This window comes from Podarcis filfolensis (assembly GCF_964270895.1).
Source record: "Podarcis filfolensis genome assembly, chromosome: 7".
In the NCBI taxonomy this organism is placed as follows: Eukaryota; Metazoa; Chordata; class Lepidosauria; order Squamata; family Lacertidae; genus Podarcis; species Podarcis filfolensis.
The window spans coordinates 19,692,114-19,968,246 of record NC_139603.1 but is presented as its reverse complement, the minus strand read 5'-3'; the positions used below and the strand labels follow the sequence as shown (position 1 = coordinate 19,968,246).

The 276,133-nt window shown below is 42.6% G+C and overlaps 1 protein-coding gene and 2 long non-coding RNA genes across 16 annotated transcripts; 2 read left to right on the top strand and 1 right to left on the bottom strand.

Moving 5' to 3' along the window:
* The first annotated feature begins 38,073 nt into the window (after positions 1-38,073).
* CDH10 (cadherin 10) lies at positions 38,074-227,095 on the top strand. Of its 14 annotated transcripts, none has more exons than XM_083623850.1 (12): positions 38,087-38,168; positions 177,864-177,912; positions 187,442-187,736; positions 198,084-198,203; positions 199,449-199,616; positions 206,403-206,590; positions 210,457-210,710; positions 215,055-215,191; positions 215,830-215,951; positions 220,201-220,309; positions 221,738-221,989; positions 225,616-227,095. In XM_083623850.1, exons 1-12 carry the CDS (start codon positions 38,152-38,154, stop codon positions 226,107-226,109), a joined length of 2,205 nt encoding a protein of 734 aa, XP_083479976.1. In that variant the 5' UTR covers positions 38,087-38,151; the 3' UTR covers positions 226,110-227,095. The 14 variants fall into 14 exon arrangements, with proteins under 14 accessions (XP_083479965.1, XP_083479976.1, XP_083479966.1 ...); XM_083623840.1 differs by having other exon boundaries at positions 38,100-38,168; positions 177,869-177,912; XM_083623845.1 differs by lacking the exons at positions 38,087-38,168; positions 177,864-177,912 and adding exons at positions 88,387-88,751; positions 148,788-149,163.
* LOC310767305 lies at positions 109,738-110,190 on the top strand. Its single transcript, XR_014550860.1, has 2 exons — positions 109,738-110,000; positions 110,048-110,190. It is a non-coding gene; the product is annotated as an uncharacterized lncRNA (long non-coding RNA).
* LOC310766887 lies at positions 113,042-114,550 on the bottom strand. The gene is made up of 3 exons (XR_014550502.1): positions 114,162-114,550; positions 113,960-114,051; positions 113,042-113,286 (listed from the first exon to the last, which is right to left on the bottom strand). It is a non-coding gene; the product is annotated as an uncharacterized lncRNA (long non-coding RNA).
* Positions 227,096-276,133: the final 49,038 nt, after the last annotated feature.

Sequence of the window (276,133 nt, the reverse complement as noted above, 5' to 3'; positions counted from 1 at the left end):
CCTACGGAATGAATGTTTGCATTGTCCCCAAACTTACTTAATCACCAATGAATCAAAAAGCAGCATCCTTTAATAGTTCTGTTGCTGAGCAATTAACATTTTTGCTTCTGGGAAACCTACAGTTCTCTTTCTTCCTGTTCTTCAATATTCAAGCAAGCAAGCCAAGAATAATATTGCAAGATCTACGGGAAGAGAAACAGAAAAAATGCTTTATTTGGCCAATTCACCAAATATGTGTTAAGTCATGCAAGGAGGCAACATGCCCAAGTGTTTCGGGATGTTTTTAAATGTTTGATGTTTTATTTTGTTGTTAATATTCTGTTGGAAGCCGCCCAGAGTGGCTGGGGAGACCTGGCCAGGCACAACCTGATAAACACCTGATAAACAAACAAACAGTACTGGTAGCAGACATCAACATCAACCTCATACTGAAGGTGGCTTTGAAGGTTACCATAAACTCATGCTGTTGCAGCCAACCAGATGCTAGGTTCCCCTTCACCACCAGCAACTTTGCCTGCTCCATCTCAAGCTCCATTGATGTCTTGTTGGCCGCCATGTTGTGCTCAGCCTGGGAACCCTTGGCTGAGAGCCACAAGACAAAGAAACATCTACTCTCACTCTTTGCCTCACAAGGTTTAAGTGCAATACATAGGGAGGCAGCAGTTTCTACAAAGGCTACCAGAGAGAATGCTTGCTGCCCACATTCCAGGGAGTGCTGAATAAAAGAAAAATGGCAGCCAACCAGGTTCCACGAAACACCATTGCTAAAACACCACAGCTGCAAAATATGTGGGGATGACAGCAAAAGCAGTAAGGAGGGAACCCTCCAACCCCCCCCCCCGCCGCGCAATAATAATAACAGAAGAACGTCCAGCTTATCTGCAGGTTACCTGCAATGTGCATGCGGACTGTCTTTGTCATTTGTTACACATTTCTGTTCTTCTGTTTAGGAAAAGGGCAAGTCACTTTTATTCTGGTAATTCACATAAAACAACAACGCAGAGTTTTGGCTCATTAGTTCATAGTTATCCATTGTGTGCACTATATAGATGTTGTGCTGAATTAGTGGAATTGCTTTATTTGTGAAAGAAGGCAATTGCCTTTTTTTCATGAAATAGGAAATGCCTTGGTATGATTTTAATTAAGTAAATCCTCTGCCTTATTCACACTATCATTTGAATGGGTCTGCCTGATTCATAGACAAAGCAAAGACTGATTTTGCAAAATTATATCCATGAAGCAAAGCCTCGCTCTTATTTCTAAAACTTAGCACTCTGTTTGCTTAACTTAAGAAATCATTTTTAAACTAAGCAGAAGGGCTCAGTCAGAGCAATGGATGAAATGCCATGGATTAGCCAAATGTGCTAGCTAGCAAGTGCATCATTTATTCATTTTTGTTTCTTTATGTGTTTACTGCAAGTATGTTTACCTTAACTTTCAAGAAAATATTTTCAACAATGATCAAAACAAAAGCAGCAATGCATTTCCAATAGGAGCTGCTTGGATCAACAAGAGCTCCTAAAAGCCAGCTACAAGCCATTGAAACCATTAAAAGCCATGGAGGCATAGGCCACTTTTGTGTCCAGGGCAGCTGTCTACCAGATCCATTTGGTACGCCAACAAAGACCCTACCTGCCTATGCCCTGTCTCACCAGAATGGTGCATGCATTGGTTATCTCCCACTTGGACTACTGCAATACACTTTACATGGGGCTACCTTTCATGGTGACTCAGAAACTACAACTAATCCAGAATATGGCTGCCAGTCAGGTGACTGGGAGCAGCTGCCGGGACCTTATAACACCAGTCCAAAAGGATCTACATTGGTTCCCAGTACATTTCCAAGCACAATTCAAAGTGTTGATGCTGACCTTTAAAGTCCTAAATGGCTTTCGCTGGAGTGTCTCCACCCCCATTGTTCACTGAGGTCTAGCGCCGAGGGCCGTCTGTTGGTTCCCTCATTGAGAGAAGTGAGGTTACAGGGAACCAGACAGAGGGCCTTCTTGGTCGTGGCACCTGCCCTGTGGAAATAAACAGCTATCTGACTTTTAGAAGACATCTGAAGGCAGAACTGTTCAGGGAAGCTTTTTATGTTTGATTTCTTATTGTCTTTTGATTTGATGGAAGTTGCCCAAAGTGGCTGGGGGAACCCAGTCAGATGGGTGGCATAATAATAATAAACGGCCTCGGTCCAGTATATCTGAAGGAGCGTCTCCACCCCCATCATTCTACCTGTACACTGAGGTCCAGCACCGAGGGCCTTCTGGTGGTTCCCTCACTGTGAGAAGCCAAGTTACAGGGAACCAGGCAGAGGGCCTTCTCGGTAGTGGCGCCCTCCCTGTGGAATGCCCTCCCACCAGATGTCAAAGAGAACAACAACTACCAGACTTTTAGAAGACATCTGAAGGTGGCCCTGTTTAGGGAGGCTTTTAATGTTTGATGTAGTACAGTATTTTATTATTTTTTTTGGAATCCGCCCAGAGTGGCTGGGAAGCCCAGCCAGATGGGCAGGGTATAATAATAATAATAATAATAATAATAATAATAATAATAATAATAATTCTTTGTGCAGATAAAATATAACTGATAAAATTATATAGTAGGGGTATTAGTGTGTGAAAACAGTCAAGCTCCTATGATTCCCAGGCATGCATCTTGCATCTCCAGATGGTGGAACAGCTAATTTTGAACAGGGGGCGAAACATGTGTCATGCTTTACGGAGGACAACCCTGCATATTGGAAGGACTGTCTAGTGACTAGTCCAAGTGAAGCTGATGCATAAAGAGCCATGAGAAGGGGGAGCAGAAGCCAGGGGCTTTGAAATGGCTCACCATCAGTTCGTTGAATAGCAAACTGAGCAAGCAGACAGGTCACCTGATCACAGTCCTCCCCACCGTGGTGAGGATGGTAAGATGGATCATTTTCCATTTTAAATTATGAAAATCATTTCCCGATTCTCCTCTATACCCATGCATTAATATACATAAATCTTCAACTATTGTCCCCTGGTTTTGATGATGAATTGCTTCTTTTCTGGCAATGTGTATGCAGCCACCCACCTTGAAGTTAACCTTGGACAAGGCCTTCGTTTACAACCCAACCGGACCTCGTAAAGTTCTTGTGAGCCAAGCCGTCATTTTGAGTTCCTTGGAGGAAGGCTGAGCTATCAACAATGAATATTATAAATGATGGTGAATAATATTAGCTGGAGACTGATAAAGAAGATAGTAATGAGTTTGGCTTAATTTGTGAAATGAGCTAAGCCTTCTGTGTGTCCAGCTGGAAAGATTAATATGTATTTATTTATTTGTACTGTTCTCTTTTGATCCTACCTGTTCCCACGTATTGGACCAATATCAGATTACAGCTCAGTAAAGCAGACATCAGTTAAAAAAGAACTCAAAAACACCCAGCCCCCAAAATAAAATGTTTATAACATCCCTCCAAATGTTCTCTGAAAGGAATGAAGTGATTATGGATTATTGAAGGGATGAGCTGGGAGCTGATAGAAGCAGGAGACTTGAGTGATTAAGGGGGGTCAGGAGGGCCCCCCAGGACAAGATTAGAACATGAGAGTCACAGCATGCATGCAGACAGTCCCAATCCTGCTGACTCTCCTCCCCCTAGGACACCCCGCTTGAGGAGGCTCCTGCATGTTGTTGAGCAATGCTCCAGACAGGTCCAGAGGAGGAGACCACCGCTCGATGTAGCCTTTGCCTGCTTGGGAAGGATCCAGAATGAGAGGCTAAAGGGGAAGGGTATTATCAGGCTTCAGGGAATCAGCTTCCTCCCCCATGGCAGTAAATAAGAAGATCAAACAAAAGAACACGTCTCCCTAGAAATGGCTCCCAATTAAGGCACATACCCCTCCATCCCTATTAATCTACGCCACTCCTATGTCTTGGAATCTGAGTTTATACCCTCTGCACTTTCTGTTCTGTGACTTCTTGAGCTCTTCTCGACTTTGGGAAGGGCAGTGGAGAAATGCTGTCCAATGACTGTGAATCTGTTAACCCTCTCTCTTCCATAATTTCTTCTTTTTCTAGCTGTTCCCCATCCATTATTTCCCAGCTTCTGCCTTCTGAACTATGCCCCTCTGCAAACCACTGTTCCAAATCTAATCTGTCCTCTTGTTCCTGGGAAGATTCAGGATCAGGGGGAGGTGGTGGCTCCCACCAATCGTCCTCAGACAGAGGTATGCCCAGAGCTTAGTTTCAGCAACACCTTCATTGAGTTAAGATGAACCAGGGTTGTTTTTTCTGCTAATAAAAATCTAATAGCATTCCGTGCCTTCTCTGTGTGTGCCTGCCCTGTGGATGCCCCGGCTTGTTGACAGTGCTGTGATACCTACATGCTCAGGATTCCGAGTTGAAAGGAGGCTGCTAAGCATGTTTAGGCAAATGCAGTTAGAAGCCCGCTTCAGACCTTCCTGCTCAACTTGGGAAGGACGGGGCTACAGCAATCATGCTCAGCATCAACAGGGACATTGGGGTGTGAGTGGCAAACACTGTGCCCACTCCCAATACTAGATTTGATGCCTGCATTTGTTCTTTTGAATGCATGAAGAAGACCCCCCACACACACACTTTCTCATGCCTTTTTTTAACTAGCTCTCTCAGCTTCCAAAAGCCCTTGATATGAAGTCACTAAAAAGGACACAATATATTGCTAGAAAAAAGATCTTACTCCATTAATTCCAGGACAGTCTCCAAACAAATCCTCTGGCTATAGATGAAGCCATTAAACATCTGCTACCCAGAACCTTGAAGCAACTTCTAAGGTTTTACCTGACATATTTCTTCCTTGTTAACTCAATAAATTTGACAATCAGTGACATAGTAACAATGCACCTTACACTATATATCAACTAGAATACATATTTGGAAGTAGAACAAATCTGCCTGTGGGTTGCAGTACAATATAATGTATTCAAGCTCCAAGTTGCACTGAGGGCATTCTCAGAGACACACTTTTCAGCCCAATAAGTAATTGTTGAGATTATAATACATCTGGCTGTGCATAGCACCACTTTATAAAGAGAGAGAGAGAACAAAGAGACTTTTTTCCGCTTTGCAACTGTCAATTAATGCAAACTCTGAGATGATTTGCACGGGTATCGTTCTGAACTTGGGTTGCCGTGTTTGTTGTAAGCTAGTTATAAAAGAGATTCATCATGAGCTCAAATCACATGTTGCCAGTGAATCTGTGAGCTCTATCACAGGATATACTCACAAGAGTTCAATGCAGCTAACTTTCAGAGAAGGCAATGTAGAACTGTCAGCCTGGTTAGCTTACTTGGCGAGAGCGTGGTGCTGATAATGCCAAGGTTGCAGGTTCGATCCCTGTATGGGACAGCTGCATAATCCTGCATTGCAGAGGGTTGGACTAGATGATCCACAGGGTCCCTTCCAACTCTACAACTCCATGATTCTATGAAAACTCAACCTAACATACCACACTAGAACAAAAGGGGGCATAGGGCCCTCTCTCTCCCTCTCTAAAAGTCATGGAAGAAGGTGGAGATAAATGCAATCACTCAATAATATTAAGTAATACTATGTCCTCCACATGCTTCAAATCCTTAAGGAGGAAGATACTTCCCACCAGTGGTCTCAAACAGCTACAAATCATTAAAGAAGGATTTCCTACCAGCCCCCTCTTTAAAGTGACCTGCAACAAGTAGTTGTGGTTGATCACACTATCAATTAATTGTAATTCACTGAGGGTCCCTCCAGACCGGTGTATTTTTTCTGAATGTGTTCTGCAATATGTCACTGATGTCATAAGAGCGCATTAGTAGTGGACTTGTACTGGACTGTCCACACGTCATTCCACTTGATCAGCTGTTCTGTGATGCTTCCCCAGCACATTATAGTCGTACCTCAGAAGTCGAACGCAATCCATTCTGGAAGTCCGTTTGACTTCCAAAACATTCGGAAACCAAGGCACAGCTTCTGATTGGATTCAGGAAGCTCCTGCAGCCAATCAGAAGCTGCAGAACCCACATCGGACGTTCAGGTTCCAAAGAATGTTCACCAACCAGAACACTCACTTCTGGGTTTGCGGTGTTCGGGAGTCAAAATGTTCGACTTGCAAGGCTTTCAACTGCTGAGGTACAACTATATTGCCACCTGGAGGTTCACTCTTGTTCAGTGAATGTGGGACAAAAACAAACCAGAGCATTTGTCATATAAAAAAGATGTAGGAGGACATTATAGAACAGAGTGGCATGATTTGTGTTATTTTCCTCAATGAGCAGACCAGCTGCAAAATTTTGCACTTGCTTCAATTTCCAGACCAACCTCGGGGGCAGCCCCGCATAGAACACTTTGGAGTAATCCCATGTGGAGCATACTAGCACATGGATGGCAGTGGTCAGAATATCCCAATCCAGAAACAGCCATAGCTGTCTTAGTAGCCAAAGTCCAAGACATTGAAGTCACCTGGTCCTCTAATAGCAGAGATAGATGGAGGAGCACACCCAGAATATGACCCTATCTAAAGCAGGCAATTGACCAATTATCCACACTCAGGAACCACTTGCCCACAGCTCCTCTGTCTTGCCAGAATTTAGACTTAGTTTCTTGGCCATTATCCAGCTCACCACAGAGTCCAGGCCCTGCTCCAGGGCCTGCAAAGCCTCTCTTCATTCAGATGTTATATACTAATAGAGCTGGCTGTCTTCAGATTCCTCTGTTTGAAGGGCTGTCTGGTCCAAGTCCAGATTAAAGATAAACTACCATAAAATGGAGAGCAGCAGGGCTCTGGAAGTTGCCCGGCACCAATAAGCATTGGGATAAGAGACTTAGCCGGCACATGGTACGTGGCCAGTCTTCTTTGTTAGGGTGAGATATTTTGTATTTCTGTTTACGTAATACAACATATTTCTTAATTCACATATGTATGTGTCAAGTAGCATAAGTAAATTTATGCAAATCTGTGCCCTCCTTTCGATGATGCTTTCTTTCTCCGGCGATTTGTAAATAGGCAGCTTAGTTATCCAGCAATCTTCCTGAATCAGGGCTGGGCTCCATGTGTCCCTCAGCCTTATTTCAAAAGACCTTTGCAAGCAATCTGTTCAGAACACTTGAAAGAGAGACCTGTTCTTCTCCCAGCAGCCTGCTGGGTGGAGAGGAACAAAGAGAGGGGGAAAGGGAGAGAGCAAGAGAGCAAGAGAGGAGAGAAGGAGAGAAGGAAGATGGGCTGTGTGTGTGTGTGTGTGTGAGAGAGAGAGAGAGAGAGAGAGAGAGAGAGAGATTCCTTTGACTTTGGTCTTACTCTGCCAGCATATACACAAAGCATATTATCTCCCTCCCCCCCACCAAAAAAAAGATTATGCACCCCTGGACCTAGAGTATTCCCATCTCCTTGAAACAGCTTCACTCTCAGGAACGTCTGCCTTTTATATTGCTGTGGGTCTTTTTTTGGCTCTGGGGTGGAAGTAAAAAGAAACGAAAAGGTAAAAGACCCCTGGATGGTTTAAGTCTAGTCAAAGGCGACTATGGGGTTGTGGTGTTCATCTTGCTTCAGGCTGAGGAAGCTGGCGTTTGTCCACAGACAGCTTTCTGGGTTATGTGGCCAGCATGACTAAACCGCTTCTGGCGCAATAGAACACTGTGATGGAAACCAGAGTGCATTTGCCTTCCCACCACAGTGGTAGCTATTTATCTACTTGCACTGGTGTGCTTTTGCACTGCTAGGTTGGCAGGAGCTGCGACGAAGCCACGGGAGCTCACCCCATCACAGGGATTCGAACTGCCAACCTTCTGATCGACAAGCCTAAGAGGCTCAGTGGTTTAGACCACAGCGCCACCCACTTCCCTTGGATGGAGGAGTGGAGGGTCAGTCAGCATAATTCTGCGAGTCCCTCCATCTTATACTCCTGTTGCATATAGGCGTAAATAAAGACAATATACCCTAAAGACACCTTAATTCCAAGGAAACCAAACCATGGGTAAACACTAGAACCCCTGGCATCTCTCACGGCTCAGAGATTTTGGTGGCGTGTAACAATTGTTCAGTGTCCATTACAGGGCTGAAGCATTAGATAGCTCATGTTCCCTTTCCTAGTATTCCCGGGAAAGGTTAAAATCCAGACACGGCATTCACTCAGCTCTGCACATTACTTGGCTGATGCTGAGGTTCATGAGTCCACATCTTAGGTCTAAGCTCTCATTGTCTCTCCTCTCCCGGCAGTTACTTTGTAGTGTCAATGAGGTAGCAGTTCTCACAGGCAAGTTATTTTTCTCTCCCTCTCTGTCAGGGCAGAGGTCTGGCATTGCTGCTGATTTCCAGAGATCATCCCCGCTCCGTAGCTGTTTCCTTTTCATGTGTGACAAGTTCCTTGCCTGCATTTTGTTCAAACATGCTATGAAACGTCTCTTCTCTTTTAACCCTAGCAGCTTGCTACAGATATTATGTATCGGGCTTTCGGTACCCGTCGTAACATTTCGTCCTCTGGAGTGTTAAAAATAAATAAAAAATGAAACATCCATATGCATGCTTGTGCTCCAATTCACTTCCCTCCAGAAGCTCCTGTTCCCAGAAGTCATTTTCTTTTATTGCTGTCTGGCTGTGGGTGGAGTCACATTCTCGTGGGGAGGGGGGTCGGTTTGGTTGGCAGATATTATCTCTGCTGAATGAATATGTTCAGATCCAATCCTCAAATCAATGTGCTGGAAGGGAAATGTGGACATGTTGGGAATGCAACATAACTGTGTGAGTAACAAGCAGATGCTGAAGGTGTGTAAGGCAGGCAAAGGCATCGCCCGAAGCACTAAATGACAGTTCTGTGAATCAGTACCCTTTGTCCTTGAGTTTAAATTTGGTTCTGCTTCAAATCATCCTGATATGAAACTTGATAAGTGCACCTGCGAAGCAAACAGATTAATGCTTTTCTGCCTTTGCTGGATAGAAATGACAGGATTGTGCAACAGCTCTCTCTTTTGTGTATTTTTATATATGCACCCTTCCAAGCGGCAAAGTGAAAAGGTTTTGCACACATTTGGGGTTCCGTTAGAAATGGCAGACTTGCAGATCTGGCTGCAGTGTCTATAGTGCAGAAGTACACAGCATGGTGCAAATTAATTTAATGTGGATAAGGTTGGCCTGAGCATTCTGAGTCCTCAAGAGGAAAGTCAAAATTGTGGTAGGGATGGCTGCAGCTGCTTCACTCCACAGCAGAAGTCTCCATCCCATTACCACTTGTAGCCTGCACTCCACTTTCTGGTGGGACACAGGTGGAGCTGTGGTCTAAACCACTGAGCCTTTTGAGCTTGCCAATCAGAAGGTTGGTGGTTCAGATCTCCACGATGAGATGAGCTCCCATTGCTCTGCCCCAGCTCCTGCCAACCTAGCAGTTCAAAAGCATGCCAGTGCAAGTAGATAAATAGGTACCACTGCAGCGGGAAGGTAAATGGTGTTTCCATGCACTCTGGTTTCCGTCACGGTGTTTCATTGCACCGGAAGCAGTTTAGTCATGCTGGCCTCATGACCCGGAAAGCTATCTGTGGACAAATGTCAACTCCCTCGGCCTGAAAGCGAGATGAGTGCCACAATCCCATAGTGGCCTTTGACTGGACTTAACCATCCCGGGGTCCTTTACCTTTTTACCTTTTTTTACCCCTTTCTGGTGGGGATGGCTAAATCAGTTAATTTTGGTTTCTCTTCGTTTCTCGTTCTTCCATTCTTAAGTGCAGTTAATCATATATCCATATCATGTTGTGATATTATTATTTTTTTAACTAATCCTGATGGAAATTCAGCAGCATTTTAGTGTGAATTTCTTCCTAATGCACACATTTTTGCAAAGCAATCCCTAGAGGAGTTGGATGGTCAATCTCTCTTCACAGGGAAGTCTGGAAACTGTAGCCGTGCGAGGGAAATAGGGGTCTCAGCGCTTTTAACAAATTACATCTCCCTGAATTCTTTGGGGGAAGCCATGACTGTTTAAATTGGCATTGTCGTGATCTATGTATCTGATGTGAATGCAGTGTCTGGCATGTTGCAGAATACACCAGCGAGCAGCACCAGTCTGGAGGGGCTCCTTGCTGTTGTAGCAGCAGCAGCAGCACAAAATTGAGGGAAACAGACGACATCACCCAGTTGCTCAACCTATAACTCTTCCATGAGATCATTCTCAATGGCTCTTTGAACTTGCATTGCTCACTGCTGAGGGAATAGTCAGGCCTGAGCATACCTTTGGCAAATACTGAGGGGGCTGGCAGCCATGGAGAGGCGTTGAAGGGCAAAGCTGTTTGTGCCATTTGGTCTACCTTAAACTAACTTGCTGCTCTCAACTGCAGTAGACACTGGCTCTTTTACAGTGTTAGAGTCTACTGCCAGTCTAGTTGACTTTTCCCACACTGAATGAGGAGGGGAACCATCTTTTGCCTTAAGCAACCCACTGTATTGACCCAGTCCTGAGAAGCATGTTGGAAATAGTTCTGTCTCCAGCTCTCTTGTTGCTGCTGCCACCCCACCCAGCCTGCAAGAACCACAGTAAGAATTGAACCCCTGTCTCTGCAAAAGGTGTGATACCAACTGCCATCTCCAGATAACAAAAGATGCTTCTTTTTTATCTAGGCCACCTGGAATTGATGGCTCCTGGTTCTCCAAAATACTCTTATTTAAGGCTGTTGGAAACTGCCCGTCATGTCTTTCCCAGGTTTTATATCGTTTTCAAAAAAACAAAATAAATAAATAAACCCACACCCAAGGCTCAAATGTTCTTCGATATGCCAGTATCATTGTTTAATTAATGCTCACTGTCAAGTAGTAAGGCGATAATGAAAAGGAAATGGGAATCGAAACTACTCTGATGCTTTTATGCATTGAAAATTCTCACCCTACAAGTAAATTAATTGCTGCTGGGCTGAGAAATATGTTGTTTAAGAAAGTACACATGATGGACAGAGTAAAATGCCCAGTACATGTAAGAGCAGGGGGCAGATTAACCAATTTTGGACCCCATAGAACCCAATTTCAAACAGGAACACTAATGGCATGAATTTGAAGTATTGCAATAGCTTTGATTAAATTGCACATGATTTGGCTTCCTAGCTGCAATTTAGCTACTCTACCAACAGGTGTGACAAGATAGAGAGTTTTGGAGAACCACATACCCCCAACCGAGTCCTGAACTTTGGTTAGTTTGGAAACAAAGCAAACCTTTAGCTTATTACTAAGAAGCTGCAGTTTGACCACTGCAGCTCATTGCATAATTCTGAAACATTGTAGTTACTTAGTACGTTTTGCCAAAGGGTGGGTTTTTTTATTAACTCAAGTCTGAGTCGTGCAGTTCATAATAATTTCTTGGACCTAATCATTCATTAGTGTATATCATTCACACTGAAACCTAGTGGTAGGAAGAAGTAATAAATTATAAATATGAAAATGAAAACCTTGTGTTGCTTTATCAAATTCTCCCTCCCATGCATATTTAAGAGCTCTCATTCTTATATCTCTGGAGCCTACTTGTTTTGTAACATTATTTTTTTTTTTGGGGGGGGAGCTTAATATGACGTTTGTCCAAAGGGAAAAGAATATTGTTTTGCATCCTATGCTTTCACAAATAATAGACAATTCCAAAGGCAGTTGTTACTTTTTCAGCAAGGCTTGCTTTTTTATATGGTTGGTAATTCTATCTTTCATAAAACTTTCCATCAATTTTCTCAGGGCAAATATTAATCTGATTGTACTGCATTCTTGAATATTTTTGGAAAAAATGACTACTTTCTAGTCTACAGGTGCAGAAGCTGATCTTAGAGACAAGGTACATTTTTTTTGGGGGGGGGGTAGAAGATCAGCAATTCACATATGAGGTTTTTAAAGAATTATTGGGGGTTCCATTTGAACCAGATTATTTCCCCTCCCACACTTTTAATGTGTTGGTACAATATAGAACTATCCCAGCTGTGAAGCTCTGTCCTCTCCCTATGGATAGTCTCCTCAGTGTGTATCTCCTTTTCCCCTCAGAACCCCTTCACCCTCTCTCCCAATCTGAAACCTGTCTAACCTCTCCAAACCAACCATATCCTTCCCCCAGAACTCTGGCCAATCAGACGCTGTTGCCAGTCAACCACACTTGGTGACCCAAACTGCCCAGCAAACAAACTTTTCCGTCACTGAAGATACAAGAACAAAGTATCACTCAGCTTCTCTGCAATTTCAGTTTCTTCCTTTAGTGCACCTTTAATTCTCTTGTCATCTAAAAGTCCAAACATTTCCTTAGCCAGTTTTCTTCTAATATATTTAAAAATGTCTTCATGTTTTTAGCAATGTGCTCCTCAGATCTGCATCCATTATTGTATTTCTTTTGCCAAAGGTCGTGTTTCTTTTTGTTCTCATTTGGATAAGAAGGAAGTGTTCTTGCCTCTAATCGCTTCCTTAACCCTGCTCATTAACCACAATGGCATCTTCTTGGCCTTGGAACTTGCAATTTGTTAGGTCAATAAAAGGGAGGTGGAGGTTGTAAGCAACACATTCAAGTGTGTCCAGAGAACTTTCCCATTGTTGGTTATGGATGCCAAATTCTATTTTCAGGTTCCCTCCGCACATGACTATTGGAAACTTAATATCAAGCTACTTGACCAACATAGATATTATCGGGTCAATATGTCCTCACACACAGAGAAGAAGCCCTGCTGACTCTTTATTTTATTTTATTTTACAAATTTAAAATTATAACAATATAACCACACACATCAACAATTACAAGATTCCTCCAAATCTCTGGACTTCCTACTTTCCCCTCAATGGGTCCTATTATTAAACCTTTTCTACTGCATCTTTTTCAATAGTCTATGTTTTATATAACTCCATTATCTCCATAGTACTTGCTACATTACAAGCGTTATTGCCATCCTGCTAGTGTTTTCATTGACTTACATTGGTCTCCAAGATAAATTATAGTTTTCCCCCATTTTTTGTTGAAATATTGGTCTTCTTGGTTCCTGAGTTTTCTGGTCAATTTTGCCACTTCAGCATAGTCCAACAGTTTAATTTGCCATTCTTCTCTGGTAGGGACTTTTCTTCTTTCCATCTTTGGGCTAGCGGCATCCGTGTGGCTGTTGTCGCATATATAAAAAGTCTTTTCTGCTCCCTTGGAATATCAGCACCTACAATCAGCACCTACAATTCCTAATAGAAAAGCCTCCGGATTGTTGTTTTTGTTTGTTTCATAGAATCATAGAATCATAGAGTTGGAAGAGACCACAAGGGCCATCGAGTCCAACCCCCTGCCAAGCAGGAAACACCATCAGAGCACTCCTGACATATGGTTGTCAAGCCTCTGCTTAAAGACCTCCAAAGAAGGAGACTCCACCACACTCCTTGGCAGCAAATTCCACTGTCGAACAGCTTTTACTGTCAGGAAGTTCTTCCTAATGTTTAGGTGGAATCTTCTTTCTTGTAGTTTGGAACCATTGCTCCGTGTCCGCTTCTCTGGAGCAGCAGAAAACAACAAAACAAACAGCAGTTTGTTTGTTTGTTTTTATAAAAGTTAATTTAAACATTTTTTTGAACTCATTATATAGCATTTCCCACAATGCTTTTTATTACCTTACAAAACCACCACATATGATAAAAGGTGCCTTCTTTTTCTTTACATTTCCAGCAGATATTTATACCTGTCTTATACATTTTTTGCTAACTTACTGGGAGTCAAATACCATCAGTACATCATTTTCATATACAGTGGTACCTCGGGTTACAGACGCTTCAGGTTACAGACGCTTCAGGTTACAGACTCTGCTAACCCAGAAATAGTACCCCGGGTTAAGAACTTTGCTTCGGGATGAGAAAAGAAATCGTACGGTGGTGGCACAGCGCCAGCGGGATGCCCCATTAGCTAAAGTGGTACCTCCAGCTAAAGAACAGACCTCCAGAACGAATTAAGTTCTTAATCCGAGGTACCACTGTAGTTTTCTTTCAATGTACAGCACGCCGATCAGTTTTCCATAACCTTTCCCACCTTTGGAGGCTAGGTTGGCAGGTCTAAAGAGATGGGAACTTTTCTGTCATGGCGCCATGGGTACGGAACTCCTTTTGGAAGACTCCTTTTGGCCCAGCCACTGAATGACTAGAAGAACTTTTTTCAGAACACGATTGGAATGGTGTGAAGCATTTAACAAAATGGCATTGTGCTGTTTGTGTTTCATTAGTTCTTGAGGGTTTTTGTTTTGTTTTATTAATATTGACTTTGTTTCTGGGATTCATAACCAGCTTTCGATCTGTGCCTAGCTTACAAAATTTCACAGCTTAGAAGCAGAAACTCTCTTTTGTGTTCATTTTAATGCTTCTGTTCTTATACCGAGATTACTGTTTAAATGCTTAAACATTGCTAAAGGTGCTTTTCTGACAGCTGCCTATCATGTACATTTATTCTACAATAACCAGGTCTGTACCCCCCTGAGTATTAAGAAGTGCTTCTCAACATAATTGCTTGCTTGTTTGTTTTTTTACATAGAATATTTAATTCTAATATTTAATTTGTAAATAATAAGTCCTAAAAGAAACCCTTAGCTACTTGGGGTTGGCAGAAAAAAGTAGAAATGCTCTCCTCTGCCGGCCCTTTCACTCCCCAGCATGGAATTATTTCTTTCTGAAATAATTAGGCTAGTTCTTAAATGCAAGTCTGACTAAATTTCACAAATAGTCTGGTCAGGGGCAAGTCTCAAGATTTATTATCTGATTGATAGAGAGAGGTGGGGAAAATCTCAGGGATGGAATGCACTGTTACTATGTGTTTGTTTTCATGTGTAAAATGTATGTGTACTAAACACCAGGCTTCCTCAATCTCGGCCCGCCAGATGTTTCGAGACTACAGTTCCCATCATCCCTTACCACTGGTCCTGCTAGCTAGAGATCATGGGAGTTGTAGGCCAAAAACATCTGGAGGGCCAAGGTTGAGGAAGCCTGCTAAACACATCTGAACTCCCACTTAGAGATTCAGCCTTCTAAGATCAGGAAAAAGTGCATGGCACCATGCTTTTTTTTTAAAAAAAGGCACCTGCAGGTTACAGGAAGTGGGAGCAAATAACCAGCAAGCTTTAGTGATAAAAACTAGGGTTGCTTTCACTGTTCACTGTGGCTGCCAATGGCAACCCAAGTGGAAGATATGTATATTTGACCTGTCAACACCAATCACCTGTGGCCATTCATATCGATATTGCAACAAACTACAGAAAGCCTACACTTAATCATCCCTGGAAAAGGAGTTCAAAATAAGTTCATGTGTAGCTCTGCCCATAAACATCTAGGAGTTTTATGTCCATATAACCACTAAACTAGGACCTCTGGGGTTTCTTGTACATTTTTACCTCCTTGAATTGCAAATGAAATGGCTTGGATTGAATTGATTCTAGTTTCTGCCACCATATACTGATAGTTTGAGAATGTACGACTTATCATCAGCACAGGGCTTTCTTCAAATTGTGAATTGCGCTAATAGTTCCAATGGATACAAAATGGAACTCCTCAATCTACAATATTAGGCTGAAATGAACTGCCTCCTGGGTCTTATTCTGGAAAGAAGATTCATAAACATTCCCAAGCAGACCCCACACTTTCCTCGGTTTCAAAAGACTTTCTAAGTGGAAAAGGAAGAATAGGGGAGCAAGAATGACTATCGCTGTCCATGTTTTTGTTTTCTTTCTTGACTCCTACAGGGTTGTCCGATAGGCAATACGGATAGAGAAGAAGGCTTTCTTGTGAATGGCAAGCTAGGTACAATCAATGCATGATGGAATAGCATTATTTCACTTGTGAATCTCCTACTTCCAAGTACATGCCAGTGTGGTGTATTAGAGTGTCAGACTAGGATCCAGGAGACCAGGATGGAAATCCTCATATGGCCATGAAGCTCACTAGGTGACCTGGGTGCAGTCACCAACTCCCAACCTAGCCTACCTCACTAGGTTGTTGAGAGTCTAATAATGGAGAAGGAGAGATCCACACATGCAGTCTTGAGCTCCTTGAAGGAAAGGAGGCTAATGACATGAATACACCACTTCCTAAACCAGTGGTGGGAGTACATGGATGCAGAGTATACAGGCATTTGTACAAGCCACAGTTTGACAATATTAATTCCATAGTTTAGGCGTGCACTGTGTCAGAAGTACTTTCTTTTGTCTGTCTATAGTCTCTGACCTTTCACGCATCACTTGGGAAGACAGGTGAACTCATGCCCGTGTACTGGAAGAAGAAAGATCACCAGCAATGATTCTTCAACATCAACTTCATTGGACTGGCCATGTGGTTCGGATGCCTGATTATCATCTTCCAAAGCAACTACTCTATTCCAAACTTAAAAATGGAAAGCAAAATACTAGTGCACAACAAAAGAGGTTTAAAGACGCTCTCAAGGCAAATCTAGAAAACATAGCATAAGCCCTGATAACTGGGAAACACTGGCCTGCGAGTTCTCCAACTGAAGAACAGCCTTTACCCAAGGTGTCACTGATTCTGCAGAAGCATGAACTCAGGGCAAAATGGAGAAATGAGCTAAGAGGAAGGCATGTTTGGCAAACCCTCACCGTGATCAACTCCCACCCGGAAACCTAACTGTGGAAGGATGAGTGGATCCAGAATTGGCCTCCACAGTCACTTACGGACTCACTGTTAAGACCGTGTTTATGGAAGACAATCTTACTCGGCTACGAGTTATCGAAGAAGAAGAAGAAGAAGAAGAAGAAGAAGAAGAAGAAGAAGACAGTCTCCCACCATTTAGTTTCATTAGATGACCCTGAGTTTTGATATTCTGAGAGAGGAAGAACAATCTCTCTCTATCCACTTTCTCTGCGACATGCATAATTCTAGACTGATGCATCTTTAAACAAAGCCTCACATGTGCAAGGACTCCCCCCTAAGAGGAAGAGAATTCAGATTTTTGGCACATGGCTTTAGACTCAGGGTGTTCTCTGGGTAGTCTCCTTAGTTGAAAATATTTTATATAAACAAAGTATGTTTCAGAAGGAGAATGTATGAGCTTTCTGTGTTTGGGGATGCTCCCTTAAGATACCAGTTCTTGCGTATATCAGAGTTTTGCTATACAATGATCACTTTAAAAGGAAAGGAAAATAAGGCTTGTCAAAAGAGAGTATTCATTGTGCATGGCTCCCCAGAGACCTCTTGTAGATCTTCAATAAATAACACACAGAGAGAAAAATGCTACTCAGGCCAGCCAACCTGTCAACATTCATAAGTAATTAACTTCTAGCCATTTCTTCTTTAAAAAACTCCTTTGGGAAAGCTGGTGTAAAAGAAAGTGGCATTTTTCTTTTCCTTGACAAGATTCTCATTAATTGCTGAAGAAGCACATATAAAAGACTGGGGGAAGGGGCTGGAATTTCTGCCCATGATCAGGTTTTTGTGAACCATGGAGAGCACGTATATGACAATAACCAAGAGCTTGAATTCTGAGTCTGGGTGTGCGGGGGAAATCACATCAGCTGTGACCATACGTATAGGGAATGAATTGTAGCTCAGTGGTAGAACATCAGCTTCTCATGAAGAAGGTATCAGGTTCAATCTCTGGCATCTTCAGGTAGGGCTGTGAAAGACCACCTGTCTGAACTCCTAGAGAGCCATTACCACTCAGTGTAGACAGTGTAGACCAGGGGTCAGCAAACTTTTTCAGCAGGGGGCTGGTCCACTGTCTCTCAGACCTTGTGGGTGACCAGACTATTTTTTTTTTGGGGGGGGGGGGAATGAATGATTTCCTATGTCTCACAAATAACCCAGAGATGCATTTTAAATAAAAGCACACATTCTGCTCATATAAAAACACCAGGCAGGCCCCACAAATAACCCAGAGATGCATTTTAAATAAAAGCACACATTCTACTCATTTAAAAATACGCTGATTCCCAGACCGTCCAGGCCAGATTTAGAAGGTGATTGGGCCGGATCCAGCCTCCAGGGCTTAGTTTGCCTACCCATGGTGTAGACACTCTAATGATCTCAGTATGAACTTCCTGTGTTCCTATGTAGGCTCTAAGCACCCTAAAATCTACCAACCCTTCAACTAGGGTAGCCTTTCTCAACCTGTGGGTCCCCAGATGTTGTTGAACTACAACTTCCATCATCCCTAGCCATCAAGGCCAGAGCTCAGGGATGATGGGAGTTGTAGTCCAACAACATCTGGGGACTCACAGGTTGAGAACCGCTGATCTAGGGACAATATGAAGAAAATGATAGTGACCTGACCTTAACATGCATGGTCATTTTAAAGATTTCTGTCAGGGGTTGGACTCAAGAGGGCGAGATAGAGGAAGAGGAGTGGTGGAGATCCCAACCGCCTTCTCCTGATGCTGCAGGAGAAGGGGGAGACAGCATTGAGTTACAGCAGGAATCTGAGGGAAGATATAGCTCAGAGAAAAATGAACAGAAGAGTCGGGCAGAGTTAGGAGAAGGAGGGGGCAAAGCTGTGACAGGGCAACCAGCTGACACGTTGTCACTGGAGAGTAGTTCTGATCCCCCTTCTCCCAGAACTCGGTGTTCGTTAGGAGTGCAGGAACAATGAAATCAGCAGCATTTGGCCATGAGTGGTGTGCTGGTCCCGGGGGCTAACCAAGAGGCGAGGTCTGAGTCCAGTCCAAGGTCGATGGTGTGGTATGGAGGCTGTCGGTCAAAGCTGTAGCTGGGTCCAAGGTGGGGAGTCGGGTGGGGTCAGGAACTCTGGCAGAAGAGTAGGACAGGGTGCAGGCAGCAACAACGTTGCTCCCACAACCTGGGACTGGGGCTGGCTGGCTTTTATCTGCCCCGAGGCATAGGGCAGCCACTGTCCACTGGTGACTCACCTCTCCTGGCCTGGAGGCGAGCACTCCTCCTGCAGGAACCTGGTTCCCTCTGCATCTCTGCCCTGAGCCTCTGCATCTCAGGAGAGGCTGGAGGGTTACTGGACCCAGAGGCAACTTCCTCTTCCCCTGACGGGGCTGAGAGTGGAGCACCTGCAGGCAGTGGGTCCTCCATCCCCTCAGGGGCCAGAGCAGACTCAGCTGGTGCCTGCACCTGAGGATCCAGCACAGGTGAGGACCCTTCAGGCTCCGGCCCCAGCCCTGGCTCAGCTGGTTCTGGAGGTGGGGACTCCTGTGCAGGCTGGGATTCCTCAGGTTCAGCCTCTGAGTCTGAATCCCAGGCCATCACAAGTGGCTACCGTAAAGGAAGGTGCTGTTCCTAGGGCGGGAGGGGGAGCCCAGTTTGGAGCAATGCCATTTTAAGGCTTGTTGCATTCTTTTGTTTCTCACTATTAAGATTGAATAAAACTCATTAAAAAGGACTCTGCCTTGTTTTCTCTGCTCTTGCTTTCTCAAAGCCTTGACAGAGCCTTGACAATTACTGAGATTATGGTCACATCCAAACCATACATTTAAAGTACTCTTATAGCACTTCTCCATGCTGTCATGGAGAATCCTGGGAACTGTAGTTGTGAACGGTAGGTCTGTGAGGTGAGCACCTTTTTAAAAACTACATTTCCCAGGATTCTTTGGGGGAAACTATGACTACTAGTGATATGAGTGCTTCAAATATAGGATGTGAATGTGTCCTATATATGTGAAGTACTTTGAACTATTAGAGTGGGCTGTAATTCCTACACACAAAGAGCAATTCTTGTTTTCTAAGGGATGGAGTGATGTGGGGGAGCTGTAAGGGAATGTCGATGGAACTGGGAAGGTCCATGGGTAGGTAGATTTAGTGAACAACATGCACAGGGCTGCAGCCCCAAGTATCATCAGATAAGCCTATAAGAGTCCTCTCTCTTATAAAAGGGGAAACCAGTGAAATTTATAAAACAGAGAATCAACAAGATCAATTAAAAGAGGTGTGGGAAAAGTATACAACAGGGCAGATAAATAGTTAAAGTTGGAGGGAAATATGGGAGAAACGCACTTCGAAAATGTTGTCTCTAAGGATAAAAGAAAATTACTATAAGTCAGTATGATGGTATTCAGCACCAGCAAGATTAAATCAAATAAACAAGGAATATTCAGTGTTATGTTGGAGGAGATTCCAGGAAACCAGGACTTATGTTTACATATGGTGGGGGTGTAAATATGTACATTTTTGGGGGGCAAAGGGTGTTTAAGGAGATAACAGAAATCACTGGGCTAAAGCTGACCAAAATTCCAGAGGTTGCATTGTTATCAATTTACAAGGGGGTGGAAGGTTCACAGGCTATGAAGGACTTGCTCACAAATTTATGGACAGCTGAACAAGTTATTCTAGTGAGGAAGTGGAAGGGGCAAGGTGGATATAAAATGGAAAAAAATGTATAAAGAGCTGTGGGATGTAGTTATTAATGATAAATTAACACATGCTATTAAGGTAAGATGGGGAATATGTAGGATAAATGATTTTGAAGAGATATGGAAGGTATTTGTAGAATTTGTACTGTTAAAACAGAAAGGGGTCAAACCCCCGCAAGAGGTGTTGAAATTTTTTTTGGAGGTTGGATAGATACAGTGGAATGGTCTCAGTGGTGGGGTGCACATTTTTAATTATATTTATTTATTATTATTGCTTTGTTAAAATAATAAATAATAAATAATAATACTTTTTTAAAAAACAAAAAGAGTCCTCTCTTATTAGTAATGGTGGTGCCATTTCTACAACTAACTTAAATGTTCCTGCTGCACAGAAGACATGAGTTGGCATGACCTCTGCCTCCAGTGCTTAAAAGGAAAGTAGCCCCCATCCAAGCCTGATGTGAGCATTGCAGAAGACTGGCCCTGGAAGGGAGATTTTTAGTCCTTTTCCTGTGACAAAAGAGACACTGGCTGCTCACTCATACATTGCTTACTTAGGGACCTTGGAGGCCATTCTGCATCCAACCAAAACATGATTCTTCAAATTGACAGGGTGAATATAGTATGCTGCCCTTGGAGGCTCACATACCAAATTTCTTGTTGCCCCTGGCCCTCAGTGCTCTGTCTGGCTCGGTGCTGCTGCCCACGGGCCAGCAAGTGTTCAGGGTGTACTGGGCTAAAGTGCGTCAGTAAGCCCATAGGTTTATTTTCCACCGGGTGGCAGAGGGAGATGCCTCTTGTTCCTCTCTATTCTTTATTCTTAGGCAAATTAAAACGACGTGTTCAGCCGTATAGTGTGTGCGCAATTCTTAGCAAGAGAGGCTGTGCCTGAAGCGCTGCATTGTGGCCCCAGGGTATGTGGAGTAGAGTATAGCACAGCAACGACAAAAAAGACTATACAAAATGGCCTGCCTTGCAATAATTGTAATGGAATGAGCCTGCTTCGCTTTGTATGGGAAATAACAAGTTGTCACATCGTCATCCAAATGCCAACGGTGGAATAATAATGAGCTGTACTTCGGCATGAAAGGATTAGATTTTGATGGAGGGTGGGGATAGAAACCCAAACCCACCAATACTGCCAGTATTTGTGAATATATTGGCCATCGTGCTTTTTACCATCATCAGAAATGCATCATTTGAGTCCTTCCTTCCTTCCTTCCTTCCTTCCTTCCTTCCTTCATTTCTTTCTTCCTTTCTTCTCTTCTCTTCCTTCCTTCCTTCCTTCCTTCCTTCCTTCCTTCCTTCCTTCCTTTCTTCTTCTTCTTCTTCTTCTTCTTCTTCTTCTTCTTCTTCTTCTTCTTCTTCTTCTTCCTCATCCTCCTCTTCTTCTTCCTCTTCTTCTTCTTCTTTAAATAAGAAGAATATAATTTCTGTTTAGGGATACTGTGATATTCTTCAGACATTTATCCCATTCTTTCTTTTTGCTTGATTCTCTCCTGCTGACTTACTGCCTGGGCTGGGGGATGACTGGAAGTCAGCATTTTGTGCATGGGAGTCTATAACCCATTAATAGCCATGGCCAGTATGTGCATCGAGATGCGAAGCCAATTTACAATCGCAGTTCTTAAAATCAAAACTACCTGAGACACTCTTCAGAGTTTCCACGTATATCCAGGACCACTGGATAGAAAATGCTGGTAAAATCAGGGCCATCTCTAGCTTAGGGGGAATTCATGGACAATATGCCCTACTCCCTGAGGGTTCTATTTATTGCTGCTCATGTAGCCAGTTCATTTGCCTTCTAGAGGCTACTTTAAGGGCCGGTCCTACCATTGAGCATAGTGAGGTGGTTGTCTCAAGGAGATGCTGAAAAGATGTAGGATGACAGCCGTGGCAGCTCACAGTCATTCTTCCTGAGCCAGCAAGTTCTCCCCCTCTACTGGTACACATAGCCAGCGTACTGGAAGAAGCAAAGATCATCAGTGTCAAAGCAATGATTCTTCAACATCGACTTCTCTGGACTGGTCATGTTGTTCGGATGCCTGATTATTGTCTTCCAAAGCAACTCCTCTATTTCAAAATTAAAAATAGAAAGCGTAATGCTGGTGGTCAACAAAAGAGGTTCAAAGACTCTCTCGAGGCAAATCTAACAAAATGTAGTATAAACACTGACAACTGGGAAACACTGACCTGCGAGTGCTCCAATTGGAGAACAGCCTTTACCAAATGTGTCATGGGTTTTGAAGACACTCAAACTCAGGACGAAAGGGAGAAACGTGTTAAGAGGAAGGTACATTTGGCAAACCCTCACCATGATCAACTCCCACCCGGAAACTTATGTCCCCACTGTGGAAGGACATGTGGATCCAGAATTGGCCTCCACAGTCACTTATGGGCTCACTTATAAGACTGTGTTTATGGAAAACATTTTTACTTGGCTACAAGTGATCGCCAAAAAGAAGATACATAGCTATGTATGCCATGTGGGCTGGCCTGCATCCTCTAAACTATCCTTCTGCCCTTGAGTGTAGTGGAATGGTTGTTCCATCATGAGTGTTGAAGTAAGATTCAACTGATCATTTGGCTTCTTTATGTAGAACGGGGTGGTAGCTGGTGCCATTCTGCATATGCCATTGTACTTTCTTTTTATCAATAAAAAACTCTTAAAACTATATTTGACAAAGGAAAACTAAACAGGGAAGGCAAAATGAATAATATAATTGACTATATGATTGTGGAGCTGATTTGCTGCCTCCCCTCCCCCAGCCTCAAATGGAGCTAACCTTCATTCTAATGTGCCTTACCACAGATGAATAATGTTTTGCTTCAATGAGGCCATTATGTCAATCACACAAGCTTAATGTTCCGACGTGGCCACAGTGCCATATATTTTTAAAGTTTTTTTCTGTCTGGCTCCTAAGTGGTACCCACCCACCCCCACCATAGATTCAGAATGCTCGTGAACTTTTACCATTATTATACAATAAGGGCTTTTTGTGGTGGTTTTAAGTGATTTTGCTCATAAAAGCAAAGTAGCTTGGACAAAAGCAATCTTGGAATTCCTGTAATATGGCATTGCTTTGTGGTGTTAACACAATGGCCAGATTTTTCAGTCATACAAGACTGAGTGAAATACTGCCCCAACCCAGAAATTAACCAAGTGCCAGAAATCTTCAAGATCCTGTATTTAAAATTGAGGAATGTACTATTATCTACTGAAGGTGAAGCACAAAGGCCTGATTCATAAGCTACTCAAATTGTGAGATTGTTGCTTTCCTGTGGCTGCATCTTCTGTTGCCAGCATAACATTATGAAATGCTAAAATCACACGAGCAGGTGGGAAGGACAATGTGGGAATTTCCTCAGTTTGAATTGCTCTCCCCTTCAGCTTCCTATGCGACTTGTCTCCTCCCCAACGTGATTTTGCTAGTTCATACATTACTGCAGCCTCAAGGAAGCAGAAACTATGTCCTTGTATAATGTATGAACTGGGCCTAAGCGAAAGCAAGCAGCAATAAAACAAAGACATCAAGGAAATTCCAATTCTTGCTCTTTCCAGGTGTTTTAAGAAACATTAAACCAGGCTAGGGATACATCTTACAATGTACATCTTACAATGTAAGATGATTTAGCGATAACGAAGTCTTCTGGCATCCAGAGCCCAAACATTTGAGTGCAGTAGTGTATCAGCATAATATCATGGTTTTGTCACACTGCTACAAGCCCAGGTAAGCGAGCTCACTCTTGAGAGATGCCAGGAGACCAGACCAGCTGGGACAACCACCTTCTCGCTTCCTCAGGGGCTGTTTAAAGACACACATGCCGTGTGGGAAAGATGAGAGAACCCATGGCAAGGGTGTGCAAATCTGTCAATTTTAGTTTCTCTCAGTTTCTACTTTCTCCACTCTTTAAATGTGTTTATAAGCATTTCCACATCAGTTTGCTTTTTTTTTTTAAAAAAAGCAAAGCTGTCATGAAATGGCATCAGCATTTTAGCTCAAACTTCTCCTAATATATAACACTGATCAACAACAAATTTGTTGTCTGCATTTTTTCAGTTGATTTAGGACGAATCTGATGCGCTGAATCCAAATATCACATTGGTTTTGCTCAATGAGGTCAAGTTTTTGAGCTATGGCTACATGTCATTTTTTTACGTTTTTGTTCACATGTATGCTTGCGTGGAGCACTTTAGAAGAAGTTGGTGGGGATAAAATGTCATGTCGAATAATTGTTTTGATTGGAAATGATTATTTTAATGACAAGAAGTATTTAGGTCCTATAGTTCTGGGTGATTACTGTATTTTTCGCCCTATAGGACGCTCTTTTTCCCCTCCAAAAATGATGGGGAAATGTGTGTGCGTCCTATGGGGCGAATGCAGGCTTTCGCTGAAGCCTGGAGAGCGAGAAGGGTCAGTGCGCACCAACCCCTCTCGCTCTCCAGGCTTCAGGAGAGCCCCAGCGCCAGCCCCACAAGGTCGGGGGACAGCGGGGAGGCGGAACGCCGCCATCCCGCTGTCTCCCAATGTGGTTTGGAGGCTGACGGCGGGGAGACACGTGCTTCTCCCCGCCGCCAGCCCCGCAAGCTCAGGGGACAGCGGGGAGGCGCAGTGCGTCTTCCCGCTCTCCCTGGACCTGGTCTGAAGGCGGGCGGCGGGGAGAAGAGCGCTTCTCCCCACTGCCAGCCCCGCAAGCTCCGGGGACAGCGGGGAGGCGCAGCGCATCTTCCCGCTGTCCCCAGACCTAGTCTGAATGTGGGTGGCGGGGAGAAGAGCGCTTCTCCCCGCTGCCAGCCCTGCAAGCTCCGGGGACAGCGGGGAGGCACAGCCTGGGGGGGAATTTTTTTTTCTTTATTTCCCCCCAAAAAAACTTGGTGCGTCCTATGGGGTGAAAAATACGTTATGTCGAAAAGGGATCAGTTTGAAGTCATAAAACCTCGAAATCTTCCATAAATTGGTGCGGCTGGGATCAACAGAAAGAACCGGAGCAGCCTCAAGTATCCTGATCTTCAATCAGCACGTCGTCCTGTAGCTCATTGTGATGAAATTCCAGTGCCTATCTTCAGAGAACTTCCTGACATTAGTGACGAAGATGCCTCCAGTGTTGAAGGACATGAAGAAGAAGAAGTGGTTCTTGAAGATGATGTTCCACATCCATTTTCCCAAAAGGAGTTGAATGATCTAGTTCACGACCTCAGCTTGTCAAAGGACTCTGCCGAACTGTTGGCATCCAGATTGAAGGAAAAAACCTCCTCTCTGACAGTGCTCACATCAGTTTCTTCCGCAATAGGCATCAAGAGTACCTCTGTTTTTTCTCGGAAGAGAAGGACTGGGTGTACTGTGCAGATATTGCGCAGCTTCTGCTCAAGCTTGGAGTGCCACAGTACGAACCCAAAGATTGGAGACTGTTCATTGACAGCAGCAAGCGATCACTGAAATGTGTTCTGCTACGCAACGGCAACCAGTTTGCCTCTATACCCCTGGCTCACTTGACTACACTGAAGGAGAACTATGAAGTGGTGAAGTATGTGCTGGAGAAAATTGGTTATGATCAGCATAAGTGGTTTATTTGTGTTGACCTGAAGATGGTGAACTTTTTGTTGGGACAACAGTCTGGCTTCACCAAGTACCCGTGTTTTCTGTGCATGTGGGATAGTAGGGACCGTGCTCAGCATTACACGAAGAAGGACTGGCCTGTGCGGGAGGAATTGGTGCCTTGCAAAGAAAGGAACGTCATCAACGACCCTCTGGTGGACAGAGACAGAATACTCTTCCCACCGCTGCACATCAAGCTTGGCTTAATCAAGCAGTTCACCAAGGCTCTGGACAAGGATGGTGACTGCTTCACTTACTTGTGCCAGGCTTTTCCAGGATTGACCATGGAGAAGTTGAAAGATGGCATCTTTGACGGTCCTCAGATCCGTCAGCTCATCAGAGATCCAGAGTTCGGAAACTGAGTGAACGAAGTGGAACTGGAAGCGTGGAAGGCATTTGTTCTGGTAGTGAAGAACTTTCTTGGCAACAATAAGGCCAGAAACTATGCAGAACTTGTCAACAACATGCTGACTGCTTTCAGAAACCTGGGCTGCAACATGAGCGTCAAGATGCACTACCTATTTTCACATATGGACTGGTTTCCTGAGAACCTGGGTTCAATGAGTGACGAGCAGGGGGAGAGATTCCATCAGGACATGAAAGAGATGGAGACCAGGTATCAGGGTCGCTGGGACGCAGTCATGATGGCTGACTACTGTTGGACTCTGAAGAGAGACCTCCCTACCACTGAGCATTCCAGGAGTTCCAAGAAATGGAAGTTCAAGCCCTGAAGTTTGAAAAATGATGAAGCAACATGCAATTTACGTGTACTTACCTTTATCAATGCCCACCATTCAGTTTACAGTAAACCTGACCTGATGGAGAGAAACGGATGCCATTTCCTGATTCAGCAATGCAAAAATACCCTAAATCAGTTGTAGAAATCTAGACAACATTCAAAAAGTAAAAAAAAAATTGTTGCCCAGTGTAATTTTATTATGCAACTTTAATGAACAAACTCATTTTTGCAAAGCAATTGCCCTTAATATAATGCATTTTCTCTTATTTCCACTAATTTATGTGATTTATAAACCCTGCTCCCCCACCTATCTCGCTCACTATTTAACTGGAGAATTGCACTGCAAAATTCAGAACAGTGTGTTACAGTTCTTGTGTTGATTCGGAAAGTATGAACTTTGAAGGTTTCCCTTTAAATGTGAGCTGAATAAAATTTCTCCCTTGTCTGTACCGTCTACACATTCTATACTGACAAGGGAGAGAGCACCCTAACTATTGAACAACCTCCCCAGAGAACTTCAACTGGCACTAACTCTGTTGTTCATGTAGTTTGATGCCAGAGCCTTGCTGCTTTCCCTTGGGCATTTTTGTTGTTTAGTGTGTCCTACTGAGTTCTATTTATCCTACTGTGTTTTCCTGCCTGTTAGGGTTTTATGTCTAAGGGCTGCATCTATGTTGGTTTGACCATTTTCGGTCTTATTTTGTGCATTACCATGCCATCTGGTTTGCGAAGAGCCATTTTAAAATGAGTGCAATGTATAATAAATGTTGATATCTAAATGACACATTTAGATTCAAAAATTGATGAAAATGCAGGTGTGTAGAGATGGATTTGGGGCTAATCAGCATACAGGTGGCTTTGAAGACATTGACATAAGTTAGAAAACCTAGAGAGGATGCAAATTGTGGAAAATACGTCTTAACAGAGCCCCAAAGGGACACATTGAAATTCTTGAAGTTACCTGAGTTACAGCAAGTCCAGCCATTGGCCTATCCCATTGTAGCCCAGCACTCTGATTGGTTCTCCATGGCGTGTCCCAGAGATCCTTTTAAGTGGAGTTGCCAGAGGCTGAGCCCAAGTCCTGCCTGGAATACATTGATCTGTCGACTGGAGGAATAATTACAGAACATTTAAAAGATTAAATGGAAGTGATATAAGGAGATTGTCAAAAGCCAGAACCACAGAAACCAAGGAGGAGAGAGAATCTAGAAAGCTGGGATGATGAACACATTGCTGAACGCAGCAGGACGAACCCAAAGAATCCTGGAACTATAGTTCATTGAGGAACCTGGGAATTGTAGCTCTGTGAGGGTTAAACTATGGTTCTCCAAGCAGCTTAATAATGATGAAAATGTCCAAATACAACTATAAACCACAAGCTACATTCCCGTTTTTCAAAAGCAGCCCCCATGACACTTAGTAATAAGACACTTTTCAGTTTTGTTAAAGTTTTGGTCTTTTTGGTTCTAAATTTATAATTTATCTTGGAGACCAGTGTAAGCAGATGAAAACATTAGCAGGACTGCAATAACACTTGCAATGTAGCAAATACTATGGAGATAATGGAGTGACATAAAATAGGGACTACTGAATAATATGCAGTTGAAATGGTTGACAATAGGACCCATGGAGGAGAAGGTGGGAAATCCAGAGATCTGGAGGAATCTTTAAATATGGATGTGTATAGTTGTATTGTTATAATTTTATACTTGTAAAATCAAATAAAAATTATTTCAAAAAAGAAGAAGGCACTTTTCAGAACTGGAAGTATTTTTCTTATTTTTTTTTTTAAATGGAGCACTTTCATGCAGCACAGGGATCTGGTGGCCAAAGGAGATGGGGGGAGAATTGAAAGCCCCAGTGCCTATGTGCAAATATCTGGAAAGACTTGGGAGAGGTGGCACTCGGTATTGTCCCTTTAGTCAAAACTTCCATGTACGGCTCTCAGTGATAAGCCTAAAGAGGATTTTAGCACAGACCCTTTAGCATCTAAAATTTTGCCACCGAGTTATTTATTTATTTTGCAGCAACTAATGCCTTTTAAAAAACCTGTTTGATTCCACCTGTGTCTCAGGGAAGGCGAATGGTTTGGGTTACAGAAATGTGTCTTGAAAAGCCATACTGTATGCAGAGCAAACTTCATTGAAATGCTTGTTTGGAACGTCAGTGGCAACAGATTGCTTGGTGAATAATGAACGAGAGATACGTATGGAGATATTAGTCTTGTATAGCCTGCAATTAAAGAATTTGCACAAACAAATTTCATTTCTCCGTGACAGCTTTATGAGAGTAACAAATATATTTTAATTACCTTTATGATTAATTTCCCTCTTAATTCATCATTGCTGCTATCTGTATCTGCACAAAATGGATGGCCATCTCCATCGCTTTGAGTAAATGATGTGAGGTACCCAAACACAAACTTAATTACATTTCTAAAATAAATAGATAAAAGCACAATAAATTGTTTAGTGCAAAAGAAAGGAAGCATGCCGATGCCATCCAATGGCACATGTGCCCCATTTCTTTACCACAGTACTGTCTCCTCCAAAGCCTTCTCTTCTGTCTTCTTCTTCTTTGGCGATCACTCGTAGCTGAGTAAGATTGTCTTCCATAAACACGATTTTAAAAGTGAGTATGTAAGCGACTGTGAAGGCCAATTCTGGATCCACACGTCCTTCCACATTGGGGACATACATTTCTGGGCAGGAGTTGATCATGGTGAGGGTTTGCCAAATGTGCCTTCCTCTTAGCAAGTTTCTCTCTTTCATCATGAGTTCAGGCTTCTTCAAAACCCATGGCACCTTTGGTAAAGGCTGTTCTCCAACTGGAGTACTCACAGGCCAGTGTTTCCCAGTTGTCAGTGTTTATACTACAGACCTCTTTCTTGTACTAAGTGAGGATGTGGTGTTTTGGACTGTAATCTGCTGAGATGCCTAGTTGAAGTAGTAGTATGGAGTATCTCCACCTTTCTCTCCAGGATCAAGAGCTTTCACATAAAGCCTGTTTTACCACCCTGAAGTGGGGCACAGTTGAGCTTCAGGCCCCAATTTCGCAGGGTACCTCGGGACCTTATCCATATACCTCCTGAAAAAATGAATTAGAAACTAAAGAGAAGGTGACAAATGTGACGGTACTTGGAAGATGAGTCAGAGTCATGAACGGGTTCATGGGACAGCTTTGAGGATCTTGAAAGGAACGGTGATACTACCAGAGGATAGAAGCAGATGGAGGAAAGATGAAAATGAATAAGAGATGGGGGAAAGAGAATTTGGTGGAAATAAATGGAGGCAATTTAGAGCAGAAGTAGATAGATAGATCAATGGAAGGAGAGGAAGAAAGGACAACAGAATTCTTGCAGAGGAGGATCTTGAGGATAGCTCAGTTGGTGGAGCATAAGACTCTTAATCTCAGGGTTGTGGGTTTGAGCCCCACACTGGGTGAAATATTCCTGCACTGCAGGGAGTTGGACTCAATGACCCTTGCGGTCCCTTCTACCTCTAAAATTCTAGGATTCTATTCCATGGCCCCAAAGTTGCATCTAAAGAACATGTCAGTGTTCTCTACCATAACCACACTTTTTCCTCTTCTGATTTTGCTATCTATCAAGTGACTGCTTCAGTTTCATTTAATCCTTTCCTTGGGAGCCTTGTTTCTCAGTCTTTGATTCATTTCTCTTAGCCTCTGTCCTCCAACACAGTGGTGACTTCAGACAGTTTAGATTAGAGTTTCCCAAACTTTGGTCTACAGCTGTTTTGGGGGGTACTATTCCCAGTAGGGAATAGTACTTGTATAGCTACTAGGGGATACTATTCCCAGTAGTGATGTATGGAAGTGAGAGCTGGACCATAAAGAAGGCTGATCGCCGAAGAATTGATGCTTTTGAATTATGGTGCTGGAGGAGACTCTTGAGAGTCCCATGGACCGCAAGAAGATCAAATGTATCCATTCTTAAGGAAATCAGCCCTGAGTGCTCACTGGAAGGACAGATCGTGAAGCTGAGGCTCCAATACTTTGGCCACCTCATGAGAAGAGAAGAATCCCTGGAAAAGACCCTGATGTTGGGAAAGATTGAGGGCACAAGACGAAGGGGACGACAGAGGACGAGATGGTTGGACAGTGTTCTCGAAGCTACAAACATGAGTCTGACCAAACTGCGGGAGGCAGCGGAAGACAGGAGTGCCTGGCGTGCTCTGGTCCATGGGGTCACGAAGAGTCGGACACGACTAAACGACAAAACAACAACATTCCCATGATCCCTGACCACTGGTCCTGCTAGCTACGACCACTAGTCCTGATTATTGGGTTTGGAACCCACAGCAGTCACTCCAAAAATCCAAATTTGTGCATGGTTGGAAAACCCTGCCTTAGGTTCGCATCCTGGTTTAGTCTGGAGCCTTCAGTGAACTGTCATGTTAGCTTCAGCTAACATTCTAGCCAGTGCTTTTTATTGGGCGTACTCAAGGGTACGCAGCATTGGCACTTCTTTTTCTAGAAGAAAAGCAATGATTCTAACTATGGTGCATAGCTCTTTGCACTCTGTCTTTTTAAAGTGGGAATGGGGGGGGGGGGACCCAGCGCACCATAAGAGTGGGTCCTACCACTTTGTCTTCCGATGTGTAACTTACAAGCTTTCAAAATGAGATTAGGATCTCCCACAGCCGTTTTCAAGAAACAATTAGCAGACTCATCAATTACTTATTTCCCACTAGTCTAGTTTAGAATTAGTAAGATACTAAATATCTATTCTTCCTTGTCATAGATTGACGAGGATGTGAAATATATTTTTAATATCAGCATCGAGCCTGTGCAAGTTGCAAGACACTAAGCCAAACATGACGCAAAAAGGGCTTGGTAAACCTCAAATCAAACACCTGTCGGGCCACAATACATGGGTGGTGGTCTGCATTCGTCTTGATGGATCACAACTTGTGCAAGCCTAATCTACATCAACATTGTTGTTGTTCTGTTGCATCTTCAGTGATAGGTCCCTGAAATATGCCAGAATATACAGGCTAAGCATTGTGGGTGTGGAACATATGGTTAATAACATAAAATCTTCTGGAGCACATCAACGGCCAACTCTAAGTGGCCAACCCAATGCCTGTGGGGAGCCCACAAGCTGGACCTGGGTACAATAGCTCTCCCCCCACTTCTATTTCCCCCACACTGCCACTGACCACAGAGGTAGGGCATAGCCATTGTAGCTAACCATTGATAGCTTTTCCCTCCATGAATTTGTCTAATCCTTTTTTAAAAGCTAAGTTGGTGACCATTGCTAGATCTCTTGAGAGTGAATTCCATAGTTTAACTATGCACAGGGTAAAGTACAGTGGTATCTTGGGTTAAGTACTTAATTTGCTCCGGAGGTCCATTCTTAACATGAAATTGTTCTTAACCTGAAGCACCACTTTAGCTAATGGTGCCTCCTGCTGCTGCTGCACTGCCGAAGCACGATTTCTGTTCTCATCCTGAAGCAAAGTTCTTAACCCGAGGCAATATTTCTGGATTAGCGGAGTCTGTAACCTGAAGCGTATATAACCCGAGGTACCACAGTAGTTCTTAGTTTTTGGTCATAATAATAATCCTTTATACAACAACTGCAATATTAATAACTTCAATTTGTGTCAACACAAATACATGATTTATTACATGATTTATAAAACTACAAGCGAGGAACTCAAACTGCATACTTGTTCTTCCTGTGTGTGGCATTTATTCTGTGTTTCTCCCTGTCCTGGTAGGATGTTGTGTCTTTCTTTTTCCCGGTTGTTGCTGTTATCCGTCAAGCCTTGGGCTGAGCTGATATCCTGGAATGCAATGGAAATTAATAAGATTTTGGAACACAGAAATAAAGGAAATAATCAAACCATCAATTCTAGCAGGTGGGGGCCCCCACTTTATCTAAATTATATAATTCAATATTTGAATTATTGGTATTAATCATTGCATTATAAATTGGTATTGCTATAATGGAGCTATTATTGCACTGTAATTGAAAACTAATAAAATATATTATCAAAAAAGAAGTAGTAGTAGTTAGTTTTGTCTGTCTTGAATCTCCCAAGATTTGGTTTTACTGGATAATCATCATTTCTAGTATTGTGAGAGAGGGAGTTCCTTGTGAAGCATTTTTAAGAGTCATATTCCTTGTTTTGACCATATTACTATGTTCAATGTTGCAGTAGACCTCTAAAGTGGCTTGCCTTTGAAGACAATGCAGTTCTTCCCTTTCCACAGCAGTGGATGTATTACATTCTGGAATCCTACTGTATCAAAGTAGGTTTAGGTTGTGAGTCGGCCACAGATTATGTGACAGGGTTGGTTCTGTTGACCGATCTTAACTTGTGAGTTATTACTCACACAAAATGGACAATTCCAAAGACAACATATCGATGGAACAGCAGCAGCCAGTGGAGAGATGTGCTTTCGCTTTCACTGAGCGAAGACTTATTACTCGTCCCCAGAGTGAGTAGTTTGTAGAGATAAAAAGAGAATGTAAGTATAAGGCCAAGGGGAAATAAAATACTACTGATAAACTTGTGAAAAGTATCTAGCACATTTAAGAAGCGTTATTCTTTGGGGTGGGGGAATGAAGTAAGATGGAAATCATAAGATTATTTTCATTAATTTTTTTATGTAAACAGATGAGACATAGTAAAAAGCGTAACAGAAAACTTACAGAAACTTCCTTGTGTTTTATTCTGCATACCGTTAGTGGGTGGTTCCCCAGATCAGATGGATCTGAGGTTCCTTGCTCTTGATGGGGTTACACTCCCTCTGAAGAAGCAGGTATGTATCTTGGGGGTACTTATGGATCCATTGGTGTCTCTTGAGGCCTTAGGTGGCATGGAGTGCCTTCCATCAACTTCAGCTGGTGACCCATCTGTGTCCTTATCTGGACAGGACAGCCTAACTTCTGTCATCTATGCTCTGGTAACCTCTAGGTTAGAACACTACAGTGCATTGTATCTGGGGCTGCCTCTGAAGACAGTTGAGAAACTTCAGCTGGTGTAGAATTCAGTGGCCAAGTTGCTCACTGGGGTAAGATGGTTTGAGCATATAGTGCCAATCCTGGCCCACAGGCGCCGACTATGCAGGACCCGGGCACCCTCAAATTTTAAATGAAGGGCCAGGGCCCCCAAAATTCCGCTTGGCAGCGTGCACATGCCATGAGCCATGTGCACATCATGTTGGCAAGCCCTCCCCTGGTGTGTACAAGTGACATCAGCAAGACACAGGGAATGCTGACGCTGTGGTGACATCAGCACTGTCATGGGGGCCAAGGTGGTACACCTGGCCTGGCCTGACTGCACTGGCTGCCAATTAGTTTCTGAGCCCAATTCAAAGAGCTGGTCTTGACCTACAAAGCCTTAAATGGCTCAAGACCACAATACCTTAAGGGTCACCTTTCCCTAAAAGAACTGAACAGGGCCCTGCAATCATCATGTTGGGCCCTTCTTCATATGCCTTCCCACAAAATGTCTGGAGGGTGGCAGCACAAGAAGGAGCCTTTTCTGTGGTGGCTCCCCATTTGTGGAATGCTTTCCCCAGGGAGGCTTACCTGGCACCTTGGTTGCATATCTTTAGGCTCCAGACAAAAACATCCTCTTCTCCCAGGCCTTTGACTAAGTAAGCAATCTATGGCCTTTTAAACTCTTCACCAGTTTGACTTCACCCCCAAAGAAGAAGAAGAAGAAAAAGAGTTTGGATTTGATATCCCACTTTATCACTACCCGAAGGAGTCTCAAAGCAGCTAACATTCTCCTTTCCCTTCCTCCCCCACAACAAACACTCTGTGAGGTGAGTGAGGCTGAGAGACTTCAGAGAAGTGTGACTAGCCCAAGGTCACCCAGCAGCTGCATGTGGAGGAGCGGAGACGCAAACCCGGTTCACCAGATTACAAGTCTACCGCTTTTAACCAGTACAGCACACTGGCTCCACTGTTCCATTTCCTCCCAAGGTAGTCAGATGCCAGCAGCAACCACAACAACAGTGAGGGGTTTATTGCTTTTTGTTTGTTACTATGGTATGTATGTATTATTATTATTATTATTGCAAACTGCCCTGTGAACCTCGGGTGAAGGGCGGTATTGATATTTAAATAATAGCATTAACAATAATTAATAAAAAAGAATTATAATTATTGAATAATATAGGCGGAACAAACAGCATAAGCACTTTTAGCAGGCAATAGTTCCACTGATGCTCATCAGATCCCCTGAGAGATATACAACGGCTCAGGACCGCAATACTCAAGGGCCGCCTCTTTCCATATGAACCTACCTGGACCCTGAAATCCTCTTCTGAGGCCCTCCTTCATGTGCCTCCTCCTTGAGAGGTCCGGAGGGTATCAACACGAGAACAGGCCTTCTCTGCAGTGGCTCCCCGTCTGTGGAATGCTCTCCCCAGGGAAGATCGCTTGGTGCCATCATTATACACCTTAAGGTGCCAGGCAAAAAACATTCCTTTTTAATAAGGCATTTGGTTAATCCAATTTACATCCTGCCCCCCCCTTTAAAAAAATGTGTGTGGGGAGGTGTCTATTGGAGTGTTGTTTTATTTTTATTAAGTATTTTGTGGTTTTATATCTTGATTTTATTCTGTGAACAGCTCTGAGATCCCTAGGTATAGGGTGGTATATAAATTCAATAAATAATAATAATAATACAAGCAGTTCCTATGTGCCTTTGGTTTAAAATTCACTCTGCCCCCCTCCTTTCAAGCCATAGCCCCATTCCCAAACCTAGGGAACAAAGAAGATGACTCACTTTTCTATACTGTCTCCTAATTCTCAATGGATGACCTATGTCCAACTCAACCGTTTTCTCCTATCGAGCTATTAAGAGCCACTAACTAGTCACCCCAGCCCATTAACATTCTTTTGTGCAATCCGCAGACTCACAACAGCATGAATATAGTTGGGAACCATTGTTATTTTTCACCAGTGGCTGGTACTCGGACTCACACTGCTACTGAATCTATGGCTGATAGCTATTTTTGGATGATATTCTTCATGAAATCAAGGCCTGCTAGCCTGGCTTTTAAAATAAATGTTATGGATGTTAAGCAGTAAAATAATACAGGCCTAAGAAAAGAGTATGGCGGAAAGCCTACGAGGTTATTGGTTCACGCTATGCCTTTTATACCCTTTCGCTAGTTGCTTTTGTTCAAATTTCTTCCTTCAGCTGATGCTAAACTGTGAGGTACAGTTTGTAATTAGCACCTGCATTTTAGCTGTAAATGTATGCACAGAAGAACAGAAATCTAAGAGCTTCCCATCAACTTTAAGCAGTGCAGTTGGGGACACAGGCAAACAATTGGGTAATAATCCCCCCTCCCCGCGCTCTCCTCCTGATCTTCCACCTCGTAAATAGATCTGAATCTTCAAATGTATCCTGAAGCATATTCAGAAATACTCTCTGGATGGGTGGGATGCTATTTTTCAGTAGAACAATGCTTTCATGAAGGAGGAATAAAAAAAGGAGCCAATTCAGCAATAAGCTCTTAGAAAGGTACCTGTAAAAGATGTGTTCCTCCACATGACAAGATGTCTGCAGGGGTTTCCTTCGCAGCGCCATTCATTCAAATTGAATGGAAATCTATATACAGCAAAGCTAAGCATGTTGGGTGTTCTTCTCTGTAATCACCTGTTTTGTGCAGAATATGGTAGAGTATTCTGGAGCTCAGAACATGCCCATCGAAATTTTCTGTGATCATAAACAAACATACGCCAGGGAGAGAGAGAGGAGTTTTCTTCTTCTTATATCCGTGTATTGCAATAAAGAGCAATAGATATGCTAGAATCCGCAGGCAGAAAAAAATAGCTTCCAACATTCCATCGCTCTCTTCAGAAGGATATTCAAGAGAAAAGAAATTAATGAGCAGAAGCATCATTGAGGCAACCAATTCTGCCTTGACCTATGCATGTCCATCATAATGTGGATAAAGAACCCCTGTGTGTGCAACTGAATACAATGGTATTTCAGGTTACAGACGCTTCAGGTTACAGACTCTGCTAACCCAGAAATAGTACCTCGGGTTAAGAACTTTGCTTCAGGATGAGAACAGAAATCGTGCTCCAGCGGCGCGGTGGCAGCAGGAGGCCCCATTAGCTAAAGTGGTACCTCAGGTTAAGAGCCGTTTCAGGTTAAGAACAGACCTCCAGAACGAATTAAGTTCTTAACCCGAGGTACCACTGTACACAGAGAGATCTTGATGCATGACCATAAACATTTTAATCAAGGGGGGAACCAGGGCTTTTTTTTCAGCCGGATGTCTGGATGCTGTAAGTGACCCCCAGGTGGTTGCCCAGGAAATATAAAGACAAGGAAAAGTTTCTTACCATCCTTTTTTATTCCAAACATTACACAGAGAGGCTATAGAACCCTGCCTCTTGGATAATGGTGTTGTCCTGAGTGAATCTCCACCCCCTTCCTCATTTGTCATTCTCATCATCTCCTCTATGGGTGCTGCTACATGTCCTCTGTCTTTGAGCTCTTTGCTCTCCTACTTTTAAGGCTTGCCGGGTTCTGGGAGATGGAGGGTCTGGAATGCTTTCTAATGACAATGTGTCAGCCGGGTGTTGTTCTGGCTCTCCCATGATTCCCCAACTTTCCCCCTCATCTGCCTCTGAGCTGCTCAAACCCCTGTTGTAAATCTATACCGTCTTCCAGAATGCGGCAGCTAGACTGGTGACTGGGGGCGGCCGCCGAGACCATATAACACCGGTCTTGAAAGACCTACATTGGCTCCCAGTACGTTTCCGAGCACAATTCAAAGTGTTGGTGCTGACCTTTAAAGCCCTAAACGGCCTCGATCCAGTATACCTGAAGGAGCGTCTCCACCCCCATCATTCTGCCCGGACGCTGAGGTCCAACGCCGAGGGCCTTCTGGCGGTTCCCTCATTGCGAGAAGCAAAGCTACAGGGAACCAGGCAGAGGGCCTTCTCGGTAGTGGCGCCCGCCCTGTGGAACGCCCTTCCAGCAGATGTCAAAGCGATAAACAACTACCTGACATTCAGAAGACATCTTAAGGCAGCCCTGTTCAGGGAAGTTTTTAACGTGTGATATTTTATTGTATTTCTGGTTTTTATGGAAGCCGCCCAGAGTGGCTGGGGAGGCCCAGCCAGATGGGCGGGGTATAAATAATAAATTATTATTATTATTATTATTATTATTATTATTATTATTATTCCTCTTCCTCCTCTCTGGAAGGGTCAGAATGGGGAGGGGGTCTCCACCGTTCCTCCTCTGCCCAGTCTCTGACAATTAGTTTTCTTTAACAGTGGAAGAAGGTTTTCAGATCATACACAGCTCTTCTTCAGGCTTTGATTATGAGAGCAAAAAATAAACATCCAATAGTCTAGCTAGAAACAACTGGGTAATCAGGCTGAAGGTTACTTGGTTGCAGAGGTTTACTGGCCATTGCTGTTGGCATGGAGATAGTCTAGTTTGAATGCAAACATGTCATTCTGATGTCACGTGCGATGTCACAAAGAGGATATGCTTTAAGTCTTGGTAAAGCCAGAAACAGTTAACAGTCAGACTGCATCTCAGCCCTGTCAAGATGGATCTCCATAACAGGTGATGAATATTTTTATTTGGGGGATATATTCACTTTTACTATTTAGGGAAAAGTTTTAGATTGGTTTGCCAGTTTGTAACCCATCAAGTTGAGGCCAATAGATATACATTCATAACCCTGTACCCATCAAATAATCAGCTTTATGTGTGACTTTGGGACTGATTCATACAACCACATTTCCTTTCTCCACTTGATAGCAGCCTTTTCTCTGTATTTGAAAAAAATAACCAAGAAGGAGAAGATAAGGAACCAGGAATAAGATCTAGATAAGTATGGAAAGGATCTAAGCTTTACAAGTGAGGGGGCTAAGAAGATGACTTTGTGGTCCAGCATGTCCTGCTGGGGATACTGGACCAGCAGATCCTTGACTCACTAATGCCTCCTGTTTAGTATACCTCCCATTTCCTCTCCCTATCTTCCCCACCTATCCTGACTCCATGCTAGACTGCCATTCCCAAATGCCAGTCCCAGTAGTGAGGACTAGTTGAAAAATGTGAGACCCAAACAAGGATTTCACATTTATTGTTGCAAGGAGAGGGGGCAAATGTCTTTTTTCCCTCTTGCACAAATGTTCTTGTTGATGCAATAAACATCTGAATGGGGCCATCACAGTTCTGATGCTGAATATAAGAAGAACAGGCTTTAATTCCCACATATAAGTCTCCGTTTGCCCTTTAGGTAGAATGTAGGCTTATTAAATGCATACTTGACACTTTATAACAAAAGAAAGGTTCACTAGCTGCCTCCAGTTTGATGCCTGCCCAGTACAGTGGTACCTCAGGTTACAGACGCTTCAGGTTACAGACTCCGCTAACCCAGAAATAGTACCTCAGCTTAAGAGCTTTGGTTCAGGATGAGAACAGAAATTGTGCTCCAGTGGCACGGCAGCAGTGGGAGGCCCCATTAGCTAAAGTGGTGCTTCAGGTTAAGAACAGTTTCAGGTTAAGAATGGACCTCCAGAACAAATTAAGTTCTTAACCCAAGGTACCACTGTACTACAAAACACAATGGCAGTCACCTCTTTGGCAAACCAAAATCCACGTTGGGTTGGTTCTGCTTAACTCAGTGGGTTGCAAGTTGTACAGACATCATCCAGGGAATAAAATGAAGAAGAGGGGAGAAAAACGAGAACAATGCCATTAAGGAAGAAAAACGAATGCCTTTTTATCAAGCTACCAAGTAAGGGAAAAGTGCAAAGTGTCTGTTGAAGAGAGCTGACAACATTGAAAAGAGAACAAGGATAGCCAGCAGCTTTTGAGAAAAATCAAAAAAATGGATTTTGCAATGCTGAAAACCTAAATGTCACCGGAATTTGACACCCACCGGTATGCAGATCATTCCTTCAGCAACACTTCAGCTGTTTTGATCCTCCAATTTCTCTCCTTAAAACTGAGGTTCAATAAGGCAGCCATGCAAAAGGATCAATAAAACCAATGTCAGTGTGGCATTTGATTAAGCAAATTCTTTCCTAGCTTATCATTAAAAATGCTGGATTCTCATTCCTAGAACTTAATTAATTCCTGTCTTTCTAATTTGATAACACTTGCAGATTGGACTTGAATTTTAATTGCCAGCACTGTTTTTTTTTTTTTCCCTCCCCTCTCCCCACCCCAAGAGTTACAGTTTCACCAAGAACAGCTTCTTTAGAACTTCAATTTTTGTTGTTAATAAGGCTTTTGTTAAATTGCCCATTTTAAAGAGGTGATGGATTTCACATTATTATTATTTTTTCCCCATTTTGTTTCATAATCACAGCCAGCCCACAGAAAACAGCATGTCCTATTACAAGCAAAACTTGTAGATGTGTTTTATCTTTATAACTAGCAAAATTGCCTTCATTATGATGGGGGGGGGTTGGATATTTCAGAGCACTCGTTTATTGAGGCTGAATTGGCCATTTTCAGGTATAGTGGGCAAGTTTTGACTAAGGGCAATGCCATCCCAAAGCCTTTTATTCTGCCCCTCTAGGCACAAATACTTTAGCCACCTCATGAGAAGAGAAGACTACCTGGAAAATTCCCTGATGTTGGGAAAGATGGAGGGCACAAGGAGAAGGGGACAACAGAGGACAAGATGGTTGAACAGTGTTCTCAAAGCTACCAACATGAGTTTGACCAAACTGTGGGAGGCAGTGGAAGACAGGAGTGCCTGGTGTGCTCTGGTCCATGGGGTCGCGAAGAGTCAGACACAACTAAACGACTAAACAACAACAACAGGCATGAATGACAGATACTCTACTCACTTGTATGTGTCAAAGTCAAGATGTACCAAAGTGAAGGTGTGTTTTTAGGAACACTGTGAGTGGGGTGGGGTGGGGGTCTCCTCCAACAAATGCTTTGTCCCCTAGAACTCAAGATCTCCTATGTTCAGCATAGCTCCCCTCCCCCTTTTAATACATATATCTGCAGTCCCTTATCTGGTTAATCATGCTAATATTGAACCAGCTCCATAAATTGCAAGTCCCCCAACTCCACAGCTGCTTCTCTCAGTTGCCTGTAGTCTCACCTGGGGAAACCTGGGAAATGGCTGCAATTGAATAACTTGCCATACCAGGAATGTGTAGCAAGAACTGTGCATATTTCTTTCACCACGTTAAGAGAAGAGCTTTAGGAAAATACAGTTTCTTTCCTCCTGCTACATATGCCAGAGTCTGTTATATATATCTTCCCAGTGGGCAACTAAGTAATCCATCAGATGCAGCTCCCCAGCCTGCTCTTCAGGAGGAAGGGTGGAATATAAATTCAATAAATAAATTACTCTCCAAGCAGTGGGTCAGCCAATCTGGAAAATGGTTCGGAATGTTGCCCAGAGTGGAGCTTTGAAAATGCTGCAGTGTCAGGATTTCATTAGGCAAACTGAAGAGTTTAACAAAGAGATGGTCCCATTTTGTGGTGTTTCTTTTCTTTTTCTGTCCCTGTTGCATTCTCTCTGCAGGTAGTTGATGCACCTGCTGGCTCCTTCAAAAGTGATCATTAGTTTGCTGGGTCTTTGGGTGTCTCCAGACTGTCAGTTTGTTCCAGAAGGGATTTGTGAGCATACCTGGAAGTTTAGATTTGCACAATTAAAGTAGACTAAATCTCTGCTACCCTAGCACAACAAATCTACATTTGAAAAATGGTTTCTTTTGCAGTTAGAAAAGTCATGGGGCGAAAGGTGTGGAATGAACAAACAATCAACAGGAATACAAATAAATGCAGAGCAGGTAAATCAGGATGACTTCAGGTTCATTGCTGACTGGAGCAAAACCTTCTTGCAAATAATAGCCAGAAGTGGCTTGCTGGAGGGGGGGGTATTGCTATATCAGCTTCCTGGCAGGTGGATCACTGTTGCTTACTGGCAGTGCCAGATTTATGTATAGGCTAAGTAGGCTGAAGCCTAGGGCCTCTAAATCTAGGGGGCCTCGCCAGCCTACCCTCTCCCCAGTGCTGCAATCTTCCCTCTCCCAAAATTGCAAACCCAATATTCATGTGAGGGCAGGACAACTTGGGCCTCTAAATCTAGGGGGCCTCGCCAGCCTGCCAGCTCCCCAGTGCCGCAGTCTCCCCTCTCCCAAAATTGTAAACCCAAGACTTCATGCGAGGGCTGAGCAACTCAGGCCCAGCAACTATTAGACTCAGGGCTAGCCAGTGGGGCCCAATTTGAAGCAGTGGGGTGCAACTTCATGTTTGTTTGTTTGTTTATTTGTTTGGTAGGTCCCCAGTTCACAGCCAAAGTCTGCAAAATCTTATAGATATAAATAAAATCCATCTAGATTGCCCTGGTGTGTGAGGATTTTTGGGAGTGGCCCACAGGGAACAATTTGGCCCAGTTGCTCCAATTGCCTTAAGGTCAGCCCTGATGAGACTGTGCAAGGGTTGGACTGTCAAGCCCTGCACCTTCTAAGTCCCCGGTGTCACCATTCAGAGTACAGACTCAAGGACTTGTTATGGAAATAAAGGGGGGCACTTATTGGAAATCAGTTTTGGCACCCCCACACACACACCAGACCTTGAGACAATGAGCCCAGCCACCTTTTATTCATAGTCACATAAGCACTACACTACTGCATGGCCATAAAGTTGTACATTCAACCACTGAAATATACACCCAATATGTAGCAATGGAGATTTGTGTTACTGCTTTATGAATGAGCACTGTGTTTTATGAATGGATTCTGTATTTTGTGAATTACCTAAGAGCCACCAATAGGGAGCTCTAGAATCTGACAGCTAACCAATTGGGTACTACCAAACAGCGACCCCTATTGCTGAAAGCAGGTAACCAGCAGGGAATGCTTCAGCTCAGCCTTTGCACTGTTGACTGAACACCCCCTGCTGTGCAGTTAATGGAGAAAGCTCATAAATTGTATCCCTTCTGGCATCCTGGCCAACTCTATTATGCTTGTGTAAACCACAGTGCTCCAGAAGCCCAGAATAGGAGACTCTGTTGATGGAATCTTCTGAGGAGCTGGAGATGATGTTGATAAATGGTCCATGTTTCACAAGCATACAGTAAGGTTGGTGATACAATAGTTTTGTAAACAGTCATTTTGGTTTCCCTGTGAATGTCCCAGTCCTCAAACACTCTGCACATCAAGCAGGAGAAAGCTGCACTTGCAGAGCTCAGGCAATGCTGGATTTCGGTTTCAATGATGGCCCTTGTGGAAAGAAACTGCCCAGGTAGGAGAAGTGATTGACACTTTCCAACACTGCACCATTGAGTTGGATTTGTGGCGCTGCAGATGGGTTGTTTTGTGCTTGTTGGTGCAGGACTTTGGTGTTTTGGATGTTGAGTAATAGGCCAAGCTTTTTGTAAGCTTCTAAGACCAGATATAGGCCACATTCACACTATATATTTAAAGCACTGTGATATGATACCATTTCAAACAGTTGTGGCTTCCTAAAATAAGTGTGGGAGCCAGAGGTGCCAACTGTGGGGGGCAGAAGGAGCCCTCAATATATGTGGGCAGGGGCCACCATTTCCCCACCACCAATTGGAGAGTGCTGGTGCGCCAGGCAGGGGTAGGACATGCGGAGGGTGAAGTTTCCTATCCCCGCTGCCACCAGGCAAACACTCATGTGCCAGGCAGGGGCGCATGATGATGTGCACATAAGGAGGTAGTCTGGGTGGTCCTCAGGGAGATCGCTTTCTAGAAAAAAATGAATTACGTTCTCCACATCCCAAATACAGGTTTGTTAAAACAAAGGGGAGAAAATGCAAGTACAGTGGTACCTCTGGTTACGTACTTAATTCATTCCGGAGGTCCGTTCTTAACCCCTGAAACTGTTCTTAACCTGAAGCACCACTTTAGCTAATGGGGCCTTCCACTGCCGCCGCGCCGCCGCGTGATTTCTGTTCTCACCCTGAAGCAAAGTTCTTAACCCAAGGTACTATTTCTGGGTTAGCAGAGTCTGTAACCTGAAGTGTATGTAACCTGAAGTGTATGTAACCTGAGGTACCACTGTACCTTGTAAACTGTGCAAATACAAAGCAAGGAAAAACCTGAGAGGGGCTGTTCCAACTGCTTTTGGTCAGGATGGAGACAGGGCAGGGTGAGGTGGCAATGAGATTATAAGGAGCTGGAAGATGTTAGAGCAGCTGTTGACCCTGAAAACTGACCTGTTTATTAAGCTAAATGCTGCCTATGGCAGTTCCTTCTAACTTCAATAAAAATTGATCTTGTGTAAATGAAAGCTAAGTCTGGCTAATAATTAGCCATTCATCAGATATTGTTTCCAACAGAGGGCTTGAAAAAATCTTTTCTCTATTTGAGCTATCTGCACACCATAAACTTAAATCACCTCCCCTTCAAAATCCTGGGAGCTGTAGTTTGTTATGGGTTAAGCTTTAAGCTGCTCACACATTAGTCCCATTATTCCTCTGGTCCCATCAGTCCTCTTCTGTCCAAGTGTCCAGTTTTGCTCCCCTACTCCTTCATTCCCTTTTAATTTTGCATCACGGCACAAGTGATGGACAGAGGAGAAAAAGTACATTGATCAGGAACGGTGAGGATGGCTGGGGCTCAGTTGCTTAGCATCTCCCCACTGGGCAGCTAAATGTCCAATTTGTCAATAGGCTGATAAGCTCTGAACCCAATCCAATATCTGGTTAAGCGGGAATGCTGTGTTTTTTAATTTGATTCAATAGGTCTGTCTGCTTCAGTGTATGTATGCTTTCTCCCCACTCTAGCTGGGTTTTTAAAGGCCCTGGAAATAATGAAAAAAAACTTCATATATCCCTGATATCCTCTTTCTATGCCTAGTAAGCCACCTCATTCCCCAAATGAACGTGGATTTCATTTTCTTTGGTCACTAGATATTCTGTTTGTTAGCGTGTGCGCTACTAAAGAAATATTTGAGCATGAGGCTTTAGTTTGTTTTCAAACTTTGCTTTAGGCACAGAAGTGAGAGGTGGTGGGATATGCTAAATGGGTTGTAAAGAAGAGGTACAAATCCAGCCACAAGCTAGCACAACATTTTAAGGTTGCAAAAATAGCATGCTTTTGTCAACTACCACATATATTAACATAATAATCAAAACTAAGGTGAACATGACATTTTATTGATTTTGGCTACCATTGTTTAAAGGACAGTAGAATGTCTAGTTTAATGTCAACATTATTAAATGCAGAGAAAGAAATTCACCGCTTATATGTGCTGTAATTTGTCACCCTTCACACTGCTTCTCCAACAACAGTTTCCAGCATTTCACAAAATTAGCAATAGAAATCTGATATTTGTGTAGTTTTCCGAACCGTGCAGTGCCCGTAGATTGAAAGACATTTCTCTCAGTGAGGAGACATTATGTTAGAAGAAGGAAAATACAGAACAGTCATTAAAAAGGTCAGCTCTCCAGTTTCTGTATAATTTACTTCCTCTTCCTGCCTCTGTAACATGGATTCTGAAATGTATTCAGAATGAAGGTTATTCTTCATTTACATCAGGGGTGTGAAAGCTATGGCCCTCCAACCCCTCCCCCCCCCCCAGCAGCATGTCCAATTGTCAGACATGATGGAAGCTGTAGTCCCACAGCATTTAAAGGATCACAGGTTAGCCATCCTTGACTAAAGGAATTAGTTAAGAGTAGCAGGGGCTGAGAAAATGTGGAGGCTGAAGAGGTAACAGGCTTAGAGAAGCACAGGACCTAGGCAGTGCTATTTTTTTCTAGGAAAAGAGGTTCTGGAGCTCACCATGAACCACCCCCTCTTCTCTTTTCATGCCAATGGCACCCAACCGAGAAGGGTCAGAACTGTCGGGAGTTCAGGACCCTGGCAGAGCCACATGCCCGACTGGCATGTTCTCTCCCTCCTGGTCGATCGTTCGGGAGCTTCATAAGCTTTATTCAGCCTGAACATCACAGCAACCAATGCCAGCCAACACCGGCACACTTAGGGATCCGAAGAGTTTGCGCATCATGCACATGACAGACCTCAGCAACTCAGCATTTTGGCTAATCTACTTTATTTGCATATAAACAAACACAGAGCACTGCAACATGGCTCCCTCGCTCTCAAGCATCAGACAGCAAAGAGAAAAAGAACAAAGGACAATAGTCCCCCTTCACGGAACACAGTAACACAAACATCCTGTCTCAGTCACTTCCCACTCTGTGGAGTCAAAACATACACCGTCATGTGAAAGACAACAATCCTATGACTGCAATCATGGAGCAGGAATTATAACAGGAACTGAGTTCCAGGGAATTGTGGCTGGAAAAAACCCTGGGGCTAGGGAAGGGATATGTCAGCGATGGACCTTCCCTGACAGGAAATGGGAATGCTGGCAGATAGAGGGAACAGATAAGGATGGAATGCAGGGAGGAGGCTGCAGCCATAACTTGATCTCTGAGCACAGAGATCAGGGAGGGGAAAGTCCGAGTAAGAATATGCAGCCTGTCAACTCCAGCAGTGAATCAGACACAGGAAGACTGGCAATAGCCTCTCCCAAAACTCATAGGCTCTCGAGACTTTGCGAGAGGCGCAAAAAGGAAAGGAAACAACAGTGGGTGTTTTCCTGTCAGGGGAAAAGGGGGCATAGCTCAGTCCCAGCAACTGCTTCATCAGGGAGAACGCTGAGTAGCTGAGCCCCATCGTGATTTGTTTGTTTGAGCAATAAATCTGAAATAATTGACTGCCGGAGTTGTCTTGCGTCTGTGGGAGAGACCCAAGTCATTACAGGATATTGGTGAGAATAATGGTCCCGAGGGACTCAGAGAAGAGGAGAACGTCCTGAAAGAACAGTCTGAAAAGGAGAGAGCATGGGAGAGAATGGAGAGAGAGGTGAAGAGCATGCTGATGTGAAGAAACCTGTCATACCCTCCAACATTTCTCTGGTGAAAATAGGGACACCAATTATTATTATTATTATTATTATTATTATTATTATTATTATTATTATTATTATTATTCTGCTCATCTGACTGGGTTGCCCCAGCCACTCTGGTGACTTGCAACATATATAAAAACAGAATTAAACATTAAACATTAAAATAAACACAAAAAAGCTCCTTACACAGGGCTGCCTTCAGATGTCTTCTAAAGATTGTATAATTACTTATCTCCTTGGCTCAGGGGTCATATAACTCCATACACTCCAACGTTTCTCCAATGAAAATAGGGATGTCCTAAGGGAAAGCGAGACATTCTGGGGTCAATTCAGAAACTGGGACGGCTTGTATAAATCTGGGACGTCCCTAGAAAATAGGGACACGTGGAGGGTCTGTTATTGTTGCCTGGAGTATTCTTAAAGCACTCTTGTAACACCTGAACAGCCTTGGAAAGTCCTGCGTTTGCTAAGGGTGCTGGATCAACACCCTTAACACATTACAGTTCCCCGATTTCCCATGACTGCTAAAGTAGTATAAGAGAGCTTCAAATATATGGTGTCGATATGACCTGTCACATATTGATTTGAAACATAACTTGCTGGTAGTGATATTCTAGTATTCTGTTTTCATATTTGAAAATGACGGCTGGAACATCCACGATTTCATCAAGAACTCGCTCCCCTACAGGGCATATTTATGCAAGTCTCCTAGTTTCAGAATCAACATAATCATCTATGGTAGGCTGCTGCCAAGGGGAAGGAAAATTCCTGCAAGAGCCCAAATTTAGGAGTTTGTGTTAAGTTTATTTAACAAAAGTGAATTGGGGAAACTTCAAAGGAGATCAAAATAACTCTTTGAAGTTGCACAGTGCATTGACCGTTTACTTTTCCGAGACAGAAAAAGAACTGTGGGCTCTATTTTAAGCAAGGTCTCTCAAACATTGCCATTACACAATTGCAGGGGACTCTGCTAATACACTGGTAGGCTAAACGTAATATGGAGAGCAATAACTACATTAAATGAGAGCTGTAGTTGTGGTCTCCTATCTTCCAAGCTGATTTTTTTAAAGACTTCCTTTTTTACCCAAGGGTGAATACACACACACACACACACACACACACACACACACACACATCTTGGAAAGCTCAAGCAGTTCATTCATCTTGGGGTACTAAGGGAACCACCTAGGCTCATCGGTTTCATTTTGCCAATAACTTTTCACAGTATGTGTTAATGAAGTCACATTTCAACTCATTGAATGCTGAATTTTAATATATTTGAATCTCACTGGGTGTGATTTTCAAACAAGGGCAGTACCCAACTGCTCCTGCATGCCAGTGGGAGATAGCTACTTAACTTCCTTCGTCTGCAGTGGCACTAGATACTTTCAATCCCAAAGTCAAATAATCAAGATGATGCTCTCCAAAATTGTACATATTTACACCCCCACCACATGTGAACATAAGTCCCTGATTCCTGGCATCCCCTCCAACATAACACGGAATTTTCCTTGTTTATTTGATTTAACCTGACTGGTGTTAAATACCATCTCCAAATTAATTTATAATAATTTTATTCTTATAGACAGCATTTTCAACATATGTTTCTCCCATAGTTTTCCCCAGCTGTGACTATCTATCTGCCCTGTTATAAAAGGGGAAACCAGTGAAAGTTATAAAATATTAATAGAAATGCATATTGTATTTTAAACAATTGTGTACAAATTACATGAATAGTACGGAGAATGCTGCAGATGGCTATGATTTCCTGCTCCATTGCAAAAGCTGCACATTGTTCTTATGAAGAAGTGCCCCAAATAGGAAACAGGCTTGGGGATATCATCTGATCCCTGGGGAGGGTATGTGTAATTGGATGCTCAGGATAATGCAGAATTCAGCCATTTACACACATGACACATAGTTGTTGTTGTTGTTGTTGTTGTTTAGTCGTTTAGTCGTGTCCAACTCTTCATGACCCCATGGACCAGAACACGCCAAGCACTTCTGTCTTCCACTGCCTCCTGCAGTGTGGTCAAACTCATGCTGGTAGCTTCGAAGACACTATCCAACCATCTCGTCCTCTGTCGTCCCCTTCTCCTTGTGCCCTCCATCTTTCCCAACATCAGGGTCTTTTCCAGGGAGTCTTCTCTTCTCAAGAGGTGGCCAAAGTATTGGAGCCTCAGCTTCACGATCTGTCCTTCCAGTGGGCACTCAGGGCTGATTTCCTTCAAAATGGATAGGTTTGCTCTTCTTGCAGTCCATGGGACTCTCAAGAGTCTCCTTCAGCACCATAATTCAAAAGCATCAATTCTTCGGCAATCAGCCTTCTTTATGGTCCAGCTCTCACTTCCATACATCACTACTGGGAAAACCATAGCTTTTACTATACGGACCTTTGTTGGCAAGGTGATGTCTCTACTTTTTAAGATGCTGTCTAGATTTGTCATTGCTTATCTCCCAAGAAGCAGGCATCTCTTGATCATGGAGCCCAAGAAAGTAGAATCTCTCACTGCCACCATTTCTTCCCCTTCTATTTGCCAGGAGGTGATACATAGATAGCCATGTCTATATGATGACTGTTAGTAGTTTTAATTTGCGCTGAGAAAACTGAGTATTTTTCTGAGCAAAATTTCCTTTAAAGGCAGAATTAAGGTAGTCCCCCATACTCCTAATCAGTATGTATTATGTATTTCCACCAAAATATTTAATTTATATTAATCAATGGACTTGTAATATAAATTAATGGAAGTTCAAGAAAAGACTATGCTAATTCACTGCAATCCCTGCCATTTATCCCCAATCTACCTTTGTTCCTATTTTGTTAAATATTTCCCTGTTCTTTAAAATAAGATGCACTACAAGTTTTCAAAAATAGCTTTCAAAGCTATTTAAAGTGATCTAAAGCTTTTAAAAACAAGCTGCCTATCCAGTATTGTCCAATAAGCCAATAACTTGTGGATGGTTTGGGGAAATTTTCCTTTCAAGAAATTGTGGAGCGGGGGGTAGGAAATGTTTGCTACGTGCAGAACCTACCTGGTAGCTAGTTTGTTTCCCCACAGCCTTCTTGGATACATTTACAGTGGTACCTTGGGTTACATACGCTTCAGGTTACATACGCTTCAGGTTACAGACTCCGCTAACCCAGAAATAGTGCTTCAGGTTAAGAACTTTGCTTCAGGATGAGAACAGAAATCGTGCTCTGGCGGCGCGGCAGCAGCAGGAGGCCCCATTAGCTAAAGTGGTGCTTCAGGTTAAGAACAGTTTCAGGTTAAGAACGGACCTCCGGAACGAATTAAGTACTTCACCCGAGGTACCACTGTACTCCTAGTTTCTTTTTCTTCTTCATCAGCTGACAAATTATGTTGAAAATCTGCACCACTCTTAACACTCTTCAGGAGTCTACTGAGTCAAAGGAAGGAAGGAAGGAAGGAAGGAAGGAAGGAAGGAAGGAAGGAAGGAAGGAAGGAAGCTCCAGGTTATTGAGCATGTATGTTTTGCTTCCAGTCACATATATAGTGAGCACCTGTGCTCAATTCTGAATTTGCTGGCGTTACTTGTTGCTGTTGTTCACTGGTGGGGAAGAAAGCACACTCTGTGCATGTTCAGAACAGCCACTGCACGTGAGGGAAGGAGTAGCAGAAGAGGCACCCCTCCCAATGACAGCATTGCCACCCACCCAGACAACAGTGATAAGCCATACCTGTTGAAATCGGCACTCTTAAAGTTGCAAAAGCCATGTTCTCTTTTGTACCTGGCCAATTCACCTGTTTGATGGTGTGCACAGCACTGGGAAGCACGACTTTGCTGCCATTGTACCTACTTCTGCCCAGAGGCTTCCCTCTGCTTACCAAACAACTAGGTAGTGAAGATTGTGCCTTCTATCCCATGTCGCTGGCTACACTCATCTGATGGAAATAAATCACAGTGGTACGTTGGTTCTCAAATGCCTTGGTGCTAAACAACTTGGAACCCAAACACTGCAAACCCAGAAGTAAGTGTTCCAGTTTGTGAACTTTTTTTGAAAGCCGAACGTGTTCCGTTTTGAGTGTTACGCTGACGATTTGAGTGCCACACTTCCATTTTGAGTGCCACACTTCCATTTTGAGTGCCACACTTCCATTTTGAGTGTTACGCTGAGGTCTGTCTGTTTTTGCTATTTATTTTGGTTTTTGTTTTTGCGGCTCTTTTTCGTTTTGTTTTTGTGACTGTGTGGAACCCAGTTCAGCTACTGATTGATTGATTGATGGTGTGACTGCAGTATATTATTGTTTTCGTTTTATGGACCCATGGTCTCGTTAGAGGGTAAAATTCATGTTAAATTTCTGTTTTAGGGGTTGTTTTTAAAAGTCTGGAATGGATTAATCCATTTTGCATTACTTTCTATGGGAAAGCACGCCTTGGTTTTGGAACACTTTGGTTTTGGAATGGACTTCTGACATGGATTAAGTTTGAGAACCAAGGTGCCACTGTATCCAGGTTACCTTCCATCAATAGATTTATTCAAGAAGGTAGCTACTCTGCCAAGTTCAAGAGGTAGCCTTGAGGATCATTTCTGGTGAAATGCTTGCTTTGTAGAGAAACATTCAGAAGTCATTCTGAGTCCTTCCTTCCTTCCTCCCTTCCTCCCTTCCTCCCCATCCCAGTCATTCTTGGGATAGATTATGGGAGGAGGGAGCTTCTATGATGTATCCTAAGACACACTCTTCAGTGATGGCAGAGAAGCTTGGATCAAGCAAAGCACCTGAATTCACCACGAAACTCAAAACGTTTCAGACCATTGCAATATATTATTTACATTCAGCTGTTCATATAATAAACCATTTTCTGGCCCGTTCATGAATATCATTTTGTTGGCACATAAGTGCTTCCTAAGGTGATCTGTACTGTCAGCTTCACCATATAATATTGCAGAACGTAACAAATACTCCCATGCAGCAGTCAAATGCACTTGCACAAATCTTCAGAAATTACACTGTTAATCTCTAATAATTTGTGGGTCTGAAAGGATGCAGAATGGAGGAAAGTTAATTAACTGGCATAGAACATTTTAATTTCTTTAGTTTTATAGATGACTCAGCATTTAAATAAAATAAAACCAGTGCATCGACCCTGCATTTTTTATTACTTTTTGCAAACCAATGTTTAAGTAATTACTTGAGAAAACGCTCTCTCCCTCTGTGGAGTCTCAGTTCCTGGAAAATGTGTATTTGTGCAGGGACATAAAATTGGTTTTGTGCAATATTGAAGTGCAGCTTCAGCTGATCTGAAGTGTACAAAAAAGGATTTTTCTGCCGACTTTTTATAAAAGAGCAGACTAGCTGGGCTGATCTCTCTCCCCTGCTTACATTTTCTGAAGCGTAAAACAAATGCAGGATAACCTACTTGGCTAGCCTCAGTCTGATTTAGCGAATGAAGGGCACCAACATTTAAGGCCATCGAGTTTTGTTGGAAAAAGCAAGCAGGCTGAAATCTTGCAGGTGAAATCTCTCCCTGGCCTCAGACTGGAGAGTCACACGGATGGACTTGAGGACATTGCAATGGAAGCAAAACCCATGTGCCAGTGCAGGATCAGGCCATTGGACCATCTAGTTTGGCATCCTGATTTCATAGAAGCCAACCAAATGCCTATGGAAAACCCACAAGCTCCTCTCCTCTGGTTTCCAGCAACTGGTATTCAGAGGTTTTACTGCCTCCCACAGCAGAAGTGAAATATAGACATTGTGACCAGCAGCTGTTGATGACGGTGGTTTCTGTTGTCCATTTGTTGGATTCAGCTATCATTTCTTTAGGTCAGTGGAAGATGCACAGAGAAATGATGGAGAATATGCATTGTGCAAAAGGGTGTGTTACAGGGAACTAGGCAGAGGGCCTTCTCGGTAGTGGCACCCGCCCTGTGGAATGGCCTCCCATCAGATGTCAAGGAAATAAACAACAATTTGACTTTTAGAATACACCTAAAGGAAGCCCTGTTTAGGGAAGTTTTTAATGTTTGATGTTTTATTGTGTTTTTAATATTCTGCTGGGAGCTGCCCGGAGTGGAATAATAATAATAATACTTATTACAATCATACCTTGGTTTTGAAACAGCTTAGTTCTTGAACATTTTGGTTCCCGAACGCCACAAACCCAGAACTGTTCCGGTTTGAGAATTATTTTTGGAAGCTGAGTGTCCGATGGGGCTTCCGCGACTTCTGAGCTTCCTGCAGCCAATCAGAACCCGCGCTTTGGTTTCTGAACGTTTTAGAAGTCGAATGGACTTCCAGAACGGATTCCGTTCAACTTCCAAGGTATGACTGTATTATTATTGTTATGGGTAAATAAGGGACATGCAATTCTGTACAATGCTGGCAGTCAGTTATAGGTCTTGAAATGTGTGAAAGAAACAGGCAGAAAAACATGACTGCAGGTTTCCACAGATTGTTTTCCACACTGCAAAATTTTCTACCTCTCCATAGGTGTCATTCTCCCCAATGGCTTATTCTGATGTGCCATTACATTTCTTCGAATATCACCTCCAGGCAGGACAACTGAAACAGCCCTTATGGTTTCACAGTCCTGGGAGGGAAATTATAGGCTAGCCATTATAGAGGTCCCTGTGAAAACTTACAGCCGGTTGTATAAAAGACAGCAGCGTACCAGCTGTTTATCTCCTCTTTGCCACAGGGGCGAAATCGTTTTGTAAGTACTGTGTGTTGCAGCGGGCAGGGGAAGAAGAGGATATGTTGACATTTTGTGCAGTTTGCTCCCAGTTCTGGAATAGCATGCCTCTCAGATGAACCAGAATGCCCCAGAGCCCACTAATGGTTAGAAAGGCGATGTCGGCAGAATTCTAGAAAACTTCACATTAATGTGAGAACCAGTGACCTGTCTGAACGATTAAGAGCAAATATGAAGAATGTGGAAGGATTGCTCTAGCCACTTCTTTCTCCTCATAAATGAGGCTTTTCTAACTTAAATGCCCCTTCCCTCCCATGCCAGTCAGATCCTTGCATCCCATTTGTATACAGATCTATTCATGGCATGAGCAAATTCCTGAGTTTGGTAGTAAAGTCAACTGGGCCAGTCTGCCAGGAGACGTCCGTGCAAGGGCTGCTGCTGGTGGTGAAGGGATGTTTTTAAATCCTCCCTGAAAGTTAATAAAGAGGGTGACAGATGCCCTCAACCAGGAAGGGTATTCCACAAATTGAAAACTGCCACCGAGAACTTATTGTCATGAGTCAATGCCATTTATACAGCTCCGCAGTGACATTGCCACAAGAGGTCCCCTGCAGATCATAGGACCCAAGATGGTTGAATTTAAAGTACTGTTTTAGGTACTTTGTCATTTAGGGATTTGTATAATAACCATAATGTATAATGTATAATAATAATAATGGGACACGGGTGGCGCTGTGGGTTAAACCACAGAACCTAGGACTTGCTGATCAGAAGGTCGGCGGTTCGAATCCCTGTGACGGGGTGAGCTCCCATCGCTCGGTCCCTGCTCCTGCCAACCTAGCAGTTCGAAAGCACGTCAAAGTGCAAGTATATAAATAGGTACTGCTCCGGCGGGAAGGTAAACGGCGTTTCCGTGCGCTGCTCTGGTTCGCCAGAATTGCCTTAGTCATGCTGGCCACATGACCCGGAAGCTGTATACCGACTCCCTCGGTCAATAAAGCGAGATGAACGCCGCAACCCTAGAGTCGGTCACAACTGGACCTAATGGTCAGGGGTCCCTAATAATAATAATAATAATAATAATAATAATAATAATACAAATAAAAAAAATATTTATATCCCACCCTCCCCAGCCCAAGCTGGGCTGAGAGCGGCTAACTACAGTAAAAATAACACAGTTTACATAAAATCATAATCAATTAATTGAAATACATTCTAAAATCAATTCATTCTAAAATCAATTCAGAGTCAAATTAATGGCAACCATTGGGCTAGAGTTCTATGAGGATTACAGAAGGAGGGGGTCAGACTGTGCCTTGGCCAAAGGCCTGGTGGAACAGTTCTGTCTTGCAGGCCCTGCGGAAAGATGTCACCCTCTTAAATTGGGTCCAGTGGCTCACTTGCAGACAATGCAATGCTTTCATTGTCCCATAGGCTGCCCTGCTTATCAACCAAGCACTAGCCTTAGCCCCCAGACCCTCTTCAAGGGTAGGCCCATTGTGGAATACTCTCCCCAGAGAGACTCACCTGGCACCATCATTGCATGTTTTTAGGCTCCAGGCAAAAACATTCCTCTTTACCCAGGCCTGTGGCTATTAAATAATCTATGGCCTGTGAAAGTATGGGGGAGAGGACTGTTATTATGGTGACTATTTTATTATTAGGCTGTCTGTTACTATGCTTTTTTATCATTGATGTTCAGTAATGTTGTACACCGTCTGGGATCTTTTGATAAAGGGCGGTATACAAATTAAATAAAGAATAATAAAGAATAGAGAGGAACAGGACAACTGAGGCCAGGCTATTCCAGTCCAGAACAGCCAAAGCTGTAGACCAACTGAAGTTGGGCATAAGCACTCTGAGTCACAGAAACCACTATAGATTCCAGTGACAAGCTGAAATCCAGGAGTGTTTCCAAAGTATGGAGATTCTCTCTCAGCCAGAGTGTAGCCACCTTCAGAGCACGTCACCCACCTAATTCCCAGGCTCAGGAACAACACACCCACAACACCACCCTCTTAGTCATCCTCCCGTTCAGCACATCTTCACAGCTTCCCCATATCTCCCTTCCCATATAGCTTATCCTCCAACAATTTTCCAATGAAAATAGGGATGTCGTATTTAATAATAATAATACTAATAATACCCCACCCATTTTACTGGGTTGCCCCAGCCACTGTGGGAGGCTTCCAACATTAATAATAATAATAATAATAATTTTATTATTTATACCCCACCCATCTGGCTGGGTTTCCCCAGCCACTCTGGGCAGCTTCCAGCACAAATAAAAGCACAATGAAATGTCAACCGTTAGAAACTTCCCAATACAGGAAGTTGTGGCAGTTGTACAGCCCCTTGGAACTGTTTAGAGATTTTACCAACATCCAGAGGTATATAAAATTTGTTAAAACAAATAACAAAATATGTTATACTGGCCAGTGAATTGGTTCATTCCATGAGGATACAGCAGGTATCCTCAACCTTTTCAGACCCAGGACACAATTTTAACTCAAACGTGCATTTGGGGACCCAATTCCTTAATCTTTTACCATATAATTTGCATGATGATTGTGCTCCTGTTTTAACCCACCTTGAACCAGGCTGTGGCTCACTAATGGGTCCTAACCTACCAGTTGAAGACCAGTGATCTATGGTGTTTCTTGAAGTGAATATGCTCTTGTCTGGTCCAGATGCAACATAGGAGGCTGGTGGGTGTGCTCTGGAGAGGGCCTTAGATCAGGCTTCCTCAACCTTGGCCCTCCAGATGTTTTGAGACTACAATTCCCATTATCCCTGACCACTGGTCCTGCTAGCTAGGGATCATGGGAGTTTTAGGCCAAAAACATCTGGAGGGCCAAGCTTGAGGAAGCCTGCCTTAGATCCTTCACCAGTTTTTGTTTACAGCAAAAACACAATAAACATAATAAAACTTTAAACATCAAAAAACTTCCCTATGCATGGCTGCCTTCTGATGTCTTCTAAAGCTTGCATAGATACTTATCTGCTTGGCTCAGGGGTCACATAATTCCATACCCTCCAATGAAAATAGGGATGTCCTGCCTTATCATCCAACATTTCTCTGATGAAACTTCCCTATACAGGTCTGCATTCATACCCCTTCTAAAGATTGTATAGTTACTTATCTCCTCGGCTCAGGGGTCACATAATTCCATACCCTCCAACATTTCTCCAATGGAAATAGGGATGTCCTAAGGAAAAGCAGGACATTTGGGGATCAAGTCAGAAACCGAGAGGGCTTCTGTAAATCTTGGACTGTCCCTGGAAAATAGGGAGACTTGGAGGGTCTGAAATTGTGCCCTTGTGTATTCTTCTGTCTCCAATATAACCTCTTCTCTTTTTGCTTCATCACATTTTGTGTTACTGAGTTGGTGACTGTCTCACTCAAGTTTGCTAATTTAAGTTTCTTATAGCAGGCAACTTGATGACTATTTGCCGCAGAAGAGAATGTCAGAGGGTATTGTGTATCTACTTGACAAGATTATTTAGCACCAAAGTGGCTGCCTTCGGAAAATACACTACACCAAGCAAACTTCATGCTCCTCATTCCTATATATTTCTGTATCATTCTCTTTCCTACTAAGGATAAACACTGTCCTTTCTCTTCAGCCCTCATCTCTCTAAGTGTCCAAGTAACATAATTTATGCTGTTTGTTATCTCTGAGTGCACGTAATCTACTCAGACTTCCCAGATAAGCTGCATTCTTCCATATCATGTAGAGTTCATTGACTCTGAAAACAATATAGTTATATTGGTAAATTTGTGTTTTCAGTCATGACTACCAGCAGCACAACAATTTTGGGTACTTTGCTAGGATGAGAGTCTAATAACAGCTGATGCGACAGTATTTGTGAAAAATTAATTTACTCTGTAAACAGCCTCTGTATCATTTTTGTTTTAAATGAGGGTTTGAGGGATTATTGAGCAATATAAAGAAGCACTAAATGTGCCATGATCAGCAGGTTTCATGTGAACTGGACTTGCCCTTTGAATCTCTTTGGACTATTACACTGCACTAGATATATAGCGGCGCAAAAGCATGCTGCTTGACTATTAAAAAGCAGGCTCGCTTGCTTCTGTCGCTTGGAGCAGAGGAAGTTTGCTGCAATGAAATCAACAAGTGAAACTTCCAGTGGTACAAGGCTAAATGTTATCAGCGGTTAACTGCTGCAGATCAAACTTCTGTCAAAGCGACACTTGGCAACCCTTCATGCTTCAAGCAGTGGATTCTACAACAAAAAGCCCTCTGCCCTTACTTCACATTGAGGGTAATAAATTTCAGTCTTGCTTGTACAACTTCAGAATGCTCAAGGGGACAGAAATGATGGGTTGATCAATATAAGGACAGGTGCTCTGAGCAGAAATGTGACCTGTCTTTACAGAGGCCAGCCTGGAATCCCCTGACATGCTAGCTTTCCACATGCAGGAATCTATTATTATTTTTTGTACGAAGAAGCAGCCAGTCATGTTTACTGCCACCTGCAGTTTGAAGTGGCACAGTGTATGGGAAATGCACCTGGAAGACAAAATGTATCGAGCAGTTAGTGGTCTGACACGGAGTCCTTCCTGCCTCTGTTCCTTCCCCCTCCCTCTCTTTTGATTTTTTTGAGAACAGTCTTAAATATTTTGGGAACGTTGGGAGGAGGTGAAGGCCCCCCCCGCCCGGTGCCTTATCAGTTCGGAAGGATAGTGATGGGTAATTACTTTCATGTTTGACATTGTTTTGAGAAAGGAAGGCATTGGGACGGGGTGACTCATGGATGATTTATAGGTCGGGCTTGAAAGCTACACAGGTTATCAATAAAATCAAATGGTTTGGGCAGAGTTTCTTTGAAGCTCGTGCTGATTGGCTACAGGGCTGTGCAAACTGAGACTACCCGGGGGAGTCACTTCGCCGCTTCCTGGGGGCTTCCAAGTGGCAGTTTGAAGTGCTTGCTTGGTATGTATGTATGTATACAGCTGAGGCTCCAATACTCTGGCCACCTCATGAGAAGAGAAGACTCCCTGGAAAAGACCCTGATGTTGGGAAAGATTGAGGGCACAAGGAGAAGGGGACGACAGAGGACGAGATGGTTGGACAGTGTTCTCGAAGCTACCAACATGAGTTTGACCAAACTGCGGGAGGCAGTGGAAGACAGGAGTGCCGGGCGTGCTCTGATCCATGGGGTCACAAAGAGTCAGACACGACTAAATTACTAAATAACAACATGTATGTAGGTATGTATGTATGTATGTATGTATGTATGTATTATTTACTCAACTGATACACCACCCTATACCCAGAGGTCTCAGGGCTGTTCACGACAAGACCACAACATATAAAATCAAAGCAAAAGCAATAACCCAATAACACACACCCCCCGCCGCCGAAAAAAGAAAGCCACATTCCAAAAGGGTGTTGGATGTCAATAAGATCAACCAAAGGCCTGGTCAAAAAGGAATGTTTTTCTGGTGCTTAAAGGTGTGTAATGAAGGTGCCAGGCCAACTTCCCTGGGGAGAGCATTCCACAGACGGGGAGCCACTGCAGAGAAGACCTGTTCTCGTGTTGCCACCCTTTAGACCTCTTGAGGAGGAGGCACACGAAGAAGGTCCTCAGAAGATGATCTCAAGGGCTGGGTAGGTTCATTTGGGAAGAAGCGGTCCTTGAGGTATTGCAGTCTTGAGCCATTTAAGGCTTTATAGGTCAAGGGATGTGGGTGGCGCTGTGGTCTAAACCACTGAGCCTCTTGGGCTTGCCAATCAGAATGTTGGCAGTTTGAATCCGCAAAATGGGGTGAGCGCCTGTTGCTCTGTCCCAGCTCCTGCCAACCTAGCAGTTTGAAAGCGCATCAGTGCAAGCAGATAAACAGGTACCACTGTGGCAATAAGGTGAACGGTCTTTCCGTGCGCTGTGGTTTCCGTCACAGTGTTCTGTTGTGCCAGAAGCGGTTTAGTCATGCTGGCCACATGACCCGGAAAGCTGTCTGTGGACAAAGGCTGGCTCGCTCGGCTTGAAAGCAAGATGAGCGCCACAACCCCATAGTTGCCTTTGACTGGACTTAACCATCTAGGGGTCCTTTATCTTTACCTTATAGGTCAAAACCATGCATGCATTGCTTGCTGTTTTAGAATAAAACATTTAATCTTCTCACTCACTTGTGTATTTTGTATTGCTTCTGAACAGGGGTCAGCAAACTTTTTCTGCAGAGGGCCGGTCCACTGTCCCTCAGACCTTGTGGGGGGCCAGACTATATTTTTTGGGGGGTGGGGAAATAAATGAATTCCTATGCCCCACAAAAAACCCAGAGATGCATTTTAAATAAAAGGACATATTCTACTCATGAAAAACACACTGATTCCCAGACTGTACGCAGGCTGGATTTAATAGGCAATTGGGCCGGATCCGGCCCCCAGGCTTTAGTTTGCCTGCCCATGCTTCTGAATCTCATTTTAAAAGAGCCACCTTGCGTTTGGCAAGACAGACAATCCAGACACAGTTTTAGAACTTGAATGAATGGGAACTTGATCTTTGCTCTGCCTTGCTACAGGAATCTCCTCTCCTGAATTACCACTGGTGTGGATATCCATGCGGCTTTTGATAGCCTTTTGGTGGCTCCAGAAGCCTGACAAAAATCCACCCATGCTGAAATAAACATTTGCAGTACGAAAACCCTCCCATTGCTTTCAAAGGGGATTCACCCCACTGATGCTAATTGCAGTGTGGCAAGAGTAATTTTCATCACTTCCCAAGACGATGATGTTGATTTTTAAACCCAGGTATGGTTGCTAACAATAAAGCCAGCCAGCCAGCCATCTTGTGTTTTATTGCTGCAAGCTGACCAAGAGGCAATTTTTTTATATAAAATATAAAATTGCAGCTTCAAGAGAACCAATTATTAAAAAAAATGACAGCTAAGTTTTGCAATCTCAACAGGTCTAAGAGGCACGATGACTCTCAGGTATGTTGCCACCTGCTTGCTAATAAATATATTGGTCCCTCAAGAAAGATACACAATTAGTAAAACAAAAGCAGGATAATCTAAATGAATGTCGGAGGGTAGGGGTGGGGGGAATAGGCTACCGTAAACCTGTGTGCTTGGTTTGCCCTTGATTAAAATACAGAAACATCACAGAGGCTCATTAATGAGAAATTCTGTGATTTTTGCCTATCTTAAAAGGTAATATAAAATGATCACTTGGCAAATTCACTCTGGGCTTAATTAGCCAGCACAGAATAGACAAGAGGAAGCAGAGAAAAGCCGAGAGCCATCATCACCTCTCTAGGCTGAGAACAGGCATAGACTGTACACATGTCTACACACCTGATGGCTGTTCAGCTTGGTCTCTCCTAATTGTGATAGCAGCAGAACAGGCATCACTGAGATAGAAATGGCTACACCCAGCTTTCTGTTTCTCATATATATATTTTGTTCCTTGACTGGGTCTTATATTATTTCAGCCATCTTTTAGCCATCTCATTTGTGCCATTTGCTCTCACAAATAATCTGTTTGTGTGGAAGGTGCAATGTCAAGTCCTCCAACATTTCTCCGATGAAAATAGGGACGTCTTATTCCATAATAATAATGTTGTTATTTATACCTGACCATCTGACTGGATTGCCCTAGCCCAGACATGGTCAAACTTGGCCCTCCAGATGTTTTGGGACTACAATTCCCATCATCCTTGATCACTGGTCCTGTTTGCTAGGGATGATGGGAGTTGTAGTTCCAAAACATCTGGAGGGCCAAGTTTGGACATGCCTGCCCTAGCCACTCTGGGCATCTTCCAACATATATAAAAACATAATAAAACATCAAGCATGAAAGAACTTCCCTATACAGGGCTCCCTTCAAATGGGTTGGGGGTCAGATGACTCCATACCCTCCAACATTCCCTCTTCAAGGAAAGCCCTAAAGGGAACATGATTTCTGAAGCCAGGAGCAATGTTGTCAAGTTGCTCTGATTAATGAGCAAGCATTGCTGACATTGGAATGATCAAGGAATATCCCATAATGCACTGTGACCTTTGGCTTGTTGGTGGCATCTGCAGTTTCCCCTTTTTGGCAGAGATGCTTGAATTGAATCCACACCTGACAGCCCTCAAGTCCCAGATTGGGCTTGAATCCTGACACTATAAACTGCTTGGGAGCTTTGTCCTGAATTCCCTTTGAATACTCTTGAGCATGTTTTGATCTGTCCACTCTTCAGCAAAGGAGAACTGACCAGCCCCCAAGACGCACTGTTCTGCTGTGAACAGCTTCCTACAATTACAAAGTTTATTCTGAATTTTTGTCTAAATCTGCTCCTCTCCAATTTCCACCTAGTATTTCTAGTCCTGGCCTCTGCAAATGTTTCCATGTATATATAAAAAAATGTTTAGGGTTACTCTCATTTTGACTCAAAAAAACCACTGAGCCTCTTGGTCTTGCCGATCAGAAGGTTGGCGGTTCGAATCCCCACGACGGGATAAGCTCCCGATGCTCTGTCCCAGCTCCTGCCAGCTTAGCAGTTCAAAAGTACACCAGTGCAAGTAGATAAATAGGTACCACTGCGTCGGTAAGGTAAACGGCATTTCATGCACTCTGGTTTCTGTCACAGTGTTCTGTTGCGCCAGAAGCGGTTTAGTCATACTGGCCACATGACCCGGAAAGCTGTCTGTGGACAAATGCCTCAGCCTGAAGCAAGATGAGCACCGCAACCCCATAGATGCCTTGGACTGGACTTAACCGCCCAGGGGGCTTTTACTTTTACCTTTTACTATAATAGTAAGTGCGTTAATGCATACAATAAAATAACCCCAGCAACTCTGATGCATGCCCAACGTTCTTTTAGCCCCACACGGCGAAAGCATTTGGGAGTAAATTGGTGTGCTTTAGGATTGCTGCGGTTTTTCTGTGCATCACATTAATCTTAACAGCCAAGAGCTTTCCCCCCTCTTCTTTAACACATTATTATTTAAAGGGAACTAGAGATGTGCTGTATTTCTCATGGGCATAGGAAATACATATAGTAAGATAATAGAGGTCATTCAATATGGGCTAAGTATGCCCAAAGGGCTTTTCTATCTATGATTTATTAAGTACCTGCAAGGATCCTAGATAACTGGCTGATAGCTTGGGAGAGTTGGAAACGGATAATTGAGAAACGCTTTTGCTTCTCACTGTATGCTACAATCGTGTTTGCTAGGACTCCTTGGGAATGCATGTCTGCCCTCCAAACACACACTGTGTGTTTGCAGCAGTTTAAGAAGCAGCACACATGTCTGTAACACAAAGCAGATCTTTGTACGAGCTCTGTGTATGCTGCAATCTTGTGGGATCCCTTGGCGTGGGAAAATGAGAATGTATGGTTGAGCATAGCATGCCTATAAAATCCCAGCTTCCATGAACGCCAAGTTTCTAATGCTCCTGGGTGCTGATATATGTTCGGAAGTTTGCGGAAGTTTGTGGAACTCTTGAGTTGTCGAGAGTTCAAATGTGAGGCTGTTCCTTGCTATATCTAGAAAAAAATGGAATGTATTACACAAAACAGTACCAAAAAAAGGAAAAGCAGAATGTAGTGCGAAATGAATGGAATTGTGCATGTTTGCTTAAACTTTGTGATTAGCAGAACTTATCTTTCTTTGGTAAAGCCTTAAACAGCTCAGGACCGCAATACCTCAAGGACCGCCACTTTCCTCTAGGAACCTACCCAGACCCTGAGATAATCTTCTGAAGCCCTCCTTCGTATGCTTCCTCCTCGAGAGGTCCGGAGGGTGGCAACAAAAGAACAGGGCCTTCTCTGCAGTGGCCCCCTGTCTGCGGAATGCTCTCCCAAGGAAGTTCACCTGGAGCCTTCATTAGATACCTTTAGGCACCAGGCAAAAACTTTCCTTTTTAACCAGGCCTTTGGCTGATCCGATTTACATCCTATGCCCTTTAAAAAAAAATAATTGGGGGGGTATTGGGTTGCTGTTTTTATTTTTATTAGCTATTTTGTGGTTTTATATCTTGATTTTATTCTGTTAACCGCCCTGAGACCCCTGGATATAGGGCGGTATAATAATAATAATAATAATAATAATAATAATAATAATAATAATAATAATATTGTGTTTTGTAATGCAGGATGTTGCTTTCATCCGGTTGTACTTAGCTGTGTGCTTCCCAATTGTACACTGGTTTCTTTTGTCATGAAATATAAACAGGCCATGGTGACTAGCAGCAAGTTAGTTGGAATATTTTGCCTGCGATAATTACGCTTCCCTTGTGAAAGGCTTAGCTATTGATTTAATTTCAAAATGTCTCTGAGTGCCAGATGATTTGTGTACAATTGCCTAGATTAAAAATGATCCATTTTGAGTTCACTGTGTGATTTAGATGAAGGTATTTGCTAAATCTGGCTTAGCACGTCAATGTCATCTCTCCTGGATTAATAAGAAAGCTGTTTACACTAATGCAGCCTCCTTCTGATATTCCTCCTCAGGTGAATACAAATCCTGTTCAAAACTTACGAATCTGACAGTCAGTGGTGACTTACAGAGGTGCATTATTACATGGAGCTGATCTGTTTATACTGAACGTTAAGTGGATAATGCAATAACCTTACAGTTTGCGGCTAATTTTGTGAATGATGGGGAGGGGTTGTGTGGGGCTTCCTTCTGTCTTTGAAGGGAAAGCAGAGAGAGAGAGAAAGAGAGAGAAACGTTCAGATGGATGAATAAGTAATGCTTGGATCAATATGTTTTGAGAGATCTTGAAAAAATATCCAAGGTAGATTATTGGTGCAATTAGGTACCGTTGCATTTCAAAGGATGTCATGAATCTCTCCTCCTTCAATGCTATTCACTCTGTTTCATCATTTGCTAAGACCAAAGGGGAATTCTTTTAAATTGGAGGAAGTGTCACAGTGATCAGCAGAGACCAAAACTAAATATAGGTTCTTAGCAATCAAGTATTCAAAGAGATCTCAGTTGGAATGAGATACGCAGCCCTTCTGTCCCAAAGGAAGCTGTATTTTCATGGACCCCTCTACCTCTCTACATCCTGCAAGTCTGCCATATTTCAAACAGTGAAAATCCAGACGGAAAAGTTGAGCTTTTTCGGCAAAATTGCTTTAATAAATGCCGCTTTTGAGATATTTTTATGGAAAAACGGCACTGCCGACATGGGATGCTGGATTTCCGTGGACATTTATCCAATTTCCACCCAGACACGGCAGCCAACTTCAGTACAGTATTCCAGATATTCCTGGGAAATTCCGGACATATTGCAACCCTATATCATGTATCCCATCAATTATTTTTTGTGTCACCATGGGTTGTATCAAAATGGCGGACGTACGCCAATGCTACATCCTGTGACTCTGCCCTCCCATTCCTTAAAGCTACAAAAAAATTCTCCAGCCCTTTTCGTGCCTAAATTCTTCAGCAATTTCTTGCCTGTTAGCTTGCAGTTTCCCAGATGTATCCTTCCTTCTTTCCTTGTGTCTTGGCTGCCTCACGTGCTCAAGAAAGAAAGGAAGGAAAGGAGAGAGTCACTATCCAGATATGACACAAAGATTGCAAATAGCATCTTCCACTTTTTAAAAAGTGTTGATAGCAGTCATGGGTTTGAGTGACAATTGTGCTGCTAGGACTGGACAAGCAGGTGCAGATTGATGACCCCAAGCTACCCAGATGGCCCCATGTAGCCCAGCCACAGTGGACTGAGGCGGCTTCAACTTTCTGAGAAAGGAGAGGGGCAGCAGCTTACCTTGCACAATTCAAAGTGTTGGTGCTGACCTTTAAAAGCCATAAATGGCCTAGGCCCAGTATACCGGAAAGAGAATTTCCACCCCCTTCGTTCAGCCCGAACACTGAGGTCCAGTTCTGAGGGCCTTCTGGTGGTTCCCTCACTGCGAGAAGTGAAGCTACGGGAAACCAGGCAGAGGGCCTTCTCGGCAGTGGCGCCTGCCGTGTGGAACGCCCTCCCATCAGATGTCAAGGAAATCAGCAACTATATGACTTTTAGAAGACATCTGAAGGCAGCCCTGTTTAGGGAAGTTTTTAATGTTTGATGTTTTATTGTATTTTTAATATCCTGTTGGAAGCCGCCCAGAGTGGCTGGGGGAACCCAGCCAGATGGGCAGGGTATAAATAATAAATAGATGATGATGATGATGATGATGATGATGATGATGATGATGATGATGTCTGCTTGCTGCCTAATTAAGCTGAGGAGCCAACTAAATTGTGACACAAACTTCTCAATGGAAGAGGCCAGCAGCAGTGTCCATGAAGGGGCCATGGGATGTTCCCTAGCTGCCGCTCGGGACAAGAACTGGGTCCTCCTCCTCCCTGAGCTTGGCAGTGGAAGCATGGGGGGGTAGGGGCATTCCCGGATCAAATCCGAAGCTGGGATGGCTTTCGTAATTCTGGGACCATCCCCGGAAAATCGGGGTGCTTTGAGGATATGCCCCACTCCCCCGCAAGTATGGGAGTCCTTTGCGTGTTCAGATCCAGAAACTTCCCCGCTAAATAAAATCACACTTGACTCAAAATTTTGGTTTGGTTTTTGGCAGAATTTAGGCCACAACTTTATTGATTACAGAAAGTTACTGGATGCATAGGCTCTGGTTCGACTAGCTCCCTGCCATGCAGGTAGCGCTGACCCAGGGTTCCAGCATAGGTCAGCCAAGAGTGAACACCTGGATAAGCGGAAAGCCAGGAACAGGCTATCTCCGCCACCCAAATTTCCCCCTGGACTCAGGCATGGGCACAACCCCCTCACAGGGGTTGACTAAACCATCGAGTCCCTGGATTCCTTTAATGGAATACCCTTCACATAGGGATGGTGAGAGTGTTCTCCCATCCCTATCACCTGAACCAGAGCCTATCTGCAACCTTACAAGTTGTGACAATTTGCTACGTGGCAGACGAAACCCAAATGGCACCAGCCAATCAGCCAAGTGGGGAAAATTCCTGCTGTGCCCCTGTCCCAACGACAGACGACACACGACGGCATAGCAAGGTCAAGCGCAAAACCCTAAAAAGCATTGAGAGGTGGGCGGGTGTTCCGAATGCACACACCGAAAGAGGAAGCTCTGGGTCACGTGCATGGGCATAAATAGGTCCCCCAAACCGTTTGAATTGCGTCCCATTGGCCAGATTGTACCCAGCTTTGAGGGACCTACCAATCGGGTGTTGTGGCTTACCAGTTGTACCCACCCACAACACAGAGCGTCGGTTGTCCAGGTCTCACTGCAATACGTGCCCTCTTTAAGGGAGGACCCGATTTACACATATAGCATATAGATATGATAACATATGTGATATGAATTTTCTTTTTGAAGTGATTAGTCCGCAGTCTGCACATTCACACATGCAAGCTCTTGTCTGATGTTGAGAAATTACAAACATGGACGTGTTAGAAGGAGCAAATGGTGAGTTTACATAGTGGGGCACAGACTGTTGCCTGCAATATCAAGTGACGGCATGCATGAAAGCGCCGTGTCGGACACCATAGTCATAGCTCCCTCATTCCCTCAGGTGCATATTTTGCAATGCAGGCAAGTCATATGTATATATCCGTGACAAATCACCAGTTAATGAGATAGCTTTTTTAAAAAAAACAACTATGTGTGAGAATCAGAACTGTGCTCTGAGACACTTTTGTAGGCCTTCAGAAAAACAGGAAAACAAATGTGAGCAAGATTATTTATTTATTTAGTAATTATTATTATTACAGTGGTACCTCGTGTTACATACGCTTCAGGTTACATACGCTTCAAGTTACAGACTCCGCTAACTCAGAAATAGTGCTTCAGGTTAAGAACTTTGCTTCAGGATGAGAACAGAAATCGTGCTTTGGCGGCGTGGCAGCAGCAAGAGGCCCCATTAGCTAAAGTGGTGCTTCAGGTTAAGAACAGTTTCAGGTTAAGTACGGACCTCCGGAACAAATTAAGTACTTAACCCGAGGTACCACTGTATTATTATTATTATTATTATTATTATTATTATTATTATTATACTGCCCTATGCCCGGAGGTCTCAGGTTGATTCATAGAATAAAATCAAAACCACAAAATACATAATCAAAATAAAAGCAACAACCCCAAAATCCCCCATCCCCCCACCAAAAACCCCACATTTTAATACTGCATAGGATCCTCACAACATTTAGGGTAAGACAATTAACAAATCTTGATATGGCCCCCTGCATTTATTTCTAACTATCAAGTATTCTCCAGTCACATTGACTATTGATGAACGTTTGGAAATCTGTCTTATGGGATGGGCAAACTGGCAGATTGTCCCTCCAGAGCACTGCTCTCAGTGTGCTTCTGCTTGGAGCAATCTATTTCCCAGTTTGTCTTCGAGGAGGATGAAAGAATAGATTTATTTTCAATTGCCACGATGCTTAAGAGAAAATAAAAATCCTTACTGTAGCAGCAGAAGCAGCTGCTCACCTGCTCCACTCTCCCCTTTACATTAGAAGATGATGCCTGTTCCCTAATATCTCTTTCAACTGCTGCTCCTACATATAGGTTAGTGACTAAAATAAATATTTAAAGAAAGCCTTTTGCTATCTCCAAAAAAACTGTGCTAATAGTCTCCCGTAGGCCTTCATTATAACTCATAACTCTGTATTATGCTGTACAGTCGCGTAATTGGGAAATGTCAGTACTCCTAACTCCTTGAATAGTTGCTTTCCGTGGAAGGAGATGGAGGAAAAAGATGTACTAAATGACCTAACGAGAGACTGAAACCAAGCCCCTTGGCTGCTGTCAGGTTTCCAGCTGAATTTCGAAATCCCTTTTCTTTCTTTTTTAAGGGATATATGTTTTGTTTAATCCCCCCCTCTCTCTCAAATGCTACTGACCTGAAGCAAAAACAGTATGGTCTCATAGAAGTCTTTATGCAAAATTCATTTCATGCTACTTGGTGACATTTTTGAGAGATGAGAGAGGGCAATAAACAGCCAAGCTCAGCGACTGCCATGCGAATTCCTATTGAGGGGGGGAAACAGCTGGCAAAATTTGAAGGCAGGACCTCTTATAAGGAAACTAAGAATCCCTTAAAAGATTTGAGGAGGGATGGGATCACTGCCTAGGAAGGAAAACAGGTTGAAATGTGCTTTGCTTATTCACTTAACTGTTTCCTATTACATACCTCAGAGTTTATTTATGAAAGGATGACTAATGGATAAAAACAGCGTAGCAACAGTACTGAATTATTTAAACTGCAGCCACAAAACGGCAGAGTTCAATATCTGATGATTTGGAATGATATAAAAAAGCAGCAATCCTTCGGTTTCAAGTGTGAAAAAGAGGAAGCAGGACTGTTATACATGTTAGGGTTGCATACGTCTAGATTTTCCCAGACATATCCATGCGGAAATCTGAAAATGACCGGATTTTGACTGTTTGAAATATGGCAACCCTATTATATGTGCATTAAGAAAAATCTGGTAGGAAAAGAAAGAGGGCACTTTCATCTTTGCTCATGCTCCTAAATATAAGCGACAGCCTGTGGAAAACCAAAAGTGTAGTATATATGCGTAACTTTGTGCATGATGAGTTTAGGAGCTCATCACCTGGCTATGGATTTGTGACTGCATTGTCACATTCAGACATTGTCCAGCAAAGATTCTCAAAGTGTCCAAAGAGACCCAGATGTCGAAAGGCAACATGGCTTAGGGGTTAGAGCAGAGTTAGGAAAGTTCCCTCTGGCTTGGTTTGAATCAGGGTAGGCAATAACAAGCAGAAGTGGTCAAAAATACTCTGTGGGGAAAAGATGGGGGGGGGTAGCACAAAACTTATTAAAACTGCTAACCCTTCCACTATAATGCCTCCACTTTCACAATCCATCTTATTTGGTGACTTTTCCATGGCCGTTGATTCATTTAATCTCACTTTTAATTTGTATACTGCCTTTCTGCATTACTAGTCACAAGATTGACAAGTGGACAATATGTGTAAATACTACAGTAAAGCTCACACCAGTAGTATTAATAATGTGACCCAATAAAAAGTCACAATAACTTTGAAATAAGCAACTTATATCAAATAAAGCAATACTCAACCATCCTTTAGAATATAATAGTAAACAGTAAAATTAAATACCAACAAATGATAATTCAACAGTTCACACTTATCAATCACAATAAAGAATTACTAAACTATAATCAATAAAAATAACAAGAAGTTGCAATGGATAAAATAATACAAAACATGTAAAAGGGTCAAATTGAGAAATGCACACAATTTATGCTTTGGCATATTGGGGTGGAGTCTACACACACATAAAAAGTGTTCTAAAAGTGCTTAAAAATACAGTGGTACCTCGGGTTAAGAACCTAATTTGTTCTGGAGGTCCGTTCTTAACCTGAAACTGTTCTTACCCTGAAGTGCCACTTTAGCTAATGGGATCTCCCGTTGCTGCTGCACCACCACCACATGATTTCTGTTTTCATCCCGAAGCAAAGTTCTTAACCTAAGGTACTATTTCTGGTTTAGTGGAGTCTGTAACCTGAAGCGTCTGTAAACCGAGGTACCACTGTAAGCCGTTTTAAAAATACATTGAAATTTCCATAAGACTCACCATCGCCATCTAGTGTCACATTGTATAATGCATTTAAAGCACAAACAAAACATTTTATTTGCAGATGCATAGCTGAGTCCTGGATGTAATCAGGCTCATTGGGGAAATAGGCTTCTCAGAACTGCACATACAGGGAGTAGAAGAAGGACAGAGCAAAAGCGAAAGTGACAGGAGAGAGAGAGTGAGAGCACTCAGGGTCATTGGTTTGAGCCCCACTTGGGCAAAAAGATTCCTGCAGGGCGTTGAATATTGGATAGGCAGGGAGTGTGGCAAAGGATTTCTTCTCTGGCTCAAATTAATATCCGAGTCAAAGACGGGGGATGGATGTTGGTTGTAATGCTCACTTCATTACAAGTCAGTCAGGTTTGCATGCTGACCCAAGGAATTAAAAACAAGAAGGCAATGTTTTGAGGCTAGAATGAAGCAGTTGGCATTAAGGCTCACATCTGACTGGTGGATTTGCAGAATGGCACCGGGAAATTCATGATCATACCCAACTTTGTATACAGCAGTCTTGCACGACAGATCTTTTCCTGATAACAGGAAAAGTTCGAGGTTGCTCCAGTAACAACAAATGCAAATAAAGCTGTTTGCATATGCAAAACGAACATGTCAGGGAGATGACATAATCTCAAACCACTTGCCATCTAAGTGGTGCAGTTTGGGGTGGGGGAGGAGAGAGATTAAATCTTCATTAGCATATGTAGATTTGGTGTCAGTCTGTGCTCCTGAGAATAATGGGAATAATATTGACTGAATTTCACCGAGCAGCTGAGCAGACAAAAAAAGAGCTGAAAGGCTCTTCACACACGGTGATCTGGAGATTTGGTTATATTTTTCATTCTGGCCCAAATCACCAACCATTGCTCCAAACTGAGGGAAATAGCAGCCATGATAATCAGGCATCACTAACTGTATAGAAAAAGTCTGGACCCTTAATTTGAAAACATTTTATTTCTTTTGTTTGTATATCACCTTTTTGCTAACACAGAACAAATACATGATATAAAGTAGACCCAAGGTTTTCAGTGTGACAGTCCAAATTGAAGATGGCTCCACGAAGATGTCATCTTTGTCTCCCTGCTCTCTTGCTCTTTTTTCTATTCAAGAAATTTGTTAGTCACTTTATCTTGCCCACAGCAACCTAAAGTAACTTACAACCAACCAACCAATCCAAAAACCCCACACAGATACATTAAAACCAAGAGGGAAAAGAAATACATTGAAAACATTCCACAGGACAGGTGGTGATGTTGAGGTTCATTCTTTTTTTCAACGGACTTTTTTCAGTCATTATCTTGAAGTGAATATGAATGGATTCCAACTTCATTGACTTAAACATACATTAAAGGAAGATTTAAGGCTTCTTGAGCCTTCGACCCTTTCAGTGATCATTGAGTGGATAGTACAAATAAGCAGGTTTCACTGATGACTGACTCGAAACCTTGAATTTCATTGGGAATGAAGGATGGATTTCTTTAATTTATTTATTTTTTAGCGGTTGCTTGATCAATCCTGTTACTTTGAGAATAGTAATCAGCCAGGATCAGGGGAAATGTTTGAACACCCTGACCACAAAGCTCATACCCCACCAAGTAAAGTTTATTGTGTTGAGAATGAACCATAGTAAGCTGTGGGGTCTCATACTGTTTCCTCCCCTCTTCTCTGGTGTACCTGTTAGGACATCAGAAGTTTCTGATTCAGCCATACATCCGGAATTTCCTGGACATACCCAGAATACTTCAGTTGGAAGAAGTGTTTGGGTGAAATCACTAAAAATGTCTAGGGAAATCTGGCTGCATTGCAACCTGTATCGGCAGTATCATTTTTGCAGATCTTCCTTTAAAAAAAAGAAAAGAAAAGCTCAACTTTTTGAAATATGGCAACGCTAGTTTATCATTTACTGCAGTTTATTGTCTAAATTAGGGATGCGGGTGACACTTGGGTTCAACCACAGAGCCCAGGGCTTGCCAATCAGAAGGTTGGTGGTTCAAATCCCCACAACGGGGTGAGCTCCCATTGCTCAGTCCCTGCTCCTGCCAACCTAGCTGTTCGAAAGCACATCAAAGTGCAAGTAGATAAATTACTCCGGCAGGAAAGTAAACGGCGTTTCCGTGCACTGCTCTGGTTCACCAGAAGGGACTTAGTCATGCTGGCCACATGACCCAGAAGCTGTACGCTGGCTCTCTCGGCCTGTAAAGCGAGATGAGCGCCACAACCCCAGAGTCGTCCGCGACTGACCTAATGGTCAGGGGTCCCTTTACCCTTTACCTTTATTGTCTAAATTATGGTAAACCTTAGCAATGTTTTGTTGAAACAGCCCCACTGCATAACTTATGGTTCAAAGCTGGCTTGTTTCAAACAAATTATCATTAAGGCTGACCACAGTCCATCTTATCTTTGTCAGGTTTGGACAATATGACAAACTGCAATTAAGAGAAAAAGAGAACCCAAAGTTTTCAGTCTTCTTGTGGTGATTGAAGCAGCTCCCTGTGAGAGCTGGGCTTTAATGTAGGGCAGAAAATACTTCCATATGCCATAGATTTCAGTGGGGCTGTTAAAAAACAACCACAGACGGTTGTGCCTTGTCTTGCTGGAGGCATTAAGGAATCAGTCCAAGCAGGTAGCATAGTTACAACCTCTCTCTTTCAGCTACAGGTACACAACAGCCGCCTATTTTCTGTCAGTTCAAATGAAGGATGTCAGTGCAGCACAAAGTGTGGTTTGGACATGCATTCTCACTTGTAGCCTCACTCAGAAGGTGCCGTTTCGCTTTTTGTTTTGCTTCAGCTGGAATCAAAGACATCTTTTGGAACAAAGCTTCAATTACAGGGCAAGTTTTTACTAATGAAGCTATTCCGTTTTTCTACGCCAGTCAATTCTTCTTAGTTCCCTCAGGCATTTCATTTCATGTGACAATTTGAACCTCAAGTGTTCATATCCTTGCCCCTTATGGATTCATTTTAGTTGTTTTATTTTTAATGAATCTGTACGCTGCCCTTAAATTTTCAGGGCAGTGAACATTAAAAAAGAGAGAGAGAGGAATAAGGACACCTAAAACAATGATATTTTTTATGGCAGTTCAAACGGAAAGAAAAAGAAAAGAGAAAATGCAGAAGAAAACAATGAGATTTAAAAAGCTGAAAGGGCATGGGGGAAAAGAGATCTCTTATCGGTGCTGAACAAACACTAAGTGCCCCCCTCTTGGCAGAAAAATCCATAAGTGTTCTTCCACAACTCAGACAGTGCAATATCAGAAGGAGGCCTTCAAAGATGGCCCCATGGAACAGTCAGTTTAATGTGTTTAGTTCTTCATCCATCTACCATAAACTGATAGGAGTTTGTACAACTGGGCTTGGATATCTGGGCCCCCAGATATCATAAGGTTACTAGTTACCACTCCACCATCCCTGACTTCATCATACTGGTGGGGGCAATTGGGAGTTGCGTGGAGTCTACAGGTTCCAAACCTTTTGCTGTACATCCTGTCCCTTTGACTGTTTCTCATGCTGATTTTTTCTCCGGTGCGTGGATTTATTCAGATATACTCAACATTTGTTCCGAAATAAAACAGGAGGTACTAGCATTATTTGTGCCTCTGCAGTGAGAGATTCAGAGGGTGGTCCAAAAATGGACCTTTTCTGCAGTGGCCCCTCATTTGCTTCCCCTAGGGAGGTTCAGTCTGCACCTTCATATACTGTACCTTATGTGCCTTTAGGCACCCAGCAAAAACATTCCTCTTCAGCCAGGCCTAACATCCTATATCCTTTTAAATGTGTTTGCGGGTATTGACTTGACTTGTTTTGGTTCTCGTTTCCCCTATGTATTTCATGTGTTTGTCTTGTATTTTTTGCTGTGAACAGCAACAAGAACTTTAGATGAAGGGTGGTATACAAATTTAATGAAGGTACAGTGGTACCTCGGCTTACATACGCTTCAGGTTACATACGCTTCAGGTTACAGACTTCACTAACCCAGAAATATTACCTCAGGTTAAGAACTTTGCTTCAGGATGAGAACAGAAATCATGCTCCGGCAGTGCTGCAGCAGCAGGAGGCCCCATTAGCTAAAGTGGTGCTTCAGGTTAAGAACAGTTTCAGGTTAAGAACGGACCTCCGGAATGAATTAAGTACTTAACCCGAGGTACCACTGTATAATAATAATAATAAATTTCCATGTAACCTTTCAGTATTAAGATTCTCGACATCATTGCCATTACATTATGAGCTCGGGGAGTGGTGGTGTACCAGACCCCTTCTAATTCCTGGATCCAGCAAGTGTTAAAATATAAGCTGCACCAGATTCCGAATGAGGTAATCGCCTGAAAAATGGGCCATTCTGAGAACAAAGGAAGGGGGCTATTGACTGGATGGAAAATGGGTGGGGCTTCTCCTCCATCTTGTATATAATTAGGTCAAAAGCCAGAGTGTAAGGCAGAGTATGCAGGGATATGACCTAGAAGTAAAGCCAGGGAGGCAGAGCAAGGTGTTTGATGTCTGTTTGAACCCAAGGCTGCGGGTATGAGAGAAATTAGACCATTTTGGGGTGTTGATGCTGTGCACCCCTCCATCATAGGCTCAGGTTGTAAATATGTGTAAAGAAACCATATATTATGAAGACACCACAATCTCCACCATACCTCATTTCTAAAAGGAAACATGAACCCCTAGAATCTTACACCACTCAGAGATTGGAGTGGATTGCAACATCTTACCACCAGTAGTGGTTTTGTGTACAAGTTTTTGCAAACAATATCTTCCATCCTGGACATTTTTCTTCTTCTTCTTCTTCTTCTTCTTCTTCTTCTTCTTCTTCTTCTTCTTCTTCTTCTTCTTCTTCTTCCCCTCCTCCTCCTCTTTCTTTCTTTCTTTCTTTCATAAATTATAAATACCATTTCTTTGGAAAACCCCTTCCTCAAAGCATTTTTTTCCATCTTTAATAAACCCCCCTCAAAAAACCTAACTCATCTCCTTGTACTTACATCTGTGGGCTGATTTTTTCAGTTCTCAATTACTTGTCGTTAAAGTGAGAAATTATGCTTCTGAGCCTTCTAAATCATTGTAAGGATATCATTTTGTGAGTCACTTCAGTGACTCACAGTGGCTGAATGTAGACTCCTATTCATCAGATATCATTACTTGCCAGTTAGTTCGCAGACCCACATGGCAAATTGGCTATTTCTTTTGTTCTCCTAAGTGGTAAAAATAATTTCACCAGTCTCTTATTTCCCCAAATTTCCAATCAGGTGCAGAATCCTGATAATATTCTGCAGATCACTTGTCAGGACAATGCAGAAGACAACCGGCTTACCAAACTGATGACATGATAACATGATAAATTACCACTTGGTAAATGATCATCTGTTTTCAGACAGAATAAAGAAAAAAAATACAGTAATTCGGGAGAAATATGTTGGTATAAGAAAGAAAGAAATGAAATTAGCGTTGACAGGATTTGAAACTGTTATAAGGGAATGATGGTGTTGTCATGTAGGGCTGTCGTAGTAAAAAATAATAATGCAATTTTTGGGAAATCAGCAAAAATGACACTGCCAACATGGGCAGCCATATGTCCAGATTTTCCCAGACATTATTACTGATTTCTGCCCAGACACTGCTGCCAACTGCAGTATTCCAGATATGTCCGGGAAATTCTGGACATATTGCGACCCTACGTCATGTATCCCATCAATTATTTTTTGTGTGACCATGGGTTGTATCAAGATGGCTAATGCATCATGGGAAGAATATACATTCTGGTGTCTCATGAGTAACAAGATTGTTGCCAAGTTCAGCCTTTCTATTAATTTTGATTATGCCCCTTATCTCTTAACTCCAGAAACGTCCAGGTTTGAGGGAAAACTGAGCAAAGCAAAAACTTAGGTATACATGGCAAGAAAGCCACACTTGTTATGTGCTGCCCTCCATAGACATTACTCCACAAAGATGTACCCTCATCGGCTAAGCATAAGCCTGTCAGAATAGGCAAAAGCCTTTCTCTTTCAACCTAATCTCTTTCAACGTCTTTCTCCTTCAAGCTGACAATTTACCAAAATTCTTATGTTCAATAATTTTTAATGAAATTTCCCCCCCCACACACACACACCACACACACATTAGTTGATGGAGAATGGTTGGAAAACATGCAGGAAAGCTTTTAAGCACTAAATATTACTTCTGTTTTGGCATGCTATGATTCTGAGCTCAAGACTTGGAAATGCTTGTGTATAGGGGAATCCATGTGCTCATGTAGACCTTGTTGGATGTTTTGTGCTCATGCCCTCAACCCAGTGATTCAACGGTTGTGTGAATCTTGTGTTCTATCGTAAGGGAAGTGAAGGACTGAATCTACACACAGGAAAAAATGCTATAAATAAGGAACTGCCCTGAGACCTTCGGGTATAGGGCGGTATAGAAATAATAATAATAATAATAATAATAATAATAATAATAATAATAATAATAAAAATAAAAAAAAAATAAAAATAAAGTCAGAAATTACATTATTATAACAAAAGAAAAAAACACTATGGGATTTATTTATTTTTGCTCGCTGGCACCATCTGGTGTTGCATGTTTATAATGCATTCAAAACGCTGTGTCTTGGCTAATGTACCCGAGTCCTGGGTGACTATCACAGGCACACACACACACCCCACAACAAAAGGTGAATTCTCTGGATTTGTTGTTGTTTAGCTGTTTAGTCATTTAGTCATGTCCGACTCTTCATGACCCCATGGACCTGAGCACGCCAGGCACTCCTGTCTTCCACTGCCTCCTGCAGTTTGGTCAGACTCTTGTTGGTAGCTTTGAGAACACTGTCCAACCATCTTGTCCTCTGTCATCCCCTTCTCCTTGTGCCCTCCATCTTTCCCAACATCAGGGTCTTTTCCAGGGAGTCTACTCTTCTCATGAGGTGGCCAAAGTATTGGAGACCCAGCTTCAGGATCTGTCCTTCCAGTGAGCACTCAGGGCTGATTTCCTTAAGAATGGATAGGTTTGATCTTCTTGCAGTCCATGGGACTCTCAAGAGTCTCCTCCAGCACCATAATTCCAAAGCATCAATTCTTCGGCAATCAGTAATGTGGCTATTGATTAATAAGGGATGACAGGATGTTAGGGTAAAACAGGTTGTTGGAGGTGATGGAGTTTCCATCCCTTTGACATTAGGATAATTTAGGCCATAGGATTATTGTCATTAATCTGCCTGGTGACCTTTGTCAATTATTATTTCTTCCTCAGCATTTCTTTCGCTCTCTTTGTCAGGTTTTATCATTTGCCAATGACTGAGTCATCCCAAGGACGCTCAACTTTATGTTTCGGCTGTTCTTTCAGATGTTTTCATATCCTTATTTGGAAACGTTAGAAAGTGAGCATAAGGAAATTGACATAGTGGGAAGTAAAACAAAGAAAAGAAAAAATCCCAGTTGAAATGATTCTTACTCATTGGCAAGTGATACGATTCGAACTGCACATACATGGCAAAGGCTTTGAAAATGTATTGACTGATGGCTATATTTTAAGTAATGGATCATGTGTCTGGTACAATTCCATTTAATCTATTGAGAGCCCTATGGATTGTGTGGGCTCTGGTCAATTTTCCTTTATACCTGCCCTTGCCACAAGCAGTTGCTTTTATTCAGTTTGCTCTCAATGCAACATCTGTGCATCAGGTCATTAAAAACAAACAAAAAACACTTTTGTTTCTACTGGCATATATTTTCCTCTCATATGCTTTCGTTCTTTAGAAGTATCTGATACATAGTTTTATTTCATTGCTCCAGATTGAATACTTTCTTTTTTTAAACAATGCTAAATGCTTTTTTTAAAAAAGTCCAAGAATCTCAGTAAATGTGTGGGGGCTTTTTGTTTTTTGTTTTGGGAAACATACTTAGCTAGAATTTGTATTGTGAGTCCTGCATGTCTCATCGTTATGGCAACCTCATCCATCTGAGGACCATATGTGTGAGAACATAAAAACCTCTGGATCAGATCAAAGATGTCCTGTCTTCCACAGTGGCCAGTTAAATCCCTCAAGGAAGTACTGAAGCTGGTATGGAGGTCAATAGCTCTCTCCAGCTGTTGCTTACTGGCAACTTGTGTTCAGCGTCATAAGACATTTAAACTTGGAGGTTCCATATAGCCATCAAAACCTTCACCAAGTTCTCCAACAGCAGACTTAGGTGATTGGGTGCTGACAGGACTGGAATCAAATTAGGACAGTGAGGAAGCAAGAGAGAGATTGCAATAGGAACCACAGAGACAATGTTGATTTATTTTAAAACATTAATACTCTACTATTTCTCCTTAAAAACCTCAAGACATCTAGCAACGAAATCAAACCATTATTTAACAACACAGAACATTGTTTACAAGGGTCAGATATGAGAATAAGAATAAGAATAAGAATAATTTATTGTTTACAACCTGCCCATCTGGCTGGGTTTCCCCAGCCACTCTGGGCAGCTCCCAACCAAATATTAAAAAGTACAATATAGCATTAAACATTAAAAAATTTCCCCAAACAGTATGGGCACAGTAGTCCGAATTTCCCTGGAGTATGGAAAGGAAATATAAAGGTTATGTCTGCAGGGGACAGCCTGTGAAAGTGTATGAGAGAATTGCCTCGACTCATCCTTTGGCCTGGAATCAACTTGATCCCCTCCCCCTCTTTCCTTTTTCCTTTCTCTTTCTGTGATGGAACTCCTAATTGGGGACTTCCCTGGCTTTTTTCTGGCCCATGTAGGACCAGTCTGGATAGTTGGCCTTGGTGAAGATTTGACGTTTGCATCCCCCAAAAGTTTTTGATTTGAGTTTCTACTGAAATGATGCTGCGTTTTAGTGTTGTATTTTAATCTTGCTTTTAAGTTGTTTTTAATCAATTTTTTTATCCCTAATGTTAGCCGCCCTGGGCCCGGTCTTGGCTGGGGAGGGCGGGGTATAAATAAAAATTACTACTACTACTACTACCACTACTACTACTACTACTACTACTACATGGGGGCGGGGGAGAGATTTTATGTTGTGGTGCCTAATTTGTGGAATAGTCTTGTCCCTGAAATAAGTCAGGCACCAATTCCTCCAGGTTCTCAGTACCTCCTGAATAAATATTTATCCACCCATGCTTTTGCTGCTTCTTGACACCAGGCCATTGAGAATTGTCTGGCTGCTCCAGATTCATTGTGGTTTGTTAAATTGTACTTTTATTTATGAATTGTAAATGTTTAATGATACACATAAACACATGAGACTGCTGTGTTAGAATTGTTCAGTGGAATCCCTGATCTGGACCTTCTGTAGAAACAAATCAGCTTTCCACCCCAATGATGAGTTTCAAAGCTTTCCTGCAAAATAGTTTTAACATTAACTACATATAAATATTGTTAAGAACAAGATAACCAAGGAGCACATTGCAAACATGAAATGTGCTTCAGCCCTTTCCATTCTTTATGCAGTTCAGTCAACGTTCCTCTCTCTGGTCCCAGAGAGAGTTCCTGAGCTTGTTCAACATTGCAGAGCTTGTCTGCAACAACTACTGCCAGCCATCTCAAGTTTCCTCTCCTGCTGTGACAGCTGCAGCTTGGGTTTCTGGCAGACAAGTCATCAGGTAGTTTAGCTCGCTGAAATGGGAAAATGCCAGCCTTCTGCTTTAAGTGGAAACTCTTGCTTCAGGTGCACTTCTCTTTGCAGCATTCCAAATGCAATGAATTCAAACCCAACATGTTGCATACATTAAACTTATCATTTTAACATGCTGCTCCTGCTTTATCCATTCAGCAGACCCGTTGACCCCTTTTCCAGGCCCACTTTTCATGCACCTGCGCAACTCCTTCTCTATTTACAGCTGAACTTCCTTGGCATATCCCTACATGCCAAGGGATGTGGGTGGCTCTTTGGTCTAAACCACTGAGCCTCTTGGGCTTGCCAATTGGAAGGTCGGTGGTTTGAATCCCTGCGGCCATGTGAGCTCCCGTTGCTCTGTCCCAGCTCCTGCCAACCTAGCAGTTCGAAAGCACACCAGTGCAAGTAGATAAATAAATACCATTGCAGCAGGAAGGTAAACAGCATTTCCATGCGCTCTGGCTTCCATCACGGTGTCCTGTTGCACCAGAGGTGGTTTAATCATGCTGGCCACATGACCCGGAAAGCTGTCTGTAGACAAACACCGGCTCCCTCGGCCTGAAAGCGAGATGAACGCCGCAATCCCATAGTCACCTTTGATTGGACTTAACCATCCAGGTGTCCTTTACCTTTTTACCTTTTATCCCTACATGATGCACTCATTTGAGGTGAGTTGGAGGTGCTTCAGAGAGAAGTTTGCCAAACTTCCCTCTGAAGTGCCTCTCCGCATCCATTAAACAGCTCGCCTGGGGTGCCAGACACTCATGTTTCTCGCTGGCTCACCTGCCTGCTGTTCTGTCATCATGCTGGAGCTCATGACGATTCTAAACTGCAGCAGAACAAAAGTGTATATGAAGATACACACACACACACACACACACACACACACACACACGTTTTGAACAAACATCACAGCTCCTTCTTGTGTTTTGATTTTGGAATGGAGAAAATGATTCACTGCATTTCAGCAAGGTCCTGAGGCATGGCCTGTTGTGGGCGGTTTCACACAATAGTGTTCTCCACTATTGGGTGACTTTCTGCAGTATCATCACCTTCTCAGTCAGACTGCAGATCAGCATGAGTATTACAAGCTCTGCTAATGATGAGTCAGAATCACCTGACGCCATCCACTGGAATATATATATATTAAAGAACACCACACATGCTGTTGTGATTTGGCTTTGACTGTGGTGGAAGGGCCTATCATTATGGCAAGGAGCAAGACAAAAGGTGTCACTGTTTCATAATAGTGGAGTTCACCATCTTCAGCTCACGGACAGGCAGATGTAAATTCGTGGGGGGTTGTGAAAGGTGCAGCACCTCGGGGTGCCATTTTTTCTTCGGGAACTGGTGGTGAGTTAGTTGCCCTTGCTCTTGGGGGAACCACCCACTAGTCAAGAATCCCTGGAGATGAAATCACTTGTCGCCACCACAGAGTAGAAACATGACTATGTAAATGTATTCCTCCTACTCTTGTTGAGCAGCAGTTATAATGCTGTAAAATGTTCTCACAGGCACTTTTTGTGGGCTTTGTGCAGTCAGAACTATGGTATCTGTGCCTGCAGTAGAGCAGCATTTCTGGAGTTTATAAGAGCTTGCAGTCCCTGTCCTCAAATGGAGGAGCTCTTTCGACATGGCATGAGTCAACAGGGCCAGGACACACCTCTCAGTTTCTTTTTTCATTTCCTGCACAATACAGAACACTCTGTGGTGCTCAGTTGCCTCCATCCACTTCTGGTATATTTTGCCTCAATTTTCACCTTCAACTCAAAAGGGGGAGAGGAAGGTGGGGGAATGGGTGGGCTAAGTTTCATGAGTATTTTTCCTCAGTTTCCACTGCCCTTTGTTGATATTTCCTCCATTTTTATTTTTATTTTTTAAAAAAGGAAGAAAAAGTGTCTTCTGTTCCTTTGCAAGGTGCCAGACTTGCGTACAGAATTCCCTTCACCTGAAGGAAATTATCAGTGTTGTGCTCCACCTGGATTCATAGCATCAACTCTCTACCTGAACTGCTTGAATTTTCTCCAACAAGCAATACAGGATCGGCTAAAAACCACATGCCTCTCGGGTTATGGGAATTAAACACCTTTGAGCTGACACCTTTGTCTGTCCAAACCAACCCTAATGCTGCCATAATAGGCTAAGAAAATACAGTGGTACGCTTCAGGTTACATACGCTTCAGGTTACAGACTCTGCTAACCCAGAAATAGCACCTCGGGTTAAAAGTTTGCTTCAGGATGAGAACAGAAATCGCATAGCGGTGGCACGGCAGCAGCGGGAGGCCCCATTAGCTAAAGTGGTGCTTCAGGTTAAGAACAGTTTCAGGTTAAGAACGGACCTCCAGAATGAATTAAGTACATAACCAGAGGTACCACTATACGCCTCCAGAGAGTCCAATGTCTCATGGATGCCATGTTTGTCATAGGACCTTGGGTGACCTGAGTTCACCCACTTCCGAGTTGGTCAGCTTCCTAATCTCTCATGCATACGACTGCTCAAAACCCATTAGGAAGAAAGACAGCTATAGCTGGTATTTTTTGAGCAGGCATCTGTGCAACCCATTCTCCCCACCCCACCCCGTGGGCCTTTGTCTTGAGTTTGTGGCATTCTCCAAGCAACTGGGGAGAACGTTTTGGCCATGACATCAAGATATGCAGTGACATGGGCGGGGGGTTTCCTGCTCATGAACAGGGGCTGCAAAATATTTCAAGTTCGAGGACACAGATGGGGTATCTATGGGATGGAAGGGGAAATCTATCCAGCGAGAGGTCTGGAGAGTAGCAATGCAGGAACGGGCCTTTTCTGCGGTGGCTCCCCGATTGCAGAATGCTCTCCCCAGGGAGGCTCGCTTGGCACCTTCATTACACATCTTTCGGCACCAGGTGAAAACGTTTCTCTTCAACCAGGCCTTGGACTGATTAACATTCTATGGCCTTTAAAATGTGTATATGGGAGAGGGGTTTCTTGTTTCTTTCACTTTCGCTTTTGTTTTATTATGTATTTTGTGTTTTCATTTCTTTGTTTATAATTTTTATTGAATTTTCAGTTTTACACTTCAGAATATTCATTTAACCAACCTTAAGATATCAATGACTTCCCTTCTTCTCTTTCCATGGTTCATGTTACATAACATACCGTAAATCCCTGCCTATTTTACAAAAAAACCCTATACCATTCAGTATTCCATTACTGCATCCATCAAAACTTAATAACACTGTTGAATTTATCTTAATGCTGCCAGTGTTTTCAGCTGTACACAAGCATTTCCCATATATTCAATAAACATTTTCCAATCTTCTCTAAATGCATGTTCTTCTCGTTTTCGTATTCTATATGTTAAGTCTGCAAGCGGCGCATATTCTGTCAACTGAAGTTGCCATTCTGAAGTTGCCATTTGGTTGGGACCTCGCTGGTTTTCCGTTTGGGAGCTAACGAAACACGGGCTGCAGTAATGGATTACATAAAGAACCTTTTTTGACACCTGGGGATTTCAGTCTGAATTGTCCCCAACAGAAAGGACTCTGGTTTGTTTGTTTTTTTGGGTTTTTTTTTTTTGGGGGGGGGAAGTACTTTCCAACATTTTTTTCAATTCATTATGGATCATTTCCCAATACTCTTTTACCCTTTTAGAAGTCCACCACATATGATTGTGTTTTCATTTTTATGTTGTGAACCTCTCCGGAATATTTGGATGGAAGGCACGATACAAATGAAATAAATGAATGGGCCTCCAGATGTTGTTGGACTCCCGCTTCCAACAGACCCTGCCAACACGGCCAAATGTCGGGAGTGATGGGAGTTGTAGTCCAAAAATATCTATGGGGCAAAGTTTCTAAGATGCTACTCAGCACAGGTGCCAGTGCATATGTGTGACTGTACAGCTGGCCAGTCAAAGAAAGTGTGTTCTCCATAATAGAGAGCACGTGTTGCGGTGGGGGCCAAAAAGGCCACCCCACTGTTGTTGGGCAAATTGGCCACATGCTGTGATTGGGCAAGGAGTGTTGCTGGGGAGAATGTTATGTTGCTAAAGTGTGGGAGGGGTCAGAGGTCTTAAATACAGGGCTCGCAGCCTGGGGCCTTCTCTTGGGCTACGTGCACCGGATCACCCGCCCACCCTCCCTGAAAAGGGGGGGTCGTTGTCCTCTGACCTTGCTATGCCTGTCGTGGGGTCGTCTGCCTTGGGGCAGGGGCCTGGTAGGAATTTTGTCCATTTGGCTGATTGGCTGTTGCCATTTGGTTTTTGCCTACTGCGTAGCAAATCGTCACAACTTGTAAGGTTGGCGGTTAGGTATTAGTTAAAATTGGTTGGTGAAGGGGTAAGTGTCTACCCCTCCAATGGTGGTGCTGAAGGGGAATTTCGTTAAAGGAATCCAGGGGCTTCCCATCCCTTTCGTCCGAATCCCTGGAATCGGACTTGGGCCGTGCAAGCCCCAGGGGGCATGAGGGTGAGAGATGAGGGAGTGATGCCCAGCTTCATTTCTCCCCAATATGGTTCTTGGCTTCCGCTGGAATCCAGAAGTCAGTTCTGTCCCTGGGGCAAGGACAGATAGTCGTAACCAATGCCTAAGCAACCACTCACGTGTGTGTATTTAAATAAAGTTGTGGCCAAATTCATGCCAAAAACCTTAAACAAAAATTGATGTGTGAAATGTGAGTTGTTGGGGTGGCCTGGGGGACCTCGACGCACAACTACTTGCATATAAGTAACTGGTCTCTCTTCCCCATCCCTTTTCTCAATTATATAGCGTAGTAACTGCACCCGTCCTAATTTTACACACTACATTTTTTTGAAATGAAAAATGTTTGTGATGTTGTTTTGATGACAAACGCTTCGCTGCACAAGTTCTGCTTCTTCCTCGTGTGAGCGATGGAACTGGAGCTAGTTAGCTGTCGTTTTCTATCGTTTAAGCCATCACATTTTGGCAAGTGCAAAGTTTAGACAATGTATCTGGAAAAACACAGATTAACCTTATCAAAGGAGGAGGGCTTCCTCGTTTGTTCATTTCCGTGCAATTGCATATGCACATATATGCTTATTTCAGCATAATGGGATGGCAGTGTTACTACCTGTCATCTCTTCAGGAAGAGATGCACTCGCAACACTACTGAAGCAATGCGCTAAAATTTACAGCCGTGCCAACTAAAATACACTTTTGATTAAATCTTCCCTCTGAAAAATGCTACGCTGACACTTGGAATGGGGGTAATTTATTTACGTTAGGAAAGGAGCGAGTAAACAGGTTGAGCAAACTGGCTTTGCTATTTTCAAATGCCACTGTCATTGCTGGAGTTACGGAAAGGCTGAAAAAACTTGGGAGAACAACACTGTGTCCCTGATATTCAAAATGCTCCATCAAGCAATGGCGTTTTTATACAACAAAAGTCCTTTACAGTAGTCCTGTAATGAAATGGGACATAGTGTTAAAATAAAGAATAACCCAACACCCACCCACAGCACACACACACCTACCAACAAATGAAACTGGTGGGGCCAAACTGAGGGGGAAACTAGGTGATTTTCAGCAGAAAATAAGGTGATGGGATACTAAATTATTTCACTCTCCGCTGCCATTTCTTTTTAACATTTCTCCTCCCCTCACAGAGTTCCAGAAAGGGGGATATCATACCCTCCGACTTTTCTCCGATGAACATAGGGATGCCCTATTCCATAATAATAATAATAATAATAATAATAATAATAATAATAATAAGATTTATACCCCAACCATCTGACTGGGTTGTCCCAGCCATTCTGGGCGGCTTCCAGCATATATAAAAAACGTAATAAAATACTAAACGTTAAAAAGTTTCCCTATACAGGGCTAACTTCAGATGTCTTCTAAAGGTTGTATAGTTACTTATTGCCTTGGCTCAGAGGTCACATGACTTCATACCCTCCAACATTTCTCATAGTAAAAACACATAAATAGGAACTATCAATAAAAACACATAAATAGGAACTATCAAGCTTTTCAGCCTTGAAAATGATTAAAATAGTACTGTTACGAGTTTGTGGATGCCAGACCGTTCTTATCATTGGATTCAACAAGTGTTAAATGTTAATAAAGCCAGGCTATCTGCCTGTTGTGGTGATCATGTGGGTGATGGGTCATTAAGATAACAAAGGAATGGGGGATCCGGGCCAGATGTCAAATTCCTTCAACTCTTAGAAAAAACCTAAGTGTTTTAGAGCAGATTTTGCAGGGATGTGACCTAGAAGCAAAACAGCGAGCTGAAGAGAGGGAGAAGCAAGACGTTTTGGGGGTGTGAACCCCTCCATTGCAGGTCTAAACCACTGAGCCTCTTGGGCTTGCCAGTCAGAAGGTTGGCAGTTTGAATCCGCACGATGGGGTGAGCGCCCATCGCTTTGTCCCAGCTCCTGCCAACCCAGCAGTTCAAAAGCATGCCAGTGCAAGTAGATAAAGAGGTACCACTGCGGTGGGAAGGTAAACAGCGTTTCTGTGTATTCTGGCACTCTTCACGGTGTTCTGTTGTGCCAGAAGTGGTTTAGTCCTGCTGGCCACATGAGCAGGAAAGCTGTTTGAGAACAAACACCAGCTCCCTTGTCCTGAAAGCGAGATGAGCGCCACAACCCCATTGTCGGACTTAACTGTCCAGAGGTCCATCAACTTTTACCTTACCTTTATGTGTTAACAAACCTTATATCCTAAAGACACCACAGTCTCAACTGTGCCTCATTTCCAAAAGGAGACACAAGCCCTCAGTAAGTGCCTGGAATCTTATGCCACTTGGAGATTGGTGTGTCTTTGATCAGAGATTGGGGTGGCATGTGCTTCTGAACTTGAGGTGAACGTCAAAATATTGATTCAGACCCCCTGCCCCCACCTCTGGAAACATAATAGGTATTCCTGACAATGATCCTTTATCAAACAAAAATACCCATTTTATGTTCGTTTGACATAAAATGAGAATATTTTAAAATGTCACTTTCCACACACACAAAAACTCATTACTGCAAGGATATTACTGCCCCTCTTAGCCATTTCTCATTTTAAACCAAGGCTGAGAATGCCTGATCAAAGTTTAGCTAATTTTTCAATGCCAAGGTTCATCCATGGACAAATGTTGAATTATTTTAGGGGAAACAGTGTCTTTGAACATATGCAGAGTGTTTTTCTTTCACCACTTCCTTCAGGGATCAGTTAGGATGCAGGAAAGCTTCCAGGTGGGTTTTGGATCTTAGTTACAACATTGTATTAATATTAATTAAATTAAGCACTAAGTGGGGAAATATTATATTACATTTAATAATATAGCTCCTGGAGAGCTATTGGCTGCTGCAACCCAGTGATGTAAATGTGTAAATTTAAGGCTTGATCTGCAATTGGGGAATGGGTAATTTTATGAACCATCTTTTTGAGCATGGTGGGTGGGGAAAATGTCTGCATTGCCCCAAGCATGGCAGCCATCCTCTATCCCAAAAGCTGATTGTGCTAGGGCTGCCATATTTTGAAGACGAAAAAAGAGGGTGCTATGACGATTCTTGTTTTAAATGTCCCTACTATATGTAGGCTATAGAAGGAGTGATATATTGCTGAGGGGGGCAGTAGAAGAGAAGAGGAAAGCAAGTCTTCAACCACCAGTCTTGGTTTCATCCAGAAAGTTTAGCCAGAGGCATTTTGGCAAATTTTAAAAATCCACCCAGACAGAAATTTTAGCCCTGAAGAAGAGGACGTGTCCTGGAAAAAGAGGATACATGACAACCCTAGGATTGGGCTAATGTTTTCTATTTTTTCAGAGCGCTGTAATTGCCTTGGCAACAGTGTTTCCTCCCCTTCTAATAAGGAGCGTCTCTACCCCATCGTTCTGCCCAGACACTGAGGTCCAGCTCCGAGGGCCTTCTGGTGGTTACCTCCCTATGAGAAGTGAGGTAACAGGGAACCAGGCAGAGGGCCTTCTTGGTAGTGGCGCCCGCCCTGTGGAACGCCCTCCCATCAGATGTCAAAGAGATAAACAACAACCTGACATTTAGAAGACATCTGAAGGTTCACTGAAGTTTTTAATGTGTGACATTTTAATGTATTTTTAATCTTTGTTGGAAGCCGCCCAGAGTGGCTGGGGAAACCCAGCCAGATGGGCGGGGTACAAATAAATTATTACTATTATTACTATTATTATTATTATTATTATTATTATTATTATTATTATTATTATTAACTTGTCACCTTCAGGCTACTTTGTTATGATCCCACCTTGTGGAAGTGCAGGTATTAACAGCAGAGACATGTTCGATGTTTTATCGTGTTTTTAATATCCAGTGGGAGCCACCCAGAGTGCCTGGGGAAATCCAGTCAGATGGGTGGGGTATTATTATTATTATTAATAATAATAATATGATGATGATGATGATTAGGGAATAGGACTGGCTTTTTTGCCCTCAGTAATTTTGACACATAATCCAATATGAGTTGCTTCGTGGTTTTATGACATCACAAGGAACAGACTGGCTGGGATCACATTGAGAAGAAACAAGGAGGTGGTGTGTAGAATCAGTAAAAGGAAAAGAATTGCAAGGAAGGACACTGCTAAAATGTGGGGTGGGGCTTTGTTTGAGACAGTTACCTTGGGACTAAAGACATCTGCCACATTTTCGTAAAATCACCCCTCAAAAAAAACAACACACACACACCAAAAGGGGTCGTTTTCACAGCATGTCAAAATGCCCACTAAAAGCTTTGAGGTGAGGGATGATTCATGCATGGCACCTTGAGTTTACTGGAGGAAAGGAGTATATTTAAAAAAAAAAAATGCAACAAAGCTCTAATTTGCCCCCCTTATCAGACATACTAGTAAATGTTGATAGCTAACATTTAGCATTTGCTCCATGCTACCTACTGACATTCACCGGCATGTCTGAGAGGGAGGGGGGAAATAGGACTGTGACAATTTTTCAAGATATCCTGGGGCATCAACATTCATATGAGAGTCTTAGCATTCACCATATCCAGGGCATTCACTGTTACATATACGTCACAAACAGATATATCACAAATTATGGCAGAAATGTTCATTGTCATGACTGTAGCTCATCCAGTTTCTTTGCCTGCACTGGCAACTGAAGGGTCAGGCAGTATCTCCCAGGGGACCAGAATTGCCCTAGCAGCTCTCAGTCCTTGATCCTTTTTCTGTTGCAGGTGTGCCATATTTCCTAAATTCAGCGCTCGCTAACTCCCAGTCCTGAGCTGCAGTAGCTGTTGCTTGAAGAGGCTGCTTTGACCTCATGCAACGGAGAGAAAGTGTGCAGGTCTGGTGCCTTTATGAAACAGAAGCAGAATAGGCTTTGCTGGAAACGCCTGTAGTTTCTGCAGGACTTCACATGGCTGACTCTGTCTGTGGAGAATTTACAAAAAACCGAGGACTGTTTCATTCCGAGCTTCGGGTAAATGGAGGGAAACAATTTGAGGAGGTGGACTGCTCAGGTATGTCTGTGTGACTGATGCAACTTGGAGTTAAAGGAAACAGAGAGAGTATGGCAAGTGGCTGTGTGTCCTTGAGGAAAAGTGGTTGCAATTTTTGCCTTGCTTTTTTAAAGAAGGAGCAACATTTTGAGGTGTCTGTTGTAGGGTGTGGAGCCAGCATGACTTAATATGTAGGAACTGTGTTTTGATATGATGTATCCCCACCCCCAGTTCCCTCAGATATTTTTCCTCCTTCAATTGAACTATTTGAAGTATACCAATTCACAACACTTCAGTTGTAGCATTTATGCGTTTGTAGCTTGCTTCTCGTGGTGAATAGCTTTACAGGCAAGCTTTGCTTATCAGTTACAAGCAAATTTCCCTGCCTTTCCTCAGTGAAGCTTAGGGCAGAGTATGTGACTTTTTCAACATTATAGTCACATAAATGTCACCCTGTCTCCCGTGTGCTGGTTGGGCTGTGAGATAGTGGCTTGTCTAAGACCATCCCGTTGTGTTGTGTGGTTGAATTTGAACTCAAGTCTGCCTACTCCAAATCCTAAAGTACAATATACAACTCAGAGGTAAGTATCACTATGTTAAATTATAGTTACTTCTGAGTAAGTTGGGGGGGGGATTTCAGCCCCAAACTCTTTGCTATACACACAGTGGGTTTCCCAGACTCAGATCCTTTACAGTGTTTACTTCCAGACAGAAGTTTCAGTAAATTCCATGGCATTTACTCCCGGGTAAGTGTGCGGATCTCAGCCTTACCTGACTATTTTGTTGTTTCTTCCTTGCCATCTATTTGTCAGACTTCAACTATGGCTAGCATCTTCTGACAAATACAGCATTTTGCTTGTGGTGTTTCCGCAGTCCTTCAAACAGGTATAACTTTTTATTTGACAAGGGTGATGTCTCTACCTCACCTCAGAACAGCGCAAACCAGTGCCGCCTCACCTTATAGCTATGACTTCTATAAAATTGCAATGACAGAATGTGTTCTTACTTTTCAGGCACTTCAGCCTGGGAGGACAAGAAATGTATATTGTGGCACAGGCCAGCTGTCCTCTGGTCAGCAATTAGAAGGCCACTTTGAGAATTGGATGGAGATGTTCAAAACCAAGATAGCAAACTGACCTCCAAATGCAGCTTTTTGAGATAGTCCTATTGCGACAGTTGTGATTCTTGCATATCCTATTATTGCCTTTGCTATGACTCCCAGTTCCTGATGGGTACTGATCTAGGGACTTCCAGCTGCTAATCACTATTCTATAGGTTACTTGTGCCCCATGTGACAAGTAACCTCGGATCTGTTCTCTTTTGACTTACAGGATAAAGGGCAGAATTGATCCTTGTTCATTCATTCATTCAGAGGGCCTCTAGGGATATACGTTTGTTTGTTTGTTTGTTTATTATTCTGGCAAGTCTACTTTCTTTGTTGAGGCTTATTATTTAATAGGTGTTGTTTCCTTTTTTTGTGGGCCATATAGATTTTACTGTGAGCTCTTACGGACAGGATCTGAAATATAACACATACACCAACAAATTAAATTATTAAATATGTCTGTAGCCAATGTAAATTATGTTGTGGTGTGGCGCAAAATACAGCAGTACTTCACAGCCTACCTTATTGTTTGGAAAATTCCCTCCATCGTAAGTGGACACTTGAACCAATTCTCATATTTTAAAGAGGTTTTTTTTCCAAAAAATAATAAAATAAAAAATTCCTCATGGCACAGAGTGGATGGAGCAACACTGACATCCTTTGGCTTAGGCTTAGGGGAGTATTTGCAGCATCTGCCCCCAAAGTGCCGTGGAGTCTCTGCAGTTCTCTCTCTCTCTCTCCCACTGCTGAAGGTTTGGGTTCAGTGGGATCCAAGAAGGGATTGTGCTGAGTCCAATTTGTTGCATTAGGGAGCATCAACTGTTACAGATTTAATCTGCGCAAAGGATTACATCCGCAGAATGGAAAGCTACAGGGCGGCGATCCCAGTAAATGTTACCAACACAATGTGATGCCAGAGATCAGCTGAAACAAAAAAAAAAAAAAACGCTGGACCCCAAAGAGGTCGGAATAACTCAAGTTTGTTTGGTGTGTAGGGGTTTTTTTGGAGGGGCAGAGGCTGCCAGAAAGGCGTCCAGTACAACTCGTTTCTTGCAATAACAGGGGGGGAAGCAAACTCATGGTAACATAGCCGAGGATGAGCAGCAGATAAACCCCGTCTCTCCCGGACCAGGCAGTTGAAGAGTGTGTGTGAATTGGAAACACCAATTTCTTCGATATCATCTCTGAGAGGGCTGTAATTTAATTTGAGAGGTGTGTGGGGGGGTGTCTGTTGGATTTGACATGACAAGTGCCGCAGTCTCTCTCTCTCTCGGTGAGGAGGGAGGGAAATTAGATATCTAACGAGGAAGTGTGGGGGTGAGGGGGTTTTAAAAACAAACCAGCAAGAAAAGCCCAGGAGTGGCGGTGCTGTGATTGTGTATTATTACAGCAAGCGGAATAGATGAACTGATTACCTTGGACTTGAAGCAGAAGAGTGCCATTCTGTCAGGAGGAGGAGGGAGTCTTCCATAGAAAGCCCTCCTTTCTTTCTTCCCCTCCCACCACATTCACTTGCAAATCACTGAGCCTGGAAAAGCCTTCTCTTCCTTCCAGTCTGTGTAACCTTCCCATGGCAAGTGCTTCGCCTCTATCAGCAGAAGCGCTCTCTCTCTCTCTCTCTCTCTCTCTCTCTCTCTCTCTCTCTCTCTCTCTCTCTTCCTGTGTGGTGGCTTTTTTCCTTTTTTTTTTTTAATCAGGCGCTCTGAATGAAAGCCAGTCAGAGAGGAGAGGGAGAGAGCGAGAGCGAATGCTCCCCCCCCTCGCCCCTCCTTTCCCTGCTGTCCAGAGTTAAGTGATGCTCGGAGAATAAGCCTGAATTAAATTCAAGTAGGATCAGTCTTGCGGGGGGAAGAGAGAAATAGGAGAAAACCACTAAAACAAAGAGGAAGGAAGCTATTGCAATTATCCCACGGCTTTGCATAGGTTGTTGGACGCTACTTCATTCGCGGCAAAAAGGTAGGAACGCTCTTGCTTCTAGCTTTCATTATGTGTGTGTGAGAGTTTGTTAACAGCAGTGTGGTTTATTGTGACAACAGCAGAGATCTGAAAGATGTAACTTTCTCCAGGATTGTATGATGGTCGTAAGAGAGAAGTTATGTGTGTATATATATATATATATATATATATATATATATGCATGCAGCCCAGGTAGAATTGCACATATACAGTATATATATCTGTGCAATTCTAGCTGGGCTGCGTTGCTACCTGCTCAAGAATGACAAAGCTATGCAGTTTGCAAAGCCGGTTCATTAACAGCCAAGCTAGAGTCAGGGTAACATATAATTCCTTACAACACACAGCCCACCGGCATTTTGCTGTTGTGAAGGAATTGGCAGGAGGGTAACCAGGAGGGAGATAAATTCTGTGTGCACTTGAAAAGCTTAATCGCTCACAAGGGTAACTATCATGGTCAGAGCTTCAGTTGCAAACGCACAAGCCAGGTCTTGCAGCATCTTTGCACGAAGGATAATGGCTTTCTTTTTCCATCCATAACACTATCATAGTTTTCCTCCTCCTTCTGAATAATATCTCACTGTGAAGTGTGGCACACAAACACACACACACAGTGCGAATCCTGCTTCAGGCTACTCCTTGTAGACAGTGGGGATAGATTGATGCACATGGGCTAAACTTATGCGCCTGTCTTGATGGCTTGTAGGATACGCAGAGAATGCTAAGCGTATGTACCCATCCCGCTTTGTGTACTTGAGAAAGAGTAAAGCAGTGTGTGTGAGAGAGAGAGAGAGAGAAAGAGAGAGAGAGAGATAGCACATTATGTGGGAATACAGGCAGCAGTTGTGCGAGTCTTTACTGTCGCTGCTGCAATAAAATCCATATTTGATGTGGTGTTAAATTAATGCAGCATGCTGCAAGTCCCCATCCGTGCTCCTGACAAGTCACCGTTGGTGGCATTGTCAGCTGCTCTTACGGCTGCGCTGCAAAAATTAGCAGCAAGCGAACGTGCGACACGGTGCCAGATGTAGCCACCTAAACCTAACAGGGCTTTTAGCATAAAGGATGCCACTGACAGCACGTGCGGTCTGTGACAAACAGCAGCCAGTGGAACCTGACCTATCATCTTTGTTTGCTTGCACACAAATGGAGCCATTTCCTCTTGTCCTCGTCTTTCACTCTGGTAAAGGGGAGAGAGAGAGAGAGAGAGAGAGAGAGAGAGAGAGAGAGAGAGAGAGAGAGAGAGAGAGAGGAGCGTCTGTGTTGTTCAAAACTGCATATCCATTACTTCCAAGATGCTTGGAGGGGCATTATTTTGATTCTCTCTCTGTGCCATACTGAGAGAGGCGGGAGGGAGGAAGGAGAGAGCATCTACTTCATTTTTGTGTGTGTGTGGCAGCTGGCTTCATATGCATATCTGGCCAAATTTTGGCTTGGGGTTCAGTACCAAATTTCCAAATGATCTCCTTTCAGAAATGTTTTGTTCTTGAGAGCTCCTGCTCAACACTCTTGCATATCACCTGCATGCTAATATGCTTTCATCCAAAATATCTTCCTCTGCTGTGATTGGTTTTTTTGTTTTTTTAAATGTTCCAAAGGGAAATTGCATGAGAGCAAAAGAAAAGGTGGATGTAAAGCTGGCTGAGAGGAAAGAATGAGTGAGAGAAGTTCTCTACTCTGAGGAGAAGAGACTCCTCTAGATTCATGCCGTCAGTGTGGTTGGGTGAGGAGAGAGATGCTGTGTTTTGGAACATAATCAAATTACCTGGTTCTAGCTCTGCAAACTCCTCAATTTCAAGCCTGCCCTGGTGAAGGAATATGATTTACTGTGCAATGTGTTTCAGTGAGTGTGGGTGACCGTTCCATAATGCAATGCCTCTCTTTTAAGATTTTAGTTGGTTCTGAGTATCAATATGGCATTTAAATAAATGGATTTAATTTTATTAGAGGCTCAATGTCACAACAAATGACGTCACTTACACTGTTTTCATTTTATGTTTGTCATACCATATGATTGATTTGGGGGGGTAACTATGGGGGAGAATACAGCTCTTGCTGCTTTCTTTGCACTCATTTTATATTGGCATGTCTGTCTCCAATTTAGGTTGGCAACTTTGGGTAAAACAGATTAGTCCTAAAGGCATAGCCTTTTCCTTGTAGCTATCATGATATGCAAATGTTATGTGTGGGCATACTTAAGCAATGTTTGACAGTGTATTGATTTTTATTCAGAGTCGCAGTCATTTGTTACTTCAAAAATATGTAGGAATCTTCCCAGTACAGGAATACATAGCTTGAAAAGGTTTCGAGTGCCAAAAACAGAAGTGCAATTTTTAAAAATTGATATACACATAGTGCCATGGTCCCTAGATGAGCATCATTTCTCTTGTATTATATCGTCCAAAGTAATTTGTTGTTAAAGTTAAAAGCAATCCAGGGAGCTCTGCAATGAATGTGGCTGTTAAACAAAGACTATATTGTTTCATCTTTCTCATTAAAAGACTCAGTGCCAAAGACAGAGAGGGTTAATTTGAAAATGGTAAGCATTTCTAGCACTCAGAAAGTCATTTCCTGATCTCAACGTGATATCTTAGGGAAATAGGTGATGAGGGCCATTCTCTCTCCCCCCCCCCCCCGCAATACTTGCTCAGATGACTTAGATATTTTTGATTAAAAATGTTTTGTTTTTGTGTTGTTGTTGTTGTTTTTTAAAAAAATCATCCCATACAATGCCACTAGGCTGCAGCAGTAGCTCACAAGGGTCAGTAAAGGGTTGGACGACTGCTTGAGCAAGTGTTAACAAAGTGACATGCCTTGTATCATTGTATTAAGTACTGTCCATTTGTCAATTGATTCATTGTCAGTGGTTGAAATATTCTGCCCACTCTCCTCATTGGACTCCTCCACAAGTTCTGGCTTCTATGTAACACCAGTGTTGGCCCAGATGACCTGGAGAAAGCAACAGAGGGAAGAGACAGAGACATCCAGAACAACTTATGCAACATACATCTGAGCTATAAAATTTCCACTGTAGTTGCACCAGAGTCTTTCTTATTTAATAGGCGACAGGGAGACTGCTTCACATCTTAGTTAATTCTGCAGAAAGACTAGATTTTGAACAAGAAACCATCAGGTGAAGGACTCTTTATGGCTGATCTGAAAACTTTACAGGTGCCCCAAAAGAAATGACATGTAGGATTTAATCCATTGTGGATCTCTACACACTGGAGAACAAAGAATCCCCACAAGGCACATGGTAGCATTGAAGCAGGAGGCATAAGTGAGTTCTTCCAGTTTCCATGCTTTGGGGACAACATCTCAAAGGGGAGTCACACATCTGCTGCAAGCTATCTTTGCATCACAGGCCTCCTCATGGGAGAGATGCACGATTTGCCCCTTTGCACATCTTCCTCTTCTTGCTTTCTCCACATAATGTTCAAAGCAATCCATCAGGATACTCTGTACAATGAGGTGCAGTTGATACAACTGAAAAGGCAGAACAGGTGATAAATAGAATCATAGAATTGTAGGGTTGGAAGAGACCACGAGTACCATCTAGCCTCACATCCTGTGATGAAGGAATCGTTTGCCCAATGTGGCTCTCGAACCCACAACCCTGAGATTAAGAGTCTTATGCTCCACTGTCACCCCATTTGCCCTGTATTCTCTGATCAGTCACCTAGGTTAGATGTCAGAGGTTAACTTTGGACAGTATTGAAGCTAATGATGCTAAGAGTTCCATCTTGCAGGGCCTTCTCGGTCATGACTCCCTGAATGTAGAATTCCCTTCATTGGAGTCATATAGGCACCCTCCTCTGATAACATTTCACCAGTTGAAGACCTGTTTATTCTGCTTGGCCACTGAGGGCTCATCATCTGCTGTTGTGTGACTATGCAATCTCCTGTTGTTGGCTGTTTAGGGAAGCTTTTAATGTTTAGCAGATTACTGTATTTTAATATTTAAATTTATTTTATTTTAGTATTTTAATATTTTGTTGGAAACCACCCAGCATGGCTGGGGAAACCCAGCCAGATGGGTGGGGTATAAATAATAAATTATTATAAAATTATTATTATTGGCTTTCTCTATGTTATTATTATTTTATGGTGCTTTTTGTTGGTCATCTATTCTGTATTCTGACTCTGTGGCACCCTGGGAAGTTCAGTTGAAAAAGATGGTCTAAAAATATGAGTGATATATAGTGTTAGTCAGAGAAGGCCACCTGAAATCAACAGACTTACGTTATTGACGATTTGGTTGGATATCACCCATGATAAAACAAAAATAAATACATCCACATGCAGTATGTCAATGTACATGGGCTTCCCCAAAAACACATTTGAAAACTCTTCCTATCACTCTGTCATATCCATTTGTACCTGGGCTTTCACCTCAGAATTAGAAATGTGCTTGAATACTTTCAGGAAGAAATACAAGACACACACATATGCTCCCAAGTATAAGATATACTTTGCCATTTTGAGAAGTACACAATTTGTGGACTCCAAGGGTCTTCTTTGTGGCCTGCACAAATTCTGCCTCCCATTTGAAAGGCATTCCTTAGAACTTGAACATACGATAGTAAAGAAATTGCAGGGTTACTTGATGCTGAACTTGTTTCCCACCACAAGTTTAAGCATCTCCAAAATATAGCCCATCCTTCAACGAATGAATGTACTAAACAGGCCAATGAAATGATGGGCAGAAGAAGTCTTAAGACTGAGACCTCTCAATCCATAAATTGTGTTGGTTTTACATGATCTTATAGGTTTCCCGACTCCCTAGCTCCATTACTGACTGTTTATAGCAAATGTGGTTGGGGAAACTGGAACTGGTGTGGTGTTATCAAATACGTTAGAAGACTAGGTGGATGACTGATACATTTTGGAAGCAGATGTGTTTTTCTCCTATCTTATCTAGTATAACCCCTAAACTTTTTATCCCAGTACTTTCTCAGTGCAGTAGTCTATTTCTTCCCAAGTATGAAATCTTTTTTTTTTTTTTTTTTTTGTTGCTGTTCTACAAACTGAGGCCCTCATTCCAGACTCACTCACTCATGTGGTATCTAATTATTGCCTCAAAATAATGAAAGATACAGGGCACACAGTTAAACCCAAATGAAGCATGTTTAAGTTTCACTGATGTCATTGGTAGATAGTTCAATTTAGGCTTACATTTCCCATTAAGTCCAAAGAGACTTAAAATGCTAACCTTTGACTACAACATGCCTATAGCAATCAGATCTGCTTTTTTAAGAAGTCTCAGTTCTGGCTAGGCTGGCCCAAGGTATCAGAGCTGACCTCCCCGCTAAAGTAACTTGGATTATTTTGATGCCGCTGTGAAACTGTGGTTTGAAAAACCCAACCACCAATAGCTTTCTTTGCACTATAATCTCAACCTTTTATTTAATAAAGGGGATTGTTTTGGGTGAGAACCCATTTATTTTCCCTCAGAGACTATTGAGCATCTAAAAAAATCAAGGCCATAGGTGTATTTTGTTTGCTGGTAAATTTGGCCCTGAATTAGGCTGATTTCTTGCTTCTTATCCTTTAGCACATTTGCTAATCCATGGAAGTCCATCCTGTTTTTCACTGTGTGCCTGCCCTAAACACAATTAAGGGGAATCGATTCATTGCAAACAGTATTACCTGCAAGTAAGTGTGCTTGGAGTACAGCCATTTTTGTTGAGAAATCTTTTAAATCAAGGCCTATTGAACCATTCAATACATTTACACTGCCTCACATACTTCTAATCAGTTTCAGATATGTTTAGTTGCCAAAGTTCTGAACCTAGATCTTTCTAGAAACTGTAGGATTAGGAAAATGCAGGGAAATGGAGGTGGGGTTTTTGGAGGAAGCTATGGCAATTCAGTTGTTTTTAGACGGTCTACAATTTGTGCTTCTATGCTCCTTATTCCACCTGAAATACTGGTTTTAACCAGGTTCAGACACTTTTATTGTCATGATTGTCAACTGAGGTACCTGGAACCTAGAACTTTGTAAGTAAGCTTATTTATCTGCAACAAAGAATGACCAGACAGAACCCAGTGACAGCTGAACCATTCTGATTTTGTAATGTAGGTGTTCCCATCCCTTATGCCACTCAAACCCCCATAGACTTTTTGTCAAAATGGCAATAGACTTTGGGAAGCATGGTTTAGATAGATCGATTATTCCTTCTTTAATATAACATAATTATAGTAAGAACTCTCGTGTAGGAGTTAATACAGTCCTGTTCAGACAGTACCCCTTCAGACTACTGAGGAACGGAACACACTTCAATTGTATCCCTGTTTTCTTTCTGTTTTTCTGTTTCCTTTTTTTAAAGGCCCACAATCCCTTATACTGGCACATCAGGGGCTGGGGTCTGTCCTAGTCCTCTTCTACATGTGAATAACTTTCCATTTGTGTTGTTTTTTAATGCATGGGAGCATTTGAAATGCAGAGCCCCACCCACACATTGCAAATAGGTATTATTCACACGGGACTGTATCAGATGATTATTCTGACTGTATAAATTGGCCAGGCTAAGGCTTAACTCTTATGAGAGTGGCATGGTTGGCAATCCCATTGCCCCCCACAGAGATACAGTGTTGCATAAACCACGCAGGAGGGAAGGGGATAATGAGAGATGAACCACTCCAACCTCACCTGCCCATTCTACCTCTGATGTTTCTGCAGTCCTGTCCACATAAATATGTCCATAGTCTGTGCTTTCTACATTATCTTGCTGCTAAACAGGCATCAGATGGAACCATGTCAATCTCCCATACCAAGAATCGGGTCTGAGTCAGCTGTTAAGTTGCATTCCAAGTACTCGAATATTCTGTTTCTTTAATTTACAATCTGCATCCATTTCTGGTATCTTGCTAGAAGCAGCTCTCCCCCCTCCTTTTTTTTTTTAAAAAAAAAATGCCTCCCAGGACTGTATGTGGAATAGATTCTTGTGCATTCAGTTGATAAGGAAGAATTGTGTGCTGCAGGTGGCACGAGTGCGGGAAGTATCTTTTGAGATATTGCTTCGCTTGCTCTAGCAGAGTGGATAAGATTGGAGAAGCAGCTTCTGAACTAAAGGCTGCTAGTTGGCAGTGTGTAATATTTTCTCAGCACCAGTAGCTTGAGTCAAGGGAATATAAAACATGGGGTGGGGTGAGGGAATTGCCTCTACATATATGCTTCCCCCCACCTACCCAGCAACATGCTACTGTCTTTCTGAACTTTCTTTGTTGCCAACATAAACTTTATACTTTCTCTCTTTTTTTGTGTGCAGTGCACATAAATCAAAATATGAAAAGAAAATGGTTGCTGCAAAGCAGCCCGTGGAAAAAAAAAAACAGAAATCCTATCAGGAAATGAAATGGCCAAAAATCTTCCAGGTTTTGCTAGTGCACAAAAGATAAAGGACTTTTTTTGTTTTGTTTTGAAGAACAAAGAAGTCATTGCACCATTCTGGATTCTATGCATTTTTATATCACTATATATGCATTATTATTATTTTTTGCTATTACGATTTTATCACCGGCCACGTCGTGTGCTACAGGCTGACTGTATTACATTTATCCTATCTTGATGCTTTGTGTCACCCTATAAACAATATAGAATACCTCTCTACAGTGTGCCTAGACTGCATGATTTTAAATTGATGTAGCCTTATAATATTTGCAGATGTTATAACACTTGAGCTTTTAAGTCATAAATGGTTGGTGACAATGCAGTCCTCTCTCTTGGGGGCGAAGCATTCAAAATATGTTGAATAACACGACACTTGTTTCAGTTTGCATATGCATAACACTTTTGTCCTGATTTAATCCTGATTTCATCCTAAGCATTAACATTGCATATGAGAGTCTCTGTTAATTAAATGGACATTTGAATAGTTATGACCCAATCCTAATTATAAACATGAATACATCCTATCATCTGTTTTGCAAATTGGGTTGTAGGGTGTTCATATTATTTCACTGTGTTTACTGCAAAAATACTCCACCGGGGACCATTTATGTATATCTTCCCATTACATATTACATGCTATCATTTGTCATCAGCGCCTACCACTCTGGGGCATATCTAGCCAAAGTTAAGCACATTTAACTCCCATTTATATGCAGACTAGGGGTGGATATAGCCTGGATCCAGACACATCAAAGAAGCGTTTCAGTTAAGCGCATTGTAAACTTTGTATGAGAAATCGGGTTGGCAAAAGCGGAACTCCACAGCGCCATCTGGTGTCATTGTGTTAGAATGCCTAAAACAACACATATAAAGCTCTTTTTCTTTGCCAATGTAGCTGAGTACTAGGAATATAATGTCATCAAACATATCACATAGTTCATCTAGTTGGTGTGGGATAGAGGCAGTGCTTTTGTTCGGGGGGTACTCAGGGGTACGCAGTACCAGCACCATTTTTGTTGTTGTTAAAAAGCATGGCATGTAACAACTTCATGGTGAGTTGTTGTTGTTGCTGTTGTTTAGTCGTTTAGTCATGTCCGACTCTTCGTGACCCCATGGACCAGAGCATGTCAGGCACTCCTGTCTGACACTACCTCCCCCAGTTTGGTCAAACTCATGTTAGTAGCTTCAAGAACACTGTCCAACCATCTCATCCTCTGTCGTCCCCTTCTCCTTGGGCCCTCCATCTTTCCCAACATCAGGGTCTTTTCCAGGGAGTCTTCTCTTCTCATGAGGTGGCCAAAGTATTGGAGCCTCAGCTTCAGGATCTGTCCTTCCAGTGAGCACTCAGGGCTGATTTCCTTAAGAATGGATAGGTTTGATCTTCTTGCAGTCCATGGGACTCTCAAGAGTCTCCTCCAGCACCATAATTCCAAAGCATCAATTCTTTGGTGATCAGCCTTCTTTATGGTCCAGCTCTCACTTCCATACATCACTACTGGGAAAACCATAGCTTTAACTATGCGGACCTTTGTTGGCATGGTGATGTCATGGTGGTCGTGGTGATTACCGGCACCTATTTTTCTAGGAAAAAAACACTGGATAGAGGCACAGATAGAGGAGGCTCTGAAAACCCACATCATATGTCAACTAAAACTAGGAACCGGTTTACAAAATACAAATTTGTTTGATGCTCTTAGGGAATGACTTTGTGGGTCAGTCTTGCAAGAGGTTACCCTATGGCGGCAGGGGGCGGGGAGAAAAAACACACGTGTTCACCAGGGGTTCTATCTGTGTTCGTTTTTGCACAACTGTAAGAGTTTTCCCACAATGGGTGTGTCACAGTGGGAGGTGCTTGTTCCCGGCAAAGTCAAACAAATGTATTGTAGAGAAAGAAAGCTTGTTCGATTTCATGTGACACATTTTACAGTGGCCATTAACTGAATCCTTCCCCTCCTCTCTCAGCTCTTTGTCACATCTACACTGTGCATATCACACACTACCCCTCTGTGAAGGTGTTATCAAACTCTAGCTGGCCACAACGGTGAGACTTTACAGAGAAGCAGAGATGCTTTGCAATGTCCATCTTTTGTGTTTTTGACTTACGATTGCTGATATGTCCGTTTGGTCCCTTTTCGGGTGGGTGGCTTTTTGGATGGGCCCTGGTCCTCCCTGCCAAACTGGCCTATCGCAGGCTGGATTGTCTTCCTGACACCGAATGGGCCAATTGCAGCAGGAATAAGGGGGCGTTCTCCTGGGCGTCCCCCTGGCCATACCCAGGATGTTGAGGTCCAGCGCCGAGGGCCTTCTGGCAGTTCCCTTATTGCGAGAAGCAAAGCTACAGGGAACCAGGCAGAGGGCCTTCTCGGTAGTGGCACCCGCCCTGTGGAATGCCCTCGTATCTGATGTCAAAGAGATAAACAACTACCTGACATTCAGAAGACATCTAAAGGCAGCCCTGTTCAGGGAAGTTTTTAGTGTGTGACACCTTAGTTTATTTTTGGTCTTTGTGGAAGCCGCCCAGAGTGGCTGGGGAAACCCAGCTAGATGGGCAGGGTACAAATAAATTATTATTATTATTATTATTATTATTATTATTATTATTATTATTATTATAAATGCCCGGGTGGTGGGGCCTTTTGGCTTTTTCTCTCGCTGTGCCGGTTCTTCAACCCACCCTCCTTCAGATTAGGGTTTTCATGGATGCTCGGACCTTGCTATGGAAAATGTCGGTCGCCTAACCTTCTCATGGTCGGGCAGGAATTTTTCCTTCTTGGTTAATCGGCACCACCATTTGGGTTTTCACCTACCTCATAGCAATCGTCACAGCTTTGTAAGGTGGATAGGCATTGGGTAAGCCTAGTCTTGGGTTGGAGGGGCGGCTGTAGCCTCTGCCTGCCCCTCCACGGCTAAAGGTATCATGTTAAAAGGTTCCAGGAGGAGTGGCTTCTGTCCGATGCCCAGGTGGGGGCTAGGGCCATACTATTCCTCCAACAGGAACCTCTCAGGGGATTCCCCAATTTGATGTAGGTCATAGGGTGTGCCCGCCACCGGCTTCATCCCTAGAAACCCTCCCAGTGGACGGGCAGGAGTGACATGTGCAGTTGCTTACCACAATGCCTATGGCCAAACCTCACATCTGTAACCAATAAAGTTGTGGCCTTATTTGACCCCAAAACCAATATCTTGTCTAGTGTCTAGTTATTTACTTCCTGGGGAACGGGGTGATCACGCAAACACATTTGAGTCATTACTTGATGCTGCCTTTATCAGCAAATGGGAAGTGTCCTTTTGGCCATTAATGTTTAGAACTTATCTGCTGTTCTCCTGAAGGGATCCCATTTTTGACTCATTTTTTATGGTTTCCATACATTGCTCATTCCCTCTCCTGCACACAATCCAGTTTGTCTTTACTTTATAAACAGGTCATATTTTGAATTCTCCTTTAATGGGACTAAGTGAAACTTTGGTGGCAACCATACTTGATTTGTGGGCTGAAATTGCCTTGGTGGGTAATAGGTTGTTCAGGCCTCTCTCGGATATCAAACCTAAATGTTCACATTGTTGGCATTTTACCTTTGATAACCTGGTTCCTTCCAGACGTTTGGTGCTCTTCCTATTAGCCCCAGCCAGCATGGCCCTACAGGTTGTGACTATTGGGAGTTATAATCCAAAACACTTGGAGGGCACCGGGTTGGTGAAGGCTGCAAACTATGCAGGCTGTTCTTCTTGCTTAGCTATTCTAATGCTAGCTTGCATGCAGTCATTTTATGCATGAACTGGGTCACAGCATGCATTTGTGGAATGGCCCGCAAACTGGATTCCAGAAGGGTGGATAAAGTTTAATTAGAATGCTTAATTCACTGAGAGAAGCAACATAAAATACACACTGCAACTTGCTATTGTTAACTGCATTATTTTTAGATGGTGTGCTCTTATGAAAGGAATGGAAGTGAAAATATCAGAGGAAAAATTACTACATTTTTTCCTCTAGTCTTATAATTCTGCAGTATGCCAGGTTATTAAATTTATCAGCAATATACCTTGGTTTTGAAGGAATCTTTTTCTGAGCCAAGGCAAGCAAAGTGAACTTTCGGGAACTGGGACTGTATATCTATATCTGCCAATCTGCTTGCATGTATAAAAGAGCATTTTGCTTCTGTGGATGTGCAATGGGCTCAAATGGCACTTTTGCAAACCAAGATTTTCGTAGGAGTCATAATAATCCACCTATCTGCTTATAACCTTACAATTCGTGTTGGTTCGTGTGTTTGATTGGCCCTGTAATTCTCTTTCATAGCACACGATAGAGCCAATGTTCCTTGCTCCACAACAATACATAACATATTGTGTGTGTGTGCCTAATTTCCTTTTGCAAAATATTTTCAAATATGTAAAAACATGCAACATGCCATTTTGAAAGGTTAAAAAAGAATCACATTTCTTCTTAACAGATGCAGAGAAAAAGGAAGGGAGAAAAAGACAGAGTAAAACATCTGTTGTCTCTCAACATTTTTTCTCCAGGTGTTGTAGCAATAATAAGTTCCATCTGTCTGCAAACTGTTGCCAGTCGGACCTCTTCATGCACTAGCTTCCAAGTGAACTGCTTGCTTGTCCAAGGTGGGGAGGGACTCATCCTCTTTGTCACCAGAGTAAGAGTAATACAGTCATACCTTGGTTCTTGAACACCTTGGTACTCGCACGTTTTGGCTCCTGAATGTCGCAAACCTGGAAGTAAGTGTTCCAGTTTGAGGACATTTTTCGGAAGCCGAACATCCGACACAGCTTCTGCTTGACTGCAGGAAACTCCTGCAGCCAATCAGAAGCCGCTCCTTGGTTTTCGAACACTTTCGGGAGTTGAATGAACACCTGGAATGGATTAAGTTCAAGAACCAAGGTACCACTGTACCAAGTTGTATAAGCATGTGAACTGGCCCATCAGATAAAAGATCTCAGGATTGTCATTAGTTATTTTCAGTCCTTTGGTGAATTTCAACGTCCAGGTACCATGTGCCTACTGTTAGTCTTTGTTTGCCACTGAGCAGTGCTTTGGAGTCACAAGACTCTGTTTACATTCCACACATTCCATATTATTGGAAGTCTCATGGGAGACAGATGTGACGTACTGGTTTCCTGTTCGTTTGTTCGTTTGTTCTTTTGTTGTTCAGTTGCTCTCTGTTTTCATAGAGAGAGGATGTATATTTCTTTGCTGTCTGCATAGTAAAAAATAAAGCATAGTGATGTAGCCATAAATCTCATCACTTCCCTGTGCCAGAAACTCTGATGAACGGGAATGGTCCTGAAGCCTCATCAAAGGCTCAGGTCGTTAATTATCATTGGGGACGATTCCGAAGGCTCGGCCGGAGGAAAATGAGCTTTATCAGCTTGGCCGAGCAGAGATCCCGACACCTACCACCCCACAGGTCACCTCTGACCAAAAGACCACTCAAGATGACATTGTATGGTTCAATTTAGGTCACAACCTTATTGATCACAACCGTAAGAGGTTTGGCAAAGGCATTGGGTAACAACCAGCATCATCATGCCCAACTGCTTGATGATTGACCCAGGGGTAAGACAAATGTTGAGGAGGCCCTATGACATGCATAAAATAGGTGCCACCTCACAAGGACAACCAACTCAAGAAGTGCTACGGCTCTAGCCTGGGTGTCTGGACAGAAACATCTCCTCCATGATCCCTTTAATGGGAAACCCCTATCCCCTTGGAGGGGCAGGCAGAGACTTATATCCTCCCCTCCAGCAACTTGTTTTCACCCAATGTCTTCCCTCCCAGAGCTGTAACAATTGCTACAAGGAAGGCAAAAAACAAAAACAAAACCCCAGACTGGCCAACTGCTCCCTGGCCCGGAATACGGTGGCCAATTAACTCCATAGCAATGTGTAGTTACAAGCACAGCAACATGGAGGGTAGGTAAGAAATCCAGGAATGACTGCAATGCCCTGTGAGATGCAGGCCTGCTATTATCCCCACGGGAGCGGACCTGAATGAAGTCTGTGGTGGACTTCCGGTTCCGGTCGCGGACGGCGAGGAAGCGCGGAAAGCCACGTAAAGGCTTTCTGAGTAATTCGGAGATTTTGGGGCGTCGCAAGGGCACTGCGCCCCCCAAAAAATAAAAGTCCAGGGGGGGAACCCCTGGAGGAAGGTTTCCCGGCAGCGTGGAGCGGCGTTTTTGCCTCTGTGGCTCACTCTCCCTGGTGAAGAGCGAGTTCAGGGCGGGGCCGCAAGCGCAACAGGGGAAAGTCCCGTCTCCGAGTTACGATGCCTCAGGCTTCCACCGAGAAAGGCGACGAACCTTCATAGGCTTAAAATGGACACCCCGTCGTGTTTGGACTTAAGACAATACTGAAGTCAAGGGTTACAGATGGGTGAGTCCTGGTTGGTACAGTCTTTTTATGTACGGATCCCACCCGGCGGAGAGCGAAAATGGCGCAGGTCTTAGAATCACAGGCAGCGAGTGAAGGGGAGTAATTATTACTGGCCGAGCTGTGTAAGCACGGAGCGAGGAGAGATATCTTTTCCAACAAGATTTAACGAACCTTTATTTATGGAACGTTATAAAACTGCGTGCCTCAGTTGAGCTTCTACGGTTTGAGATTCAGCGCGGATTTATTGGTGGATTTAGGTCTGGGACTACGTTTGGACTCTGATTTTTGAGACTTTGATTTGAGGTTATTGTTAAAGGTCTGGCGGTCTCTTTAACCGACCCCCAATAGAGACATATAACAGAATTGGGAATCAAGACAAGAAAAACTCTGAGGGGACAGAGATAAGAAGCAACCGCGGACACTCTTGCTAGGACGTCGATTACAAAAAGTCGGTAACCAACTTTTATTAAAGACATTGGAGACACACGAAGAAACTTCATAAGAACTTTATAACCTTAACTTTATAACTTTATAAGAGGGCGGTGCAAAAGACGCTGAAAGACAGATAATTGTCTAAAGCACTCTAATTACCCTCCCCCACTTTAGCAGACCAAAGTGGTTTATTGTTTAGTACTTATTGGTTGCTTCCCCCCCCAAGGTTTCCTCACCCCACCTCCATTTGCTTTTCATTGGTTATAGTTATACCTGACTCTTGACTCCTTCTGCCATCATTACCCCCTCTGTAACCTTACATACCTATTCTATCCTTAACCCACTTCCACCTCCCCCCCGCCTCTCATAATATTAAGAACTGACTCACCTCCTTAATACCCCAAAAAGGAATATTTACTGAGGTACTTGGTTAAGTCCTCAGGGGTCTACACTTACTGTGGTATTTGGTTAAGTTGTTAAGCGTTGGTAAACTTGGAGGGACAATTGGTAGAGGTCTGGGAAAATTATATAGAGACTCCCTAGTGGCACTAGAAGGAACGTTAACCTTTAAATTAATCGGAATATTTAATTGATATAATTATCAGAGATTGTAGGTCAGAATTGGCTTTTGTATCTGGAAGTGTACTGGAACTTTGTCCTTCTTTTGGTCCCTCCTTTGTGTAATTTAGTCCAAGGTCAACTATTGGTTAGCAGCGGAAGGTGATACGCACAACTCCCTGGAGAGAAGGGAAGAAGCGTTACAGACCGTAAACCCCGGGCTACATATCTCGGATTACATATCCGGTTTAACTGGTCTAACCAGCTGGGCTAGACGGAAAGGTCCCAAGACGTGGGAGCAAGGAGATTGTGAGCCCCTAAGGGGAGAGAACGCAACACTAGAAGAACATAACAGGGAATTAGGAAAAATGCAGGGGAAGAACGGGAAAAGGGGAGGAGGAGGAACACCAGGTGAAAGAAAAGCATCCAGACAGGAAGAAATCAAAGATTTAGATTACTTGTGGTTAAAAATTAAAGAGGAACTCAAACAGAACGAAAGTCATATAGAAAACAAATTAGAAGAAATGCAAGAGACGATAGATAAGAGAATAGAGGGAGCAATAGGGGAGCTCTCGAATAAAATCCAAGAACTAGCGCTTAAAACTAAGACAGTTGAGGAGACTAACAAAAAAATTCAAAAAGACCTGAGGGAACAGAAAAAGGAGACGGAAAAAGTGAGGGGAGAGATGAGAGAGTTGAATAAGGCACAGGAACAGATTTGGGACAATATCGCGATGACAGAAATGCGACAGAGACAACTACAATTAAAATTTAGAGGAATAGGAGAAGAAACGAGAGAGAACATTAAGGAGAGAATAATTAAGGAACTAGCAAGGTGGTTAGAGATGAATGAAGAGGAAGTCGCTTGTACGATTGAAAATGCCTTCAGGATTAAAATGAGAACATACCAGAACAGGGCTAGCAAACCCCTTGGGGACTGCCTAGTAGTGTTTAACTCAATAGGAATGAGAAATTTGATACTCAAAACGAGTTATCATAAAAAATTAATAATAGGCAGCAGACCAATTATTGTCCTTAAGGAAATTCCGGTCAGACTGTTGCGCAAAAGAGAGGGATATAGACAAATAACAGGCGCCCTGAGAAGAAACAATATACAGTTTAGATGGGAATTTCCCGAAGGGATTGCTTTTTTCTTCAAGGACAAGAGATTTAAACTGACAAGTATATCAGAAGTAGAAAAGTTCCTGAGAAGATACGAGAAAGAGCTTGGTAAGATGGAGGATAGAGTATCAAATAGAAAGGGTGACGGAGATGGAGGGACGCGGGGGGAGGAGAGGGAGGAGGGTAGAGAGGGGGGAGAAGAAGTAGAGGAGGAGGAGGGCGCAGAGGAAGAGGAGGGGACAGAAGAAGCGGAAAAAACAGGGAACTGATAGTTAGATATAAATCGGCGTCCAATTTTAACAATGTCTTTAACCTTTCTATCTTGGAATGTTAACGGTTTGAATGAAAAATCAAAAAGGAATAAAATAGAGAAAGTTTTGAGGAATAAAAAATGTGACGTGGTTTGCTGTCAAGAAACCCATGTAGCTAAAAAACACAAACATATATTGGTCAACAAAAAGTTGGGAATGGAGTTTATTAATTCGGATGTAAATAAAAAAAGAGGGTTGGTGATCTACACCAAAGAGAAATTGGATCCTAAAATAATCTGCAAAGATGAGGAGGGGAGGATTCTGGGGATTCAAATCACCCATCAAGGGGAAAAATTTAATGTTGTAACAATCTATGCCCCTAATACAAGGATTGCCATATTTTGAAGAGCAAAACAGAGGACACATTTGCCAACTTCTCCTTTTAACTATGGATTGCTATGACGGCTCTCATTTTACATCCCCATGAAAAAGAGGATGTGTCCTGGGAAAAGAGGACATATGGCAAACCTACAAATGAGCCCACCTCTGAGCCCAAGATGGGCCATTTTTCCAGGAAGGCTAATTCCAGAGGTCGGAAGCGAGGCTAGTCAGGCATTTCAGGAAGCGGGGTTATTCAGACATTTCTTGGGTTTTTATATCACACTAAGCCAGACCATGGCATTTTGTGAATGCGCAAGCATACAGAAGACATCATGGTCAGTTTGATCCTTCCTGCTTGTTGTCTACTGTGCCACACTAAGACATGATGTAGTTTAGTATTTTGTCCAGACATCAGCTTGTGGCTTACCTTTAGACAAGACTAACCATGTGCTGTTACCCAAGTTTGTCCTATAATTTACAACTGGTGGGGTGTCCAGGAAACTATGAGCTTCAGTTAGGATAACATGCTGGTCCATACCTTGGATCTCAGCAAAAAGGCTGTGTTCTCCTCTCCTGGAGACCACAGTTTCATGTATTTGCATAGTTCAGCTTTTGATGATGTGTGAAACAGGTCTATTAAATCTTCTTCTCTCATAGTCCAGGCATTACATTCTGTTCCCACCTATTACCTAATTGCAAGTTTTCCCCATTCCATTCCCTTGAGTTATTATGGGACTGGCTTTTTAAAGCTTTTTACCCTACAGACTTTTCTTTTGTTGTTGGGGGTGGGTGGGCAATTGTGTTTATTTTGGGGTTATCCTGAATCTGCCAGTACTTCTGTCTTGTGTATCAGTTGTTGTATAGCGCTCCAGTTGGAGAACAGCCTTTACCAAAGGTGTCATGGGCTTTGAAGACACTCGAACTCAAGACGCAAGGGAGAAACGTGCTGGGAGGAAGGCACACTTAGCAAATGCACACCGTGATCAGCTCCTGCCCGGAAACCCATGTCCCCACTGTGGAAGGATGTGTGGATCCAGAATTGGCCTTCACAGTCACTTATGGACTCACTGTTAAGACCGTGATCATGGAAGACAATTTTACTTGGCTATGAGTGATCGCCAAAGAAGAAGATAGAAGTACAACTCTGAGAAAACCTGAATCAATATTAGCATGAAGACTTTAAAACTTGTTTTTTTATTCAGTTAGTAAAGTATTTATATACTGGCATATCTTCAAATCATCGGGGCAGTGTACAACAACACAAAAACATTTAAAAGCAATACAAAGCGGTGGTTAAAATAACTGGTAGCCAGTTTTTGAAAGACGACATAGGCCTCTTGCAATTTAATATTGAATATATACTAGAACAGGGCTTTGAACCTTGTTTCGAATCTTGCCTCCCATACAGAAATTGCACCCCTGCTGGTGACACAGGGCACTGCAGCAGCCATGTGGAGAATCATAGCCCTGTATAGGAGAGAGACATCATAGCTAAAATAGTCCTTGCTCTCTGAAGCAAGTTCTGGTTAAATATACACCTCTTGCAGTTTTAAAGTCTTATGCACTTTGACTTTTTTTTGGGGGGGGGGTGGAATACCTCCTCTGATGGAGAATGTGCTACATAGCTGTCCATTAATGCTAATCTTCAGTTGGTGACAAAATGCAAGCATAAATTTTAAAGGACATTGGTGGGGGAGAGAGAGAGAGAGAGAGAGAGAGAGAGAGAGAGAGAGAGAGAGAGAGAGAGAGAGAGAGAGACTAATGGATACATGGGGAATGAAGTAGATTCATTTTATTTTCTGTAAGTCATAGGCCAGATCTACTTTTCTGGAGATTAGCTCTGACTATGAATATCTACTGCAGGTAGAGTTAATTCTTTTTTTTTTTTTTAAAACTAACAATCTGAGAGCATTAATACTTATATAGACATAGATTTAGATTATGCACAGTTTTGACATGTTCTTCTTTGCCTTAACTGGCCTTAGATGAGCTTACTGCTTAAAATAGACTGAACAGAATATTATGGCATGGGAACTAGGTGGGGGAAGATGCAAGGGTGATCCTGACTATGGGTATTTAGGTAGATTTATGCAATAAGCTACCAACAGGGTGACAGTGTATTTTAGGAGCCAGTGTGCCATAACCAAACATTTCAAACTGTGTGAAATTTAAATGCATCCTTGCAGATTCTTAGGATTGCCGCGGAGGGTGTACTTACTTGGCACAACTCCCGTGTAGCATGAGCATGTATTTGCAAGCATCTACTTGTCGCATGGGACGCAGGTGGCACTGTGGGTTGAGCCTAGGGCTTGCCGATCAGAAGGTCGGCGGTTCAAATCCCCGCAACGGGGTGAGCTCCCGTTGCTCGGTCCCTGCTCCTGCCAACCTAGCAGTTCGAAAGCACATCAAAGTGCAAGTAGATAAATAGGCACCGCTCCAGCGGGAAGGTAAACGGCGTTTCCGTGTGCTGCTCTGGTTTGCCAGAAGTGGCTTTGTCATGCTCGCCACATGACCCGGAAGCTGTATGCCGGCTCCCTCGGCCAATACAGTGAGATGAGCGATGCAACCCCAGAGTCGGTCATGACTGGACCTAATGGTCATAGGTCCCTTTACCTTTACTTGTCACATGCCTACTTTGTGCTTCCAGGTGCATCCCCAAGGCATCCCCAACCCATGCTTTTCTGATGGCATGGGAGCTGCTGCAGCACTGCCAATTCTTTCACTGCCAGGGTAACATGGGGCAACCTCAGCCACTTACATGCCAATGCAGAGTGGCTACAAGTACCACGTGACAGAGACAGTCCTCTATTTCAAAGTATCCTCTCTGTTTGAAGGACTGTCCAATCCAAATCTGGTTTGAAGCAAAGAACCAAGAACAGGACCTTGAAGTTGCCCACAGAGAGTAGAGTTTTTATGTCAGCCTTCTTAAATGCATCCCTCTCATTTGAACTGTCTGGAAGGTTGCCAAACATCCCCTTCCAGAATAGACTTTGTTCTTGTGGTATGAATACACCAGATACAATATACCATATAATTTTGGACTGCCCTTTCTTCAACATTCTTCGGAGAGACCTACTCATGGCGCCTTTGAAGCTTAAAGTATCTACTTGCAAAGGATTTGTAATCCAATATCTGTTGAGGGATGATATACCCGGAACTACCTAGATTGTTTTAGGATATTTAGCCGAGATTTTTAAAGTCAAATTTAAAACAACTTACCGGTAATTTTACTTAATGGTGGCTACTTAATCTTTTACATGTTTTATGTGTTTAAAATATCTGGATTGCCAACATTTTATGGATGGTTGGGGTTGTTTTTTCCCCTCTTTCTCTCTCTCCTTTATGATTTTATTGTCTAAATTATGCCAATAAAGGCTGAATGAATGAAAGGATGCATGAGTAGACAGAGTGATCACAGGTCATTCAATCTTCACCATGCGTGATGGATTCTATTTCTTTTCAAATTATAGTAGGTACTTTAAAAATGTGTAGCTATATATAGCGTATGTGAAGTTTATGTGCACCTGTGACCTCTTCTTGCATGCATGAGGCATAATTGGCCACTCTGTGCCAGCACCAATGTTCTTGAAATTGGGATGCTGACATAAAGAGAAGTCATAACTTGAACTCCGAATTGGACAGGTTCACAGTGATGCTGCTGACATATGAAGTCCTGAGCGACTTGCAACCTGGCTATCCAAGAGAATGCATTGCCCCTTACAAACCTGTCCCTTCAGTTATACCCTGGGGAGGTCACTTCAGTGCTGCATATGCAGCCGCTTGACTTCACCCTTGGAGGCATACTCCATTGTCTCTCGAGACAGACAACAAGAGATCAGGACTTCCTTTTTCTTCAATCATCTGCACATGTATATCTTGTGGCAATGGGGGGGGTATTATTTGCTGTGGCATCATCTCACCCCTGAAGGATGACAGGCTTCAATCTTAGTTGTATTTCAGGGCGTGTTGATGAAGACCTATACAGTGGTACCTCAGACTAACCCATACATAGTACCTCGGGTTAAGAACTTTGCTTCAGGATGAGAATAGAAATTGTGCGGTGGCTGCACAGCAGCAGCGGGAGGCCCCATTAGCTAAAGTGGTACCTCAGGTTAAGAACAGTTTCAGGTTAAGAACGGACCTCCAGAACAAATTAAGTTCTTAACCCGAGGTACCACTGTATAGTCAACAAAACACCTGCTGGTTTAAATGTCCAGTTTTAAGTGATTCTTATACAGTTGTACCTTGGTTTTTGAACAGCCTAGTTCTCGAACGTTTTGGCTCCCGAATAATCAAAATCTGGAAGTGACTGTTCCAGTTTTCAAATGTTGTTTTGGAAACCAAACATCCAATGGGACTTCTGCAGCTTCCGATTGGCTGCAGGAGCTTCCTGCAGCCAAACAGAAGTCACGCTTTGGTTTTTGAACACTTTGGAAGTCGAACGAACTTGTTGATATGCTTGATATCCAATTCTATGGATTGTCACTATAATTTTAGTTCCTTGTTTTGCTAATGTACCTTGTACACTGACCAGGAATTTTATAATGAAGGGCAGCAAATAAATAATTGAAATCAATCAACCATATTACTGAACTACTTGATCTTTCAAATTTGCCAGCTAGCTTTTCACACACATACACAAACACACAACTCGCTCCACACAATCTCTGAGCAAATTAAGATGATGGGTATCTGGGAGTCTCACCACAACTATGTTCTTCAGCATGTATAGCAGCATTGTAAATAGTAAAAGTTTTACTTTTTTTTTTAAAGGAAGAGATGACACATAAGATTTGAGACCCAGTGCAAAAGCTTCTGACAGTACCTTTGCATCTAATTTTCTGTGCAGGATTACAACCTTGAATCTTTTTCAGCTTTTACAAACACACTGGTTCAAAGGAGAATGATTTATGCATATATTTCTCTTAAGGAGTGCCTGCCTCCACACTCACAGAGAGACTTTTCTGCAGAGCCCTGAGAAATAAGAATTGAAAACTGAATGATGATCTGAAGTACTGTAGAAATAATCCTATTAAAGGTTTGCTACCTATACATATTCAGACTAATTCAGAAGTCTGTGCTTTGAGTAACAGAGATCAGGATGCCAGAGCCGGTTTAAATTGGATAGAAGAGAAGGAGAAGACGAAAGATCATGTGGATAAAATTACAAAATTGTATTTGTCTGTCGCCTTAAATTATGTTTGTGGTACAGCCAGATGCTTGAAACCCTTCATGTTTTTGCAGTCCTAGGAATACCATAAAACAGGGTGTGTTTACAACAAAAAGTGGTTCTTAAACAATTCTCCCCCCCCCATTGCCTTGTACTTTTCAAAGCCCAGATCCAATGACAAGGAGCTCTTGCTTATGTGCAATCCAGTTTTCATTTTAATGTATTAGAAATAATTTTGCTTAACATTGCTATGGATACTTAACCCTTTATTCACCAAAATATTGTAGGGATTGTGATGCAGTTCCAAGGGAAAAGGCTATTGCTGTAATGTGTGAGTGTGTATGTGTGTAAATGAGACAATTTACATTATCGCTGGGTTATAGAAATTGCAATTTGTCTTTTTCTGCATCTTGTCGTAGGATAACAAGACTAGCTACATTCTCATTTAAATCAATCCTTTCTTCAAAAGTCACTTACCTTTAAGCCATGCTAATGTTACATTATTTGGCTACCCTTGAAACCGCTCCCTGAAGTCAACCATTTCCCATACATACAGTCTTACTGTTTCTCTGAACACACACACAAAAGGGAAACATTAAGCATGTTAAATGAATCTAAATTAGGCATTATAGTGGCATGTCAGAGCAGGCAGGGTTATGTTAATAATGTATTGACCCACCTGAAGGTGAACAATAGAGTTTCCTGATGAAATTCCCATCAAGGTTTTTTTCTTGCTTCCTCCTTCAAGGTTTATGATTTTAAATCCTTTGGTGCCATCTTGTGGTCTGCATAACAGTTTTTGAGAGGAACATGTTTTAAGGAGTGTGTAACTATCTAATTCTTTTTATTTAAAAAAAATGTCATCTGTAACATATCATAGGATGGAAGATGTGTCATATTGTAAAAATTCTGAAAATATGAAATGACTAAGATGATGACTCCAGGAAAAATATAGAAATCGATAGGAGTCTCTCAGGCCTGATTCAAGCATCATCTTTGTGATGTGTTTGCCTCTCATTGTGGTTGGCTCCCACATTGCCTCTGTACCACTTGACTTTTTGCATCATGTGGATTGTCAGAGTTGCCTAGGCAATGCCCACAACAATGGCAGCAAAGAGCACTAGAGTGGGACCAGTGGGATGGGCAATACGTGCATGATTCCACTGACAATGGGATGATAAAGGAGTCATTTTGGACTCACAGCTGTCCATGGAGGCACAGGTCAATCTGTAACTGGCTATATTACAATAGTGCTACTGATTTTAATATGATTGATCTCATATATCCATTAAAGCTAGAGAAAAGGACATCCTAATTGCTTTATCTTAATTGCGGATAAGAGTGTTTTACAGTTGCTTTGCCTGCTTGGGCCTTATGTTTAGCAATAGACCTATGCAGTGTATAATGCAGGACCCATAATTAATGTTCATAAGAACATATGAAGAGGCATGCTGGGTCAAGTCCAACATTTCCTTGCCACAGTGGACAACCAGGTAGTCATGAGAAGTCTACAAACCATGCATGCTCCTTCTGATCTCATCTCATTACAAACGTTTGCAATGTAATTCCACATCAGGTGGAAAATGTTGACTGTTATTAATTAGGCTAGTGGGCCACTATGAATCTGAAACATGAGTTCCAGTCCCAGAGCTAAAATTTGAATTTCTAACCTCATGCTCTTTCAAAAATCTAGTGATAAATAGTTATATAGATTAGATTACAAACCTTCAGTGTGGGGATCACTGAACTTTTGTGCTTGTAATATATTATGACGCACAAACTAAATAACTGTAGTATACAGTTTTTTAAAAAGTTAAAGAAGGTATGTGCCTTTTTTGGGGATGTGACTTTTCTCAGTGAATCAGTCTTCCAAATGGAAAAGAAAACTAGCAACTTTCAGTCCCTCACTTCACCAGATATGTAGGTTAAATACATTCTAGGCAAATCAGCCTAGACCATCCTCTTTCAAAGGTCATCTGTGTTGCTTGTTCTAGAGTTTAATTCTTCAGTGTCTGTTGAAACCTCTACAAAAGGCTTGTGCATGGGTCATCAAACTGAGGGCAGTATGTCAGAAGGACGTATGGTAGGGAAAATGTTGACTTCTGAAAAGAATAAAAAAAGACTGAATTCCTTCATTTCATCTCTACACTCAGATATTCCACAACTATAATTCCCAGTATTTTTTCTTGTTGGCATGGGACATATTTGTAGAAATACATAGGTTAAAATACTCTGCTGCATACCCCCCGCTTGGATCAAGCTGTGCTTAATGAAACATTCTCAGAATGATGTACATATCAACCCTGTAATATAATGTTTCCTTGCTATATCACCGTTCCTGAAACCAAGGAACCAAGTTTCTCTTTTCTGTGAAAATTGTTTGCAAAAGTCTAATCGCCAGGACTCTACCTGACCCGTTCAATTTGAAGGGCACATAAATATCCATTGAAGGGAAAACTCTAGGAAACTTCATTTGTTTCAGAAATCTCTCAATGTTTGTGGATGTTGCTTTCCCTTATTACAGCTGACTGCTTAGCCAGAGGCTACACATACAGAAAGCCAAACAGGAATAAACCAATATTAACATGCAGATGCTTGCTAGTAAATGTGATATGATACAACATCTGGCATTTCAATTTAACATGGGATTTTCAGTTTATAGGTTACATTTTCTCACCCCGGCAAAGTTCTCTTGACAAAATATGACCCTAATTCCTGTTTATCTTCCAAGCCTTCAGAAATATGCATATGTATATAGCTCTGTGAGAGAGAGCTGGAAACTGGTTTATAGACTCCCAGTAAATGAAGCTTGCATTCTGCAAGCATAGATGCATAGAGTTTGGATACTACTGGAAATTCAGCCTCCTCCAAATCCAACAAAACATGGCAATAATACATCTCATGTTAAGTTTTGACTTGCTCTGTGCTAGAATACTGACTAATATTTTGTGGTAATCTTTATGCTTTTGAAGGTGTGTGTGTTTGTGTGTATCTCCCATATTCAGACTCTTGAGTTATTTTAGTTTTCCGGGTAGTGTTGAAGTACCATGATGATTGTAGGGTCTGTTTCTTTCTCACTTATCTTGAAGGCGAAGGCTCTGTTAGATTGCTAGCATTAAGGGACATGCCCCCCCCCCCGAAAAAAAACACCTATCTGCCTTTAGTTATCTAAATATCATAAAAAATATGGACGGAATACAGTGGTACCTTGGTTCCTGAATGACTTGGCTACCAAATGGCATCTGTATTAGCCTCATCTCCCTACTACTCCATAAGTAGGGATGCAGGTGGCACTGTGGTCTAAACCACTGAGCCTCTTGGGCTTGCCGATCAGAAGGTTGGCGGTTCGAATCCCCGTGATGGAGTGAGCTCCCGTTGCTTTGTCCCAGCTCCTGCCAACCTAGCAGTTCAAAAGCATGCCAGTGCAAGTAGATAAATAGGTATCACTGCGGTGGGAAGATAAATAACGTTTCTGTGCACTCTAGTTTCCATCACAGTGACCGGTTGCACCAGAAGTGGTTTAGTCATGCTGTCTATATGATCCAGAAAGCTGCCTGTGGACAAACGCTTGCTCCCTTGGACTGAAAGCGAGAAGAGTGCTGCTTTCAGATACCAACCCTACTGCAAAATACAATGTTGCCAGGTTCTGCATAGCAGTGATCAAAATTCGTCCGATGATGACCTGTGCCACAAACTGGATTTAATGAACACTCATATCAGAGTGCTTTGTAAATTGATAGCCATAGCCCTTTATATAGTAACCTTTTATGCTCTTCCACATCCGTTTAATGCTCCTAACCCTTCTTTTAGCTTCCTTTTATATATACCTTCTGTTTGAAGAATTTTAGCTTTCCAAAATGTTTTACAGATTTTTAATGATTGTACCCCACCCTACTTATGCTGGTCTATGACCATAGTAAAGATTTGATTGATTGATTGATTGATTGATTGGTTCTTGAACAAATCTGCTCCCGAATGTTGTAAACCTGTTCCTGTTTGCAAATGTTTTTTGGAAGCTGAATATCTGTTTTGGCTGTCAGCATTGTTTCTGGGGCCAATCAGCCAATCAGAAGCCATGCCTTGGTTTGTGAACATTTTGGAAGTCGAATGGACTTCCAGAATGGATTGAGTTTGGGAACCAATGTACCACTGTATGCTGCTTTCAATCTAGATTGATTTTAGGTGGATGTAGTTATTTGAGACACAGTTGAAAACCCTCCCCTTGGATAGGTCATCTGTGCCTTTTCCTCCTTGCAGTTGCCCCAAGTAAAGAACGAAGAAAGTGGAGATTTCTATCGTAGTCTACACCCAACCACAACATCATTGGACAGATACCCCCATTGCCAGAACCACCTGCATCTGTTTTCAAATGAACACACTGCAGGGTAATGCAGAATCAATGCAGTGAGCCTTCTCCCCACCGCTGCCCCAATAACTAAATCAGATTCTCAATAAGTATTCTTTAGAGGGAGGGAGGGGAGATACAATGGAATTAGATTGGGTGTGGGTAACCTAGAAGTGGGACGCGGTTGGCGCTGTGGGTTAAACCACAGAGCCTAGGACTTGCTGATCAGAAGGTCGGCGGTTTGAATCCCCGTGACGGAGTGAGCTCCCATTGCTTGGTCCCTGCTCCTGCCCACCTAGCAGTTCGAAAGCACGTCAAAGTGCAAGTAGATAAATAGGTACCACTCTGGCGGGAAGGTAAACGGCATTTCCGTGCGCTGCTCTGGTTCGCCAGAAGGGACTTAGTCATGCTGGCCACATGACCCAGAAGCTGTACGCCGGCTCCTTCAGCCAGTAAAGCAAGATGAGCGCCCCAGAGTCATCTGCGACTGGACCTAATGGTCAGGGGTCCCTTTACCCTTTACCTAACCTTGAAGCAAAATACCAAGTCCTCGACCTCTATTGATTCTGGAATAAAATATGTCTATGTAGCCACAGGTTTTTACTGTATCATTCTGAGTCCTTTCAAGTTGGGAGTGGACAAAGTAAAGCAAGTGATTTTACAGCAGAATTCCCTTGCTGCTACGATCAACATGCAAGCCTGACCTGAAAGCTTTTACAGGACTCGGGTAGTGCCACATGGCTCTGTTATAGGCTTTCCATTTCATTTTCTGTATTTATTTTATAATCAGGCTTTCTGCTGTGCCATATGCGCTACATGCCTTACCAAACATCCCGCTTGTCAGTAATATTTGCGGCTAGGCTGAAACAGAATCAGATTTTTACATATGGAGCCCCTTTGGGAAGAATGGAGTTTACAAAGCCCACATGTCATCAAACAGCAATCCCGGGGCACATTTAGTTCCCCTGGTGTGATCATGGCTGCCGTCTCAGATATGATTTGATTCTATTTCTTGTGGTCCCAAGCTGCCCAGTGGGAAACTCAGGAAGCTCCGATAGTTCTCTCCATTTTGTTCTCTTAACATTGCTCGCTTGCAAGCGAGCGAGAGAATGAATGAATATACTTATGCAAAGTGAGCCCAGCTCTCTCGCTGGTGATTTCTCTCTTTGACAGCCTCAGCGCCGTATTGTAATGTTCTATGACGCACCGATTCTGCAGACTTTCAGAAACAGAAAAACTAGGAAAGATGTGAGCAATTTCAGGGGCAACTGACATGTCAGACAGAGATTTTGAGATTTTGAGTCATGTGGTTCATTAACTGTCTTGGCCAGTTATCAAGTTATCAAAACAAAAGGTTCCAAAATTAAGCACTGGGAAGGGGGGCTATTACTTAAGCCATTATCTTTCCAAAGTTATAACAAGACTTAATTAATGGAGGCTAGAGTATAGGGTTGCTGGTGTGTTTCCCAAAATTTTAACAAGCAGAAAACCTCATCCGCTACCCCAATTAGTAATAGCCACACAAAAAGAGTTATAGCTAAGTAAGGCTATGTGTTGAATGGGAATGTAATGAGAAGCACACAAACCAAGCCTTATGAGGAAGAGTTGAAAGAGTTTGGTATGTTTAGCCTGGAGAAGAGAAGACTGAGAGGTGATGTGATAGCCATCTTAAAATGTCTGAAGAGCTGTCACATGGAAGATGGAGCAAGTGTGCTTTCTGCTGCTTCAGAGGGTTGTTTTGTTGTTTAGTCGTTTAGTCGTGTCTGACTCTTCGTGACCCCATGGACCAGAGCACGCCAGGCATTCCTGTCTTCCACTGCCTCCCGCAGTTTGGTCAAACTCATGTTAGTAGCTTGGAGAACACTGTCCAACCATCTCGTCCTCTGTCATCCCCTTCTCCTTGTGCCCTCAATCTTTCGCAACATCAGGGTCTTTTCCAGGGAGTCTTCTCTTCTCATGAGGTGGCCAAAGTATTGGAGCCTCAGAGGGTAGGCCTAGACTAATGGATTTCAATTACAAGAAAGGAGATTCCAGCTAAACATTAGGAAGAACTTTCTGACAGTAAGAGTTGTTTGACAGTGGAACAGACTCCCTTGGAAGGCTGTGGACTCTCCTTCCTTGGAGGTTTTTGAAACAGAGGTTGGATGGCCATCTGTCAGGGTATCTTGAGCTGTGATTCCTGCACTGCAGAGCTAGATGACCCTTGGGATCCCTTCCAACTCTGCAATTATGTGATTCCATGAGAAACAGTGTGGTGTGAAAAATTGTTGGAGTTGGGTTTTAAATGGGGGAACTGATAAGTCAAAGTCCAGCATTTGCACAATAGCTCACCATGCTTCATTTTTATTTTTTTTAATAGGAAGAAAGGATCAGAATAGGGCTGACAGAAATTGTAATAGCAAAGCGCAATAGCTGGACTCTGCATGAAGAACAAGAGCTAGGAACAATTTGTAAAAGCTGGCAATTATTTAAATGGAGAATTGTGTCACTTGCTAAAATTGGGTATTGGAGAAAATTGTCCTGAAAATATAATGCCAATGTTTGGGAAGGCAAAAATATCTGAGGGTGAAATGTACATCCATATGAGTGAGTATGAATGGGGAAAACTGTGAAAAAGCCAAGTTTGTTCTTTTGAATAGGGAATGATATGCAATCAAGTTAATTATGCATGCAGTATGGACGCGGGTGGCGCTGTGGGTAAAACCTCAGCGCCTAGGACTTGCCGATCGCATGGTCGGCGGTTCGAATCCCCGCGGCGGGGTGCGCTCCCGTCGTTCGGTCCCAGCGCCTGCCAACCTAGCAGTTCAAAAGCACCTTCGGGTGCAAGTAGATAAATAGGGACCGCTTACCAGCGGGAAGGTAAACGGCGTTCCGTGTGCTGCGCTGGCTCGCCAGATGCAGCTTGTCACGCTGGCCACGTGACCCGGAAGTGTCTGCGGACAGCGCTGGCTCCCGGCCTATAGAGTGAGATGAGCGCACAACCCTAGAGTCTGGCAAGACTGGCCTGTACGGGCAGGGGTACATTTACCTTTTTTATGTAACATGTGTAGAAACCATTCTGGAACTGCAAAAATCATACCATTGTGAAAATCAATTATCCTTTTGGTGGATAGCGGTTCTGAACATTGCCAATATTCATGAGATCAGAATCGCTGAATAGAATAGTGGGAAGTTTTGGTACTTCCCTAAGGTGCAGGGTGTTTGTCGAACACGGATGGGGGAGAATTTCAGTTCAGTTTGCATTTAAAAGCAAACTTTCCAAATTGGCATTTTCCAAAAGAGCATGCAAACCAAAACAATGTTATCACTCCAAATTTACTCTTATCTGTCTATTGCAGTACAATTCTCCAGCCAAGCCATTTACAAAAATAAAAAATAAAAAATGCATATATTATGGTAAGTGTACAGATAAGTACATTGGTGAAAATAGCATACAAAAAAAGCAATAAATTATGGGGAAATCGCTTTGCAAAAATGTGTATTCTAAGCAAAACTGTGTATTCAAACATGCATAGTTGGGGAAATTCACACAAAAACGTTGGTGGCTGTTCATGAGAACTTTAAAAATTGCTAACTGGTGTAGAAATGTGGAGAACTGAACTGAAAATTAGAAGAAGAAAAAAGAGAAACAGAGAGAAACCAGAATTGGTGTATTTGGCCATCCCTATCCCTGAGTAGTGCAATTTATTAATGTTATCATTTATTTATCAGAAATATTTATAAACTGCTAAAGATAGTGCCACAATAATACACAGCAATGAAAACAATTAAAAACAGATGAACTTTTATAAAACACACACACACACACCATCAAGCAGTGCCCACAAGTCAAGTCACTCTTCCAGGCCAGGAAAGCCTGTAAAAATAAAATGGGTTTTTTTTAACATTTAACGAGATGTAGGTATCTGGTCCATGGGGTCACAAAGAGTTGGACACGACTAATCAACTAAACAACAACAAAGGTATCAATGAGGAGGAGGACAACCCAACTGACTGGGTTGTCTGGGCAGCTTCCAACAGAATATACCTAAACACAACATAACTTCATCCACTAAAACCTTTCCTATCCAGGACGGTCTTCAGGTCTGATGGGAGGGTGTTCCACCCATCCACTCAGTAGGGTGGGTGCCACTACTTAGAAGGCCCTCTGCTTGGTTTCCTGTAACCTCACTTCTCACAAGGAGGGAACCACCAGAAGGCCCTCGGAGCTGGACCTGAGGCTGAGTGATGGGGGTGGAGATGCTCCTTCAGGTATACAGAACCAAAGCCATTTAGGACTTGAAAGGTCAGCAAGAACACTTTGAATTGTGCTCAGAAATATACTGGGAACCAACATAGATATTTTAGGAGAATTGGGCCTTTCTAATTTCAATAGATACATGTTCTACAGGGCAGGTGCCATTGCACTGGGGGATCAAGTTTTAACTACCATGGGCTGAACCTCCAGCACATGTAGCACCTAAAGAGAATGTAAATGACCATGGTGCTTAGGCAAATATATAAATACTTTACTAACTGAATAAAAAAACAAGTTTTAAAGTCTGCATGCTAATATTGATTCAGGTTTTTTCAGAGTTGTACTTCTATCTTCTTCTTTGGCAATCAATCGTAGCCCAGTTAGATTGTCTGCCATGAATACGGTCTTAACAGTGAGTCCGTAAGTGACTGTGGAGGCCAATTCTGGATCCACACATCCTTCCACAGTGGGGTCATAGGTTTCCAGGTGAGAGTTAATCACAGTGAGGGTTTGCCAAGTGTGTCTTCCTCTTAGCACGTTTCTCCCTTTCGTCCTGAGTATGAGCATCTTCAAAGTCCATGACACCTTTGGTAAAGCTGTTCTCCAACTGGAGCGCTCATAGGCCAGTGTTTCCCAATTGTCAGTGTTATCCTACATTTTTTATTTGCCTTGTGAGAGTCTTTAAACCTCTTTTGTTGACCACCAGCATTACGCTTTCCATTTTTGCGTTCGGAATACAGTAGTTGCTTGGGAAGACGATAATCAGGCATCTGAACAACATGACTGGTCCAACGACTAGGCAAATAGATGGGGAGTAAGATACTCGCTGAGATATCCTGATCCCAAGTTGCTCAGGGCTTTAGACAGTAACACTGCGTGTTGCACTGCAAGCTGTTGTGACTGATGTGATGTTGAAAGTAGGTTTGCAAGGGGAGACGCACAATTTGAAGGAATGACCAAGTCTACAGTCCTCTGTCAGTCCCCCGTCCGTAGCCAAACAATCTGGATTTAAGGAGTTTTCTCAGCAGTAGACAGGGGCCAACCCTTATTACAAACCATGCCACCATCTTCTAGACTAGCTTCTGAACCTAATGTACGGGCAGCCTAACATAGAGCACATTGCAATAATCCAATTGCCAGGTTACCAATTCATGGGTCATGGTTGCTAAGCAATCTTTGTCCAAGAACAGCTGTAGAATCTTGCCAGAATTCTGTCACAGTTACTGACTTGGAGATGCCATGCATGCTTTGATAAAACTCTTTTCAACAAACAATCAGAATCTTCCAGTTATTCTAGACACCTGCTGAATATTGTTACACACTAACATATGGTGACCCGATTTTGTTGGCTTCTTTTTCCTTTTCTTTTTCAATTGATGCTGTTGTTCCCCATAATTAAATATATTTTGTGCAACTTTGTTTCCTTTGCTACTCTAGTTTTGAATAGCTGAGTTTTGTGATTTTTTCCAATAAGTCACTGTGTTTTAGAAGGAGGTGGGGGAAATCAGCTTTTCTTTGAAATCTAATTGTACTAATCATCTCCTTTTGAAAGCAAATTTGCATTGGTCTGTTGATAATTATTAGGACACGATCCAGCGGACTCTAAGAACTTCTATGTGCTTTAGAATTTAATGGGAGCGGATTACTGAGCTCTCCCTGAAGCTAGGAGGAAGAAGTGCCTGAATCATGTCCCTACTTAGCAACTTTGAATTAAATGTGATTTGAAAGGGCTGAGCTACACTCTTAAATTCAAAGTCACCCGTTATACTGAAGACAAGACATTCTTCTCGTAATAGTGGCACTACTAATGTATTTATATAGGATAATCTCCTGTGTATTTCAGACTGCATCTCTTCCATGCATTTGGAACTGTTCCACTTTCCTTTTGACTACACAATATATGTAGGCATTGTACAGGGTTGTACAGTCATGCCCTCGAGCTATATTTCCCGTTGCCCATAATGGTAAAAGGTACTCCTCAAAAACTTGTAGTTTAAAGTGACAATTTAAACCGCAAGTCTAGCCAAGCAAGCTACCTTTAAACATAATAGGAGTGGATCTTTCAGCAGTCAAATTATACTTAACCCTGCAGGGCATGGGGGAAAGTCGGTAGGCTTTTTGAGCAGCTGATGCTGAATCTCGGTCAAGTGATCTCCCCCTCTCCCCTAGAACCGTAATTCCCAAATGCTGGTGTCATAGGGTGGGTTCGGGTGGAGGTGATGTTGACTACACAAGCAGGTTTCAAGTTGCCATGCTGCATTCCGCTTTCAAGTTGTCATGCTGCATTAAAGAACTACCAGGTTATCTTTAAATGGCCAGTGCAAGTGAATAATGCAGCTACCTTAGGCTTGTTAATAGCTTTGTAGCATTCATGCTGCTTGACTGCTAGTGGTTCATAGAGCTCTCGTAAGGCCACTTATATAGAGAGAGATGGATAGAAGTTAAGTGCTGACATAGAGCTGGACTGTCTCCGTTCGAAAACAACAACAGGGCATACTTTGGTCTTTCCAATTTCCGTTGTGCCCTGTGCAAGGCCAAAATTTGGCATACCACCTCTCGCCTTCTGTTCTGTTTATTTCATCATGTCATGGATGTGACACCATGTTATGCCCCTGCCCAGTTTGGCAGAACGGGTCACATTGGCCTAAATCCACCTCTGACAACAACTCTCCCCCTCCACACCAACCTGCTAGTAGTAGTATTGCAACAAAAACCCTCTAACAATGAAAAAGTGAAAGAGCATTCACAGATTTGCCATTTTTATGTTCTCTTTTCTCAAGGATCTACACATGATGTTGTGAGAGGGGAGAACATTGGAGAAGCAAATAATAATAATATATTTATACCCTGCCCATCTGGCTGGGTTTCCCCAGCAACTCTGGGTGACTCCCAATAGAATAACAACAACAACAACAACAACAACAACAACAACAACAACAACAACAACAACATCAAACATTAAAAACAGGGCTGCCTTCAGATGTCTTCTAAAAGTCAGATAGTTGTTTATTTCCTTGACATCTGATGGGAGGGCGTTCCACAGGGCGGGCGCCACTACCAAGAAGGCCTTCTGCCTGGTTCCCTGTAGCTTCACTTCTTGTAGTGAGGGAACTGCGAGAAGGCCCTTAGAGCTGGACCTCAATGTCCAGGCTGAACTATGGGGGTGGAGATGCTCCTTCAGGTATCAAAGGGGAACCTTGAGTAAAAGAAAGGACTGCTCTGGGGATAAATTGTTAGAGATCGCTAATTGGTGACATGGGTGGTGCTGTGGTCTAAACCACTGAGCCTCTTGGGCTTGCTGATCAGAAGGTGGGAGGTTCCAAACCATGTGATACAGTGAGCTCCCATTGCTCTGTCCCAGCTCCTGACAACCTAGCAGTTTGAAAGCACGCTTCCCACAGTGGTTGGAAGGTAAGTGGTGTTTCTGTGGGCCCTGGCTTCCATCACAGTGTTCAGTTGTGCCAGAAGCAGTTTAGTCATGCTGGCCACACGACCCAGAAATCTGTTTCTGGACCCACGCCAGCTTCCTCGGCCTGAAAGCAGAGATGAGCGCTGCACCCCATAGTCGTCTTTGACTGGAGTCAAATATCAAGGGTTCCTTTACCTTTTTACTTGTATAGCCATGCAGAGACCTGATTTTGAATTCTTGGGGGACAAATTACAATGAGACACAATTCATTTTGTCCCTTTTGCTACAATTGTACATGGAATATACTTTTTTCATACTAGTACATGAGGTTGATAGTAATTAACAGCACAGAGGCATTGTGAGAACGAGTTAATTAGTGAATATTCTGCAACATCCTTTGATAGTATAAAGTGCTACATCCATGCTAAAGTCTCTTACAATGATTTCTTTCATCCTTCTGATCCTTTTTTTCTGTTTGAAATGCAACTCTTGCCTTGATTACTTCTTTCAAACAAACTTTTACAAAGTTATGATACTGAAAATGCAAATCACTAGATACAGTTAGTATAATCTGCATTAGCACTTAGAGTTGATGTAAGGTCCACGGTGAAATCAACTATGATTAAATGGGCACAAGATGTAGGACATAATATTATGATGGCTGACTAGGAACAGGTATGAAATTTACGGCATGTAATGCCTTAAGAGAGAATATAATGAAAATGATTTACAGGTGGTACATGACACCAGTCAAGCTTGCAAAAATTTATCATTTGCCCAATAATAAATGTTGGAAATGTAAAGAGACTGAAGGTACATTCTTTCACCTTTGGTGGACATGCCCAAGGATTAAGACTTTCTGGGAGATGATCTATAATGAAATGAAAAAGGTATTTAAATATACCTTACTGAAGAAACCAGAGGCCTTTCTTCTGGGCATGGTCGGCCAATTGGTGCCAAAGAAGGATAGAACTTTCTTTATGTATGCCACAACAGCAGCAAGAATACTTATTGCAAAGTACTGGAAGACACAAGATCTACCCACCCGGGAAGAATGGCAGATGAAGGTGATGGACTACATGGAATTGGCGGAAATGACTGGCAGAATCCGAGACCAGGGAGAAGAGTCGGTGGAAGAAGATTGGAAGAAATTTAAAGTTTATTTACAGAAACATTGTAAAATGAAGGAATGTTAGAAGGATGTTGGAATGAAGTTATGTGGTTTTAGCAGAAATGTTATAAAGGATTAAGAAAAAACAGACTGTTAATTGGTGAAAAGAGGGAAAGTAAAGTCACATTATATTAAGATAAGGACAAAAACTGGAAAAGATGGAAAGGATTTGCTGAAATAGCTAACCGAATTAGAATACAAAAAAGGGAGGTGTGAGGAGGTCAAGGAAACAAGCGAATGAAAGATAAGTTATGGGAAGGTTTGTTGTGTTTTTTAATTGTGTTTTTTTCTGTTTTTTTCTTTCCCCCCCTCTTTTTTTCCTTTTTCATTATTGTGATTTGTTGTTTTGTTTTTTGTTTAATATGGTGTTCTCTATTTTTTTTCTTTTTGTAACCTTCAAAACTTTAATAAATATTATTTAAAAAAAATAGAGTTGATGTAAGGTCCTAGCTATCTACACCCAGAAACTGACACTGTTTGGGTTCAACAGGCCTGAAATGCTGACTCCTCACCTGTGCATATAGCTCAACATCAGGTGGTCATGCTATAACATATTCTGAGGGTAGCTGAAGAAGGAGGCTGCTTGTTCACCTCACTGTTGGAAAATGCCATTATTATTATTATTATTATTATTATTATTATTATTATTATTATTTACTTATACCCCACCCATCTGGCCTCCCCAACGACTCTGGGTGGCTCCCAAAAGAATATTAAAAACAAACAAATAATCAAACATTAAAAACTTCCCCAAATAACCCTAAAATTACTTTTGACATAATGAATGAATGTGAGAAATAGACCTTATATTGCAATAGTTGGGACTGCAGCAGCATTGTAATAAATGTAACCTTTCATTGGATCTTGGGGTAGTAGATACTATGCTGATAAATACATTTGACTCAACCCTATTTTGACTAATTGTTAATGGTGGTTAGTTGTTTTTGGACCAGGGGATGGAATGAGTGGCTTGTTGGCTAAGTGGGGATGAAGCCAGTGAGTTATGGCTTCATAATATAATATATCAACATTATGGCAATGATAATATCTTAATGATGAAGATGATTAATGAAAACATTGATTCAGCGACAACTAATATAATTATTGTGTCATTATGGTGAAGTTGTATGCAATGGAAAAAAATAGCACAGAAGTTATCTTCCACCCTTTATTTACCTGTCATAGGCCCCTGCCCCGAGCAACTTGAAATCTAAAATTCAACACAGTGGAAACAGAAAGGGAAATAGATTCAGTTCAGTTCCCCAGTCCTATACTCGCTAAAATTATTCCACTGGAGTTTACTTACTTCTGAGTAAAATGAATAGAATTGTGTTAGTAACCACAGCTAAGTCATAGCTTCTCGATACAATTAACCATTACATATGTGAGAACATCAGACCTATAAAGAGCAAATGCTACCTTCAGCAACATCTATTTTCATTTAAGCTACAGCTGGCTTATTCCCTGGAGATCTAGAAACCAGAAGCAGAGTGTCATAAGAAATAGACAATGATCAAAGATCTCCAAAGTTACTTTAAGGAAAAATAATAATACTGTGAATTGTAAGCTCCTGTAGTTCAGATAAAAAGGCACAGGAGTTAGGGAGTTACAAGATGCCAAAATGTTAAGGAATATTATATGTTGGCTGATTAACATTCTACAGGCTTTTAAATGTGTTCCTGAAAGGAAGGGTTCATATTTTGTTGTTTTTGTTCTAACTATTTATTTGTGCTTTTACCTTCTTATTTTTATATTGTGAATGACCCTAAGATCTTGTGATAAAGGGCAGTATACAATGCTTTTTTCTGGGGGTATGCAGGGGTATGCATACCCCTAAGCATTTTGTGAATATTTGTACTTTTTTCCATTTACTATATTTATTTTTCCTGATTTGAACTATAAAATGGTGATTTTCTTGAGTCAAAATGAGAGTATCCCTAAACATTTTTTTTTGGGGGGGGGAGCACTGGCAGTATATAAATATAAATCATCATCATCATCATCATCAGTTCCAAGTAGTGTAATAGCAAGTTCCCTAATCACTACTCCTCTGTTGCAGTCAGTCAGATATTCACACAAAATATATTTAAGCTTCTTATGTTTTATAGAAGTAGGGATTGACTTAAGTCAAAATCCCTTCCATGTTCGATCAAACACACAGGTCAATACACAGCTCCATCTCCCCAACCAATGTAAAATTGGGGATGAAAGTGTGAAACAACTGCACACTTGCCCCATTAACTGGATTACCAATGCTAGGATGTCTGTGTCGTCAACTACTGCTTTTTGAGAATGTTCATTGTAAATTAACATGATAATGTTAATGATAACCACCCTGGTGCTATCTGTACTTTTCTGGTCTTGTTGTGTTCGATGTCCTTCCCAACCAGGGATCTGTGTTCTTGCAAGTTAGGATAATGCTTCACACATCTGAAGAAGTGGATTTGCATATGCCGCAATAAATTTGCTAGTTTTTTAAGGCACTACGGGATTCTGCTGTCACAAGGTCTCCTACTTCCAGGCCCATCGCAAAGGCCTGTTCCTGGACTTGGGAAGAAAAAAAATAGCAACTCTTGAAAGTACTGTTAAGATTTCTTTGTTTTAATTACAATAATTTATCCTCAGTGAGATTCAATCATCTTGCATAAGCCCATATAACATTTTCAGATCCTTTAATTCTGAAAGAAGCGTGAGTCAGAGAGAAAGGAAAAGTCGAAAGGATAGAGAATGCTAATAAGCATGTTCAAACAGCCAAAGGAAAACACAGGCCCTCCGCTGGTGATTTAGATTTACAAACTAAGCAGCACTGTGCATGAAGCATTCAAATTGCAGGTTAAAAATGCTAGGAATCTTCACAGAGATCATAAGAAGACTGGGAAAGATGGGAAGACCTGCTCCTCTACCAACATATGCACAAACGCAGAACTCACTCCTCTTCCTTCCCTTTACCACACCCCAGTTTTTCCTGGGGATCAATGCTACCCAAGGCCCGCTTTCAGTATCCCGGCTCCTCTAATTTCTACTGCACTCATCCTGAGGTGACAAAGTCTGAAGTTATAGGCTCCATGACCCCTTTTTATGAAAGAAAGAATCAAACTTTAAAGGTGCCTTGCATGAAAACCCCTGTGTGCTTCTGCCTACAATTTGGCAGGCTTAATCTATTCTGAAGTGACTACTGGTCGTATAAATTCACGCGGGGGGCGCTGTGGTCTAAACCACTGAGCCTCTTGGGCTTGCTGATCAGAAAGTCAGTTGTTCAAATCCCTATGACGGGGTGAGCTCATGTTTCTCTGTCCCAGCTCCTGCCAACCTAGGAGTTCGAAAGCACAGCAGTACAAGTAGATAAATAGATACCACTGTGGCGGGAAGGTAAACGGCAAATAAAAACATCCTGAAGATCCCAGGCCACAGAGAGGCCACAGAGAGGTTAGGCTGGCCTCAACTAGAGCCAGGGCTTTCTCGGCCGCGGCTCCAATCTGGTGGAATGCTCTGTCACAAGAGACTAGGGCCCTGCGGGACCTGACATCTTTCTGCAGGGCCTGCAAGACAGAGCTGTTCCACCAGGCCTTTGGTCAGGGCGCAGCCTGACCCCCTCCTCTGGCAATCTGCACAGAATTTTGCTTAATGGTTGCCATCAATTTGATTTTAATTTGATTTTAATTAATTTTATAATGAATGTTTTTAGAATGTTGGATTATTTTGATTGTTGTTAGCCGCCCTGAGCCCAGCTTCGGCTGGGGAGGGCGGGATATAAATAAAAATTTTTTATTATTATTATTATTATTATTATTATTATTATTATTATTATTATTATTCTGTGCACTCTGGTTTCCGTCACGGTGTTCCGTTGTGCCAGAAGTGGTTTAGTCATGCTGGCCACATGACCCAGAAAGCTATCTGTGGACAAACAGCGGTTACCTCGGCCTGAAAGTGAGATGAGTGCCACAACGCCATAGTTGCCTTTGAGTGGACTTAACCGTCCAAGGGTCCTTTACCTTTTTTTTAACCTATAAATTCACCCACTTTGGCCGGAAGGGGGTAAGTTAGAGCTTTTTTCAAATTCTCCAGTATAGTGAATTTTCATAGTTCAAAGTGGAGAGAGAACAGAGCAACTCAGACACAAATAGGTTGTTGTTTCGTTTCAAAATAATGAAAATAACAATGCACAGATCTAGATACATATTATCCCACAACACTGAAATTAACATTCTGTAAGAATTCTTTTATTTGCAATGAACCTACGCAGCCTTCAACACACACTTTTGTTGGTTTGATTTCTAGATTGTGGCTTTCCCTTTTGTTAAAAAATGACTCATGTGCCCAGTGTTTCTCTGGAGAATGCAATCTTTCATTGTAAAGCTTCTTAAAGGATAATTTCTTAATGGAGTACATGCAGATATAAGCACTCCTAATCTCCCTTTCTCCCTCTCTCCCTTTTAAGCATACTCTGGAGACTAGTGACAAACTGATGTAAGGCACATAACTAGTAAGCTACCTGATATTACATACTTGGTTTAGCAAATTGCTGCCAAGGGATGCTCCATATCCCTCCCCCCTCCCCCCACTGTGACTTTTCGTCTCCTTTTCTGGATTTCAGCATCATTTTTTCTAAGTTCAAAATGGTTCAGATGTGGCATGGATTCTGACAGCATTCCCCCCATAGTTCTAACCTGGAAGTTTTACACTGCAATATAAAAATAAGATTATTGTCCCTATGGATCGATGCCTATTTTACTTCTGGAAAATAACGTGCAGTCAAATATTTGCAAGATGCTCAACACACACAAACTTCCCAGCTGAGCAATTTTCCTACCCCTTTTCCAAAATGCTTTTGTTTCCCTTCAAATTCATCTGTTGTTGTCGCTCAGGCAGTCCTTCCACAGTTGGATTTTGCCATAGAAAATGCTCGTGCAGATGTGTTCACACACTGAGGAAATTCCACTAGTTTAAAGCTTTCCTTTGTTTTTGTTTTTTTTAGTAAATCTTTTTTTGTTTAAAATAAAGACACAAAAGATTATTTACAACAGAAGCGAATAAGAAAAAAGAAAGAAAAAGAATCAGGATAAAGAAAGAAAAACAAAAAGTGTATACAAAAGGATAACAATCAAATAAAAATTTTGGGTATAAAAAATTCCAATTGTCTTATTATACTATTTATATCGCCGTGGTTTTCTCACACAGCTTTGCGTTATATCACATTTTTTCATATACTCCAGCAAAATATTTGTTACATGTTTTTTTTACTTACGGGTATCATTTAAGTTCTGCTAGTATGGTATTATTTGTACAGTATAGTCTTAGCTTTTCTTTGTTAATAAGATTTCGTGAAGAGGAAAACCCCAAGCTCACTTTAGAGTACCTTTTGGACTTTAGGTGAAATTGTAGTGGGATTTGTAAGCCTAGGCCAATGTAATGGCTAATATTTAGAAATATAACAAGGAGACAATATACGCAACCCCAAAGGATGCATTTTGCATTCCTATTTGGATAAGACCTGAACCAGCTTCAATTAGATTGTGTTAGTCCTTGGATTTAAAAGCCTGTTGATGCTTATGCAGCAGGTTTTAGCTGCATGCAACACCCTTTCCCAAATCTGACATTCACTGGCTTTGGGATACTGATTATCGGGACTCTAGAAATCACATTGCAGGGTGGGTAGGTATCATAATGTTCCTCCCAATATGATGCTCAGTATGACTTGCAATTTTTCTGCACATCTCATAGCTCTAATTTTTTAACCTCCCTGAGCATGACTCTTTGCCTTCCAGTTGAGTATGATTGGGTGGCAGCATACAAGGGAGCAGGCACACAACCCATTGAGATTTGGATCTGGAGATGATTGAGGCAGACTGACTGTAAGCCCAGCAATATTTGAATATGGGCATATACATGCAAGAACATGATTCTCCTGGGCCCTGGGATTGCTTAGGTTGTTTCTAGGAATGGGCAAATCTCTCCATTTTTCAGCTTCTCATTTTCCCAGTTATAAATTCAATCCTCTGACTCAGTTTGAGATTTCTTTTCTTTTAAAAATCCTCATGAAAATTCACCAGCACTTCAGTATGGGTTATCCTAATACACATTGGTTCTATGCAATTTCTCTGATGTACACATATTTGCAAAGCAATGTTTTAACTTATTTCCACTAATATAGGCATTTTTCTGCAAATGTTATCCTGGCAAATGTGTATGTACTTCTGTACACAATACCTGGCTTGAGAACTGCGCCACAAATTCAGAGAGATACGAATTTCCAAGGATGGGTGTGTTTCAGTTAGCACATTTTTTCAGAAACTGCAAATTAGTTAGATTCACCTTTTTATCTGAACGGAATCAAATTTCTTCCCCTTCCCTAGTTCCTAATGAATCCTCGGTTGCATACACAATCTAACTCTAATGCATCTTGTCAAAAGTTTATGATGGGGGAATAAAGGGAACTCATTTAGACTCCTTGAGCCTCCTCTACACTTCAAAAAATCCTTGCTTAAAGGTTATGACAAGTACTGACAAGCTATATAGTCTCTCGAAGCCCTTGCAAATAATAAATGCAAATAATAAATACGGAAGAGGGGAGGAGAAGGACCCAGATTGCATGCCAGTTCTAGCTTGGGAATCCCATTAAGAGCTTAGGTACGTGTGTAAGAGAAAGAATGCTCAAAGTTGCAGAGCCAGTGTAGTGTAGTGGTTAAGAGCAGTGGACACGTAATCTGGTGAACCGGGTTTGATTCCCTGCTCTTCCACATGCAGCTGCTGGGTGACCTTGGGCTAGTCACACTTCTTTGAAGTCTCTCAGCCTCACTCACCTCACAGAGTGTTTGTTGTGGGGGAGGAAGGGAAAGGAGAATGTTAGCCGCTTTGAGACTCCTTCGGGTAGTGATAAAGCGGGATATCAAATCCAAACTCTTCTTCTTTTTCTTCAGAGGAACAAAGGAGGGGAAGAGTAATATAGAGGTTGTCAACATGGTGTCCTTCAATTGTTTGAGACTGCAGTTTCTGCCAGCCTCAGCCAGTATGGCCAATGGCCAGTGATAATGGGAGTTGTAGTCAACATCTGGAGAGAACTACAGTGGGTACCTCTGAGTTAATGGGACGTCCCCTTTTTTGCTATAAAAAAGTGTAAGTGAGATGCAAATAAGGAGGGATGTGTGTGCATCCTTTTGGTTTCAGGTCCCTAACTTGAGTGGGTGCAAGTGCATTTTCAGTGGTACCTTGGGTTACAGACGCTTTAGGTTACAGACACTTCAGGTTACAGTGGTACCTCGCAAGACGAATGCCTCACAAGATGAAAAATGCGCAAGACGAAAGAGTTTTCCATTTTTTGAGTCGTTCCGCAAGACGAATTTCCCTACGGGCTTGCTTTGCAAGACGAAACGTCTTGCGAGTTCTTGCGAGTTTGTTTCCTTTTTCTTAAAGCCGCTAAGCCGCTAAGCCGTTAATAGCCGCTAAGCCGCTAAGCTTCTAATAGCCGCTAAGCCGCTAATAGCCGTGCTTCGCAAGACGAAAAAACGCAAGACGAAGAGACTTGCGGAACGGATTAATTTCGTCTTGCGAGGCACCACTGTACAGACTCCACTAACCCAGATATAGTATCTCAGGTTAAGAACTTTGCTTCAGGATGAGAACAGAAATTGTGCAGCGGCAGCGAGAGGCCCCATTAGCTAAAGTTAAGAACAGTTTCAGATTAAGAACAGACCTCCAGAACGAATTAAGTTCTTAACCCAAGGTACCACTGTACTGTGTTGTCATGCCAAGATGATGCTTGGTTTTGTCTATGTGGTGCTTTGGGGCCCTCGATAGCCAATCAATAGATGAGTCACATGGTTGACACATGGTAGAAAGTAAGACGGATGCAGATTCCAGAGGTTCCAGTATCCATGGAGAACCACTCGCATGGTCTATGCTAATAGAGTATAGCCAGTGTAAACTACTTTCTTGTCATTGAATGAGGATCCTGAGAGGTTTCCATGCAAAATGGAAACCTTTTGAACTCAGTTGCTGAGATAATACTCAAAGTTACAGGGAAGCATGCTGTCCTGGCAACACTTTTCTGGTGACACTGCAGGGATATGCAAAATACTCTTGAAAAAATTCACTAGTCTTACTGACTTTTTGTATCAAAGTATGTACCATTAAGCACAAATGACATTTTTGATTCATTCACATCCGTGCTGCAATGATCAGAGGAGTGCAAAATCAGAGCCATAGCTAAATTCTGATCTCCACATTATTCCAAGAAGTGCAGATCAGGTACTTTCATATAGCTCAAATTTCCTCAAGCATCCCTGGGAATAATAAAGGAAAGGGTTTTGAAAGTAAAAATAAAGAGGAAGTTGCATTTCGCTGGAAGAATAATTATTCAGCTTTATAAAGGTGTCTCCTCCCCTGCACTTTTCATCTGGAAGATGATTATTTTCATCGTGAGACTTGTTCTGTTGGCACCTGTCTGTCTATACAAGAGAGCTTACTCGTACTGCCACCATCTAATTAGCAGTAATGGTATTCTCCATGGTTTATGCTTGGGCTGTAGCACAACTTTGAGACGCTTGCATACAGACATCAGTGAGCACATTATTAAATTACACAGTCTCCTAAGCATGCACTGTTTCTCCATGCCCCAGTTCTTCATGCCTTGGTGAACCGGTTCTGCTCTCTGAAGCTGCAAGGCTTCAGCCTGAGCAGACGCTGCAAACTCTTGATGAGCTAAGGGCTGGTTTTTAGATGCTTGCCAAGTTTTTATACTGCTTCCATTTCTCTGATAAACTCAGTAGCTGACTGACAGGGTGAGAGTGCTGAAAAGCAAATGCCCAGAGACTCCACATTTTATCTCCCCTGGAGGGACAAAGTGTCTTTCTATAGGCAGTCAGTGTCATTCAATGGAAATCACACTTCAGGGCAGGAAATTACCTGGAGGACACAGGAAATGTTAACCTGGTTCATTCAGTTTTAATCTAGATTGTTGAAAGCATGCTAGCATATTGTGCCCTCCCTATCCTAGGACATCCACCATTTTTAAAAACAAAAAATAAAAATGCTCAATAAACAAAATAAATATCAGGTGTAACTATTTCTTTTTGTGTTTAAAGGGTCAAATTTATAATCATCCAAGTTATTTCCTATAATAAACATAAACGACCTGTATCCAGGAAGAGGGCTTTCTCGGTGGTGGCACCAGCCCTGTGGAACGCCCTCCCATCAGATGTCAAGGAAAGAAACAACTATCTGACTTTTAGAAGACAACTGAAGGCAGCGCTGTTTAGGGAAGTTTTTATTATTTGATGTTTTATTCTGTTTTAAATCTGTTGGGAGCTGCCCAGAGTGGCTGGGGAAACCCAGCCAGATGGGTGGGGTTTAAATAAATTATTATTATTATTATTATTATTATTATTATTATTATTATATCCTTTTATACTGGTTCAACTTTTTTCCGCACCCTTCCCCATAGTCATTTGCATTACAGATTTATATATTAATTTTCCTATGTACATAGGAATTACGCAACTAATTATCTATCATATTTGATTTACATCAGACAACACTTCAATATACTTAACAATTAACCTGCATTGCCTTCGTGGATATCAGAAGCCAAACTGGATGGTGGAGGTCTATATACAAAATTGCAGATTCAGTTTATGTATGCTTTTGGCCCAACAAATAATTGCTGCAGTTGGTATACCAGAGGTTTGCTTGTTACAATAGACTTTCATAGATAACTTCAAATGTTTTGGCAAGCCTGTGTCATTTTTACAGCCCCGTGACTTTAGGGTTTTCTTTGCAACTATAAAGTTAAGGAGGAAAATAAATGGAGACTCTCAGAATGCAGGAAGAAGGTGTGCAAGAATTACAGATGGGTTGAAGATTGTTGTGAGAAGCCAGTGGACCTTGCTTCCCCCCCCTCCTTTTGCTGGTGGTTGGTTTATAATCGTAACTACTGTGGTACCTCGGTTCTTGAATGTCTCCGTTGATGAACATTTTGGAACCCAAATGCCGACAACCCGGAAGTAAATGCTTCCATTTTTTATATGCCTTGGAAGCTGAATGGCTTCCACTGCATGTTTTTAAATTTTCTCAGTTGAATTTGCAGACAGCCCTTTCTGCTTCAGTTTTTGAACATTTCGGAACTTGAACTGTCTTCCAGAATGGATTACATTTGAGAACCGAGGTACCACTGTCTTTCATTCCTACACAGAAGATGAGAAACTGTGCATCCTAACTGTAGCTTTCATGTTGTTGTTGTTGTTGCTAGCAAACATTGATTAAAGGATGTGTGCATTACGAAGCTGAAATCAAGCCCTTTAGAGGGTTTTGCCTGTACTGGAAAGTAACAGTGCAAATTTTAGTAGCTATAGATGTAAACTGGTTTATGTTCTGAGGTGCATAAGGATGCAAATAATGTCATAAATGCTTGTATACTGCGTCTTTTTTAAAAATAAGCATATTATAGGTCACAGATGGAAAATTTATGGCTGTGTGAGCAGCATGCTGGTTCATATGTGGTTAACTGTGCAGCTGCTTTGCTCCAGACTTGACATATGGGAATGAGGGAAAGATGAGGCAGCCATGTACCGTAACTTCCCATTGCAGTACATATCCCTTTATGACCTGGACCTCAGCTGGTGGGCCGATGGAAATATATGGAGTACTGTGTAGGTGCACAACAAAGAGAGAAAGTGGGAATGTACATGTGGTTACCAGAAACATGCACACCCACCAGTTTTGAAATAAATGTGGGATTTTATCCTCAGATGGAGAATCTGAGGAATTTATTTTCATTTGATGTAATTAGCAGAATCTCTTGGTGTGGGTTTTTCATATGTTCTTAGGTCACTGAAATAATAATAATTGAAGACTGCCCCTCAGATGAAAATTTGAGGAATTTTGAAGGAAGCCAAAAGAGTTTCAAAAACATGAATGAAATACCTTGGGTCAGTAGGTTTGGGGTTAAATATCCCCAGGTATATGGTGTATATGGGTTCAAGAGAGAACAGAAACAGGAAACTGAAAAATGAATATTTTTGGGCTAGGCCTTACAGGGCTGCACACTACCCAGTCTTGCTCTAGATTAAAATTATTAACTTGTCAGATTGATTCTATACTATGCATACACTTTAACCAGTACACAATGAAAATATCCAGAAGTTATTTTTGTACTGTAAAAAAATAATGCTTAGTGCGTTAAAGGTTGCTTACCTAAAGTGTACTTACAATGTAATACAGCACAGATTGAGTCTTGTTGACTTTATGGCAACTCTTTTATGTTTTAAGAGTTTTCTAAGGGAAAGATTCCCTTGTGTTCACTATATGAACACGGCTGCTCTCGATTACCAGGGCTTTTTAAATGCACAGAAATACACCACTGCTTTCAGCTAGGTGATCATGAAAGTTCCTGCACTTAAGGCAACAAACAGAATTCAAGCAGGAGTCTCAAAAGGGGTAGATATGGCAGGCCAGGGGTGGAAGAGAGACGTGAAACTACTATAGGAATCCATTAAGCAGCCTTGCCTGCCATCTCCATGTGCATTAGCTAGTTTTGTAACTTCGACAAATTCCATCCAAGCTTTCATTCCACTGACCTAATTTAACAAGAAGGAAATTCAATAACAACTGCTAACATCCAAGAATTATTTCCCCAGAGAAATTTAACAACACTTCGACATCAAATGGGAAAGTGCGGAAAGTGGAATATATATGCCTATGAAGCTAGGAGCGAAGAAACAGACCTGTGTAAAGTGTATCCCTCTCACACAGGTAGTCCAAAAAGTGCTCCATTTGATTAATCTGTTGCTGCTGTTTTTTAAAAAAGCTATAGATGTAGTGGGCAGTCCTTCTTGCCACATACTGAACTTTGAGCAATAAAGCCAAGTGTTTTCTGCTATATAAATATTAAAATGTGCATCTATCTGTACACCACCTGTCAGGGAAATGTTTTCCTGAAGCAGAATCTTTGCGCCACATGAAAACTTGCTCCAAAGATCTTCATACGCAGCAGGAGATTGTGTGTTTGTTGATGATGCACATGAGGATCTTCAATGCTGCTGTCATCTTGAACAGAGCTGATTATCGCTTGGCAGGACCAGGAGAGAGGGTACCTAGAATCGGCTCCCCCTCACTTCACGATGAGTGATGGACGTTGTCAGAAATGACAGCAGAGACCATCTCTCTGGTAGAATGTGCTTGCGGTTCTCAGATTGCTGGATGTCATTTCCCCAGACAAATGATCCACACATGGGAGTCTTGTTTCCATGAACAAATTGTCCTTGATGCATAGGGGCATATAAGTCTGATTGTGTATGCTCTCTGGCATCATAGTTTGACTAAAAATCCCTATATTGTTTCATTTATGCTGCAGTTATTGAATATTGCAGTTTGAAGCAACTGGAAGAATAAGAACTGACTCCTTTGGAAATGAAACATTGTCCAGACCCATGGAAATATTATTTAAACTTTCTGATAGAATTTTCCTTAAAACAGAATTAAAACATCAAAAATACCTATACAATGTCATGTGCTGTCCAGCATAGGCTCGGCATCTTACAAATATGAAATAATCCAAAATAATTTATAAGCAAAGGCCCCTCTCTTTCTCTCCAGCCTGCTTTCCAGCCTCCAGGTTGTTTGCTCTCCCTTCAGGAGAGCAACCATTTCCTTGCATTGTTCTCCCTGTAGCATCCAGAGAGAGAACTGTATCTGCATGTTCACTCTACTGAGTTTGGAAGACAAAGACGCAAGGCAACTCCTTTTAAAATGAAGATGGCAACTCAATACCTCTCATATGATCCCAGGTTACAACCCTCACATGTTAGCTACCAGAGAACAGCTAGTTAATCATTAACCCATAAAAGAGCTCAGAGTCCTTTAGAAAATAAGTTTGGAAAAACTCCATTGTTAGCAACCCTTCAGAAATCCACATTTACCCATTTTCCATTTTAAACCTTCATTAATTTGTATACATTTTTCATTTCTGTGTGAATTAAACCATTATACTTAACAATTTGGGACATGGGTGACTCTGTGGGTTAAACCGCAGAGCCTAGGACTTGCCAATCAGAAGGTCAGCAGTTCGAATCCCTGCAACGGGGTGAGCTCCCGTCGCTCGGTCCCTGCTCCTGCCAGCCTAGCAGTTCGAAAGCACGTCAAAGCGCAAGTAGATAAATAGGTACCGCTCAGGCGGGAAGGTAAACGGCATTTCCGTGCACTGCTCTGGTTCACCAGAAGCGGCTTAGTCATGCTGGTCACATGACCCAGAAGCTGTACGCCGGGCTCCCTTGGCCAGTAAAGTGAGATGAGCGCCGCAACCCCAGAGTCAGCCACGACTGGACCTAATGGTCAGGGGTCCCTTTACCTTTACTTAACAATTTACATCTGTTTGGGGCAACATAAATATTTCATCATGCTTCATAATTTAGTGATGTTGTACCATAATGGTTATCTGAAACCAAAGACCCTTTCCCCCCCTCCATGTAGATATCCCTACAGAAAAAGGAAGGGCATGGTTGGCAAACCCATTTTTTCTCGCAAGATTACTAGGAAGACCACAATGAGTTATTTCGGTCCAAAGCTTATCTATCAACAGCATTAGTACCACACCTGCAATAAGATTCACACCATGGCTGTGAGCTACAGGTATTTTATGGATAATGTTCTATAATGAAGGATGCATGACCATGGGTGATAACCTTTAGAGAGAACAAAATTAGGTGCAGGACAATGTAATAAATTTAATCACTGATATAGGGATGAGGAACCTGTGGCCTTCCAAATGTTGTTGGACTCCAGTTTCCATTAGCCCCAGTCAGCATGGCCAAGAAGAAGAAGAAGAGGAGGAGTAGGAGGAGGAGTTGGAGTTTGGATTTGATAGCCTGCTTTATCACTACCCAGGGGCGTCTTACCCATAGAGGCTAGTGGCGTGGGGCGCCAGGGTGCCAAGTTCTGAAGGGTGCCAGGGAAGAGTGGATACAATCTGCTGCTCCCACAACTGCAGGGCATCTCTTTGGCTCTGTCCCACATGGACTGTTAGGACTGCAGCCCAATATATTAGTCAGGCATGGTAAGGAGTGGGTGGCGCTGTGGTCTAAACCACTGAGCCTCTTGGGCTTGCTGATCAGAAGGTCGGCAGTTCAAATCTGTGCGATGGGGTGAGCTCCCATTGGTCTGTCTCAACTCCTGCCAGCCTAGCAGTTCGAAAGCATGCCAGTGCAATAAATAGGTACCGCTGTGGCAGGAAGGTAAATTGCATTTCTGTGTGCTCTGGTTTCCGTCAGTGTTCCATTGTGCCAAAAGCAGTTTAATCATGCTGGCCACATGACCCAGAAAGCTGTCTGTGGACAAACACCATCTCCCTCGGCCTGAAGCGAGATAAGTGCCTCAACCCCATAGTCACCTTTGACTGGACTTAACCATCCAGGAGTCCTTTACCTTTTTTATAGCCTGCATTAGAGCTGTGTGTGTGTGTGTGTGTGTGTGTGTGTGAGAGAGAGAGAGAGAGAGAGAGAGAGAGAGAGAGAGAGAGAGTTGTGCATGCGCATGCACATTTTTATGAGCACATAACCCCCCCCCCACCCCATATATCAAGTAATTTTGACTTCAGGGGAAATGTAACAACTTGTAACTGGCATACTATTTTGATTCCAATCTGTGTCATTCAAGCTGTTATACTTATTAGATATGGTCTACAGGCATCTTCTTTGAGAGACGACAGCTCAGTTGATTCCCGAAAAAATGCACATTATACAAGGCGACAAATCGTTTACAATTCGACGTTAAGCTGAATGACTCTTTGCTGCAAGTCCTGGCCTAGGCAAAAATGCACATTGTTTTCAGTAATTTTGGTGTGAATATCCCTGTCACTTTCAGATGATGCATGAAGCTCAACTTCCGTATTTCATCAACAGATGAGTTGGGTAAGAAGTAAAAGGGTACGGTGAACATGAATTCAGTCCAGTATGTATCACAGCAGCACAACCATGCTTAGCATTTATCCCATGCATTAAAAAAGGGGTGGGAAAGCTGTGGCAATCCAGAGGCTGTTGACTCCAAATCTCATTAGCCCCAGCCAATATGGCCAATGGTCAGGGCTCAACAGAGTTGTACTTCAAAGGTTCTCCATTGTTTTTTAGAATATTTGAAACACTTTTCTCTTAATTGCCCCAGCAATGCTTACAACCATTCAGTTACATGAGGGTGCCATGTTCAAAGCCACCTATGTAGATGCAAGACCTGAAGCTTCCTAATTTGTAGTTCATTCTTTAAGTCACATGCAGATTAAAAAATGGCAGTAATTTGTAAAATACCTGTGTGTATTTGTGTGTGTGTGTGAGAGAGTGACTGAATACTCTGAGAACTACTCTGGTTTATTTTAATAACCGCAGTTGAAGCTACACAAACCAGAATTTAATGCTAGTACCCAAGACTAAAACCATCCCAATGAAAAAGAAATGCAAGAAAGCAAAGTGGCTGTCCAACGAGGCCTTACAAATAGCGGGGGAGAGAAGGCAAGCAAAATGCGAGGGAGATAGTGAAAGATACAAGAAATTGAATGCAGATTTCCAAAGACTAGCAAGGAGAGACAAGAAGGCCTTCTTAAACAAGCAATGCAAAGAAATAGAGGAAAACAACAGAATGGGAAGAACCAGAGATCTGTTCAAGAAAATCGGAAATATGAAAGGAACATTTCGTACAAAGATTACCATAATAAAGGACAAAAGTGGTAAGGACCTAACAGAAGCAGAAGACATCAAGAAGAGGTGGCAAGAATACACAGAGGAATTATACCAGAAAGATATGGATGTCTCGTACACCCCAGGTAGTGTGGCTGCTGACCTTGAGCCAGACATCCTGGAGAGTGAAGTCAAATGGGCCTTAGAAAGCACTGCAAATAACAAGGCCAGTGGAAGTGATGGTATTCCAGCTGAACTATTTAAAATTTTAAAATATGGTGCTGTTAAGGTGCTACACTCAATATACCAGCAAGTTTGGAAAACTCACCAGTGGCCAGAGGAATGGAGAAGATCAGTCTACATCCCAATCTCAAAGAAAGGCAGTGCCAAAGAATGCTCCAACTACCGCACAAGTTCACTCATTTCACACGCTAGCAAGGTTATGCTTAAAATTCTACAAGGCAGGCTTAAGCAGTATGTGGACCAAAAACTCCCAGAAGTGCAAGCTGGATTTAGAAGAGGCAGAGGAACCAGAGACCAAATTGCAAACATGCGCTGGATTATGGAGAAAGCTAGAGAGTTCCAGAAAGACATCTACTTCTGCTTCATTGACTATGCAAAAGCCTTTGACTGTGTCGACCACAGCAAACTATGGCAAGTTCTTAAAGAAATGGGAGTGCCTGATCACCTCATCTGTCTCCTGAGAAATCTCTATGTGGGACAAGAAGCTACAGTTAGAACTGGATATGGAACAACTGATTGGTTCAAAATTGGGAAAGAAGTACGGCAAGGCTGTATATTGTCTCCCTGCTTATTTAACTTATTTAACTTGCGAAAGGCTGGGCTGGAGGAATCCCAAGCCGGAATTAAGATTGCCGGAAGAAATATCAACAACCTCAGATATGCAGATGACACAACCTTGATGGCAGAAAGTGAGGAGGAATTAAAGAACCTTTTATTGAGGGTGAAAGAGGAGAGCGCAAAATATGGTCTGAAGCTCAACATCAAAAAAAACGAAGATCATGGCCACTGGTCCCATCACCTCCTGGCAAATAGAAGGGGAAGAAATGGAGGCAGTAAGAGATTTTACTTTCTTGGGCTCCATGATCACTGCAGATGGTGACAGCAGTCACGAAATTAAAAGACGCTTGCTTCTTGGGAGAAAAGCAATGACAAACCTAGACAGCATCTTAAAAAGTAGAGACATCACCTTGCCAACAAAGGTCCGTATAGTAAAAGCTATGGTTTTCCCAGTAGTGATGTATGGAAGTGAGAGCTGGACCATAAAGAAGGCTGATCGCCGAAGAATTGATGCTTTTGAATTATGGTCTGGAGGACACTCTTGAGAGTCCCATGGACTGCAAGAAGGTCAAACGTATCCATTCTTAAGGAAATCAGCCCTGAGTGCTCACTGGAAGGACAGATCGTGAAGCTGAGGCTCCAATACTTTGGCCACCTCATGAGAAGAGAAGACTCCCTGGAAAAGACCCTGATGTTGGGAAAGATGGAGGGCACAAGGAGAAGGGGACGACAGAGGATGAGATGGTTGGATGGTGTTCTTGAAGCTACCAGCATGAGTTTGATCAAACTGCGGGAGGCAGTGGAGGACAGAAGTGCCTGGCGTGCTCTGGTCCATGGGGTCATGAAGAGTCGGACACGACTAAACGACTAAACAACAACAACAACAACCCAAGACTGGGAGCTGCTACCCCTACTTTTTAGATCACGATATCCCACTTTTCTGCCAAGGACCTTGAGGTGGCATACATGGCAAAGGTAAAGGTAAAGGGACCCCTGGCCATTAGGTCCAGGCACAGATGACTCTGGGGTTGCGGTGCTCATCTCGCTCTATTAGCTGAGGGAGCCGGCGTACAGCTTCCGGGTAACGTGGCCAGCATGACTAAGCCACTTCTGGCGAACCAGAACAGCGCATGGAAACGCCGTTTACCTTCCCACCTGAGCGGTACCTATTAATCTACTTGTACTTTGTGCTTTCGAACTGCATGGTTGGCAGGAGCAGGGACCGAGCAATGGGAGCTCACCCCGTCGTGGGGATTCGAATTGCCAACCTTCTGATCGGCAAACCCTAGGCTCTGTGGTTTAACCCACAGCACCACCTGCGTCCCAAGCATACATGATACTCCTCCCCATTTATTCCCACAATAAATGAGGCTGAGGTCACCCAGTGAGCTTGGTGGCTGAGTGCATTTTTGAACTCTGGTTTCACAGGTCGTAGTCCAAAACTGGCTCCAGGAGGAAGAGTTCCTGGAACTCCAGGAAGGGTGAAGTTGTCTCAGGTTGATGTGCACCTTTCTTATTTCTTTCAGGTGGATTTCCAGCTTACTATTTCATGTCCTCTGATTTGTCTAAAACACTGTTTCTCAATCTTTTAAACCCATGCCTTCTTTTGCTAACATAACCCCCACTCTTCAAACCTGGCTCACCAGATTACTTCATTTGAATTTTCAAATGGATTGAAAAATTGTGACTTTAATTTTAACAGTGGTACCTTGGTTCTCAAATGCCTTGGTACTCAAACAGCTTGGAACCCAAACACTGCAGACCTGGAAGTAAGTGTTCCGGTTTGCGAACTGTTTTCAGAAGCCAAAAATGCTCTGCTTTTGAGTGCAAAACTTCTGTTTTGAGTCTGTTTTTACTATTTATTTTGCATTTTTGTTTTCGCAGCTCTTTTTTTTTTTACTGTGGAACCCAGTTCAGCTACTGATTGATTGATTGATTGATTGATTGTGTGACTGCAGTTTATTGCTTTCATTTTATGGCTCAATGGTCCCGTTAGATAGTAAAATTCATGTTAAATTACTGTTTTAGGGGTAGTTTTTAAAAGTCTGGAATGGATTAATCCATTTTGCATTACTTTATGTGGGAAAGCGCACCTTGGTTTTGGAATGCTTTGGTTTTGGAACGGACCTCCGGAACAGATTAAGTTTGAGAACCAAGGTACCACTGTACTTATAATATACTTTCTGGGAGGAACCCCCTGCAAGATTTTCGTATGCCCTCTCTCTGGGCTTAGCTTCCCCCTTGGTTCACAAACACTGCTCTAAAAATGTGATGATCAAAGCAGGCAAAGTGGTTGTCATGGTTTGGTTATAGTACTAAACTCATAGAAAAACATTCTATTGAAAATTCAAGTGTGAGTTTGTCAGGAAAACACAAAACTATATTTTTTTAAAAAAAAACAGCAGTAATTTCTAACTAATACTCTGTGTAGATATAAAGTGATATAGGTCAGGGCTTTGCACTTAGAATTACAGAGTCTACTGATTGCTAATTCATTTCTAGGGAACAAAACGATTTGCAAAGCATATACATTATTAATCGGTCAAGGCAAGCCTCATTATTGGAGAAACCTTTTTTTCTTTTCTTTTTTTGAAGTACTGTAATAATGGGCATAGCTCCCTCATCTGATTCAGAAGGGGGTGTTAAAGTGGATTACTTTGGAGAGTATCTGCTTGATGCCCTAAATTTAATCCAGCTCAGATAACTCTATATTAAATTGTGGCCCTGTGTACTCCCAGGTATGTCATTGAGAGTGGGATGAGATGCAGAAGCTTCCGTCACTCCTCCTTTGCGTGGCAAGATCCCAAACCCAGCCGGGAAGTGATATAAAGACACATGAAGCAGTATTTTAGGTTAATGGGTGAAAAAAGGCCACAGCTTTACTAGTTACAGAATGTGAGTGGTATTGGCTTAGGCATTGGAAACCACACAACTATATCTGACTCTGCCCATCTGCAGGAGTCTTGGAAGGGTTAACCACCAGTAGGGGGAGCCCTGCTGATGCACATCAACTAGGAACTCCCCCAGGGTCACCGCTAGGGGTCGTGCCATGGCCCAACCCCCCCGTCTGGGGTTTCGGACAGAGACCATGCCCCCCAGATTCCTTTAGCGGAATACCCTTGAATTCGGAGGGGTAGGTGATGGCCACTACCTCCCCTCCCCTCCGACCAAATACTCCAATGCCTAACTGCCAAACCTTACAAAGTTGTGACGATTTGCTATGAGGTAGGCGAAAAACCAAATGGCCGGTGCCAATTTGCCAAGTGGAAAAAAATCCTACCAGGCCCCTTGGACAACGAAGGTGACCAACCAAGGTCCTTAGCAAGGTCAAGAAATAAAGAGCCTAACCTAAGGGAGGGAGGGCGGGAGAACTGGCCGAGCAGAGAGAAAACAGGGGTGAGTGTTCAGCCACGGACAGTTTAAAAAGCCCGTGCCACACCCCCGGACCATCTGGGTTGGACGGCCTAAGGATGATGTGGCCAAAGACCAACCAATGGCGCAGGGGCTATGCCGCCCTGTGCGCGTGGGGAGGCTTGCTCCCAGCCCGCAACGTCATCTCCCTGGGAAGGGGAAATGGCTTTACCATCAGAAGGGAGAGTCATAGAGTTGTAGAGTTGGAAGGGACACTGAGGATCATCTAGTTCAACCTCCTTATAAGGCAGGAATATGCAGCTGTCCCATATGGGGATCAAACCTTCAACATTGGGGGAAACAAAAGACGAGCTTGTCAAAGCCTCTATGACACATTGGGCAATAGATATAGGACATAATATAGATTTTATCTCTGGGGAAAACTTTGGAAGAGTGATCCGAAGTTTACAGCATGTTATTCCTCGAAGGAGAACTACCCGAAAATGATGTACCAATGGTATTTAACTCCGAGTAGACTTACTTAGATGTATAAGACTGAATTAGATAAGTGCTGGTGATGCAATGAGGCTGAGGGTATGTTCTTTCATATGTGGTAGACCTGTAAAAGGGTAAAAGAGTATTGGGAAATAATTCATAATGAATTAAAAAAATGTTTGAAAGTATACTTTTCCAAACAAACAAACAAACAACAACAACCCAGAGTCCTTTTTGTTGGTGATAATTCAGACGGAAATTCCCAGGCGTCACAAAAGGTTATTTATGTATGCCACTACTGCGGCCCGTGTTTTGTTAGCCGCAAAATGGAAAACAAGCAAGGTCCCAACCAAAGAAGAATGGTGACTTAAACTGATGGAATATGAGCAGCTTGTAGACCTAACATATAGAATAAGAGAACAAGAAGAACATACGTTTAAAGAAGATTGAATATATGAGGGGAAACTCTGTACACTTGAAAACGTTGGCAGCATTAAGATAAATTCAACCGTGTAAAAAAGTTTTGGTGGATGTAATAATGGAGATATTAATCAATAATAAAAGGAGAAGGGAAGTCATTGATATTTTAATGTTGGTTAAATGAATATTCTAAAATGTAAAACAGAAAATTCATATATATGAACCTGCAACATTGGCATTATCAGCACCAAGCTCTACCCAGCTGGGCTATGCAAGTTCAAAGATAACCAAAGTTACGGAAGGGTGCAGAGGGATGTGGGGAGAAGTGTTGAGCTTCAGTTTTTAGAGAGGGCTCCTGGGTGGGCATGGAGTGAATCTGTTCAATATAGGTTCATCCATTAATGTCATATCATAATCACACAGAACCTATCTATAGTACAACAAGAAGTTCAACAATAGGCAGCTGCCAAAGGTTTGATTGACCACTACGTCTGACTTTAACAAAGATAGTTGCATTTTAGGGATTCTAATACCATTGTGAGCTAGTGTTGCCAAAGAAGTTAACAGACAAGAGAGCACAGATTGGAGTTCCAATTTGCTAATTTCCTAATAAATATTTTAGGAACAAGTAAAGACATGTCTTTGGGATGCAGTGCTTGACCCTGTATATCCAATATGGCAAAAAAGAAAGGCCACCTTCCATTTCATCAGTCCTTCCATTTACATTGGCTTTGTATTCTGCGTTGGATTTTGCTGGAACTTTGCACCCCAGAAACTCTCTCTCTTAGAAAGTTTGCTTCTTGTCATGTTGTATTTCTTCCGATGCATATGATGTCCTCTTTTGCCATTTAAAGCACCCTGGGGAACTAGTATTCCACCATTTCTGTGGTTTCAAAAACGGCCTTTGCATTAGCCTTTAAGTGCCTCTTGGTAACAAGATTAATAAAACACTGGGTTACTTGTAAGTCAAATCAGGTGGAAAACATTTCAAGTAAAGACTGCAGTATTTAATATGTAAGTGCCAATGGTGCGGATCCCCTAGTCTACATGATGAATGTTCTCAACGACCTTAAATACAAAAGTTAAAGGTAAGGGTAGTTGGTGAGGGGCAGAGGAAAACACGTTTATCTGCACAATTCATTTTTCCCGAGCATTTCATGCTGAATATATTTTACAAAGCTCTGATTAGGTGACAGTTTCTAGATAACCTTTATACTTGCCACATCAGCTGTTTGTTTTATGCTTGGGGGGAGCGGGGAGCTAACCAATTTGCTGTAAGATTTTACAGCTATTCTGCCAGAAACAATGTGAAATCTAATGCAAACAAAAGGAACATTTTTAGCTTGCAATTATATATCTGTAACTGTATTGCACTCTCTCTCTCTCTTTCTCTCTTTCTCTCTTGCTGTTTCCTTTTCAGATTTTGGATATGCCCAGACGAGAGATGAGCTGGTATAAACAGCTTGGCTTCACGTTCCACTGAAGAATATCTAGAGCTCAGTTGAAGGCAAAGTGTCCAACTTGCAGCCAAAGGCACTTGAGAAGACAGTCAGCAGAGGAGAACGATGATAATACAACAAGGCTTGCTGGTGGTACTACTGTGGGTGTGCCTGCTCCACCCCTGCTTAACAGCAATGGTATTCAGCAGGACTACGGACCAGCAGCCCAAAAGTTTTGCTGCACGTGGAATAGGGAATGAAGGAAAAGCTCTGCACCGCCAGAAGCGAGGCTGGATGTGGAACCAGTTCTTCTTGCTGGAGGAATATACCGGCTCAGATAACCAATATGTAGGCAAGGTAGGCCATATGTATATCTTCTCCTATTTTTCTTATGCATTGCAGCAATTTAATGGTAGGAAATTATCTTTGAGGACTTCATTCTCAAATATATAGAGACCTTTTGTTTGTTCTGTTGAAAAAATAAAATCAAAAGCTTTGGAAATGGGAATATTGGATTGAAACACCCATGTTCTAATGTGGATAAATAATCATGTGATTTTTGAATTTTTGAATTTTTTATTTATTTTTGTATACAAAAAGCAGCATTTTTGAGTATGACTTAACTTTTATACTTTGTACACCTTCCTCTGGAACACAAACTATCCTTCATCTTCCAACATTGATGAAAAAGGTGACCCTTGATAACAAACCTGTTCAGAATTTTTGTTTTAACATGAAGTGAAAAATTGGATTAGTAATTTCATGAGTGAAAGAGTTTTATGTTCAGTTGAAGCATAAATTTTAAAAAAAGGACAAAGCCTTATTCTCAAGTACTTTCGCCTGGTTTGAACGAAAATTGCAGCTCTAGTGTAGTACTATAGATTTCCAAGTATTTTTTATAGGACCCTATCGTAAGTATCATTTATGTATCACAAAATCTGGCTGCAGTAGGTGGCCATTTCAGTGTAGCCAAACTGCATGTGACCTAGTTTTATTAAATCTTCCTCAAATGTGAAAAGTTTGTGTAGCAGCTGACACCATCCCTACCACTCCTTTATGACAACATGCCATATACTAGGAAAGCCCTGATGGGGGTTCCTTGGAAAATTAGTTACCCAGACTTTCATAAATGATGTCTATCGATTACCCTGCAATGAACAGGTCACAAACAAATACATGGTATGCCGTAGGGTTCATTCTTAATCAAATCAAAGTAACATTGAGGCTGAACAGACCTGGCCATTGTCCCTCATGAGCTCAGTCAGGGATAGCAACTTGAAAAAAATATTGGGGGGCCCAGGTAAGCTGACATAACTGAGCACTTGACGTGGTGTGCACATTGTTGATGGATCTCAACCAAAACTCTTGCTACCAGCTGCCAAATCGTACAATTCCAGGACAACAAACAGGAACAGAACTTGCTTGACTAGTAACTTGATTTTTAGTTAGCTTTATTATATACAGCAGAGTAAAGCACAGCTTTGTACAAGTTACTGTATACACAGACTAGATTCAAACTTCTTTCCAAACTTCAACACTCCAGTACTCCAACAAGAAAACTGCTTTGTCATTCTGCTTATAAGGAAGAACTTACCCAATCACCACCTGTTGCTAGGCTTCCTTTATCTCCAAGCAGACTCTCTCATGTACTCCGTTTAACTTGGCTTGTTGCCAACCCACTAATTGTTCACTCCAATTAGCTGCTAGAAAACCGAATCCTCAACACACACACACCATTTAAATGGTAATGTCCATCAACTTGGGGGGGGGCAGCCTCCTCAAATATTTTATTGGGGGGTGAAGAGACCTCAGCCCCTAGGAGTTCGCTCCTATGATCTCAGTGAGCATAATTCTCCGCAATATGCTTGCTTTTCTGTGTAGTACATTTAGCAATTTCTGATTGGGTGAGTCAATATGGAAAGGCTTCGCTGGAGGAGAAAGTCTGAAAACTACTACACTAGAAGTGCAGAGAGGCCTGTAGCTTACATTACCCGATGTCCTGTCAGTGCGTAATCTTCCATAGTGGAATGTCAGATAAAATCCATGCTTGGAAACACTCAGAGATGATACATGAGTGATTCTATGTCAGAAGTGGCCGTGTGCATCTTCCCTATGGATAAATCCCTAGTTTCTGGAGATGACTTGCATATCGCTGTCAGGAAGATCTAAGAGACACCACTACCAATGTTACAGTAGAAATGCACACAAACACTTGTGAGTTACTTGTGTGTCCTATGAGCATGCATTTCTTGTAGCAACCATAAGTTGCCCTCGGGGCCACAATGATGGCATCATGAAATCTAGGAGAGGATTCCACAACAAGATTGGGACTGTGGGAACCAGGGATTTCTTTCAGCCAAAACTCACCAGAGCTCAGCTCCAGCACCTCTCAGGTGGGCACCATTGCCAATCTATGAGAACAAGGGAGAAGTTCATGGTAAGCTCCGGCACATCTTTATCTAGAAAAATAGCACTGGATGGAACTCTTTTGATGTTTATAATACCTATTTGGAATCAATAGAAGGACTGGGTCCCAGCATTATGCAGAGAATATTGATGGCCTAATTATATAATATCTAGAGAAATCTCTATACAGGTTGGCAAAGGGATATTTCAGGGGAAGAAATGACAAGTCATCGTTTTTTTAAAAAAATAATAATACAAGAACAGGTTCGAAGATATTTCATGCTCCTATAGCCTGATCCTAACCATGTTAGCAGGTCTTGATGAAGACTGTCTGGCTAAAACAGTGATGTTCTCTTTTTCATATATTGGGTTTGTTGCTCAGCTGCGTAGAGTCAAAACAAAGATCAGAATTAGTTATTATAGTGGACTTGCTGCCTGGCTTTGTGGACATTTTCTCTATTTTTGCTGAGTTCAAGTAGATTCATGCTTCAAATCTATGTGCAGTTGGATTTCAGCCCCAATGAAATTAGTAGAAAACTTCCAGGGAATTGTGTTTTGGTATAAGGCCACTAGACCACAAAACAATTCAAATAGTTGGAGGAGCTATTCACACAGATCTATGCCTACAAATTAGTGTGCCATTCTCAGCATCAGCGACTCATTTGGAGCCATTCAGGGATAGCCAGAAGGCTTTGTGCTCCTGTGCAAATTTTCTAGCTGAGGTTATTCAAGCGCATTCAAACTCTGGCATTTGAAAGAGGAGATTTCTCCTTCCTCAAACCGTTCCTCTCTATTGTTAATTAGCAAAATATTTTTGCATCTATGAATGGAGATATTATATTTTATGCCTTTTGATAAGCAGCAGATTCCCTTGGAAGGGAACAAAAATAGATAAATATGGATTTGCAATAAGTCATATAACAGTGGAAGCTAGCCTGAAAGCATTCCATTTATGCCACATTACCCTGACTAAACATCCACATTGCATTATGTTGCTTTGCTCCAGAACAGACACTCAACTCAAATAACCTCACATAATGTAATGTAACATGCCATATTACATATGCTTTATTAATTCAGATAGGCCAAATTGAATGGGGGGGGGGGAATCATTTTGTCCTCTTTGGCTAAGGAAGCTCATAAAAAATCAATTTATTGAGTACTCTAGAGCTAAAACATAAGATCTGACAATGTTCAAAACACCTTTGAGGGTGAACAGCTGCAAGAGGAAGGATTTTCAGCAGGTAACAGGAGTGGAGTCCTGATCTGAGTAAGGGAGCACATTCCAGAATTGGGGTTTTTCTTCAGATACAAGTGGCCAATGAAAGCATGATCTTAAAAAAAAAAAAGTGTGAATACAGAATGTGTACAGTAGTACCTTGGCTCTCGAACTGAATCCATTCTGGAAGTCCGTCCGAATTCCAAAACATTTGAAAACCAAGGTGCGGCTTCTGATTGGCTGATTGGCCATAGAAACAATGCCGACAACCGAAATAGACGTTCAGCTTCTAGAAAACTTTCGCAAACCCAAACACTTACTTCTGAGTTTGTGGCTTTCGGGAGCCAATTTGTTCATCAACTAAACCATTCAGGAACCAAGATACCACTGTACTTTGGTCTTAAATATATTGTTAAACTATGCACTATAAAACAATTGGATAATATAGGCATAGGAGGTAGAAAGTTTAAGCCTTAACTTGGCCCATGCAATGAATTTGAGCCATTCTCTTATAATGTCTTCCTTATTTTTGCCCTGCCAGAAGATCACAATGTGGGGAGCCACACTTACTCCTAGGAATGGTTGCAAAATCCAAGCCAACTCTCACCACAATTGAGTGGAGTTCATGGTTTGACAGCTTTAACACGTCCAATGAGGCCAATGAACAAGGACCCTGGGGGATGATTCCCGCAAATGTAATAGAACTAACCACAGGAGTGCCTAAAAAATAACATGTTGTGTGGAAATGTTAATGTGTTTGTAAGTGTTCTACAAGAGGGCTTCAGTTTCCCATCTATAAAGCGTACTCGGAGATAATGAGGCGCTGGGGTGCAAGGAAGAAGGAAGGAAGCCAAACGTTTCTCATTCATTAACACCAAAGGAACATGGCACTAGATAGCGGCAAAATTCTCAGAGGCCACAGCTTATTTGTAAGTGAAAGTTGGTGTTAGTAATCAACAATTCTGATCAACACTTCCTACCCAAGATCTAAAGTGACTTCTTCCTATTTGGCTGTTTGCAGCTTCTTTTAGAAACTTGGTTGCATGGATTTTACTTTGAGGAAAAATAACAAGGAACAAAAGCTCTTGGCTGATGGCTTCATTTACAGTGGTACCTCAGGTTAAGTACTTAATTCGTTCCGGAGGTCTGTACTTAACCTGAAACTGTTCTTAACCTGAAGCACCACTCTAGCTAATGGGGCCTCCTGCTGCTGTTGCGCCACCGGCACACAATTTCTGTTCTCATCCTGAAGCAAAGTTCTTAACCTGAAGCACTATTTCTGGGTGAGCAGAGTCTGTAACCTGAAGCGTATGTAACCTGAAGCATATGTAACCTGAGGTACACTGTATTAACAATTATTTACTTGCCTTCGTTTGTTCTTTTTAAGGGTGCTTTCCAAATTACCCTCATCATTTCCCTGACTAGATTTTTGGATACCAAACTACCTGTATATGGAAAAGCATTGTCAATCTTTGGGGTTCATTTGTTTATTTTTTTCTCCCCAAACTTTGTTGAGACTTTCCTGCAGACAAATATGAGCAAGCTGAATGCAATTACCATACAAAGGACAACTGTTGTCATCATGCAACCCTGTCATATTTTTGTTTTGTGACTTAAACTTTTGCACATCTACTGAGAAGTGAAACCCCACTGAGTTCACTAAGATACATTCCAAGCAACTGTGTAATGGAGTGCAGTCTAAGTTACTGTGCAACGAGGAACCATTGATGATGAAATCACATCATGACTGTTTTTTCGTGGGTGAATGCGCATATGCACGATGCTCACATTGGACACCGCCAACTCATGGAACAACAAGGAAACAAAACAAGGGGCCTTCTGGCAGATCCCTCACTGTGAGAAGTGAGGTTACAGGGAACCAGGCAGAGGGCCTTCTCGGTAGTGGCGCCCGCCCTGTGGAACGCCCTTGCATCAGATGTCAAGGGGATAAAGAACTACACAAGTTTTAGAAGACATCTGAAGGCAGACCCGTATAGGGGAATTTTTTAACATTTATGGTGTTTTTATATTTTGCCAGAAGCTGCCTGAAAAGGCTGGGACAACCCAGTCAGATGGGCAGGGTACAAATATTAAAATCATCATCGTCAGCGACTAAGCACTGTTGCTAACATGGAGGGGGGTGGGAAGGTGTCAAGAAGGGCAGTGCAGTTCTGATGCAGTAGCAGAAATATCAGACTGGCTCCGCTGGTGCATTTGCACTGCACCAACCTCTCTGCTGTTTGGCCCTTCTCCCTCTTCCTTCCTGTAAGCAGCAGTGATTTGACTGTCAATAATAATAATTTATTATTCATACCCCACCCATCTGGCTGGGTTTCCCCAGCCACTCTGGGCGGCTTCCATCAAAATATTAAAATACAATAGTCCGTCAAACATTAAAAGCTTCCCTAAACAGGGCTGCCTTCAGATGTCTTCTAAAAGTTTGGTAGTTGTTTTTCTCTTTGACATCTAGTGGGAGGGCGTTCCACAGGGTGGGTGCCACTACTGAGAAGGCCCTCTGCCTGGTTCCCCGTAACTTGGCTTCTTGCAGTGAGGGCCCTCGGCGCTGGACCTCATGAGTTCAGATGAGCACCCCCACACACTACACTGTCCGCTACCGATGCAAACTGATATGTGCAAATGGATTTGAGGACTGTGCAAAATGTTATTTGCCAGGCCATATCCTTGCATTCATGTCCTAATCCAATGGTTTTAAAACAAGGTGTTTGAGGAATGCTGGTGTGTGTGTGTGTGTGTGTGTGTGTGTGTGTGTTTTTAGAAGCTCATTTGGCTTCTAGATAATACCAGGAATGGGCAATATGCATCTCTGAAGACAGCTTTCTCAGACCACCAATTCTTCCAGACACTGTTATTCTGGGGAACATTTTATGTATTCTAGACTGTCCACTTAACTCAATAGTGAGTACATGCCCCGGACATTTTCATTCCCAAAGAGACATCCAAATAGTGTCCCCTGAATAATTTTGAAAAAATTGCTGTGGTAGTCTGGCATCAATTCTTGCCTTCCTCTATCTCCCCTCTCCTGCTGCCTGAAGAAAGTCGCTTCGCCTTGTTTCATGACAGAACCAGACTTTTCAGCCACTAGAAAACTTGAAAACCGTGTTCCTCACAGATGTTTAGTATTGAGAGCTTCAGTTGGAAGGATGAGCTAAATCATGGCCTCTTCCCTTGATAGTGTGTGATCAAGTCTTGACAGGATCTGGGTCATTCGGCCAGTTTAGGAGAAGCGAGGGAAGTGATAAGGGACAGAACTGTTGCAGGGGTACAGAATCAGTTCCCCAGATTGGGGCTGTTTTTGCTTCAAATGTGCTTTAAATGGATGGCTTGTATGCAGAGTGAATGTGCCTGTGGAGGCATATTTTTTCTGCCTTCCACGGGGACATTCAGTTGACCCAGATTGGCTTCACGAACAGTGCTAAAGTCTAGAAGCACAAACTATTGTCGAAGTAAAAGATTTCAAACTTAAAGGCTGTGTAGAGTAATACAAATCAATTAAAAAAAAAGAGTAGAGTTCTAGAAATATGATATACATCAGTTCAGCTGTGAGTTGATTCTTTTCTTTGTAAATGAAAATTGATATATTTAAATATGCTTCCCCAGCTAATGAAAACAGTGATGAATCTGTAGGGCATATACATGTAGGAGGTATATTGGATTTTATTATTGGACTATAACTTTTATAGCAATATCTGTCATTGGATGAAGGGGCGGGGGACATTCCAAGAATTCATATCTGACATAGTAGATATATTCTGTTCATAAGCATGAAATTGTTTACCCTAAGATGTGCCATGGCAGTGTCAGAATAGCTGGTTTGAGGATTAAAGCTGAATATCACAATCCCGTGGTCCCTGGAAGGACATCCCAGGATCCAGAAAATTCTGTGGATCATTATCTCGACAAGAGGTTTGTCCCAAGAAGCCATAGTGAGGCATTCTGAGGACATGTCAGGAGCAGATGGGAAGTAGTTTTTTACCCACTAGATTGAGGGCACTTTAAGTTCCCCACAATGCTCCTGGAATAGGGGCAAAGTACATTAGCCCTGGGACTGGCATACTTATTTTATTGATTGATTGATTGATTGATTTTATATACCACCCTATACTTGGAGGTCTCAGGGCAGTTCACAAGAAAAATAGCAACATATATAATCAGAATAAAAACAACCCAATAACCCCCCCCCCAAAAAAAAGAGCCATATTTTAAAAGGGTATAGGATGTCAAACAGATCAACCAGAGGCCTGGTTAAAAATGAACATTTTTGTCTGGCGCCTAAAGGTTTATAATGAAGATGCCAGGCAAACTTCCCTGGGGAGAGCACTCCACAGATGGAGAGCTACAGAGTTGCTGGGGAAACCCTGCCAGATGGCTGGGGTATAAATAATGTATTATTATTATTGTTGTGTTACCACCTTCCGGACCTCTTGAGGAGGAGGCACACGAAGGAGGGCCTCAGAAGATGATCTCAGGGTCCAGGTATGTTCACAGGTGGTCCTTTAGGTATTGCAATCCTGAGCTGCTTAAGGCTTTATAGGTCAAAACCAGCACTTTGAATTGGGCCCGGAAACTAATTGGTAGCCAGTGCAGTCGAACCAGGATCGGTGTAATATGCTCAAACCGTCTTGCTCCGGTGAGCAACTTGGCCACTGAATTCTGTGCCTTTCCCATTGGGATAACTGACAAAGTAAAGATTCTTTAAAACTGGGGGAGGGAGGTGAAAGGAGGAAGAATGTGTGAGTAGTAACACATTATGAAGCAGTGCTAGAGCAAGAATGTCTCAGGTTAAATCCCTAGCATCTTTAGGTAGGATTAGAACGGGCTCTCTGTCTATAAAACCTTAGAAAGCCACTGTGAGTCAGAGGGGACAACACTGAACTAGATGGACTTACTGGCATGGTTTGTTATAAGGAAATAATCAAAGAAACTCTAGAATTGAAAAAATGAGAATCTACCATCTCTCAGTACAATTTGTGATCCTCTTTGAAAACATAGTTTTAGAAAGGACTTGAATCCTTGAACCTTATCTTGCATCAGTAATATCTCTCAAACTTTGTCGAACTGAGACTTTCCCCTCAACACTGATTAAATATAGAGCTAGAAATTCCAGTTAATTTCTTATTGAAATCTGATATTTAAGATCCATTTATGAAACCTTTGCCCAAAGCGTTATGTACATTGTGAGAAGGTACGCCGACTCTTGAGGGAAATGCTTAAAAGCAATATATTCTGCATCCTCTGACTACTCACTGACTTTGACTCTGAGTGTAGGAAGCACATTTTGCAGTGCAAACATAATAATACCAAACTCTAATATAGCTTAGAATCTTTTTGCCCTTCTTGCTGCCTGTCCTTAAACAGGTTTTGTGCAATAAAAGTCCACGAGACATTTACGTAGCAGCAAAGTTCCATGACGTTATGCAGATCTCCAAAGAGTGGTGGGACCATCTTGTCTTGTCATAGAGCCATTGGCAACTAGGCTTCCTAGCTACTTGGATCACCTCTTACCTGTGGAACAAGACTGGATTATTATTTTCTAAAGAACAACTTTGGCCACCTCATAATTTTTGGAGAATTTATTGCATTTCATTGTCAAATACAGGAGTTCCCCTCTCCCTTCCGGTGGCTCACCAATAAAAATGAATGAGCATTTGGTAGATTTATAGTCCTTTTATTCTGTTACAAGCACAAACAGGTAACCCTCTGCAAGGATATCAGTTGCCTACTCTGACTCCTCCCCACTTCCTCAACAAGAAGTGTGCCAATGGGAAGTCTCTCCCCCCCCGTGTCTCCTTTGTTCTCTGACATGCTCGGACCTCCGTGTTTGAGGGGAGGGAGGGGTTTCCTCCCACTCTCGATTGATGTATTGCCCAGCTGCTCCCTCCCTTCTGGTTGCTTAGCTACTATCTCATAGTTGGGTAGCTCCTCTCTCAAATGTGCAGCTTCTGTGTCTGCCTGTCCCCCTGCTTCTGGAAACGCTGGAAGCAAAGGGGGGACGGACGAATATTCACCCTCCTTTTCTGTTAGAAGCAATTGCATCCCCCAGTCTTCCGATTCATTTATTTGTTGTATTTAGCAGTCCATTCCTGCAATAAGCCTTCAGGCATTTTACAACAGTAATATAAAACAATAATCACTGAAGCTCAGTGATAGAACATCTGCTTTAATCCCTGGCGTCTCCAGGTAGGGCTGAATATAAATTTATTTATCCATTAAAAATGGATATTTTTCATGCATGAAAGCCTAGTGTGTAAACTATACTGAGCTAAATGGACCCACAGTTTACCTCAGTATAAGCCAGCTTCCTAGGTTCTATTTTCTAAAAATAAAAAAAACCATCAAAATACGAACAATTCACAATAGTGATCAAGCCTAGCAAAAAATATGTGCCAGAAAAATATTTAATCATACAGAAAGAGAAAATTATTATTAATTAGCTTGGAGATGGTATTTAACACCAGTCAGATGAAATCAAATAAACGATGAATATTTGGTGTTGTGTTGGAGAGGATGCCAGGAAACCGGGACTTATGTACACGTGGTAGGGGTGTGAATACGTGCAATTTTTCTGGCAAAAGGTGTTTAAAGAGAGAACAGAAATCACTGGATTAAAGCTGACTGAAAGTCCAGAGGTAGCATTATGAAGGACTTCCTCACAAATTTATTGACAGCTGCGCAAATTATGATAGCTAGGAAGCGGAAGGGAGAAACAGAATATAAAATGGAAGGGTGGTACAAAGAGGTGTGGGATATAGCTATTAATGATAAATTAACATGTGCCACTAAGGTAAGAAGGTGAATACGCAGGAGAAATGATTTTGAGGAGATATGGAAGGTGTTTGTAGAATTTGTACTGTTAGGGTCAAACCATCGCAAGAGGTGTTGAAATTTTGGGAGGTTGGATAGTTACAATGGAATGGACTCAGTGGTGGGGTGCACATTTTTATTCTTATTAAATTATGATTATTTATTTATGATAATAATAAATAGGGGGGAAGAGCAAAAAGTCTTGTGTGGAAGTTAAAACCAATTTAAAGGAGAACTATATTTCAATCCACAGATTGGTTCAGGAGGAGTGGATCAGGTGAGCTTGCTTGGGGATATGCAAAGATATTCAAATTCCCTGAACCTCCCTAGTTAGCATGAATGCTGAAACCATCCACTTATTTTCAGCACCGCTGTACAAGCAGATCAAAAAATAATGGGCTACTGTGCCAGGAATGAAATTTATTGTTAATTCTGGTATCCTAACAAGGTAAGGAAGCAATCTGTTTGTTGGTTTCCACTGAAGAAAATTAGTTTCATGGGTTTTTATTAGTGCAATAGCATATTGGGGGGTTAATAATGATGGTTTGTGCTCTTAGCAGGGTCGGTAAGTCTACAGGCGAGATTTGAGGGGCCGTGTTTCTCTGCTTTTTGAAGGTTCCCTAACCATGAAACCTATCCAGTTTTAGTTTGTATGCACACAGAGTCTCTTTATATAAATTATTCAGTACATCAGGGTGGGAGCAAGGCTAGCTAATGTTCTCCTCGGAGCATTTTTATCTTGGGGGTACTCAAGGGTCCGCTGCCCTGGCACCTCCCCCCATGTTAAGTGTGTGACACTTACTGTCACAACTTTATGGTGAGCACCAGAGCTGTCTTAAGCATATCCGGCGCCGTGGTGCAAAGATCCCTCCGGCGCCTCCGCCCCCCCCCCCCGTTTCCCAGAGTTGTTGACCTTTTCCCAAGCCTCTGCGGGGATCACTCTCCTTCTGCGGAGGCTTGAGAGGCAAGCTGCATGCCCGCCAGCCATATGGTTGACGGGCACAGCTGGCAGGCATGCAGGAGGCCACTGGCAAAGTCATGCAGCTCCCCCACTCACTGGGGTGCCTCGAGAGGCTGGCGCCCTGGCGCAATAAAGACAGCTCTGATGAGCAGCAGCACAATTTTTTTTTCTTTATAAAGAGCACTGGTTTTCCTGCTCCTCCTCCTCCTCTTGTACACATTTGGTCTATCCAGAATGATCAAATGAAGAGGGTTTCCTTCCACATATCACCTGGCATATTGTTCGAGCCTGCAGTTCTTTGGAGAATATTAATACTGAACGGCCTTTCACTTGACCTAAATCATTAAAAGGTAAACTCTCTCTCTCTCTCTCTCTCTCTCTCTCTCTCTCTCTCTCTCTCTCTCTCTCCTCATTATTTTTTATGAATGATGCCAAAAGAGAGAGAGAGAGAGCTTCAGCAAGTGATCTCATGGGAAATTCCGCATTTATATTTCCTATGACAGAAGATGTGTTTCTAAATAATTAGGATTAGGAAATTCTACCTGTGTTTGTGAAAATGTTGAAAGAACCTTCTGCTATTTGAATGCCCCCGACAAAGTGTTCAGAACACAATTCCACTTAATTAAGACATTTTAGCCACTATACTTTGAAAGGACAATTTTGCACGGCTTTTCTCCAAGTTGCAGAGCAAAGAAGACCGATTGCTTGGGAATTCAGAGGGTTGGGGTTAAAGAAGAGGCTCTGCTGCCTTTTGTGGTGGTTGTTTGAACAATGTTTTTATGATTGTACTCAAATGAGCATTGCTTCAAACAATACGACTAACTTCCAACTAACTATTATGATGTTTAACATTGGCTAGATTGGTCTTCCAGATTGGTGATTGTGGTGGAATAAAACCCATCCCACTCAGGAAACAACTTTGGGGAAAGTTATTGTTTTCTTGAATGCCAGCTGTACATTCACAAGACAATGCCGACTTTGAATTCTGTCCGTAATGGGTGCTGCCACAAAGTGATGCCATCGCTGCTGTTTACCAGGCCCCATAAACCTTAGGGGTGCACTCCACTGCAATAATTCCTGCAAGCTCTCTGGTATCACATCCCATTCCCCAAATCACCAAGAAATGAGAAGTAATAGGGAGGATGCCAGGATTTTGTTGAACATTCTCATTGCATGGTCCAAGTATGCATGGGGCAATGTACAATTTAGACTCATACATACTATGATGTAAGATCCCTTGAGCTTAGTAGTATTGATTTATAACTAAACACATACAAAATTGTCCTTTTAATCTTATTTAATCTCAATTAGAAACAATGTGGCAATAAGCAGAATCTTCCTTTGAAAACCAAGGATCCCTGGTTCTTACTATGTAGTATTAATTCTAGCTATTGTTAATAATTCTTGGACTTTTAAATTACTTTCTGGAAAGGGAAATAGAGAGTTTCCGTTTGGTGAGCACATGTTTAAGAAATGCAACTGGAAGTGAGATTTATTTACTGCTTATTTGCTACATTGATATCCTGTCTTTCCATGAAGAAGCTCAAGGTTTGACATACATATTTCTCATTTGCCCTGTTTTATTCTCACAACAACCCTATGAGGTAAGATAGGTTGAGAGTGAGTGATTGGCCCAAGGTTGTCCAGTGAGCTTCCTTGCTGAGTGGGGATTTGAACCCTGATCTCTCAGATCGTAGCCCAGTGCTCTAACCACTACTCCACACTGGCTCACCAGACTGGTTGATGCCCTGCCCCCCCTCACTGCCAATGGAAACCAACAAATAACAATAATTTATAATAATAATAATTTATTATTTCTACCCCGCCTATCTGGCTGGGTTTCCCCAGCCACTCTGGGTGGCTCCCAACAGAGTATTAAAAACACGATAAAACATCAAACATTAAAAACTTCCCTAAACAAATAGAAAGAGAACCTGCCCAATTTGACACTGACACATAAACCTCACAAATATACCAATTTTGAAAAAAGAAAAATAATATGTAGGTTTAGCTCCCTCTCTTTCCACCCCCACCTCCCTTCCCCTTAAACCCTATACTAGATACAATATTCTAAACAATCAAAGGCCTTGAGGATATCTTGGGACATAGTTGTCAGTGGGAGCTGAGTTGCTTTGCTATGTTCGATGAGATTCAATAATTTCCTAGTGGGGTCTGCTACACTATTGCGACCAGGAACAAAGCCTGTCCGGTGCTATTAATTTGTGCGGGAATTTTGTTTAGGCAATAAGCCTAGATTGATGTGAAAATCTTGTTGTCTTGGTTTATCAGTGAGATCGGGCAGTATGATGTGTAGACAGTTATGAAAGCATCAAACAGCAGTCAATGAAGGCAGAAGCCAAAATTTTGTGCCTCATAAATAAGAAATCCTCTGTTATGTTAATCAGAATGACCGCTCCCCGCTTAAAACGGGGGGCGCCCTTTGCGTGGACGCGCGCAGCCCCTAGATCTGGAGCGGCTCCAGCAGCATAGGCTTGATTTGCCTTCCCTCAGGTGGGATACCTGGAGGTCTCCGCCTACCTCAGTCAGTTGTCCAATCCCACCTGGGGGAAGCGTTGCCAAGGAGACCAGGCCAGGTAGGGGAGGGATTACCTGCCCACACAATAGAGGGAGGATCTTACCTGGGAATCCTCACTTGGCTCCAGAGCTTCTCCCACCCTATCCACCCTCAGTTAATGTCTTATTTGCAGGTTAACTTTTCTTCACAGGTTTTGCAGGTTAACTTTTCTTCACAGGTATGCGGGCGCTGCTACGTTAAGGTCGTTGTTAAAGGGCCGGAAAGGAATTTCCCTGCATTGGCAGGTTTCGCCTTTCCCATAGCAAAACGTCACAACTTTGGCGGTATCAGGCCTTGGGCGGAATCCTTTAGTCCATCTTCCTCTTTGCGGCGGCGATACCAGGGTTCCCCGTTAAAGGGGTTTCTGAAGGGAGGCTTTGACCGCACGCCGAAAGGTCGTCATTGCTCTCCCCTGTGGCGGCGGCATAACGGGGGCGGCTATCTCTGCTTGAACATATGTTCTCCAGAGCCGGCCCATCCCCCCCCCACACTGGATAACCCTGATGCTCCCTAGGTCCCCGGCTGGGGACTGGGGAGGGAGAACGCCCAATGCCTGAGCCAAGGTCTACCCACATTTGAAATTTAATAAAGTTGTGGCCAATTTAATCCCATAGCACGTTGTCATGAGTCGTTATTCCACATGACGGGGGGGACCGCGCGGGATCTGGGGACTCTGCCTGTCCACGCAATACACACACACAGAGAGAGAGAGAGAGAGGCTACTAAGCTGGATGTTGTGATGGGAGTTGTGGTCAGTTTGAAGATTTCCAGAAGCTAGTAAGCAGCAGTGGGCTTCTTCACACTTTCTGTGCTTCTTACAAGCAGTCTCAATTATTCCCCCGCAGTACAGACTCACAAGGCAAAGGATAATGTGCAAAGCAAGTAACCATGGTTATTATCAGCAGCAATTCTCAGGATTTCCAGAATGCCTGATAATGAAGAAAGTGTCCGGGGGAGCTAGTTGCTAATTCATTCGACTCCAAGCACTGAGAATTTTAGGGTGCTCTGAAATAAACTGGACTCGTGGGCTTTAATTAGGGTAGTCAGTAGACCGATCAGCTACGTTTTTACTACTGAGAAACGCCGGCGGAGTCTCCCTTGCCATCAGGTGGCTTGCTCCGTACAGACCCTTTTGCAGGAATCCTTTTTGAAAAGTTCCTGAGCCCACCCACCGCAGCCCCCATTGTGGCATTGATCTGCCATGGCTGCTTCTCACATCTAAATGAGACAATTGGTGCAGCCGAGTGCCAGCAAAGAAATGGAATCTCATTGATCAGCTGGCCGGGAGAATTAGAGTAGGGGCAGTGTAAGCAATGGGCATCTTTCCACAAGACACACAAGAGGATCATTAGTGAGATGCACTTAGCTACTGTTGCGCTGGGAAACAGCCAGACTCTCCCTTGCAAACGATGTGAGACTATAGGCAGTCTCTTTTTTCCTTTTCTCCCTTTCAGGGGAAGAAAACACTATGTAAAACCGTATTCATGGCTTAAATCAATGTCTTGGGAAACAAGTTTCTCTTTCTGAGTCGGTGGCTCCCCATCGCAAAAGCCTTCCCTTGCCCTCTACAAGAGAGGATTAAAATGGGATAATTGGTATTCAAGCAGCGGCTAATGGAGGAGGGGAGGGGAAAAGCAAAACATCCATTGCGATACAACTATCAATAATAAGAAGAATGAATAAAATAATAATAGAGAGAGGTCATCCAAAATGGTTGTTTGAAGTTATATTTGGCTGCAATAGCTGCAGCTCAGTTATTTGAGTAGCGATTTTAAATCCGGTGCTTAAGGGCCATTTGCCCCCCTCTTTCCTTCTCAAGCATTGTTGACCTTTTAAATCGCCTAGTTTTTTGGGCATTTGGGATGAGCGTGGGCTGTTTGATGGGGGGCGGTGCGGGGGGAAATCAGTGACTTACATATCCCTTGTGGGTATTTGACTGCAACGCAAAAGTTGAAGAATGAGCGTTTCTTTGCTTTTCTTTTTAAAATAATGTCTCTCTGCTGGAAGCCTTGCTTATGTGTGTATGTTTGTAAGGATTCTTTTGTCCACAGAGACTGGAAAAAAAAAGTTAACTAATGATTACAGCAGAGGGTTTTTGCTTTGTTTTGGGGGCTTGCTCCCAGCTGGCATATTTTCTGTTGTGATTCAAGGTATAATTACGGATCAAGTTCATTGTCCCTTCTGTACAAAACAGCATGGCTTATAATAAACATAGAGCCCATAAGCTTCCCATGTTGTGTAAAAGAAGGATCACCAGATAGCAACCACTGGGCTGTATCTGGCACCTTGAAGGCAAGTGACAGTAAGACGGTTGATTTGGGCATACAGTGGTACCTCGGGTTAAGTACTTAATTTGTTCCGGAGGTCCATTCTTAACCTGAAACTGTTCTTAACCTGAAGCACCACTTTAGCTAATTGGGGCCTCCTGCTGCTGCCGCGCCGCCAGAGCACGATTTCTGTTCTCATTCTGAAGCAAAGTTCTTAACCCGAGGTACTGTTTCTGGGTTAGCGGAGTCAGTAACCTGAAGCGCATGTAACCTAAAGCGTATGTAACCCGAGGTACCACTGTACTGAAAATGAGTCCTTCAGTTGGCCTCCCGTAACCAGCAAGACTTAGAAAGGATGGGTGGCACAGAGAGAGAGCACATCAGCCCTTTTCTCAGGCATCTCATGCAAGTATGTCCATCATTTCCCAAACTCTTTCTGTCAGATTGATGTTGGTTAAATGTTTTGTTGGGGTTGGTGGTTATTTTAATTTGGGTATAACTGTAAACCGATTATGATTGTTGTTGCTATTATTGTTGTTACTGGTTTTTATTGATTTATTGGTTTGTTTGTCACTTGTACAGTGTTACCTCAGAATCATGTTCCGCTCCCATTGATATAACTGGAGAAATAGGGCACATACTCCCTTATTCCCCCTAGAAAACAATAAAGGTGCTTAGCGTTGTCTGAATCATTCCCCAAAGCTCTCTTTTGTTCTGACTAAATACATAGCTATGTATATTATCCATATAAGAACTTCGAGAGTTGCAGTTTTATTTTATTAAAAGAACGCTCATGCCCATCATGGCTGAAGAAAACAGTTTAACCTTTCCTCTCAAGCCGTGAAGATTAGGAGCTTGTTTTTAATGAATGAAATTCTCAAAGTGCAATGTAACATTCTTTATTAGATACCAGAAACAATAAAGATTGTTCTTCAGAGCATGAAAGTACAAGTGTGGGAGAGAGGGGGGGAACTTAGGATGCAATTCAGCTGAAACTGAAGACTAAAATTAATTGATTAAAACATGGGTATATTGTTGTGAAGTATGTTTGTGGTTTTTTTGGAGGGAGGGAGGCTATATGCCTGATTTCCTTCTTGTCCCTGGAGCAAACAAGGATCCAATTGTTGGAATAGCCAGACAAGTTTTTTGGTAATGGCCCATAAGTATGAGTCATCAAGGTAACAAAGGAGATGGCTCTGTGCCAGAGATCAGATGGGTCGATCCCACACCCACAACCGTCTGGTAGTTAGAAAGACAAAAGCCAGAGTTGAGGTGTGTGAACTAGAAGCAGGCTGCAGGCTGGGCTGCTGAGAGACAGAGCCACATCTGATTTCTGCTGGGATTCAAAGCTATGGCTATGGGAGAAATAATACCCTTTGGTAGTATTAATGCTGTGATCCCTTCCATCGTAGGCTCAGGTTGTACATATGTGTAAATAAGCCATATATCATAAAGACACCACCGTATCTGCTGTCCCTCATTCCAAGGAATCTGAACCCTGGGTAAGCACCTGGGACCCCTGGAATCTTGTCCAGTTCAGAGATCTGGGTAACATGCAACATTGGTGTTAGAAGTGGGATTTGTGTTTCCTGGAGGAGGATCTTTGGGTGAGCTGTGCCTGAGCCAAAATAGAGGGAGGAACAGAAACACTCATAGAGCAATTCAGGTTGATACTCCAGTAACAGATGGTGCCAGCTGCTTAGGAATTGTTCTGGTGGGGGGGCACAAAGAGAAACAAAGGAAAGAATGAGCAAGGCACTGAAACAGATAGTAAAAACACAATTGCACTTTTATCCAGTATGTTAACAACTTACCTCACTCAACTGTCTCATAGTCAGAAAGACAAAGCCAGAGTTCAGGCATGTGAGCTAGAAGTTAGATGCTAGAAGCAGACTATAGGCTGGGCAGCTGAGAGGCAGAGTCCTGCATGGTTTCTGTTGGGATCCAAGGCTATGGCTATGGGAGAAGCAAGATCTTAGAATCATAGGATAGAATCATAGAATCATAGAGTTGGAAGAGACCACAAGGGCCATCGAGTCCAACCCCCTGCCAAGCAGGAAACACCATCAGAGCACTCCTGACATATGGTTGTCAAGCCTCTGCTTAAAGACCTCCAAAGAAGGAGACTCCACCACACTCCTTGGCAGCAAATTCCACTGTCGAACAGCTCTTACTGTCAGGAAGTTCTTCCTAATGTTTAGGTGGAATCTTCTTTCTTGTAGTTTGGATCCATTGCTCCGTGTCCGCTTCTCTGGAGCAGCAGAAAACAACCTTTCTCCCTCCTCTATGTGACATACTTTTATATATTTGAACATGGTTATCATATCACCCCTTAACCTCCTCTTCTCCACGCTAAACATGCCCAGCTCCCTTAGCCGTTCCTCATAAGTCATCGTTTCCAGGCCTTTGACCATTTTGGTTGCCCTCCTCTGGACATGTTCCAGTTTGTCAGTGTCCTTCTTGAACTGTGGTGCCGAGAACTGGACACAGTACTCCAGGTGAGGTCTGGCCAGAGCAGAATACAGTGGCACTATTACTTCCCTTGATCTAGATGCTATACTCCTATTGATGCAGCCCAGAGTTGCATTGGCTTTTTTAGCTGCCGCGTCACACTGTTGGCTCATGTCAAGTTTGTGGTCAACCAAGACTCCTAGATCCTTTTCACATGTACTGCTCTCAAGCCAGGTGTCACCCATCTTGTATTTGTGCCTCTCATTTTTTTTGCCCAAGTGCAATACTTTACATTTCTCCCTGTTAAAATTCATCTTGTTTGTTTTGGCCCAGTTCTCTAATCTGTCAAGGTCGTTTTGAAGTGTGATCCTGTCCTCTGGGGTGTTAGCCACCCCTCCCAGCTTGGTGTCATCTGCAAATTTGATCAGGATGCCCTTGAGTCCATCATCCAAGTCGTTGATAAAGATGTTGAATAAGACCGGGCCCAAGACAGAACCCTGTGGCACCCCACTAGTCACTCTTCTCCAGGATGAAGAGGAACCATTGATGAGCACCCTTTGGGTTCGGTCAGTCAGCCAGTTACAAATCCACTGAGTGGTAGCATAGTCAAGACCGCATTTTACCAGCTTCTTTACAAGAATATCATGGGGCACCTTGTCAAATGCCTTGCTGAAATCAAGGTAGGCTACATCCACTGCGTTCCCTTCATCTACCAGGCCTGTAATTCTGTCAAAAAATGAGATCAGGTTAGTCTGACATGACTTATTTTTCAGAAATCCATGCTGACTATTGGTGATCACAGCATTCCTTTCTAGGTGCTCACAGACTGTTTGCTTAATGATCTGCTCCAGAATCTTCCCTGGTATTGATGTCAGACTGACTGGGCGGTAATTATTTGGGTCCTCTCTTTTCCCCTTTTTGAAAATAGGGACAACATTTGCCCTCCTCCAGTCTGCCGGGACTTCGCCTGTTCTCCAGGAATTCTCAAAGATGACTGCCAGTGGTTCTGAGATCACATCTGCCAGTTCTTTTAATACTCTTGGATGAAGTTCATCTGGCCCTGGAGACTTGAATACATCTAGACTAGCCAAGTATTCTTGTACTATCTCCTTAGTTATTCTGGGCTGTGTTTCCTCTGCTGAATCATTTGCTCCAAATTCTTCAGGTCGGGCATTGTTTTCTTTATCGGAGAAGACTGAGGCAAAGAAGGCATTGAGGAGTTCAGCCCTTTCTGTGTCCCCTGTTTGCATTTCACCATCTTCTCCTCTGAGTGACCCCACTGTTTCTTTGTTCTTCCTTTTGCTACGAACATACCCATAAAAGCCTTTTTTGTTGCTTTTAACCTCTCTAGCAAGCCTGAGTGTCTTCTCTGAGTGTTGATGCTAGGGGTGATGTTCATCCATCAGAGGCTCAGGTTGATTGTATGTATAAATATGTCATATACAGTGGTACCTCGGAAGTCGAACGGAATCCATTCCAGAAGTCCGTTTGACTTCCAAAACATTCAGAAAACAAGGCGCAGCTCCTGCAGCCAATCAGAAGCCACGTTGGACATTCAGATTCCAAAGAATGTTTGCAAACCGGTACACTCATTGACCAAACTGCGGGAGGCAGTGGAAGATAGGAGTGCCTGGCGTGCTCTGGTCCATGGGGTCACGAAGAGTCGGACACGACTAAATGACTAAGCAACAACACTCATTTCCAGGTTTGCAGCGTCCGGGAGCTAAAACGTTTGACTCGCAAGGCATTCGGGATCCAATGTACAACTGTATCACAAGAACATCAAAGTTTCCATTGTCCCTCATTCCAAGGAAACCAAACCCTTGATAAGTGCCTGGAACCCCTGGAATCTAACCCCACCCAGAGACTGGGGTGACGTGTAACAAAAAATTACATTTCCACGAGCAATGGAAGAATTTCAGTGCCCAGTGAATTCTGTAACCTGCTATAAATCATGGAAAATGACCTGATTCAGTGACTGGGAATTCACTGCTTTGGTGTCTTCTGCTAGTGATATTTTGCACAAGCAAATAGATTCCAGTCTTGCCCGTTTAATGAGTGCTAAAGTGAGGGAGAGATAATAAACAATGATGCTGAATGTCAGCAGGGCAACATTTAACAAAATGAGAAGTCTGCTCAATGAGGCTGAGCAGTAAACAAGCAAACGTCTCCCTCTGTCTCATTACCCACTTACCTGGAAGTAAGAGTAACTGATTTGAAGCCATGACCAAAATAACGAGTGATTTATAATTTATTTGATTATAGTATAAATGTTTCCCGCTGGTAGCTAGGCAAATCATCCTGTGGTTTTCTCATTTCATACAAACACATAAAGAGCTAGTGGTGGATATAATATACACACAATTAGGGAAAATATTTCAGTACTAGCCAGAGGGTGGGGGGTAGAAATAAAACGATGTTTCTAAAAGCAAACAAGGTATAAATTTTGCCCGGCATGAATGACTAAATGGGTAATGATGGATATTAAATAGTGAAGGTGCAAGGAAAATGGTAAGATGTGACAAACGGAAGGCTCCTGAGGATTGCAAGAAAATGTTTTCTTCAATTAAAATATCTGCTGCCTAGAAGTAATATTACCCAGCCAGGTGATGATTGGGTTTTCCCCACTAATGATGTCTACATTAGGAATTGTTTGCAGAATTTTCATTGTCTTATTATTGGGGGGGGGGGGGAATAATCTAGTAATAAAGGAAAAGACAGGAAATGAATGAGCACCCGGATATTTTCTTTCCCTCTATAAAAGCAGAACCAAAAGGAGGAGAATCTTGAAGAGAAAAGGTCAGTGAATTTAGGGAGAGTGGTGTATGCTTTGGTGTAAATTGGAAATACAATTTACAATGAGTAAGCAATACAGTATTTGAAGAATTCTCATCTCCTGCAAACAGAGGAAAAAAGGCAATAAATTTATCTCCAAAATCACTGCTTGTTGTCCACCTAGCTGAAACCACTACACAGGATCTGTTCACCTTCCTCTCCCTTTTCAACAATTATATCTATAATTTTCATTGATATACATTACAACAATTATTTTGCCAAATTTTAACATTTTAACTTTCAACTCCCTCCCCCCTCTTTCCACGGTTCCTTACATTTATTTCCACCCTTTCCTGTGTACTCCAAATCTTCTTATCTTATTCTTTTATTCATCTATTCTAATATATATCATATATATATATATATATATATATATATATATATATATATATATAAACTGCAGGTTTTTACAATAATCCTGCAAATGTCCTAATCTGTTTACAGTTTATTTGTAAATACTCAATAAGCCACTTCCATTCCTTTGTAAAAAGTTTGTTGTCTTGATTTCTTATTCTTCCGGTACGTTTCACCATTTCTGCATACTTCTTTAGTTTCTGTATCCAATCTTCTTTCTTTTCTTTTTTTAATTTTTTTTATTTATAAAATTTTCAAATTTAACAACAAAAAAAGAAAAGAAAAGAAAACATTCCATTTTAATTATACATCCAAATCTGATCTTTCCACTTTCAGACTTCCTTCAGTCTATCTGGAAATTTTCATATTTTCACAATTATTCACATTTCTTGCATCTATATTGTTTTGTTCTTTTAACCAAATTAATCTTAACAATTATTATAAAACAATATTTCTTTCCATTTTTATCACAGAGCTTCTTGAAAACCTACAAACATTAATTGACCTTCACATATATTCTTAATATACTCTGTAAATTTATTCCAGTCCTCGGTAAATCTCTGGTCTCGCCGGTTCTGAATTCTCCCCGTTAGTTTGTCTAGTTCTGCGTATTCCATCAACTTCATTCTCCATTCTTCTTTCATTGGGATTTCTTCCTGTTTCCACCAATCTTCTTTCTTTGGGACCTCTTCATCTTTCCACTTTGGGGCAAATAACATTCTTGCAGGGATCTGTTCACCTTTGTGATAACTTAGATGCTTTGTATGTGCACATACATCTGTACCCAGCAAGAACTAATTCCAACAAACACCAAGGGGCTTTCAGCAAGGGGAGTGCAGCAATGTTGATTAATGATGGGCAGGACTAGCATAGAGATTTTGTCACTGCCCCCCCCAACTGACCCTCCTTGACCCCACATTTTTTAACCCCTTCCCCACAGAACATTTCCTCTCAGAAGAAGGGCGAGTGCCATCACTGCTACACCAAACTGGCACAGCACACATGCTCTCCACCATCTGGAGGAAGCCCCTTAAATCCAATTATATTATATTTTATTCTTTGGTACATTTACAAAAATCAAAACACCAATAAATAAACCTTAGATGGTTTCTGGCTACATCACGAGTCAGTGGTAATAGCTCCTCACTGCCCTCTGCGGGTAGCGAGGAAGTTCAGGCAGGGGAAAAACAGGGTTTATGAGACAAAAATCATGACAATGTTGCCCAGTGGAGTCTGGGCAGCTCACTGCATCCCACTATACCACTCAAGCCTATGTCTGCCAACTTGAAAGGCAGAATGGGTGCAACCTGGGAGTGTGTCCCTACCATGGATGAGCCTCTGTCTCCGGCATGATTTGTAGTTCCTCTATAATTTGGACAATTGGCATTAATTAAGAGGTGCTCCTGGACTGACATATGCTAACGGGCTGCAATCATTCAGCTGCCGAAAGGACTGGGCTTCGCCATTTGAAGGTATCTGAATGTTTTCTTTGAAGCTTGAGAATCCTTGCAACAGCCAGGAAAGGAAGGGGGAAGCCAAGGCACTTTGTGCTTTTTTATGGTTTTCAAATGGACTCCTTTTTACTTGTCCTCCCCTGCAAAATGGAAGAGATGTGTGTAGCCGCTGTTATGTTATTCTGTTTGTTACTTCAGAAAAGAGGGGGGGGGGGCTTTTGATTTGTGCTCAACAAGGTATTTAACAAGGTGTTACTATGCCCTCCCCCCTCGACTGAGGCTGAATGGACTTTATTTAAAATTATTCCTGGACTGCTGTTGGAGGAATGCAGTGGGGGGAAGGAGAGAATGAATTGCTGCCAAACAAATGTGGTAAATAGGCTGAATTTGAGAAAAGACCTTGCTTTTAACTGTGTGCTGAGGAAGAACTCCAGAGTGGAATTTTAATGGCAGAGTTTGGATGTGCATTCTGTGAGATTTATGGCTGCAGCTTGTATGCTGTAATAATTTGAAAAATTAATTAAAAAGAATAAAAAAAATAAACTTTAGAAAAGAGCAGCATTAGACACGGATGCGGACGTGCAAAACATTTTAAAAAATCAAGACTCCTAGTGCTTTGCTCCTCTCTCCCTTTTTTCTTGCTCAGGGTGGCCCTGCCCCCTGCCTGCTCCTCAGAGCCAACCCATCATGTGGGGCTGGACCTCAATGGTGGCAGCTTCTTCTCCTCCTCACCTGCTCTCTAGCAGCCACTATGAGATGCCCAAGGGAGGAGACCAGAAGCAGTGGCCATGGAGAGGCAGCAGGGTGCTCCTTTGCAGCTGCCACGTTCGCTGCTCATGAAACAGGGACATTCCAGGATCAAATGAGTAGCCAGGGTGGCTTTCATAATTCCAGGACTGCCCCTGGAAAATTGGGGCACTTGTAGGGTATGGACTACGCCCCATGGCCCCGTGACTGCTTCCACACATGTTTTCAATGTGTATGGGAGTTGTTTATACCTTCTAAAAAGGGACATGAAGTGGCACTGTGGTCTAAAGCACTGAGCCTCTTGGGTTTGCCGACCGGAATGTCGGTGGTTCGAATCCCCGTCATGGAGTGAGTTCCCGTCGCTCTGTCCCAGCTCCTGCCAACCTAGCAGTTTGAAAGCATGCCAGTGTAAGTAGATAATAGGTACTGTTGCGATAGGAAGGTAAACGGCGTTTCCGTGCACTCTGGTTTCCGTCACAGTGTTCTGCTGCACCAGAAGCAGTTTAGTCATGCTGACCACATGACTCGGAAAGCTGTCTGCGGACAAATGCCAGCTACCTCGGCCTGAAAATGAGATGAGCTCTGAAACCCCATACTCGCCTTTGACTGGACTTAACCGTCCAGGGGTACGTTACCTTTTACCTTTTTACCTTGTACCTTCTAATTCTGTTTTTGTGCTCTTGTGTGTACATGTAAGATTTTGTAAGTGTACATGCAGAACTATAAACATGTAGTTGTTTGTCTCTTGCAGACACACTACCCTGGAAATTAATATTGGCTGAAACTTGCTTTTTTAAAAAAAAAATATCAGTGATAAAATAGGAGCTGCCTCTGCACAATGTGTGAAAAAACCCTTAAGATTAATTGTCCAGTCCTAAAGCGTGCTGTCCTGAGTAATTAAAAATGAGTAAAATTGAATGATTAGCATGCTTTCAAGGGGAATTGGAGGATGCAGTTTGGTAAGAAAATGAGGATAGGATAAAAATAGTACTGTACTACATCACAAGTTGTAAATGTTACAGTTGTGCTGCAGATATTTTAATAATGACATTGTAACTAAAAAGAAAAAAGTGGGGATCAGATAACCCCATGAAGATGTGTTCACACAATTTCCCCTACAATATATGTGTTTATTGCTTGTGCTTTCAAATTATGGAGATTTTATTTTATTTTATTTTTGGCAGCTTGTATGGGGTCTCATTGTGGGATGCTGACCCCCATTATCAGTTTTGGAAAGCATTGCTTTGTCTGTGTTGTGATGCTCACAATTATTGATAGGCCTGTTCCTACACACACACACACACACACACACACACACACACACACCCCAGTATGATTATTTTTCTTCTTTTCTCTCTCTTCAACTTTGAATTAAAGGGAACTTCAAAGTATGACAACATAAATGAGTGAGAATTCAGTCTATTAAGGGTGAGACTTTAAGTGTCTGTTTGAAATACAGTGTAAAATTCTTCATCACCAAAGAGTTACTTTTAACACGCCTTTCAGTGTAAAGTTGGAATAAGTGATTCGCGGTACAAATGAGTGAAAGTTGGCACCAAGCTGAGTCACATTAAAAGTGAGATGTCATAGAAGAGATGGAGAGGGTATATGTCCTGCGAGGAGAATTATGAAGTGAAAAGAAAAAAACAACCAAATGTGTGGCAAGGAAATAGAATATCTAGAGACACACACACACACAGAGTTCTGCTTCTGATTGTTGGGTAGCTTAAAGGCCATTTAATACACTACAAGGGAACAAATATGTTTATGAACATAGATATAAGGAGAAGCCATGACCTGTATGGCGCATATGCGTGTGTGATTATACCGTCATTGCTGCAACTAAGGACTCAGCTATACAGCTGCAAATAAGACATTTTAAGAGTGTTGTAAAGTGCATTATACAAATGTGGCATTAGATGGCGATGGAGAGCTATGGCAAATTCAATATATTTTTCAAAAAGCATTTTCACAGTGTTTTTTTTTATGTCTAGATTCCACCTAAGTACTGAACTTAAGTCAGTAACAATGATTGAAAGTATTGGATCCACTCTCGGGGTTCAACGGTACAAATGAGTGTGTTATGCTTCTGGTCCACTAGGCTAGATATGGTACGCCAAAAGCAAGTTGGGTCTTTCTCATGCGAAGCCTTGACCAGGCTTTGCCATGCGATTCACTCGGCTTTTTGTTTTTTCTTCTTTAATAGTTGTTTGTAGTTCCATCTTATGGAGATATATGTGGTAAATAAAGGGAGTGTCCAGTATTCCTATATTTACGGTAAAGGCTTAAGTCAGTAGTGACTAGGGTGACTAGGAAAGAGTCACAGAACTACCTACCCACCCCTAACAGAACTGAAATTGCGGCAGTTTACCAGGAAAGGGCTGGGAGCACAGCAGAGTGGCAGACACATAGGTGGAGTCAAAATGGCCTGCTGGTATGTCCCTGTAGCCCCAACCTTGCCGCTGCCCATGCATTTCCCTGTCCCATCCAGGCTAGCTGCTCCAAGGCCAGTGTTAGGTAGGGAGTCACACCCAAAGATATCATACACTTCTGGACTTAACAGTCTAACAGAAGGAGCCCTCTTGACACAGCCATATGCATTACTTTACTTGTGCAAGACACAATTATAATTTCTCCCTCACCAACCATCATCTGCCGCCTCACAATGACTTCTACGTTCCTGATATGCTTGAGCATGAAACAAACAAACAAGATGTCAGGGTGCTGTCAGGGCCCCCCGGCTGGTTGCCCAGAATAGTATAAAGACAAGAAAAAGTTTCTTACCATCCTTCTTTATTTCAGTCTTTACAGACAGAGTTCATAGAAATCAGCCTTTTGGATTATGGCATTGTCCTGAGTGAATCTTCAAACCCACCCTCCTCCTCATTTGTCATTCTCATCATGTCCTCTACAGGTGCTGCTCTGTCTTTGAGCTCTTTGCTCTCCTACTTTTAAAGCTCACCGGGTTCTGGGAAATGGAGGGTCTCTAACGATAACATGTCAGCCAGATGTTGTTCTGCCTCTCCCATGGTTTCCCAACTTTCCTCCTCATCTGCCTCTGAGCTGCTCAACCCCCTGTTGTAAATCTATACTGTCTTCCTCTTCCTCCTCCCTAGAAGGCTCAGGATGGGGAGGAGGTATCTACCGTTCCTCCTCTGCCCAGTCCCTGACAATTATTTTCTAAAACAGTGGAAGCAGGTTTTCAGGGCATACATAGCTCTTCTTCAGGCTTTGATTATGAGAGCAAAAAATGAACATCCCATAGTCTAGCTAGAAGCAACTGGGTACTCAGGCTGATAGTTACTTGGCTGCAGAAGTTTACTGGCCATTGCTGTTGGCATAGAGATAGTCTAGGTTGAATGCAAACATGCCATTCTGATGTCATGTGTGATGTCACAAAGAGGATATGCTTTAAGTCTTGGTAAAGCCAAAAAGAGTTAACAGTCAGACTGCATCTCAGCCATGTCAAGATGGATCTCGATAATAGGTAATAAATAGTTTTATTTGGGGAATATATTAACTTTTACTATTGGGGGAAAGTTTTAGATCGGTCTGCCAGTTTGTATCCCATCAAGTTGAGGCCAATAAATATACATTCACAATCCTGTACCCATCAAATAATCAACTTTATGTGTGACTTTGGGACTGATTCATACAACCACATTTGCTTTCTCCACTCGATAGCAGCTTTTTGTCTGTAGTTGAAAAAAAAAAAATAACCCAGAAGGAGAAGAAAAGGAACCAGGAATAAGATTTGGATGAGTATGGTGAGGATTTAAGCTTTACAAGTGTGGGGGCTAGGAAGATGGCTTTGTGGTCCAGCATAGGAATGATGGGTGCTTCATATTATTGAATTCCTGCTCCACAAAGAAGAAGCCACAAACACAAAGTCTTTGAACTCTTTGCTCTCCTACTTTTAAGGTACTCCGGGTTCTGGGAGATGGAGGGTCTGGAATGCTTTCCAATGACAACGTGTCAGCCAGGTGTTGTTCTGGCTCTCCCGTGATTTCCCAAATTTCCCCCCTCACCTGCCTCTGAGCTGCTACCTCCCTCAAACCCCTGTTGTAAATCTATACTGTCTTCCTCTTCCTCCTCCCTGGAAGGGTCAGGATGGGGAGGCTGTCTCCACAGCCCAGTCCCTGACACAAAAACCCACTTTGCCAATCCTGATTTTTGAATAAGAGAAATACTCAGAGCATGTGCCATCTTGCATTGTAAACTTGCTTTGATCATGGCACCTGCAGGACTACAGACATAAAATGGATGCTGCTTCTGCTGCCCTGGTGCTAAACTGATTTAACGTGGGGATAGGTGTTATCTTGTTGCAGAAAAAGTAATACATTTTTTTAAAATGTAGAAAATAATAAAGTGAGTTTCTGTAATCATATATATGCCAAACTAGCCACCACCTGATTGTTTTTAAAACTCTCTCTCCGTCTCTCTCTCTCTCTCTCTCTCTCTCTCTCTCTCTCTCTCTCTCTCTCTCACACACACACACACACACACACACAGAGAGAGAGAGAGAGAGAGAGAGAGAGAGAGAGAGAGAGAGAGTATCCTCCACCATACACTGACAACACACCTCTTACCTCGGGAAAGAGAGCTTGTGAAATATGACAGAAATCCCGAGGTACATGCATACAGCCTTGGCAGGTACATCATAATTGGTGGGAAGGGGTGGAGATCTCTGAGAGCAGAACAGCAAGGCAATTATTATTGTTATTATTATTATTATTATTATTATTATTATTATTATTATTATTTTGTTTGTTTGTTTGTTTATTATTTATATCCTGCTCATCTGACTGGGTTTTCTCAGCCACTCTGGGTGGCTTCCAACAAAATATTAAAAATACAATAAACCATCAGACATTAAAACTTCCCTAAACAGGGCTGCCTTCACATGTCTTCTAAAAGTCAGATAGATGTTTATTTCCTTGATATCTGATGGGAGGTCTTTCCACAGAACAGGCACCACTACCGAGAAGGCCCTCTGCCTGGTAAAAGGTAAAAAGGCAAGGGTAAAGGACCCCTAGATGGTTAAGTCAGTCAAAAGCAACTATGAGGTGCGGCACTCATCTCACTTTCAGGCAAAGGAAGCCGGCGTTTGTTCACAGACAGTTTTCCGGGTCATGTGGCAAGCATGACAAATTCACTTCTGGCGCAACGGGACACAATGATGGAAACCAGAGTGCACAGAAATGCCATTTACCTTCCCTCTGCAGCAGTACCTATTTATCTACTTGCATTGATGTGCTTTCGAACTGCTAGGTGGGCAGGAGCTGGGACAGAGCAACAGGAGCTCACCCCATCGTGGGGATTTGAACTGCTGACCTTCTGATTGGCAAACCTAAGAGGCTCAGTGGTTTAGACCACAGCACCACCTGCATCCCTTTATGATTCTGGTAGTGTGAGTCCACACGGGGAAATCAGACATCTCGAGATGTTCATCTCTCAAGCAGTGCTCATACCAGCTATTCTTTGGTTAAGTTTGGTGTAAGCATCTAGGCTTGCCCCTTATCCCATATAATACAGGATTGTCCCATTTTTCAATGACCCTCAGGGTCCCTTGCCAGTATGAATCTATGAATATGCTATGTCCTGTATTGATACAGTTTTGTCCTGAATTTTAGGTCTTCTCTCCCTCACTCATGCTCTCTCTCTCTCTCTCTCTCTCTCTCTCTCTCTCTCTCTCGGTGTGTGTGTGTCTCTGCCAAGTTAGGGATCCTCTCCAAATGCATCTCTTTGAAAGGATGTGCAAAAGATCATGCATTTAAACTCTGAGTAGCTGAGCACAGACAGTTTTACAAAATCATGTAAGATGCCACACACGTCCGTGTGTGACAAATTCCAGAGAGGCCATCCTCTTAGGCTGCAATAGATTGCTTTGGTCACTTCAGCACCAGATTGGGGGGGGGTGTCCCCCAACCATCCTGCCCTGCTCTGTCCTATATTTTCCCAGAACAAAGGTGGCAACCTTAGAACATACCTTTCTGTTTGCTGCTTGGATGCAGCTGAGACAGCCAAGCTCCAGTCAGCTTGTTGGATTACGAAGCCCTGCCCCCAAGGCACACCCAGAGGATTAAGGGGCAGCATCTCGACACCAGGGACTCAGCTACACAGCTGCAAATAAAACGTTTTAAATGTGTTTTAAGTGCAATATACAATGTGACACTAGATGGCGATGATGAGCCTCATGGAAAATTCAATGTATTTTTAAAAGCGCTTTTTTTAAAAAAGCATTTTCAAAATGGTTTTTATATGCATGTAGATTCCACCCGGGTCAGAGGCAAGACCTTACAACAGGAGGCAAGCACATTCAAAGAGATCTGTGCCGATGGGAAGAAAAAAGTTTGACAATTTAAATATGATTTGGACAGGGCTTAAAACAACCAGCATCAAGAGAATTGAATATTCTGAAAAGGATGAAAAATAAATTTAGAAAGCATACTAAAAAAAAATCATTTAAATTTTCTAGCCGCTGTGTCACTTTTCCTTGTCAGATCTCTACTGAACCTAAATATGCAAGAACCCATTTCATGCAGTCTCCTTCCTGACGTTATAAAGCATTTATGAGTCACAACACTTAAATAGTTTTTATCTTAACAACACTATGTTAGATCACACCAATTAATATATTCAAAGGGAGGAACCATATGTTATTACTGGAATGCAGGGCTATCACGTTCAGTAATTGCGGTTGCTGTAGGTGAAGTCCCGATGATAAAGAAATGAATGTGGGAAATGAATGTGCAAAATATTCAGATTTATTCAAATTTCTGGAGAGAAAGATGCGGTGTTGACTGCTGAAGAATGGAATGCTACCATTGGGGAGAGAAGAAAGGAATTCATTGCAATAACAGTTTGCAAAATATCTGAGACAGATATAAAAACAAAACCACATCTTTACAGCAGATCATTTTGGGAAACAAAATTGCTAAGTGAAACAGATGTCTTTTCCTTTCTCAGCTTGGCTGACATAAATCGCAGATGCCCATTAGCCAAAAGACGTGTGTGAACATTTTACGTGTAAGACAGAAAATGAGAACTTCACTGTTATTTGTGAGCTCCCTGCTCCTTCTGACAGCTTAATTCCCCCCCCTTTTGTTTTGTTGTTGTTCTGACAGAGAAAGAAAATAGTTGTTGTTGGTTTTTATCTGAACTAGTAAATAGATAGTACTAGCAGTAAATAATCACAAGCATAATTAGGGGCTCGGCAGTGCGGCCCACTGGCAAATGAAATTTATATTTTGGTGTGATCTCTTGATCTCCTTGGGTGAGATCTCTGAATGACCAGATTGTTCAAGGTTCCATGACTTCATGGGACTGTTATGAGATTACTGTCTTGCAGCCAGTTTTATGGCTATTCCTACTACTGAATCTATGCAGTTTGGTTTTCAATGACAGAGATCCGTCAAAGAGGATGCTATTCTGTTGAGGAGCACTCAAAGATACAATGCACCCCTGAGCAGTCACTGTAATAACCTTACCTGTCATAGTTATAGCTATTTTGCAGAAAAGGGGATGTGGTTCTTCAGCTTTATTGGTAATAGGGTGCTGATATGCCCTCTGCTCAACAAAGGTCTGTATAGTTAAAGCCATGGTTTTCCCGGTAGTGATGTATGGAAGTGAGAGCTGGACCATAAAGAAGGCTGATTGCCAAAGAATTGATGCTTTTGAATTATGGTGCTGGAGGACACTCTTGAGAGTCCCATGGACTGCAAGAAGATTAAACGCATCCATTCTTAAGGAAATTAGCCCTGAGTGCTCACTGGAAGGACAGATCGTGAAGCTGAGGCTCCAATACTTTGGCCACCTCATGAGAAGAGAAGACTCCCTGGAAAAGACCGTGATGTTGGGAAAGATGGAGGGCACAAGGAGAAGGGGACGACAGAGGACGAGATGGTTGGACAGTGTTCTCAAAGCTACAAACATGAGTCTGACCAAACTGCGGGAGGCAGTGGAAGACAGGAGTGCCTGGCGTGCTCTGGTCCATGGGGTCACGAAGAGTCGGACATGACTAAACGACTAAACAACAACAATGCCCTCTGCTCTCTAATAATGTGCATACATCAGAAGGTAAAGGTAAAGGACTCCTGGACAGTTAAGTCCAGTTGAAGGTGACTATGGGGTTGTGGTGCTCATCTCGCTCCAGGCCAAGGGAGCCGGCGTTTGTCCACAGACAGCTTTCCGGGTCATGTGATCAACATGACTAAACTGCTTCTGGTGCGATAGAACACCATGATGGGCATGGAAACGCCGTTTACCTTCCCACCACAGCAATACCTATTTCTCTACTTGCACTGGCATGTTTTTGAACCACTAGGCTGGCAGAAGCTGGAACAGAGCAATGGGACCTCACCCCGTCACAGGGATTTGAGCTGCCGACCTTCTGATTGACAAGCCCAAGAAGCTCAGTGGTTTAGATCACAGCCTAAGATGGCCAATGGACACTTTATGCTGTACCCAAAGAACCAATTTCTTTCCTTCATTGAATTATGTTGGGGGGGGAGATATCTGCTTTCCCATGAATGGCTTGTTGTCAAACTGTCTTTGTACTTGCCTCCCCAGAGTTAAAACGATCAGAAAGGGTAAACAGGCACAGGGGAAGAAAAGCTTCTCTTCTCATTACAGAATGGCTTCCAAGGAACATAAAGAACCTCCACAAACAGCACCATCACCACCAAATAGCAGTGATGTACCGCTGCTCCTGAATAAAATTTAACAGCCTGGGTCCTAAGTTAGGTCAATGCTGCACATATTGCAGTCACGAGAAGGAAGCTAAAAAAAGTACTCGACAGGTTTGACAAAAGCCGGCTAATGAGTTTGTGGCTGAGGTGAACTTTGAACTGAGGTCTTTCCAACCCACGCTCTTATAGAGATCTATACTGGGAAGAAAGAGGTGAGTGAAGATCTACCTCAGGAACAAGTGTTGGGGGGGAATCAAATCATCCTTACCTTATGGGAAAAGATACCAACGCTAACAGAATGGCAAAATAAATTATTAGACTATGTGGAAATGCCTCAACTAACAAATAGGTTAAGAGGTAACACCAAACAATTATTTTCTCAAAAATGGGAAATGTTTAAGAGATACTTACAAAAAAATAAGTGACATATTATCTATGGTGGTGTTTGAATGACCCTTGTGTACATAAAATATTAAGAAATAAAAGAAAATCAGTATGCTAGGTTGCATGAAAGTATTAGAAAGTATATAAAATGTAAAGTAATAATTATAAATAGATTCAAAATCACAAATGTCAACTATATCGCGAAATGATGGGAAGTCTATATTTATTTTACTTCAGTTTGTTGTTGTTTTATATTATTTTATGTACCATTATATGATTTTAGTTTAGCTGAAATCTAAGTGGAATTAGAAGGTCGGAGTTCGTCTTCAGTTTTCCTTTTCTGTGATCTGTCCCTTGGAGCTCTCCTGGCCCCAAGCTGTCACTTGGCTCTGCTCAATGACCCACCCTTGCATCGTGGTGTTCACCTTCTGTTGTCGGATATATCTGTTTTTATGTCCCTGTGCTTTTATGTTTGTACATATTTTATGGGCTAATAGCCGTAAATAAATTGTAAATTGTTAGAAGGTCTAATTTACATTCTAAGTTAAACTAATTTAAGAATATATATATATATATATATATATATATATATATATATATAATGTACGTGTATGTGTGAAGTTAAATCTGCAATGACATTAATGAATTTCATTAATAAAAGACACAATGGCAATAAAATAAAATAAATCGTCATCCTTACCTTATGGTTGAAAAGGTGATCAAAGGCTGTTGTCGTTGAGGAGGGTCCTGCTCTCAATCTGGCCAGGCAAGGGGGGACCCCAGAGGACAGTCTCTGCCATTTCTTCCCAAGCATTGGGAAAAGACCAGCAGTGCTTCTTATTTGCCAAGAGCTCACTATAAAGGAAGCATGGGGGATGCCAAGGAGGTGGCAGATCTGACCTCCAAAGAGCTGTCCCTGTGGCAGTGGGCGATGCATTCCCTGGAGCCTAGATCCACTGCCCTTGTGGATCCTGCTGCCCGAGGCGATCACCTCACCTTGCCTCATGGGTGGGATGGCCCTGACAGTGGATGTGGGGCTAGAGCAGGGGTCAGCAAACTTTTTCAGCAGGGGGCCAATCCACTGTCCCTCCGACCTTGTGGGTGGCTGGACTATGTTTTGGAAAAAAAAATAATGAACAAATTCCTATGCCCCACAAATAACCCAGAGATGCATTTTAAATAAAAGGGCACATTCTACTCATGTAAAAACACCAGGCAGGCCCACAAATAACCCAGAGATGCATTTTAAATAAAAGGACACATTCTACTCATGTAAAAACATGCTGATTCCCAGACCGTCCATGGGCCGGATTTAAAAGGCGATTGGGCCAGATCCGGCCCCTGGGCCTTAGTTTGCCTACCCATGGACTAGAGGAAGTCTTATGTCATAAAGGTGTGGCTAGAGGCATGGCCTGCAGCTTCTTTCTCCATGTTAGCTCTTCATCTGGTGATAGGACAACATCTGTATCCAGATGTGATGCCAGATGTGGATGTTGCTTAGATCTGGCTCTGGAAAATACACGTCTTGATGCATGGTGCCAGTGGGCAGTGACATTCTGAAGACTGCTTCCTTTCTTCCAAGCTAAGACATTGTCAGGTTGCTCTTTAAACATCTGGAAATGACCAGCAGCAAAGATTTGAGCAGATTTTGCACTGTATGCCCCGTTTGGAAGGCTGGGCAAATGCAGATGCTGATTTGTTTAAAGTGAAGTCTCTGCCAAAACCTCAGTTGATGTTGCTGTTGGCAGAGGAGATAAGTTATCATTGGACATGGCTGATGTTACTGGATCCTAAAACCTGTGGTTATTTTGAAATACAGCACTGGTTATAAAATAGTTGAGACAGCAAGAGGTATCAATGCAGTTTCCCCCTCATTCCTATCCCATCCTTCATCTCTGGTTGTGTGATTAATTTCTATATTGGCTGATATGGCTGAAGATAATCATGCAAATCACTGCTCCAGTTTTTTATTAGCGTTCCTCTTTTCTTACTCGAAGTTGCGAGGTGGGATGTGGGCAGCCCCTCAAAGAATCTGCTCTTTTTTAAAAAAGCCTTTAATGGTTTCTTCACTCATTATAGGTTTTCTGATATATTCTCTCCCCGCCCCACACACATAAGGTTGATACATATTTCCTTAAGCACGTTTTCCAGGATGCATTTTATAGCATGCAAATGTCTAGCAGATTGCTTACACACAGAAAAAGTTGTTGCTGCTGTTAACATTTAAATATAATGAAATCAGTATGCAAATATGATCATTAGGGACATAACCGTATGGCTGATTGTTTGTATGAGGGGGGGAAACCCCAGATTGTTTGCTTGAACTTGCTTGATGCACATAAAATGAAAGCTACATTCTTTCTTCTGTGTGTATTTCTTCCTGCATCAGTGTTACTAATGTGAGATGAAATCGGTCTTCTTGGCGTAAGTTCAATTTTGAGTTGAGCCCATTAAATCTTTAATCCTGTTCACACTTATTTGGGAAAGAAGTTCTATTGAACTCTATGGTGCTTATTTCTGAGTAGACAGGTGTAGAAAACATTAAAGATTTCTCCTTCCTCACTGTCAAATACTTTTAAATACTTGTTTTATTGTATTGATGCATGAAAAGCTCATAAAATGGGGAGAAGAATGCTGCCACATTCTCATGAAGGTATCGGATATGGAAGGATGCCTTAGATCCTAAAATATGCTGAGTAGCAGAAGATGCATGAGGTTAATGGTGAATAACAGCTGAATTTGAGGAAGGGTTCTGATACATTTCCAGGGACCTCTATTTTGAAAAAAATAAGGGAACTGGGTTTGCGGACTGCATTCAGACAACACTTTATTCTGTTTCCCTGATACTTCCTTCACTGATGGTTTCCATATTTGATGCGGTCTTTCACAGAACATCAGAACGCCTCCTGAAAATCTAGTGCAGGCATCCCTAAACTCGGCCCTCCAGATGTTTTGGGACTACGATTCCCATCATCCCTGACCACTGGTCCAGTTAACTAGGGATGATGGGAGCTGTAGTCCCAAAACATATGGAGGGCTGAGTTTGGGGATGCCTGATCTAGTGGAATCTAGTGGAAGTTTACTGCTCACTTCTGTGTTATTTGGTTTTTAAAAAAATCAATTTGCAATGCCATTATCTCAGAAAAAGGTGGGAGCTTTGCACTGTAATTTAACGGGATGAAATTTGGGCCAGTATTCTGGCATGTGGTTCTGATGAGCAGGAAGGGGGCAGTTCACCTCAAACTCAGGGTGTTTGGCCCATCCTAGTGCTGTGTCTTATTTTATTTTTGGCACTACATTCAAATTCATTGAACCCTTGGAGGGTTAAAATATTTTGGCTGTGGGTCCAGATCAGGCCCGTAGGTGGAATAATAAATTTAGTAAATAATAATAATAATAAAAATAATGACAGAGATGGAAAGTTCTCTAGGTTCTACCCCTCGAAGTCCACTACTATATTATTACCAGTAGGTGGCCATTCAGAATCTGACTGGAAACCTCTAACCATGGAGAGTCCACCAGCTTCAAAAGTAGTCTTTTTACTATCAGGAGATTTCCACCCCAAATGCTTACCCTAAATCCCCTTTCTTGTTATTTGAACCGATTGGTTTGTGCCCTACCCTATGGAGGTACTTACAAACAATCTGCTTCCTCATTTATGTGGCAAACCTGTAGATATTTGAAGATCATATTGCCTCTTAATAATCACTTGTCCAGGAATAATATCCCACCCCTTCAATTTTTCCTCATAGGACTCAAACTCTGAGCCCCTAACCAGCTTTGTCACTATCCCCTGGTCATACTTTATTTATCCCCTGTTCCACTTTATTGGGATCCTTGAACTGTGTTGCCCAAAACTTGACACAGTACTCCAAGTGAGGTCTGACCAAGCTGTTAGAAGAATAACAGAGGGGAGATTTTTCTTCCTTTGTAAGATAAAATGTGTCTATATGGACAGGAGGGGGAACCTGTGGCTCCCCAGTTGTTTTCAGATTACAACTAAGCTCAGGCTGACTAGGACTGTTGGGATGTGAAGTCTAACTACAACAAATCCAGAATGTGGCAGCTAGACTGGTGACTGGGAGCGGCCGCTGAGACCATATAACACCAGTCCTGAAAGACCTACATTGGCTCCCAGTACGTTTCCGAGCACAATTCAAAGTGTTGGTGCTGACCTTTAAAGCCCTAAACAGCCTCGGCCCAGTATACCTGAAGGAGCGTCTCCACCCCCATCGTTCCGCCTGGACACCGAGGTACAGTGCTGAGGGCCTTCTGGCGGTTCCCTCACTGCAAGAAGTGAAGCTACAGGGAACCAGGCAGAGGGCCTTCTCCATAGCAGCGCCCACCCTGTGGAATGCTCACCCATCAGATGTCAAGGAAATAAACAACTATCTGACTTTTCACCTGAAGGGAATCCTGTTTAGGGAAGTTTTTAATGTTTGATGTTTTGTCACTTTATTATTAATAATATTTTGTTGAGAGCCACCCAGAGTGGCCGGGGAAACCCAGCCAGATGGATGAGATAGATAGATAGATAGATAGATAGATAGATAGATAGATAGATAGAAATTATTATTATTATTATTATTATTATTATTATTATTATTATTATTATTTATCTGGAGGACCACACTGATGGAGACACTGCTATTGTCTACTAGGAATGAAAGGTCTCAGGTCCTGGTCCTCTTGGCTCTGCCCTCTGAATTCTGTTAATAAGCAATGCCTGAGATGGAAGCTGGGACATTCTGCATGCAGAACATGTGTTCAACCATACTTGAAACAGCTTTATGAATCACTAGCCAGCTTCAGCTCTTTGGGAGATAGCACTGTTTGGTGAATGAGAAAGCCGAGGAAATATATTAACCTTAAGATCACAGGCAGAGCACCTAGGGAGACTCCAAGATTCTCCATAAGATTTTGTTCCCCATTTGCTCTTTGGGAAGAAATAACAAGCTTTCTTTCAAAAATTTTGCAGTTCCGGCACTAGTTATGCAGCTTTTCTTAATTATCACGTACCCCGCCTTGTCCTTTATCTGTTTAGAGAATTTACAACTAACACAGCAGGTTGTGAATGTTTAATAGATTCTTTTCCAAGGGAAGAAAAGGTCAGCATTACCATAAAATTCTTCTTGAAGATTTGTGACAGAAATGTTCCACAGCACGGAACAGGTGTTGCCGGAGAAACTAAAATCTGCCATGGGAGCTGAGCTCTTAACGAATATTCTGTGCATTATTGGGAAATGAGAATTTTAATGCTCTACGCACATACATGGTGATGTATTGAGTCAGCATAAATTGAAAGGGACTTGGTTTTGTCAATGCATATTTTGTTTGAAGCACCCTGTGTGACTTGCTGCCTTCTGAAGAAGTGGACCCATTTTATTAAACACCTCTCTCTCTTCCTCTCTCTCTCTCTCTCTCTCTCTCTCTCTCTCTCTCTCTCTCCCCTCCCACCACCCAACCCTAGCTTCACTCTGACCAAGACAAAGGAGATGGGTCCCTCAAGTACATTTTGTCAGGAGACGGAGCTGGCACTCTTTTTGTTATTGATGAGCGAACAGGGGACATTCATGCCACACGAAGAATTGACAGGGAAGAGAAAGCTTACTACACCCTACGTGCCCAGGCTATTAACAGGAGAACACTCAGGCCAGTGGAGCCTGAATCAGAGTTTGTCATCAAAATCCATGACATCAATGACAATGAACCAACGTTTCCTGAAGAAGTTTACACCGCAAGTGTTCCTGAAATGTCAGTTGTTGGTGAGTGTTACATTGAGGCGTTGCCAATGAGACCAGGCCAGGTAGGGGAGGGATTACCTGCCCACACAATAGAGGGAGGATCTTACCTGGGAATCCTCACTTGGCTCCAGAGCTTCTCCCACCCTACCCACCCTCAGTTAATGTCTTATTTGCAGGTTAACTTTTCTTCACAGGTTTTGCAGGTTAACTTTTCTTCACAGGTATGTGGGCGCTGCTACGTTAAGGTTGCTGTTAAAGGGCCGGAAAGGAATTTCCCTGCATTGGCAGGTTTTGCCTTTCCCGTAGCAAAACGTCACAACTTTGGCGGTATCAGGCCTTGGGCGGAATCCTTTTGTCCATCTTCCTCTTTGCGGCGGCGATACCAGGGTTCCCTGTTAAAGGGGTTTTCTGAAGGGAGGCTTTGACCATACGCTGAAAGGTCGTGATTGCTCTCCCCTGCGGCGGTGGCGTTACGGGGGCGGCTATCTCTGCTTGAACATATGTTCTCCAGAGCCGGCCCATCCCCCCCCATACTAGATAACCCTGATGCTCCCTAGGTCCCCGGCTGGGGACTGGGGAGGGAGAACGCCCAATGCCTGAGCCAAGGTCTACCCACATTTGAAATTTAATAAAGTTGTGGCCAATTTAATCCCATAGCACGTTGTCTTGAGTCGTTATTCCACATGACGGGGGGACCGCGTGGGATCTGGGGACTCCGCCTGTCCACGCAAAGTGCACCAACCCATTGGAAGCCATAAAACAAAGATTCTAAAACATTATTTGACCAGAAGGAATATTCATCCCCCATTTGCAAATGTCGCAACCAATTACATCCCGAGCATAAAAGCATGAGCCGCTCACTCAGAGTTCCCCAACAGAAAATGTTCTTAGCTATCTGGTGTAAAATCCAAGCTGTGCACTTTTAGCCATCCCAGAAAGTAGGACTGGGATGCTCCTTAATTCAATAGACCTCCATCACCAAGACATAAATGGCAAATTAGTGCACACTGACCCAGCAAAGCAAGTCTATGTGTGGAAGCAAGCTTTGATGTGCAGATTTCCATTCTGGACTAGGAACCGTGCACAGAGAATAGCTGCAGGTGCACATCTGTGTCACAGAGCAAATCTGGTGGCAAGTCATTCAATCTGATTCCCACATACATTGAGTGTGCTCTACAGAAGGAGATTCACTTTCATGTTGCATTGTGGATGGAAACTAGATTTCTTAGGCTACAGCCCCAAGCTTGCTTAGTAGAGAGTAAACCCTACTGAACTTACTGGGGCTTACTTCTGAATGAGCTTTCATGGATTTGCACTGTTACACCATTAATTGTTGCATATATAAGTAAACTTCGTTCATTTTTTGTATTTGTTTTACTTGGTTTTGAACTAATCTGTGCCTGTAGAATGGAAACTGTATTTACAAGTAAATCAGTGGATCTGTTTGACATAGGATCATAGTATCAACGAATTGTAGAGTTGAAAGAGGCCACAAGAATCATCTAGTCCAACCTCCTGCAAGGGCAGGAATCCTTTGCCCATTGTGGGACTCAAACCCATTACCCTAAAATTCAGGGGTCTCATGCTTTACCAGTAGAGCTATCTGTACATGGCTGGGTGCTTCCCACGAATAGCTTGTCACATGTAGCATCAGGCAGCCACAATGCTATTCAGTTTCACCCCTCAAAAAATCCAAACTGGCCGATTAAAAACAAATAATTCATGATGTGCCACAAACTTGGCATCCCAGTATTTCAGGAGTCTGCCAGATAAATAGCAGTGTGAGGAAGGGTCATAATTAGGTATGGACAATCTCAATTTTGGTTTCTCGCAGCTTCTCACTTTTCCAATCTTTGATTCAGTTCTCCACATTTCTGCAGCAATTTGTGATTGATTGCTTTAAAATTCTCATGATAAATTGTCAGCATTTTGGTGCATATTTCTTTATGCAGTTTTTACTAATACACACACTTTTGCAAACAATTTCCCCTAATATAATGCATTTCTATGCACACTTACCCCAAGTATATGCATTTTGGTACTCATTGTTTAGTTGTAGAACTACATCCCAAAATTCAGAGAAGTGTGAATTTCAAAAGACAGCTGTGTTTTGGTTTACGTGTTGATCTGACAAGTCCAAATTAGGTAGTTTCTCATTAAAATTCAAACAAATCTGAATTTCTCCTCCATTCTCCCTAGTTCACAAGTCTCATTTTATTTCTATGCACTAAAATGGGATGCAGGTTGTGTGTCCTTATGTTTCCAGACAGTCCCGTATAGCACAGCGCAGTTGTTTTGGAACACGTTACATTTGGAACACATCACATTACGGTTGCATTCTTAACAAGATCCTGCCACACCAGCTGTTTAACTCTCTCTCTCGTCTCATCACTCAAAAAGTAGTACTTATGTCCTAAATATTAATCCACTGTCTGTGAAACAATCGGTGATTATCCCGGGAGTCTCAGGGCTGGATTAAAAGATCTAGAGGCTCTAGTCTAAGCCCTGGTTTGAGGAGCCCCCTCCACAATGCAATTTGTCTCTCACACGGCAGCAACTTGTAGAGAAATATATATTGGATATAATTTTTCTTCCTTGGCTGCAACACAACGCCCCCGTTCTTTTATTATCTCTGGGTGAGTTATCTTCACCACGGCTTTTCTGTTGACTTGCTAAGGCCAATGAAAGACTTTGCGGCTTTGAAAACTCTTTAGGATTTTTATCCTTTGCTGTTCTTTCACTGTGTCCCTTCTATTCATCTCTCCTAACCTACTTATTCCCTGTCTTTAATTTCTCTGCCCACCTTTTTCTTACTTTTGGATCTTTGGGCTTTAGCAGCTCATCCTATGAATTACCCCAGCTACGTTTCTCAGCATTGCTGATTGCTGTCATCCTTCCTCGTTGGTCCCTCGGCCCTCTAATCTCTTTCACCCTCCTACCTCAGGGATATCAATGCAAACTTCACACAGGTGTGACCTCCCTCTGGGTTCACAGGTGGTTTGCAGCAGTTATCCTGCCATCATTTTCAGCTAGCGTTCCTTTTGTCTTTCTCTTCAGAAGTCCCACCAACTATTTATAGCAGCTACCGCATACTTTTGGTCCTCAGGCTTTTTCGTTCACTCCATCATTAGTATGATATGTCCTCTCTTCCTGTTTCCAAAGCCACAGTAATTCTTCTCAACTGGGCACCCATCATATTTCCTTCATTTGCCCGAGTGGTCTTTGAATATTATCATTCCACCACACAACTAAGAAACAATACACAGCAAAACGTATTATAAATCCCCTTATGCATTGAGCATGATTTCAGATCAGGGGTATTAATGGCATTATGACAGTGGTTTTCAATCAGTGTGCCGTGGCACCCTAGGGTACCTTGAATGATGGTCAGGGGTGCCTCTTTCCCTCTTACCTTACCTTCCTCCTCTGATGCCCTCTCGCATCTCTGCCTCCCAAAGGCTTGCACAGCTGTTTTTTTGCAGCAGCCCTGGCTACAAGCTCCCCAGGGGAATGAGAGTGACCTCTTCCCAGGCCCCTGTGGGGCAGTGTGAGGAGGCACCTCTCTTTGGGGTGGGGGGGCAGTTCAGAGACCAGGTCTGGCAGCCTCGGCTGCCCGGAGGACTCCCAAGACAGAGGGGAGAGGAGAGGAGGCTGAGGGAATACTACACAAGGGAGGGTGATCGAAAAAGAGTGTCGGGTCTGCAGACAAGGGGTGACATAACTGGGCTCCTGAGCCCCACAGGGGTGCCACAGAAAGAAGAAGGTAATTAGTCAAGGGAGCCATGGACTCAGAAAGGTTGAAAAACTCTGGCTTATGCAATATATATGGGGCTTACTGTATATTTCCTCTCCGAAAAGAATTCAGCCCAGTTACAGGGGAAGGAAACTGGCAACTGTGAAACCACATTTCAGAGACAGACCAATATGCTTTGGTGCATGGGGAGGGGGGTGAATCCCACTCAAAATGCCCCAATCCATGGCAATACAAGTAGTCTGCTAAATAAATGATAGCATTCACCTCTTTAACATTAGGCCAAAATCTGCTGCCTGAAGCACCCTTCCTCAACCTGCATAATAGTAGGGGCAGCACTTACCACAGTTAATGTTCCTTCAGATGAAACAATTAAAATGGCAAGGCCAAATACAAAGGCATTAATAACCTCCTGCTGTTCTTTGCCCACTCAGACGTAGGACCTGTACCCATACTGTCCACTTTTTCAAGCTCCAAACTAGGATGTGTGTCTTCTGGGAGCCGTGCTTCGCTCTCAGCCCTAGAAAGCACTTTTCTGGGGCAAGAGAGTGAGGTTAAGCCACCCAAATGGCCGCTATGATCTTGCGCGAAAAACCGGGCTGTCCCATTTTCCCCAGGGCACTTGGGAGGTACGATGTACCCAGTCGTGTTTTTCCCTACTGTCCATTTCTAAAATGCCCTTTAGCCACCCTTTAAAATCCTTGTTTCATTTGATGTACCTATCGCATTTCATTCGAAAAACAATAATTCCAATTATATTTCAATATTGATCTATGGACCAGAGTACAAATAATGCACATTGCAATCTAAGGAAAACCTCCCCCTCTTGCATCGGAGCCAACTCCTAGGGACCAAGAACTCCTTGGGGCCATCAAATATTTGAGGGGGCTGTGCCCCCCAAAGTTAATGAGCATTGCCATTCAAGTGGTGTTTGTGCACCATGCCATATGATTACTTATATAGGGTGGGGCTTACATGCCCCCTCCCCAATATTTTATTCAAGTTGGCACCCCTGCCCCCTCTCAACAGGAGCATTCGGTCCAGAATTTAAAATTACAAAACTGTAGCACTGCTCTGAAGTGTGGGATATGCAAGCACAGTGCATCCCTTCTCCACCCAGCAAACCGCTCTGCCACTTAAGGCAGAACAAACAGACTTAAAACACACTTACTCTGCATTTACTGTACAGGAGTGGCCTGGGACATTCATCTCCTTCCACCACCACCACCCCACCCCCTTTGAATTTCTGGCTATCTGCTATGATCACCACGCTTGTAGTCATTCCTGTTGCATTAAGAAGACTACCACAGGGATTTTTTTTTAAGAATGACCTGAAAGAATCTTTTTGAGAGCTCTCCATTTTGCAGAATAAGGAGGGAAATAAGAATAAGTGGCAGACTCTTGACACTGTAGCCCTGCTGTCTGCAGGCAGAGTGTCAAGTTGTCGAATGCTCTTCCATTTTTATTTTAAAGAAAGTTTGTTGCATGTATTAGCTGCACCAGAAAGAGGGCCGTCTAATGTATACTCGTTTGCTGCATGCAAGGTGTTGTTGATTTTAAAGAGCATTCAAAAATATTTTTGGCGCTCACCCAAGCTGCAGTTTTCAGTGGTGTTGTCCAGGTATCTGTTTCTGTGTCGTTATACCTGCTCATCCTATGTAATTTGGTTCTGGAAGCTCGAAAGACTTAAGCTTGGGTAAAATACACATAAACACACACACAGAGAGCGAAAAATGAGGTGGAAATGAGGTGACAATTACAATGTGGCTTGCACTAATTCAGCCTGCTAGTCAGGGATTCAAGTTCTGAATGCACCTCCTGCATCTAGAAATCTATCGAAGCAAGAGAAACATGCTGTTCCAACCCTTTCCCACCTGTGCTGGTGTTTCAGAGAGTTTTTAACACAGGGAAGAATGTTAAATGTCATATCCCACCAACCACTGCTGCCTCATGGGATGCAATCCATTCTCCCCTGTGTTACTTCAGATGTTGAGATAAATCACAGAGACTGAATCCTGGGATCTTGTCTTTGCAAAATAGGTACTGTGTTAGGAAGCTCTGACCCCCGCCCCCTTCTATAGCTTAGTAGTACACTTAAGCTTTCTAAAGAAGAAGTGTTACATTGTGCTGTAGAATTTGCTTTCAGCAAATATGAGGAAGAGTGTTAAGAGATAGCTGCCTGGTGAGCCAGAATAATATTTTAGCTTATTCCTGAACTGAGAAAAACGAAACAAAACGAAAAGGAAGAAGTGGGAAATGGTGTCTCGCAATTTGTTTGGCTTCCCAAAATGCTTCTGATACCCTCCGATGCATTGCTAAAGGACTCGTTGATTCTTCTAAAGATTTGATCTACAAAGCACGGGGCACTGGGTGCACCACTGAAAGGGATTAGAAACTGGCTGGCAAGGCAAGGAATAAAAATGATTTTTCTAAAAAGGTAACAGTATAATAAGCAGAAAAGTAACAAGCCGGGTGGTGCTGCAAGGGTGAGTCAGAGCTCGCTTTAATTGTACCTCAGAAGCCTTTGAAGGCTGTGCGGTTTCTAAACCGGCTAAATGTTGAGATGAAACAGAAGGGAAAGGCCCTTAATGTATTCAAATGGATTGGAACGGATTAAGTCTTCCAGCTGATTAGAAGCTCATACATTTCAGCACGGCAAAGTGGAAGGCAAGGAAGCTACAGCAAAGAATCCACCATGCCTTTAAAGCTGGCCAAATTATTCATTACAAACTTATCGAATTCAATAGACTGAATCCCATCTCCTGCTTTAATTATCCATCATTTTATCGGCGATGAATGAAACTGTGCTTTGCCTGAGCCTCTAGCAAGAGTGCGAGTATTCTGGTGGCGAATGGTAGTGTTTCAGGACTTCTTTGCAAAAGACCCCAAGTCTAAAGTTTAGGAAAAAATACCTTCTACCTTGAATACCAATTGCAGATTGACTGATGGATAAGCAGAACTTGGCAATGCAGTTAGGTAATTTTAGTCTTCAGATTTACCTGTTTTACAGAGGTTTCTTCCCCAGAGTGTAGTGTCCTGCTTTATTTTGGGAGTCCTGCATATTTTAGGGTTGCCATGTGTCTGGACATATCTGGAATAGTGCACTTGGCAGCAGTGTGGAGGTGGAAATCAGTCCAATGTCTGGGAACACCTGGACACATGGCAGCCCATGTTGGAAGTTCCATTCCCCCCCGATTTCCTGGCCTTTGTTTTTGCGATTTTGCCCCAAAAGCCCAGCAATTTTAGGCAAAACTTAAAGAAGCTCAACAACTTTGCCAAAAAAGCTCAGCAACTTTTCTGTCTGGATTTTCACTGTTTGAAACATGGCAGCCCTAGTGTATTGTGATGAGTGAAACCCTGGACATTTGCCCCAAAGTCCTGCTCCAAGAATATTGTTAGCTCACTAATTGCCTGCCCTTCACCCGAAGGTCCCAAGGCAGGTTACAACGTTAAAACACAATATTTCAAAGATGCCAGGGGTTTAAACTGTGACCTTCTACATGCAGAACACATGCTCTGCAACTGAGTCACAGCCTTTCCTCAGACACAAAAGAGCCATCAAAAGTAGTAGTCCTCCATCTTTTCCTCCCCCTGCTTCCCTGGCCATGTGTCAGATATGATGTGGTACCATCACTAATTTTACCCACAAAGATCAACCAGTGAAGAGCAGTGGAAGCAGGAAAATACAAAGGAGAATCCGGCTAAGCAACAGGAGAAACTTTCTGATAGTAACAGCTGTTCGACAGTGGAATGGTCTTCCTCTGGAGGTTGTGGACTCTCCTTCCTTGGAGGTTTTTAAACACATATTGGAGGGCCATCTGTCATGGATGCTTTAGCTGAGATTCCTGCACTGCAGGGGGTTGGACTAGATGACACTAGGGGTCCCTTCCAGCTCTATGATTCTATGATGTCATATCCCACAAAGAGAGGAAGAGAGAATGAGGAGACATGGGCCTATAGTTTTTGTAGCCATGTTGCATCCCCAGGGACAACTATTTTTGCCTTCTGAATCAAATTCTAAATTTATACAGTAGTACCTTGGTTTTTGAACGCAATCCATTCCGGAGGACTGTTTGACTTCCGAAACGTTTGAAAACTGAAGCATTTACTTCCAGAAGCATTTACTTATGGGAAACTCATATGGCATGAATGTTTGACTTCCGAAAAGTGTTCAAAAATTGAATCAGCTACTTCCAGGTTTTCGGCGTTCGAAAACTGAAACGTTTGACTTCCGAGACATTCAAAAACCGAGGTAGCACTGTACTTAAAATAATAGCATCTATATGGAACTCATTACTGTTTTCTACTATTTATAAGGAAACTGCATGTTACCTGATCTTCAGTATATTTCATATATGGGCACAAATTGCAATAAAAAGAGCAAAGGTCATCAATCCATGTCTGCACCGTTCTCAGCAAATATACACAAGGTTACACATGAGGAAGGGATGCCTCATTCTCTACAATGAGAATAAAGTCTTGGAGACTGACTGAGGGCTGATTCATACCCACAAAACTTATGTGTGACTAAAACAACCATCTACCTTACAGGCACACTCAGCCAAGAGCCCGAATGTGCTGCAGCTCCCTATTGAATGCAAAATCTTTTGGCAAACCCAGATTTGCTGTCACATAATGCGTGAAAAGACTACATTCAGCATTCAAATCCCACAGGGGGAAATAAAGAAACACATGCAAGCATTAGCACGGTAACTTTGCATTTGTGGCCACTAATTCAATCTCCTCGTTAAAATGTCTGCTCTACCACATAAGGCAAAATCACAGTCATTGTAAGAGGGAAGAAATACGATGCACTGTTCAGCGGCGGATTTGGGAACGTTTAGATACTACCCCATTTTTCTTTCGTATTAACTTCCAAGGAAGATGCTGAAGAGGTTTTCTTTTAAAGAAACACGAACAGTGATTTCACAAGGCACAGTATAAATGATGGAGAAAAAGCGGATAGCCTTGAGCTGGAATTTAGAAGGCTAATTCTTGCTGAATAGCAAGAATAACAAAAGGAGGGGCACAACTTCTTTCCATCAGAATCATCATGGCTTGCGTCTCGCTAAGGTAGCAAACTTGCATAAGGCCCTTCAGCAGAAATCACTGTAGGTCAGTGCTGGAGAATGTGCTTTGCATCTAAAAGGTCCCCAAGTTCAGTTCTGGGTATCTAGAAAAGAGAGACCTCTCTGGAGCAGTGTAAGTCAGCTTTCCCCAACCTGGTAGGTTCTAGATCTTTTGTGCTACAACTGCAGCTCCAGTCAGCAATGGAAGTCCCAAATATCTGGAGAGCATGCAAGGGTAAGGAAGATCCCTACATTCCTTTACCACTTCCGACATCAGGTGGGGCTGCAGATGACTGAATGTACAAAATAATTTTTAAAAAATCCTCTACCTAGGAAACCAGGACAGAGACTTCTGTCCTGGAATTCTCTGTGACATACTAGTTTTGTAGGCAGAGGGACGCCTAAAGTACATACCAAAAGTGCTATCTTTCTAGAAAAAGAGGTGCCATAATAATAATAATAGTAATAATAATAATAATTTATTAATTATTCCCTGCCCATCTGGCTGGGTTTCCCCATCCACTCTGGGCGGCTCCCAACAGAATATTAAAACACAATAAAACATCAAACCTTAAAAACCTCTCTAAACAGGGCAGATTTCAGATGTCTTCCAAAAGTCAGATAGTTGTGTATTTTCTTGAGATCTGATGGGAGGGCATTCCACAGGGTGGGCACCACAATTGAGAAGGCCTTCTGCCTGGTTCCCTGTAACCTCACTTCTCGCAGTGAGGGAACCTCCAGAAGGCCCTCGGAGCTGGACCTCAGTGTCCAGGCTGAACGATAGGGGTGGAGACGCTCCTTCAGGACTGAGTTCCCCCTATATATTATAATCAGGGAAAACCACCTAGAACTGAAAACAAGAACCTTCTTTTCTGTATGCGGGTGATGGTATCATATGTGGATATAGGAGAGCATATCAGGTTCTGTCACACTGGGTGCCAAAGCTCAGGGGCACTGCAAGAGTTGCCACAGTTATTATTTAGAATGGATCATGAGAAGCCGGGATGTGTGTGTGTAGATTTGGTATTGCACAACACACCATTGAAATTTGAGACCGCCATGGTCGGCTACCAGTAGTGTCTGAACCCATTTTTATTTTGCTCACACCATGATATATTTTTGTCAATGTGAAATGAAATACAGCCTTGAAACTCTGTTCAGTATTTACAAGGGAAATTAGTGTCACTCAACTAATTCATGCAAGGAGGGGGCGTTTCAGGAGTTAATTTATGCAGGGAGAGGCATCTGGGTAACCTTGGGCCCTCAGCTCAAAACTGTGTTGATTTAGCCCTTTGCTAGCCTCCATGTTTTGAGGATCTTGGAGCGTCCATGACCCACCGGGCATCATGCAGAGGCACTGATGATATAAATTGGTACCCAGATGTCCTTGACTCTCCAGCCAAGATTCTTTGTTTTAAAATGTGGGCTTCTATGACATGAGATTCCAGAGGCAGAACGGAAAATTGGAGTTGTTAATAGGGCTACTTTGAATGCAGTGTATAATGCTTTCAGCATCCGAGATGACGGAACTATGTTTTATTTGAATAGGTACTTCTGTTGTGCAAGTTACAGCCACTGATGCGGATGACCCTTCCTATGGCAACAGTGCCAGAATCATCTATAGCATACTTCAAGGCCAACCATATTTCTCCGTGGAGCCAGAAACAGGTCAGGGATGCTGTTGCTATTTTTCTATATTTCAAGAAGGACTCAAATGCCTTTTTGCCAGTCACTCAGTGAAGCAGAGTACCTATAGCTGCATGCCATATCCTGGTAACTTCAGAAACTCTGAAGTGTGGGAAGTGTTAAAATGCAAATTTGATGACTGTAATCTGAATAAACCCTGGATGTATTAATTTTCTACTTTGAAAACAGAAAGGGGGTGGGGAAAATATAGGGGATGCAATGTAAGAGCTAATTTATATATAGTATACAGCGAGAGGTGGTAGATTTCTGGACTGTACCACTTCAGATTTATAAGCAAGGAAGGAGTGGGTTGTTTTTTTAATGCTCTCCTGTGTAAAATGTCATCCGCATTTACTGAACTAGTAAATCGGATCGGTGGTTGGGTTCGAAAACCGAGGTACCACGGTTCTAGCTTATATGTCCCCCCACCCTGAAATGTTTGGAGAGTGAAAACATGAGAACAGACATTTTCTGTGGTGGCTCCCCATCAATGAAATGCTCTCTCCAAAGAGACCGCTTGGTGCCATCATTTCATATCTTTACGTGCCAGCCAAAAACATTCCTCTCTACCCAGGCCATCGGCCATTAAATAAGCTATGGCCTGTTAAACACGGGGTGGGGCTGTTATTATGATTATTTTATGATTATGTTTTTATTATTATGCTGCATGAATTATGTTCTTAATGTTAAACACTGCGCTGGGATCTTCAGTTAAAGGGCAGTATATAAAATGAAATAATAATAATAATAATAATAATAATAATAATAATAATAATAATAATGCATGAATTATGCTGCTTGAATTATGTTCTTAATCTTAAACACTGCCCTAGGATCTTTGGTTAAAGGGCATTATATAAATCGAAGAAACACTAGTACTAATAATAATATTGCATGAATTATGCTTCTTGAATTATGTTCTTAATGTTAGACACTGCCCTAGGATCTTTGGAGAAAGGGCAGTATAAAATAATAATAATAATAATAATAATAATAATAATAATACATGCAAAGAGTTTTGTACCCACTAATATATAGATTTTTCTCTACGTCTTGCTTTTGATCTCTCACCGTGTTGGCCAATCTTTTGCTGAACTATTCCTGATATTTTAAAACATACCCTCTCAATGTTATAATGGGTACATTATTTGTGTGTTTGTGTGTGTGACTTGCCCTGCAAAGGGAATGCCAGCAATGTTAACAAATGCTTGCTTGTTTTCTTCCAAGGCATCATCAGGACAGCTCTACCAAACATGAACAGGGAAAACCGAGAGCAGTACCAAGTTGTCATTCAGGCAAAAGACATGGGAGGCCAGATGGGTGGATTATCGGGGACCACGACAGTCAACATCACCCTGACTGATGTCAACGACAATCCGCCTCGATTCCCCCAGAGTAAGCTTCCTTTAATAGCCCTTCTGTACTACAAAAGCATCAGAATAAAAGAGTGAGGCGACTGCCATCTGGTTTAATTTAAAGCAAATCTAGATTATGGGGCACACACTCGAACACAAGGCTTATACATGGATTTATTCGCTGTTATTAAAAACAAAAATTAAATGAAATGGGGACATCCTTGTTTGGGGGAGGGGCAGCGGCAGACACAGTTGCAGGAACCCCACAATATTTCTTGGTATTTGGGGTGAAGGTGGGAATCGAGAAGGGGAGGGGGAAATAAGCACAGCTTTAAGAATGAATCATCCTTTGCTGCGACCTGGAGATTGATAATTTTATCAATGGAATTAACAAAACAAAAAAAGAGTGGAAGGGGTGAGTACAATGAACTCCCTGATTAAATGCTGAAGCAGGACACATCTAACATGAAGGCAGAAGCTGCTTTTTAAAAAGCTAAGGAACTTTGTAAATACAAGGCTATCCACGTCACAGTTATGTGCATTTTAAGCCTATTGAAATCATGGAGGCATGAGTACCCGTGGAAAAGCCCCTTTGCAATGGCAATGCAATTTGCTGAAGTTTTTCCATGCTTTCTGGCCTCAGGAAGAGTTTGTGGATCTTACTTCAGAGTTTTCCCCAAGAAGTTTGGAAAAATCAAGCCCTTGAAGCTGAACCCAAGCCCTTCCCACCAATGGGTTGGTATGGGGGGCTTCAGAAACTGCATATGTAAGGCCTGGTTGCTGCTGGATTCAGTTAATTGCTATGGAAGAACTTGAGAAACTCACACCTGTCAATCTGTTAAGTAGAGAGGTATTGGAAACTGCATTTCCTGGGCTCCCCAGAAGCAACGGGCTCTTTCTGAGAAGACTCAGAATAATCCAGACCCAACAATACCTTAAAAGACGAGGTCTTGAAAGCTGCTGAGGCCCACCAAGCTAGCTCTCCCTATCATTCCTACAACCCTGTCCTTTGCCATGGAAAGTGGAGAATTGCAATCGAATGGCAATGAGTGTCGGCACCAAGATAGGTCATTACAAGCCAAACCCAAATTTGGGGGCTTGGTTAATAATGACTTGTTGTTTTTCTAAGCAGGGAGAGTTCACTTCTGACTCCTGAATTTGAGCATCATTACTAGGCCAAATCATTACTGGGACATGGGTGGCGCTGTGGGTTAAACCACAGAGTCTAGGACTTGTCGATCAGAAGGTTGGTGGTTCAAATCCCTGCGACGAGGTGAGCTCCCGTTGCTCGGTCCCAGCTCCTGCCAACCTAGCAGTTCAAAAGCACTTGCACGTCAAAGTGCAAGTAGATAAATAGGAACCGCTCCGGCGGGAAGGTAAACGGCCTTTCCATGCGCTACTCTGGTTCGCCAGAAGCAGCTTAGTCATGCTGGCCACATGACCCAGAAAAACTGTCTATGGACAAACGTTGGCTCCTTTGGCCAGTAAAGTGAGATGAGCGCTGCAACCCCAGAGTCGGTCATGACTGGACTTAACCGTCAGGGGTCCTTTACCTTTACCTTTTTACTAGGCCAAAGTGGTTCTAACACCAAGCTGGATTACAGTTGAAAAGCTTTTTTAAAGAAGAAGAAGAAGGAAAAAAAAAAAAAGAGGAGGAGGAGGAAAGAAACAAGATAATGTACAGAGCACCACAATTCCTACGCTCAGCAGATTAATTCCTCCGATTAAACAACACAAACTTTTACATTTATTTTAATTTGTAAGCTCTCCACTAGACTCCATACTAAAGAAATAGATATGACAAAAATGACTTGTCCAGAATAGGGTGATTGGATGCAAAGGAGGTAATTGACCTTTATTAATTGTACAATGATTTTGCATGAGAAGCCATTGTGGCAGGCAGGGGCACCAAATTGGCCCCCACATCGTGACATTGCGGCAGCACGCTAGTTGGGGCATGGATGAAGATGTTGCACCCAAGCCAGCGAGATGGGTGTGGAAGGCACATTCCGCTGTATGTGCTTCTGACCTAGTAAATAATCAGGTTACGGTGCTAAAGTCAATGAGGTTACACACATACACACAATACGCAGCAGGATAAAGGCATGTTTCTGGCCTACTGAACTGCACAGAACTCCTCTCGCGCTCTCTTAACTTGCTTGCCATCTTTCTCACTGTATCCTTTTTTTGAAAATTACTGAGCACCACCCAGGCGATCGGGTTTGGGCCCCGATGTGCAAGGCACTGCCCTGGAAGCACCAGCTGACCCAATTCTGTGCAGCTTTTACTACACATTGGCTTGAGTTGTGACGAAAGGCCCGTGGTAATATTGAGGTTCATGCCATGGTCAAACATAGGCTTCAATGGATATTTCAAACCTCCCTCCTCTACACCAACACACTTGCACACACACACATATTCTCATTTGAACTTAGCATCCACATGTCACTTTTGGTTAGACTTGCACTCTCTAGAATAATTCTTTTGACTTATTAACTTTGTAGATGGACACACGCACAGAGAGAGACACATAGCCTGAGAGAGGAAGAAATAGGAGCATAGCCCCCCCAGCTGTCCCATGGATGCAAATTCTATGTGTCATTGTTTTTAACAACTTTAAGATCTGCTGCAAGTTATGTGAGGTGATATTCAGTCTTAGCATGCCATAACGTAAAACGTAAAAAAAGAGGTGCCCGGAATATTTGTATTGATGTATTTATTGATCCGCAAAAGGCCTGTTCAATCCTTCTTCGGTGAAATATCTGGAAAAGAGAACCCTTGTTAAAAATATTATTGGAGGCCTAACATATGCATACTGAATTAGAGTAAATAAATGTTACTAAAAGCACATTAGTAAAAGTACTACTCAGTTTTTTAAACCCTGCCTCCTGAGCTACAAGGTTTTTTTTTTTTTTTTAAGAAAACAATACAACCACACTTAAAAATGCCTCCTGAATAACATTGTCTATACAGTGGACGCTCGGGTTGCGAACGTGATCCATGCGGGATGCACGTTTACAACTCGCAGTGTTTGTAACCTGCAGCGGCGCATGTGCACATGTGCGGGTTGTGATTTAGCACTTTTGCTCATGCACGACCGTCAAAACCTGGAAGTAACCCGTTCCGGTACTTCCAGGTTTCAGCGGTCCGTAACCCGAAAAAACACAACCTGAAGTGTCTGTAACCCGAGGTATGACTGTATTGAAAAAGCACAAGGAAAACAGAGGGAGTTTGTACTTTGTAATATATTGAAACTTTCTCTCCCCCCTCCCCCCCAGAAAGCATATTTTAGAGAGACTGAAAACTCTTGGTATAGAGAAACAGTTTCCTTTGTGTTTTCCATTTGTTTGGTGCCGTCACATTCTTCTGCAACCCTTTGATAACATACCAAAGGTGGCTGATGTTGCAGCACCCATTATTTTACCATTATCAGTCGAATGATTTTGCTTGTTTAAATTGAGTTATTATTGCTCCCAAGTGTCAAAAGGAATACAAGAATCTGAGATTACTATGGTAACATTGACTTTGACTCTTGGAATCCTTTTGTACATTAGCACAAGTATGCAAGAACTACACTTATTTTGCTCTGTTCCATAGTTCCATAGTAATGTTCAGAAGCTTTAAAAGGAAGGGTGCATCTGATAGGAAAGGAAGGTCCAGATCTTCCCATTCCAGTGTCAAGATCAAGCCACAGAATAGCAGGTTCTGCACCACTGCAATAACGTACAAGGGAATAGAGTTTACACACTGTCATGGTGTATAATGCCACAATTTATTTCTCTATGACAAAGACCCTTTCTGTACTGTTATCTACAAGTAAGTTCCACTCAGCAAAGTTCCTTTTTAATGTATTTAAAAGTTTGCCATTGAATGGTCTTACATATTTGTATTGTTTCCTCTTGATAAAGACTTGGCTCTTTACTTATCACTGAACTGCCAACAAACAAGTAACTTAAAGACTTGACAGTGCTTTCCTTGTCCACATAGGACAGGCTGGAGTGGTAACTGCATTTTAAATTATACAGTTAGGTAGCCATGTTGGTCTGCCGTAGTTGAAACAAAATAAAAAAAATATATCCTTCCAGTAGCACCTTAGAGACCAACTAAGTTTGTTATTGATATAAGCTTTTGTGTGCATGCACACTTCTTCAGATTGGTCTTCAGAAAAAGTGTGCATGCACACGAAAGCTTATACCAACAACAAACTTAGTTGGTCTTTACTGGAAGGAATTTTTCAAATTTTGTTTAAATTATACAAAAATTGCCACGAGTCAGGGCTGAAAACAACAACAACAACAACAACAACAGGAATGCAATACAGAAAAGAGTCGATAAAGATTTTGCAAGAACAGTGTCTGTGTCCATATGTGAATGAACACAGGGTGGCAATTCTGATTGGGATGGCTAATCTGGAAGATATCTAAGAGTTGGAGCCACAGACCAGGGTTATCCCAGCAATGCTATCATACATGGTCCCTGTGGCAAGGCACATATTATTTGCATGTACTCAACAGGTGAGCATAGGCCCAGACATTTTCCAGGAGGGTCAACTTGAGGCATGGAGATGGTCAACCTGATGGTGATGGTGTCACTAGATAAGTACTTCTAAATGCTGCTGACTGGATGGGACACGTCTACCACCAGGAGACAATAGTAAAGATGCAGGTGGCACTGTGGTCTAAACCACTGGGATTGCCGATCAGAAGGTTGGCATTTCGAATCCCCACAATGGGGTGAGCTCCTGTTGCTCTGTCCCAGCTCCTGGCAACCTAGCAGTTCAAAAGCACTCCAGTGCAAGTAGATAAATAGGTACCGCTGTGTGTTTTGTTGTGCCAGAAGCGGTTTAATCATGCTGGCCACATGACCCGGAATAGCTGTCTGTGGACAAACACCGTCTCCCTCAGCCTGAAAGTGAGATGAGCGTGACAAACCCATAGTCACCTTTGACTGGACTTAACCATCCAGGGGTCCTTTACCTTTTTCATCTTAGTAATGTGTGCTTCATCTCTGAAGGCTGACTTGTCGATCAGTGACAAGATGTGGGAATGACACATGACATGTTATTGGTTCTCCATGCACACACAGAGAGAACCCATTTGCTACTTCTGCAGAGTTCACATAAAATGTGCATATAGAATGCAGGCAGTCAACAATAATTTTCAGATGTTTAGACCAATTTTAAGCACTGGCAGCAGAAAAAAGGGAGAAGGATAAGTGGGATAATGTTACAGCTTTCTGATCTTATTGTAATCAAGTTTTCCTACAACTTAATGGAAAGTAAACTAATCTGCATAGCTGCAATCATAACCCTTTAACCATGGGCATTTTGATTTTTTTAAAAATTGTTGCAGTGTACATTGTTTTCAGAGGAAAGTCTGCTTAGTCCCTGTGAAAACAATGTTTTCTTCTGACTGACACAGCTTATTTAGTATTTCCCCGCATATGTTTTGGTACTGGGATTGTGATTTGTATGAAAGCGAATAATACAGTATTCTAGACATCAGTATGTTATCAGCTGAAGGTTCACTCTCTGTTCTAAATAGATTTCCTGTATTTCATTTCATTTCCATTGTTATTTTGGTCACACGCACCTTCCATCTACTGTAGAGGATGTTTGCTAAGTCCCTTCAGAGCAAATTTATATCTACAGATGCATACATAACCCAAACTCCCTCCTTCTGCAATGGGTCATCTTTTTTTATTAAGCATTCCTCCCCTTTCCCTTGACAGACTCTTTATTAATGAGACTTATACCACGTTAAAAGTAACAAAACTAATGGGTTCATGAAAGGGCCTAAAAAGTGTTTGATTCATGGAAGTGCTGAAGGCCTTATTGATTCTTTCTTAAAAGAGGAATCAATAAAATTCATGTCAAATGTGAAATTGTACACTAAACTGCTATTATCTCTTATCTGATTTGCTGACTTGACCATGTATCAAGGGGACTAATGAAATTGAACACCTCTTATGCAGTTATTATCAGAATGCTGTAATATTAATATCAATGAGGAAGGCTTATTCACACTTACGGGAAGCTCCCGAAGACATGAAAACTGTTTTCCAGCATCAGTATTAAACAAAACTGGGGAGCATTTTTGGAAGCATGTCTATGTGTTTGAATATACACATAATTAGGTGAAATTTTACCTGCAGCCAAGCAACTGTTGGTGCTGTTGGGCAACTCATCTGCTCCTCCTTTGTTAAAAGTGCTTTAATGCCATGTTTGAAAGTGAACTTCAAATAAGACAGGCTTGCTGGATTAAAGGCATGACTTCGTGGATTCAGTCAACTTCGAAATGAGAAAGACTGCCATATATAGGATAAATTCTGGTGTGAAAAACTAATGTTCCAGAACTAAGACCTGCTTCAAGCCTTCCCATTAATCATTCACTCATTCCACACTTTGCAATACATTTCACATCACTTTCCAAACCGCAAAAGTCCATCTTTAACTGGATTTGTTGCAGTAGGGTGGCAGAACCCTTTAATCTACTTTAAATGTTCAAACCTAAAGTTATGATAGGGGCTCGCTGTTGGAAAAGCCCATTGGGAAGTTGGACAGATAGAATAAGCCTTCTCACATACACGGTTTTCCAAAGTTATGTCTCTTGAATGAAATCAGTATAACCCAAAGTGTTACTTTCTTGAATTAATGGCTAAAGCTATGGAGTCATGAAACTGCAATCCTATACCTTGGAGTAAGCCCCAGTGAATTCAGTGGGATATACTTCTGATTCTGGGTAGACATTATGGGATTCTGCTGTTAATCACGCATGATTTGTAACTAACAAATGCTTATGTATTTCTGGCTGTTTCTTCTTTGCAGGCTCAGTCCACCTTCGTATCCCAGAATCCTCCCCGGTTGGCACTGCCATTGGAACCATAAAAGCCTCTGATGCAGACATTGGGAGGAACGCAGAACTTGAATACCGCATTATTGATGGTGATGGAAGGGATATGTTTGACATTGTTACACAGAAGGAGACACAGGAAGGAGTTATAACAGTGCGAAAGGTGTGTATTATCTCCATGAATTACTAGGTGCTTTAAAATAATCAGCTTTGAAATTACATTTCATATTTTGCAGAGTTGGTACCATTATTAAAAGTTTGTTTAGCTCCGTTTTAGATTCCACAATTATAGCTGTGCAGTTATTTTAAGGTTATCAGATTTTTTTTCCAAAGAATCCGGGGACACTTCTCTTCTGTGGTCTCCTTTGTTGCACAGCCTTCCTCTGGGTCCCAGTCTGCTCTCTTGGAGCGCTAGCTGCCATGGAGTGGGCTCAGGTCAGGCCTGGGCTCAGCCACGTGTCCTTGTCCTCCCGGTGCTCTCATACCTCTCCTCCTCAGCGGTGGTGCCTGCAGCAGCGTGGCAAGGTCGGGGCTCCCTCTTTTTTCTCCTTCCTCTTTCTCTCTCTTCCTTATCCTTCTCCTCTCCCCTTTCTCCCTGCGTCGACTCCAGGGTTTTCCTGGCCCCGGAGCGCTGCTGGGCAGTCGGCTGGGTGGCTGGGCGCTCTCGCTCCTGACTCGATTTGGGTCACGGGGTGTGTGTGTCAGCGTTTCCCCCAGTGGACGCGCCGGGCGTCCCTGGCTCCCTCTTGGCAGTAGCAGCAGAAGCAGCAGTCTCAGCAGCCCGGAGCCAGACTGGTAGTGCAGTTGGCTCTGGCTGGCTTCAGGAGCTGCTTGCTGCTGTGGCGCCTGCCATTTTGCCTCCCCATTTGATGTGTCTTGTGCCGTTGAACCAATCACTCAACATTCATTCCCTACTAATAAATCTGCAACACTTAAAATATAAATCCAGGGACATTAAATGAAATCCGGGGACATTCCAGGGATGGATTTTGTCCGGGGACTGATTTGTGAATCTGGGGACTATCCCCGGGAAACAGGGACATCTGGTAACCGTAAGTTATTTGCCATACCTTTCAATTTAGCAAAGGTTGCTTATTGTAGGAAAAATAATTTAACAGTAATGCATTCAGAGGTGGAAGAGTGGACCCAAATGCAAAGTATTTCATATTTGTATCAAAAGGGGAAAGGCTGTCATCATTAGAGCTGTTGCCATATTTTGCCAAAGCAAAATTCAGAGAAAATTTGAGAGGAAGTGCCTTAGAGATTTGTGGGAAGCCAACAGAGTTTTCATAGTTCCAGAGCAGTTTCTCAAGGGGTTAAGGTCCTGCATAGCCACAACGAATGGGTGTCCACATAGCTATTCTGTGTCTCCCTCTCAGTATCTATTCGGAAGACAGTTTTTGCATTGAGGTGCATTACCTTTGGCAGTTTGAAAACCTGAGAATATATCTGAGACATAATTAGCATGTACAACGTAAAGTTCTCCTTGAGAACAAGGTTAAGATGGAGGGAGGAGAGTCTCAATAATGCGGGAAGGGAGCATTTGTTGCCAACGTAATATAACTTCAGAGTAAATAGAAGATTTAAGCGCCAAGACAGTCTGGCATCCTTCATGAGCACTAATTTAACTTTAAAGATTTGAGGGAAAATAAATTCAAAAATGTCTCCAGAATCCATTTTGGGTCCACCTTTTGATATCTCTCTGTTATATTGTGCATGCTAATGAAGCTTTGCTCCAATGTCAGACAAGCTGCACTTTCTCTCAGCTTGTTCATTCCCTGGAAATCATTAATTAGCTAGCACTTTTCATCTGCAGTCACAGAGAAATCGGAGAATGGAATCTCTTGTCTATCCACCCCCCCCAAAAAAAAGAAGTATTCTAATTATAACTCCAAACTTTTCATCTTCTCACTTTAAAAAGCACTTGCTGACAAAATGTCACATATATTTTGCCAAAATTTCACTGATGTCAGATTCATGAAATGTAATGTAAATGAACCAGGTTATGCACAGATTTTCCATAAGATAACTTAAATTCATATACATATATATATATATATAGAGAGAGAGATTTTCATAAAATTAGCCTTATGGTGGTCACTCGACCAATGTTGTGGACTTTAAAACTGCTTGATATGGTGCTGATGATGAGACCCTGGAAACTGCTAATACTTGAAGATTCACAGCTTGCATATGGACCTGAGAGCTGAAGCAAAGACAGAACAGCCAAGTGAAGTATTTGTTTTTACATCAAATCCTTCTGACAATTTGATGCATAAAGGCATGGATGGGATTGTCTCATTGCATAGTTGCAACCACTCCGTTGTATTTCACTTGCCCACTGAAACCAAGGTCACAAAACAGCAGATATGCTGATAAAACTAGACCAGGTCATTTCACTGAGGACTGTGTTTCTAAAATTATTTGCCAGTGGGCAGGGAGGAACCCTGCACTTTCAAAGCTAGCATATCAAAAGGAAAGCTTGAATCCTTTTCTCTGGAATCAAGTTTTCCAGATGTAATGGGTTTCCAAAAGCATTCAGTCATGTCACCACCTCTGATCTGATGCAATGATGTGTAGATCTGCCTCTTTTCAAATTGCATTTGAGACACTCATTTCAAACTTTCTTGACAAATGGCTGGGAAAAACAGGTCCCTAGGTACTAAACTGGATCATAACATTTTGGCACATGTGCATTCTCCACAGTGTGGGTGCCAGTTCATGGTCTGAACAATTGTGCAGTGTTCCTGCTTTAGCTATGGTAATATTGAGGGCAGGGAGGACATGAGTAGCTGATTCAATGACCAGGCAACTGTTCTAGTGGGGGACATCTTCCCCACAATGCACACTCATCCATTTCCCCATTTGGAAGAAGAGTCTGATTCAGTGCCAAGTTCAGGACTGGCATCATTGGGCAACTACTCAGATCCCAGCAGGAGGCTTACGGCCACATCCCAGAACCCTCTGCTTCTTCTGCGAGCAGTTCCAAAAGCAAGGGAAAGGAATAGCAGTCTCCACTCAAATTGCTTTCTTCTTCTGAGCAGTGATGCGGGTTCTGTCCACAGGGAGATGGCAAGTAAATGGGCAGTGGGGAGGAGAAGGAGGAGGAGGAGAAGGCATATTCACTCTTTCCCAGAATTGCTTTTAGGGTGATGTTGTCGGTACGGTGGTGCTGGGCAGAACAGTGATGCTGCAGAACGGACTGCGAGAGGTGGTGGGTACCACCAAATGGTAGCTTTGCAAAAGGTGCCACTGAAATTTGAGAGCCCAAAGTCTGCCACTGCTTTGCCTAGAGACAAGATGGTGCCCTCTTGCCATTTCATATACAGAAGCACGACAGTGGAAAATCTCTCTCCAATATGTGTGAGCCAACTGGCTAATTAGGACAGGCCTTGCGCATGGACAACTCTGTCATCTGACAGAGGGGAATGGCTCAGGAGGAAGAACCGGGATGTATCTGAGCTGCATGTTTAAATCTGCCTAATGGCTGGGCTAGCCCTACCAGTCTAACCCCAGCGTTCCAGTTCTTCAAGAGAAATCAGTATTCAAGAGAAGCCTTCCAGTGCACATGTGCAATCCTATTCTCAGTTGCATGATCACCCAGTCCTCATTAAATTGACTAAATGTGTGTTTGTGTTTAATAAAATTTGCCCTCCCCATCTAGAGTCACTAGTTGCTATGCATGACTACTTGTCCATGGCAAAAGCAGGATAGAGACCCAACACTTAACCCACTACATCCGGGACTCTAAACTCCCATCCAACCCATGGTCAACAATCAGGTGTATCCCAACATTTTGGGGTGGCACATGTTAGCCACGCCTGTGCGACACCATAAAGCAAGCAATATGTATCTTGGAATATGTCATTATTGTATGTGCTTTGGTACCTGGGATATTGCTGCCATTACATAAATGGCAAATGGTGCTTGCTATGCTATCCCACTTTTCACAATGTGACTTTCTGACACCTAACATATTGTTGTGTCATTGTGTTATTGAGTTTGTTCCATCCCTATGTTGTCTTACAGCCACTGGACTATGAGAATCGAAGGCTATATACTTTGAAAGTAGAGGCAGAGAATCTATATGTCGACCCGCGATTTTATTACCTCGGACCTTTCAAAGATACAACCACTGTGAAAATATCAGTGGAAGATGTGGACGAGCCTCCCATTTTCAGCAGATCCTCTTACCTTTTTGAGATCCATGAAGATATTGAGGTGGGCACAATCATAGGCACTGTGATGGCCCGAGATCCAGATTCTGCTGCAGGTCCTATCAGGTAAAGGCCAGAATCAAAACCCCTAGGCTGATAACATCTCTATATCTAGTTATTTCAGCTGATATTGTTACTCTGACTGGTGAGATGCATAGAAATGTAGGCATGAGGTACTTGACAAAGAAGACTATCTAAGGTATTCTATCCTGGACTGAGTGATACTATAGTCTTGAAGAAGATTGTTTTGATCATGTAGAATGACATTCTCAGAAGCCTATCAGGCCAGAGTATGAAACTTCAAGGCAATGTTGTGACTTTCTGTCTCTCATTTTTGTCATGAAACAGTAGCTCTGTCTCTGCTCTGATACTATTAGGGACAGATACTTACTTTTGTCCAAAAAACCTAGTTTATAGGTATATATCTCACTCTCTACACAAGACAAAACAACATCATGTCATTCCCACCCCCAGAAGCTTATTTTGTAGAGCCAAAATGTTACCCCAAAAAATCTAAACTTGAAACACAGAATTTTGAAATTGACTATGCAACTTTAAATCTAAAATTGACATTCAAATGTTTTGGCAAACATCAAATATGAAATCTCAAAATGGGTGAGTTAGAATGTCCCTTTCGCAGTGGGAGCAAACAATGAAATCTTTCATTATTTCCTATTTTTTACTAATTGGAAAACCATAGTTAACAGTTTCAGGACATGCTAGGTTTTCAACCAAACCACGGTATATTGTCCTGGCTTATAATGAAGCTGTTACCAGGCAACTACAGTTAATGGAAGAGTTGCTGGTTTCTTCATTCCATTCCTCAAGTAAAAACAGGAGCAAAGACCCATAAACACATCTAATCAATTCACTGATATTTCAGCTTATTAAGCAGATATGCGTGTCCAAACTCAACCTATGTCATAGCATATCAATTTTCAAATGCAGTCCAAGAGTTAAGTATAGCATACCATCTACTGCCAAATACTGTTGTAATTATTGAAAACACATCTCAAAATCAATTGTTAGATATCATTTTGCAGCTATTACATATTCAGTGAATGTTCAGAGAACAATGGAGCATTATATGAATATTTGGTTCAGCTCTATGGATTTGTTTTGTTTTCAGAATCATGCTATTTTACTTCTCCTCCTCAACTGTTTATATGTGATATTTATACAACCAAGAAGTAACGAGAACTCTGGTTTGGCTTCTTCGTCAATTTCAGTCATATTTGACAATAGCATAAGCCAAACATGAGCTAAAAAGGAAGGTTAGCTGGCCATGCCAAGACTTGGAGCTCTGTACGGTATTGGCATAAGCTCATCTCTCATCCCGTTCTATACTTTCCATTATATGACAGCTTTATTAATGTCTGTCCATGCAGTTTGGATATTTATTGGAATGGCAATAGGAATTTCAGCAACAGTTAATGAAAGATGTGAATGTACGGCAGAAAAAAATGGGCAAACAAGTACTGGCAAATGTATTCGGCAAGCTTGGATATGGCATCAGAAAACCAGTTAATATTTCTATAGGAATATATTACCTGATGTTTTTCCTAGGAAAAGAAAAGGGAAAAAAAAACCTCTTTCCTCAAATCCAGCTATCCAGAGTCACTATTTAGGAATCCACAAGAAGAAATAATTTCTAAGTTGTGATTCAAGGACCCACCACCCACTTGGGGATAAGAAAGACACATGGACACAGTATATTAGGTTAATGGGCTAAAAAAAGGTCACAACTTTATTGATTACAGCATGTGAGAGGTATTGGCTTAGGCATTGGATAAAATAACAGAGCGTGACTCCACCCCCTCAGGAAGTGGTGAGTCTAACAAGGGTTAACCACCAGTGGGAGGAGCCTGTTGATGCAAATACAACTGAAAGTTCCCCCTGATGTCACCGGGGGTCGTGCCATGGCCCTAGCCACCAGCAAGGGCATCAGACAGGATCTATGACTGCCGGATTCCTTTACCGGAATACCCATAGAGGGGGAGGCGGTGGCCACACCCTGCCCTCCAATACACAAACATATTCCAATGCCTAACCGCCTATACCTAAAAGTTGTGACGATTTGCTACGAGGTAGGCAAAAAACCAAGTGGCTGGTGCCAATTTGCCAGTTCAACCCAGAGGGGACAAAGCAACAGAAACCCACAGAAAATGCAAGGCAACTGCGTGCCCCCCCAAGCCAATCTCCAAACCTCATGGTCTCCAAATCGCCGATGATTCTGCTTCCCTTGAGGCACTCCACTCAGAAATCTGCTGCCAAGACAAAATACTTGAGCCCCTGCTTCCCTGCAGGAATGACTCCTCCTGGCTCTCGCTGCTCGCGCTCCCAAACCAGCCGAAAAACAACAAGCTCCTCCAGAGGTCTTGATCCGATGAAAACCTGCAGTGGAATGAAAAGGAAGTGCTGCCACGGCCACATGTGAGCAGCAAAACCCCACCCCCAAGCCTCCATCTGATTGGTTGGCTGCCTGGGGATGTGGCACGGCAGCCAGGCCAGGCCAGCTGGGCAGGGGCTGGAACGCCCCCTGCCAACGCGGGAAACGGCTCCTGCTCACAACTCCTCCCCTCTGTAAGGAGGAGAGGCTTAATGGCAGGCACCAAGAAACCAAAAGAAAAATCACTGCAGTTTTGAAAGGTGCAGTCTGCCATCTTGATTTAAAATGGCATTCAATTTCCCTCCAAACATAGACAAACACTTGCTCCGTAATCTCTGGAGCTATTGTGCAAAACTTTGTTATGTTATCTTAAGAGCTGTCCAAATGCATAGAGAACAAAGTGAAAAACAACTTTCCAGAATATCATAGCGGGTTACCTGATTTCATGCACATCCAGGACTGTGGTGCAGCAGGACAAATCCTCCAATGGAGGAGGTTGCATGTTGACAGCTTTGCGCTTTTATTATATAGTAAGGTAGGTCTTCGCATCCAAAGAATTTAACAATAATTATTCCCTGCCAACGTACCCCTTACCCCTACCCAACACAATCCGGCCATGCCAAAATAAATAGCTGGTTTGTGAGAAGATAATGAAGAGGAAACATTGACACTGATGTCAGTTGCAATCCATTGTTCAGTATGGCCAAATCACCTGTTTTCTGTGAAATAAGCTGCAGGTGAATAATTAACTAGAACTATTGATAGTAATGGACAGGGGGAAAAAAACTGTCCCTACAATTTTTGCAATTTTCCATGAAATTATCTGGGGTTTGAGGAAGGAGCAGCAGGGTTACATTGTACCATTCTAATTAAATATTTTTGGACCACAGAGATAATAGAGCTAATAAAGGTAAATGACTGTATTTATCTTGTTCAGTTCACAGGGAAAGAAAAGTTACCTTTTTGCTTATTAAAGCACAGTAGTTGGTTCTTACAGTTCTGGCAGAGCTGCCTTTTTACAGAATACAGAAAACACTTGATGCAGCAACACTGTACATATAAAAAAGCAGAGATTAACTATGAATTTTCCTCAGTGATGATTATATATATTTGTGCTAACACAAGTCTTTGGCACACAGGCTTGCACACATCTTTTCTGCCTCGGCAAACGGAGCAATAATTCTTTTTCATACTGACAATGCTGGCGCCTTCTTTGGGTTGCTTTCTTCATGGAAGTGCAACTCTGAGGCATCGATACTCTGAACATTTTGTATGGAACCTTTATTAGAAAGGCCAACATCAAGAATAGAGAAAGACCTCCATCTTAAAAGCACATGCACACTCCAGAACCCAAAGGTGCACAGGCTATATGGAACTGGGTTTCTGTTGTTTAGGGCAAACAGGGATCTGTCACCAAAAGAGAAGAGAATGAAAGGGAGCAAAGATTAAGAAAGCAAATAACATTGAGGAGGAAATTACCATAGTCAGTTCAAGAGATGAGGAGGAAGAGAGAACAAAGACAGACATATCACTGCAGTAGAAGTTGAAGCAGGTTTTATATCACCACCGGTGTGAGCCCAGCATTGCAATTTATGTATCACATGTCAACGAGCTGGATACTTTTTCAGCAAAGGGAACATAGACTCAGTAACATTTCAGAGGCATTTCTGATGGCCGCCTGTGGGGCTGCTCCATTCCTCATGGTTCTTCTTCTTCACGCATGAGAATAGACAAGTGAGAATTGGAAGTGCTTCTGTATCACCAAGTCCATGATCCATCATGCAAAATGGCTTCAGGAACTGTCATGGGGGGGGGGGGTGCAGAGAGATTTTAATGATTTCTTAAGAATCTTGGGAAGAGATAGGTCTGAATAAAATTTGGATCAGGAGCTTCCCAATGGCTCCACGTCTCTAGTGACGCAACATCTGTCTGAACACTGATTTGGAATGGCTGTTTCTTATAGGAAGATGAAAGTGGTGCATGTGCAGTTGGCAAATCTTTCTCTACTTGATCCAATTTAGGTTTTCTTTGGATCGCCACACTGACCTTGACCGAATCTTCAACATACATTCTGGAAATGGATCTATTTATACTTCCAAGATGCTTGACCGAGAAATATCACAGTGGCACAATCTTAGTGTGATAGCAGCTGAAATCAGTAAGCTCATTGCTATTGATGCAAGTGTTTTCTTCATGTTTGCATGAGAAGAGAATATTGTGCAAAATTATTTCTCTTTGGATTTATGTGGAAGACCCAGTACCTCATGCAATGTTAAGCTTCAGCATGTGGGAGCTGATGCAGTCTGCGTTCCTTCATGACACTGGTAGACCCACACTGGAGAAGTCCATGTAGGTAGGCTCTTAGGAGCTTCTCACCATGTCAGAATTGCTTCTGTTTAGGGGAGGGTCAATGCTGGTCTGGGAAGGAGCTATGGTGTAGGCCCCCACCCCATACCAATTGTGTGAGCAGAGTGGCGTGAGAGGAGCATGGATTGCAGCAGATCCCACATCCTACAGATGCTGTCAGAGGGTCCCCTAAGGGTGAGACTCTCCCTCAAAAAGTATGAGTAACACATTAAAGGACCTCCTAGTTTAGTCATCTATAATTCTGTGTGTTGAAGTTGTGGCATCGAAGATTCTGCCTTAGCTGGTAGAAATTCATATAGTGAAACTGCTGGGGGTTTTTTCCGTTTTTGTTCTTAAAGTGCCATGTATCCATGGCCTCCTAGTTTAGTTCTGATAGAAAAGAGAATCTATTTTTTAAAAAGATTACTGATTTCCCCCCTGCTTTCACAGATAACCCCAAAGAGATGACTCGCGTTTCTGTTTACGTTCGGATATTGGATGTGAACGACAACGCACCACAGTTTGCTGTGTTCTATGATACTTTTGTCTGTGAAAATGCGAGAGCAGGCCAAGTAAGTCAATTTATGGAAATGTTTAAAGCTATTTGGTTCTGTTATGGGAACAGGCACCAAGTCATTCATTTACAATAATGTGTCTATTCCTTAAGAGTGAAAGATTGCTTTTGAGAGCAGTTTGGGGAACTTAACATGAAAAGGGGGAAAATGGCTGCCAGCAAATCAGACTCCAGCCTTGTACAGCAATGCTTCCCAGCTACATCAACATGTAAATTACCAAATGACTTTCTTGCAGATCCACAAAAGGAAGCTTTATGCTCCGAAGACATCAAGCTCCTTTCTCCCTCCCCCCACCCCCCAAAAGAAAACAGTTTCTCTTCAGTTGTTTTCTCGGATTTGTCCTTAAAAAAACACCCTCTTAATTGCATTCAGTGCCGCCTTCATGGAGGAAAGTGTTATATGTTACAAACAGTAATTTGTAATCATTTTTTAAGCATCCTTTGCTACATAACTCAATTGCGCTTTGACTTGACATGGATAGTGTTCTAAAGCATCACTGTCAGCCTTCTATTTTTATGCAAATGCCGGTTTTTATCTCAAAAGGCTTTCTGTGGGCAAATCACACAACAGCATAAAAAGTTGTTTGCATCCGAAGGACAAACATTTGCTTTGCTTTGCTTCTTTAGGAGATGCTTTGAACTGTACTCGGATCAGTGTGAAATGACTTTGCCTTCAAGAGCGGCAAAGTACCGGCCATTAGGGCTTCTTGCAACTCACAATTGTGCCTCCTGAGGAGAAAGAAAATGGGAAGAGTGAGAGGACAGGGGCACCTTAACTCTTTCACTTCCTGCTGTTTTTCTGCTCAAATCACTCCTTCCCCCAAACTGCTTTTCCACTTTTGTGGGGGTGATGGAGGGGCACACATCCTCACCTTTAGGGAGGAGGATTTTTTAAAGGGTTTGCCAGAATTGGCAGGGAGAATACTGTGACATTGCTTCTATTACCGTATTTTTCGCCCCATAGGACACACTTTTTCCCCTCCAAAAATGAAGGGGAAATGTGTGTGCGTCCTATGGGGGGAATGCAGGCTTTCACTGAAGAGAGTTGCCTGCATGCCGAAGGCTGGGCGTGCTGAGCCCAGCGCCCCCAGACTTCACGCACCTCTCCACAAGGCGCGGGAGCCCTGCACTGGGCTCCCACTGCTTGCGGAGAGTTGCCTGCATGCCGAAGGCTGGGCGTGCTGAGCCCAGCGCCCCCAGACTTCGCGCACCTCTCCGCAAGGCGCGGGAGCCCTGCACTGGGCTCCCACTGCTTGCGGAGAGTTGCCTGCATGCCGAAGGCTGGGCGTGCTGAGCCCAGCGCCCCCAGACTTCGCGCACCTCTCCGCAAGGCGCGGGAGCCCTGCACTGGGCTCCCACTGCTTGCGGAGAGTTGCCTGCATGACGCAGGCTGGGCGCGCTGAGATCAGCGCGGCCAGACTTCGCGCACCTCTCCGCAAGGCGCGGGAGCCCTGCGCTGGGCTCCCGCTGCTTGCAGAGAGTTGCCTGTTCTGGGGGCTGGGGTCGGGGGAAGCTCAGGCTTCCCCCACCCCAGCCCCGCACCTGGGGGGGAAATAATTTTCCCCCCCTTAATTTCCCCCCAAAAAAACTAGGTGCGCCTTATGGGACGGTGCGTCCTATAGGGCGAAAAATACGGTATGTTTCGTGTCAGAGGGGAGCAGAGGAGTATCTAAGGGAAGATTTTGTGCTCCATCCTTCCACAGGGTTTACTTCTATCGGAGGCTGAGCCAGAATTTTCTACTCAGAAAGAGTGAGGGGGAATTTGACAAACTTCTCCCTCGACTCGCCATTTTCATTTACGCTGGCAGGCACTTTCTGTCAGCAGCTAAGGCATGCACTGTAATATCATCTGAAGGCAGCCCTGTTTAGAGAAGCTTTTAATGTTTAATAGGTTATTGTATTTTAATGTTCTGTTGGAAGCCGCCCAGAGTGGCTGGGGAAACCCAGCCAGATGGGCAGGGTATAAATAAATAAATTATTATTATTATTATTATTATTATTATTATTAGCCGGCCACCCACTCCCCATGAAGACAGAGCAGCAGGCAGGTTGGGGACAGGAAAAAAATGGTCCCACACTCTCTGTCCTCGGGGTGATGTCATGTGACTTTAGCAGCACCCTGAAGCCAGAAAGAGCAACCATCTCCCTTTTTACTCAACCCGGAGTCAGTCCACCAATGAGAAAGCACCCGCTTCAGGTGGTGGAAGCACATGGCATTGTCCCACCTGTGTCACCGCTGGTGCTGCTGGTGGAACACCCACTTCTCACTGGTGAGAAGGAGGCATCCATGTGCACAGTTTTGCTGCTCATCTTTCCCCCTGCCCCTGTGTGAAGAAGACAAGAGGCAATGTTTTGAGGGACGCCTCAACTCTTGCCAAGTTTGGCTAGAGTGGAAACACTCCCCGGCAATGGTGGAAATAGGGGGTGGGGCACAATGGCATGGGGGGGCAGAGAGCAGCACTTTCTCATTTCACCTCAGATGGTGAAAAGGGACACATCGCCCCTGAGTTCACGTGTAGTGAGAACAGACTGCATCCCCGAGCCATCAACATCTCGGGTTGCACCTTGGATTACTTTAGCCCAGCCTTTCTCAACCTGTGGGTCCCCAGATGTTGTTAGACTACAACCCCCATCACCCCCAGCTAGCAAAGCCAGAGCTCAGGGACGATGGGAGTTGCAGTCCAACAACATCTGGGGACCCATAGGTTGAGAACCACTGCTTTAGCCAAACCCCAATATAAGCTCTCAGATATAGGGTGACAAATAGAGTAAGATTTAGATGTATTTACATTACTTCCCATGCCACATTTGAGGTCGTAAGTTTATGCCATGCCTGCTGAATTCGATACACATGACCAGGCTACAAAACAAATTGCAAGTCAAATACCTGTGCAGGGCAGAAAGAAACCTTTTGATTTTTCTGGTTTACAACTAATTTTCAACAGATTTCATATTTTGAACTGAACAAAGGCTAAAGAGTCTGTAAAATTTGACTGTGTCCACAACTGCATTCTTCCCAAATGGATAAATAGGCAAAGACTTTTTAATTTCCTCTTCCATATTGATTTAGTTGGGAGTTATGCATTTATTTATTTTTACTTTTCTATCCTTTCTCACCTCTAAGGAGCACAAAGTGGCACACATGATTCTCCCTCTCTTCATTTTATCTTCACAGCAATCCTATGTGCTAAATTAGGCTGAAAGACAGCTATTGGCCCAATATCACCCATTGAGTTCCATTGCTGGGGTTGCAAAAAGGCCAGAAACTTTTGCTTCTGATTTGAGTTAACCATGGTTTATAATTATGTATGAACCGGAAACTGTGGTTAGCTGAACCTCAAGTATGGTATAGGGGGACAAACCAGAATTGAAAACCAATGTTTAAAGTTGGCTTGTTTCCCTAATTCACAATTAAGATTAATTGCAGTTTGTTTAGGTTCTGACATAACAAAATCATTTGAATAGAACATCCAACCATGGTTTATTATTATGTGACTAAAGCTTGATTTCATTTACTCTCGCTTTCCCTCTCCTTTTTCAATGCAGCCGCAAGGAGGAGAGAGGAAATTTTCATTTTACCGCCATTTAGTGTTACATGTGAAGCCTAAACTGTGATTAATCTCAGCTTATGGCTCGTTGAAACAGGTTGGCTTCATAAATCACAGTTTGAAGTTGGTTTGTTTCAGTAAATCATAGTTAAGATAAATCTGAAGTTGATTTGCATAAAGATGAATCATGGTAGCCCAAGTCCTTCCCTTAGGCATCCCCACTACATTTTCCCATCTGTTTTCTTGTGCAGAGGAGTTGAAAGGCATAACATTGTGGGAGATGGGGCAAGGATAAACTATCCAAACGTGTCTTACGTGTTCCTCCTGCAGGAAGATAGATTAAAGAGTTATTTGCCTATATCTCCTTTTGGAAGAAAGCAGCTCAAATGAATAATAGTGTGTTGGGGGGGGGGGGAGAGACCATAAAGGATATGGGGCAAAAATGCAAAGTTTTCTGAAGCCAGATTTGGCCCCTGGGCCTCCAGTTGCCTACTAAAGCTCTGGGGAATAAAAAAAACCAAGTAAACAATGTAATGTGCATTTGACTTTACTGTGTTGTTTGGGGTGGATAAATGTTACGTACCATGCAAACACAGAAACATATTTTGAAAGTGTCCTTCAAGGCCACTTGTACTTCTCTGAGCACTCAGACAACCTTCTCACAAATGTCAACTTGTTTTTCCTTGCCCTTCTCTGCAGCTAATACAAACCATAAGTGCAGTTGACAAAGATGATCCCCTCGGAGGACAAAAGTTTTTCTTCAGTTTAGCCGCTGTTAATCCAAATTTCACAGTCCAGGACAATGAAGGTATAATGAATAAGACATCTCAGGATGTGAGATGAGTGATTCTTCATGCACATTTCTGGAGTATTCCCATTTTTGTGTAGTTGGGTAACTGGATTCAGAAGCACGGCATAGAAATAAAGACATGCTTCAACTCATTTTCAAAGGATGGATAGGCACTATTCTGGCCCACTGAACCACTGAACAGTGCTCTAGAGCAAAACCTACCCCATCAAGTTGCCGTAGATTAGCTCCAGATAAACTCTTATTTCCCATTCCACAATGATTTTTGTAGTAGCAAAATGGTGGGCTGGTCCACCTACTCAAGCATTTAATTTCCAACAGTGTCCAGCTGGGTGCTTCTGAGACACCCTGGGTTTAAACCACTGAGCCTCTTGGGCTTGCCAATCAGAAGGTCAGTGGTTTGAATTCCCTGCAACGGGTGAGCTCCCATTACTCTGTCCCAGCTCCTGACAACCTAGCAGTTTGAAAGCACTCCAGTGCAAGTGGATAAATACATAGGTACTGCTGCAGTGGGAAGGTAAACGGCATTTCTGTGTGCTCTGGTTTCTGTCATGGTGTTCCGTTGCACCAGAAGCAGTTTAGTCATGCTGGCCACATGACCTGGAAAGCTGCCTGTGGACAAATGCTGGCTTCCCTCAGCCTGAATGCGAGATGAGTGCTACAACTCCATAGTCTCCTTTGACTGTACTTAACAATTCAGGGGTCCTTTACTTTACTTTTTGTTTTCTGAGACACCCACAAGCAGGGTGTGATGGCAGAGTCCTGCCCAGTATGTGATCAGTGAATGTATACTGTTCTTGCTTGCAATTAATCATCATGTACAATAGTCAATGATAGATCCATCCCTGAGCAGCACATCAGCCACCATTTTTTTCAGAGATGAGAGATCCAATAATGGATATCTGTCATCTACCTAGCTTAATCCAGAAAATGTTCAGTTACTAGTATGCACCTTCAATCATTCAGATTGTCTGTGGGGTTAGCTAGACATTTCTTGGGGGTTTCTTTGCATTTTGTCTATGATGCAGCGATTATGGAGTCATATCCCATGTCCCACACCACTCAATTCCTGTTAGGGGACTAAAAAATAACAATTGCTCATTAAGGAAACAAACCGGTTCTTTTGAGTGAAGGGGAAATGGAGGGAAACATTGATGGCCTTGAATATTATTCATGCTAGCTCGCATTATTAATGACAAAGTTGTAGGGTTTTTTATTCTTCATTTAAAACACAATGGCAAGGGGAAATGTCAATAAACATGGAACTGTGGCTTTGGGTCAGAAGGCTGCACACACAAGACAGCTGACTGCTTGCTTCAGGGGAAATATTTAATGGGAAGTCTGTTCAAGTTCTGTTAATGTAACACTGAATGCATAGCTCTGTGGTTTTGTTGTAATGTGTACATTGTTTGTGGCTAACTGGTCTAGATAACACTGCCCGGATTTTGACGAGAAGGAATGGCTTTAGCCGGCACGAAATCAGTACTTACCTTCTGCCAGTGGTGATATCCGACAATGACTACCCCATCCAAAGCAGCACTGGCACACTGACTATTCGGGTGTGCGCCTGCGACAGCCGGGGGAACATGCAGTCTTGCAATGCTGAAGCTTTGCTCCTTCCAGCAGGTCTTAGCACAGGAGCGCTCATTGCCATTCTGCTCTGCATCATTATTCTCCTGGGTAAGTTGCAGGGGAACGCTACTCTTAGGCCCTGCCAAGCTGCATCCTGCAGTCTTTTTTTCTTTTTTTTTTTGCAGCCTTACTTACTTGTCACCACCTTTCAGTAATCAAATTGATACACTGATTGTCCCTGAAATTGGATTAGGGTGCAATATTATCTTATCTGCACAGATGAAGTCGGAACTGCATAACCACTTCAGCACGTTCCAGCTTGCAAGCTGCTGCTCCAGAGATCACCAACCTTTTTGTCGGGTGCATGGGCACATTAGGAAATCTAGGCAACTGCTGTGGGCACCATTTCATAGAAGAAGAAAAACTGGCGCTGCTCAGAACCAGCCCAAACAACAGGCAATACATTTATACAGGGCAAGAAAAGCAAATAAAGCAAATGAATGAATGAAACAGGCAACATCCCCACCACCAAAAAACCCCAACCAAGCAACAACAAAAAGTAAAACTGAAGAACATCCCTATTTAACAAAAAATGAGAGGGTCAAGGGGCCTTGGTGGGCAACAAGGGGCTGACAAGGTGCCCACAGGCATCAAATTTGAGGCATTTTTGTCCCAGGACATTGATAATCAAGGCTACTTACTGAAAAAATAGGAACAACTAAAAAAAACCCAACACAATTGAACATTCATAGAATTAAAACTATATATAGATATAATATATGCACACAGCATTACCTCTCTGGAGAGCTTCACATAGAGTAAAAAGTGTGTCCCTCTTCCAAGATTCACGCATTTATTTCTGAATCATTTGGTGAATCGAGCGCCTCATTTTTTACAAGGGGAACTTTTGCATTAGAGAGTAAAGGAAAGAGCAGACGAGAATAAATGCTGCCATACCTTAAAAAAGAAAAAAGAAAAGAGGAAATTGAATTAAAAGTGTGAATCAGCCTCTACTCTTTGGAGATAACAAGCTCAAGTGGAGTTCTGTTATTCTGTCTCTTTCTTTCTTTAACAAACAAAAAAAAAATCCTAAGTTTCCTACCCCCTCCTTTAAAATAAACTTCCAGGGCCCTTTTCGGCCTAAATTAGGAATACTTTATCCGCGTAAACAAATTGTGCAACGTATGAAGAAATGAATGACTTAAAATAGTCAGCAGCAGATTTCACGGTGAAGCTATGCTGCTTACCTTACCGCTGGCTGCTGGAACCAATTGCAGCACTTTGGGGAGGAGAAATGGTGCCAGTAGAAAGGTGAATGGCTCTGCTGGCAAATTTGCATTGCAAAAACCTTTCTTCCACCCTGGCCCCCTCCTTACCATCCCAGTCCACTGCAGTGACTCAGCCACACAGAGGTCAGGTGCACAACACAGCCCCACCAAGCCACCCTAGCTGAAAATAGTACACTCTTTAATAGGGATTATGGGGTCAATTAAACTTTTTTTTTTAACTGTGGATTTCCAATTAGCTTTGCTGTCACTTCTTTCCTCAAAAGAAGGCATAGTTCCTGCTTCAGCAAGCAGATCTGAGGGAAACGAGATGGGATATGTCAAAGAACAGCTGTCAAGTTTGAAATGACAATTAGCAGCTACTTTTCGAAGCAAAAGAACAAAGGAAGCATTAGTTAAGCGTTGCACTTTACAGTCTATAGCACTAAAAAAGAAGAAGGCTATTTTGGGCAGACTGTTTTCAGTATTTGGTTAAAGTGCACTTGCCGTAGGTTCTGGGCAGACAAAAGGAAATTCTTTCACATAATGCATAAGTAATTTAAGGAATTCACGACCAAAATATGCAGTGATGGCATACAGATGATTTTTTTTTTAAAAAAAAGTTTAGTCTTATTCAAGGGGGATAGAACTCTCAACAGCTGTTAGGATAGCTAAGAGAAACATCCACGTTCAGAATAAATACCTTGTTATAGGCCACCTCAGTCTCTCCCGAGCAGAAGCCATATTTTAGGGGGCTTGGCACTTAACCTGGGTTTGTGTTTCTTGGGAATGAGGCACAGAGGAGACTGCCGTGTCTTTATGAAATATGGTTTATTTTTGCACATATTTACAACCTGAGATTTGGTGGAGGGCTTGGAGAACATGACACCCCAAGAGTGCCTCTCGTTGTTCCTCTCATAGCTTCAGCAAACTTGATTCGAAACACCCTCTGTTACCCCTGGTATCTTCACCCTCTCAGTTCTTCTGTTACTGTCCACTTCTCAGCTGGGAAGAAGGATGGCATCTACACAGTCAATTGTTCTTAATGGCCCGGTGCTTAGCTGCCTTTGGGTTCTTAATGGCATCACTGTCAGCAATCTTCTGAACAGAAGAATTGGTTCAACCTGCGTTTTTCATTGGCCTGGCATCTTCCCTTCATAATCTAAATATTTGCCAAATTCTACCCTTCATTAAATTTAGGGGAGTCTTGTGCCCTTGCAAATGCATAACAACATCTTCATTGCTAGAGCAATAAATAATAAATAACGAAACCTCACACCCTTCCTGTGAGTTTCCAGAAGTATTGCGGTAAAAAACAAAACAGATTGACCTTCTTGGTTTGATTCAGCCAAGGAATTTCATATGTTCTCATTTCATCTATTCTGGACGTCAAGGGTCAGGATTACAAATCCCCCACGATGTTTCTTGGTAGAATCTAGCAATGGTTGCACATAGATTAATATTGTTATAGATTTAAGGAGGTAATGCCCCCAAACCCCATACATGCCAGGGTTTCAATTAATTGGGATATGGATTAAAGTGCAGAACTGTGCCAGATAGGGAATTCCTGGGCTGGCTTAGGCAAACTTGCCTGGCTGGCTGGCTGGCTGGCTGGCTGGCTGAAGAGCAAACTTGATAACATGACAAAAGGTGTTGATGGCCCACTGGGGAGTGAGATGTTACCAAGGGGGTGGGGTGTATGTTTGAGGGGACAGGAAAAGGGTTTCTGGGAAGAAGAAGCAGGAAGAAGAGTTGAAATCCATCTTTGGAGGAGGCTGCTTGCCCTGCTGCCTCTTGAAATGACCATGTCATGAGATCTGGACTCCCTCCATGAAGACTGAGGGTGTAAATAGGCAAATAAACTGTATTTCTTAAAGGCATGGCAGTCTCTGCTGCACATTCAATTCTCCAAAGAAGGACAGACCTTTGGCGAGTGCATGGCTGGGCTCTTGCCGCCGCTTGGCAGAGAGAGGGGCAGGCACATGACTTTTGAAACAATATGGTCCAATATTCATATATTTGGTATAAAAACACACAACAACAGTGTGCTGATTTGATACAGGATGCCAAATATATCATACAGTGGTACCTTGGTTTTCGAACGTCTCAGTTGACGAACATTTCAGTTTTTGAACACCGTAAACCCGGAAGTAAATGCTTCGGTTTTCGAACACGCCTTGGAAGTTGAATATGCCACGTGGCTTCCGCTGAGTGCAAGATCCTGAGGCCTAGCTGTCGGCTATTGAGTTTTCAGTTTTTGAACGTTTCAGAACTTGAATGGTGTTCTGGAATGGATTACGTTTGAAAACCGAGGTACCACTGTATTACCAAATAGAGCATGGCTGAAGTCTTGCACTGAGCTGGTAAAAAATAGTAATAATAATAATAACAAAGATGGACACGACAGACATGTTTGTTAGTATCGCAAACTGCAATTCCTTCTTAATGGTGTTCTTTCTTTTTTCCAAGTTATAGTGGTGTTGTTTGCGGCTCTAAAGAGGCAGCGAAAGAAAGAGCCTCTGATCTTGTCTAAGGAAGATATCAGAGACAACATTGTGAGTTATAATGATGAAGGTGGTGGAGAAGAAGACACACAGGCTTTTGATATTGGCACACTGAGGAATCCTGCGGCTATCGAAGATAAGAAGCTACGCCGAGATATCATCCCGGAAACATTATTTATACCACGGAGGACTCCTTCTGCCCCAGATAACACGGATGTCCGGGATTTCATTAACCAAAGGTTGAAAGAGCATGATAATGACCCCTCTGCGCCACCGTACGATTCCCTGGCAACTTACGCCTATGAAGGAAATGATTCTATAGCTGAATCCTTGAGTTCTTTAGAGTCTGGCACTACTGAGGGAGACCAAAACTATGATTACCTCAAGGAATGGGGGCCTCGGTTTAATAAGCTTGCTGAGATGTATGGTGGAGGCGAAAGCGATAAAGACACTTCCTAACCGACCGTAGGATATACAGTTTTTGTTCATTTGAGAGGAAGTAACTTTACAGACACCTTCTCCACGTGACAATATTTGATGTTCAGGAACGTTTTCCTGCCACTCAGCACAATGGGTTTTTTTCCTTTCCTTTCTTTCTCGTTTCGTTTCGAATTTGCTCATTAATGTCCTTTATTCTTTCTCGTAGAATGTCACATGGAATATATACAGCATTTTATTTAACCCCTTTCCAAAAGCCAAAGCTATTGAAATTCAGTGTGGTCCAATTTATGAAATAAAGGATACACTACCTTTGTGCAGGTTTATAATCTCCCAAGCAACCATAGATTTGAGTTGCTTTCGTTAAATACATGTTCTACACTTGCAAATACAGCTTTTTTAAAAGACCCAGACCGTGATCCACAGAGGGTCATGAATGCACGTTCCACATGCACTCCTATGTTTTTCCTTAGAATTATATTTCTTTTTCAGGAACTGCCCACACAAGACCCCTGGAGAGCTTTCCAAAATCTTGCATAGAGAGCATTCTCCCCAGAATCGACATGCCTAGAAAACAAGGGGCTTCTTTTTCTGTTACAAAAAATTACTCTTCTGAATAATAGCCCAGTGTGCAAAACCCATCAGATTTTCCAATAAATTCTTTGAATTTTGCTATAGGTGAAATTTCAGTGGCACTTCTAGTTTGTGGGTTCTGTTTGTGCAATTTCTGAAAAAGGAAGTGAAAAACAATTAAAATGAATGCACAGAACCTCTGTGCACTTCTTTTTAGAGATTGTGGCCCTGGAAGAAGAAGAAAACATATGTCCCTATTCTGTACATTACAAATTTCCCTGAAAATATACACGTGGTGTTAATGTGATATGCAGCTGGTTTAAAAAAAAAACAAAAAAACTTTGTGCAACTTCATTTCATCAGATTCTATCTGCCAATGTTTTATATTTATATTTTTGTATTTATTTTTAAGAAATAAACCAGTTTTATAACGATATTGTTGCCTGCCTGATTTATAAAGAACATGGCCTTTTATCAGTTTAGAGGGTTGTGCTTTTATACACATTTATTTTGTTATTTCTGGACCACTTGTCCTTCCAAGGAGCTTGCAAATATTTAAATACAATATAATCCAAGCATAAAATCATAGTGCAAAACAGAACTCATCTAATAGCAGCTGCAATTAGGTCACATAAGCCCCATTGAACTCAATGGGAAATTTCAGCAGATAGATATATCTATATCTATGAAGAAAAATAGAATCACTGACCTTGAAAATATTAAGGAACTGCAACCTCATTTTGAAGCTGACTCCCACTCAATCCTTACCATCTAATGTATGTGAGTTTATGTGTATCCCATTATAACTATGCAAAAAAATTCATGCAATACAGCTAGTGGCTGTATACTAGTTATACTGCAATGTTAGCTTAAGTGCAGTTCTATGCATTGCAATGGGACTTACTGCCAGGCAAATAATGGATATAGGATTAGGATCACAACCCAATTTAATCGCTGGTCTGACTCTCGACCATATTGCCTGGAAATGGTTACACTTTAGCTCTTCCACAAGGGAATCTGGTATGAAGGAAGTGAAAAATTGGGATCCCATTATTTAACCAATATAAGAAGCCATCTCAAATAATGGCCCTGATTCAGCTTTGAACTACTCAGCAGAAGGTATCTTTGCTTGGAGGGAGGGGCTACATTCAACATGTTGCTCCCATTCATGAATGTCGATAAGCCAGATTACCCCAAACTGGCCTAGAACAATTTACCCTGAATTTAATAGCAGAACAAATTGGAGTGTAGCAAATGCTAACCCTACCCAAAGCTTAAAATCCTAGCAACTGAACCATCAAACTGTGAGGCAAACATATTTTCAGCAAATCCTGAACTGCAACAAAATTGGTACACATTCTTTGTTTTTGTTTTTTTAGGGGGAGGCTATTTCAGAGTTTGGCTGTCACAGAAAAAGTCCTCTTCATGGTTGGTGGCAGATGGATGTCTGCAAGTTGTGGTATAACCAGGAGGTCATTTGATGGTAAACACAGTGTTTGGGCAGGTCAACATGGAAGAAGCCATTATCTCAGGTATTCTGGTCCCAAGTTGTTCAGGGGCTTATTCATACATAAAGTTTCAACTTGATCCAACAGCAAAATGGCAGCCGGTACAGTTCTTTCATTAAATGTGTTACATGGCAGAAGCCAGATGCATCACACAACAGCCTAGCTAGATCCAGCTTCTAGAGCCCCACAAAAAGCATATTGTAGTAACTAAGACACAAAGATAACAATGGTCACTGTGACCAAGCTATTCCCACCTAGGAAAAGCTGTAGCTGGTACACCAACTGAAGCTGATAAGAGGGGCTCTTTGTCACTTGGGCCTGTGGTGACATGATAGCTCTAGGAGCACCCCAAGACTACAGACTTGTTTCTTCAAGGGCAGTGCAATCTCATCCTGGACAAGTAAGATGCCTAACGTCTGAACCCAGAAACCACACACACACCTACAGGACATCCATTTTATCAGGATTCAGTCATCCAGCACACCTCTGTGTCCAGACACTAGTCTAAGACCTCATGATTTGGATGTACAACCTCTCCTGATTTGTGATTCAGAAAAGTGGATTTAGATGACATCAGCATGGTGATGGCACTGGACTCCAACCCTCCTAATGTGCTTTGTTTTACCACCTGTATCTGGTGTTCATTTAGACAAGACCATTTAGAACAGGCCTACCTCAAGTCGAGAGACTTCACTTCCTCCTCTAAGCAGGTTTCTGCAAATATATTGTCTTCCACCAATAGCCTGAATCTAGCAGTTCTGATGTGTGTTGGAAGAGAGGATGAAATTAAGTGCTGTAGAGGTAGCTGAGACACCCTTGTAGAACCATTTGGAGGTAGTATAGTATACAATGGTACCTCGGTTTTCAAATGTAATCTGTTCCGGAAGACCGTTCGAGTTCCAAAATGTTCAAAACCTGAAAACTCAATATCTGACAGCTAGGCTTCAGGATCTTGCACTCAGCAGAAGCCGCAAAACATGTTTGACTTTTGAGGTGTGTTCGAAAAACGAAGCATTTATTTCTGGGTTTACGGTGTTTGAAAACCGAAACGTTCAACTTCTGAGACATTCAAAAACCGAGGTACCACTGTATTAGCAGAATGTGTGGTTTGGCCCAAGTCATGTTTTGGATCTGACAATGCTGGTGGCTCTCTAGTTGAATATTCCTGTCAATGGAAGGATGAGCAATCATTTTTTGACAAGGGATCACTCACTGACTTTGCCTGATGACTAGATGGGTGGGGTATAAAAAATAAATTTTTTACTACTACTACTGCTACTACTACTATTTGGCAATTACATTAAGTAATTCAATCTAAGAATGTTCATCTATACTATTTACTTTTGAGGTGGGAAAATCTTCTTGCCTTTTCTTATAAAGCGAACGTCAGTTACGGAATAACTTTCTGAAGAGACAGAATCAAACCATGGTCATTTGAAACAAATATTGTAACTGTGCATGCAGTGGAATAAAACACTGTACAAATTTTCAAGCACGTTTATCGTTTTTTCAATAACTGCTTAAGCCCACAGAGAATGAGGAACTCCACGTCTGCTAACTAAATTAAATATCCTGCTTCAGGGCCAAAACAAAGAACACCTTCAGATGGACATGATTCTAACCTGAGGGCTCAATCCATTCTGCTTATGAAGATAAATTATTTTGAACACTTATGTGCTATCAAATGCCAAACATATTGAGAGGGAAGGTTGCCAGTTTAATATGAAGTATTTTAAGAGCAGAATTAGCCGTTCTAATATATTTTAAATTTCAGGAAGTAGAGATGACCCCCTACCCATACACATTGTAAAAACATGCAAGGGAGGTTGCAAGCCTGCACAAGATACATCCACATACTAAAGTATAGGCATGGAGCTCATTTAGTGTGGCTGGGATGGGGGTGGCGCTGTGGTGTAAACCACTGAGCCTCTTGGGTTTGCTGATCAGAAGTCGGCAGGTTGAATCCCTGTGATGGATCCCACCCCCTTACATCCCCATTAATCTACATCACTTCTACGTCTTGTAATCTGTGTTTGTACCCTCAGTGCTTTGTGTGCTTTCTGTTCTGACACTTTCTGAGCTCTTCTTGGCCTTGGGAAGAGTGGAGCAATGCTGTCCAGAGACAGTGAATCTGTTAATCTCCTGTCTCCCAGTGTTTCTTCTCCTAGCTGTTCCCCATCCAGTATTTCCCAGCTTCTGCCTTCTGAACTATGTCCCTCTGCAAACCACTGTTCCAAATCTATACTGTCCTCCTGCTCCTCAGCACTGTCCCTGACAATTTAGTTGCCCCCCGCCCTGGCCCCGTAATGCTCCCTTTTTAGCCATACTGACTTGGGAAACTGAGGATAAGAAGCAATGGTGGTTGAGCTTTTCAATGACCACACACCTCAAATCCCTTCCTCTGACTGCAGACCTCCTTCTAACTCAGCCTTCCCACTGTCCTTACTGGAAAATTAGGTTTTCTCCCTTATTTAGATATACCTCCCATCAATAATAGTGCTTTCCTCAGGATTAGCTATTAAAGTGCTGCAGTTGGATCCTTGCTGCTTTGACTGCAAGCATTCTGTCATGTTTGTTTTATACTTTATTAAACATTACAACTTGAGACCATTAATTCCTCAAATTTAATTAACAAAAAAGAAATCTGTTTTGCCATGTAAAATGTCAAGTTCCATTCCAAAGGATCTGGTGTTGTAGATATAGCAACGGCAAAGGAACAAACATGGTTCATTCATATGTGCAACAGAATGTTTTGGAAATGTCATAGTAACCTTTGAAGATGACAGTCGCAGTGAAAGGAGCCTGATTTCGGATCCTTAATTATATGAAATGTTATGGAGGGGGAGCACCCCTGAAAGAGCAGCTTTCTCTTTCTGAAATCTCATTTGGGCCTTGCACTTTGAGACACTTCACATGGGCAATTGTCATGGTGATAATTTCTTCACCTCAAAATGTTTCTCGCCTCAAACAGCGCTCCAGGTTAATCAATCAATTGCAAATGGAGAAACTATATGATGATCAGGCTGCCACCTGATATTTGTGAGCACAGACCATCCAAGTGTCCCAGGTACACTCCCTGATTGACAGAAGCCATCCTGGTTTCTGATTTGACCCCGGAACATCCCGCTGTTCCTTAGGACATCCCTATTTTCATCAGAGAAATGTTGGAGGGAATGGACATATGCAACTCCTGAGCCAAGGCGATAAGTAACAATACAATCTTTAGAGGACATCTATAGGAAAGATATGCTTTTATATATGGGCAGGCAGGCAGGCAGGCAGGCAGTGCAGCCTGGCCCTGCTTCACTCCAGTGGGGGCAGGGGTGCTCCATAGCGTGGGTGGCTTGCCTGCCCCGGGTGCCAGAAACCCATGTTACGTCACTGCCACAAGCAGAAAGTGAGCACTACAGTACTCCCCTCACCCGCAATTCCAAGCAACTGGTAATCAGGGGCATTTTGCCTCTGATAATTGGTACAGTCTAATTATCCTCCATGAAATTGCCTAATCCTCTTTTAATGCCATCCAAGTTGGTGGCCATCACTAAATATTGTGGGAGTGGATTCCATAGCTCACCTATGCATTGTTTCCAAATAGCCACACAATTGGCAAGCGAGAAAGCAAGAACAGAATTCCCAACTTCCTTTGTTGGACAACACCTGGAAATGTTGGGAGGGAAAGCAAAAGTTATCCATGCTCTGGAACATCTGAAAGGACTCAGCCATAAAGAGACGTGTGTAGCCACTGCTACTTTATCCTGTCTGTTACCGTGGAAAAGAGGGGGGAGGCTTTGATTGATGCTCAACAAGGAATTTAACAAGGTTTTACTATGCCCTCTCCTCTCAACCAAAGCTGAACCAGCCTTGTATGGTGCCAGTATGAGCCAGAAGGGTGTATGAGCCAGTATGGTGTAGTGGTGAAGAGCGGTAGACTCGTAATCTGGTGAACCGGGTTCGCGTCTCCGCTCCTCCACATGCAGCTGCTGGGTGACCTTGGGCCAGTCACACTTCTCTGAAGTCTCTCAGCCCCACTCACCTCACAGAGTGTTTGTTGTGGGGGAGGAAGGGAAAGGAGATTGTTAGCCGCTTTGAGACTCCTTAGGGTAGTGATAAAGCAGGATATTAAATCCCCCCCCCCAAAAAAACCGGACTGTATTTAAAATTATTTTTGGATTGGACCAGGAGTGTGAATGAAATGCAGCTGAACAGATCTGGCAAAAAGGCTGAATTTGAGAAAAAAGATCTTGTTTTTAATTGTGTGCTGAGGAAGAACTCCAGAGCAGAATTTTAATGGTGGAGACCAGACATGCACTCTGTGAGTTCTTTATGGCCACAGGTCCCAGCACACCAGGTCTGGAACAACAATGTGTATGTGCATGTGTATGCCTACTTATAAGATGTAACAGAGGTGCTGTTCGTAAGGTGGAGGGGGGGGGGACAATCAGCTGGAAAAATGGTTTAACAGCAAGTGAAGGATATCAGTTGGACTCCAAATAAGAAACAATGCAGCAATGTGTGGAAATGATGATCATATGTTTGGAACAGGAGTGGGAAACCTGGTTTTAAGAAATTGTATTAAATTAATTTAATTAAGTTTGATTTGCAATCATTTGAAAAATTAATAAATATAATTGTGGGGGGGGGGAGAAATGACTCAGCAGTAAGCATCACATGAAACTCCATAACACTTGTGCCCAACACCAGTAAAAATATTATCACATGAAGGAGTTCTGATCAGTGAGTTCAGCCTCATAATTCCAACAAATCGTTCATTCTGACGCATCCATATTTCAGATTCACTGGCCTCCTCCTACCATTACTACTCAGATTCTTTAACTGTTCCTTCCTTTTGTCCCCAACTGTTTCTCTGCAGCATGTCTATTTGGCTCTCGAAATTAAAGAACTTCATCTGGGGATGAAGCTTGATGAAGGTCAATAGTCCAGGTTTAAGTAGCACAAAGCCTTCTGTTCTATCATGGTATGGATCATTAGTAGGACTTTCCTAGCTATTACTACAAGGCCAAAGGTTACAGAATCACAAGGTCACCTGAGAGAGGGACAAGGTGGCAGTGAGGCTTGTGCAGCACCAGATGGCTCTGCTGTTGTGTCCTCAGAGTGCAGACTACCCCACTGTTTCATCCTTTTCATGAAGTTGTGTTGATGGCAGTAACCAGAAAGCCATGTGTTCTCCACCACTCCTAGGGCTGCCATATCTCCATATTTTCCCAGACATTACTGGGATTTCCAGAAGGCAGCACTTTGTTCTGGATCTTAGGCAAGTCATTTGTGTAAAAAAAACACCTCAACAGCTTTCAGGAGGTCCTGGTTTTTACTTTTTTGAAATATGGAAACCGTAGTCACTCCTGATGCCACGTTCTGACTACACATCACACAGATGCCAGGGAGATACCAGGCTGTCAGCTTTCCTCGCCCAAGCCCATTTGCGAAATGCATTTTTTAATTATTATTTTTTTAACAAAAACTTTCATAAAGGGCAATTTGGTCTCTGTAACAGAATCCTTTTAAGTCTCACAGGACTCACTTCATTAATTAGGATGACAGGAATTGCACAGGGATATCAAAGTAGGAACAGTTGGATGAAGCAGCTCTGAAATTTCTCCAGTCCCTCAGCTCATAAAGACTATGGCTTTTATCTGGTGTCAGACTTATGCAAATATGGTTCTGTTTTATCTCATCTTGCACATGGCCAGCAGTGAGTGGCAGCTTTTCACAGTGTTCCCAAACCATTATGGGCTAACTATAAAGTCTGCTCAGTCACGAGTAAATCTGTGTGCAAATGTCCTCTCAAAACTATCTACCTTATTTGTGGTGAGATGAAGCATTGTGCTGGAGTTTTCACAAACTCCTCATAGGGCAGGAGAAATTCTCTAGAGGTTTCTCAGGGATGTTACCATTTAGCTGGAGCAGTGGAACATCTGCTTCCCCCACCCCACCCCACCCTTGTATTCCCCTACTGTGTTGGCAGGCTGACCACCATTTTTCATCCACTACAATGCCCCAGACTTAGCCTCATTCTGAGGCATAATATGGGAGAGGGAAGATGGCAACAGGAGGAAAGCAACAATTTTCAGTAGTATTTCCTCCCGGCTGTTTGAAAACTTCAAGAATTCAGCTGGGTCAAAATGTTTGTCAAGAGCTTTTTGAGCTGATGGAGTCTCATGAGAAGAGATGCTCAGGACTTAGAAAGATAAGGAATGGGAGACCTTGAGGAAGGCAGCTGAAATAAGGAGGAGAAAGAAGAAGGAAAACAAAGAAGGAAAGGCAAAATTCAGGAAAAGAAGGGTAGGTGAGAAAGAGAATTTTGGGATGAAGAGGCTATTATCTTTCATGCAGTATTAATCAGTGCATGCAGCAGAACCCTATGCTAACCTCCTAACGTCTTCTTAAGTACATTGGGGAGAACCCAAAACAGATTTAAAGGTTGCACAGCGGGTGGGTAGGAAAGGGGGAAGTTTTGTTACACAAGTGTAAATCCTTGCACTGGATAAGCAAGTTACTTGGTTACTAAAGTAAAGGTAAAGGGACCCCTGACCATTAGGTCCAGTCGTGATCGACTCTGGGGTTGCGGTGCTCATCTCGCTTTATTGGACAAGGGAGCCAGCGTACAGCTTCCGGGTCATGTGGCCAGCATGACTAAGCCGCTTCTGGTGAACCAGAGCAGCGCACGGAAACGCCGTTTACCTTCCCGCCGGAGCGGTACCTATTTATCTACTTGCACTTTGACGTGCTTTTGAACTGCTAGCTTGGCAGGAGCAGGGACCAAGCAATGGGAGCTCACCCCGTCATGGGGATTCGAACCGCCGACCTTCTGATCAGCAAGTCCTAGGCTCTGTGGTTTCACCCACAGCGCCACCCATGTCCCTACTTGGTTACTACCCAGTATTTATTAATCGCTTCCTATGAATCACAACTTGATTTTTAAAAAACCCATATAAAACAACTGTTATATATAAACACATAACAAAACCTAGTTATAAATATAATAAATAATTTGAAATCCAATAGTAAGGAGACTGAAAAGTAGGGAGAGCTGTAAAGAGACAGGAAAATAGTGGAGGTATAGATGAGGATGATTTGAATGTTGGGAGGCAGAAGGGATGGGTGAATCAGTCAAGCTGTTTCTTACGTTTTCTCCCCTTAAGTTCCATTTGGCCCCTTTCTTCACCATTTGAGTATTACGTTTTTTTGTCAGCAGAAAAGCCAATATAATTCTCAAGAGCCATTTTCTCTAACGTACATTTTTGCAGCCATTTCCCACATCAACACACTTTTAAATGTTATGTTTACGTGTATTCATTTCTGTGTGCACTTTCCCCTTACGTGCATGTTCCTGTGCATGTTTTTGGGTTGAAGAACTGCATCACAAAATTCAGAGTATGGCAGATTCAGAAGGGCAGCTGCATTTCAGTTTATGAACTAAACAGGCTTGCATTAAAATGTGAACCCAGTGAATCCCAGCCCCAACCATCTCAAGAAAAAGAAGCAGCTCTGCACACTGCTCTGCTCTTCCTATGCACACTGCGAGGGGGGCAAGTAGTCCTCCTCTCCAGCCCCAGCTGCCTTCTCGGTTTGCCACCTGCCTCATTCGCCGAAGGGCTGGTGGTGTCGGCGCGAAACGGGCTTCCTCCCCACCTAGAGAAAGAAGGCGCTGTGTTTACGTTCCCAGGGGCTGCCACCACCACCACTGCTGCTGCCGCTGCTTCTCATGAAGTGGGTAGGCAGAGCAAGCATGTCTGCTCCTCTCTCTGGCCCACACGAGCACCAGGGCAAGGGCAGCGGCAGGAGAAAGAGGCCGAGTGGCGGTGACTCTGCAAATCAAACGTCACTGAGGTAAACCAGGCACGGTGTTTGATTGGCAGAGCCGCCGCCGCTTGGCCTCTTCCTCCCGTCACCATTGCCAGGAATCTCGGCTTTGTGGCAGGTCCGGGCTTCACGGCACGGGCCGGATTTAGGAGCCTGGTGGGCCTGATCCGGCCCGGGGGCCTTAGTTTGCCAACCCCTGTGCTAATTGCATATCACTTGACGGTAACTTTTCTCCTTAGCCTGTGCTCACTGCCCTTGTATTTAATGAAGTGAACAGCAACCCAGCCCAGAAGTTAAAAGAAACACTCATCCCAGCCCTTCTGCTCTGGCACAAAACAGTAGAGCTTGCAGCCAGCATTGGAACATTATAAAATAAACCAGCACCGATTCAAGATGCAGCTCGGTTTCAAAATAATTACTCCTATCCACACACTACAAATTCCAACCACTGGCTAATAAACTGAATGGTCTCATTTTGTGTGGGTGCACTGCACTTACGGTAAATGTACTACTGAAAGGGGGGGGGCAGGAAGCTACACTAAGCATTAAGGTGACAATGGAAGGTCATATTGCATTACTGACAGATGGCTTCCTCTATCGCATTTCTCCCATGTTAGTGATGGGTGAACCTCAAACACTTCAGAGGTGCAGTTCTGATAAGCACTCCAAAGTGTGCCTGATTAAATTTGAAGCTTATCTAAACCCTTTTATGGTCTAATCCTGCAGCTTTTCCTCATTTCCTTTAACTCTGATTGAAGGTGTCAGAGAAAGCATAGTGCTAGGCTTGGAGAGAAGCCTGGAAATTGTATGAAATCTAACTTTCCAGGAGATTGAATATATGTCTCTCTCTCTCTCTCTCTCTGTATATATATATCTGAGTTGGGGCACAGATGGCATCAGCTCAGTCCTTTTTATAAACTTTGTGATTCCAGTCTCACTCTCAATCCCACAGCCAGCAGGCAGGGGCAATGAAAGACTCTCTGTGAAAACTTAAGTTCCCATTATTTCTTAAACACATTCATCTCTTCCACCCAGTGGTGGAGGAAGAGGGCAGGGGGCGGCCCTGGGTGCCAGCCTGGGGGTGACATTGCCGCAGGCAGGTGCCTCCCCCTTGGGATGCTTGCACGGGCAGACGTTGCCCCATTGGGATGCTTGCACGGGCAAGTGCTGCCCCCTTGGGACGCTCGCACGTGCAATGTGCCATGCCGCCACGTAAGACATGCCACGCCCCCACGTGCGATGTGCCACATCCTTGCTGTCCCGGGTACCGAAGCCCCTTCCTCTGCAACTGCTTCCATCTCCCCACAAAAGCGGCTGCATCTAACAACTTGCCTTAGAGGAGAAGAAGAAGAAGAAGAGTTTGGATTTGATATCCCGCTTTATCACTACCCAAAGGAGTCTCAAAGCGGCTAACATTCTCCTTTCCCTTCCTCCCCCACAACAAACACTCTGTGAGGTGAGTGGGGCTGAGAGACTTCAGAGAAGCGTGACTAGGCCAAGGTCACCCAGCAGCTGCATGTGGAGTAGTGGAGACGCGAACCCAGTTCCCCAGATTACAAATCTACCTCCCTTAACCACTACACCACACTGGCTAGAGCAAAGAAGGAAATGAATACTAGCATCACTAGTTGGAAATAATGTCATACACTGTGTTGCTCTGGTTTAGGAACCTGTCCACAGAATCCACACATCATGTACTGGCACTTCAGGGGGTTGCATTGTATGTTTCAGTGTTCCCACATGGGGATGGAGCAAATGCTCTAAAATACCTAACATACAGGGTGACCACTTAACACAAAGGGAATGAGAGTGAGCAGGGATTTGCATAAAATGTGCATATGCTGATTTATATATCAAAGTACTATTCATTTAATATAAGATTAATTGACTCTCAAAGTTTTGCTCATTCACTGTCTTGCATTTTTCAACATGGGAAGTGATTGAACAGGTCCAAGAAGAAGTAGCCAATTTGCAGAAATAATAGTGTGTTACTCATGAAAGCAAAGGAACCACCTTTTATCGGCGGCTTCCAATCTTCCTGACTTGCTTTTCCAGGCCTTCCCCTCCTCCCCACCTCTCCCTTCCTACAGAAAAGGTTTGATCATATCCCAAATTATCTGAAAAAGCCATTAGACCTTCTAGTTACAAGGATGCTAAATCGGGAGTTCACCTGCAGCGTTAACTATCAACTTTATGATTGAAGTTTGACACCCCAAAAAAGAGAATGCTAATTTTCTCCACAGGAATGGTAAGATTACCAGGAAAGATATTACATTTTGCATTGCCTTTAATCTTTTGTTTTACAATGTGCATTTCACAGCTATCGCCACAGGGGGGTTGGATGCGCCAGCCTGGTTTCTTTGAGGGACATTCCCTGAACTGCTGCCTTTTAATAGACAGATGGCCTTAGTCCTTCATACATGTAGAGGCACAGGTCTTCTAGCAGATTGCTCATCAAGAAGAAAAGTGCTCCCAGGCTTCAGTTGTCTGGCTACAGACAGCCATTTTGACTAAGAGCAAAGGACACCAAGTGTACAAAGTTAAATAAGACCGTAGGAAGAACCATGCTAGAAATCTGTCAGGGAACTGCCATCGGAACTAGAGGAGGAGGCAAGGCCCCACAACGATGCTGAAGAGGGGCCAAGCAGGGAGAGAGGCAAGTCTCCTGTTGGGGAAGAAAATCAGCGCAACACCAGGGATAGAGGGGGGCCAATGGGGGAAGCAGAGAGCAGGCTCCGGGACTCTTCACTGGACACCAGCGGGGAGAGCACAGGTCCTCCGCTACCCACGCCCTCCCTGCGCAGAATACTTCCGCGCAGGGAGAGTAGGAGGAGACTGGGCGTCAAACAACTTTTATGTTGGAAAAGGTTTAAGAAACGCCCACTGACGGATTCTGCCAGCGACTGAACAGCCACGGAGTGGATGGCTGTCCAGCGAGAAATGGTTTAACCAGCCAACCTAGCCCAGAGCGGCGGCTATTTACGCACAAGCAACCCCTAAAGCCATTACAAAATCCTACTTTGTTCTCTTTCAGAAGACATCACTATGCGGTCTTCATCGCTCATTTAGTAGACCTCCAGCCATGGAGTTATTAAGACTAATGGTATTATCCCCAACTGTCTTATGTCCAGGTTGCAGAAAAACAGCATTCTCCTTGCTTCCATTTCTCCTCTAACTTTCAACTGAATGGTTTTACAATAGTGTGGTGTATCTGAACAACATTTTATAAAAGCCAACTTTAGACCTTAAGTCTTAAGACCTTATTACCATATGCCATCAAATGCAAGAAGCACAAATTTGACAATAAACCCTATGGACAGCCAAAAGAAAATGCATGATGTCACCATCTTCAGAATCTTGCAAAGTCTATGTGCGGCTTTCAGTGCCACAAGATGTGGCAGTGCCAGTCACCATGGTATTTAACAATAATATCTTATGTCCTTTAGAGGAGAAATTGTGAATTGTAGAATTTTAAATACCCGTCATCATTCTTGGTTTCACTGGCGGTGCCAGTTACCTTGGATGACTTTTTGATAGACATTTGCTCTGAAAATTTGCATATCCATAGCAATTAGCTATGATAGCTAAGCCAAATAAAACCTCCATACGGGGAGCAGAGGCGCCAACTTCTAAAAAACATGGAGGGAGCCTGATGTGATGTTCTTGCACAACATCCTGAAGTTAATCTGCACCTGGCTCCATGTTCACCTGAAAATGGAGAGCCTGGCCCCCTAAAAAAAAAAAAAAAAAAAAAAAGGCCCAGCAATGAGGGTCCCTAGGGGTCAGTGCTTATGATGAAGAGGCAGTATATTTCCAATTACAGTGGTACATCCGGTTAAGAACTTAATTCGTTCTGGAGGTCTGTTCTTAACCTGAAACTGTTCTTAACCTGAGGTATCACTTTAGCTAATGGGGCCTCCCGCTGCTGCCGTGCCACTGCTGCGCAATTTCTGTTCTCATCCTGAAGCAAAGTTCTTAACCCAAGGTACTATTTCTGGGTTAGCAGCATCTGTAACCTGAAGCGTCTGTAACCCGAGGTACCACTGTACCAACTGCTGAGGACAAACAACATATGAACAACTTCATAGCCTGCTTCTTTGCTTTCAGAAGCATCTAGCTGGCTGCTGTTGAATTCTGGACTGATGGGTGTCAATCTGAGCCATCACAGCAAGGTCTTACATAGGGTTGCCATATTTTAAAAAGTAACATTCCTGACACCAGCAAAGCTTTTTTAAGGAAGACCCTAAACCTCCCTCCCGCAAAATAGTAATTTTAAGCTTTTGCAGCTGTTTCTGCTGCTTTTTCCATTGTGTTGCCATACATCTGGGTTTTCCCTGTCATTTTGCCATTTCGACAAATTTTCCCCCGACACCATTCTTACACCTTAAAACCAGGACATGTCAGGAATTTTCCTGATGTATGGCAAGCCTATTTTACATCGTCAAAAACACAGCATCGTGCAACATGCGTATGGGTTTTTATGATATATGGGACAGATCCCATTATGCTATCACCACCTGCAGTATCTTCCTGGGAATGCAAGCAATTATTTCCCTTCATGCTGCTATTTTTTCGGGTGCTTCTTGCTGCCTTTGATCTCAACACAATGGGACTGATTGTCTTGGGTCATTTCTTCTCTCATTCTCAGGCAGACCAAGTCACAACAACACAGTACGGGGTAGGAGAAAGGGTTAGTGTCGAATTTTTCCGAGGCACACAATTCATACCGTGAAGCAAGTTATTGGCAAGCGAGTGAAGAGGCACACTGTTTTTGTGCTAAGAGTGAAATGATCCGTAAGTGCAGGGCTTGAAATAATTTCACAGACATGCCCCTGACAAGTGCCAAAGGCTCAGAAGAGCCATATATATATGAATGAATGAGTTTGGGGTGTTAAGATATATGCTGAGACCTTTCTAATCCCTGGATCTAGTGGTTAATGGTTATTGTATTTGTATTTGTTGAAAAACCAATAAAATTTGTTGTTGGTTTTTTTAAAAACAAACAAACAAATAAATAAATAATAATCAAGGCTTCAAATTCTTGGAATAGCCAGGATAGCCTCCTCATGAGGAGACAACCTGGGTGATGAACCATTAAGGGGAACTAAGGAAAGAAATCTATGTGAGACAGAAAATGGTTGTGGCCAGGGCCGGATTTAGATGAAGAGAGGCCCTAGGCTACTCCACTTGTGAGGCCCCTCCCCACCCCCCACCCTCACAACTAGAAAAAAAATGGAAGAGTGTTATAAACAAAATTGAGTGAAACCAAGCATGATGACGGGTATTTAAAATTCTACAATTCACAATTTCTCCTCTAAAGGACATAAGATATTATTGTTAAATACCATGGTTATTTTAAAAAAATGCATAAAATTAACACTGAAAAACTTTTGCAATAACTGACCTTTGTAAATCTTTTGTGGCCTGGAACTAGTTCCCATGTCTTGTTCCTCTCTAAGGAATCAAGTTCAGCCTTCATGGCATTTAACCATGGCTCAGCATCCTCTGAGGTTAGACTTTGGACCTCTTGGAAGCTTGAAGGTTCCAAAACCTTCTCTGAGTTACTAACTGCTATGTATTCGGTTTAACACATTTCATGTTACAAGGCGCATTCTAACCAATTGTATAAGCATTGGTAGATGAACGTTCTAATGGCAAGTAAGCGCATGCACTTCCAACTGTCAACTGTCAACTGTCAACGGTCAGTTCATGCTCGGGATTATTATTGTGTTGTCCAGTCTGTTTTGGTCCTTGTGTTCCCCTGAGTGAGCTGTTGTCACTGACAAATGTTGAATAAACTTAGTTGAGGAACTTATACTGCCTTGGGATTCTGACTTTTTCCGAATATTTAACATTGGCGACGAGGATGGGATGCATGAGCTCCCACTGGCTGCCAGAGGCCCAAGACCACACCGCAGCACCACCGCCTGCCGCCTTGCAGTAAGTGTGACCTCACTGCCACGCTGGACTCAGCAAATAGTCCCGGAAACAAGACTGTGCCTGCCGCATCTTCACAACCACCCACAATCTCACAAGTGACTGCTCCAGGTCCAAGGATGGCTACCAGTCATAGTCGGCCACCACCGGACTTCGATATGAGCCATCCTGCAGAATGGCCACAGTGTCTCCGCCGAATTTTATGTCTTTCCTGCTTGGCAGGGGGTTGGACTCGATGGCCCTTGTGGTCTCTTCCAACTCTATGATTCTATGAATAAGGAACTACGTCCTATTACAAGGCTTCACTAGGGAGGCAGACAAGGTGGATGGGCTACTGACGGTGCTGGGAAGTTCCGCCGTCACTCTACTGGAAGGTCTGATGGCACCCAGGGAAATAAAGGCATGCACTTTCGATGAGCTGACACAGGCTATGACAAGACACCTTGCGCCTCAGCCAGCTAAGGACCACCGCCGCTACGACTTTGCACACAGAGAGCAACAAGCACAAGAGTCAGCGATGAAGATGATGGACTTTTGGGAGCTAGCCGACCTGACCGGAAGAGTCCGTGACCAGAAGGAGGAGGAGCACCAGGAGGAATGGAATAAATTTAAAGACTATTTAGCTAAATATGCTAAGATAACTTAAATAGAACTACTTGCAAGTACTAGATTGGCCTAGGATTTAAATATGGGATGTTACAGAATAATATGTTTAAAGTTAAAATGAAAAGAAATAAAGATGTTAATTGACTAAGTAAATTTTATGTGAAAATAGTTTTGGAAAACTGTTACAATGATATACATGGAAACTCAGCCAGGGGGATTCAAGGAAGTCACCTAACAATGTTAACAAAAGTGGAATTATTACAGTTAGGATCTATGTTTGTTTGTTTGTTTTTTTATATTTGTTGATATGTTTGTTATAAATTTGGAAAAAAAAATGGGGGAAGTGTCAGCGAGTGAATACATCACAGCGCTTCGGGCTATTGCAATGTATTGCCAATTTGCTGACATCAAGGAACGACTTCTCGAAAGGTTCATCAGTGGCGTGCGAGACAGCCATCTCCGCTGCAAGCTGCTGGCAAAAGACGACATCACGATGATGGAAGGAATGAATATGGCCACGGTCTTTGAGAAGGATAACACCCACGAGGCAGCCCACAGACCACGTACCGAAAGGAGAACTCACTGCATCCTGCGAGAATGGTCGTCTTCTGTAGATTCCCACAATGAGGATGTCCACCGAGCTTTGGACCCAATGTGACCGACACCACTGCTCCCAAGCTAGGAGCGCATCGTCAAACCAGTGGTCATCTGATGCACCTCGAGGAACCTGCGCCAGCTGTGGAGAAAACCATGAGCATCGGACATGCAGGTTTCGGGACGCCACATGTTGCTGCTGTGGGAAGACTGGGCTCATTGGTCGAGTCTGCCACTCCAAGACCTCCAAGCAACGTGTCCATGAGGCCTACATAGAGAAGGAGTTACAGTCCACCTCTCCAGCCAGGGTACTTCAACTTCCGTCCCTGGGGTCCAATAAGCTTAAGGTACAACTCAAGATAGAGGGAACCCCGTGCACTATGGAGTTGGATACTGGCTCATCCTACTCCATAATATCTGCTAAGACTCTGAAAGAGCTTTGCCCTAAGGGCGGTCCTCCTCTCCGCCTGGCCCCTGTAGTGCTGCAGGACTTCCAGAGAAAAAGAATCCAGCTAAAGCGAGATGAGCACTGCAACCCCATAGTCACCTTTGACTGGGCTTAACCGTCCAGGGGTCCTTTACCTTTACAGCATGGATTTCTATAACGGCCTTGTGCATCTGCAATTTTTGTTTTCAGATCCTTTCCGAATGATCCCTAGCATAGAATTTGCCTTTTTCACAGCTGGGTTGACATCTTCATGGAGCTATCTACCATGATTTCAATGTCTCGTTCCTGGTCAGTCACTGCCAGTTCAGACCACATGAGCATATATGAGTCAGAATGGGTTTGAGAGTGATTAATACTAAAACAACATCTATAGTGCTCTCTGTCTGTCTGTCTTTCCCCATTCAGTCTCCTGGCAGCTCCAGAGAACCCTGGAAAGTTGGTGCCAATCAGAGTAGAAAATATTGGGTTAGATGGACCAGTGGTCTGTCTCAGAACCAAGGCGGCTCCCCATATTTTATGCAAACCATAAAACAGAAAGCAAACAAAACAAAACTTTAAACCAGCTGTCATTTACAACCAGCAGCAATAAAATATCCATTTAAAGCTCAACTCAGCCACCTAGCAACACACTAAAAACAGCGAGAAGAAAAATCCTTCTTCCTGAATAAAAGGCACTTTGATGTCAGAAGAAAGGAATACAAGGACGGAATCTGGGGTATCTTTCAGGGTAGTGACTGAGTGCCACACAGGATAGGGGCCTTCTTCCCTGTCCGCATCATTAGAGAGGCTGCCTCACTTTGAAAATCACAGTTGTAGCAGAAACAGATATAAAAACAGAACGAGGGAGAAAAGCTAGTAAAACTAGATGGGAGATGCCCAAGACACACACAGATTTTTGCAATAAAGGTTCTTTGTGGGACAGCTTTATCTGCAAGTGACGGTTGATTCATAAGACTGGTAAAAAGGGTTCCTTCTGCTATACAGGAGGGCATAATTGCTATAATAATCATAAATTTATTGTTTCCACCTGCAGCTTTAACTAGAGCCTGCTTGCTACCTTTGCAGCCGTAGACTTCCAAAGGCGTCGTCTGGAAACCTTTTATGTCATGATTATCTGCTATTAGCCCCTTATTTTATAGCTTTATTATTGCACCATTTATCTCTCTTTCATCATTCCCCGTTCCCTTTGAACTGGGGTTTTAATCTTCTTATAATGCAGTCTACCTCCTTCATTTGTATGATGAACTGGGTAGAGTTGCATTTGCCTTTTATTAAGTAGCGTGGTTTTATTAACGGCACAATCCTAGCGATATCTACTCAAAACTAAGCCCCATTGAGTTTAATGGACCTCACTCCCAGGGAAGTCAATTGCGGTCTAAATATCACTATTGCCCAGCCAGGCCAAAAGACATTGAGCTTGAAGATTTGGTATTTCTTCAAATGCAGTGTAAAAGGGTTTCAGTATTCAGAGGGGCATTGCCTTCTACTCCAACTTCTTCCCACACCCAGCGCAAAGGGAGGTTGGGTTGCTCTGTTAAGGCTGTGATAGTGTTATCGGTTGAGGGGGTAAGGCTGTATGCCGAGACCTTTCTGATTCCTGGATCCTGCAAGCGTTAAAATTTCAGCAGTGATTCAAATTCCTGGAATTGCCTGGTGAGGTGATAGCCCATAGTATTGTTATCAGTACCAAACTTTATTTTGGTCACGGACCAGCATAAGATAAAACATATGGATAAACTGAACACACGAGACTAAAAGCAGGTAAAGGATAAAAACTAGCCATTAAAGAGGAGCTCTTTAATAAAGAACAGAGAAAGTTTATGATTTATTTGAAAAAACTATTGTAAACAATGGCATACATTGGTAGGATTGACAGAAGACTTGTAGTAAAAATTTGAACTGTGGAATGACTTATAAGAATAGAGTTATCAAAGAGATGCAGAGGGGGAAATCATTCTATTAAGATCCACAATGGAGGGGAGGGGAGGGGAGTCAAAGGGGATTATATGTTTATGTTTTTAATTCATTCGTTTATGTAAAAATAATATATACAGTGGTACCTCAGGTTAAGTACTTAATTCGTTCCGGAGGTCTGTTCTTAACCTGAAACTGATCTTAACCTGAAGCACCACTTTAGCTAATGGGGCCTCCTGCTGCTGCCGCGCTGCGGGAGCCCAATTTCTGTTCTCATCCTGAAGCAAAGTTCTTAACCTGAAGCACTATTTCTGGGTTAGCGGAGTGTGTAACCTGAAGCGTATGTAACCTGAAGTGTATGTAACCAGGGGTACCACTGTGTGTGTGTGTGTGTGTGTGTGTGTGTGTGTGTGTATATATATATATATATATATATATATATATATATATATATGACATATGATGATTATATCTTACATAATAAAAAGATAGAAACAAGGAAAAAGATAGAAATGGTTAAAATGCGACTGCCGGAGCTAGAAACGGTTAAAATGTGGGCAGGAGTGTGAAGGAGCACAGGCCTTGCATTCGGGGCCTAGTTTGTCGTGCAAGCCATCCTTTGGCAATTATCCATCATGGCAGCACAAAATCTAGCAACTGAGTACATAACATCTAGGCTCTATCCTAGGTAGCAAATTTAGGAAATGAGAAGAATAGCTCTCTACTGGATTGGAAATGGGTCGGCCCCTTCATTCAATGCACCGGTGGTTTGAAAGACAAAGAGGAGATTCTAGAAACTAAAAGCAAGGCAGCAGGCTAGAAAGGCAGATGGACTGAATTATGCTGGAATCCAAGGCTATGCAAGAACCAAGGACCTCTTTGGGTGTTAATGGTGTGAACCCCTCCACCATAGGCTCAGGTGGTATATATGTTTAAATCAACCATATACCATAAAAACACCATAGTCTTAACTGGAAACACAAACACTGCAAAGGTGCCTGGAATTCCTGGAATCTCACCCCACTCAGAGATTTGGGTGGTGTGCCACATTATGCACAATTAGTTGGCCATAACCCATTTTGACCTGAGTGCAGAATATTTCTGAGTAGACATAAATAATAGAGCTGGGCTGTTAACAAAAAATCCGTAATGGGCTGCCTCCAGACCAAAACTGCCCTCGATCTGAACTGGAATGGATTGAGATAACCTGTCTTTTCCAGAAATCTGTTGAAGACTCCATACATGCAAAAAGCTTGCCGAAGGATGGAATGCCTGCAACTGATAAAGCTGAAAATTCTTCATTCTGGTGGGACCAAGGAATGCCCGCCCCCGCCCCCCGCCGCCCTACCAATGGTCCAACTAATGTTTCCTTTTAGTCTTGCCGGAGCTAATTTTTCACACACGGCAGTGTTAAACATTCCCATCACCCAATCAACCTTTGGCAATCTGTAAAAGCCAAGAAAGGCAAGAATCAAGAAAACAAATGGTTGTTCTTATTTCTCCAAGGTCTGTCTGCATATCCTCAGGCTGCACAAATTACAAAGTATCTCAGAAAACTATATAAGGAAGTTTCGAAGGACTCGTTTGCAACAGGCCTTTCCCTTGCGGAAGATGAAACATTAGGATTACATCTGCTCTACAACCAAAGCTAATCTTTCCCCCTCCCAATCTTATTTCAAAGCTATTTTTGTCTTTGTATCAGAAAGGCACCCAGCCAATTTGGTTGCCAATAAATATTGCTGCAGACATTTCTGAGATCATGGTCTTTCCAATGAGTGGCTCCTGTCCAGTTTGTTAATTGTCTTACTCTAAATGTTGTGAGGATCCTATACCCTTTTAAAATGTGTTTTTTTGGGCGTGGGAGTTATTGGGTTGTTGTTTTTATTTTGATTATGTATTTTGCAGCTTTAGAATCATAGAATCATAGAGTTGGAAGAGACCACAAGGGCCATCGAGTCCAACCCCCTGCCAAGCAGGAAACACCATCAGAGCACTCCTGACATATGGTTGTCAAGCCTCTGCTTAAAGACCTCCAAAGAAGGAGACTCCACCACACTCCTTGGCAGCAAATTCCACTGTCGAACAGCTCTTACTGTCAGGAAGTTCTTCCTAATGTTTAGGTGGAATCTTCTTTCTTGTAGTTTGGATCCATTGCTCCGTGTCCGCTTCTCTGGAGCAGCAGAAAACAACCTTTCTCCCTCCTCTATGTGACATCCTTTTATATATTTGAACATGGCTATCATATCACCCCTTAACCTCCTCTTCTCCAGGCTAAACATGCCCAGCTCCCTTAGCCGTTCCTCATAAGGCATCGTTTCCAGGCCTTTGACCATTTTGGTTGCCCTCCTCTGGACACGTTCCAGTTTGTCAGTGTTCTTCCTGAACTGTGGTGCCCAGAACTGGACACAGTACTCCAGGTGAGGTCTGACCAGAGCAGAATACAGTGGCACTATTACTTCCCTTGATCTAGATGCTATACTCCTATTGATGCAGCCCAGAATTGCATTGGCTTTCTTAGCTGCCGCGTCACACTGTTGGTTCATGTCAAGTTTGTGGTCAACCAAGACTCCTAGATCCTTTTCACATGTACTGCTCTCAAGCCAGGTGTCACCCATCTTGTATTTGTGCCTCTCATTTTTTTGCCCAAGTGCAATACTTTACATTTCTCCCTGTTAAAATTCGTCTTGTTTGTTTTGGCCCAGTTCTCTAATCTGTCAAGGTCGTTTTGAAGTGTGATCCTTTACATTTTGATTTTATTCTGTGAACCACCCTGAGACCTCTTGGTATAGCGTGGTATATAAATTCAATAACAATAATAAGAAGCATCATCATCATCATCATCATCATTTATTGGATCTGCCTTAATTGCATTCTGCAAGTCAGAATAGATGAGAGCAACTTCACCTGCAGATTGCCTAGCAAACTGGTCACAAAAGGCTACCAAGAGCTCCCCCTCTTCCTACTTCGGGCCCAGGATATAATGGTCAACTGACTACCTGTAAAGCCTCCATTAGACAACTCTGAGGACACAAAGGTGACAGAAAAGGAAGATTTCTTTCCCGTGATCACTACCACACAGTAAGCACTAAAAGGTGAGCTCTGGCCCATGCTGGATCAGATTTAACACAAGTTTTCTGCCATCAGAACCCTGTTGCTTCATTAGCTCCTTAGACCACAAGAGAACCGGTTTTGCTCTGCTAATGGAAGGAGGATATCCAAGAGCATCATGTTAACTGCTGGGGTCATTACCCCATTCCAGAGGTCCATCAGGGCTTTAGCAGGACTACCTCCAAAAATGATGGGATAATTCCCAAGAGCCACAAGAAAGCCACTTGGATCCGTTTATCTCTTGGGGAAGGCCATCACAATTGGCCCTCCACCCTTGTAAAAGTTAGTGGGTTCAGCAAGTCTAAAACTGATCACCCACACCTGCCAAAATCTCCTCTTCTGTACAACAGTTGAAGGATAGAATTTGCCTGTTTGACAATGCACTATATAAACAAGAAGTTAATGTGCTTTGTCTTACTTTTTCTGATTAGGAGAAAGGGTACAATATTGTACTTGGAGCCAGTCCCAATATTTGAGGCACAGTTGGGAGACTGAAGCTATTTATAACTTGTATTAGATACAATTATGCTAGACCTTTCCCTGAAGCCTGTCTGTGCCATCGTTATCTGAGAGAGTTATAGATACCTACATTTGAGTTATCTATAATAGAGCTATAATTTGATCATAATGGGAAGAGACCACACATCTCATCTGTCAAGTCAAGTTCAACAATGTGCAGGGTTTGCTTCTTCCATGGTCCCCCAACCATTCAAAGTGAATTCTCCTGAACACTGTTCTGTGCCTCAGCAAACTCTCTGACAGAAACTGAAGAGGAGAAGCCATCTGTGAAATAAAGACTGAGCGATGACATCTGCACACCCCCATTAATAGGAAGTACCTCCTTCAGTTTCCACTGTGTGATAACAATTATTGACCCAGATTCCCTTCCTTATGTTCACCTCGTATTTCCCCCCACTGTTCTTTTGTGTCACACTCACCTTTCTTCATTTCTGTCACTTGATGGTTGTGAGACTCCAAGATAATGGTCTAAAGCAAGAATGCAGACCCTGCATTCCTTGAGATGCTGTTGGATTACAATTCCCATTAGCTGTGGCAAGAACCACCAATGATCAGGAAGGATGGGAATTGTAGTCCAACAACATACAAAGGGCCACAAGTTCCCTATTCTTGATCTACTGTAGGGGTTCCCAAACTTGGGTCTCCAACTGTTTTTTTTCAGACTACAATTCCTATCATCCCTGACTCCCAGTCTTGCTAGCTAGGGATGATGGCAGTTGTAGCCCAAAAAAACGGCTGGATCTAGAGTTTTCATCCTAAGTACTTGGATGCACCAGTACTTGGGGCGGAAATACTACAGTGAAATGATATAAATATTTATTAGAACTTAAATCTTACTCAAATGGTAAGATTATACATAGGGAGTGTGCCAGATTTCAGAGTTCTTAGCTGTCTTCTCAGGGTCTCTAGGAGAAAGCATGAGATCTCTTGGGAACAGGAGCATACCTGAAGGAGCATCTCAAGCCCCATCGCTCAGGCTGGACACTGAGGTCCAGCTCAGAGGGCCTTCTGGTGGTTCCCTCATTGTGAGAAGTGAGGTTACAGGGAACCAGGCAGAGGTCCTTCTTGGCAGTCATGCCTTCCCTGTGGAACTTTCTCCCATCAGATGTCAAGGAAATAAACAGCTATCTGAATTTTAGAAGACATCTGAATGCAGCCCTGTTTAGGGAAGTTTTTAATTTTTGAAGTTTTATTGTGTTTTAATATTCTGCTGGGAGCCACCCAGTCAGAGGGGCATCATGCAAATAAAAATAAAAATAAAATATTATTATTATGGTACAGTGGAGCAGTGATACGGAGCCACTCTCTCGACACAGGCATCATTGTCACTTAAAAGGATAGTGCAGAGGCTATGCAGGACAGCGGTGATGTTTGACATGCACTGATACAGGGATGATCCCCACATCGACCTTATCATTGCCCTGCCAGGCCCCCACATCATCCAGTGGCAGCGATGACAAAGTTGGGAGGGCAGTTCTGCAGTGCTGCTGCATGACACCAGCCACTCCTCCTGAGTAGGAGACAATTAAAAGGCGGGTTCGATCAGTTTTATGGCTGGCTTGAGAAATTTACTTATTTATTTGCTATTAGCTGAGCTCCCATGTCTTATCAGGCTCTAGCCCTGAGCCAGGCTCCATCTTCTTGTTCACAAAGTTCTACACGTTACCCACTAATCTCCATCCCAACTCTTCCAGACTTCCTCCCTCAATAAGTACCATCCTTTAGCTCTTGAGTTTCTCCTCCTGAGTTCTAGAAATCCTCTAAGGAATCAGAATGGGAGCGTAAGAAACAAGTGTGGCATATTGAGGGAAATGTGTGCATCGAGGGAAGTGGGAGAGTGATGTGGGTGCAAAACAAAAGTAAACTCGAGAGGGTGGGTAATGTTCTAAATGGCCATTAATTGATGCTGTAGCCAGAGAGGTTGCTTACCTCAAAAAGGCATTAATAGACAAGTGTCTCAGATAAAGGTTAGGAGCATAGATGAACCTCAGATGGCTTGTTGATGGGAGAGAGGCAGCGCTACGCAAGATTACAGTATAGTATTTCAAGAGAGGAGCTTGATGAGTATGATGGATTGCTATTTAAGAGACAGAAATACATTGTGCCAGCTATTATAAGAAATGAAATGCTGCAAATTCCTTACCTGAGCCCATTGGGAATATGAAGTCGGGGGGGGGGGGAGGCAAACCCACACCGTAGAAACACTCACAGGCAGGGAAGAAGACACATTAGTCTTTGGTCTGAATTGTCAGCTCATAGAATGAGTCTTTGCAGAAAATGCTCACTAGGCTGGCAACACCGAAACATGAATCAAAAGGAGCTTTCAATTAGTCATGAGCTGCCTGATAGAGCTTGGAGGTTAGTAACAATGGATTTGTCTCAGTCTCGGCAAAGAGCTACCCTTTTGATCATAACAGATTGCTCTTCAAGGCGTTGTCTAACTTCTGCTGAAAACAATGGTTTTTCATTGAGTGAGAGGCAATCCATTGATGGAGGTAGGTATACTTTCATGGATTGAGACCCACCGTATGCTCCAGAGTTTTGCAGCCCTGATATGAGACTCTGATCTTCCACAGAAATACAGCTCTGTGTGCAAATGAAGGCAACCAGATCAGGTTCTTATGAATCGACTGCACTCAGTTTACTGTTAAAATGTGCACAATATTGTAAACAGGCAGTGACCATTTTAGGCACGTCTGATATGTGTGCAACTGCACACACATGCATCATGCCAAACCCAGAAGTGATCTGAAAACATCACAAAAAAATGTAACAAAAAGGGGCGGGGCAGGACAGAATGGGGCGTTTGCAGGCTTTTCCATGGTGTTTCAAATATATGCGATTTCAGTTAAATGTGTGGTGCCTTGAAATGCAACCATCGTGAATGGTTACAGAAACTAATGGAGTATGCAGAAATGGCAAAACTTACTTGATTGTTTGATTATTTGATTGTTGTTAGCCGCCCTGAGCCCGGCTTCAGCTGGGGAGGGCGGGATATAAATAAAATTTATTATTTATTATTATTATTACCAGAAGAATAAGAAATCAAGTTAACAAACTTTTTGGAAAGGAATGGAAATGGACTATTTAGCATTTGCAAATAAACTGTAAACAGATCAAGTAATGGGCAGGATTACTGTAAAAACCTGCAGTTTCAAAAAATCTATATGAGATGTATATGAAAATAGATGAATAAAAGAATAAGTGAAGATAATTTGGAATATGCAGGAAAGGACGAAAATTAATGTAAAGAACCACAGAAAGAGGGGGGAAGGGAGTCGAAGTCGGAAATATTAAAATTATGGTTGAATAATTGTTGCAATGTATATAAATTAAATATATATTATATATGTGTGAGAGAGGTGTGTGTGTGTGCTTGAAATGTAACCATCATGTAAATTGGGAGTTGTCTGTCTTGGACAACTTGACTAGCCATGATGCTGTGCCTCCATAGCTCACTTGGATAGCTCAGTTGGTTAGAGCATGGTGCTGATAATGCCAAGGTTGCAGGTTCAAACCCCGTATGGGACAGCTGCCTATTCCTGTATTGCAAGGGGATGAACTAGATACTCAGCTTCCCTTCCAACTTCCAACTTAAAAGGTATATGTTGTGGTTCGAGGACCCAATCCCCGCTTTGTGGAATGAACACACAGACACAGAGTATAAGGTTAATGGGCAAGAAAAGGCCACAACTTTATTGATTAGAGCAAGTGAGAAGGTATTGGCTTAGGCATTGGACCACGACAGATTGACTCCACCCACTCGGAGAGGGGGTGAGCCCGAAGGGGGTTTATTCACCAGAAGGTGGAGCCTGTTGATGCTAATACAACTATAAGCTCTCCCCTGATGTCACCGAGGGTCGTGCCATGGCCCCCTGCCACACAGGCATCGGACAGGATACACGACCGCCGGATTCCTTTAACGGAATACCCAAATTTGAAGGGGTAGGCGATGGCCACACCTAGCCCTTCCACACACCAACAACACATTCCAATGCCTAACCTAACCACCAGTACCAAGAAAGTTGTGACGATTGCTACGAGGTTGGCGAAAAAACCAAAAGGCCTAATGCCAGACGGAAAAATTCCTACCAGGCCCCCTGGGCACCTGGGCGACCAACCTAAGGTCCATAGCAAGGTCAAGAGAAAAACTGAGCCCTAAACTCTAAGGGAGTGGAGGGTGGGTGACTCGCGACGAGAAGGCGGAAAATGAGGCGGAATGGCTGGCGCAGCAGTATCTTAAACTGCAAACCACGCCCCCACCAAGCCGCCCGGTTGGGCGCTTTCCTGTGGGCGTGGTGCGCCAGCCAGGTGAGTGGGGCAGGGGGGATAATGCCCCCTGTATGTTGCAGAAATCGCGTCCCGCCCACAACACCTCCCCTGATCCAGAAAGCTCTTATTATATTCCTATGAGTTCTCAAGCCAAATACAGCCTACTTGAGGGAAGAGTTACCATCTCTCTGTGAATCCTCCATTTCTCTGTGAATCACAGTATATGGGTGAACATAGGGACACAGAGTACACAGCAATGAATAGGATAAAGGAACTATCTGTGACACAACTGAAATGCCCTCTTGTGGTGCCCGTGAACCAGGGGCGGGGGGTGGGGAACATGGCTCTGTTGAGCTTTTGATGGCTCTTCTGTGTGTGTGTCACATTCAACGGGATCAAGTCCTATGAATGCAAATGCAAGGGCTACAATTTTAAAGCTTGAGCTGTTGAAGACCAGAGTTGTTTTCTAAAATAAACTGTATGAATGACCTTGGAAATTTGGTTTCAGGAACAGGACAAAGAAGGGAGATTTCAAATGGAATGGAATAGTCTCAACGGATAAAGTCTAGGGCTCATTCCAAAGAGAAAGGGGTTGACCTATTGCACAAAGAGAAAGGGGTTGACCTATTGCACAACGTTCTCAACATGCTGTTGAGGGTTGTTTCCTTTTCAAAAACACAAGCTGGGCTAATGCATATTGTTTCAGGCTCATTGTTCCCCTACACAGTCCTGCCATGCAGATCCAATTAAGCAGTGCACAACACATGTCTAATTACTTAGCTGAGCAAAAATGTCATGACTCATGACTCCCCCCATCAATCCATTGATGCAACTCAACCCTGATGGTGGCTTAGCATGATCATCATCATTGATATGTTTCTTGTGTGGGGGTATGGAAAACCACGGATATCTAAAGCATCATGATGTTGCTGTGTTTTTTAAACAAAAACTCTGGTAGATTACATTTTGCCTGTTTCTCCACCCAAGCTCAATAACTACATCTATCATTTTTTTTCTGGATGTTTGATAAATTTCTACTAGACAAGTGATGAAAGACTCCAGTTGTACTGACCCTTAGATCCAATGCACCTGATTGCTTGGTATTGCGGTTGCCACAGCAAAAATGGTCCATGAGGACTAACCTCTTCACAGCTATGGTTCCAGACACATAAATAGCTTGATTTGCATGGCTACTAACATTGCTAGCATTCCATCTTCCATCAGCTCATCATTCTACAAAGTGATATTTAGGGCATCATTGTCATCTGATTCTTGATTTTTCTTTCCAACACAATGTTTATATCCCAGCTTAATATATACACACTTAACAGCAGACATCATGGTGGGGTAAGCTTGCCATATGTCGGGAAAATTACTAACATCTCCTGGTTTTCAGGTGTAAAAATGGTGTCAGGGTGGAATTTTGCCAAATTGGCAAAATGTCCGGAAAAACCCGTATGTTGGGCATTGCGATGGAAAAAGCAGTGGAAACAACTTCCAAAGCTTAAAATCACTATTTTGGGGGGGAGGTTTACATTTCTTCCTTCCAGATCAACAATTTGTGTTTCTTCTTAAAGAAAGCTGAAGTCTTGCTAAAAAGAAAAAGCTCCACAACTTTGCTGAAGACCTTGCTGTGGTGGATCAGATTGACACCCATCGGTCCTGAATTCAACAGCAGCCAGCTAGACGCTTCTGAAAGCAAAGAAGCAGGCTATGAAGTTGTTCATCTGTTGTTTGTCCTCAGCATTTGGCAATTGGAAATATACTGCCACCTCACCATAGGCACTGGCTCCTAGGGCCCCTTGTTGTTGGGTTTTTTTGGGGTGGCTCCCCATTGTTTCTGGGATGTGGGTGGCGCTGTGGGTTAAACCACAGAGCCTAGGACTTGCCAATCAGAAGGTCGGCGGTTTGAATCCCCACGATGGGGTGAGCTCCCGTTGCAACGTCCCTGCTCCTGCCAACCTAGCAGATCGAAAGCACGTCAAAGTGCAAATAGATAAATAGGTACCGCTCTGGCGGGAAGATAAACGGCGTTTCCGTGAGCTGCTGTGGTTCACCAGAAGTGGCTTAGTCATGCTGGCCACATGACCCGGAAGCTGTACGCCGGCTCCCTCGGCCAATAAAGAGAGATGAGCACCACAACCCCAGAGTCGGTCACGACTGGACCTAATGGTCAGGGGCCCTTTACCTTTACCTTTTACCCCATTGTTCAGGGCGAACACCAAGCCAGATGCAGAGTGATGTCAGGATGTTGTGCAAGGATATCACATTGGGCTCCCTCAATGTTTTTCAGAAGATGGTGCCTCTGCTCCTCATATGAAGTCTGTGTTGGGGCTGTGTTGTTCACCTGCCCTGCCCCTGGAAGCATTGCTAAAGCATACTGGGACAGAGATGGAGAAGGGTGCACAGGCAGCAAGGTCAGAGGGGTGTAAATACACTGCTCATCTCATCTGGCAGGCTGAAATGCTTGCGCAGACAGAATCTTCCTCCCTGTGCAATGTTGAATTCTGCCCATCATGCCACACAGTGGATTCTGACCATTTAAAAATGCTTTTGTAAACAGGGACAAGGCCACCCCACCCCTGTTTGTGGATAGATCAATGGGCAATAGCATTTTGGTGATTTTTCAGGATGACAACATTGCTAGCTTCCTGTTAGGAGCAGATGAAAAGAGAGCTCTTCTTGTTGGCTGCTCTTCTCCTTCCCTTGAATACGGAGGCGACTTCCCACCAGGAAAGACTCTCCAAGACTGGGAGCAGCAGCACCAAAAAGGGGGAGGGAGAGCAATTTCACTTCCCTTTGCTCCGCCACCCCCAATGTGCAGTTCTGAAAGAAAAGTTTTCACCTGAGAACTTTCAGTTTAGCACTAGCAGAAATGCAGTCGGGACTGCATGACCTTAATATTGGCTTAAAATGCCCCTAAATCTGCCCTGGTAATATAGGAAATATATAGGAATTTGTTTTCCACCATATAGAAAAACAAAGCAGCATGATTTAGATGTCCTTCTAATACATAAAATAGTTTTTTCCTCCCTCTCCCCTATCTGTAATACCTCAAACATTACAAGCTGCCAGGAGATTTCCCATGCAAGCACTTACTGGGTCGAATAGAGGTGATTTGCAGAGTATCAATACAAGGCATTAATATTTTAAGTCCTGCCAGACTGCAGGTTATAAACTCAAGGCCATAACAATAATAATTTGGCAAGTGCCAATGTAACTATGCCTCTTTTAAGTCCCGTTACGAAAACAGCAGGTTGGGCAGAAAATAGAACATTAAAAGAAAAATGTCATATGGTTTTATAGTTGCTGCTTGGTGCTGATCAGGAATCCCATTATTAAACAATATTTTAATAAAGATGGATAGGGTGGACAGAATGCATGTGAAATAATCTGTGCTCATATAATGAACTTCCATGACACTGTTCTGCAATTTATTCTCTTTATGCCTGCAGTACTTTAGACTTATATTACAGCAAAATTTGTGTGTGTGTGTATGTGCGGGTATTTCATTTCTTCCCAGGGTTTCTTTTTTTACTACTTTCATGCTGTATAAGCTATCTCTTTCTCTTTCCTGCTATTTTTATTGAGTAGTATTTCCTCTTTTATTACAATAATAAAGTAGATTCGCTGTATATACAAAAGCCATTAGTGCTATATATTAAGGTGACGTTCACTTTTATTATTATTAAAATACCTTAATGGTTACTGCTATATTAGTGAGATATATAGATTAACCCTCTAATGGTTATTCTGATATTAATAAGATCTACACAGCAATTGTGCAATCCTTATTGCTAGTTTAGTAAGATTTACAGGATACTTTTATAAGACATAAGAGTATTCAGTACTTAACTTACTCACAGGAGCAGCTGTTACTACACATGTTGGCAAAAAGCTGCAGAATAATTTAAATGATATCAAGCAGGTCTTTTATGAAAGCAACGATGCTGTGGATGCTTAAATCGGGCGCATTGTACCAATATGGAAGGCTTCCTGAAAGGGTAGCAGCTTTGAAATAGATGACATATTGAACCCTTCCATTCAGCCCAGTTTCATGGGGACCAGACCATCTGCTGACTGTGCAAGAAAGAAAAATAATTTAATAGGTGGGGAAATTGTCACCTGAACTGCTTGTTTACCCTTCACAGATCAATAAACATGGAGACATACCGTACAATGAAAAAGGAAAATATGACACGGTATTTAAATATTTTGCAGCATGTGTATGACATCCCAATCATGCGGATGATTTTTTGAGGTGGTCACTGCAAGGTCCAACTTTCATCCATGAAATGGTCACAGCAAATTTTACATTAGCCACAATGATTCTGCTAAAACATATCAATAAAATATTCCCTTCAGGACCAGATCTAGATGAGACCTTCTTCTCAGGAGCCCCAGAATTGGCAGGGACCAAGGGAGACCATGTGAAGCATATTGAGACTACCAACCTAGAAAACACCAAGTCAGTCCACAGAACTGGAGAGATGATTCAATGGGATTGTTCACACATCTTAGCTCTGGACCCTCCATGATAAGGCTGGGGAACCCACAAGCAGAGATGGTGATGGAGTTTGCCTCTGTTCAGAAGGTGTATTAGAAATCTAAGAGTATAAGGACTGCTGTCTCTGAACACTTCTGAGAAAAACAAACCATGAACTGAGGTGCAGTCTAGAATCAGGTCCTCATGATGTTCCAGGAAGCAGTGAGGAAGAGACCAACTATAAAACCCTTCACTTGATATCTGACTGTTGCTAGTGAAACATCTCATTCTGTCGAATGGCTAGACTTGGAGGCAAGTCCTGACATCTTGGCTGCCCTCTTCCATCACCAACCACACCAAAGCTCCTTGCCCTGCTCACAGGTGCCCAACCTTATGAGTAAGACAGGCAACCTGAAATATACTCAGAGTCTAGAGTGGATTTCATGCTCTTTATTCAGCTCATAGTGGTGAGGAGGAATGGAAGTTTCCCCAAAGTATCTGCTTTATATACATTATTTACACAATGGGCTGCACGTGATTGGCTGATTCCGGAATTCTCCTGTAGGCCAATCAGGTTGTGGATTCACTTCCATCTGGAGCTGGATTGGGTGGCTCCTGCAGACCAATCATACTGCTGCATTGTTCTAGGACCAATCAGACTGCTGCATTCTGAATCCTATTGTTCTAGGACCAATCAGACTGCTGCATTTTGGATCCTATTGTTCTAGGACCAATCAGACTGCTGCATTTTGGATCCTATTGTTCTAGGACCAATCAGACTGCTGCATTTTGGATCCTATTCAACTCAGTACATAACACAACCCAAACCCTACAACAAGCTCTTCCCAGGTCAGTTGAAGCCATTGTGTTTTCAGTCTCTACCCCCCAGTCCACATCTCCATCTCTCAATAATAGACTTGTAGAGTTGGAAGGAACACCAAGGGTAATCTAGTCTAACTCCTTGCAATGCAGGAATCTTAGCTAAAGCATCCATGACAGATGGCTATCCAACCTCTGCTTTAAAGGAGAGTGCATAACCTACTGGGGGAGGCTGTTCCACTGTCAAACAGCTCATACCATAAGAAAGTTTTTCCTGATGTTCAGTCGGAATCTCCATTCTTGTAACTTGAAGCCACCGGTTCTAGTCATACGCTCAGGAGAAGCTTGCTCCATGCTCCATCTTCCATTTGATAGCCCTTGAGAGATTTGAAGATGGCTATCATATCTCCTCTTAGTCTTCTCTTTAGCAGGCTGAACATACACAGCTCCTTCAACCATTCCTCATAAGGCTTGGTTTCCACACCCTTGATCACCTTGGTTGCACACATTCCAGCTTGTCAAAATCTTTCCTAAATTATGGTGCCCAGAATTGGACAAAGTATTCCAGGTGTGGTCTGACCGAGGCAGAATGGAGTGGTAATTTTTCTTCCCTTGACCTGGATGCTATACTTCTGTTGATGCAGTCTAGAGCTCCCTCTCCCCCTGCATAAAAATCATATGAAAGGAGATTTCTCAGTTGCAACAGGGAAGCCATTTTGGGAACCATCTACATGGCAAGTGTCCCTGTTTACTACGGGTGTTTAGAACTGAGGAGCAAAGTACTACTTTTCTGCTGATTAAACCATCGCTTACATCTTTTGCAGCTGAGAGCTGCAAAAAGAAAAAGAAAAACCCAGACCAAAATAAAATCCCAATGGATGTCAGTATTCAGGAGCATATGTCAAGCAAATGCAACAAATGAAGGGAGGAAGTGTGGAAGGAGGGGGAACCCAAATAAAATCAGCTATGCAATCAATATGAATCCCTTTACTGCAAGCTAACCAAGTGGCGCCGCAGTCGGCATTATGTTTTCAAACCAGACTTCTACAAGTCCCAGAAGCCTCTGACACTTTATGTAATTGGTCACAGAGTGGCTGTTTATTGAAGCGGCATCTTTTTTCTCTCTTTTTTTTTACAATGTGTCGGCTGCTGAGCGTTCTAGCAGTTCTGGGATAACTACATGCCTAGCGCAAATACACAGCACACTAATCTTGTTAAGTTAACTGGATGTTTGGAGAGGAACAGAGGCACTAGCCTTGACCTGCTGGCCACCTCTTTTTCTCTCTCATTCTCTCCCTCCCTCCTTCACTCCCTCTTTAACCTCCGGCCAGTTTTCCTATCTGGCTACAGCAGGGTCAGCTGAAACGGTACAAAGAGTTCAGCTGACAGCTAACAGTAGGATGCTAGCTTCAAATCAAGGGGTGGCGATTGGTAGCACCATGAACTCAGGTGCACTCAGGGTCAAGGCCCAACTGATACTGCAGGAAATGCTGGGCAAATAAGGCCAAGGATAAAACCTTAACTTTGCTTCCTCACTTTTCAATGTACAACTGTTTATTTGATCCAGTGCCATCCTGGCCATATTGTTGTTGCTGGGTTTTTTAGTAGATGCCAGTGCTTTCTTGCCCTTAGCCCTCTGATGATAGTCCTCCCCATGGAATAATGGACTGTATATCTTTTCAAATCTCAGCTCCCAGTATTGCAACAGAAGGAACTTTATGATATCTCTGAGTATCAGGAGTGGCTTTGTCTGTGGGGTGGCACTGGGGTGGATGGTAAAGGTAAAGGGACCCCTGACCATTAGGTCCAGTTGTGGCCGACTCTGGGGTTGCGGCGCTCATCTCGCTTTATTGGCCGAGGGAGCCGGCGTACAGCTTACAGGTCATGTGGCCAGCATGACTAAGCCGCTTCTGGCGAACCAGAGCAGTGCACGGAAACGCCATTTACCTTCCTGCTGGAGCGGTACCTATTTATCTGCTTGCACTTTCATGTGCTTTTGAACTGCTAGGTTGGCAGGAGCAGGGACCAAGCAACAGGAGCTCACTCCGTCGCGGGGATTCGAACTGCTGACCTTCTGATCGGCAAGTCCTAGGCTCAGTGGTTTAACCCACAGCACCACCCGCGCCCCATTTTGCACATGGAAGATTCCTGGTGCAATTTGGCCCATAGTTTATTTATCTATAGCATTTTTGCTGTAAAGATGGAGCTTCACATCCATTGAAAATCAAAATATTTTTTTTTAAAACAAACAAACAAACAATGTACAGTTTACTTGTGTTAGGCTAATGACTCATAACTAATGCAGCAACCTCTGATAGTTGTAACGACACTGTTGGAATTGTATGCGCCTGATCTCTTATGAAACAGAGAAATGTAAAATCCATGGTAATTGAAACAAATCATTTGTTCAAGCAAACTAAAATAAAATACATATAGTCTTATGAAATATTAGAAAATAAGTATTTGAATATATCAGTAGTGGTGAGGACAGAGTCTTTTACCTATGCTTGTAGTCATAATATCCTTTCCTTTGTTTTATTCAATGAGGCATAAGTTAAACACATAAAGTTGTATTTTAAAATTTCCTAATATCTCCTGGCATCCTATATTATTAACTTTTCAACTGGTTCTGAAAGGAGTGTGCACTCTACTATACATGACTGGTAATTGTGAAACAAAAACAGAGGTAGTGAAATATATATTTGCTTTCCACAAAATGCTGACCTCCTCTTTGCAGTTTCCCATTTCAGAAAAGGAGCAAAACTGTTTGTGAAGTGGGGACAAGGGTTAGGGAAGAAGAATATGTCCTTGTCATATACAGATGAAATGTGCTAACTCTCCCTTACTCCAGATGCTATCCATGCACACTTTCCATTACACAGGGTCGTGGGTAGCACTGTGGTCTAAACCACTGACCATCTTGGGCTTGCTGATCAGAAGGTCGGCGGTTCAAATCCCCATGATGGGGTGAGCTCCCTTTGCTCTGTCCCAGCTCCCAGTGGTGGAGGAAGGGGGATGCAGTGGGTGCGGGCTGCCCCAGGTGTCATCCCTGAGGGGGTGACATCACCCCCCACTCCCCTGGGATGCTCACCGTGGGTGGCGCCCGCGGTGCACCACTCCGGGTGCCATAGCAGCTAGCTCCGCCTCTGCCAGCTCCTGCCAACCTAGCAGTTTGAAAGCATGCCAGTGGAAGTATTGTGGTACCTCGGGTTAAGGATTTAATTTCTTCTGGAGGTCCGTTCTTAACCTGAAACTGTTCTTTAGCTAATGGTGCCACTTTAGCTAATGGTGCCTCCCGCTGCCACCGCGCTGCCACCACACGATTTCTGTTCTCATCCTGAAGCAAAGTACCTGAGGTACTATTTCTGGGTTAGCAGAGTCTGTAACCTGAAGCATCTGTAACCTGAATCGTCTATAACCCAAGGTACCACAGTAGATAAATAGGTACTGTTGTGGCAGGAAGGTAAACGGTGTTTCCATGCACTCTGGTTTCCATCACGGTGTCCCATTGCACCGGAAGCGGTTTAGTCATGCAGGCCACATTACCTGGAGGGCTGTCTGTGGACAAATGCCTGCTTCCTTGGCCTGAAAGTGAGATGAGCGCTGCAACCCCATAGTCACCTTTGACGGGACTTAACCATCCAGGGGTCCTTTACTTTAAAACAAAAACAAAAACTTTTTTACCATTACATGAACATTGGGGAAGGAGGGGTTCATGGGACACTCATGTGCGAGGGACAATGATGTTCATGGACCATTTGCCCTCCCATGTAACTGAGTAGTTTGGTTCAGTTGAAAGGATGGACATGCCCCAAGACTATGCATGTCCTTTGGCTTTACTCTGAGCAGTTGCGTTGTGGTAAGCCCGAGAAAGCTTTTCTGCACAGATCCCAATATGTGTTAGCATCAGTCAGAAGGCTGCCTAGCTGGATCTGCTTGAGTCATCCCCCAGAAATCAATACCATACCTAATGCAAATGATACCTATTGCTTGACAATTAATCATCCCTTCGGAGTGAATGGATCTTCGCCAGCCAGCATATCCTGCCTTGATTAAACCAAGTTCCCCTTTTGCATTTCCTGACGCATGTCAAGCTCTTCCACTTATCAGCATCACCTTATTTTTTTAAAAAAATAATAATGATTTGACTGGTGGAGGGAGATACCTTGAGGGGTGGGCTTTGGTCTTTCAGATTTGAGCTGAGCCCTGAGCGAGGCCAAAATTCAGCATCCCACCCCTTGCACCTCACCTTCTGTTTAGTACAAATCACTACATTATAGTTGTGATGCGCTGTGGTGCCCCTAGGCTTGGTGTCCGGTGTGGTGGAACTGGTTGCTCTGCCTGAAAACTTCCTCTGATGTTTTCAACACTATCCCAGCAATCTGCAGAGGAAAAGGATACCAGCCAAATTCACGTATCTAGGTCAAGCATTTTTAAGTGTGAATCTTCCCACCATCACCTTGAATTTGGTTGCAATGAATGTTTCACATTCCTACTTCTCTAAACTGAGTGCATGCTCATGATCAGTCAAGGAGTACATAGTTGCTATTCATGCTGCCCCTAACAGTAAGTTTTAATTGTCCTTTAAAGTCCTAAATGGCCTCGGCCCAGTATACCTGAAGGAGCGTCTCCACCTCCATCGTTCAGCCTGGACACTGAGATCCAGCTCCAAGGGCCTTCTGGTGGTTCCCTCTCTGCGGGAAGTGAGGTTACAGGGAACCAGGCAGAGGGCCTTCTTGGTAGTGTAGAACACCCTCCCATCAGATCTCAATGAAATAAACAACTATCTGACTTTTAGAAGACATCTAAAGGCAACCCTGTTTAAGGAAGTTTTTAGAGTTTGATGCTTTATTGTGCTTTTAATATTGTGTTGGGAGCCGCCCAGAGTGGCTGGGAAACCCAGCCAGATGGGTGGGGCTATAAATAAATTGTTGTTCTTTTTCTTCATGTTGTTGTTGTTGTACTACTACTACTACTACTACTACTACTACTACTACTACTATTAATAATATAGTGCCCTATGCCCTGAGGTCTCAGGGCTGTTAAAACTCTACATATCCTTTATGCCTTTACCCTCTAGCGAAGATGCAGAAATGCACAGAAACTACGCTCAGGAAGACAGAAACAAATACATAAAGAGAGAAACAGAACATTCTTGGCCACAATACAAAGTCTAAATGTTACTAGTACAGCACAGCATTCAAGCTCAACATGAATGCTGGCAAATCATTGGAATTTATAACAACAAAGTATATATTTGGATTAATTCATTTCTACACTCCCAACTCTCTCTCTCTCTCTCTTATTTGTATGCATGTGGCAGCATGCACAAAGTAATGTATATGGGCACCTAGTTCTTATGGGCCAAGTATCCCCCCCCCAGGACAGAGGTTCCCCAGCCCTGAAACACAATGGCCAACCACAGAGTCACTGTCTCTCAGCCTAAACTAACTTACAGGGTTGCTGTGAGGATAAAATGGGGAGAGGGAAAGCTGTGTATGCTACCTGGAGTTCTCTGGAGGAAAAGGTAGGCTCTTACTGTAATAATAGATAAAAGTACCTGTACTGTAGAAAAAGCAAGAGGGGTCTCCTAGCACATGTTGCAGGCCAAATTATGCTTTTCTTCTTAAATAAATTCTATGCATGTTTTACTCAGGAATTCCACTGCATCCAATGGTGCTAAGTATGCATGCCATTGTGCAATCGAGTAGCACCAGGGTGTGGGAATATCGGAAATTATCATTTACTCTCCCTGGGCAAGTTAAAGGGACTGCCTATTTACATATGATCACTTACCTGACTTTTAAACAAATGTCTTGTTGAGAGGATACATACCAAAGCTATACACTCCCCCCCCCCCGCCAAAAAAAAAGTAAAGGAAAGAAGAAACATAGTTTTATTTTCCTCCCACGGTAGAAAGATCATATGTAGGGAGCTTAATGGAATACTAAGGCCTGACACCAGCTGAGATTGTCACTAAGCTTCCGCAAATATAATATTAATGCTAGGTCTTCAGAAGTGCAAGATAGCTGAAACCAATCATTTGGGGGCATACAACAAATTTCATCAAAAGGTGGAACCTGCTTTAATTCATTCCAGCTCAAGAAAGGATTAAGCATCAAACAAAGAGCACATTGCAAATGCATCTCTGTCTTGCTTAGCGCCGTTGATTCAGCTGGCACGGTTTAAAGGGTGTTTATCAAGGACCATAATCTTTTCGAGTGCATTTTCCCCCTAATTTTTATGCTGAAACAGCATGGCATCGGGAAGATTATGGAGTGAAGGGAAAGCAGGAACTTAAACCCAGTAGCTGTACAGAAAAGGAATGCACAACCCCCTCACATCCTTTGAAGTGTTCCATTCCACCCCTTAGTCATCCCCCACCCACAATGAGAAAAAGTACATCAATAGGGTGATCCTAAGCAAGTTTGCATGGAAATAAGCTGCAGTGACAACAATGTGTCTTGTGGCATCCTAACAGATTTGTGGCAGCATAAGCTTTTTTTTCTCTTTCACCCCACAATGAATCTTTTGAGGTTTTTAAGGTACCAACAGACTTCCTTCATTGTTGGTGATTTTAAGTATTTGTGCGTGTGAAGATAAGAGCTGAGCTAAAATTTATCAGATAACATTTTTCTAGGAGGGAAACCCCTTTTGATATTTTCATTTTACTCGCTTCCACCTTCCTACTCCCACTGCCCCCATAAGATCACATTGCAGAATTCTCTCTGCATATTCTCCATCATTTTCTGCTCTCTCTCTTGGACTCATCTGCGCAGCGGCAAATTGAATGTTTTAAATGTGTTTCAAAATGTGATAAACAAATGTGACATTAGATGGCGACAGTGAGCTATGCAAAATTCAATGTATTTTTCAAAACGTTTTTTAAATAAAGCATTTTCACAGCGTTTTTTAACATGTGTGTAGATTCCACTCCCCCCCTCCTCACACACACACCCATGAAATGATACTAGATCAAGGGCATTGTGGAAGATGAAAAATAGTATCAAGGCTGCCAACACAGTTACATCTGGTGGTGCCACTTACAGCAGCAGCAAAAGAGAGAGAAGAAGAAGAAAATGATTGGAAATTTTTTCATCCACTTGGACAAAATCACTGAACTCCATCCCATGTCTCTCTGGCCACCATAGGTGCTAACTCCTGCCTGAGCACCCATAAAATTCCCCATGAAGGGGCCGGGCACCCAAAATTTCAGTGCCAGGGCCATGCACACTGCATGACACACATGACCCAAGGCACCCTTGGTCGTGGGGGCAAGTTGGCACTCTTGCAGGCTGCAAATGAGATGGGGGATTCTGAGAGGCCATTTGCACACAAGAAACTGAGGTATTTTCATAAGTCTGCAAATCTCACAAGCAGCAAGCTGAAACCAGTATCTCAGTCATACAGAGCCTTGTATGGCCTATCTATGACTTAAAAAAATATATATACAGTGTTGTTAACAAACTGGCAGGTCGCAATCTCTGGCCGGTGAGCTACATCGGGCTTGGTGGGTCAGAAGTTCTATGTGTACAGGCTCAAATGTAGCCCCAAACAGCTGTTTCATTCATAGACACAGAACATTTGAGACTTTGCTTCTCATCAGAATACAGATGTTCTATCAAACAAGCTAGGACTGTGCTTCAGTACCATAGCAGTTAACCGTCCCTTATTTGGCAGGAAAGTCCCTTATCCAAGCGCCGTGTCCCACTGCTGTCCCTTATTGATGATGTCCCTTAAATTTCCCGGGTTTCAAAGGAAGCAGCTCCTCTCCCTCCCTCCCTGCCGGCGAGGGAGGAGGGAGGCTCCAACTGTGTGGCTTGGCTGCGTTGCTCACCCAATAAGGCATCTAAGAACGACTGGGGGGTGGAGCTTTCATGCCTTGCGCTGACCAAATCGGCCACGTTGCCTGGGGACTCGCCTTTGTTCAGCACTTCCCAGCAGAGAGGTGATGGTGGTTTTCCTTGCTGCATCCCCTTTGCCGGGTTGCTGCGCTGTGGGAACCACCGCTTGAGGCTTCATTTGGCTGCTGGCTGGGCTTTCTGCCTTTGGCTCGGAGCGGCTCAGAAGTCGAACATACTGTGCTTGGAAAATCCCTTATTTTGGCTGCTGATCCCTTATTTTCGAGGCTGCTGGTCCCTTATTTTCAAATCTGTAACTTGACAGCTATGTTCAGTACGAAACAAACAACCCTTAGCCACATTCAGACTACAGAATTCGGATGACGCACAGCTGAAAGAAGAGCGTGTCTAGCACAACGTGGAAAAATATATATGCTTCTGTCAAGAGATCTCTGATAACAAGGCAAGAACAAAATATGAGAAGATACGTCAAGATACGGTATTGCAAATGACTGAGGGGGGAGGGGGAAATAAAAACTTTCCTATCCTCTTTATGTGATTAACAAGAATCCCCTCCCCTAATGAGTTAGAACTTTAAGGACTTAAGCTGTGATTTAAGGCTGTGTGGAGATAAACTTTCGAACCAAAGCAATGTTTCAAGACGAAGCTGGAAAGTTAAGAGTTTTGGAATGACGCAGTTAAAAATGCCGTCGCCATCTTGGGAGGCATTGTTGGAGCTCTTGGGTCTGGGAGGAGAAAGAGAGAAATAGAGCTGTTTACATATCGTGGATTAACTTCTCTGTGGGACTTAAGAGCGAAAAATGCCTGATTTATGATGGAAAGAGTGATGTTATCTACGAAGGAGATATATGGAAACCATCTGGACTTAAATTGGAAGAACGGGAAATTCACACAGGATTATTATATTTGCTTATCGGCTTAAGGAGACTAACAGAAGAGATCGTAAAAGAAAAAGAGAAATTATATGAACAAGATATGATGTGGAAACACCAAGATAAGACTGGATAGAATTATGAGCTTTGTCTGGACTGATTGGGACTGATTTGGACACTAACGCAGTAATAAGAAGATGATTTGAATCCCCCTTTGGATCTTGAAGTATGGGTTCCCCCAACAAAATTTAAAAATTTGGCTTTGTAATTTGGAATTTATGTGATGTGATTTAATTTGATGTGATTGGCCAGTTAATAAAAATTATTTAAAAAATATATATATATATATGCTTCTGTCTCTCCATTAAAACAAAGTCTAATACAAAATCAGCTAAATGACCTCCTCCAGCTACTGCGCTTGGCGAAATATATAAAAAAATTAATCTTTTGACTAAACAGATTACAAAACATCTTTAAAAAAATATAATTCACCAGCTGAAGACATTCATTTTCCTGGGCTTATTCATCCTACTTGGTATTAGAAGCCACTCATCGTGTTCTGCCCCCCCCCCCCCCTTTCAGCGCATCAGAGAACTTGAACATTTTGCCATTATAATATATGGTTCAAACAGTGGGGAGAGCCTGATTTATGGAAAAATATATTGATTCAAAATGATGAAATATGAAATAGAAAACAGTGGGGAGAAGCTGATTTATGGGGAAATATTGATTAAGAATGATGAAATAGGGGAAAGTAGGCAATGGAGAGTAGGTGGGGAGTACCGTGGTTATCAGCCTGGATTCAGAAAATGAGGCTTTTATTCAGCCAGTCCTTCAAATCGTTTTTAGATGCTCATCCCAATGCTGAGCCCACTTTGCATTACTGCGTATGCACACTTCCCCCAGTAACTTCACTAAAGTGAATTAGAAAGTCCTTGCAAGGAGGGAAGAGCTTTGTGTGCATGAGAGAAGGAGGTGGTAGATCTGGGCAACTCTCCATAATCGTTAGCTTGCAATATTAGCAAAACCATATGATTGCCAACAAACCAACAAAAGCATTGTGAACAAACACACACCCCTCTCTCTCTTTCTCTCCCCCCCCACACCCTAAAAATAAAAATAAAAATCACCTGGATTGCTTTTGCAATGGGAACAGCCGTTGCTCTATTCCTCAAAGACTAATAAACAGTGACAGTCTAGAATCATTGCACAACGAAGCACTTGACTTTGGTGGCCTTTAGGTATTCCAGCAGCAGCATGGGAGACTATTAGCTCTGGGTAAATCCAAGGAGGCAGCTGCAAAGTTTATAGCCCCAGTGCTTCAAGGTAGAGGGGCGTTCCCAAATACTTGTCACCTCTGATCCTGGCAAAGTGTTAATTATGTCAGATGTATCTGAACCTTTGTTGTCATTATTTAAATGTATGCGCTGCTTTCCAACATGCATCAGTCTGAAAAACGTAGAAGCTTAAACAATATGCAGAACCATCACACCATAGTTTATATAGGTAAAGGACCCCTGGACGGTTAAGTCCAGTCAAAGATGACTATGGGGTTGTGGCGCTCATCTTGCTTTCAGGCTGAGGGAGCTGGCGTTTGTCCACTGACAGCTTTCCGGGACATGTAGTCATGATAACAGGGTGCATCAGGGATGAATAACAGCAACGAGCAGGGGAAAGAAAGACATAACATCTTACAAGGACAGGAAGAAACACCACGGATAGAATACCGTATTTTTCGCTCTATAAGGCGCACCAGACCACAAGACACACCTAGTTTTTGGAGGAGGAAAACAAAAAAATAATATTCTGAATCTCAGAAGCCAGAACAGCAAGAGAGATTGCTGCGCAGTGAAAGCAGCAATCCCTCTTGTTGTTCTGGCTTCTGGGATAGCTGTGCAGCCTGCATTCGCTCCATAAGACGCACACACATTTCCCTTTACTTTTTAGGAGGGGAAAAGTGAGTTTTATAGAGCAAAAAATACGGTAATTGCCACACACAGGAAGAACAAGGATATACTTTGAGTTCCTCACTTGTAGTTTTATATTTCATGTAATGCGTCAACACAAATAGAAGTTACTAATATTGCAGTTGTCCTATAAGGGGTTATTATTATGACGAGAATGTAATGGAAATTAATAAGATTTTGGAACACAGAAATAAAGCAAATAATCAAGCCATCAATTCTAGCACGTGGAGGGCCACCTTATCTAAATTGTTATATTGTTATAAATAATATTGTTATAATGAGGCTATTATTAGATTGTATTTGAACACTATTAAAAATTATTATCACAATAACAGGGTGCAACATTCTGTAGATTTCCAGAGGGTTTTTTTAAAGATAACAACAACATATATTGAAATACTGGAGGAGTGAGGGCTGTCACTTACCTTAACCATATGTGGTGTCAGAAGGTATTTTGCTTCCCATATGGCTTGGTACCAGTGGTCTATGTTCACTCCTGGCAGCTCCCTCCTGGGTCCAGCTATGATGCTCCTGGGAATGAGTGTCTCATGTCAAATATCACTGATCCATAGAAAAGATTCTACCAACGGAAAACAAAGACACTGCATGTACGGTACTTTTGCAATTCAAGAACATCTTAAATTAAAACCATTTTCTAAAAGGGTTCCTTGTTTTCTTTTGTAAATGTTAAAATCAAGGGGGCTGTGCCACTCACAGCAGGAGTTAAAAATTGGTAGATAGGTTCTGGCATCACTGTGAGCAGTGTGAGACGCATGCTTTCAAAGTTAAAAAATCCATCATCAGCTCATATTTATAGGATAAGTGGCAGTCCCACCCCTCAAAGACTTTGGGCTATTTCTCAAACTCCCCCAACCAATTTGGGAGAGTTTGAACCACCACCAACTGCCCCATAAACAGCCAGAACAAAGATACCCAAAATGTTTCTAACAGCTCAAGGCTCAATGTTTGTTGTGCCGTGCAAATTAAGGTTTGGTTCAATGCTCCAAAGAAAATATTAATAGTCAATTTCCTAGGCTTGTCCCAGGGCTGAAAAATATAGTTTATAAAGCACCTTGCACACTAAACAGTGTTATGGAAATGATGAATTGTTTAAAAAGCCATCCTGGTACAGCCCTGATAGTATCAACCGTCACATTATCCATACTTAAAATATCAAAATAAGCTCACGGCATGCTATACCTTAAAAGAAAATTACATGAAGATGTTTTATCGGTAGTACAGCAAGTTGGTGAAAATGTCTAAAACTAGCTCAAACCTTTGTTGGAGATGTAAAGAATCCAAGGGAACAATGTAACACATGTGGTGGGAATGTAATAAGATAAAAAAAACTTTTGGGAAATAATTTATAATGAGCTGAAAAAAAATGTTCAGTTTAACTTTTTTTTAAAAAAAGAAGCCTTTCATTTAGGAATCATAGCTGCAGAGGTTCCAAAGGAACAGAGAAAGGTATTTATGTATGCAACTACTGCTGCAAGAATGTTAATAGCTAAAGGGTGGGAGAGAGAGAAAATACCAACTAAAATGGAGTGGCAGTTGAAATTATTTGAATATGCAGAATTGGCGAAGATGACAGGAAAAATTGGGAATCAGACAAACCAAAAGTTTAACAAAGAATGGGATTTATTCAGAATGTGTTTAAAAGAACATTGTTCTCATATGAAATCTCTGAAATGCTTCGAATAATTTCTGCAATGTTATATGATACAATTATGATGAAGTTATGATAAGTTAAATGATATATAAATATTCAGTCAACAAGGAAACAGAGGACTCCTACTGAGGACGAGGAAAGTCTTAAGATATGGAAAACCTTTATTTTATAAGTTACATCTTCTTTGTATTTGATGTGAGTTGTTTTTTTCTTTTGTTCTGTTTGTGGTGAAGGGATTTAATATGTAAAACAATAAAGATTAAAAAGCAAAATAATAATAATTAATATCAAAATAAAATAAAATACAGCCAGGAATTTTCTTTGCAGATGTTACAAAGACCTTCATACACTGGAAAACCACTTAAATATAATTTGTGAAGTGTTATGGCACCAGAAATTTCTCCACCCTGAATCTGCCTCCCTTTGCCACTGAAGGAATCATCAAATTGTCATTCACCAGCACAGCATATGGTTGCGTCGTTTTACACAGATACTGCTGAACTGTTAAGTTCATAGGTCCAGTCCCAGGGAGCTATTTGCTTTCAACCTTGTCATAATCTAAAAAGCTGATTATTTGATGGGCTCGCTGTTTGTCTGTGGAACCATAAAAACCCACCATTGCTCCATCTGACAATGTGTACCCTCTGTCTGCTTGCGGCTGACACCCAGTACCCAGGAGAACAGAACTAATGAATAACTCAATTAGTACATTTGTCAAAGGCAGGATTTAGAAACACAGTCTACGAATCAGTCACAGACAGGTTGCATGTCCAGCAGTATTCAATATATACACAGTTAACCTGGCTTATCAGCCCCAAAGCTGTGTTTGTGTGCATACTTTCATCTGAATGTATCTTAACCTTTTTTAAGAAGCCTAGTAAATATTAACTTCTCTCTCTCTCTCTCTCTCTATATATATCCGTATATAAAGGTTTATAAATTATCTACATGCGCATCATTGCAGGAACAGCAACTTCAGCAATGCAGTTTCTTATTCCTTTTGCAAAAACCAATGAATATTTAAAATACAATTTGGTGAACAGTGGCTTAAACGCTAGTCTTTGTACAATCTAAGCAGGATTCAAGTAAGTCTCATGTGCAAAGTGAATTTCCTGTGTGCATATTGTGTGTATCTGTGCACAGATTTTACTTTCTGATGGCAGCGCCTCCTCAGGCTGGTCCTCTGACCTGCAGAAAAGCAGCTTTTTTTGTTAAAGGGAAAGAAGTCCACATTTTTTCAAGCTGTGGTGTGCATGAAACCCTTTGTACATACGCTGAGACTGGCATCTCTTCTTCTTCTATCGGTTGCACGCTCAGCAAACCCTTAAATCTTTCAAGATAATGTTTTTTACAGTAATTTATTTGCATATGTATTCATAAAATCATCGAATCATAGAATTGTCAAATTGTTGAGGGACCCCGAGGGTGATCAAGTCCAAGCCCCTATAATGCAGGAATCTCAGCTAAAGCATCCAGGGCAGATGGCCATCCAGCCTCTGCTTAAAAACCTCCAAGGAAGGAGAGTCCACCACCTCTCGTGGGAGACTATTCCACTGTCGGACAGCTCTTAGTGTCAGAAAGATTTTCCATATGTCTGGTCAGAATCTCCTTTCTTGTAATTTAAAGCCATCAGTTCAAGTCCTACTCTCCAGAGCAGGAGGGAAAAAAGCTTGCTCCATCATCATCCATGTGACAGCCCTTGAGATATTTGAAAATGGCTATCGTATCTCCTCCAGAGTCTGCTTCTCCAATCTATTAAGGTAATTTTGAATTCTGATTCTGTCCTCTGCGGCATTAGCTACCCCTCCAAGTTTGATGCCATCTGCAAATTTGATGAGCACATATTTCACTGCACATATTGATATACTGCTCAACATATATATATATAAAATCAAAGAATGAAAAAACAACAATAATAATATAAAATGCAGGACAACATTGTACCATGTTGGACAGGGGCACATACATCTGGGACCTGCCTAGCATTAATACAAAGTGAATTCCACAAGGCAGGTGTTTCAGCCCTGAATGCTCTGCTCCCTGTGACCTTGGAGCAGACATTCGGAGAATGTCAGGCTTCAGGGAATCAGCTTCCTCCCCCCGCCTTTGGCAGTAGATAAGCAGAACAAAGCAGAAGGAGTCTCTTACCAGTTAAAAATGTTGATGATCATAGCGAGAGAACAAAGAATCCATTCCTCAGAATGAAGGTGCTCCCAATTAAGGGTTCCACCCACTTCCTCCCTAGTCACCCACTTCACTTCCGCGTCTTGGAACCTGATCTCGCAACCAGTGTGCTTTCTGTGCTGCCAACTTATCTGCTCTCCTTGACCTTGGGCTGAGCAGCTAGACGCTTTCCAGTGACAGTGAATCTGTTTTCTCTCTCTCTCTCTCTCTCTCTCTCTCTCTCTCTCTCTCTCCAAGTTCTTCTCCTCCTAGCTGTTCTCCACTCACTACTTCCCAGCTTCTGCCTTCTGAACTATGTCCCTCTGCAAACCACTGTTCCGAATCTATACTACTTCCCTGCTCCTGGGAAGATTCAGGATCCTGGTCAGGAGTAGGGGGAGGGGCAAGCTCCCACTATCCCTCCTCAGTGTAGACCTCTTCAGCACAGTCCCTGACAGAGAACCACTAAGAGTGCTGCTCCTGATTCCCACAAGAAGAGTTTAAGAGCACCTGAAAGTACAGGAAAAACCACGGGTGTGCATTGCATCAGTTGGGATTGGAGTCAAATCTTCCAGATTCAACCTGTGCTATTCACAGGTGGAAGAAGAGTTTCCATGTGCAGATTTCTGCTCCTGAAAATATAAGATAGTCAAGAGAAAAAACACTGCACCCAGCAGCTTGAGGAGTGTGGCAAGGGAAGGCGAGCAGGCATTAATTGTGCCACCAATTAACTGTTAATGTGGATGAGGGGAGAGTCGATATTAATCTCAAACTACAACTCCCATCATTCCCAGCTGAGCTGGGAATCAGTTGGTTTTGCCAGAAATTCACCGGGCCCTCAGTTGCGCATCTTGGCGAATTCAGCCAATTAAAATTAGTGAATGGTTTTAGAAGGAAGGTTTAAATAAGGTACACGCTTTGCAGTAGTAGTGGTCTGTGGTACTGATTCCCCCACTGCAACAGAAATAACTATTAAGGGGTTTTTGAAGACAGTTTTAAGGAGCGGATGAGGAAAAAAATGTCTTCAAAATTATCGAGCTCAGTGGTAATGCCATAGGTTAGGTAACAAGATTATATATCCATCTGCATACATAATCTCTTTGCACAGAACATTCAGTTTCATATGAATTTACTTTCTCTGCTGCAAAGGTCACAACATTCATTTTTGAAAGACCAGTAGGGAACGGGATTTTACATATGCCTGTAGGCAACACGCACAGCATGTGAGAATGTTTCTAAAAAGAGCTGCTGAAACACTTACCATTCCCTTTTCTTTTTTCTTTTGGATGGTGTATGCTATGCCTTGGTAAAAAGGTATAGATAAAGGTTAAGTCCACTCTGCGGTTGCGGCACTCATCTTGCTTTACAGGCCAAGGGAGCCAGCGTTTGTCCGCAGACAGTTTTTCCAGGTCATGTGGCCAGCATGACTAAGCTGCTTCTGGCGAAACCAGAGCAGCGCACGGAAATGCCATTTACCTTCCCACCAGAGCGGTACCTATTTATCTACTTGCACTTTTTTGTGTGCTTTCAAACTGCTAGGTTGGCAGGAGCTGGGACCGAGCGATGGGAGCTCACCCCATGGCGGGGATTCGAACCACCGACCTTCTGATCGGCAAGCCCAGGCTCAGTAGTTCAGATCACAGCGCCACCTGCGTTTTGGTGTAGAAGCTTAAATGTGGCAGAAAAGAACGTGAGAATGAGGTCCAGTCAAGTCCCCCCATCACAACTGATAGAACAATTCACAACCGCTACAGCACATCCTTTCAGATTCAAGTATGGGAATACTGAATATTGCTCTCTTTATTTTTTGCATATTTTCACTTTCATTTGCATCTTTGTTGCCGTTGTTTTCTCCCTCTCGCTTCTCCTTCTCCCCACCCCATATCACTTTATTTCTTTTAATTGACATCACCTTAATAAAATATAATTAAAAAATAAAACAAGGTTCCCATAAGAGATGTGCAGTCGTGCCAATAAACAAAGAGCTCTCTGAAAGGGGAAAAAAAACTTTACAATCCACAAATCCATCCAGCGCTGCTGTAAGGCAACCATTTGTCTCAAATATACTTGTACAGTTTGCACCTGAAAGAGATCAACAGCAGTGATCCAACTACAAACCACTTGTCTTGGAGTAGCTATACTGATTTCAGCCTGAATACTCCAAGGCCATTTGATGACTATGGCCTCTGATGCTGAAATACTTTTAGAGACGTAAATGTTAATGCTGTAAAGATAATTTAGTTTTCAAGGCCTGCACCTTTCTTGCCCTTATGTTCTATAGTTGCGCATTAAAAGTCCTTGTTCTCGATGGCTTGATATTATCGAAGGTTGATGCATGATGCCATAATAATCTGTTAAATGCCAGCGGTTTTGTTTTCAACCCGAGGAGCTGGGTTAATTAAAAGAGGGGATCCATTTTGAATCTATGTTTTTCAACACTATCCAAATGTTCCTGTCTCGTTTAGAGTTCAGAACTGGAGAAAGATAGATCTTAGACTGATAACAGGTTGTAAATCAAACTCTTGTAATGCGAATGTTTTATAGCAGGCATTTGCAAACTTAAAAAGGCTGACATTTATACAGTAATACTTGCACAGTCTCTTTCTCTTATATGTCACATCCTTGAGATAAAAGTAACTTTGAAATACAAGGTCAGAAAGAGAAGGGGGAGGGGGTGTATATATATATATATATATATATATATATATATATATATATATATATATGAATGGCATTTCACAGAAATATGTAATCTGATGGCCATGCTTAAAAGTATAAGAAACTGTTTTTTGCCATCAGACGTGTATCAAACCAAGGTACATAAATTTGTTCATCTATATATTGACTGCTGCACGCCCATTCCCTGACTAAACATTTGCATCTCTTATTTTGAGATGGCAACAT

What these genes read in the sequence shown, in the direction of transcription:
- CDH10 (XM_083623845.1), top strand. Translation starts at nt 148,933, where the DNA reads ATGATAATACAACAAGGCTTGCTGGTGGTACTACTGTGGGTGTGCCTG. An exon ending in CTCCGTGGAGCCAGAAACAG is followed by an intron (nt 198,204 to 199,448) that starts GTCAGGGATGCT and finishes TTTTCTTCCAAG; the next exon opens with GCATCATCAGGACAGCTCTA. An exon ending in CACAGTCCAGGACAATGAAG is followed by an intron (nt 220,310 to 221,737) that starts GTATAATGAATA and finishes TAACTGGTCTAG; the next exon opens with ATAACACTGCCCGGATTTTG.